General features: G+C 45.7%; 1 protein-coding gene across 1 annotated transcript; it reads left to right on the top strand.

Moving 5' to 3' along the window:
* Nucleotides 1-5205: 5205 nt before the first annotated feature.
* On the top strand, nucleotides 5206-116447 carry LOC147667196 (myozenin-2-like; the record flags this gene model as incomplete). Its single annotated transcript, XM_086948859.1, has 3 exons — nucleotides 5206-5335; nucleotides 8555-8735; nucleotides 115826-116447. Coding segments are annotated over 3 exons (543 nt in total), but the record flags the coding sequence as incomplete, so codon positions are not given.
* Nucleotides 116448-288358: the final 171911 nt, after the last annotated feature.

Consider the following 288358-nt stretch of genomic DNA (forward strand, 5'->3'; position numbering starts at 1 on the left):
GCGTCCATGATGTGGACACTGGAGACAGCTTACCTGTGAAGCATAAGGCTTACCGGGTGACTGACAGGGTCCGGGCCTGCATCAAGGAGGAGGTCTCCAAGATGCTTGCCCTGGGGGTGATTGAGTCTTCCAGCAGTCCTTGGTCCAGCCCCGTGGTCTTGGTTCCGAAGGCTGCTGCGCCGGGAGCCACACCCGAACTCCGGTTCTGTGTGGACTACAGAGGACTCAATTCAGTCACGAAGACTGACGCGCACCCCATCCCCAGAGCGGATGAGCTCATTGATCGGCTAGGGGCTGCTCGGTTCCTCAGTACGTTTGATTTGACGTCTGGGTACTGGCAGATCGCCTTGACCGATGGGGCAAAGGAGAGGTCGGCATTCTCGACACCAGATGGGCATTTCCAGTTCCGGGTTATGCCATTTGGGATGAAGAATGCCCCTGCCACCTTTCAGAGATTGGTCAACCAGGTGTTGGCTGGGCTGGACGAGTTCAGTGCCGCCTACCTGGATGACATCGCGGTGTTCAGTGGCACCTGGCCAGAACACCTGCGACACCTCTGGGAAGTGTTGATGGCTCTGCGCAGAGCAGGCCTCACAATCAAGGCAAGCAAGTGCCAGATTGGGCAGGGTTCAGTGGTGTACTTGGGACACCAAGTTGGGAGTGGCAAGGTAGCACCCTTGCAACCCAAAATTGAGACCATCCTGGCTTGGGAACCCCCCAAGACCCAGACTGCAGTGAGAGCCTTCCTGGGGCTCACTGGGTATTACAGGAGGTTTGTCAAGGGCTATGGCACGATCGTGACCCCCTTGACAGACTGACTTCGAAGAAGCAGCCCAGGAATGTGATTTGGACTGACACCTGTCAGAAGGCTTTTGACACCCTGAAGACTGCCATGTGCACGGCGCCCGTGCTCCTGGCTCCTGATTTCTCCAGGGAATTCATAGTGCAAACAGACGCTTCAGAGCATGGTGTAGGGGCCGTTCTTTCACAGATGACTGAGGAGGGCTTTGACCAACCCGTAGCCTTCATAAGTAGGAGGTTACTTCCACGGGAAAGTAGGTGGAGTGCAATAGAGCGTGAAGCATTTGCTGTGGTCTGGGCGCTGAAGAAGCTAAGACCCTACTTGTTTGGGTCTCACTTCCGAGTTCAGACGGACCACAGGCCCCTCAGATGGTTGATGCAAATGAGGGGTGAGAACCCGAAACTGTTGAGGTGGTCCATTTCTCTACAGAGTATGGACTTTACGGTGGAACACCGACCTGGCACCGATCACGCCAACGCTGACGGTCTGTCCAGATTTTTCCGCCTTAGTGATGTGGAACTCCCTGGGGAAGGGTAGTTCCCCCCACATTTCAGCTGGAGGGGACACATGTTAGACCTGGCACCTTGGCGTGAGTCTCCCTTCCACTTTTTGCTGATGTGCCTCCGATGTTTTGCTGGTTTTCCGATACTCAGGGCACTGCGCCACGGCTGACCCGTGCCGCAGTGCAAGTGCTCCCTACTGTAAATTGTACATGTGATTGATGTCCATGATTGGTTCATTGGATTTACTGTTAGTCCCTAGTAAAGTGCACTAGAGAGTGCCAGGGCTTGTAGATGCCAATACTGCTGGTGGGCCTGCAGCGCTGGTTGCGCCACCCACCGAAGCAGCCGTAAAGATGTGTCTGGGAACTGCGACCGCAGAACCCGCGTGCGGTCTCGTACTGTCACGCTAGCTGGGCAAGTGCACCCACTTGCCAGCCCCCGAACCTTCCCTTGACTACATATTAGTCACCCCTATGGTAGGCCTGCGGGCAGGGTGCGTTGTAGGTGTAAGGTAGGACAAGCCCTGATGTGTGTGGCATGTCCTAGTAGTGACTTACAACCAAAACCGTATTTCACTATTGAAGGCTACTTGCTCCAATAGGCCAGACTGAGCTGCTGGAGTTATTACACCCTATAATCCCAGCAGGCTCAAGGAGCATAGTAGCGCGTTGTGTTTAGTATGCCTGAACTCAGGATGATAAAATATTTCTTTTAGGAAAGTTTATTTTAGTATCCTGGGTTTGCAAATGCTACTTTTAGAAAGTTAGCCTTTGCTTGCCTAACCATTTCAGCCCGCCTCTGCTGGTATGTGTATCTGACTGTCTGGGACGTGTGAGTGACAGGGCTGGGAGGATGACAGGTGGTGAATGCGCAGATTACACCTTAGTGGGAGGTAGGAGTGGCTCTTGACTCTGGATCTTGCTGTGCTCTGCCACCACAATGCTGGCTCCACCCTCCTGGGGAGCGTCGGATGACTCAGCCGACACCTGGCCCAGGAAGGGCGAAGCCCCATCAACAAGGTACTCTGGCTGCCCCCGTCCGCACAATGTTGGCTCCACCTCCTGTGGGGCGTCTGATGCGCCTGCCCCTCACACTGAAAGCAGAAGCCGGAGTACACCCGCCAGGGTACTCAAGGACTGAGAGTGGTTATGCAAAGGCCCCCCTGGCCTGCGAGAACAAAAGAAATGCCATATAAAAGAAGGAGCCCTGCTCCTTGAAAATTAGATCCTGTTTGGGCTACAGAAGGAACTCTGCCCGACGAGAAGGACCGGGAAGGACAAGGAAGAGTGCTGTCTCTTGCCTGTGTCTGGTGCCTTGCTGCTGAAGGAGAGGAAAAAGGAAAGACTACGAAAAGACTTTTGCTTTACAAGACTTTGTGCCGAACTCTGCTAAAAGATCTCCAAGGGCTTGAAACTGAACTTGCCCCCTGACCAGCGCCCCAGGACCAGTGGGCGCTACACCCTGAAGAAAGCAACTGCGTGTGCTGCTCCTCGTGGCAGTACCGACGGAGGAATCTCCTCCAAGGCAACGACATCCACCTGACCACCGTGACCGGGGCCCAGAGCAACAGCGAAAGCAAAGTGAGGACCAGCCGCCGCTGGCCCGAACGCCGTGACCGCAACTGCACCGGGAGCCCGAGTGCAGAGCGAAGGAGGACCCGTCCGGTCCAAGCTCTCGAGTTGACTGCGCAACGAGCAGCCAATCCACTTGCAAAGACGGACAGTCGCCCTGTGAGAGTCCCCTAGGTCGGTACCTTGCCCGACAGCCAGCTGTGAGCGCACAGCTGCACCGGCACTTGGCTGGGTACGTCCTGCCCTTGAGGACCGTACTGCCACTTGCCGCCACCACGCAACCGCCGCCTCCAGGGTCGGAGCGGACGACGAGGAGAGGACCCTGCCACCACAGAACACCGCTGCCCCGGATGACCCGTGAACTGCTCGGCTAAGAGCCGCACCGAACAGCGACCCCGGGAAGGCAACGCGACGTGGGACAGATCCCCTGGGAGCCGCCTGCTCCACAAGAACTTTGTTGAACTGGGCCGAAGGCCCTAAAGAACTCTTATTGCTCGAAAGAACTGTGGCAACTTGAACTAAATAACCTTGGAACCGCTATTTGAAAGTCGATAACTGTATTCTTAAGCCTGCTTGAACCTTATATAAAGATATATATTTTTACAGAATACAGTCTGGTCTCATTGTGTGGTGGGTTGGTTGTGACGGTGTAATATTGCAAGTGTTTAACCCTATGTGCCCCAAAGATTAGCCTACGACTGCTTAAGCCACACTACCTTGAGGGTAAGCAGAGGTTGTCTGGAAGGTAACCCTCAGCCCTGACGAGGAAGAGAGTGTCCCTGCTTGTCGCTAGTGTTGCACTGCGCAAACTAGAGCCTCCCCCTTCCTACAGCATCCTTATGCAGCATTCATTTTTTGAGTGCCCCGGTCCCGCCCGAGAATACCTACAGCTTGCTGTTGCATTATGGGTCCACACAAGAGCCTCAAAGTCTGCAGCCATGCCAGCACCCCACACACAGCTCCATCTCTCTGGGGCCATGCAAGTTCCAGCAACATTCCCTTTGTGCTTCCACCGATTGGGATCAGTCTTTTCTCCTGGCTCCAAATGGCAGGAGCAAAACATTCTTCACCTGCTCACCAGCTCGAACTGAGGACGGACAAGGCACTGGAATCTCCACTCTGTCACAGGGGATGGGGTCCCTGTGACAGTGTTGTGTCAGGCCCTGGGGGATGGGGGTCCCTGGGTCATAAGTTGGCACAGGCAAGTGAGACTCACGCCCCTCTCCCCTGGCAATAAAGAAATGTGTGTGGACCCCTGGGCCCTGGCATTTCCTAGGGGATATTAAATCGAATTTAGGGCCCTCCATGATTTTTTTGGTCCCACAGTTAAAACTTATTTTTTTTATTTTTTACATATTGGCCAGGAGGAGTCACAGGTCCCTACCCGGCCCCCTTATGTCCTTTAAAAAATACTTTCAGGACAGGGGACCAAGTCTCTGAGTCCTCCAATCGCCACAGTAACATTTCTGTTAATGTTTTGGCCACCCAACCAGTGTGCTCACTCCAAAAAAGCCCCCTCAGCCAATCAGAAGGTGTACATTTTTGAACTGCAACCCAAATGTCAATATATCAATAATGTTTTAACTTGAATTAATCCAAAATGACCAAACTGATATACACAAAAACGCTTTCTGGGTAAAGATCTAGCTTTTTCCAAATTTGCCCTAATTCCGTTCACCTGTTTTGGCGGTAGTGCTGTCTAAATTTCCCTTTGGAATAGTACTCCCACGCCTTTTCCTTAGCTCCCAAGAGTACCTGGTTTAACAAATTGCTGGTTCATATTTCCCCATCAGTCCTATTTCAGAAGAAAAAAACGTTATCCTAAAGAAGACTTCATCTGAACCAAATTGACTGTTATATATTGTGAGATTTTAGAGCTGATTTAATTTCCAGTTAGAGTAATCTCATGACTGATAATCTACACATATCTAAATCCAGAGCCTGTGCTAGATAGGATGATGGCTGGTTATTTTAAAGGGGCCATCCACAGAAGGAAAACAAAGCTCTTACCCAGCCTTGCAGCACTCCACCATACACACATAGTGCAACCCCATAGTCAACATCGCATTCCTTCATCGCCTACAGCTCCATTGGTAGCAGGTACTATTCTAAGTCGATAGAGGCTTCTCTTATGGAGCCCTGGCCCTATCTTGATGGACTGAGAGAGTAGTAAACATAAATATTTCCTAGTAAGAGGCTTCTTATAGAAGTGCAAGCCAGGCCTATTGTACTTATGGCACTAATATTCAAGTGTAAAAATTGACTTGATTTATATCTTCTGTTTTCTCAAATGTGAATACTCCATTCATGTCTTGTTTTCTCTACATAGAATATTGGAGGCACACAGGATGGAACAATGGCAAATGCATTTCTAGAAGCTGGCCAGCAACAGGCACCCCTGACACCTCCTAACACACCTGATCATCGGAGTCCAGCTAATCCACACAACATTGCGCCTGGTAAGGCTCGTCAATACACAAGGAGCTGTTGAATGACTGCCACAGATATCAATCTGACGATGCATGGTGGTACTTGAGACATCTGATGTGTGAAGAATGTGTGATATTTTGTAGCCACATTCATCGTCAAAATATTATAATTAAAGAATATCTCTGCCTCTTTTGGCCGGGTCACAATAACATCTTTTGAGGTTTTCTCAGTTGCCCACAAACTACAACCTTGATACCAGCACTCACTGTAGTTTCTACATATTCGCTATAAAGTGTGTTTGTGTGTTAGCTACTGGTAAGCAACACAGGCAATTTTGAGGAACGCAAAAACGCAACAATGGTACCATCCTCATTGTGAACATTTAAAAGGCATAAGAATATGGAGACAACATTTCGAAACTGTCAGTACCATAGCAGGGAACAAGTAAGGCTTGAAATACAGATATCGCAATAAGAATAAGAACAACATTCACGATCCAATCAGAGTTGCAACAAATGAGCACCCCCCTCTTCCCTATTCTTGTCATAGCCCTAATGTAAATGGCTGGGCTCCACCCTTAAGTAAGGCTCTCATAGTTGCCACCTTTAAATACATGAAAAAGATTATTCCAGGTTTGCTATGGTAGCCAGAGGCAACATTGGGCCACAGAAGTAGCCATCCTAGTCCCGTGCTTGGCCCCAATGAGTACCGGGGCAATTGTGCAGGTGCGGCCCATGCCGTGATGTCCCAGGATCACTGACGGAGTTAAATCTGGGTGGAAAATGACCGGAATCCCCAGATGCAAGCTCCGTTTATGAGGATCACCTACAGGCATCTTCCGGATTGCTTTTACCCTCCCCCTTACGGAGGGAAAGCACCACCAGCTCGTTCCCTTTTTGTCGCCGATGCTGCCATACCCTTTAATTTGTATTCGTCCCACATCAGCCAACAAGAAGGTTGCGTGGCCAAGCGGAGAGAGAGTGGAGAGAGCAGCAACAGCAACCCACTGCCATACCCATTGCTTTTTGACACTGTCCCAGATTTACAAGGATCTGTAAATCTTAGGTGGCTCTGAAAATTATTGCCTTTCAAAAGGAGGCAATATTGTGGTGCATTGAGGAGAAATAATTGTTTTTCTCGTGTTTTGCACTTTCTATGTGTGCTGCTTTCGGCAGCACACATAGAAGGAACAAACCACCATTAATGCAGGTGTCCCTTCCTGCACATGAACAATCATCCCTCCAACGAGGGCACCCCCCTTTCACCATAGTGCTAGGGTGCCTGTGCTGGCGCTAAGCAGCTGTTTTAGCACTGGCACAGAGGAAAGCACAGGGGTGCACCATATTTTTCTATTCTTGTGTTTTTAAATGACCTAGCTCAGCGCAGCCGATTTGCTTGCAGCGGTACGCTGCGCCATTTCATTGTAAGTATCCCCCATTGACTCCAAAAGTCTTAAATGATACAAGATGTAAGTTTACTGTTAAATTGAAAAAGAGACTTTTTGGATTTAACATGTTAAATACATTGGCTTCAAGAGGCTTAAAGGAAACTGAAAATCAAAAATAATTTAACTGTAAAGATGAAAATGTATTACATAAATTGGTTCCAAAAGACTTCAATGCAACAGAAAACCTGATGTTTTACTTTTAAATGTTTCACTTATGAATTCGGAAATCAGTAATGTAAGATTGACCAAAAGTACAGGGTCAGAACGCTACATATAAGATGAAATGTTTTATTATAAGTTGCATATCTGGCCTAAATTTACCATTGACCATGAAAAAGATCGATTCCCACTAAGTAAATCGACAATAAGCACAATATACGTTCACGTGTAAAAGAATGATGTCCACTAAAAAAAATCAATAATAAGTTCAATAAAAGTTCATTCATGTAAAAAAGGTTACTTTCTATAAAACATTATGCATACACCTCACTCGCTATGGCTCTTTCAGACAGTGGAAGAATAATCAAAAAGTATTTTCATATGCTTCAAATTGCCAGTTTTTCGATATTATGTTTGTTGAACATATAAGAAATACTGTAGCAGAGGGCTGTCTTTAAGGTAATACAATGATATTTAAGCAATGCAGATTCTAGGTTAAGTAAGATACATGATAAAAAAATTGAAATGTAAGTCCAGCTTTGGCTCAAAATTTACATATTCGCAAAGATGATGCTGTCTTAAAGTCTTGAGGGAAAGGACTCTCATAGCACTGGTAGAATGGTGTGTGCCTGATGGGATTATTGTTATGGAGGTAATCCTTTAAACATTTCATATTTTATTGGCTACGTTTGTGGTAGCATTGAATGCTTTGAGTGAAATTATTTTTTCTTCTGTGTAAACTGCCATATATGAAGGTGCTTTGCCTTCTTGTTTCGTTGCCAATTTCTAAGCTAATTTATTGACCATTTAATTTAAGGACTGTACTTGAAGGAGATCTAGTTCTCCAAACTGCATTGAAAATGTCCATACAGTATGACTTATTTCACAAAGATCTTTGAACAAAGGTAAAATAGAAAAAACAAGGTTTCCCAAAAGAAGAATTGCTCAGAGAGTGTATTCAAACCAGTCCTATTTGAGGCTTCCAAAGCTATAAGAAGGGCTTGAGCGGCAGGTAATTGTCATTTAAAAATATATATATTTTATTGAAAGAAACACAAAATAACGATACAACAAGTTAATAGTCATGTTTAATGTACATTGAATGAATAATTACCTGTTGTTGTGGTCATCTCAAAATTTGCCAGACAGCACCACCTCGAGGCAAACTGTCACAAGGGCCAGTGTTGACAATTAAGTGGCGGTGCCAAGCACCGGAAACCACAGGCTCAAATTAAGCACTGATGTATACCAACTGGTACATGGACAAGTAGCATTCTAGCTAGTTTTAATAACTCTCCAGTTAGGATATGTGTAAATTCCCACATAGCAAGGAAATGAATGGTCCGGCAAGCCGCTGGAACTTACTGTCACGCAAAATGTGTTAATAAGTGAGTGCGGAAAACAGTAGCCTCTGCAGGGCAGTCCGGATTCAACAGACAGCAGTGCATTGATTGCACTGTTCAACCACCATGACTTAGTATCGAACTACGTCCTGTTTTCAGAAGGTAACTGATGCAAGCCAGCACGTCCAATTCCTGTCCAAAGAATGTTATGTAAAAATGCCCATAATTTCCACAATAGAAGGTCGTGGTTGGATTCTCCACCTAAGGACTCAGGTATTTACTGTTTTTTAATCTTGCAGGATATTCGGGTCCACTCAAGGAAATTCCTCCTGAGAAATTCAACACAACCTCTGTCCCAAAGTACTACCAGTCACCCTGGCAAGAGGCTATAGGCGATGATCCTGAGCTGCTGGCGGCGTTGTACCCTAAGCTGCCTACTCCTGAGCAGATGCTTTTGGCCGACTACAAAAGTTTTAACAGGTAATCTCTTTTTCTTGATAAAACATTAAGTATGTATTTTGGCTGACTACAAAAATTATAACAGGTAATCCCTTTTCCTTGATAAAACATTACGTATGTATGGCATATAGTTATTTATATGTTCAGATTTAATTGGGCAAATAAGCGATAAGGTCCATAGTGATTGGAACATTTGAAGTGCCTATAAAGGACAATCAGTTTAACTATTAAAATAATATGTATGGGAAACAGTCCAAGAAATAGGGATTAAATCACAATTTCCCTTCAAGTACTGATGTGTTTTGGGAATGTGGGCAATTTGAAATGCCTCCATGTGCTCCACTGTTTCAACACAGGAAGCAGTCAAACTACTGCAGGAAGACAATACAGGTAAACAAGCATTGGCAATGCCAATACGCCTGGCTTTCACATGGCAGCACATACAGCGCAGGCTGAAGAAATATATTTTAGTACAGTAGCACATTATAGCCAGACCTAATGGCTTTTCCAATGCTTCGTAGTGGTTGAAGTGATGATGGTGGTGGTTGTGGTGATGATATTGCTTGTGGTGATATTGTTGGCAGAAAGCTATTGGTGGAGATGGTGGTATTCATGTTGGTGGTATTGGGGGTAGCCATGATGGTGGGTTTGATGTTGCTGGTGGTGTAGTATTGGTGGTACTGATGGTGGTGTTTCATAGGTGGTGATATTATTGGTGGGGGTATTTGTATTGGGGATATTGGTGAAGGTGGTATTGCTGGTAGTATGAGTAATAATTATATTAGTGATGGCTGTGTATTGCAGGTGGTTTTAGTAACATTTTTACTCGTGGTGTTTGTATTGATGGTGGTGGTGGTATTGAATGCATCAGATAAAGAGCTGAATGCGACAAAGTATGAAGGTCAGTTGTTCTTCCAAGATGTAACATAGTCCCTCTTTCATTGAAATGCGAGCACTCCATAAGGGGAGAATCATACACCACCAACCTCTGCATATTTTAAAGAAATGGTAAGAGAAGGTCTGGCAACAGCTAAAGGTTTCTGTAGCCTGACCTAAAACCCAGCTAAGCCCTGAATGAAAGGTCATCATGAATGTTATCCTCCAAAGATTCCTTGCAAGGCCACATCCCGCATGCCCAGAAGTGGCATGAAGTGGTATGAGCAGCCGCAGTACAGCTGATAAACAAAGCATAAAACAAAATGTTTATTTGACAGGTTAATGTTCTAATTGACTTGTATTCGCTCCCTCAAGGTACGTTTTTGAGAAAATAAGCCAAGCAGACAAGTCAAGGGAGTACTTGCTTACACACTGTTCAAAATGGTTTGAAACATTCCAGTCAGTTGGTGTGTTTACTCTCCATGTACTGCACGCCTCAGCTTAGGTTTAATAAAAGCGCCTTGAGACCCTCACGGGTGAGTAGCGCGCTTACAATTCCCTGCTTGATTGATTTAATGATGGTCATGATGAGGCTGAATGTGGTATGCACATGAGGGCCTAGAATGTGGGTGGAATGGGAATGCAGAGTGTGTGTGGTTGGTGGGATGTGTTTGGAAGAGTGCAAGTTCAGAGAAGAAGGGGGGCGGTCGTCTGCTACATTTCCTTTTTGCTCTTCAGTTTACTGGTTACTTCAACGAACAGTGCTGCTGATCATACGCACAGTGGACCTTCTCTCATTGTTTCCGTGATGATGATGATGATTATATGAGAAGAGGAAGAAAAAGAAAAACAACCAACTTGATGTTAATACCCTGATTTTTACATAGAAATTAATAACAAACTTCTTCCATTTGCAAGTGCTGTAATGAGAATGCAAGCAAAGCATTTGATCAGGGGAAGGATCATATACACATGTATGTTAACATATGCCTGTGTTTAAGGGAATCCCATATTTTTTCATATGCCCCATGGTGTCTATCTGCTTAGCAGCTGGTCTAGCATTCATGAAGGACAAGGAGAGTCACTCATGAGAAGCACAGTTTTCTGTATTTTTCCACTATTAAATATATATACAAACAGGAAATAGATTATTTTCTGTCTGTATTTATCTGTAAAAATCAGTCAAAACTGAAAATTGGAAGCCTTAATCATGAGTTTCTAGGTGAGGTTTTAGGGGAGGCAATGCCCAAGGTGCTTGCTGAGGGATAACACTCTTTTGCAGTTGTCCGAAACAGTGGATAGTAATGTATTTGCAGACAGCAACAAACATTACAGGGGCGAGATAGTTAAGGGACACCAAAAAATGTCTCTTTGCTTACAGCCATAAAAAAGCCCTTCTTAGCTATCATCCTGAAGGACAAGTCTCACATCGTATGATATGGTACATGAAGACACTGAGCATCATGAAGGGTAGTAGTGAGATGGTGATAACTTAATAGGGCAAGGAGAAGTAAGTGTGGCACATGATGATCACAGAGCAAGTCTTCAGTTCGGGCCTCACTTACAATCCCATGTTATAGTGACCAATGTCGCATGTCATGAAAGAATATTCGTCTTCATCCTGGCATCCTCTTACAGGCGAAATCCCATCAAAGTCTGCTTTAGGATGGATATGTTTTAAGGTGGACTTGAGCAAGGAGGCATAGCCATCTGTGCTATACTAAACATAGATAGTGAAAATAAAGCCTGAAATTAATTTGGTACAAAAGGGGGTGGTGATGGACCGAGCATCTGAATCAATCAAACACTCACACCCAGTCAAAAGATCTGGGTTTAATCCATCACCGTTCGTTAGCCCACTGTGCCGCCCCAGTTCAGACATGGCTATATGCAAATCAATCTGATCCTGTGCCTCATGGGAACAGTCCAGCCCGAACTGCCAAGCCATGTCTTCCCTGGACCGGAAACAAGCTTCCGAGGACTGCCTAGCCATGTCTGAACTGGGGTGGCAGAGTGGGCTAAAGAACGGTGGTGGATTAAACCCAGATCGTTTGACTGGGTGTGAGTGTTTGATTGATTCAGATGCTCCGTCCATCACCACCCCCTTTTGAAATCAATTTGGGCATGAAAAGCCAAATACCACACAGAGAACCTTGAGAATGCCGGTCAGAAGCAGCAACAGAAGGTGGCAAAGAGTCACATGAGGTTCAGCAGCAGAGATTGAGGAACAGAGACGGTCAATGGTTGATGCATAGGCCTTTGTTACGGAAGTAATAGAATTGTATGAACAGGTGTGATGTGGCATTTTCATGTGTTTGGTGGGCGAAAGCACTGATCAGCCAGCCTCAGATATCCAATAAAGAGCAAACTACATACTAGGTGGCTGCATTGCTCATTTGGTGGACTTCAGGACTGCCAGCTCTACTACCTGCTTTACTCAAGGGTCCAATAAAAAAACACTGACTTTGCAGAGATTTGAAAAGGCCCAACTATTATGGGAGACAGTTCTACCAGTGATTGAGGAGTGAGTGATGTGCAGTCCGATCCCTTCTCGCTGTATAGGCCAGTGCCGATAGCTACCGAAACAATAAATCTGCCATAGTCGCTCATGGTGATTATGTATATACCAAGCTTCACTTTTCAAAGATCAAAAGGATATCAGTAAACATGAAGAACCTGAAAGAATAAAAACTTCAGTACTGGAATGTTTAACACTGTTATAAATTGACCCAATGTTGAAGACAGCAGTTTGAGATGAGGGTGCATGATGTTCCAAAATTAGCATATGAGATTTAAGGAGGAGCACAGCAATATTGGACTGGAACACTGCCTATAACCAGTGCTGTCATAGCGCTACTTCCCACCTAAGCGCTATCCTTGTGATGTCCCAGAATGTACTGTAAGCATGTGAGATGGTGGTGGGCACTGCCAACAGGAGGAGGGTGGGGAACTTTCGGATATAAGTGAGAAGGAGAGACCTGAGCTCAGACTGAAAGAATAATATTCAGTGACAACTAACTGAATATCAGAGAGGAAAGAATTATGAATGTGTATCATATAACACCACTATATGTTTTCTACAACATCTACAGCATAATATATAGTTTGAAGCAAGTATAGTTTCTCCACTCTGTCATTGTGCTGATAATGATGACTGGACAGAGACGTTCATAAACTCTCAGAAAAAAAGCATAGCAGTTCAGTAAAAAAAATAATCTAACTCTGGGCCTGGGTGTTTAATAACGTATTTATTATATATCTACGAACAGGCACCCCATCTGATAATCCATTTATCACTGGTACAACTTTATCTCCCTTTCAGGTTTGACCCAGATATTATAAGAGTCATCACAATTTCAACTTACCTGTAACAGATTCATGGTTATCCAGTTCATTCTAATAGGAATTTCATTTCAAATGTTTATTACACTCAAGTCAAGAGTTTTAATACACTACTTCTGTTAAGATAAAAGAAAGTACCAGATTTCACTAAGAAAATGCAGCCACAGAAGGGCCTCCTTAGAAAAGCTGTCTAAATATCACTTTAGCCTGATGTGTCACTTCTGCCTAAATCCACACACTCACTTACCTCTGGGGCTGGCATGCCAGAGTGAATCTCTATAATGCCTTCCTAGCCAAGAGGAGAGGTCAGGATATATGCCAACATTAACAGGCACAGTAGCTATCATAAGCTCAGGATTAGTCATAGCAGAAGTGGCCTTTTAAGGTCTGACATTTAACGATGTGACTAAAAGGCATTCTATTGGTGATATCCTGGAAAGGTCTGTTGGCAAGCTGTTCAATACCCCTGCATATAAAATAGTGAACCATTGCCATGCAAGAAATATCTGTATGTATGTATGCATTTGGTAAAAACGGAGTGCTGGACATGGTCAAAGGCAATCTTAAAGTTGTTGAGTATTAGGAGAGAAAGCTGTATTACGGACAATGGGGTTCTATGAGAGTGGGAGCGATGTGGTCATATTTCTTCCGGCCCTGGATGAAGCATGCTGCAGCGTGTAGCATACACCTAAGGGTGCCAGTGTGGAATTGTGTAGACCATAGAGTAGGGCATCACCAACATCCAAATGCGAGAGTAAAAGGGCTTGAACAGCAGTTTTGAAATCGCTTGCTGGAAGTTTGACTTTCTCTAGAAGAGAGAGCTGGTACCAGGCCATCTTTGTTTTTTTGGTAATGTGTTCCTTGAGTAGAGGTTGGTATTCACGTGAATTAAAGTGATTTGGCATTTGGCGAGAGTTGGTGTTTGAAACAATCAGAGTTCTTGTCATTGAGCCAGGTTTGCACTGTATTTTGTTTGTTGCTCTTGGCAAATTATAGAAGTTATGTTTTGTTTGGGCTGAGCTTCAGCTAGGCTCCGGACATCCGGGGGCTGGATGATGTGCAAGCAGTGTTTGAGGTTCTGGATGTCTGAAGCAGAGGAGACTTTCACATCTCCTCTCACATCTTTCAATATAAACCTTCCCTGAACATCAAGGGGCCAAAAAAGACACCCCACTAGCATGGGGACTAAAAAGAAAATATGAATCCTTTGGCCATTTGGGAATCTCCCAGCAGAGCTGAGGAGCTGAGGATTCATCCACTGGCACCACTGACACCAACCTCCCTCTTGAGAGTTACTATGACCCACCTGTCCCCCAGCTCCAGATATCTGCATCAGAACAGCCTGTTGCCCTTCCTTCCTGATCTCTGGCATAATGGTGATCCTGACAGAATGTGAATCATTCTTGACATATGGTTATTTTTGGCAGATTGTGCATTATGTATATGGCATCATACTCGCCCTAGCATAATGGTGGTAATTTCTGACTTAATGTGGTATCCATTGTATGATAGTACCAACCTCAGGGCTTAATTTGAGCTGGTTGTTTCCTCTTTTTGGCACCAGCACTTAATTGTCAACACCAGTCCTTATGACAGTCTGCCACATGGTGGCACTGTTTGTCTAAATTAGAGATTAACACAACAGTTGTTTATTAGTTTAATATACATTAAAATTGATTAATACTTGCAGTCTAAGCCAATCTTATAGCGTCGGGCCTCAAATTGTCTGAATTGTTACACTGGTAGGCTGTGATGTTTAGTAGTTGTTTCCTCCTGACGAGGGCCCTGGCACTTAATTTTTTACAAATTAAGCTCTGGCCAACCTCATGCAAATACTGGTTCTTATCGAATCTTGGCAATTCTTCATATTGTCCATCGATGATAGAATGTTGGTGACCTCTGGCATAATGGTAGTCTTGGCAGTATGGTAGTATGCCCTGGAGTGAAATGAGATTCCCAGTGATTTAAAGGGAAATAAGGAAACAAGCCTTACTTAAGGTCTGTGTCAGTTAATGCCCACAGTAAGGGTTCTAGATAAAATTGTTACAAAAGCTTATATGCATTGCTTCAAAGTACAGAATCTCTGCATGAACATAAGTCAACTTGGGTCACATGCAGAAAGATTAAATGAATAAGAAAGCAACTAGCAAAAAGATACGGTCCGTATGAAAGAGACTTGGGTCGGCTCAGATAGATTCTGAACAGTGATATGAACACAATGCGGCAGAATTAGTGAATATATACTAACTTCTTGCTACCTCAGGAGCCCTAATGGCTAGAGCGGTCGACCTCGAAGCTGGGGAACCGAGTTCAGGCTGCGGCAGGGATGCTCAACATCCTGTGATTCTGGGCAAATCGCTTAACGTCCTTGTGGCTAACAAAATTAATGTGTCTCTCTGTATTGCAACTGGTGCTAATGTAAAGGGCTCTGATACCTTCAGATTAAGTTGGCGCTAAACAATACTCCCCCAAAAAAGTTAAAGAGCTGCCAGCAGGGATTCATATGGGATGAAAAAACTGTGGGGGGGGGGACTCTCAAAGGGGTGTGGCCAATGTAATTAATGGAGTAGCTTAAGCACAGCAGCCAAGAATCACGCTTCAGATGGGACACTAACGCATTTCAGTGTACTGCTCCGCATCACCGCACTGAAATGCATTGTCACGCATTACAGACTTATAACGCCTACTGTCAAGCCGTTCGTGCTGCTTACTATGTTCGCGCTGCCCACTATGTGAAAATAAAGCTGGAGTTTCTGGCAGCGCTCTGTGTCATGGGTGCGCTACTCCCGCACGCTTGGGGCTCAGCTGGCTGCTACAATGTATCCATGTAGCAGGGGTTTCCTGCCGCGGAGCTGCTCTGACTGACATGCGTGTGATATAGACAGAGACTTCTTTAGGCGCGCAACTGGGACGTCAACTGACCTGAGTCCTGCTAGTTCTGCAGTTGTTTGTGGGAGGCTACTGTGTGATTGGAGCACATCATGGCAGCACTGCAAGCAACATCATGGTTGCAGTAAATGTTAAATGATGACCGTCACCCCACCGCAAATTGCAGAGGGAGTTACGCTGCGGAGGCCAGGACCGGACTGAGGAGGCGGCCGTCGCACCATCGCGGTACACCCATTGCAGTGGCTCGGGGACTCGCAAGTGAGTGCTGGAGCCAGCCAAGTGTGTACAGTGTGTGTTAATTTGGTAATGCGAAGATCTGACCGTCGCCACATTGGCTTTGCACTCTCCTCAGTGCTCTTTGGGCAAGATAATCCGCAACTTCATGCATATAAATTGACTGCCAATGTATTTGTTTTAAAAAGATGGGTGGCAGTGATTTCATATTGGGCTCCCGAATGTGAGTGTGAATGACAGTAGTTCTGAAGCGCCTTTGCGTTTTTTAAATGATTCTTATGCTGCATGTTTCAGACTGGCCTGTAGGGAAACCCGCAGATAGAGACACAGAACTGTTCATCGTGAAAGATCATTATTCACGTCCCCTGCCACGCGACTCCTCCCTCCGCCCACACTGGCACTGCCAACCCCGGTCCCTGTCGGGCAGTCTTGCTCTGGAAGCACTTGGTGTGCTGAGTGCTCTGCCACACGCCCCCAGTGGCTCGCTGCCTGTCATGAGAACTGCCTGTGAAAGGGTCGGTGGCAGCTGATGGATGAGCGGTGACCCTGGCTCTTCCTGATCAGACTCCATCTCTTATACTGCTGCCCACGCTAACCCCCTCTTCTGCCACTGCTCCTACCCCAGCCCTCAGTACACTGTCCAAGCCATTGACAAAGTTGCCCAGTCAACCCACTCCTTTATCCTGACCCGACATGCCCTTGCTCGATACTTTCCTCCCCTCGGAATGTATTTACAATACAGTGGACAATAATTTTGTCTTAATTTGCACAATATGCTAGATAGATAACTTGCATAAAATGGATCTTACAAAAACTATAAATATGTAAGCACATTTCTAGTCTAGTTTGTGAGCTACAGTTCATATTGCATTCTAGGAGTGTACTTCCATCCTCTTCTCTTTTGGTGCTAGCTTTCCAGTTTCATGTTTCTTCCCAGTTGTGGAGAAGTAATTGCCACAAACATACTTGTAAATGTAGTGGTGCAGGAGAAAGCACATGGCGGCCTTGGTTTCTGGTGCTTTCAAGCAGTTGTAAGATCGTATTAGAGTTTTTTTGTTCCTCAAATTGGTGTAATTTCTGAAATTCAGGTTTCCTTTTTCTTCATAGCTTAATTTTTGATTGCAAGAAAATGTCACTCATAGTCATTGAATGTCACTCATAATTACAGTGAAATTATGAAAATGTCACACATAAGCAATTTGAAACCTTGGCAGCTAAGGCTTGAGAACACTTAAGCTAAAAATCTGTGCTTAGATATAGTGTGCCGCCCTACTGGTAAATTTGCTGCTTTGTCATTGCATCCAGATAAATATTACAAGTAACATTAAACCTACAACAAGCCAGTACTATTGGCTTTATCAATCAGTGTTAGTTGCATAAGATAAATAAGCAACAGCTATGCCTTTGTTGTATATAATATTGAAAAAGCTTCAGTTCTGAAATGATGAGACTGAAAGAACTATAACGAGTCTTTTCGAAGTTAAATCACTGGTAGGAAAGGGTGGTATTGCTGCAAAGTTGTTTTTTTTAACCCTGAGGGTGTGGACAACAATGGAGAGCCAAATTGGGACCCGTCTGAGCTCCTGCTATGGTCAGCACCGGCAAGACCCGGCCCATTTAACGCCCTGGCTGCCAGTAGGACATTCCTTGCATCCTAAAGACTTCCTTATGAATCTGAGGCCTATGACGAAACCTGCAGAAGAATTGATGGAAGGCAGGCTTTACTGTTGCAGCAATGGCAGTTGGAAGGAAAGCGGTCTGACCAGCTCAATTCCATGGCTTATTTCTATGGCATGAAGATGTGAGTCGTGTTCCTTCTTGGATTTTTCCACCACGCGCACTTATAATATCCTCTGTTAAAAAGTATTTAAAGGAAATAAATGTTTGAACGATGCAGATATTTTGCACATGCCCCAGGCTACACCAGTCCTTCCCCCATAAACAAAGCGGCCTTCCAAAAATCATGTAAAGTTGGAAATAAAGGTTGCAATTGTTCTTATATAACGACTGGACTGTAGCACATGCATTCACAAAGGCGGAGTAAATGCAACTTTCATTAATTCCTGGCATGACTCACATCCACCCGCGACGCCCACCCCTCAGGAATGTGCGTGGCTAAAAATGTGTTTCTGGCAAATTCGATAATGCTGTAAACAGCACGCGCAGTCTTGCCCAGCCCTCGCACTGCACATCGTAGAATCGTGGCGCTTTCAGACAAGCATTGGCAAACCTAATAGGTCTGGTCTTGGCATGCTGGTGCAATGATTATTTTTTATTTATATTAATGTATTTTTTTATGGAAAACAGTAGTCTGGTAAAACTGCAAAATCTGTCTCAAAGGCCCGACCTTTCAAAGAAAGAATAGTGCCTATCAAATCAATGATGAAAGATGGAACAAAATATTTAATGGAAAAGACACCCCTCTTTCCCATATACTACTTGAATTAAAACGAGGTCTTCTTAGTACCAGCTCATGTGAAAGCGGCAAAACCTTGATTCAAATATTTGTACAGCAGAGATCAAGAATGGAAACCACATCCCCTGTCTTGCAAAACAAAGGAATATTTTACTTGACATCTATCCAATATTTTCACAACTTAAGCTGTAAATAAGTTTGATAAAGAAATGTTGAAACATCAGGACTACTCCAACCCTGCTGTAGTTTGGAATAGAGCTAAAGAAACATTTCCTGCAAAGAACACTACACAAGGAGGAAATAACATTCTACTCCCACCCTCCAACACCCCTGTTATCCATCCAACCACTCACTTAAAGTATCTTTGCTTTGACCCAGTGCAGCGCCCTGCCGCCTTTCATGCTGTACGAGTACCACACACATACATGCAATAATAAACTCAAAGAATGACAGTACCAACTTCTTAGCAAAGATATGCAGCCAAGCAACCCTGGTGTGTCCAGAATATTAGTTTTGGGTTATCTGATAGTAAGGGATGAGGGGTTGAGGAAAGGGGACATTTCTCACATTCTGCTGACTTCCAACTTTACTGCTGAGGATGGTGGTGTTTGCTTAGTGGCTGCACCCTTCCTTGAAGATGGCCTCCCATTGTGAAACCACTCTTTAAACTTTATTTGGGTAGAACATGTTTGTGTTGTTCTCAAAAGCTCCTTTCCAAAATTACTGTTCTCTGTGCTTGGCAGGAAGTTTACTGCATTTCACCCACAATATTCTTTGTATTAAACTTCTCAAAACAAGGTCAACTTTTATAAAGTTTGTCATCAAAATCCATGTGATTCCCGATTCATGTTATTCCAATCCAATCCAAAAATTCTTTATTTCGGTCGTTAAGACCATAAAAGATGCAGATAAAACACATACAGTTTAGTTAAATAATACAATTCATACAATTTTTACATTTAATACACTAAAAAAAAGCATTATTTTCCCACCTCGCTAAAAGAACACAGAAGGTAAAACCAGATCAAGCAGTGATCACACATTCAGAGGATTTTCTTCTTCCTTACCAACCAAACTGCCATTAGGAATTTGGCTACTGCAAACACAATATGAGCAAGAGTATTGGTTTTCATTAGTCTATGTGCTTGTAAATAATTGCTGAACCCCAAATTTCTACAGAGAGGCGCTAGCCAATATTTCCTGTCTTTAATGTAGGCAGGGCAGACAAACATGATGTGAAATTCATCCTCCTCGTAAGTGTTGCAGCTTGGACACATTTTGTCGTTGCCCATTAACCATTTAGAAGTGAATGTTCTTATGGGCAAAGTGCCTAGCCTCCATTGTACGTACAGTTTCCTCACAAGAATGGGATAAATAAAATCCATAAAAGGTTCAAAAACATAAGAATTTTTGGATTCCAAAAATCGGTCTGTGAGGGTGCCGCTATTGTGTGCATTCAGCAGGAGTGCTAATCTATAGTCTTTACAGATTTGGACCAATCTTTTGCGAGGAACCCTTCTGCAACCTTGTTCGGGATCCACCCATAACTCAGATAGGTTCATGGAGTACAGTTCTTTTTTCACAAAAGCTAGCCAAGGAATTTTATCGCCTAGATTCAGGTTCATGACATGGATAAGGTCCTGCCTATAGTGAATAAGTTCACTGGTGGACCAAAGCCTGTGCCAGAACCTCACCGGCTTTGAGTCTAGCTCCTCTGCAATGGAAGGGAAACCCATATCAAGTCTCAGAGGCAAGAGCGGTGAGCCTCGCGGTAGAACCAGGAGGCGTCTTAAAAAGCTGTTTTCCACTCTGGCTAGTTCTTGGCCCGCTTTATACCCCCATAGTTCGCTCCCATAGGTTGCGGCTGCCTTGGCTTGGGTTTGATACATTTCGAGCGCCGGGCTGATAGGCTTATAGGAAGAGGTGTTGACCACCTTCAAGATTGCACCCGACAGCTGGGATAATTTTAGACGTGATCTTGCTATCTGGGGGTCCCATGATAGATTTTCCTGTAATGTTACTCCCAGATACATGAAAGTTTTTACCCTTTTAAGGCTGGCGGTACCCAGAATGGGGTTAGGTCTGGCTTTTTTTGGTGGATTGAATATCATGAATTTGGTCTTCTCTGTATTGATCTCTAGACCATGTTGTTTACAGAAGAGACCAAATCCATCCAAAATCCTCTGAATTCCCATCGGGGACTTGGAAAGCAGGAGGGTGTCGTCGGCAAACATGATTGCCGGCACCCTCCTGCCTGCCAGACGTGGGGCATCATTGTCTTTAACATTTTCCAGGTGGGATATGACATTATTGATAAAGAGGCAAAACAGGGTCGGCGCCAATACGCAACCCTGCCTCACCCCTCTGCGGACAGGGAAACTAGGTGAGAGGCTACCGTCCCTCCCACACCTAACCTGCGCATAGTTATTATCGTGTAACCTAATTATGATGTTTAGGATCTGGACAGGTACCCCCAGCTTTAACAGGACCTCCCACAGTTTCTTACGAGGGACCAGGTCAAAGGCTGACCTCAGGTCCACGAACACCATGTCCAGCCTTCCCCCCTCTATCCTCACCGTCTTCCAGTAGAGCAGGACGAGGCGGAATATGTGGTCCATGATGGACGTGTTTTTCCTGAAGCCAGCCTGGAGGGGGCTCAGGATGTCATTAGCCTCCACCCAGTCTAGCAGGTTGTTCAAGATGAGGCGGGCGAATAGCTTTTGGGGGGCATCTATAAGGCTGATCGGCCTGTAATTGGCTGGGAGCAGAGGAGAGCCCTTCTTATATATAGGTACAATCTCTGCCCCAGCCAAGAACAGGGGATCGCCATCCCTCCCAATATGGCGTTAAAGAGGATGAGGAGGTACGGGCCCCAGATCTCGGGATGATGTCTAAAGAGATCCCCAGGTAACCTATCTAAACCAGGGGCCTTCCCCCTCGCCAATCTCTCAATAGCACTCGCCACCTCACCAAGGGTGAATTCTAAGGCCGCTTCCGAAGAAGCAGAGACCACAGGCTCCACATCACCGGATGGCAGGGTAATATCCCGATAGAGTCCCCCAAAGTGAGCCTCCCGAACAGCAGGAGCAATATTAGGCTCCACTGCAGATTTAAGTTCACCTGTTCCCGTGTTCACCAGGGCCCAGAATTTCCTGGAGTCTTTGGCATCTAGGGCATCAGATAGATCATGCCAGCGGTCCCAATCCCACTCAGCCCTTGCAATTTTCATTGCCGCTTTGTAGTCCCTTCTTAGTTCTTGCACCCTGCCCTTGTTGGATCCGATTTTAATGGTAGCAACTAAGTCGGACTTGATCTTCTTGCAGCTACTATTGTACCAGGTCGGGGTTCGGGTCTTCTTTCGGCGTGATGATACCAATGGGTAAAAGACCTCAGCGAGTCCACTCACCAGTTCCGCATGAATTTGCGCTAGTTGCTTGTTGTAATCTATGGGTCTCTGGAAATTTATAAGGTCATCCACTTTTTTAAACTGTGTGAGTGCTCGTTCATATAGTTTAACCAAACTACCTTCCGTATTTAGCAACTTCCCCCATTTTACACGACGCCTATTTGTAGTGAGGACCAAGTTCCCAGGGTCATCGCTATCAGTGAGAGTTGAAGACCCTACTTCAGGAGCAGGATGTTGCATCTCCAGTAGGAGAGCGTTATGATCACTGTCTATTCTTGGCACCACCCTGAAATCCTGGACTTTAGACCACGTACTAATGTCTAGGAAGATGTAATCTATTCTCGACTCGTGGTCCTTCCTGTTAAATGTACACAGTGACGGGGTATCCAACGGGGTACGCCCGTTGCAGGCCCTTATTCCAAAATTTAGGGTAAGGGCCATGATCTGTACTGCAAGCTGGGGACCAATTTTTAGGTGGGGGCGATGAACATGGTGGGACTCCCCAGAAATCATCCTCAGTAGTGAGAGCACCCTCCTTTAACCCTTCTAGGGGCTCAAAGTGGCAGTTGAAATCCCCACCCATCACTATCTTATAATCGCCAGACAGTTGACCCAGAAAGGACGATAAATCATCAAGCGTTGATGATTCCCTGGCCAAGGGAACTGGGCGCGAGTATACATTGATGATTGCCAGGGTTATTGCACCGGGCCATCTAAGCAGCACACACTGGAAGTCCTGCGAGAACGTAGGGATATTTTCCGCCTGACATCCAATGTGGGTAGCTACCCAGATTGCCAGTCCCCCTGAAGGCCTCCCTTTCCCAATCCACTTGGCCGGAATTTCGAAGATTTCATAGCCCATTCTGCTCAGGGATTCCCTCGCCCACGTCTCCTGGAAGAGGCAGACATCACTGCCCTGTATCAGGAGGTCCCAATCAGTTGAATGCACCTTATTTGCTATCCCCGCCACATTCCAGGAAAGGACCTTCAAACATTGGGTACCTGCCCTGGTCCCTGGCCGTTCAGGTAAGGTTGATGCAATGGCTAAGGGCAGATCAGGGGTTCCACTGGTAGCTGGCTCAGCTGGTTCGAGGGACAGAGCGCTCATCACTGCTGTTATCAAATTGGTGCCCATTGGATCCTTTGATGGAATAACTGCTAGATCACTTGGGCTCCCAAGTACTATATTTCTCCTACCATGGCATTCATATGCCCTGACATTGGTCTCACTCACAACTCTCGTCCCCCCCATACTTTCCTTCCCGTTATCAGTTTCCTTGGCGACCTGCAAGACAGCAACCTTTTGTGGTCAATCAACCTGGTCCAGGCAGGAGTATCTATTTGGGTGAATGAAATTACCGTAAGTGGGAAACTCAATGTGCCTGGGCCTGTAACGTGAGCCATCCACTGCATAGCCCACCCTGGTCCAGCCCTCATCCCTCCTCACAGCTAGGTTGGGTGCATTTGGATAGAAGAATGAAAGGGGCACCAAATCAACTGCTGTTTTAGTTGCACTGCCGAGCCAGTTACAAATGTATGGGGCGACCTGTGGACTTTTGAAGCTTACGATTATACAGTCCCCCACACATTTCTTGGGAGTGTACCCAATCCATGGGACCCTTCTTACCATAAGAACCGCTCCCTTTAGATATGGTGGGAGAGGTCTATGGATATTTAACCAACTAATCACCTTATTGCGCAGGGAATCTTGCGATTCCGTGGCGCCCCCGCTAAGTTCTGGTACTCCCACCAGAATAGCAGTGTAAGCTACTGCCTCAGGGGGCTTGTTGATTGCCCTACGCCTTGTGTTGGGACTAGTAGGGCAGCCAGCCTGCCCAGTGACTGGTCTATCCTGACCGAGTTGGTGTGCCTGAACATGCTGTTTTGACCTTCTGGGGGCAGGTACCGGTGGCCTCTGTACATGGGGCACCAGTGAAGTCGATGAGGGGGCTGATTCAGAGCTATTATTAGTCCCTGCCCTCAGCTGGGATGTTGGGAGATTGGAAGTCTGGCTGTTTGAAACTTGGGGCAGGTGACTAGGGCCAGCTGAAGCAACTGAAGGGGGGCAGGTACAGAGCTATTATTGGACATTACCCTCACATAAGCTGTTTGAATATTTGGAGCCTGGATGTTTAGGACTGGGGTAAGTGACTGGGCCCAGCACTGGACCTATGAGCCCCACTTGAGTTTGTTCTCAACCCAGGATCCACGCCATTATTATCAATGCAGAATTTTTCTATGGCCGACAGTCTGGTCTCTATAGAGTCCAGCCTGACGGTCACGGGATTTTAGAGATTTCTAACAATGTCCGTTAGCGAGCTGATGAACAAGTCTGTGGTTTTAGAAGAAGAGGCCCTGTCAAAGATGAATGGCCCAGTACACACGGGGACCGATGAGGCGAGTAGGGGGTTGGTTGGATCCGACCTGTTCCTAATTGGAGAAACCCTAGATGGAGTTGCAATGTCTGCAGTGTCACCTTGAGAGGTCGTGATTAATCAATTTTCACCCTTTTAGCACCATTGGGCTTCCTTGGTCTCTTCCTTTTAGTTGGATGATCCCCAATGCCACTTCTCTGGTTCATTAAGTGTACTACGTCAGAGCCCACCTCCTGTGGTACAGGCGCTGCATGAAGGGGATTAGGGGAAGGCTCTACAGTCCCCGACAAGCGTAGTGAGTCTCCATCCCGATTTGAAGATAGAGGCGTCCTCAGTTGTTGTAGGTCTGACTCAATGGTCTGGTCAATGCTGTCCATAAGTGACAAGTGGGTAGCATCAAGCAGTAAGGGTGTACTAGCATTGATTGAGGAACCCAGGGAATCCATGGACAAATTGTCAGTACCCTCCTCACAATGTCCTTCTAGCACAGAAAGTCCTTTTTTGGCCACAGGATTAGATTTAAGAAGAAATTTTTCCATAGTACCTGAAGCTTGATGGGCAGCCTTACTTCTGGATTCTCTGGAGGCCATTATTATAAAGGGCGCCTTCGGTTCATCAGACACAGGCACGAAAAGAGCCAGAAGGGAGGCAGGACGTCAGAGGGATGGCCCGGTCCGGTCTCTTCCGGCCTCTAACGGCCCGCCCTTTGCCCGGGCTTAGCCTGGCGACCACCCGCGCGCGTCCCGCGATGCGCGTATGTGGTACTGAAGATGTAATTGATTGGGGCTAGGAGGCGTGGCCAGCCGGGAAGAGTCCCAGGTGCGGCGTCTCAGCAGCCGCTGGGGTACCTGGGACTCGCAGTCCCGCTGCGCCGTTGATGAAAGTCCAAGTCCCTCTTCTTAGCCAAATAGCAGCCTCACTGCAGCCTCCTGGACAGTCACACAGTCCGCCGGTAATCCAAGCCTTCGAGCGGCTCCCGCGAAGCGGGGGCCGCGAGGCGCGGTTTTAGGCACGCGAGAGGGAGGCGCAGCCAGCCGGGAAGAGTCCCAAGTGCGGCATCTCTGCAGCCGCTGGGGTACCTGGGACTCGCAGTCCCGCTGCGCCGTTGATGAAAGTCCAAGTCCCTCTTCTTAGCCAAATAGCAGCCCCACTGCAGCCTCCTGGACAGTCACACAGTCCGCCGGTAATCCAAGCCTTCGAGCGGCATGCAATGTCTCCAGAGATCAGTTTACATTACTGAGAGTTTTAATGATAACACAAAAAGTGATGGCAGGCTACTTGCAATACGTCTAACCACTGGCAATAGCTCAGGGTAGCACTCCAACCCAGTGTCCTTTGGCTCACTGTGCCGCCTAAATTTGGACCCAGCCATATGCAAATCAGCCTTGAACCTGTTCCTCATGGGAACAGTCCAGCCCGAACTGCCAAGTCATGCCCTCCCTGATCCAGAACACAAGCAACCCAGGACAGGTTTATCCCTAGTTATGGCCTCATTAGCCGGGTACAGCTTGTTCCCAGTGATACAGTGAGCATGGGACCCACGCCTGGGCATACCCATGTCACTTAGGGCGGTACATGAAACATAAAAAAAGTGACGGGAGGCTGCTTGCAATATGTCTATCAACTGACAATAGCTCGAAGTAGCACTCCAACCCATTGTTCTTCTGCTCACCATGCCACCTCAGTTTGGACCGAGCCATATGCAAATCAGCCCTGACCCTGTGGTTCTGTGGTTCCGTAGATTCTGAACCCGTTCAATGAAAGTCGTTGGATATAGACGATTTTGGTGTCAGCGGACCGCAAATCACGAGTGCGGTATGTACAAGTGTTTTCGTCATAACCGATCAATGGGAACACTACGTATTTATAGATTTCGTTCGAACCTTCGGGTTCCATTTTGTGTATGGCAGCCATTTTGTGTGGCTGCCCTCACATAGGTCGATGACTACGGCCGAACGGGTCTTTGGAACACATACACCTTAGCTGACTTCTATGTGACCATAACGAACTGATTCCCTTGCCCGAAGCTGACCTCGTTGAGCCAGTTCCTTGTTAAGCAGCTGGTCAGATAGAGATCAAAGAGCAGGACATTGCTGAGTTTATGGTACATGCACACACCCTTCTATCTTGCTTGTCATCTGCTTCTGTTCCTTCCTTTATGGCTTAATTATTGATTTGGGTTGAGGTCTTTACGATGGGTTCGTCCGGCCCGTTCGAACAGGAATGTTGGATTTTGCTTGGTCATTTCTGGTGGGCTGGACAACGGAAAGTGGGATTGTCGTCATGCGATATGTTTGAAATGTCACCCTACGATTGGTCAGTTTGTATGTAATTGATGCTAGCCAGGAATGTGATTTTTAGCATAAAAGACGATGCTCCGCTCTATGAATTTGTGCAGTCTCTAGCGAACCACCTGTGTTGTGCTTCGTAGACCTCTGTTCCTGGTTGCAGCCAATAAATTTGGTCTTTCTAACTCGATCACCAACCTTCACATTAAGCTCTCTAGAACTATTTTGAACATACTTGTTTTGAGCTTCCACTCTTTTCTTCTCTACTTCTTTTATTTTAACTACAGGTAAACCAAACTCACCCATCCACTTCCTTAACAATTTAGAAGATGGAAGACGGCCCCTTAGTAAAATGAAAGGAGAAACTTCTATATCAGAATTTGGGGTGATACCTACGGCTCTCAACACATTTTTAAGTTCATTTTTGCAATTTAGGTTACTGGCTTTAGACAACTGTATGTTGTCCTAGATCTCTCTGTTGAATCTCTCTACGAGACCAATACTCCTAGGGTGATAAAGTGAGGTTTTGGTGTATTTAATACCCATGAAATTCTGAAGAAGTAAATTGGCAGCCATTGTCTGAGACTATTGCGTCTGGAACACCTTCCCATGCAAATAAAAATTCAAGAAATTCTATTACACAAAAAGTTGTGGGAACCTTTACAAATTTCAACTCCGGCCAACAACTGTGGTGATCTATTAAAACTATACCATATTCCAAAACACCACTGTCAGACAGAGATAAAGGGCCAATAATCTCAATGGCCAATTTGGACCAGGGCTTGGAAAGAACACTCACAGCTTGAACTGGTCTAGGTACTGTCATTTGAGACTTGTCACTTACAGCACAATATAAACTGTCTCTCAAAAAATGTTCTACTTGCTTGTCGAGACCGGGCCACCAAAACTGCTCTCTAATCCTTCTCTTCATGGCACACATACCAAGGTGACCTTCATGAGCTAAGTAAGCACTTTGACTCTCATGCTCATAGGAACCACAAGTAAAGAAGAGCGATACAAAAGCCCATTTACAATAGAGAGTTCATCGAAAACATGCTTGAATTTGCTGATGGTTACATCAACCTAACATTCTCTTGTCCGACCATTGTGAATCATACCCATGAGCTTCTTAATGTCTAAATCAGTATCATACGCATCTCTCCATTCACTTTCTAAAATGGCTCCATCTGAATGAGACACAGCATAACAAAAATCTCTGACTAGATTCCTTATCGTCATGAACATCCACATCATGTGTACTACCTGGTATCCTGGACAAACAATCTGCTAAAATGTTACGTATCCCTGGAACGTATTCAACATTAAAATTATGTTCTAACAGTCTTTATTGCCACTTTGCAATTCAAGGAGTGGCTTTATCTCCTCATTTGGTGGTAAAGAGTTGAACCAAAGGTTTATGATCCACTCTAACTAAATTTGGAGCCCCATAGATATTGTTTAAAATGAACAATCCCTCACCAGCAGGCTAATGCTTCGCTTCTATCACTGAGTAAGTAGCTTTGGCACCCTTCAGACCTCTAGAAGCAAAGGCTACCACCTCATCTCTGCCATCCCTATGCTGCATGAGTACTGCACCAAGACCCTTCTGACTGGCATCTGTCATGATTATTGTGTGATCATTGATGTCAAAAGGTTTGAGAGGAACAGCTTGTGCAATCTCTTTTTTGATTATATGAAATTCCTCATCACATTCAGCATTCCATTTGAATTTTTTTTTAGTATATTCCTCATATAAAATGTTTTGGCAGAACAATTAGGCACAAATCTTGCATAGAACTCGATGAGTCCCATGAAGGACCTCAACTGATCCTTATCACTAGGTGCACGAAAATCTTCTATAGCCTTAACTAGACTGGATTTAGGTTCAACACTAACCCTGGGTGTAGTTCGCGAAGTAGCACTACGTGAGCTATGCATAGCGCTACGCAAACTGCGTAGTGCACTGTTCGCGATGATTGCACAGTGCCGGATGCTTGTCCGCACTGTGCAATCATTGAAAACGGCATCTTGCACAGTGCGACCTGTCGTTTTCTGCCGCTCGAGTAGATTTTTACTCGAGCTGCAGCTTTCACAAAGCGGAATGGTATTTTCTCATCCCGAGCGGTCACGAGCATACACGACCACTCGCAATGAGAAGTCTGACCACCGCGCATTTAGAATCTCGCTGGGAGGTTTATTTTCCATGCTTGTGATCGCCAACTTGTTGTTGCTGATCGCGAATGAGGAAAAAGTCTCGCCGGGGTGTCATTTTACTCGCTCGCGGTCGCCAACTTGACGTTTAGGTCCGCGAACAAGCAAAAAATTACCGCTACGCGTGTTCGCACTGTGCTACATGCAATTCCCATAGTGCGAAATAGCGCAAACTACGCGAGCGTAGCGTAGTTGTGTGCCCAGGGTTGTTCAACACCCTTGGCAGATATTCTATATCCTAAATAATCTACAGAGGTCACATTTCATTTACATTTTTCAAGACTCAAAGTGTCACCTTTTTCTTTTAGAATAGAAAAACATGATGCAATCTCTCTTTGTGTTGAATCTAATTAGAACCATGAACCAACACATCGTCCTGGAACGCCATCACCTCTGGGGTATCTCTGAACATGGTTCTCACAATTCTTTGGAAAACTGCTTATGCAGAAGCATGCCCAAAAGGCATTTGTTTGTACTGGAATAAACCCTCTGGGGTGAGGAACGCAGTGTATTGTCTAGAATCTGGGTGTACATCGTTTTGATGGTAAGCTGATGTCATATCAAGTAAACTAAACCATTCACCATTCTTAAGGTAGTAGTCATCTCAGTGATGTTGGGCAAAAGGTGTTGATCAACCCAGATATTGCGATTCAGATCACAAAGATCAACACACATGCACAATGCACCATTGGCCTTACGGGCTAAAACAATAGGTGAAACTCAATCTGAAGACTCAATGGATTCTATGACATTGCTGGAGAATAGCTTATTTAATTATTTTTTAAGTGCATCCCGTAAAGCCAAAAGTACTCTTCTAACTTTGTGTACCACAGGTTCGGCATGGTCGATTAATCTGATTTTGGGTTTGAATCGTTTAAATATACCTAATTTGCAGTGGCGGCTCCTCCATGGGGTCGTTTGGGCGCCGCCTCCCTGCTTTCTCACCGTGCGAGAAGGCAGAAACAAATGGTAGTTATTGCCGTAATAACTACCATTTGTTTCTGCCTTCTCGCACGGAGAGAAAGCAGAAGTTCCTGGTTTAAAGTGGGCGGTGTTATTCGAGGGCAGGGGGGAGCGGCTTGCCCACTGTTGTTAATAATGTCTGTTTGAGCAGCCTCAGAGGCTGCCTAAACAGACAGTATTAACAACAGTAGGCAAGCCGCTCCCCCCTGCCCTCGAGTAACACCTCCCACTCGCCCTGTCTCTCTGTATGCTGCAGCATACAAAGATAAATGACGCGGGTAGGGCAGCCTGCCGAACCAATCACAGCGCTGGCTGCGGTGGAGGGGAGGTATCCTGCCTGCCACGCCGCCTTCCTGAAGACGTGCGTGCTGAAGGACTTGAAAACCAGGACGGCGGGAGTCGGGACGGAGTCTCCGGATGGTAAGTTTACTTTATTTTATATATATATTTGTTTCGGTGTTTCCAAACCCCTCCCGCCCTCCTCATCCCCTCAGGTCGTTGCGACCCCATTTCCAAACCCCACCCGCCCGTAATGCCGGCCGCGACTGTTGGGCTGGGATTTAAAAAAGCACTGGGAGCCTAGTGACATCTGTAAAGGCAATAACTCTTAACGCACATGTGCTTAGTCGTGCGCAGTCAAGCCGGCTACAGTGCAATTTTTTTTGTCTGAAAGCAACTCACGTTCATATGCCTTGTGCCGAAGTGCTGAGTAAAATCCAGGAGTTGACTCGGAACAAGGCGATATGGTGCCCAGGTGTGATTTGTAAATTGGTCGTATAAGAACATCACATTTGCCCTTCCCACTTGCATCTCATGAGTTTCAGGTGTGTTCGCCTTGCAGAGCTTTCATTATGCAGAAACAAAATGCTTTATAACATTTCCAAAGAGTGTTTTTAAATTGAAGGCCTGCCTTGATTGGGTTAATTGAATTATTTGTGTAACAGCACATGCATATAAATATTAGGTGATTGGATTGGGCGATCTTTTAGTTAGGCAGTTGCATTGGTGCATGTGTAATGATGATACTGTGAAAGATGATAGCACTGCAGTGTACAGTAGGTTTAAAAGTTCATGTGATAGTATCCCTAACTTGCATCTGTCAGAGATCCAGGCAGATTGTCGGATGTAGGTTGAAAGTGCTTAAATGGCACCCATTGTTGCAGGTGTTGGGCATTACGTTGTGTCCTTCCATTGTTCACTATTAAGGCACTACTTTTTTACCTTTCGTTTTTAGCTAAGCACACCAAGAGAGTGGGTGTTTTTGCTCGCCCCAGTGAAGTACGACAATTGTTTTACGCCCTGCCACTTTCAAATGTCACCAGCTGCCACTGCAAATTTGACATAATTTCAGGATACATTGACTCCCATGAATTTTCCTTCACCGTTTGCATACAAACTAAATCTTTCTCCAATATAATCTTTACTTTCCTAAAATATACATGGGAGATACAGAGGAATATGTCTATTACCACATGCTACTGGCTGTTATCTGTATCCTTCTGCCTGCTAGAGAGTATTTCCTTTGCAGTGCATGAGCTGCATTGCTTTCTAGATCAGGAGTAGCAACCAGAGAATATTTTCACCTCAAAACTAATAATCACACGTTGTAACATTCAATCATTTATCTCACACTATATTTTTAAACACAGATCAATCCTTTTCCTTCAATAGGATATTAAAGTATTTATTTATTTACATATTAGATCTTAAGAGCAAGTTGTCAGCACTTTTTCTATATGTAATTTTCGAGACCATAAAGCGATATTGCATGGATCGGATTGTCAGATTTGAGTTTGCTCAACAAATGAAAATACATTCAATAATATGTGAAGAACGTGAGTCTCCACAAAAAGGACAGAGAATGATTCAGTTTAAAACCATGCGGGTTTATTAAAAGTTAAACGTTTACAGAAGACGCAGATCAGGATAGCAGTAATCAAAAAACAAAATGTGTATTCTTGGATTAATATGCAAATCAATTAAATCAAAATACTATAATTCAGAGGATGAATAATCTGGGTAATCTGTAAGGAAAGTCAGTTCTCTCTCTGAGAGAGTACTCTATGGCAAATCAAAATCACATCCACTTTACTCCATTCAGCTTTACACTACATCAAACAATCTTTAACATTTTACACACCTAAATGCAGTTCTCATATAACTATCCAATCAGGTTGAATCAAGATAAAACAAATATGTGCTCATTAAGTTCTCACAGGTTTGTCACTAACAAGCTTCACTCTGCGTCCGTCAAACTTACAATCACTGTAACAGGATAAGGTACATGGAGGCTGCACACTGCAGGGGTCTTCTTGGATGCGCTATACATTAAAACATTCCAAGGTTATAGCAAAGAAAAGAAGACATTTATTCTCCTTAGAGAGAAGGAGAAAGAACATTGTGTTAAACTATTAGAACTGCAGCTCTTCTAGGAATAAAATGTTCACGTGCTACCAAGCAGGATGACAAACATTAGCCATTTTAAATTCAGGTCTGCATTAGCTATGGTCAGTCTGAACGTGAATAAACATGTATGCTTCTCCAAATAGAATTTGCATGCCTATACTTTACTGTAATATTAATATATTAAGGCAAAACATTTAATAATAAAAACCCTTTCAAAGTCTGACCCTTTGATAGCTGCCTTACTGGCTTTCCTTCTTGCGGGACTGCCTGACCCCAATATGGCCACCAATAACTCTCACAAGATAAACAACAAAAGACACAGTTTTGTATTTCTTTGAGGCAGTCATCTTGGGGTCAGGCTATCCCAATTTTAAGCTCAAAATCAAACCTAAAACTAATGCTTTTTCATTTAAAATTACTTTACTATAGTTTCTAGTGACCTCTCTTTCTCTTTTGTCGGGTCACACTGTGCAACTGGTGGCTCCACTGCCATGCTGCCACTGCCTTCTCTCCTTCTGCTGCCATGCTTCCGAGCGCCCATCAGCTCCCCTGTCCTGCTGCCCGGGCTGAGCAATATTTAGAACTCTATAGCCACACTTTTTACTCTTTCTTGTTATTGTTTTGACAGCTATAGGTTACTTTTTCAAATCATATATTGGCATTTGCCTTTCAAGAGTTATGCTTGTCCAGTCTACGCACAATGAACATTGAGGTAAAAATTCAAACCCGGACCGCTGTCGCTCAAATCTTTGCTCGCAGGGAGGTGGGCTTTTTCAATGAGCAGGTGCATGGTTCTCCGCTTTTGTGTCAAGCTGTGCAAAAACGACCTCTTTCCTTAACCCGTTGCATGCGTTGGACGGCCCCGGTTGTCCTACGTCACAGGGGGCATGTGAGGAGTACAGCTGGGGGACGTCCTAAACACGCCCACTCATTAATTCCCCAGCACTGCAGCGGAATTTGCACCGCGGTCAAGGGGTTAATTGTTGTACATAAATAAATGGCACAAATAAATCGGTGTCTGCTGAGTATGTTTTTTTGGCTTTTTTTTTTTATATAGCGCAAACTTTGCCCGAGGGCATAAGAGCGCTTAAACCAAGCACTACTTCACATTACACAAGGTCAGATTCTTTTTTTAGATCTCGCCTGAGACAACGCATATGCTGTCGCTTGTGAGGCGTTTTGTTTACATACTGGAGACTTAGAGCACACCCATTACTTACTATTGGTTGCCTTCATCGTCCCTTTCAATTTCTTGCTTCTCATTGTCAGCACATACAGGCTTCGTTTTCTCTTTGTGTGTTTGTTCCTTTAATGGAGCGTGGACCTAGTACTCTATTTGCTCTCATATTTAGGTACTTTTTAAAATTTCACTTTTTTTATTGTTTCTTCCCTGTTGCGTTGTCATTGTGCTCCCTTCATCATTCCTTGCCACATCCCTACAGGCCACACTAAGACATGTTTTCAGGGCAAGGATACAGGGTTGCAATTTTAAGGTGGCACATGCCCTTTGCATTTAACTTTCATCAAAGACATATCACACAGAAACAGGCATGCACCTAAAACAGGCCAAACCTATTACCTTTGCTAATGCTTGTTATCAGGATCAAATGAGTGATTAACAGCAATGATTTTGTGGTGATGCCTCAAATTTTCCTGTTCTTCCAGTCTCACCACTTTCATCTGTAGTCTCTCTGTTACACATATATGCCATTTTTCTCTCCACATCTTTCGAAAATCCTCCATTTTCACATCTCACACTTCATCTCTTCCTTTTTCAACACCCTATTTTCACTCTTTCCTGTATATACTCCCGCGCATCTCCTTCACTTCACCGTCCCCTACTCCAACAATTCACCTACAAGTTATGCATTTCCTTTCACGTGCATATGGTCAAAAATTCGACAGCTGCATACCTCCTTCACACACTTTCGTATAGAATCACAATTGCAATTCGCACACATGACCATTGCTCTGTGAGATCTGCAGAGAGGCCAAAGATTGGATGAGCATGTATTCTGAACTCCGTTATGACCCACTCACAGGCACTCTGAGAAACTCACAATGCCTTCAGCTTCAGCTTCCAAGCTCGCACTTGTGGCTTTTATACACACCCAAAACCTCAACGCATACAGACACTTAGAAATGACAGTTCATATTAAGAAATATACAAGACTAATATGCTACAAGAAAAAAAACTACAAAAACACATGTCAAATGTAAACAGGAATCATTGCTTAATTTGAGCATGCTACTCGCCGAAAAAGCACTTTGACACCTCTGCAGGGGTAGTAAGCTCTATATAAATGCAATTACAATACACCATGCAGTCCTGAAGTATATTGAATGTGCATTGGCAAAGCCAATAGGTCTCGCCTATGTGAGAGCTATTGGCTTTGTCAATGTTATTTTGCCCATATTGTACAGCAGTGCAGCTACTGTGCAGCATGGCTAAAAGTCTGAAAAAAGTGCTGGCTGTGTCATAGCGCTTTTTTTCATAGTTTTTGCCTTGCTGCACAGCAGATGCGCTGCTGTACAAATTGGCTAAAAGGCATTGACAAAGCCAACTGCTCTTGCTTAGGCAAGCCCTATTGGCGTTATCCATGCATTTTTTATGTTGAGCCAGCCGTCAGGACTCAAACCCAGTTCCCCTCTTCCAAAGTCAGCAGCTGCGGCCCACACCAAAGCCTAAATTACGGTCTGCTATTTGCTTCTGAACTGTTCCGCACAAGTTGAGGCGCTCCACTTCATTGTTTGATCATGAATCCAGGGCCGGCCTTAGGCATGTGCAAGGTGTGCACCTGCACAGGGCCGCCAAACCCCAGGGGCCGCCACAAGGAATCGGATACATACATATTCGTGGCGGCCCCTGGCAGGGATTTGGCGGCCTCCCCGGCTTCCACTATTACTAACTTCCTTAGTCACCCCCTCGCCCCCCCCTCCTCCCCTCCTCCCTTTCACTGCCTGGCCTATGGCTCCGCACCGACCTGTGTTCCTCGTTCCTGATTGGCAGTCAGCGGCGCCGGGGTGTTTCAATCAATCAATGTCACCAAGGGCGGCGGTTGCGGCTGGCAGACGCCGGAAGCCAAGGATAGAGTAAGTTGCGCACTGCAGACTTAACCTCCTCATACTGCTTCCCGCATGCGTCGTGGTGGCGTATGTCAGTCTGCATTTCTGGTGGTGGTCGGACTAAAGTGAGCTGTCCTGCTTCAGAAACAATGTAAAGTCTGAACGCACCTGGCGTCAGTTGCAGAGGGAGATCTGAATGTAGATTCTGCTGTAGTCACACAATGTGCCACTCTGACCCTGGGTGGGAGTAGTACTGTCCTTTCCGGCACGTGCCTGCCCTGGGTCTGATGGAAGGCCGAGGGACGGCCACCCGCATAATAGATCATGTCCAATGCCTATGCCTTCCAGTGTTCATAGCGGCGCAATAGTATAGGGTGGTGTGTCTTTAGTTTCAAATATTATACTGCAGCAGGTTACCGTCGAAGGCCTCAAACAGGCGTCGCTGTTTGAGAGCAGGAGACCGAAGGCCGGAGGGTTGTGACGTCGAGCGAGAGCAGGATGCACTGCTGGTTCATCTGGATGAAAAGATGGCACGCTATTTTTATTTTACTGATTGTGTTTTAGCCCTGCTCTATCTCCATAAGACACGTATAACCAGGGGGTGCTATCTTTTTTTTATAATGATAGTTGTTCGATTACAGGTTCATTTAAATACGGCACACCCTTAAAACAACGCTCTTAGAAAGTATACATTTATAAAGGCTATTAAATCTCCTAAAAATACACTTACTCTCAGTTAGCTGAAATAAAATAATAAAATAACATCACATGCCAGTAACATTATAGAAATCAATCACTCTACAATAGTCTAACACCAGTAACATAGTCCAGTTACAAAATGTATTTGTATAGTGCTTCATATCTATCGCGAGGAGCCAGGGCGAATTGCTTCTCGAGCACCACGCTAAACCGTGAGAGAGTGCTTGGTTGAAAGGATGATGTTTTTGGAGTGGCTTTTCTGGTCTCAGAAAGCCCTGGCATTCTTGTTTCTGCTGGTCCAATCTGGCTAGGGGATGTTGATGGTTTGCTCAGGTTACAGGCTGTCTCAGTATAAGTATCCAGCACCTGCTCTCGTATCATTAATAATAGGGGCATCAGGGGCTGGCCGCATGTTGTATGTGGGTGTGTGTGTGTGCCAGAGCTCATTTGTGTTCCTTTCCTTTGCATGCTTATTGTTGTATGTGTGTATGCGTGAACTGGGTGCTTGCTTGGTGTGTGCGTTCGTGTATGTTCAGTGCGTTTTTTTATTATATCTGTGTGTGTTGCGTGTTTGCTTTGAGCGCGTGCCCCTGTTTGTCCTGTGCGTGTTTGTGACTATATATCTATAGGTGTCTGTGATATGTCCATATTTTCTTGATGCGTTTGCGTTTGTGTAGGAGGGCGTGTGCGACAGAGAGAGCGTGTCTAGGTGAAAATGCAGTCCCATTGCCCAATGTGCAGGTCTGGAAAAACGTTTGTCTGACATTAAAATGTACACGGACAAGCGGCTAACATCAATGTGGGAAGTACCAATCGGCATCTTCCTGTTTAGTGTATATTTATGTTTCAATAGGACGAATAAAGCATTTCCCCAGGTGCCTAATATGCAGAAAATCTCTAAAGGACATCTTCCAAGTGAGTTCTCAAAGGCACTGCTGGACAGAGGGCTGCTGACCAATGAACTCGAAGTTAAATGTCGGGCAGACTGTGGCGACTTTTCCCTATGAAGAGATGAAAACACATTACCGGCGTGTCACCCCAGTGCCTCGGTGCTCGCCGTCTTCCATGCACTCCCACTCCATCTGACAGCCGGGTGCCCTGGAGCCCCCACTAGGACCTCTCAGAGAAGTATTATTCCAAGACCACTTTGAGTTGGCCAATGTGGTGCATAATGGTGGTAATTTCTGAAGCTTTTCCGGGAACTGGCCTCATTCTTGTTTTTTGCGTGGATCGTTTTTAAGCAGTGTGTTTTGTTCTGACTTCACATTTGTTTGGGTTTGCAGAGATAAGATGCAAGGCTAGTTCTGTATCCTTATTTTGGAAATAATTTTAGATGGTCATTCATGATTTGTATCTCACTTGGCAAGGTGTTCCAGAGCTTTTCCACCTACACTAAGAATGTTTTTATCTCAAAAGATGTTTTCTTGTTGGATGGAATGATTACACAAGATGATAGTCTTGAGAGGAGTGTTCTACTCTGTTTATCTGTGGAATTTAGCCAGCACATACAACAGATGTTTCACTTAGATGACTTTGTGGGAGATACCAATGCTTTCAAGGCACAATATCTTGCTACAAGTAGCTAGTGCATAATAGATCATGTCCAATGCCTTCCAGTGTTCATAGCGGCCGGCGCAATAGTATAGGGTGGTGTGTCTTTCAAATATTATACAGCAGCAGCTTAAAATGCGGGAGAGAAATCAATTATCGTATATGTGCAGTGTCTCTTCTAACAAAGTCGTCAAAGTTAAACTATGCCCAGAATGTTATAAAGGTACTAATTTTAAGATTGCTACATACTCCGCCCCGCCCGGACCCCTTCTTCCGGGGCCCCCTACCTACGCTCCTTGCACAGGGCCACCATGAGCCTAGAGCCGCCCCTGATGAATCCCTTTTGAACACCATCAAATGTTCTGAAAGCTGCCTAGTGAGTGAATGTCAAAGCATGAGAGAACTTGTGTTCTGTGTCTGCAGCTGCAGTCTTCGTTTAGTTCCCACAACTATTTTGTTATAATTTGGAACTGGGAACTGGGAACCATGTTCGAGTCGGCAAGGGCTTACCCTCCTGTGATGCTGGGCAAATCACGTAACCTCCCCGTGCCTGAGTAACAAAAATAATTGTGACTTTGTGTAATGTAACTGGCGCTCTTGTAAAGCACCCCAATATCTTAGAGTCGAGTTTGAGCTAGATAAAAAAAATAAAAAAATAAAAATAAGGAACTTTGGGCCAGATGTACATTGGTTTGGCTTTGCGATTACCAAATAGCAGATTTTTATGAATCGCTATTTCGGAATTGCAAACACCCATGTACTAATGTGTTTTTGACACAATTTGCAATTCCTGGTGGGTCACAAATAGCGGTTTGTGACCCATTGGGAACGGCTAAACTCACAGGGATGGTTAGTGGTAAAAGGTAAATGTTTTGCGGCTGCATTTCGATCACAAATCATTCACACATACCACTGCAGGTCAGTAGTAGGAAGGGATGCCGTAACACACCCCTTCCGAATACCGAATTAGAAATCCTATTTGTGATTCAGTAATAGGTTACCAAAAATGTTCTTTGTACTTTTGGCCCTTAGTAATATAAATTGATGTGGTGACTGTCGTCATTTGTTTTATTCTAACGAGTTGTGGCCAGCGTGCCGCCCTCATGCATTGTCGGGATGTTGGCAACTGTAGTGACATTTTGTTCCATCATTAGAGATTTAAAGCGTCTTTCCACTTTGTGCTAACACTTGCGTATGATAGTGGGGTACTTTACATATGTTACAATTGTTTTAAATTGCCAACGCAATAATGGCATGCCTGTGTTTGTGTGTGTTACCACATTAAATGTATGTACACTAGGCCGACCAACTGGCACAGCCATTGCTGGTTTTGCTTTGTTTTGAAACCAAGCCCTGTGGTTTTCTGTTTTTAGGACATGCGATAATACTCTGGAATTCTGTTCCATATCCTTGGTACTTAAAAGTCCAACACACCCTGGGCGTGTATAGACATTCTTTCCCACACAACACACCCTATCTTGTCTGACTGGTTGCATAGGGCTTCGTGTTCTGGTGACCTATAAATTATAAGGCTCAAACAGGGGTGAAGCGGTAGAGTGAGCCCTGCTATGGGTGAGATAAACAGCTGTTGGAATGGCAGGCATGCATTTGTGTTCCATTCTCATTTCCAGTAGCTTTCCTTCTGTGACTTTGTAAAGTATGTTCCTTCTATTTGGTTTAAAAATAATGATAGTAAAACCACAGTGCCAACCAGGTCTTTACCATTTAAATTTCAGTTTAAGCAGGAATGGCATAGCGGTGAGAGAGGGATGTGGCTTGTAGGAGACATCATCACAAGCTGTATGCCTCTTAAGTCTCCAGGCTGAACGGAATGAATACTGTCGTTAATTCAGTACTTAATACTGGAGTTTAGCCTCTAGGCACTCAGGTTTGGCGGATAGTTTTACTGACACAGGCAAATCAAGTTGGTTGTTCAAGTCCATTTAATAATGGTCGAGTGGGGGGAGCCTTGAAAAGAATGGGAATTTTCCTGATAGTACAGTGAGCAATATCCAATATACCCAGGTTAGCAGTTGTCTTGGCTATGTTAAATTGAACGTATGTCCGCCAGACAAAGATGACAGCTGCAGTGAGGTAAATTCAAGCTGGAAGGGCTACAGTAAAAAAAAAATGTTTATGTTAATTATTTTTTTAATAGGGCCCTTCAGTTGTACATAATGTCTTCTTAGTTATATTTAAGGCAACAAAAATATTTATAACACATTTTTATTATCACTTTTCAGCATGCAGCACAGCAGCCACACTGCTCTGCAATATAGCTTAAAGACATTGACAAGCAAATAGCTCTGGCTAAACACTTATAAGGTTCCAAAGGCGAGACCTACTGGATGTGCGGATGCGTGTTCTTTTTTTTATTTCAAAGTATTTGATGTATAACTTCTGTAAAACAAACCAGCACTCAGGTACCACTCGCCCTGCACAGACAGGGCTCAAGCTGCACTCACACTACTCTCCATGCACTCACATACTGCTCAAACACCTCTCACCTTGCACTTACACTGCTCACGCATACCCTTCTCCCCCTGGGCTCACATACCTGTCACCCTGCACTCACAGACCTCTCTCCTTGCACTCACACTCCTTTAACCTTGTACTCACTCTCACCTGGCACTCACACACCACTCACCTTCCACTCACACACCATTCACACACCTCTGACCCAGCAACCACTCACCGATCAGTCAGCACTGACACATGCTTACAAGCGAGAAGGTATTTTTATAATGGTAAAAGAATGTTACATTTCAAGCTACAGGCAAATTAGTATGTCACATTTACCACCAGCAATCAAATAGAGGCTTTCATTCTAGGAATTAAAAAGAAAAAATACACCTTTCTCTCAAGGACTGCTATTTTAAGGTTTGAAAAAATGCATGTAGGATAGTGTAGCCCAGCATCCCATATTGACCTCAAACATGCAGCTGCACTCTGAATTTGATAATGGGAATGGGAGGAGACTCGGACTGTAATACAGCAACACATTCCTCCTGACGGTGCTGCTGATAGAGACACCGTAATTATCCAATTATTTAGGAGACATTGTTTAATAGTATCTCAGTGGCCTGTGTGTGTACACATTAGAGTGCGCTCTCTTTTGAAAAAACAAAAAGGCAGACTGGCTCAGGCAGCGTGGTAAACAAAAATAAAACAATGCTCACAGCTGCTTGTTGCACAAGCATTTTTTCTGTGGGCGCACACAGTTTTTGCCAAAGCAAAAGCTTCACTCAATAAATGGTCAAGCATTTATTTGCAGGTTAAATAAAGTAACTCCTGTGGTGTTTATTTACCATATTTTAGACCTCATTATGCAATCCCTGAACCACCCAGGACCCCTTACCGCCACAGTCCGGCCCTCGGTCACACATTAGACCATACCTTGTGGCCCCTGGGTAATTGAAAATTGTCATGCTGACACGATTATGTCTAATAAGTCAAGGCTGCTTAAAAAGTTAGTATCTACTACTTAGAGTCTTACTCCTGTTTAAAATGTTTTCTGCAGAGTCAAAACATTTGTGTAGAACATAATGATCACAGGTCAACTGTCATCTGCATGCAGAGTTACTCCTGAACATAAAGATTTATAACGCATTCAATACCTCTACACACGTATGGTGCATTAGGAGCAGATGTGTTTTGTTACACTTACACCCATTAGCTTTGACCCATGCTGTACAATATTAGGTAGACAAGTAATATGGTACTCACTAGCCACTAGGTTAACTATAAATCAAACTAGCATACTAACTGGACGAGGCCATCAGTGATGCCATCAATGATGTCATTTGAGATGTCATCTGTGATGTCATGTGTGAACTCCTATTCTGTGAGGCCATAAGGAGAGCATGGCGGATGCAAGATATAGTTCATATATAAATAAATATATACACACACACACACATATATATAATATATATATATATATATATATATATATATATATATATCCAAACGAAACACCTCCACCAGTAATGAAGGAAGGAGCCTCAAGCGGGGTAAGTAGAGAAGTTCTTTATTTGCAGGCAGATACGCGTTATGCATTTCAGCGTGAGCCTTCGTCAGACGCCTCTGCCCAACTGCGAGTTCATTCACCCAGCTGTTCACTGCCGCACCCTTAATTGACGAGTGCACGCCTCCCCCAACCACATGGTCGACAAATGCAGTTGGAAAGAATGAAACTGCAACTCCCAGAATGCTTTCACCCTGGGCGGTATTGCGGGGGGAAAAAACAAAGTCAAATCTCTGTTTTACTAGGCGTATGCAAAGCTGGGCGATGTGCAGGACAGTTAATATTTGCATTATGAACCCCTCCGGTCCCCGCATTTGCTTCAACCAACAGCTCATAGGTCCGCAGGATCGTGTGCTGGTAAAAGTTCACCAACACCATCAGTGAAGTCACCGACTGTATTATCAGCGTCCCTTGCTTTCCTGCTTGCTGCGGGTGAACTGCCTCATGCCAATCTCTTGGCGAAAACGAAAAACTGCAGGCGCAGGTATATATATATATCAATATATTTATTACCTACTGGCGATCACCAGTAGGTAGTTATAGTTAGGATCTAGTTTCCATAGGAAAACGTTTTTTGACTTATATCTTTGGTGCCGTTAGACTAATCTTCACAAAAGTTTCCAAAAACAAGTGTGCCAGAAAGTCTTATTGTGCATAGAAAGTTTCAGGGTGATCCATCAAGCAGGGGCCAAGAAAAAGGGTTGAAGGGTCAAAAAAAGTGTGTTTCCCATGTTTATTCCCATAGAGGTTTGGAACACGACTACAGCCCAAACCGCTAGACAGAATTACACCAAATTTGCCAGAAAGCTTGGGCTAGAAAGAGTGCTTTTTAGGTCTCGGCCTGCGTAGGCTGCGCTTGCGCAGTCTCGCCGGCGAGATCTTATGTCTTAGAGTAGGGGGCTTCAAACCGCCCCTATTCTCCATTGGCTGGCTTCCTAAACAGAGGCCAGCCATTGGAGGAGAGGGGCGCCTGTCCGTTTAAGCCCCTTTTTTGGGGGGGATTGAGGGGCGTGTTTCTTTAGGTTCTTTCTCTCCTCTTCCCATTGGCTGGAATTTTACATTTCAGCCAATGGGAAGAGGAGAGAACGAAAAACACGCCCCTCAATCCCGGAAATGATGGTGGTTTCTCCGAGGCATTTCTGCTTCGCCTCGGAGAAACATGGTGGTGTTTTCATGCTTTATTGTAATTACATTTACCATGGAATCGGAACGTAGCCTATCCTTACATACACCCCAACCTGCCAGCAGCTCTTCTACTTTCAGTTTATCGTGGCATACACATAGCGCAAGCAAATGCTGTACCGCGCCGGTGTGTGTCCGATATGCTCAGCTCAAGGGGTGTTCTCCCCATTGCTGCCTGCATCTTGGATCTCCCAATTTTTGCTTTCGTCTGCCGTCTTGAATCTCCCCATTGCTCCCTTCATCCTATATCTTTGATCTATGAGTTGGAAAATGCAGCAAGCAAAAACAACGCGGTAATTGAGTGACTTTAACGGAAAAGTTATAAAACAAAGTAAGGTGTTTTCATCTAATGCTCCTCATCCTTCCTAAGGGTTGTTCGTAACTGGCATTCTTAGCACCCTATGTAGAGGTACTCCCTTCTCTGAGCTCCGGACGGAAGGATGGGTGTCTGAGCGACTTTGACGGGATTCAAGCATGTGGCCTGCAGATCTGAAAGAAACACGTTAGTGTTAGATTCCTTACCTTAGAATATCCCCAGGCGTCAGTCTGGATCCGGAAACTTTTGCGTAGCAGTACCCCTGCGCGTCGGTAGGCGTCGTCTGCAGGCGTCCCCTGCGGCTCCGCGTCCGTCGTCGGCGTTGTGCGCCGTGATGACGTCGCTGGAGTATATAGACGCCGCCTCCGCGCGCTGACGTCAGTTCTTCTTTTTTCCGCGCCAGTGGACGCAGATCTGAAGAGCAGTATCCCGGTCTTTGACCAAGTTTTTCGAAGTAATTATCACTTGTGCCTGATAGGATGCCTGGGTTCAAGCACTGTGATGACTGTGAGCGCACGATGTCGGTCACAGACCATCACCGCCTCTGTCTCCGGTGTCTGGGCCCCGACCACGACGTGGACTCCTGCGTCGACTGCCGGGCCCTCACCAACAAGGCTAGGCGGGAGCGGTCCCGCAAGCTACTGGAGCTCCGGGTGTCGGCTCCACGTCGGGACCGGGAGCGGTCCCGGTCCGGCCGGAGGTCGAGAGAGCGTTCGAGGGAACGATCGCGGAGCCGCGCTGAGCGTTCCGGAAGTCGACACCACTCGTCAGGCTCGTCAGGTAAGAAGCATAAGAAGTCGGGGCGTCGTCATCGTACCCCCGACTCCCCCCGACGCTCGCGCGATACGGCCGGGGGCTCGGGTGACCCCAACCCCGCGGCTCCGCGAGAGTCGCCGGCGCGGCCTGCCTCATACCCTCCGGTCCCTGGGCACGGTGCGACGCCTGAGGAGATCGAGGCGTTCCTCATGGCCATGAGGGCGCTCGGTTCTCCGACGGGGCCTACAGTGCCTTCGGGCCCAGTGCTACCGTCTGGGGGTCCTGGCGGTTCGGGTGTCCCTGCCTCGGTGCCGTCGGGTGCTCCGGCCCCGGCGCCGCCGACGGCTCCGACCCCGGCGCCGCAAGGGCCTTCGGGATCGGCGCCGGCTGGTCTTCCGGCCTCCCCGGCGCCGTTGCCATCGGGGTTACCCCCGACGCCGCCCCCGCGCGGCGCCGGTTCTCCGGTGCCGGCTCCGGCCGGCTCCGGGGTTCCGACGCCGGCTCCGGGCGGCGCCGTCCCCTTACCTTCCCCGACGCCGGACGCGGCGCCGGACGGGCGTCGCTCGACGCCGGTCCCGGCGCCGATGGGGCCCATGAACCCCGAGGAGCCGGTCTACATCGTTGACTCCGAATACGGAGAAGATGAAGAGTTCGGTGAAGGTTGGGAGGGGTCCGAGGACCCTCTGTCACGCGAGTGCCAGTATGACCCGGACTGGACAGGTGACTTGGGGGATGCCAGTGGTCTGGACGACTCTCCTAACCCTGGTTTGATCTCTCCTCCTTCCGTGGCATCGGTGGAGGGAGCTGCTTATTCTGTGGTGCTGATGAGGGCTGCCAAGGCCTTACACCTTGAGCTCCCCGTCGCGGCCGTGAGGCCTAACATCCTCACCGAGGTCTTCAAACCGCAGTCATGCCCACAGGAGCCACTGCTGCCGTTTAATGAAGCCTTATCAGACGTTCTGTTGGGCACTTGGTCCAGGCCCGCTTCAGGTCCGCCTGTTGATCGGAACGTGGCCAGGCGCCACCGTCCTTGTCCGGACGACCCCAAGTTCCTGTCTACCCACCCCACTCCTGAGAGTCTGGTGATCCAGGCCTCGACCTCCCAGTCCGCATTCCCGTCGGCCCCGCCCGACCGGGAATCCAAGAGGTATGACCAATTTGGCAAAAAGGTCTTCTCGTCCATTAGTTTGGGCCTGCGGTCTTGCAACACCGCCTGCCTCTTGGGCCGCTACACCCACTCTGTGTGGGATACGGTTGCGGAACTGCTGCCAGAATGCCCCATGGAGGTGCGGGCAAAACTCGGTCAGGCTGTGGCTGAGGGCCGAGATGCAGCGAAATATTCAATACGGTGTGGTCTTGATACGACTGACTCGCTGGGCAGAGCTATGTCAACGACAGTGGCGATTCGTCGCCACGCCTGGCTGAGATCCGCCAATTTTTCGGCAGACGTCCAAAATGCACTGATGGACATGCCGTTCGATGGCCGTCACCTCTTCGGTGACAAGGCGGACCACGCGCTGGAACGCTTCAAGGACTCCAGGGTCACGGCCAAGTCCTTAGGTCTCTCGACCCAGCGTCAGCAAACGGGTTCGTTTCGTCCCTTTCGTGGCCAAGGAAGGGGCGCCCCCACACGTGCTGCCAGCCACGCGCCGCAACAATCCTTTCAACGCGGTGGCGGCCGTGGAAACCGCCGTGGCGGCGGTCGGGGACAACGGCGGGGTCAGACCACACCTTCCCCCGCAGCATCTACCCCAAAATCCTCCTAGTCCGTGCTTTCGGCCCCATGTGACGCCAGTGGGTGGCAGGGTTCGCCATCACCACGCTCACTGGCGCACGATCACTTCGGACAGGTGGGTGCTGCAAATCGTCCGAAGGGGCTACTCCCTCCCCTTCGAGACCTCTCCTCCAGCCATGCCACCGCAGAACCACCGTGTGTCGGGGGACCACTTGACACTTCTGCAGGAGGAAGTTACGGCCCTCTTGGCCAAGGGGGCCGTCGAGCGCGTTCCTGGGCCAGAAGTAGGGCGTGGTTGTTATTCCCACTACTTTCTGGTGCCCAAGAAGGACAAGGGGGGCCTACGTCCTATCTTGGATCTAAGGGACGTCAACGGCTTCCTCCGGAAGGAGAAGTTCAAGATGTTGACGTTAGCTCAGGTCTTGGCTGCTCTAGACCCACAAGACTGGATGGTAGCGTTGGACTTGCAGGACGCCTATTTTCACATCCCCGTCCTGCCGGCCCACCGGCGTTACCTGCGGTTCACGGTAGGCCAGGAGCATTTTCAGTTTATCGTGCTTCCCTTCGGCCTTACCAGCGCCCCACGGGTGTTCACAAAGGTGATGGCGGTGGTCGCAGCCCATCTGCGCAGGTTGGGGGTTTCAGTCTTCCCCTACCTAGACGACTGGTTGTTGAAGGCGGGCTCGCCCCAGACAGTCGTCCACCACCTTCAGATGACGGCAGACCTCTTGCACGACCTGGGGTTCTCCATCAATGTGCCGAAATCACACCTGTGTCCCTCTCAAAAGCTCCTTTTCATCGGAGCGGTTCTGGACTCGGCGCAGTTTCGGGTTTATCCTCCGGAACGGCGGGTTCGGGATATTCAGGCTTTGATTCCCATCTTTCAGCCGCTATCCCGGGTTTCGGTCAGGTTGACGCTGCGGCTGCTGGGACTGATGGCTTCCTGCATCCTTCTGGTGCATCACGCTCGGTGGCGGATGCGGGCTCTGCAGTGGGACCTGAAGTTTCAGTGGGCCCAGCATCAGGGCAACTTGTCCGACCACGTCTTGATCTCGGAGGGCACTGCGAGACAACTGCAGTGGTGGCTTACGGACCGCGATTGGGTCAGGGGCAAGTCCCTCTCCCTTCCCCAACCGGAGCACGTTGTCGTGACGGACGCGTCCCTCCAGGGCTGGGGTGGCCACTTGGGAGAGGCAGAGATCAGAGGCATCTGGTCTCCGGCGGAGTCCCGGCTCCATATCAACCTGTTGGAGCTGCGGGCGATTCGTCTGGCACTGAAGGCATTCCTCCCCTTTGTCAACGGGAGTGTGGTGCAGGTGTTCACCGACAACACCACCGCCATGTGGTACTGCAACAAACAGGGCGGTGTGGGGTCGTGGACCCTTTGCCAGGAGGCTCTGCGCCTCTGGCAATGGCTGGAACGTCAGGGCGTGACTCTGACGGTTCAACACCTGGCAGGTTCTCTGAACGCCAGGGCGGACGAACTCAGCCGTCGGTGCTCGATGGATCACGAATGGCGTCTGAACTCGGACGTGGCGCAAGGCATCTTTCTGCAATGGGGAGAGCCTTGGTTAGATCTATTCGCCACCGAAGAGAACGCGCAATGTCATCAGTTCTGCGCGTTGGAGTTTCCAAGACGGCACTCGCACGGCGACGCCTTTCGGCGCGAGTGGAGTTGCGGTCTGTTATACGCCTTTCCGCCTATACCACTTCTGCCCAGAGTGCTGAAGAAGATCAGGCGCGACCGGGCCCAAGTTATCCTTGTGGCTCCGGACTAGGCTCGAAGGTACTGGTATCCCGAGCTACTCAGCATGTCGGTCGGTCCCCCGATCCGCCTGCCCCTTCAGGAGGACCTTCTGTCGCAGCAGCAGGGGACGGTCCTCCACCCGAACCTGTCCAGTCTCCACCTCCATGCTTGGAGATTGAGCGGCGGCAGTTGAGGCCATTTGACTTGCCTCCTGAAGTCTGTGATGTTATTCTGGCAGCCAGGCGTCCCTCCACTAAGTCGGTATACGCCTGTCGGTGGAACAGATTTGTGGCATGGTGCACAGCAAAGGCTGTGGATCCTCTTTCTGCCCCTCTTTCGGAGGTTCTTCTGTTTCTTCTTTCTCTTGCCCAGCAGGGCTCTGCTCTGGGCACTATCAAGGGCTACCTTTCTGCCCTTTCAGCCTTTTTGAGGCTTCCTGATCAGCCTTCTTTGTTCAAATCCCCGATTGTAACTCGTTTCTTGAAAGGCATCACTCACATGTTTCCACCTGTTCCGTTTGTGATGCCTCAGTGGGATTTGAACCTGGTTCTAACTTTTCTGATGTGTGCTCCCTTTGAGCCCCTTCATTCTTGCCCTCTCCGTCTCCTGACTTTAAAGACGGCTTTCCTGGTTGCCATCACCTCTGCCAGGAGAGTGAGTGAGCTCCAGGCTCTTTCTGTCCAACCTCCTTTCCTGTCCATTCATCCTGACAAGGTGGTTCTGAGGACTAGACCTTCTTTCCTGCCCAAGGTTGTTTCGGCCTTTCTCATCGGGCAGTCCATCACCCTCCCTTCCTTCTTCCCGCCTCCGCATCCTTCAAAGGATGAAGAGCGGCTCCATCGTCTGGACCCAAAACGTGCGCTTTCATTTTACATGGATCGCACACGCCAGTTCCGGGTGGATGACCAACTGTTTGTTGGCTACGTGGGTGCGAAGAAGGGACGGGCGGTCTGTAAACGGACCATCTCTCGATGGGTCGTTCTCTGCATCAAAGCGTGCTACTCTTTGGCTCGGAAGGAGCCCCCAGTTGGGCTGAGGGCCCATTCCACTCGGGCCACGGCGGCTACCACTGCCCTGGGCCGGGGAGTCCCCTTGCAGGACATTTGCCAAGCGGCTACGTGGGCCTCGCTGCACACCTTTGCGAGGCACTACTGCCTGGACAGTCAAGTCCGGAGGGATGGCTTCTTTGGCCGTTCTGTCCTCCAGGACTTTCTGGTGTAGTTTGTATTGGTTCGCAGACCCACCACCGGGGTTGGTATTGCTGGGGTATGTATTCTAAGGTAAGGAATCTAACACTAACGTGTTTCTTTCAGATGAACAAGTTACTTACCTTCGGTAACGATATATCTGTAAGAAACATTAGTTAGTGTTAGATTCCTTACCGATCCCACCCATCCTCCCCGTTCTGCGAACTGATACCTAGGGTTAAGGACATCCCTTTCAGGGCCCTAGTTTTACATGGCACCAGTGTTGGTTCTCTCATGGCTCTGCGTCTCCTGGCGCGGAAATGCTGTGTGCAAAGAACTGACGTCAGCGCCCGGAGGCGGCGTCTATATACTCCAGCGACGTCATCACGGCGCACGACGCCGACGACGGACGCGGAGCCGCAGGGGACGCCTGCAGACGACGCCTACCGACGCGCAGGGGTACTGCTACGCAAAAGTTTCCGGATCCAGACTGACGCCTGGGGATATTCTAAGGTAAGGAATCTAACACTAACTAATGTTTCTTACAGATATATCGTTACCGAAGGTAAGTAACTTGTTCATCACTGCATGTTTTAGAAGGAGGCGTTAAACTCCCTGAGCCTGAATTCTGCTCTTGAGCTCACAGAGTTTCCTAACACTATAACTGTGGACGGTGCATGTGAGAGCATGCCTCGTGTATTGGGTGTGCATATATTCAGGGCGAGTGCTCACAAATGGCGTCATGGAGGCTGCTGGCTTCCAGCGGTGGTTCCGGGAGCTCAGTGGTCCTTCTTTGAAGCCGCCTTCCTGGAGGTGGGTTTCCTCTCTTAAGAAATGTTCTGTTCTTCATTAGCGGAGTAGCTGGTGTGTTTGTGTGCAGAAGTCCCTTCTATAACCACGCGGGTGATGTGATTCTGTGCTTGGGGACCGACCACCTGCTCCATGTCATCACGGACATTGTTTCCAGTCCTGAAGTTTTCATCTGCAAATCACCGCCATCAGGCATGTGAGCGTAAGCAATTAAGGGAAGGCTAACCAAGACTACAATACCCAGAATGCATGCCTGCTTGTCTGAGTGGCATCCGTCTCATCCCTGCCTCTATGTGCATTTCATACCTGAGCAGGCCTGCTCTGTGTTGTGGTACCCCTGTGTGATATATATTTACATTGGAATGTGCCATACACGAGGCACGCACGCACCCCACCCCACTGTTTTTTGCACAATCGTTTTTTCTAGGCCTCTGTTTGCTCTGCATGGCGAGGCCCGCCGAAATTTTAATAACGATGGAGTAATCCGAGCAATTTCGCGTTACTCTTTTGGCTCAAAATTACTCTATTGCACCGGTTGCTGTGATTATGAGTATTTTTGTTACAAAACTCCTCTCACAGGGGTCCAGGAGAAACAAACTAGCGCGCGTGAGCAGATGTTGTTTGCTTCTGTTGCTTTTAGAAGAATGCACCCTCGGGTCTGCTTTAGACGTGAAGGTGCATTTTGTGCTCAGAGAATAGTGCTGAAGGCTGGGTTATGTATACCCCCTTGCAATCTCCTGTAATTACGCTACAGCAAATTCTGCACGTTGCGCTACCCTTCACTGTGCATGATCAGTATATGTAGTACATATGCCCCGTTATACACCCTTGTGCATTCCCTCATGTCTATGCAGTGGGTGTATTCAGTGTCAAGCAACCCCCATGTGCACCCAGGGATGCGCATGGCCAGTGTTCCTGTTCCCACTGGCCTGTGTGTGTGGCTCCATGGCAGTATAGATGTGGGCATACGTTCAGGTCACCAACCCTGTGGATGCCGCCTGACTGCAAGGTGATTGCCTCTCCACCAGCCCCCACCCCTCACATTTCATGGGGTGTTAAGTCTACGCCCCTACATGTGCCCGTTCTTTTGTTGTGTGCATGCTTGTGCACATCCTTGTGAGTGTGCATGTGCCCCGTGTTATGTGCATGCTGGTGCACACAACCTTCTTTATACAGGACGTGCCCCCCACTTCCCTGTGTGTACTCGCCACATGACTGTTCATGTATGTGCGTTTACATATATCCCGCTGTGCACCCATGCGTGTGCTCATGCCCCCTGTTGTGTGCATGCAGGTGCTCACCCTAGTTCATACCCAACGTGCCCCCCACTACCCTGTGTGTGCGTGCCCCATGACTGTTCACGTGTGTGCGTACATCCCAGTGTGTACCCTTGCGTGTGCTGTTCATGCTGGTGTGTGTAAGTGTGTGTGGCCGTGATGCTCCAGTGTTCGTGTGTGTGCGCACTTTTTACCACAAGTCTGCATCCTGGCCTGCACGTATGTGCATGTACATATGTCCCAGTGTGAACCCTTGCATGTGCTGTGCATGCTGGTGTGTGTAAGAGTGTGTGTGGCCGCGATGCTCCAGTGAGTGCGCACTTTATACCACGACTGTGCCCCCGCATGCACGCGTGTGCGTGTACATGTACCCCAGTGTGCACCAATGTGTGTGCTGTGCATGCTGGTGTGTGTAAGAATGTGTGTGGCTGCGATGATCCAGTGAGTGCGCACTTTATACCACGAGTGTACCCTCTGCATGCACGTGTGCCCCCGCCCTCTGCGCTCGCCCCGCCTACCCCATTCAAATCGCAATCTTATTTGCGATTAGCAAATTGCTAATCGCAAATAAGGAATACTCCCCATTCATTCCTATGGGCCTTTTGGCCCATAGGAATGAATGGGGAGTTTTTCCTTATTTGAGATTAGCAATTTGCTAATCGCAAATAAGGAATCTGTAGGAATCGCAATACATTTTGCTAATCCTACATGAATCCCGTTTTGCGAGTCCTTAATAGCGAATCGCTATAATTCGCTATTAGGGCCTCGCAAAACGGGAGATTGATGAATCAGGCTGAAGGTTCTGCTCATGTGTGACTCTTGTCCCAGGCGTGAGACCCAGAACACGCTGTCCTCTTGCGAAGGACTCAAGAATGGAGGGAGCATCAGTCCCTTCAGCCAAGCCTCGCACAGATCTTCAAAATAAGGGTCTTTATGTTCCAAATTCACAGTTAATGATATTACAAAGAAAATTCATTTGGTTCTCCAGGGATCCATATAATACATTTTAGTCCACATCTCCAAATGTGAAAAAAGAAATGTCTTTATTATTCAATTTCCATCTTCGCTTGGCACAGAGCGAAGATCAGCCCAGACAGCGCCTTGAATCCCAGTGAGGAGCTTCATCGGAGATCGTTGGTGGTGGCCACCAGTATTATAATCGGCGTCAATAGTCCAGGGCTCCTTCACTTGCAGATCCTCAAGAAACCATCATGTCGTCTACACAGATCCACGTGTCGCTGTTGCAACTCTGTTCCCTGGTTGTGATCATTTTTTCTTGCCTCTGTTCCCTAGTTGTGATCGTTTTTTCTTGCCTCACTTCCCTGGTTGTGATCGTTTTTTCTTGCCTCTCTTCCCTGGTTGTGATCGTTTTTTCTTGCCTCTGCCCCCTAGTTGTACTCGCTTTTCTTGCCTCTGTTCCCTGGTTGTGATCGCTTTTCTTGCCTCTGGTCCCCTGGGCGTTACTGGGCAGAGGTGGGCGTGTGGTGAGGGGCAGTGGGAGCCCAGGGCATGGACGCCAGCGCACCAGCTGACTTGGGTTCCTGTGGCTGTGTGTGTGTGTGGCTCTGTGTGTGTGGTTCTGTGTGTATGTGGTTGGCTCTGTGTGTGTGGCTCTGTGCGTGTGGCTCTGTGCGTGTGGCTCTGTGTGTGGCTCTGTGTATGTGGCTCTGTGTGTGTGGCTCTGTGTGTGTGTGTGTGGCTCTCTGTGTGTGCGTGGCTCTCTGGGTGTGTGTGTGGCTCTTTGTGTGTGTGTGTGGCTCTGTGTGTGTGTGTGTGTGTGGCTCTGTGTGTGTGTGTGTGTGTGTGTGTGTGTGTGGCTCTCTGTGTGTTTGGCTCTGTGTGTGTGTGGCTCTGTGTGTGTGGCTCTGTGTGTGGCTCTGCTCTGTGTGTGTGGCTCTGTGTGGTTAGCTGTTTTGTAGGTGGCTATGTGTGGGTGGCTTTGTCTGTGTGAGGGTGGCTCTGTGTGTGTAGGTGGCTCTGTGTGGGTGGCTCTATGTGAATGACTGTGTGGGAGGCTCTGTGTGGGTGGCTCTGTATGTGTGTGTGGGTGGCTTTGTGTGTGTGGCTCTGTTTGGGTGCAAATGCAATAGGTCTCGCATTTGCGAGCGATTAAGCTATTGGCATTATAAATGACGAAGCCATTTATTTATATGTTTTAAAAATCAAAACATAAATAAAAATAATGTCATGAGCAATGCCAATAGCTCTAACTTTGACAATGCCGAGACCATTGCATTGTAAATGCTTGTTGTTATTTGGTGTAAACCCATTCAGTAGTTTTAAAGTTATTAAAAGCAATCCAAATTTGTATAAATAGGGACGTGAAGGCTCTGCGAACCCTCCCAATCTCGTGCTGATATCCAATTGGATGCCTACTCTTCAACTGGGAAGTGTTGGCAGCCACCTTGAGGCTTCGCTTAAGCCGAATCCCAGAAAAAAAATGTTGTTTAAAAAATAAAAGGAGGCAGGGTATGAATACCCTGACCCCTAGCCTTGTCCTGGGACACCCCTGGGGCCCTGCCAGAGCAAAAAAGCACTTTTTGCTTATTTAATTATTGCTGTGAAATCACGATGGAATTGTGAATCCATAGCAAAAAACGTTTTTAAGAAACAAGCACGGTCTCCCGAGCCTGTTTTTATTAAAGACCCCAGGTTGACCAGGTCCCGGAGGCATGCACACTTTATAAAATCAAAGGAGGGGAGCGCACGGTGCCCATCTCCAAGGATATTATGCCCCGGGGACCACCACCTTCCCGGGGCTACATTGACATGTAGGGGGGCCTTGTGGACCCCTGGTCCTCAGGGATCACCACCTCCCAGGGGCATTTTTTTAAAAATGGGGACGGGGTGGAAAGACCCCCCTTCTAGGGATTTAAGAAGTCCTGTGGACCACCACCTCCCAGGGCTAAAATTAACAACATGAAGTGGGTCAGCGCAGACACCCGGACACGGGGACCACCACCTCCTCAGGCCAAAAACTAAAATGTAAACCTGGAGGATGCCAGACAGCCCCCCTCCTGGGCCATATACGGCCCCAGGTACCACCACGTCCTCAGGGCCAGCCAGTGCAGAACAAAGGAGAGGGGCTCTCCTAGAGCCACATAGGGCCCCGGGTACTGCCTCCCCCCTAGGTTGGCTTCTGCTATCTCCTGAGGTGCCCACCAGCGGGAGATAGCTGTTTGCTTTTGCTTGGTGGGAGCTGACAGCTCCTGCCAAGTAAGAGCAAACACTCCACTTCCAGCAAGTGGTAGCTGTCAAACCACTCCTGCTTGCTGGAAGCATAGTTTTCATCTCTTTCCCTGCACTGTCATGCAGGCATGGAAAGAGATTAAAGTGTTGCTTTTCCACAGAGGGATCTGTATTTCCAGCACCTCCATGTGTGCGAGAGCAATGCTGCCGGGGAGCCAGCTGGGACGGCAGAGGCCTCGAGGCTGCCCCCGCTTGGCAGTTTGGGCTGGACTGTTTCCATGAGGCACAGGGTCAGACTGATTTGCATATGGCCATGTCTGAACTGGGGTGGAAGAGTGGGCTAAAGAACGGTGATGGATTAAACCCAGATCTGTTGACTGGATGTGAGTGTTTGATTGGTTCAGATGCTCCGTCCATCACCACCCCCTTTTGTCCCGCAGTCCCCAATATGCTCATTGGGTGCCCTGGGTGGGACCAGGGCACCCAGGGAGTTGTGGCCAGGCCCCAGGGGATAGGGTCCTGGGGCCGAAATCAGCCCGGGGAGGGGGGCCACACAGCCACCTCCCCATGTTATTTAGTTATATGCAAAGGTCTTCACACCTTTTCCCCTTGTTGATGGACTGATTAACAAAAGTAGTCCACCAAGAAAAGACAAACACAATATTATGAAACAAAGGAAGAATTAGAAAAACAATGTAGAGGGCCAGTGGGGGAGTAAATACTTCTTGAAAATATTCAACAAAATTCCCATGAGTATTAGATGATTTATTTGAACCATTTGAAGATGCCTGTGGATTCACAGAATGTTCCACCGTTGATGAAGAATAAATCAGGTAATCACTTGAAGAAGCACACTTCCCTTTATGAGCTGGAGGTGACCTGATTGGTAGAAGCTAAAACATATGGGAAAACTTACTTTACTAACAGATAGGGAAATCTGCATTTTATGGCAAGACCGGGGGCTCATACTATGCTTATTCAAAGCATATCAACGACGGCTGAAACAGCATAATACTCTGCTTTCCAATAAAAGGTCTGAACTGTCCTATCATTATATCAATCTGCTGATATCAGAATGTTCTTCCATCTACAGACTGACCTAAAGACTTTAGGAGCCATTGTGAAACTTACTGGATGAGCTTGAAAGGGACTACAATGGACATAGAGCCAGATGTATAACCCGTTTTTGCATGCGCAAAAGGGTATGCGACCCGTTTGCACATGCAAAAACCTAAAGGGCCATGTACAAACCTATTTAGAGAGTTGCAATGTTTTAGCGAGTTGCAATTCCTATTTTGCGACCCTGGGGGGGAGGGGGTTTCAAGGACGTCCCTTCCTAATAGCGACTCTCAACCCCATGTATGAATGTTTTGCAACAGCAATTCGGCCGCAAAGCACTCACAATTTACCACCCTCTTCAAGTGGGTAGTAATGCAGTCGCAATTGGGAAGGGGTCCCTAAGGGACCCCTTACCTTTTGCAAATGCAGGGGAAAAATATTTTTTAGGGGCAAGCAGTGGTCCCAGGGACCACTACCTGCCCTTAAAAAATGAAACGAAAACATTTCTTTTTTTAAAATGCATCCGGTTTTCCTTTAAGGAAAACGGGCAGCATTTTAAAAAAAATTGCTTTATTTTAAAGCAGTCCCAGACATGGAGTTCTGCTGAGCCCATCCGGCCACCATACCAGGGAGGGCCAGCCATTCCAAATGAGGTTGCAAATTGCGAGTGCCTCATGAATATTGATGAGGCCTTCAATTTGCGACCCACTTGAGAATCGCAAACAGTGTCTCTGACACTGTTGTACATGTCATTTTGCGACTCGCAAAATGACATGGTTGTACATCTGGCCCATAATCCATTTAATCCAGAGGTATAATTTGGGAGAAGAAACTGCTTGAATGTTTTCCTAAATGAGATAAGTAGCTGCGAGGAAGAGGACATTTTGTTGGGAATAAAAACACTGTCACTAAATTAGTATGTGTTCTTCTCCAAACATTAAACCAAACATCTGTTGGATTATATTGTCTAGCAAAGATGTGTCATCTTTTAACATCGGAAAGACATTTGATAGAAACTAAACGGAGTAGCATAGTCGAGTTAGCAGATAACATTTTGAATGACAAAGCAGTACTATCAGACCAGGAAATAATCAAATAAAAAATGCATTAAAATTCCACAATTGACTATAATAAGGAATAGGCAAATTATAAAAACATACTCCAATTAAAGATAACAAATCTAAGAGTGTTCTGCGTCAGGTTTCCCATTGACTGGGGGTGTATTCTGTTGAAATCGCAGAACAATAAGTATTAATTACACTATAGGTTTTACCTTGGCTGGATAAAGAAGCTAGAATACTGATGAAGAAAGTTACATTTGATGAAAAGGAACAAATGAGGTAATTGTACAGCTTATGTCCAGTGCAACGTGTTCTGTAAAGTGATAATTACCACTCTACCACAAAATAAATTATAAATTAAACAACCAAATGTAAAAGGCACGTAAAGTAAATAATCCAGAGTGCAGCTCCTTATTTTTCGATGTACATTTATTGTTAGAATTAAATAAATATGTATGACATACGTATAGTTCATCAAGAGTTGACAATTATATTATATATAATGGAATACACCTTTTATATTGGTGTGTACATCTTCTTTTCATCACTGTCACAGAAAATGTGTTGTTCTCAGTTTTCTTTCAGATTACAATATAAGTTACACAATCAAACAATAAAAAATTAGGATACTTACAGTTTACATTAGTACAATCAGTACAATAGTGCGTCGTGTCAAGCCACAAAACAGTCAACACGTTTAGCAATACCTGTCACTTTTTCAAGACTGTAAAGCAAAAATAATACAAAATAACTTAGAACACTGTCTAAAAAGTTATATAAAGCTTACAGAAGATCTAAAGCCTTTATCATTTATTGTATCAAGTAATTCCTTAGATATATAATACCTATCGTGTTTGCTCATGTGTCTTGTAGTTTTGTTATTACTTGAAGAAAGTAACAAAACAGGAAGAGCGCGAAAAGTAGCATTATAATCCTGAATTAACATCCAAGTATTCTTGGGAATGTCCATATATTAGTGAAGACTCACACAACCTACAATATTAGGACTAAGATTGAAAAAGTGAAATGGTATTTGAATTATAATAGGTCGGCTAAATTTATGACAAAGAGATAATATGAGAAACACATTCATACAATGTTAATTATAATCAAGTTCCTGCAGTGGAGAAAATGCGAAAATCCAGAATTTATGATGTATCCTTTTGAAGTAAAACTGGCGCAGGAAAAGCAATTGTCACATGGAAGGGCAGCCGTGTTATTTCTTACGTCTATAAGAAAAATATTTTGGCAGGTAGGTAAAGCAAAAATAAATTATAATGACAATCCACTAAGGAGTGCAAGTCCAAATTCAAACATTATCTCAAAATGCAGTCAATTTGTGAGTATATAGAAATTAATTCATACAGACCCCCAGGAAAGAGAGAAGTAAAAATTAGTTCATTTAAGTACACGTGCCCTGGCCGCATTCAGTGCATACACAGATATTAATAGGGTGTATTAAAGCTGGTGAGAAATCCCTACTTACCTTTTTATTAAATGTACACCAGTAGATATTCACCAAACTAAGGCTTTAACTTCTGCAAATAAATAAATCTACTGCTGAATCAGACTTCCCTTTTCAATAAGGATCACAGCCCATAGTAAACAGAAAACTAATTTATTTAACACCTTTATAAAAAGCTCATTAAAACATGTAAGTCAAGGATGACATATTCCACCGTTTATTGTACCACACGTGGAAGCCCTTTGTTAAACAGTTCCTGTAAAAACAATATAACAATAAGTAAAAACCATCACAAATCTAGGTACACCACCTAGCAATACCACTGCCCATATCACTCCTCACATGAGTGAGTCGAATTCACCATCCTCTGGGCAGCGGTTTCATAGAAAAAAAACTGCACTGGCTATGACACTCCATATAAATCCTAGACGCTGTGCAGTGAATGGGGCTCACCTGAGATGTTCCACCCTCCAAAATAAGGTTTAGAATGAGGACCACCCAGTTCCATTTTGGGAATATGCCAGCATAGGGTAGACTCATTCAAAATGTAAACACCCTAAAGAAGAGCGGCATATTCGAACGGCCACCTGGGGTGGCAAATACCACCAATTGCTAAAGCAGGAAGTATTTCTGTGGTAAAGGCAAACACATATTTCACAATGTTTAACAATAACCACTCTTTACCATATGGGGCATCCCTGCATAAACAGATAGGGAGATCGAAACTAAAACAAGCATTTGCAATGCAATTGGTCTCGCCTTTAGGGCCTTAAATGTATTTAGTTATGCAGCACATTAGCCTGGGTGCTGAAACATCTACTGTTCTTTAACATGGAAGGAAAGTAAGCAACAAACTGTGAGACACGCCAGGTATGGGAACGCATGAAGAGAAATATTGCCTTTCAGCCGGTAATGGTATAGTCCAAAGCTCTGTTTTTAATATAAAATCAGGGCCTTCGGTGGTCATATCACTGAAAATACTAGATTTAAAAAAAATATTATTGTCTACAGGTGTTTGTGGAAGACAATTTCTATGGAGAATGCTTAAGTGATTCTGGTATTTTACTGACCTCTGCTGGTCGTTTTCTATCAAGAAAGTTAAATAGAGGCAGTTGCCAGAAACATTTTTAAAAAAGTCCCTCAGCAGAAAGCAATTCTGATATTTTACTGACCTCTGCTGTTCGTTTTCTATCAAGACAGTTAAATAGAGGCAGTTGAACAGAAAAAAGTCCCTAAGCGGAAGCAGACAAGTCCTAGGGCAGATCTCCAGAGCCCACAAAGTACATACACATATAAGTATATATTAATAAGTACATACTAAAGTATATACAAGAGGTCTCGAATGCTCGACCTAAAAAGCACAGCAAACAAAACGCCAAAAACAACTGCAGTGTTAGAATACAATCTACAAAAGGACTTGTTGGAAAGAGATATATGTGCTGTAGTTACCAGGGGAAGTTGAAGAAAGTGTCAGAGCCACCAGCAGTGGCACCCACCCTACAAACTGGTCTCTAAAGGCTCTAGCCCAGTGGAAAAAACAGGTAGTCTGTGCCTGTTCAGTAAACTGTAAAACTGTATCTGTTGGATCAGTTACAAATTGACTGTGGACCTATTGCAGTTACCTGGGCACCACAAAGGCTTGGCGAACCTTGTGATCTAAAAATACCATACTATATAGCCGAGCACCTGAATTTCAAGCTCTATATAGATATAGCACCTTTCATTAAATCTGTAATGAAAGGCATCTACAGACAGTGACTTTCATACTATAGCCACAATTTGCTTTGGACACAGGATCCCCTGCCTCCCATAACAAGCATTGGCACAGCCAATGGATCTCGCTTTTTGGACGCTATAAGTATTTAGTTATGCAGCAGAATATCCTTGGTGCAATAAAACCAACTGTTGCATGGCTAACCACTTTTAAGGTCCCAAATGCGAGACCTATTGGCTATGCCAATGCTTGTTTTAATTGCAGCCGGGTTTGAGACCCGGGCGAATCCAGCCTATTTTAAGTTCTGCTCTTAGTTGTCACGTGAATGTATGCCATGTGTGATACATTCAGTCAGTTCTGTTTTTTAGCCATCAGTATTGTGAATGCTGGGATTTGTAGTTTTCTTTTTACTGTTATAAGAATGGGTTTACAACCCCAGTATGCAGAGGGCCGCTAGCTAAAAAGAACACAGGATTGATAAAAAAGTGTCATGCATGGCATGGGTGCCACTTTGCAGTTATGTCTGAGAACTCATTACAGATGTTATCATTCCATTCTGATCTATAGACAGACAGAAATGACAATTAGCTGGCATTGTTCGAAGAGGGGTAAAGTGATTACAACACTTTATAGCAATGTCTCCAAACACTAGAGTAAAGAAAATCTGCGTCTTTCTCCGAAGAAGCAGCTTTAAATGGAATCTTGCGTTATGTTGGCCCATGGGTTTTCGTGGGGTACATTAATATGTTTAATAAATGCAGTGGCTTTCTTTCCCTATGGATACCAGCTGTGATACAGATTTAGACTCTTATGGCAACCAGCCATTGGGTTAGAGGCAGAAGCTACAAAATTGGAGTAGATATCGTCAGCTAAAGATGGTTCTGTATTATATTGAGTGGTCTATCTGTATATATAAAATACACGTTGTTTTATTTAAAAGCATAGACATCTTTTTAAATGTGCTTTCTACAGTGCATTTCAGGGTAATTGAGAAGTTTCACTATCGTGAAACTTTTCGAATCGGATACAGTGAAGTTGAAGAAGCTGTATATATATATATATATATATATATATATATATATATATATATATATATATATATATATATATATATATATATATATATATATATATATATATATATATATATATATATTACTTTACCAATCAAGTGTTTGCATTTCTGGATCTGGTACCACTCTCTGACGTAATTTGTCGGACCGTAAACGAAGCACGGAGATGGCATATGACATGCGGTATAAAGGCCACGAGTGAACCTTCTCCGGACATCATCAACGGCTGCAACGGAGGAAAGAGAAGCTACGTCCATGAGTGAAGATTGGCACCCTTTGGAGCTTTTCACATTCAGCATCATGGCGACAGTTAACCGGAAGTACCGGATAGGGTTTATGCATCTGACTTCAAAGGGCAAGAGGTGTTAAGATCACGGCGGCTGTTTGAAGCTGGAACAATAGCACATCATTGCAGACAATAAATCAGTTGCAGAGAGGCCCCCTCGTTCTTGGAGCCAGAGCAGAGTATGCGGAGAACAAACCATAAAACTAACGAGAGCCCTATTAAGCGAGCCCTCCAGCCCCCTGCGCTGGGAGAGCGACCACACCCCCTAAGCGTGCACAGGTTATATTGCCCCCCAGAAGCCTTCGGCCTTGGAGCCCAGCTGTGACAGTTCTGCCCATTAAGAGAGCAGCTGAGTGAACAATGGGTTTTCTGCCCCCCTTAATAACAGATTATTTTGACCATCCGTCTCATGAAGATTCCCCCTCCCCCATGACACTTTGATGAAGCTGGATTTGTTTGCTTTTTGATACTGCTTCACACAGAGCCATTCATTCTTTGCGGATATGTGTGTAGAGGAAATGAGTCTGGAAAGTGGGTGTGAGAGATGGAGTTGCCTGGAGGCGCTATATGAGAAAGACTCAGGGAAAGGCAATGATAAGGTGAAGGTCAGTGGATTACCTGAATGCATGACCTACCTACAGAGGTACCAAATTGAACAGTGATTGCACTCAGCCGTGCAGAAGCATGAACTAACAAGCATTGCCAGTGCGACCCGGCCGGGAGTTGTCGCATGCAAAAATTAATTTTAAAAAAACCGCAAGTGGGGAAGCCAGTGGTGCGTGCGTGCGCGCGCGACGTGAAAAAGTGCTGTGCACGTCGAGCGCGCCTGTGCGCGTTCTGGCAAGCTGATCGCCTCTTTGGGAGCACTTCTCAAAGCCGCTCCTAAATGTCTCTCCGAGCAGCGCAGCATGTGCGCTGACTCAGAGAGACCTAAAAAGACTAGGGAGTGGCCCTGTACCCACTGTACCCTCCCACAAACCAAACACCACCATCTTGAACAACAATTGGTGCCTATGGCAATGAATGACTTCACTGGCGGCCTTTGCGAGGCAGCACCTGCAGCATGTGCTGCACTTGGTCAACGTAGGGCTCCCCAACGTCTTGGCCCATACTGTGCTACGGAACAGGGGTCACAGGGCATTATTTTTCCTTTCTCTTCCTCTGGACACATTTAACTTCTGGTGCTCACATTGTTATGGTAAACAATGATTCTCACCTGCTGGGCTTTTTAACCAGAAAGTGCCTATAAGAAACAAGCCTTGGAAAAGCCAATAGGTCTTGCTTAGGGACCTATTGGCTTTGCGAATATTTTTAAGCAATGCTGCACACAATGAGGTATGAAGCACTATATGAATGATGCCGGACTGCGTGCCCTCTGCAATCCTGTGTGTGCTTCACTAAAACTGATAATTTTAAAAAATGGCATAACTAATTTTCTTTAAAATATTGTACACTACATCACAGTAATGTTCAATTCAAATGTATGTTGCAGTTCGCTGTGAGAAATGAAAGCATCAACGAATTTTGTTTTACACATGTCCTCCACGAAGCACTTCACCAAATTACACTACTGATGGAACTGTGCAATAATATTTGGATTTTTACAAACCTTCTGCTATAACAGTTCCCTCACTGGATAAAATGAGAAACCACAACCAGAATAGTTTGCATAGTACAGTAATAAAGTAGTGAAAGGTCTGAGGAGTTTTAAACATTCGATTCAGTTTCGTTTGAACTCCAGTCCGTGCAGCCTATTTTTAAAGTGCCTACTTTTGTTTTTCCAATCTCAAAGTCAGATTCGATATACTTTCCCATATATATTCCACCAATATCAAATATTTGGATGTTAAAAAGTTGGTTGAGGGCAAGCAACAACACAGTTAGCGAGTTGGCGGAAGCAACAATATGTACCGCGGATGGGGGCAAGCAACAATACTGAAAGCGGGATGAGGCAAGCATAACATGAAAAGCGGGAGAGGGTAAGCAATAACACAGACAGCGGGTGTGGCAAGCAGCAAAACAGTCAGTGTGTGGGGGCAAGCAATAACATTGCTAGCAGGTGGGGGCAGGCAACAACACAGACAACAGGAGAGCGCAAGCAATTGCATGGACAGGTGGAAGGGACAAGCCAACATGGTCGATGAAAGGTGGGTGGGGGAAGCAACACAGACAATGGCATGATGGAGGGCTAGAGGAATATGGAGGTGGAAAAAGTACATGAGGTAGCCAGTTGAAAAAGACGTATTCTCGTAGAGTGCTTAAAAACAAAAAGAAAAGTAGGAGCTGTATAAATTATCAATGGATGCACACAACTAATGCGTCCATGCTTCAGGGGTGGGACAAGCATGAAGTGGAAGGAAGCCACTAGCAGCTGACCAATAAGAAGCAAGCAATTGAGAATGACAGGGAAGCCAACCGATGGTAAACAATGGGCTGTGATAGAAAAAAGGTCTCAAGGAAACAGTGCTTACACAGTCTAAGAAAGACCTAAAATGCAGAAAGTCAGGGTTTACGTTTTAGTTTGCATTACGCAACTCTGCACTTTCCCAGTACTGCTTAGGATACTATCATCTACTTTTGTTTTTTTCAGCCAACAGCGTATTATGGGGCTTCTAGTATTGCTTTAAATACTTTCATTAATGGCTCAAAACCACACCATGCAAAGTGCTGTTCGCTAAAATGGCAGAAATTGCTGTAGGTGCTATACATAACACAGAGCCACTTGTTGGCTGTGTTTTAACATTTTATAATGTTGTCTCCTCCATTTCAAACACAGTTTGTTTCATGTGTAAAGTCAAAAGCAAACTCTGTTCTCATATTTTGTGTTCACTTTACCCTCACATCATCCAATGAAATAAGCATTGGCAATGTGGATCCTTTTTATCTGTGGAATGCTTTATTTCAAGCTCCAAAGCACAATAAGGGTACAACACAGACAGCAGCACAAACTTCCCTAACTCAAATAATAAGTTAAGGACAAGAGGCAATTGCAGAAGGAACATCACGTGATTCTCTCACACATACATGAGTGGTATGATCGCGGTAGATAACACTCTAAAGAGGGTTGAGAGAAGTTAAAGGCGTGTTGTACACTCTTGGTAAACTGACATAAACATTACAAAACTCAAGGTAGAAACAGTCATATGTGCTATGGAATTACCATGGATTAAGGTTTTCACACAGGATGATGAATCCTCATATACCTAGTATGGTATGCTTCATCAGTGGATTCCACAGCTAAAGCTAGGAGGCATCTTTGAGTACTAATCCTTACTAGTTGTGCAGTCTCTTAGTTATGGGTTCCATAGTTTGGGTGTGGTTTTGTCACTTATGTTGATGCTTATTTTCTTCCTTTATTAAACTGTCAGACCTATATTACAGTTGAGGGGTGAGATACAAATGTGTTTAGTGGTGTTTCCCTACCACAAGATTAAAACAAGCATTTGCAATGCAATGGTCTCGGCATCATTAAAGGTAGAGCTATTGGCATTGCTCATGACATTTTTTTTCTTTAAATCAAAAATAAATGGCATTGTCATTAACATTGCCAATACACAGCACTCTGCACTCAACAGCACACAATGCTCTGCACACTCACTCTGCACTCACTGCTCTGCACACTCACTCTGCACTCACTGCTCTGCACACTCACTCTGCACTCACTGCTCTGCACACTCACTCTGCACTCACTGCTCTGCACACTCACTCTGCACTCACTACTCTGCACACTCACTACTCACTACTCTGCACTCACTACTCACTACTCTGCACTCACTACTCACTACTCTGCACTCACTACTCTGCACTCACTACTCACTACTCTGCACTCACTACTCTGCACACTCTCTCTGCACTCACTACTCTGCACACTCACTACTCACTACTCTGCACACTCACTCTGCACACTCTCTCTGTACTCACTACTCTGCACACTCACTACTCACTACTCTGCACTCACTACTCACTACTCTGCATTACCACTCTGCACTCACTACTCTGCATTACCACTCTGCACTCACTATGCACTCACTACTCTGCACTCACTACTCTGCACACTCTCTCTGCACTCACTACTATGCACACTCACTACTCACTACTCTGCACTCACTACTCTGCACTCACTACTCACTACTCTGCACTCACTACTCACTACTCTGCACTCACTACTCACTACTCACTACTCACTACTCTGCACTCACTACTCTGCACTCACTACTCTGCACACTCTCTCTGCACTCACTACTCACTACTCTGCACTCACTACTCACTACTCTGCACTCACTACTCACTACTCTGCACTCACTACTCTGCACACTCTCTCTGCACTCACTAATCTGCACACTCACTACTCATTACTCTGCACTCACTTCTCACTACTCTGCACTCACTACTCACTACTCTGCACTCACTACTCTGCACTCACTACTCTGCACACTCTCTCTGCACTCACTACTCTGCACACTCACTACTCTGCACACTCACTCTGCACTCACTACTCTGCACACTCTCTCTGCACTCACTACTCTGCACACTCTCTCTGCACTCACTACTCTGCACACTCACTACTCACTACTCTGCACTCACTACTCACTACTCTGCATTACCACTCTGCACTCACTATGCACTCACTACTCTGCACTCACTACTCTGCACACTCTCTCTGCACTCACTACTCTGCACACTCACTACTCACTACTCTGCACTCACTACTCACTACTCTGCACTCACTACTCACTACTCTGCACTCACTACTCACTACTCACTACTCTGCACTCACTACTCTGCACTCACTACTCACTACTCTGCACTCAGCACTCACTACTCACTACTCTGCACTCACTACTCACTACTCTGCACTCAGCACTCACTACTCACTACTCACTACTCTGCACTCAGCACTCACTACTCACTACTCTGCACTCAGCACTCTGCACTCTGCACTCACTACTCTGCACTCAGCACTCTGCACTCACTACTCTGCACTCACTACTCTGCACTCACTACTCTGCACTCACTACTCTGCACTCAGCACTTACTACTCTGCACTCACTACTCTGCACTCAGCACTTACTACTCTGCACTCACAACTCACTACTCTGCACTCACTACTCACTACTCTGCACTCACTACTCTGCACTCACTACTCTGCACTCACTACTCTGCACTCACTACTCTGCACTCAGCACTTACTACTCTGCACTCACGACTCTGCACTCAGCACTTACTACTCTGCACTCACTACTCTGCACTCACTACTCTGCACTCACTACTCTGCACTCAGCACTCTGCACTCAGCACTCTGCACTCAGCACTCTGCACTCACTACTCTGCACTCACTACTCTGCACTCACTACTCTGCACTCACTACTCTGCACTCAGCACTCACTACTCTGCATTACTACTCTGCACTCACTACTCTGCACTCACTACTCTGCACTCACTACTCTGCACTCACTACTCTGCACTCACTACTCTGCACTCAGCACTCTGCACTCACTACTCTGCACTCACTACTCTGCACTCACTACTCTGCACTCAGCACTCACTACTCAGCACTCACTACTCTGCACTCACTACTCTGCACTCACTACTCTGCATTACCACTCTGCACTCACTACTCACTACTCTGCATTACCACTCTGCACTCACTCTGCACTCACTACTCTGCACTCACTACTCTGCACTGACTACTCTGCACTCACTACTCTGCACTCTGCACTCAGCACTCTGCACTCAGCACTCTGCACTCAGCACTCTGCACTCACTACTCTGCACTCACTACTCTGCACTCAGCACTTACTACTCTGCCCTCACTACTCTGCACTCACTACTCTGCACTCACTACTCTGCACTCACTACTCTGCACTCAGCACTCTGCACTCTGCACTCACTACTCTGCACTCACTACTCTGCACTCACTACTCTGCACTCACTGCTCTGCACTCACTACTCTGCACTCACTACTCTGCACTCAGCACTCACTACTCTGCATTACTACTCTGCACTCACTACTCTGCACTCACTACTCTGCACTCACTACTCTGCACTCACGACTCTGCACTCACTACTCTGCACTCTGCACTCACTACTCTGCACTCACTACTCTGCACTCACTACTCTGCACTCACTACTCTGCACTCAGCACTTACTACTCTGCACTCACTACTCTGCACTCAGCACTTACTACTCTGCACTCACTACTCTGCACTCACTACTCTGCACTCAGCACTCTGCACTCAGCACTCACTACTCTGCACTCACTACTCTGCACTCACTACTCTGCACTCACTACTCTGCACTCACTACTCTGCATTACTACTCTGCACTCACTACTCTGCACTCACTACTCTGCACTCACTACTCTGCACTCACTACTCTGCATTCAGCACTCTGCACTCACTACTCTGCACTCACTACTCTGCACTCACTACTCTGCACTCAGCACTCACTACTCAGCACTCACTACTCAGCACTCACTACTCTGCACTCACTACTCTGCATTACCACTCTGCACTCACTACTCACTACTCTGCATTACCACTCTGCACTCACTCTGCACTCACTACTCTGCACTCACTACTCTGCACTCACTACTCTGCACTCACTACTCTGCACTCTGCACTCTGCACTCAGCACTCTGCACTCAGCACTCTGCACTCACTACTCTGCACTCACTACTCTGCATTACTACTCTGCACTCACTTTACAATGATTCTTTAGTATCGCGCCTTCCGCCATATTTTATGGTTATTACTAAGTATGATTCATGCTGCTATGCTCATTCACAAGTTGCAAATACCTTCCTGCAACTGATTACTACTGCAGTGAGCCTGAGAGCTACATTTAATAGGTCTCACCGTTTTCTGCATACTTTTGTGAGAAACTGTTCTATTTCCTTGTCACTATTTCGTTCCATACTTCGTCTTTTGTTTGTAAAATTCTGGTACATTTCCTGTTTGTCTCCAATGCCGTCGTTTTGTTTAGTCTGCAAATTCTTCTTTCAAAGAGATCTTTTAAAAGTTTACATCATAAAAACGTCTCGCAAAACATAATTTCAGGCCGCCTGTCACATTACACAGTAGGAGGCACTTTAAATATAGAATTGAGTATTCCCCCGGAATGCCGCCGCGGCCGCCCCGGAAGTCAGGCACGGTCGCCTGTGACGGGGACGGGGCCACGTCCAGACCGGAAGAGGAGGCAGGCGGAGTGAAATGTGTCTCGCGCCCGGGGCTCCTGTGAGCGGTGTGGAGCCCCGGGGCCGCGCCAGCAGGAGGTTGGGCGCCGCGTGCTGAGCATAGTCCCCGACATTGGCCAGGTAAGTTCCAAAAGGCTGGGGGGGCTTGGTGCACTTGTGTGTGCGTGTATGCTCGTGTGTGTATGTATGTGTGCGACGGTGACGGCGGGGGAGGGAGGGAGGGAGGGAGGGGGGGCCTCGGTGCACTTGTGTGTGTGTGCGCGCGCGTGTGTGTATGTGTCAGGGGGGGTGTCTCTGTATGTATGTATGTGCGTGCGTGCATGGGCGCTTGTGTGTGTGTATGCGCATGCGTGTGTGGTGCTTGTGCTTCCCAGGAGACAGCGCCTGGCCACAGCGCGCGTTCCAGTTACAAATCGCCTCGAAGGATGCGCGTGGCCGACACTGTCTCCTGGGAAGCATAGTCGCTGACAAAAGATCTCGGCGGAGACGCGCTTCCGCGCGTTGAGCCGAGACCTAAACAGGAGGGCCAAACAACTGACTTGGATTCTCTTTTCCATTAATATGTCTGGGTGCTCGAATATTGCCCCTATTGGGCCAGGGTGTCTTTGCAGAGGCCTTGCTATGTATTATTGGCAAGGCTGTCAACATATTTCACATGGAGAGTCACTGTAAATTTAGCCTGTGCTATGAAAGAGTCCATGCCCACGATGCCAAGCAGCACCTGCAGCTGACTGTGTGTGAGAAGTGGGATTGTGTAGGCCTTGAGACGGCAAACCCCTCGTTGAACATCAAACCAGTGACGTAGTGATGAAGCAGTGATGGCTGGGTCGTAATTCTCCACAGCCTCACCTATGTTGCATCCTCCTAGGAAAAGCAGTTCAGTGGGGGCTGAGGAGTATAGCTATTAGGTCAGCCTGGGACTCTTGTCCTGTGCCAAGTGTCAGTGACTGGCATTTTATTTATAGCTGAGATATGAACTTTAACATAAAAATGTGTATTTTGGATTGTTTTACTTTAGAACCTTAGATAAGATCACTACACACTGAGGGGCCTTTATTACAATTAGTGACCAACATCCTTTCTGCTATGACAATTTTATCACTGAATCAAGTCAGTGGTCTTGTTTCTCCTATATAAGTCTTTATTTGTATAGATGGATCAACATTATGATCTACTAAAGTATACTCAAGAGAGATTATTGTACAGAATATATTTTGCACAGAATTATTTCAAGGTGCTCTCAAATATGATCACAGAAAAGAAGGCAGGTGGAAGGAACTGTTCGTTGACTATTGTCACACAGTTTGGTCAAGGTGGGACACTGTGATTGAAACCAGGGCCTCTTGGTCAGGGCCACGTAACTAGTTTTTGTCCTAGTTCCAACATAAGCTTCCGACTAGGGATGCTATGAAAGTGTTTTCAAACATCCTTAATTATGAAAGATTGGGTAACAGCAGTGGAATCCCTCCTGTTCTCAGAGCATGTACACCACGGGCAGAAACAGTGCAAGCTTCCATCGTTCAGAGGAAAAGTACATCTAGGGTAGCATGAACACATGCTATATCCATCATAAGACAGGTACATGTCGGGCAGAATCAGTGCAAGCTTTACTTCCTCACAGAACAGGAACAGCATGGCAGTAGGAAACCCAGCTTCCCTGTCAGGCAGAAGGCAATAACTTCAAAATGTCATATCTCACAGAACAAAACCAGCAGGGTAGAATATTACAAGCGTTCATCTCTCACAGAACATGCACACTTAAGGCATGAGTGACATGTAGGGTACAGACAGATCTCTGGAGCCGGTGCTCAATCAAAGGAATGTATTGGTGAATTAGTGAGTGAATATGCAAGTTCCAACATCATTCTCACTTTGGTGCTATTCCAAGTTAGCCTTCTGAAAGTCCAGCTGCTGTCACTTGGAGATCTGTTGTTTGTGTAGATTCTTTGGAGTTCTATGTATTGAGAAGTAGCTGTTACCAACTATAGCCTTAGAGCGGGCTCTTACAGTCATTAAAGTCCTGCTCCAGTGTTATAGACGAGGGCCTTTAACTAGGGAGCTGGCCTTTAATGGCCAGTAGAGCCCGCTACAGGCTCTAAGGCTATTAGAACATTCCGCAGGGCAGAATGTTCTAATTTGTAAAACAAAGGGCTTGTGGCACCCGAGCTCCGTAAGGCCTTTGTTCAAAGCAACAGCTGTGAACAAACATTGGAATGTTGATGCTCAGGGCTTAGATCATAACTAGAAGCGCAGAGCACTCCATTGTCTTAAATGGAGCTCCCAACAATCCAGTGTTCTAATAGGTCATAGTTATTTGAAGCAGCCTAGCCACAGCCTCCAGACATCCATACAGGTGCCAACCTCTTTGAAAAGGTTTTGAATGCGTACCCACCAGGCACTGTGCAAACTCAGCCTTTGTGCTGCACCCATTCAAAATGTTGATGTTCACCAGAAGGATTTTGGTATTAACTGAATACTAAAATCTGTTTTTGGCAAACTGTTTTTATTAAGTTTGAAGGGTGTCAGTACATAGCATGACAATGTCCATGGATGGCCTAGCCAATGGCTACAGTGTGCTAATGACAGTTTCAGATTATCAACAGATAGGCACAATAGGAACAAAGCATGTATAGCAAATTATAACATATATTATTTCTGCAAACTTGTGTGCATTGACATGTAAGGCACCCCTTCTTTGAAGAAAAAAGAAAAACAACAAAAATCCTAGTCTTTACAAACACAACTAGAAGTAAGGTAACAAATAAATATAAAAACAAGCATTGGAAATGCAACAGGGCTCGCATTAGGAAAGTTTGAGCTATTGGTCTTATAAATCAAAGTTTTTTTATTTATGTGTTATTCTTTAAAATAGCTAAATGAATAGCTTTGTCATTTGCTATGTTTTGTTATGTATGCTATGTTTTGTTGGGTTTTGTTATGCTATACTATATTATGTTTTGTTTTGCTATGTTTTGTTTTGCTATGTTTTGTTTTTCTATGTTTTGTTATGCTATGTTTTGTTATGCTATGTGTTGTGTTTTGTTATGCTATGTGTTGTTGTGTTTTGGTATGCTATGTTTTGTTATGCTATGCTGTTTTGTTTTGCTATCCTATGCTATGCTTTGTTATGCTGTGTTTTATTATGCTATTTTTTTTATGCTAAGCTAAGCTTTGTTTTGTTATGCTATGCTATGCTGGTAAGTGAGGGTGAGGGAGGGTGAGGGTGAGGGAGGGTGAGTGAGGGTGAGGGAGGGTGGGTGAGGGTGGGTGAGGGTGGGTGACGGGGGTGAGGCGGGGTGAGAGGGTGTGTGTGAGGGAGGGAGAGTGAGGGAGAAGGATTGTGAGTGAGGGTGTGTGAGGGTGAGGGGGTGTGTGAGGGTGAGGGTGTGTGTGAGGGTGAGAGGGTGTGTGAGGGTGAGGGTGGTGTGTGAGGGTGAGGGTGAGGGAGGGTGAGGGGAAGGTGTGTGAGGGGGCATTACAATTACCCAGTATGGTAAGTATGTCGCAGTAGCAGATGTTACATTAGTGTTTCTACATAAGAATCGCCATGTCTACCTCCCTTCCACATCAGCCGTCCCTGCTGATCTGCACATTTGGTAGATTTGATGCTGTAGCTGTTCTAAACTGATGCATGTAAAGCAGTCTAACACTAACTGGTGAATGATGCTGTAGAAAACAACGTAAACAAACAAAACACTAATAACCAGGAAAAAGTCGTAAATGTAACCAACTGATTTTGGCCTCAGAAGTTCACGTGTCCACAATTCCAGATTTCACTCACTGGATCAGGCAAAAAGACTGAGCAGTGAGACCACTGAAACGCCCACAAAGTAAGCTGTAACACAAAGACAAAAGACACACGGGCATTCGAAGTTCTACGACATGTTTTCAGGAGTCAGCAGCCAATTGAAAACACATTTATGCAAATATTCAAAGAAAACTTCCAATCCCGCATCTGACCTTCAGTAGTACGAACAGGAAGGAGAAGCCAGCGCCAGACAGGACTTGCAGTGTTTAGAAAGAAAAGTCTGAAAGGAACGGGGGGGGAGGGGGTTCTAGGGTAAGTGAAAGGAATTGTCACCCATCGGAAGAAACAAAGAATTTGACATCAGTATGTAAGTTAGGGCTTCATTTAAACGGGGCTGTCACAAAAGTGTCTGTCCACAGAGCAAACAGCCCTCCCGAGGAAGTCAAACTCAGCAAATAAAACGACAATTCATCTGGAGAATTTCAGACGGAAACGTTAATAAGAGAAGCACAGGATTTACAGTAGACCAGTTATTAAATGGTTGATCAAGAGATAATATACAGTACGCACGTGAGACTCCCAACCTTGAAGAATCGAAACGTAAATGAAGCACCTTATTTAAAATACTCACAGTTCAATTGAGAGAGGGAGTGGGGGACGGGCAGTCGCCGAAGGGTTCTAGCGCTTTGACACCAGGGACTTACCCGAAGAGAGCTCAGAGCGGACTGACGGAGTTTTATACTTTACGAGATTTTACATCATGTGACAGGCGAAGCTGTATAGGGTTCTACGCTGCTCTTACCTACCCTATGTGAGGGTTGACCGCACTCTGATGACCGCTCTGCGTTTTCACACTTCAGCCTAACTACAGGCTTTGTCAATGCTCGCTTCCCGCGTCTGCTGGAGTCCAGCGAAGCGGTGCTCCGGAACTGTTTTCCCTCGGCACAAATGGAATGCTTTTATTGCACCGAGCACGGCAGCTAATGCTGCTTTCCGGAAGCCTGCTGATAGCATCTTGTTAGGAGGCAATGAGCTGAACGAGCTGCAATGTTCGATTTAATAAAAAATTATTTGGAAGTGGTTAGATGGAATTTCCACAGTCCTGGCTAGTCAGTTCCGTATGTGTGATGCAACAAGCCTTGTCTAGGTCACAAAAAGAAACAAGAATTTATTGACACAAGAAAGGTTAACTTAAAAAGGAAATCCCAACACATAACTCTATCGCTGTTAGTTGCAGAAAAATAAGCTATTGTCTTCACAATTGCAGTACTGGGCACACAGCGTCTACCCACTACCAGAGACAGCGGTGACATCAGCCCTCGAGGCAAACCCTGTCTCTGCATATCTAGGAGCAGAAAGCAAACCGAAAGCAGGGCCCCGAGATTGGAAATGAAAACCTGAGTAGGAAGGGAAAACGTGAATAAAAGGATTTCACAATCTAATTTCCGAGCCTCAAACCCGACGCAGTCAGTATAGTACCAAGCGCAGTTTTAAACAAGCCAGCAACAAAACAAACAAGTAAATGTTTCAACTGAAAGTACGGCCGGCCGGCCGTGAATAATTAGGGGATGACAACTGCGCTGGGAGGAGAAATGCAGAGCGCACGCTGACAAGCTTGTGGGAGGGAGGCTGTGCTGCCTTTGATGTGGTAATGCGAGGCAGGCGGCTGGTGGCATTGTGCACGCGCTTTTTAGGGCTTGCGCTTGCGCAATGACCTAAAAAGCACATGCACTTCAAGAAATCGCCAGTGGAATCGCCAGTGGTGGTTTAACACTGGATAAGCCACATTAGAGCTTCGCCAGCGATGCGCAGAAGCGCATCAGCAGGCGAGCCCTAACAACAACATGCATGGTAGGGTACAGCAATTGCCTAAAGAAAGGCTCAGTAGAAATGGATATTCTCCCAGAGGCTGTGACAAATTTGGGGGATCCGCCATTCCCGCGAGAAGGGAATACTAAAATATTGTATGAAGTTTCCAGCGGCGGTCGGCAAGGCTCGCGGGTGAGGTGCAGGCACAAGCGGGGGCACCTGCTGCTTTAAAAAAAAAAAAAGATAAATAAATAAAACTTACCTTGCCACCCGGGTCCCGCGTCTTCTCTCCTGCTCGCCTGTGTCTAACTCCAGGTCGGAACAGGAAGCCGGCAGCCAGGGTCCCACCCATAAGCCAATCACAACGCTACAATGTAGCATTGTGGTTGGTCTGAGTGCCGTGACACAGCGCTCAGCCAGGGGCTGGGGGGGTGGGCATGTTCTTCATGCAGGCTGTAATGAAGCCTGCATGAAGAACAGGGAAGTGCGCATGACTGTTTTGGGCGGCCCAGGAGGGCCGACCAAACAGTCATAGCACACAGGAATGTGCTACCACTCCTCCCGAGCTCCACCCCGCCCCCTCATGCACTACTGCAGCAGGAGAAAAAAATAAAATGATAATAACATTCCATTATTCCATTTTATTTTTCCCTTTATTTTGCTGCTCCTGGCAGTGTTGCGGCGCTCCCCTGCCGTAGCGGTGGAGCCGCCACTGGACTTTTTATACAGTTTTTGCACCAAAACAATTCTTCATGTAACAAATATATCATGAGCCTTTTTGTATCATGGCACTCCTAGCAAATTCGCTCCCCACTATAAGGATAAAAAAGAATGCTCAATGTATACAGAAACATAACCCTACTCAGTACTTGCTTTCTGGTCCATTCGACTTGTCCAGCAACTAGAGTAGTTTTGTATTGTTCAGCTCAATGTTCAAAGCCAGGCCCATGCCTGTTGAGTTTGTTAATGTGGTACTAAAAGAGCTTTTTTTAAAACATGTAGGAAAAAGTGAACAGATTAACTCAATATATTATAGAAAATCACACTAGAGGAAAATACCAGGCCAAGTAGAGTACCTCCTGGAAAGTACTAGGGGCCGGAAATGAAACCTTTTTTTTTCATTCATTTTTTATAATAATGTTCCGCTTCTGAAGATTGCTTAATCAGCCTTTTGTAATTGTACTGGCATCACACAAGCGTGATTGTCACACAAAAACAAACGCTGCAGACATTTACAGACACACCCGTTCTTTCAATGCCGTTGCGGTTGCTTACCATCTAAAATGCTTTGGGTGTGTCGTAATCAGCTAAGCGTTTATGTAAGATGTACTTGAAGAATACTACTTGCGTCTAACAAAAAGAAAATACACAAGCCGCTCGTGCGGCTGCTTGTCAGACAGTCCGCTTCCTTCATGGCAGAAGTTAGTCATGCGGGGAACGGGATTTTGATATCAATTTATGAGTATGATAAATTTAATAAGAATCCCATTCGTCTGTTTTGGACCGCTTTTATCTGTCATTGAGGAAAGGACCACCCCCGCATTGGTTAGACAAACCCCATTAACTGACGCCACTCTGAAGAACCACTTACAACTGATGAAGTTTTAAGAGTTTATATAAAGATTAATTTGAATGCGATACAATCCACTCAGGATAAATCTCAAGTATACAAAATACAAAATCAGTTAAAATCTCAGTTGCTTTAAGCTTCGGTGTGAAGTGATTTCTTCTGCGTCATCTGCAGTAAGACAAAAACAATCATCAAGTTAATCTGTCCCTACTCTATGCTATGTGACAACCCTACTTCGCAAGTTCTTCCCTAAAAAGGTGTCAGCAGTTTGTCTCCCTAAGAAGTCAAACTCTCTTTAGCCTCTAAAGGAAATCTTAAGTTTCAGAAGCAGTACCCTATCTGCCTACCCATCTGCTCTTTAAGGGTCCTCGGCCTACTGCTCCCTTGCGCTATGATGTCTCAGCGCATCTGCTCAAGGCATCTACCCTCGCCCTTGCTCTGAGCAATTCGTCCCGCTGTTCCTAATCTCCCAATTGCTACCTCCTCCCCGGGGTGCTGTCCCTAAAATACACAATCACCGTGTGAGTGGAACGCCCCTTGACGCCCACCACGGACTTTCCCCGATGATGTCAACTTCCTGCTTCTTCCATTGGTCCACTCTTCACGTCGTCCGTTAAGTTGACCCTTCTCCTTTGGATGTCATCTTCATCATTTCATCGTCGACATTTATTGCTTCTTTCAGATCATGTAACATAGAAACTTAGACAAGGCCTTAACTCCATATCTCTTAACTTGACCCTGCTAGGTCCTGTGAATGGTCTTGACAAAACATAGTCTACATTCAGAGTGTCTTTCCTCACGTTCGAGCAATAAGCTCCGTCCGGCATTGTCACCTTAAATCTAACAAGTGCTAGACTTCTCGGCTCTCATGTCCACATCAAGCTATTTACGACCTTCACAAGACCACTAAATTACGTTTTATGTGACTATGCTCCTTCGAACTCTTGGTCAGTCAGGTTAGAAACACAAATGACCTAAACTCTCCCAGTATTCCTTCAAAAAGCCCTTTACACAGCATAACCTTTGGCATACATTTCTATTCGTATTTTAGCAAAGCCCTAGTTATACTTAAACATTCTACATCAAATATATGCAATATATTGACCACGACTACATAGAATATAACTTATGCATTTTCCTTGATTACATCTTTATGTAAGTTCTCTTATACATTTATCCACGTTTACGTCCTTCCACGTTATTTTCCTCGCCGCTTCTCCCAATGTAAAGTTACACATTTAAAGTTACACACGTACACGAATTCTACTGTGCACGCTCTACATTTCATAAACATTTATACACATTTCTATACATTTGCCCTTCATGTATACGGGGTTTCTAAACTTAATGCATTTCAGTGTGTGAATACATTTACATTTCCTATATCATGTTATCACAATCATTGGCCCTTACGCTGCAGTTGCCAACTTTTCATTACGATATGCGTTTCATTCCTACGTTTATAACATATAAGTCTAAATATGGCTACTATATACTTTTCGTTCAAATTGCGCTCTCTCAGTTCCCCCCTTTGATGACTTTTAGGAGTCATCACTAAAGGCAATTTGAATACATAGTTTATACTGAACTAGTTACATCAGTTCCTCTTTTTATCGATTCAAGTGTTCTCAGACTTTTATACTGTTGATCTTGTAAAACAGCTAGTCTCCTTTCTTGGTCTCTCATCGATCTTTGTAACTTGTTCGACCTATACCATTTATACAGTTTTACTAATCCTAATAATGTAATCATACAAATTACTACTATTAATACAGGCTTTAAAATGTACCAAACTATACTTTTGCCTATGTTAGCAAACCAACTTCCAACCTTGCCTACTCCATTTCCTACTTTTTCCCAAACATTTATTTTTGATAAATCTTCAATTTCTTGATGAATCTGTGTAATGTTCTGTATGACTTTCTCAAGTGGTTTTGAATTATCAGGAATATAAGTACAACATTCCTGAACTTTCAAAGCCTTACAAACTCCGCCTTCCTTTGCTAATATTACATCTAAAGCAAGTCTGTTCTGTAATACCATTGCTCTAATCGACTGCATCTCACCTTCTACTAACATTAAAGATCTCGCAGTGCTGGCAGACAATCTATCCACGACTGTCGCTAACCTTCTAATCTTAACATCGTTAAGAATCAAACCTAACAATGGAAACATCGCTCCAAATACATCTCCTACTACTTCTGCATCTCCTACTTCCCTTTTCGTTCTCCTCGAAGCCTTTCCTTCTATTTTCGCCAAATCCTTTGCATGATATATTTTGGGGAAGACAATTGCCAAGTAACACGAACCATACCAATTATCTGGAAGTTTTACGTAGGCATTTCTCCCACATACAAAATATACATTCGGAATAGCTTGCATCCCTTTCATAAAATCCTTTGTGTAGTACTCTAACCTAAAAGAGTGCTCACAACTAACTTCACCTACAAATTCACTCTCATAATACGTTTTGCTTCGAGTTAAACATAACTTTCCTTTCTGCGTCCTATCCAATGCGATTGGACCATTACTACCTTTCTTTTTATGTGCCTTCTCTTCTTCCGTCCAGTCTATTTTCCATTGTCCTGACATTTTTAGAATCTTCTGCCGTCTACATCGATCATCTACTTGTGCTATAAACCTTTTCTCTACTTCTGATACTTTGCAAGTCAGATTATTTCTACGTGCATATGATGTATCTAACGTGTCCCAAGGAAGAAAGAATTTGGCTAGTCTATCTTCCTTTTTGTAATAGTCCCACTTATTCATTTGCTTATAATTCGGAACTTCAGGCAGTACCGAATCATAATTCGAAAAGTAGTACTCAAATCCTTCTCTACCATAAAATATACTAAGCAGTAAACTACATGTAATCCCATAAGTCAATGGGAGATGGTGATACCTAATGCCTTCGTCTACAGAAGCCGGCAATTGCATACAAACGTAGCAATCTTTGGCCTCCATGGCATCGATATATTCATACAATAACTTTGCATATGCATTTGACCTAAAGTTTCCCTGTGACTCATCTATGTGTAATCTACGAGCTTCATCTGCAAGTAACGCTTTTTCACGTGTAACAGTGCTCTCCTCCTTCTTTCCCACAAGAGCAGGTTTCAAAGTCGTTACAATTTTTACATTCGCTACTCTTTTATCGTTTTCATGGCCTGTCATGTAAGATATCGTTACTACTATGATTATGAGAAATATCACTATTGCTATGAGTGTACCTACTATACATCTAGTTTTCCTGTTTAGGTTGCCGTTCTCCATGTTATCAAAACAGCGTCCCTCGTTCTCCAGCGAAAGTTCTCTTTCCAGTCTTTGGTTACTTGTTTGCGTTCACAGTCTTTAAAGTGCTTGTTATCAACAGGTATCTTTTTCACCACAATGTCTTTTCTCTTCTTAGCAGCAGACAACCCTAGCCCTTCTCCGTCCTCTAAATGTAATCCCTAATTTTATTCTTCTTTCCACTCGGCGCTAGGTTATCTTCTTCTTTACAACATACGTACAAAAAGTCTTTTATGCATCAACAATTATTGTCGGACCTGCAGCTTTCACAACAATAATTAACAGTTCAAAACGAATAACTTTTTCTTCTGCTTCCGTCATTTGCTGACCAACTGTTGGAAATTGTAGTCTTTTTAACACCAAATCTTGAATTTTACTCAAACGTGGGGGTCGGGGAAGTGTGAAAGTCAGTAACCCCTCAGTCTCAAGCCCAGGCGCCAACATCCATATCTCCACTGTCACGACTGGATCGAGAGTGGTTACTTTCACACTCTTCACTCTCCCAGATTTCTGTCCCCAATACATCTGCTAGATAAGTCCACTCTGGGGTGGCGTACCTTCTGCAGGGCACACGTACCCTTCTTGATCTTCGTGGACTCTCAGTTCCTGAATCTGTCGTTTCTTCCTCCTGATCCGATTCTTCAGCGATCGGGACAAGAGTTCTTTCGTTCTTTCCTTCTGAATTTGGCCTTTTTCTTCTCTCCGGCCAAACGGCTTTGTCGTTTCCCGTCTTTCTGCTCCTTGTTCCAGGACCCGTCTCTTGGTCACTCTCAGTTTGTTCAGTTTCCGATTCAGTCTCCCAGTTACTGTCTTCTCCTGAGACGGCTTCGGTCTCGCTAGTGTCCTGACCTTCGTCGTCCTGTTCCAACACAGTTTCAGCTTCTTCGATCACCTCCACAGCTTGGCTTTCCCCCTCTATGGCTTCTCCGCTTCCCGCCGGATTCTCATCCGAGAGAGGAGCTGTGTCTTCTGGAGGTGTTTGCACTCTTCGGGTGTGTGAGGCATGTATCCAGTTTGGCAGCCCTCCACACTTCACTGCAGTATTCGTTACAAGTATGACTTGAAACGGTCCTCGCCAACGCACGTCTAAGCAGTTCTTCCTGACGTGTTTCTTCACCAGGACCCAGTCTCCTGGACTCAGGTCATGGCACAAATCTTGTATTGACGGAACCTCTGCAGCCTGGACCTGGAGGGACACAGAATTTACGGCATCAGATAGTCCCTTGCAGTAGTCCAAAATCAAATCGTCTGTGATGTTCACTAACGCTGCAGTCGGAACCGATGGCAACCTCATAGCTCTCCCCATTAGCACTTCATGTGGAGAGAGGCCTGTTCTTCTATCAGGTGTGCTACGTATGCTCATGAGAACTACTGGAAGTGCGTCTGGCCAACTCAGGGATGTCGATGAACAAACTTTAGCCAGTCTGGACTTGATAGTGCTGTTAATTTGCTCTACGATCCCTGAAGCTTCCGGTCGATAGCTGCAGTGTAACTTCTGATCGATGTTTAAAGCTGAACACAGCATCTTTACCACTTCGCTATTGAAATGAGTTCCTCTGTCCGATTCCAAAGAGGATGGCACCCCAAACCTCGGTATCAACTCTCTAAGTAACAATTTTGCTACTGTAAGTGTATCGCACCTACGTGTAGGGTAAGCCTCGACCCATCTAGAAAATATGCAAACAATCACTAGCACGTATCTAAGTCTGTTGCATGGAGGCATTTCTATGAAATCAATCTGCATCCTATTGAAAGGCCCCCCAGACCTTCCTATGTGACTCAAGGTAACTGGTGTTCTCTTACCCACATTTAGTTTCTGACAGATTGTACATCGCTGACACACTGCTTCTGCCGCTACTCTAAATTTAGGGTTAAACCACGTTTGCCTGAATACTCTCACCATAGCATCTCTTCCTATGTGAGCTGATCCATGCAATTTTCTCGCCATGGGACTAATGAGTTCATTTGGTAATACTGCCCTTCCGTCGGCAGACACCCAAAAATTCATTTCACTTTTCTCGCACCCAGCTGTTTCCCAGCCCTTTTTCTCCTCATCTGGTGCCTTTTCCTGTACTGCTCTCAATTCGTCCCATGTATCTACGGTATCTAATAACATGGTCAATTCAGTCATTTCCTGGATTCCCCCCACTTTTGCATCAGTGTGAGAATATCCCTGCTCTGCGCAGTAACGCGCTACCTCATCGGCATATTTATTTCCTAATGATACAAAATCCGTATTCTTTGTATGAGCTACACATTTGACCACAGCTATGGCCATTGGTTTTTGCAAAGCCTCTAACAAAAGTTTCACGAATTCTCCATTCCTAATCGGAGAACCCGAGGAGGTCATGTAACCTCTTTGAGACCACAACTGCCCGTAATCATGAACTACGCCAAATCCATACTGACTATCGGTGTATATAGTGACTCGAAGTCTGTCGCCTGCTAGGCAAGCACGAGTCAAAGCCACAATTTCAGCTACCTGTGCGGAGTGTACTCCTTCCAGGCAAGCGGCTTCTATAACTCTGGTAATCGTGCATACTGCATAAGCTGCTCTCAGCTGACCGACATCGTTTCTTACGCATGAACCATCAACGAAGAAAATTTCGTCTGGGTCTGTCAATGGCTCATCTACGATATCAGGTCTCGGTTTGGTACATAGTTCAGTCACATCGAGGCAGTCATGTTCTGTACAGTTTTCATCTTCCACTTCATTCGGAAGTGGCATCAAGGTTGCAGGATTCAAGACAGAGCATCTTTTTAGGGTCACATTCTCGGCAGCCAATATGACCTGCTCGTAGCGTGTGAGCCTGCTATTCGTCAGATGCTGAGTCTTCGTCCTTGTCATTAACAGTTCTACAGAATGTGGTACATACACTTCTAACGGATGACCCATGACTACGCTCTCAGATCGTTCAATGCTGACACCCGTTGCAGCTACGGATTTCAGACATCCGGGCAACGCTGCGGCTACTGGATCTAATGTAGCCGAAAAGTACGCCACTGGCCTGCGCGCATCTCCATGGACCTGTGCTAATACCGCTAAAGCGCATCCCTCTCTCTCGCAGCAGTAAAGCAAAAAAGGTTTAGTGTAATCTGGCATCCCTAAAGCCGGGGCACGACATAAGTCCTCCCTCAGCTGCAAAAATGCCATCAAACAATCTTTGTCCCATGGTACCGGATCACTTACTCCTTTGTGCGTCAGTTGTAATAAAGGTTTGGCCTTCAGTGAAAAGTTTGCTATCCACTGTCGACAATAACCAACCATGCCTAAAAACATCCTGACTTCTCTTTGTGTCGTAGGCGCGTTCATTTTCATAATCGCCTCAATTCTGTCTGGAGACACCTTCCGCTTTCCCTTCTCAATCCTGTGGCCCAAGTATTGCACCTCAGTCTTACAATATTGCAACTTACTTGGAGACACCTTGTGTCCGTTCTCAGCCAAGTGATTTAACGAGGTGATGGTGTCTTCTCTGCAAGCTTCCTCAGTTTCTGACGCAACAAGGAGGTCGTCTATGTACTGGACCAGAACTGAATTCTTGGGCAGTACTAGACTCTCAAGATTTCTCTTTAAAAGCTGGTTAAAAATCGATGGGCTTTCTGTATACCCCTGAGGGATACGACACCATGTTAAAACGCGATCTTCCAGCTTAAAAGCGAAAAGATACTGGCTCCCTTCGTCTAACGGTATCGAAAAGAAAGCCTGACACAAATCTATCACTGTGAACCATTCAGCTTGGAACGGTATCTGAAACAATATCACTGATGGATTCGGTACCACTGGACAACACGAGACAACAATGTTATTAATCTTTCGAAGATCCTGTACTATTCTGTATTTTCCACTAGGTTTCTGCAAACCCATGATCGGGGAATTACACGGACTTCCCACGATCTCCTTCAGTATCCCTTGCTTAATCATGGATTCGATCACGGGCTTTATTCCTGCGATCGTCTCCGGTGTCAACTTGTATTGTGGTGTTCTTGGATACTCAGCATTGAGTCTTACCAAGATTTTTACCGGTTCTACTCCTTTGATCAATCCTATTTCTTCCCCAGTAAAATCCCACACCTCGGCTGACACTTTCTCCCTCAAGTCCTGTGGGAGCTCCTCCACTGTTAAGGTAGGATAAAGTTCCACGCATTCCTGCGACTTCATGACTTTAAAATCAGCGTCCTCATCATTGGTCTGCACTTCTACTCCTTCTGGTGTGCAATGTATCGTGCAATTCAGTTTGCACAGCAGATCTCTCCCTAATAAGCACACGGGACTAGAATCGCAGATCACGAACTGATGTTCGTCACTGTAATTCCCTATCCTCACCGACACTGGTTCGGTCAAGGGATTTGTCATTCTTTTGTTCGCAACTCCTACCACCTGTACCGTTTCTCCTGACATTGGCAGACCCGGGACTACCGCAGATCTCAACGTAGATCGAGTGGCCCCTGTATCCACCAAAAAGGTTGTAGGACATCCCGCTATTTCAGCCTCTACGTATGGTCCTCTCTGATCTACTTCCAAGGCGGCTCCTAGAGTACAGTCTTCGTCTCTACTAGCCCGCTGCCCTGTAAGAGGATCAACGTAGTAACATTCCTCTCCTCCTACAAACAATGGCATCTGTCTGTAGGTTTTTCCTCCGTTCGTGATGCGAGGTGGTTGAGGAAACGGGGCTCGAGGAGTCTGAGTCCCCCCTTTGACAAACTTGCCCTTCGGGACTGTGGCTCCCTTAACCACGTTGTGCTGAACCTCTTCCTCCTCCTGCTCTAATTCCCCTGTCTCAACGTTGTAAGGACACTCGCGTCGCCAATGTCCCACCTCGTTACACTGATGGCATCTTGTCTTTTTTTTCAACGTCTCGATATCCATTCTCGGTCTCGGTCTTTCTTCCTCATCTCTGCTCTGATTATTCGGTTTCTTTGCCTGCGTTCCTGTTCCCTGCTGTCGCTGTTTATCCTTTCCAGCAGCTTGCATTTGCACTAGCATTAACTTTTCTTTAAGCTTCTTCGCCTTCGAGTCTATCTCGTCACTACAATACCTTGCATACCTCAGAATCTCGTCTAAAGGTTTGTTCTGCCAACAGATCAGATGCTGTTGGATCATTAGGCATATTTCTGGTCTTAATCCTAAGACAAACTTTGAAACAAACTGTCCTATGTCCTTGGGATCCATCACATCTAACCCGCTGTATTGCTTGAATGCTTTCAGCAACCTCTCGTAAAACTCATGCACTGTCTCTTTCGGCTCTTGGGTAGTCCGATCTATCTTTACCCAGTCTATGTCTTGCACCGGCACTTTCTCTTTTAGCCACGTTATTACCCTCTCGTACTTTTCCATGACCCTATGAGATGGACCATTCGTCCTGGCTTCTCTCGTTGGCTCACAAGTGGGCCAATCAACACTAAGCTTGCACGCTGTCCATAAATCTCCGGGTACTACGATGTCGAACAATGTGTTCAAATCGACCCACAGTACCTTTGAGATCTTCACGAATCTTTCTACCTGCTTGTACCACTCGACAGGATTATCTCTAAGCTTTGGGAAGGAATTGGTGAATGCCGCCAAATCCCCCCTAGTCCAGGGCACATGGACGTAGCTTCCATTCGCGACCTCTCGCAAAGGGAAGGCTTCCATTCGCATCAAATCTGTGTCCTGGGAACCCTCAAGTACACTCCGTCTAACGGAGCCCTTTCTGGACCATCTTTCCTCCCACCTATCTAGATCTCTCCATATTCTGATACTTACGATCAATTCCCTTATGTGTACTTTCAGCGCGATCGTTCTGCGATCATCCAAATCCTGATCTGTGCAAGTTAGCCTGTGGTTACTCTGTAAAGCCTTAGTTCGTGACAGGTCTACCATGTACCTGTTTGCTAAATTAGATAGGTTCTCATGAACTGACCTCGCTCTTCGAGTAATATCTTTGGATAGAAACAGTATCTCAGCTGGTGTATATGAGTTTAATCTCTCTAGTTGCACTGTACCATCAATCAATTCATCCAGATCTGCCTTCAAACTCATCACATCAAGCCGTTTCGCTTTTATTTCAGCTTTCAGCATCTCAGTTCTATGTTCTTCTCTCATATCCCTCTCACCTCCACTATGCGCCCTACGCCTGAGCACAGGTGAGTTATGAGGAGCTCTGCTTCCTTCTCTTCGTTCCCACCCTTCGAGATCCCAAGCCTTTCCATCTCCACGTGGGGTATGGTGGAATAACGCTCCGTCCCCCAACCCTACATTCCGATTTCTAAGCTCGGTTTCTCCAGATGTGAGATAGGATCCACCGTTCGATTCTAACCCATTATAACTTACTTTTTGTCTGGTGTCACTTAATAGACGATAGGGTCCGTCACGGCCCTCCATGTTCCCGTGATCTCTTTCGTGATCACCGGAAGAATGGCGAGACGTTTCGCGACTTCCTATGTTTTCGTGACTCTGACCACTATCTCCGGATGTATGTCGAGATGCTTCGCGACTCTCCATATTTCCGTGACTCCAATGTCTTGCATTCTCACCTGGGGCATGGTGTGTGCACCTGAAGGTATTCCGGTACTCCTGTGTCCTATGTTCCCCTTCACTAAAGGTGACACGAGGCACTTCGCCACACCCTGCACTTCTGTCTTCGCACATTTGCCTATTGCTGCTCTCAGTAGGATAGGTATCTCTTCTGCTCTCTTGGCTTCTTCCCTCCCACTCGGCGCTGCTTTCGCCAGCTCCACAATGAGAGAGAATCCTGTTATCCTGTTCTCTCCACTCGGATCCTGTTTCTAAACTTTTATTCCGAGCTTCTTCGGCCGCGTCCCATTCTCTCAGGTATTCCCTTAATTCCTTATAGGTTTTCGGTTTAGGACCCCTCAAATCCATTGACCCTCTTCGACCTCGCTGTTCTACTCTGGGACCCGTTGCGGAATCAAATGGGGTACTCCGACTTATCGGTGCTCGTATCTGCCTGTGGGAATTCATTGTGGCATTCCTATTGTCCTCTTCTACTCTTTCATTATCCCACCGTGCCTGTTCATCCTGCTGGACCCCTTCCGGGTTATAGATTGACACAATAGGACCTATGGTGACCGGAACCTGTAAAGCGTCCGGCATCTGGTATGACCTAGCGCATTGCGTCTCTGGCACGTTCTGGACCACAAGTCTTCCCACTACTCTCTGTTCTGGACTAGTTTGGGGTATCTCTACGGTCTTAGTAGCGTCCCACTCTGATACCGGGATCGACTTATACTCTCCCCACCTAGTTCCGTCTACTTGCGGTAATATGGGACTCGCAAGTTCCCCACTGTATGGAGGTGGTCTGTCTGTCAATAGCCTCTCTAACAGTTCCTCCTCCGACTCGCTTTCCTCATCTTCCTGTTCTAGAGGTTTCTTTTCTCCCGTAGCCTCTATCATGGTGAACAATTTGTCCGCTTCTATCTTTTGCACCCTCCATTTCTTGGCTTCATCGTCCCATTTAGCATCCTGCATTGCCTTTACCGATCTTCTCACTCTTTCTTGTCGCCTTTTTACGCCCCTTTCGTGTGCTGTTCTAAACCACACACCAAGAGCTTCAAATTGTGTTGGCCTCGGTAGAGGTCTCATTGAAAGCATCGTCGCCTTCAGTTGGTTCAACACTTCTAATTTAAACGTTCCGAATCTTGGAAACGCCAGCTCTTTTTGCCCTTCTGTTAGCCTATGCCACTCAGAAATCCACAGTATTGAATGTAAGCCTACATTTACTGCCATATGATATGCTGGTGTGCCTTCTGGTGGAGCTTCTTCTCCGACATATAAATTTCTCCTTTTCTTTTTAAAGATTTTCCCTAAACCCTTAAAACACTTCATTTTGATCTTACTTATTTGCCCTTAATAACAACCACCAATCCCTGTGCGACTCTCGCTAATCAGCCTATCCCAGCACGGTTCTACGCTGACGTCACTTGTATCCTCTTCAGCAGCTTCCCTCGTTTCTTAACTCGTCTCACGATTTCGCATGCGTTTTCATTCATACATTGAAAAATGACTACTTCCGTCCAAGCGATCACTTTTCTCTGACTGTACGGCCACAGTCTAACTGTAATTGCTACCTCAACTGGCACAGCGTCTTTCCTCTTACGGTCGGACACTTGCCTCAACTGATAGGTTACTTACGCACAGTAGACGTACGACCAGCGTCCGCTACTCATTCACTCACACATACGCTCCCCCTATCATCGGTCTGTCGGGAAATCAATGGTACCTCATGACCCCCTTTCAATGGTAGACAAATTACTCTAGGTGTTCGATACACCCGAACCACTTAAGTCCTCTGGACATAAGATTTCATCCAGTTGCGCGCGCTCACAACCTTCCCTCAATCACACTACAGGCATTCAACTCCGCTTGACATTACAACACAGGAACAACATAAAACACCGCAATCTTACAACGCATGACCCTTATACTCACTCTCGACCGATTCTGCTGCTTTTCTCTCGACGCACCGTCAGCACCGTCTTCGGCTGCAATTCTTCTTCTGGTCGACGATGACTAGGGACCTTGGGGTAAACTAACCTGGCCTAGGTCGTCTTCCTCAAGAAGATAACCATCCTCTGCTACCAACTGCGGGGAACGGGATTTTGATATCAATTTATGAGTATGATAAATTTAATAAGAATCCCATTCGTCTGTTTTGGACCGCTTTTATCTGTCATTGAGGAAAGGACCACCCCCGCATTGGTTAGACAAACCCCATTAACTGACGCCACTCTGAAGAACCACTTACAACTGATGAAGTTTTAAGAGTTTATATAAAGATTAATTTGAATGCGATACAATCCACTCAGGATAAATCTCAAGTATACAAAATACAAAATCAGTTAAAATCTCAGTTGCTTTAAGCTTCGGTGTGAAGTGATTTCTTCTGCGTCATCTGCAGTAAGACAAAAACAATCATCAAGTTAATCTGTCCCTACTCTATGCTATGTGACAACCCTACTTCGCAAGTTCTTCCCTAAAAAGGTGTCAGCAGTTTGTCTCCCTAAGAAGTCAAACTCTCTTTAGCCTCTAAAGGAAATCTTAAGTTTCAGAAGCAGTACCCTATCTGCCTACCCATCTGCTCTTTAAGGGTCCTCGGCCTACTGCTCCCTTGCGCTATGATGTCTCAGCGCATCTGCTCAAGGCATCTACCCTCGCCCTTGCTCTGAGCAATTCGTCCCGCTGTTCCTAATCTCCCAATTGCTACCTCCTCCCCGGGGTGCTGTCCCTAAAATACACAATCACCGTGTGAGTGGAACGCCCCTTGACGCCCACCACGGACTTTCCCCGATGATGTCAACTTCCTGCTTCTTCCATTGGTCCACTCTTCACGTCGTCCGTTAAGTTGACCCTTCTCCTTTGGATGTCATCTTCATCATTTCATCGTCGACATTTATTGCTTCTTTCAGATCATGTAACATAGAAACTTAGACAAGGCCTTAACTCCATATCTCTTAACTTGACCCTGCTAGGTCCTGTGAATGGTCTTGACAAAACATAGTCTACATTCAGAGTGTCTTTCCTCACGTTCGAGCAATAAGCTCCGTCCGGCATTGTCACCTTAAATCTAACAAGTGCTAGACTTCTCGGCTCTCATGTCCACATCAAGCTATTTACGACCTTCACAAGACCACTAAATTACGTTTTATGTGACTATGCTCCTTCGAACTCTTGGTCAGTCAGGTTAGAAACACAAATGACCTAAACTCTCCCAGTATTCCTTCAAAAAGCCCTTTACACAGCATAACCTTTGGCATACATTTCTATTCGTATTTTAGCAAAGCCCTAGTTATACTTAAACATTCTACATCAAATATATGCAATATATTGACCACGACTACATAGAATATAACTTATGCATTTTCCTTGATTACATCTTTATGTAAGTTCTCTTATACATTTATCCACGTTTACGTCCTTCCACGTTATTTTCCTCGCCGCTTCTCCCAATGTAAAGTTACACATTTAAAGTTACACACGTACACGAATTCTACTGTGCACGCTCTACATTTCATAAACATTTATACACATTTCTATACATTTGCCCTTCATGTATACGGGGTTTCTAAACTTAATGCATTTCAGTGTGTGAATACATTTACATTTCCTATATCATGTTATCACAATCATTGGCCCTTACGCTGCAGTTGCCAACTTTTCATTACGATATGCGTTTCATTCCTACGTTTATAACATATAAGTCTAAATATGGCTACTATATACTTTTCGTTCAAATTGCGCTCTCTCAGTCATACAAACTGCACGTGCACTACCACCACCGAAAGCGGAAAGGGTTGTATTACGCGTAAGAATGCGATGTTCAGATGGTTGATAAAGAATGCGCTGTTCACACGGCACGCTTAGTTCTACAAACAACAATAAGGACGCGCTGTTCAGCTCGATACAACACTACCAGGAAATTACTAAAAGCCCCCTGGGAGTAAATGGCACGTCACGTGATGCGTCGGCTGAGAATGTTGCACCAGTTTATTGAGGCCTTGTATATTAGAGAACGGAGAATGTTTTTTCGCAACGTTATTCATTCATAGGGGCAATACTGAGATATGATGGACCCTCATTACTTTTGCTCTATTGTTTATTACGTCACCAAATACACGAATACAGTCAGTGAGCTACATTTTTGCTCTTATGTAAAATGTAGATTTAATTCATCTCGATACCTTGCAATGCTTACACACTGGCCGCACCAGCAAAGAATGTACCGTAAAAAGGAAGGAGAAGAAGAGTGTGTTTAATCTTTGCGATTTAAAGGTCACATCAAGGAACATGGGGTGTGCAGGCCGTGCCCACGCAGTCCGAGTCCAACCTCTTTTTGTTTGTTTTCTCCTCATGTACCTGCATGGTGACATTCTAATAGTGCTCTAAGTATTGGAAAGGTAGCAAACATGGCTGTAACAAACTCAAAATAAATACATAATGAAATCTAATGATGCTGAGACAGAACTGACTTATGGTTGTGAACGTAACCGGAAGTGCAGGACATAGTGAGAAAGGACGTGAACCACACATGACAATGTCAAGTCCTAGTTAGACCAAGTTGGAAATATTTATTTTGCTTGAGGGTGTTCTCCATTGTGGTGTGTTCCTTCTCAAGAAGAACTGCAGATATCAGAGGCAAGAAACAGCTCAGGAATGAGAAGTGTCTGAGAGCTCATCAAAACAAAGAAACAGGCTTAAAAGATCTGGGAAGAACAGGGCATAGGACGAACAGGGCGTATGTAAACACACAACTCGCCACCTCATCCCTCAGTTCTGACACCTCTTCATCATACCCAATTTTCATCCCCTCTATTTCTTTTTAATAGAAGCACACACACAACAGAGGCGCAACTAGAGCCGAATTTCGGGGGGGGGGGGCTAAGGAAAAATTTCGGGGGGGGGGGGGGTGGGGGGGCTGCTGAACCATTAATCAGTAGGCAGAGTGGAGCTGCAGGGCCTCCAACAAGGGGTGAAACAACAGCCAGGCCTAATTAGCATTCAAATGGTCTTTTAAAGACCTGTTAAACGATCAGGTGCGGCTGTGTGTGTGCCCGGGATCCAATGGGTGTTGCGCGCCTGACACACAATCCCTAACATTCTTCACTACAGGCCTAATCCTGCTTTCAATACCATTCATTATTGATTTTGCTTCTTTAATTTAATTTTTCAAATCATTTGTTTAGCAATAAAAGACTGCTGGTGCTAGAAAGTAAAAGCGGATACATCTATGACCTGGAGCACTGACATTTGGCATCGCGGACAGAAAGTGGAGGACTTAGCAGACAGGGCTCGGAGGGGCATTGCCCGCCTTGATGGTATCCCTGAGAAAATGAGGGGGAGACATCAAACATTTCCTTTCAGATCTGATCTGGTGCCTCACCGGCCTCTCCTTTGGCCTCCCTGTGGAGTCCAGCAAGAGAACCGGATTCCAACTTACTTGCCTGCCACGAGGGACAAAGACAGGCCGATAAAAGCCTGCCCACTTCATCACAAACAGACGTGTCAGATCCTGATGGCAGTGCGTCTGCATGGTCCCTACGATCTGGACTCTCATAAAGTTCACATAACTGTAGATTTCTCCAAGGAAACCAGCATGAAATGCAAATTCTTCTTGTTGCTGAGACCACAACTGCGGGAGCATGACATCAGATATGGTTTGCTTGAAACCACTACAATGTGGATTACCAAAGACAGCCAATCGCAAACTTTCCAGGAGCCTAGGAACCTGCAGCGCTTCCTCGAGGGTTTTGTGGAAACTGGCATGTACACTGATTTGCCCCCTCTGGAGCTCTTTTCTTCTTCCCATTGTGGTCACAGTATCAGCAATCCCAACAGAGCAGGACTCAGGAAATACTTTTTAATAAACAGTCTGACCATTAGAAAGGTATTCCAAAGGTTGTTAAACTTATCCAGGACTCGACTAGAAAAAAATCCCCATCCCCACTCAAATCCAGATCTGCGAGCGGGGAACACCCTATTGGATGATATTGAGCTGGCAGTACTTGCCTGAGAAGCTGGACCCAGATGAGTTTCATGCCCACTTTGCACATTGTGCACTCTTTAGACACCTATTGCATTATTGTTCTTTGTATATTGATCATTTGCCTGTCCTCATCCTTCCACACACCTACTCTGTCGAGTTTTGTGAGTTAGAAATGTTGGGACCCTTTTGGCTCCAGATGGACTCCGCAGAAATGTGGCGTAATTGTTAAAATGGAATGCACTGAAGGTTGGTTTAGAATGTTGAGTTCGCAGTTACACACAGACAAATAAAGATGTGTTATACTAAGCTCCATGTGTGGTGTAGACACTACAACTGGCAATGAGTTTGGGGATAAGTAACCTGAAGATTGCTCTCCCAGACAGTTTACCATGGTCCAAGCTAACTGCTCGGGTGTGCCACGTGTGTTGCAGTCGAAGTGTGGAAATAATGCTTAACGCCTTTGGAGTCGAAGCGCAACTCCAGCTACTGGAAGGAAGTTAAAAACTACAAAAGCATTACAAAGAAGCCTTCGTATCGATGAACGAGAACCTGATGGTCAGATCGTACGTAAAGTTACCATGCTGCTATGCAATATACAGTCATACGTAATCCAGTGCGTGAATGCTAAAGGCAGATACAACCAGGTTTTCAAAGACTAGCTATTGATATTCACAAAGTGCAAGATAACGTTCCAATTAGAAAGTGGTAAAGTCAAAGAGCCACCAAAGGTTAAAACAGTTATTTACCTACCAGAAGCTCAGTAACATGAGCTGGTACGACCTCAGAGCCAGGCACCGTAACCCAGACCAGACACAGAGGTTGTGTTTGACAAGTGCTTGCCAATCAACACAGTTTAAATATGTTCGTAATAGTGAAACATTGCTTTTCCAATGGAGACAAAGATTGAGGCCATCTCTACAAAAGTCATCTAGGGTGATCCAGAGGCCAGCACATCCCAAGGCATCAGAGATGGCTCACATGAACAGGTTTAACATGAACGATCGAGGGAGCTGGAGAGAACTCCACTCTTAATGTCAGCCACATCTGGAAATGGGTACAATGCTGCTGTGTTCCTGAAACCACCACCACTGTTCGATACCGCCAAAAAGCAAAATATTGGTGAAAGATGGACTGCTTTGATAGAGACATTTGATGATTTAATTGAAGCACTTGAAGAGACTGATAACAAAGAGATTATCAAGTATTTCAAAAATATTGCTGGTGATGGTGTAAAAGAAGTAAAAAAAAGAATGCTGCGAAGTGATGAAGAAGTCACATATTATCAAATTAAAGAAGTGATGAATATCAGGTTTAATCCAATGCCAAATGTTGATTCCGAAAGATACATTTTCAACCAGGAACGCCAGAAAGTTGTTGAAACCATTGATGAATTTGTGGAGAGACTCAACACACTCATCAGACATTGTCAGTTCAATTAATTTAATGATGAAGAAGTTATGCATCTGAGAGTTATTGGTAGATGCTTATCAGCTTCATTCAGATGGCAAATGCTGAGAGAAGCTCTTAGTTTAGAATGTTAATAGCTGTCAAAGCTGCCGACATGGAGGGCGGAGATGCCCCTAATGAATCAGACTGGAGTGTGAAAAGTAAAACACAGCAAAAGACTGAGGGACACAAGGAGATGTCTGCCCGTAAAAAGAAGTTGTGTTTTAGATGTGGATTTTCATTTCCACATGAAGGTAGATGTCCCACTCTTGGACAGATCTGTAAGGGTTGTGGGAAGCAGAACCATTTTGTGACAGTTTGCAAATCCAAGAGATATGCAAGTGCATCACAACATGAAAACAAAATGGGTGCCAAAATGATCAAGAAGCAACATTCGACGCTCACCCACAAGGCCAAGTGGCAACATCAGTTAAGACAATTCAACACAGAACGAAGTCGATCACCATCCAAATCATCGTCAAACAGTTTTTCTGTATCAGTATCAAGTGAGAGTGAAGAAAATGATTGTACCATGACGATGTTACCTCAGTAAATTGTGAGCATGTTGGTCTGGCTACTTGTGAAGAAAAAAAGCAGTCAAAGAAAGATCGACATGCCAAAACACCAAAGTCATTCAAACATTGTCACAAAAATGGAAAAAGGTACCCCCTAAAGATTTAAATATAGGCCTAGGAAAAGGGGGGGGGGTAAGAAAACTGTACAAAGATTCCCAGTTCACCTTTATATCTTCAAGAATGGCTCTTAGTGCCTAACGTCTGAACCACCAACTAATGTCATATACAATGAAGTTTATATAGAGTTTGTATTTTTTATTGCAATTTATGATCATTTTTATCTAAACTTATTTTCCAAACTCATTTGTTTTATCCAAGCAAATATCAATACATAGTTTACGATTTTATTTAAAAAAATATACATATATTGATTCAGGAGATTAGGATTTATTTTATTTATTTATTTAAACTTATAAGGCGCACAGCTAACCACAATAGGTTTCCCGGCGCCAAGGGAGAGACTAAAGAAAGAATGAACTACCAAGCAAACTATCAATGAAGACTACTAAAGAAGACGGCTCTGATCACTACTGAAACCCCTAGGGAAGCGAAAAAGATCCATCTCCATCTTCAGAGTCACGGGCAAGGCATTCCAAGACTTAGTGCCTAGATGAGAAAAAGAGCGGCCGCCCATCTTCACCAACCTAAATCTAGGAACAATGAAATCGCCTTTTCCCGATGATCTCAAACAACGGCTGGGTTTATAAGCCTGAATGAGATCCTGTAGGTACCTCGGGCTGAGCCCTGTTTTATCTTAAAAATGTGGCATGTTTATTATACGCGGACGATGCTGCACCGCATACACAGAGCACCACACCCCTATTGTCTGCGAGGGTGCGGGGAGGAGGGCACGTTCTTCCACACCATATGGGACTGCCCCAAGATCCAGGAATATTGGAAACAAATACACCGCACACTCTCGCAGACACTTAATCACTCTATACTACCTAACCCAAGACGGTGCTTACTGAACATCTGGGAACCCACCGACTTGTCCCGTTATGAGCAGCTTTGGGTCACGGCGGGGATAATGGTGGCAAAGCGGGACATAGCGCAACGCTGGGGGGCAGCGGATCTCCCAACTAAATCCCAGTGGTGCCTTAACATGGATCGTGTGATGTTGACCGAACGGGCTGTCTACTCTAACCGGGCCTGCCCGGTTAAATGGAATAAAATATGGCTGAAGTGGAACGAATATAGAGGGGACATTTGCGAGCCCTTGCGGGAGGAAGATCTGGATGACTCTGATGATGAGGGTGAAGAAGGGTAACTTAGGCGGGATGTAGGGGTGAGATGGCGGCCCTACTTGTGGCGGGAGGCGGCTTATGGGCACCTGCACTGTGGAACTGTGAGGGGGGAGGAGGGACCTTGGGACACGGAGGCACGCAGGTATTGACCAGGGACACCGAATCTTCATATTCCCGAGGGACGATTGTAATCTGTTCTGCACTGATACATACCAGACCGAATGGCCATTCCTACCTGTTAATGTTCTGTGTTTGTTATTTTCCAAAAAAGGAAAAAACTCCATCAAAACCTCAATTCCTGTATTGAATAATTGCTCAACATGCACTTTTACTATTCCAGTATGTCTTGTCATGACCTTACTATGTCTATAACTTCGATACTTGTTTTACTGGAAACACTCTATGCACTGATCCTTGATAGCGGCCGGCCCGCAGGGTTGTAGGCGTTCCGCTGTGTACTATGTAAAGTGCAATAAAGGTTTTGAAAAAAAAAAAATGTGGCATAAGGCTTTGAATTTAATTCTACTCGTTATTCTCAGCCAATGCAGGTCGCGAAGGGCTTGAAGACCAGATGTTCTCCGGGGAACATTACGTAGAAGCCGTGCGGCCACATTTTGGACGACCTGGAGTTTATTCACTGTTGTTGAATCAGCACCGAGGTAGAGAACATTACCGTAGTCCAGGCGAGAGACTACCAATGCCTGGACCACGGTCCGCTGTGTAGAGGTGGGGAGCACCCCAAAATTTTTTGAAGCCATCTTAAGGTGGCAAAACAGATGGAGGCCACTCTAACAGCCTGTTGCCGCATTGTAAGCTTTTCATCAATGAGGAATCCGAGATTGCGAACCTGAGCAACGGGTTGAGGGGTAGGACCGATACTCTCGGGCCAATGTTGAGAACCCCATAGATCTTTACCCTTGCCCAGGATCACAACCTCGGTCTTATCCCCATTTAGCTTGAGGAAATTACCTTGCATCCACTCCGAAACTCGGGTCAAACCCTGCTTAAGAGCCAAGATGTTATTACCTTCCGTATTGGAGAGGGAGAAAATAATCTGCGTATCATCGGTGTAAGAAAATAAAGTAAGACCGGCTTCCTCCTCAATAGTGGCCAGGGGTCTAACATAGATGTTAAATAATAATGGACTAAGGATAGACCCCTGGGGAACGCCGTATGCCGATGAACAAATTTTAGAGGATGCTTTAGCTGAGAAGACTTGAAAAGTACGGCCACTTAACAAAGAGGCTATCCAAGCCAGAGCAGAGCCCTCAACTCCCAAGGATTGAAGAGTTGCGAGGAGGATGGAAGTGCAGATGTTTCCCCGCGATCGATACCATGCTGTAAACTCTCCGTAACTCCAAGAAGTGTGGTCTCAGTGGAATGGTGTGCTCTAAAGCCAGATTGCGATGAATGCAGGAAGCCTGAACTCTGTACCAAGAGAGTCAGCTGTGAGTTGATGTGCCTTTCCAAGATCTTAGAAAAAATGGGCAACAACGAAATAGGCCTGAAGTTGGATAAGTTAGAGGCATCAGCTCCAGCCTTTTTGAGCAGAGGAATAATCATCGCATGTTTCCACTTCTGTAGAACACGAGACTCCATCAACGAGGAATTGAGGAGTTTCATCACAACGCGACGAGAGTCCAAATCAAATTGTTTAAGGATCTTGGCCGGTAAAGGGTCGCGGGGGGAGCCAGATTTAATGCTCTCTAGGCAGAGAGCAAAAGAGACATCATCAAAAAGTGCCAGTCAATAAGTTTGACTGTCAGAGGGGGCTGAATGTTATGGACAGGCACTGGCATAGATAATTCCTCGTTCAAAGGTAAAGGATTCAAGGAATCATAGATGCGTTCCACCTTAGTAATGAAAAACTCAGCGATGGAATTACATTGTGCCTCATTCAAAACAGGAGGGACAGGAGTAGAGTCTGCACCTGTCAGTTTTTTTTACCACAGAGAAAAGTGTGCAAGGACAGTTCTGGGTGTGTGTTACGGTATTGGCAATATAGGTCACTCTAGCCATTTTACATTGTTTATGATAGTCTCTAAGAGCTTCCTTATATGCCACCTTGCGAGACGGAGAGTATGAGCGTCTCCATTTCCTCTCGAGGGCCTTACATTGAGATTTCATGGTTTTTTAATTTTCCGAGAACCATGCCGCAGGGTGACGGTGGTGCAGAAGATACCTAGGTACCAGTGGAACAAGTTTGTCAACAGCAGCACTCAACCATTTGGAAACTGCAGCCTCCAGCACCAACAGAGACGAGTCAACATCCGGTAAGGTATCAAACAGGTGCGAGTTAAGATCAGGATTCAGGCTGGAACTACGTAATATATATATAAGGATAGAGTGATACAATTGATTATCCCCGGAGAGGGTAAACCATTCCATTTGACAATAAGCAGTGAATCTGATAGGAGCAGGTTATATACCCTGTATAATCATTAATCTTTGTAAGAAGACAAGGAATGGTACCCAGGATATAGGAGCTCTCCAAAATAAAGGGGGTAAAATAACTTCGCCAAAAGGTTTAAAAAGGCCCACTAGAGGGCATAATAAAAAGCGGAATGATGTAACTAATATTGAGAAAAGGAAAATATCATCCCAGGGGATAAAGCTAAAGGAAAATAATTCCTTCTAAATAGCGGTGATTAATAAGCATAAGGGTGGCGCATGCCGGGAAAAACGATGAGGACTAGCCATGGTTAAAAAATAGAATAGTTTATACACGGATAGGGACACACAATAAATATAATAAATATACAAAATATAGTTTTTAATATAGTTAGAAGCAATATACAAAAGCCACGGGTGTTTAAGGGTCACTGTTAGCACAAAACATACACATATCAATAAGGACATAAACACGCTCACTATTAGTTTAAATAAACGACTACATTTCCCATAATTCAACAGGAGTGGTTGGTTGAAAATGATGATGTCAGAAATCACATGTGTGGTAAAAGAGGATTAATTGGTGAATTGGAATGTACCACGTTAACTGTGATCAAGTAAACTGTGTTTACGAAACGCGTCGGTTGCTCCTGATACTGGATACTTTGTGGAAAAGAAACTAATCGAAGAAGTCTATACTCTGTGAGTGCGTTTTTTCTAATCTGAAAGGATTAATGTGGATGGATATATATATACATATATATATATATATATATACGTAACAAAGACACAATGTATTATACAATATAATTTACACATTTCACATCACCAAATGTTAGCATCTATTGCCCGAAGATTACAGTGAAAGTAAATAGTTGTTCGATACCATTCATTATCGACAGTGGTACATCGATAAACGTTATGTCTGAGGAGAAATACAATGAACTATCTCTATTGCCGCAGCTTATGCCATTGAAACACAAGAAAACAAAGGTGCAAGAAACCATCCATGTGTTTGAAGGCACGGGCATCAAGTGTCTGTCTACTTAGTTTTCAGCACAGCCGCTGATATGGGATGGATTTCTGACAATTAAAACATGAATACTCACCACAAAATAGTAAGTTAGTTCTCTTCGTTTTTTCATGCTTTGGGAAAACTTAAGACTAAAAGTAAAGTTGCATATTATTGAAGACGTCCGTCTTGTTGCTCAAAGACATAGACAAATTGCTTTTAATTTGCAAGAAGGGGTTGAGAAAGAACTTGGATTGTTACTTAAGCATGATATTATCGAGCGCTCTACTGGTCTAACCTATGGGTTTCTCCCATAGTATTAGTGCCCAAAAAGGAGAGTGAAGGAGATGTGCCCATATGCATTGGCATGCATCAGGCTAACAAGGCAATTGAATTGGAACGACATCCAGGTCCACATACTGATGACATGATCAATCAAATAAATGGTGCAAAGATCTTCTCTCGCCTTGATTTAAATAAAGGGTTTCGTCAGTTAGAACTTGAAGAAGATTGCATGTACATTACAACCTTTTCTACACATGTTGGTATGTTTTGATACAAAAGACCAAGTTTTGGTGTGTCATTCAGAGATGTTTTAAGACATGGGCAAGTTGGCTCTGGCCCAGAGCCTCAGCCTTTTAGGGTGCCCCCTGATAGGGCAATCTCTGGTATGCAGAGATTCTTGCCCTAATGGCCTTGAATATATCTTAAACAGATTATATTAAATACTGTTTTACTTTTTAATGTGGGTGATATGTGAGAATCTACAACAGATATTTTGCAGAGATATGCTGTGTTTATGTTTCATGCAACATCCATAAAAACGTTTCTTTTAGATCAAAACGAGACCTCACAGATCAGGAATGGGAGAGTGTCACAGAGAATATTTGCAGTAATGTTAGTGAGCTGCTGCTGTGATTAAAAACATGCACCGCTACCCCCGAATATTAGATGTAAACACATATTGAATTTGGAGAAGTGTGCCTGTGCGCTGTCAGTTACCTGGCCAAGCAGGGCATGAAAGAGCTGAAATTGGATCATGAGTTCAAAGCTGTTCTCAACAAGGACCTCCAAAATACGTTTGGCCCCTAGCCCACAAAATCCTTAAGATGTCCCTGGTGTCATCGGTGGCAGAACTGTTTCAATATGTCATTCGATGTATTTTGCAGCCTGTCATGAATGCATTCAATTACAGCAATGACATATTGGTTTTTAGAGCTACAGAAAAAGAACACGATAAAGCTCTTGCACAAGTATGTAGTTTACTGGCCGAAGCAGGTTTGACTTTTAATGCAAACAAGTGCGAGTTCCATATGACAAACTTGAAATTCTTTGGCCATATCTTTTCTGAGGGAGGTAGGACATCAGATCCAGCTAAGGTACAAGCGCTGTCAAATGCTGATCCCCCACACGACTATGTTGCGTTCATTTCTTGGCATAGCCCTTTACTGTTCTAGATACATACAAGACTTTGCCACTGTAAGTACTCAGTTGAAAGAACGTACAAAAAAAGTTTCATTTCATTGGTCACATGAATGTGACACAAGTTGTAAAAAAATTAAACAGGCCATTTGAGAATGCAACTGAAATAGCATATTTCAATCTGAAGCTTCATACAGAGGTTGCTGTGGACACAAGCCCAGTCGGGTGCGGTGCTATCCTTTCACAGCACAGTGGACACCCAAATGTTTAAAGGGATATTGTGGCATTTGCAAGTAGAAGTTTGTCCCAAATAGAACATGCTTACTCACAACCTGAAAAAGAAAGCTTAGCTGTGGTATAAGCTTGCGAACATTTTCATGTATTCCTGTACGGGAAACCTTTTACGATGGTAACTGATCATCAAGCTTTACTGACTATATTTGGAAATTAAAAGGCCAAATGCCTCCTCGCATTGAACGATGGGGAATACGGTTACAAGAGTATAATTATATAATTGTACATCGTGCAAGGAAGGATCAGAAGCCTGCTGACTACTTTTCCAGAGTGCCTGTACAAGGTCACAATACTCCATCCAAGATGGCCGAAGTCTATATAAACTTTATTGTAAAATCAAACATCCTAGCTGCCATTTCGTTAGCCCAGATTATAACTGCCATGAGCCAGGATTGTGACATGTTAAAGTTGAAGGATATAATTACACATCTGTCCTAGATCCAGCACATTCGACCCCTCACTAGTGACGGTGAATATCAAAAATGCAAAAATGTCAAGGATGAAATGTCTATAAATCAGGAAGGAGTTATATTATGAGGGTCAAGAATCCTGAATCCGGAGAGTCTAAGGCAGAAAAGAAATGAAGTGGCCCATGAAGAACATTTTGGAATCATTGCCACAAAAAGAGCTCTATGAGAACGACTCTTGCTTTCAAATTTTGATGACAGGGTTGAAAAGGAATGAAGGACTGTCATCTATGCAACTTCCTTTCTACAAAAACTACTCACCACACCTTGAACATGTCAGAACCCATGAAGCAGGCATGGGAGAGAACAGCCATTGACATTTTCAGTTCACTCACCAGTGGACATTATCTATTTGGTGTTTATGGATAAATACTCACGATTTCCATTATGTGAAGATCTTTTATCTAGTACTCAAGAACGAGTCATTGAAAGACTAGAAGGCATCTTTGTGACATGGGGTGTTCCAGCCATAGTAAAGTCTGACAATGGCCCACCTTTCAATAGGCGATAGTTCAGAGATTTCTTGGAGCATTTGAATATAAAGCATCAGAAGACCACACTTCTGGGGCCGCAGGCCAACAGCCTTGTTGAGCGTTGTATGAGTACACTAAAAAGCAGTGCAGCGTGCTACTCTTGAAGAGCGCAATCTGAAATCTGTGTTGAATTCTACCTTGAGAGTTTATCGTTCAACACCCCATTACAATACAGGTGAGAATCCTGCAACATTGATGTTCGAGAGAGAAATAAACACCAAGTTAACTCAATGGACCAATCAGAAAAAGAAAGATGAGACAACAATTCATGAGAAGGACTTGATTAACAAATAAAAGATGAAAGTGTATGCTGACAAAAGGAGACATGCGAAAAACATTGTCTTTAAGAAAGGAGATTGTGGTAAATTATATAAGCAGTCCCAAGCAGGTAGCAGGTTGTAGAAAGTAGGTTTATTTGCAGCACAGAGAAACACAGCAGATCACCATCTGGCCAGACAGTAACTGACACAGCTGGAATTCTTAGGTGGAATCATTATAGCAAGAACATGCTAAAACTCCATGAAGGAGACAGTGAAGACAGACTAAATACACAGAAGCTATTTACAACATATCTCTATCCCTTAAACCTATAAAGAAAACAATAAAATAATAAAACACCTAATGAATATAATCATTAAGATAAATAGGCGGATGGCGAGAACGAACAGTTCTCAGAACGCCACGACTAGTAGAGATAGCAACAGAGGAGGAAGAAGGAACAGAAAAGGAGACAGCATCACCAGAGCAGGAAGGAGTAGAAACATCACTCCCAGAGAGTGAAGAAAAAGAAGAAGAGGTATCACCACAACCCACTTCCCCCCTTGAACTGGATTGAGAACAAGAATTTAGGTCAGACTGAGTAGATAACATGTAACCACTACTATAAGCAGAAGAAGGTAGAGAAGTGGTAAAATCCACATCAGAATGACGCTTGTACAAAGCCACACGTCTGAAATTCCACCATTCTCCATTGTCGAGAAGAATAGAACGAGAAAGGACACGCTTTACAACAAAAGGACCTCTAAATTTCGAGAGACCCTTAGAAAACCTCCCAGGCTTTACCTTGACCAAATCCCCTACAGAAATAGGAGAAACACCAGAGGACTCAGGAGGAAGAATATTATCCCCATTCCTTAGCCAAGAAGGTGTTAATTTGGTTACAGGAGAACGACCACGCATCAACTCAAAAGGAGACCTACAACCATGTTTGTGAGGAGTTGAACGATAGGCCCACACAAGTTCCTGAACCGTATCATTCGGAAAACAACCACATTCAACAGACATTTGTATGATCCCCTTGACTAGCCTGTTGACCCTCTCGCACATACCATTACTTTGTGGGTTATAAAGGCTGGTCCGATGATGACTAATCCCACATTCTTTTAGAAAAGAAACCATTTTACCAGAAATTAATTGTGTGCCATTGTCAGTTATTAACACAGACGGAAAACCCTCATCCAAAAACACATTTTTAAGAAAGGAGATTGTAGAATCAGTAGTGATATCGTTAACAAAGCGAACAGTGAGCCACTTGGAAAAACAATAGCAAAACGTTGGTTGAAAGGTAACACATTAATAGGCCCAATAAAATCTAGACAGATAGTGTGCCAAGGAGAATCCTCAAAAGAGATATTACATTCGCTCTGAGAACCAACAACCTTCAAGCGTTTTTCACCCTCCTTACAAAAACAACAACGCACCACACAATCCACGGCATCAGCATCAATGGAAGGCCACCAAAAGTTTTACTTAACCCTACGTTGGGTGAGAGACTGGCCTAAATGCCCCTCATGGGCCAGGTCAAGTATTTTCTTCCTAAGTGAATACGGGGGAATAAATCTATCACCTCGCATTAACACATTGTTATCAAAAATAGATAACTCATCTAAGACTCTAATGTAGCGCCTAACAGAGGGCTCAACAGTACTCTCCCTTCTAGATCCCTTGACAATAAGATCCATAACCAGTTTCAAAACACCATCAGACTCCATACCCTTAGACCATTCATCAAGCGAAAATGACTCAGCACCAAGAAACAAAACATCTTGAGTAAAAGCAACTGCAGAGTCATCCTGAATCTCTTCTGAAGGATTCCTACAAGCTGTGGATTGAAAAGGCAAGCGAGACAAGCAGTCAGCTTGAATGTTTTTCCACCCTTGGACAAATTGAACATCAAATTGAAAGTCTTGTAGACGTGAAGCCAACCTTGCCAGCCTAGGTGAACCCTTGCCAGTACTGCCAGGAGCCAAAATATTGACTAGGGGCTTGTGATCGGACCGCAAAACAAATCTAGTACCCCATAAATACGTCCTGAAATAATAGACACCCCAGACAGCAGCAAGAGCCTCACGCTCAATTACGGAATAATTGCATTCCGACACCGTTAAAGGTCTTGAGGCAAAAGCAATGGTCCTTTCTTCATTCCCATGCCGTTGAACAAGTACAGCACCCAAACCAACTCCACTAGCATCTACCATAAGAATTGAAGGGCTTATGATATCAAAGGGAGTAAGGACATTGGCAGACGAGAGTTCAGCTTTAATTGATTTGAAACAAGCTTCTTGTTCATCAGTCCAGGAAAACTTAACACCTTTTTTTAATAAGCCCCTCAAAGAAGCGGTCTTACTAGAAAAATCCTTTACAAATTTCGAGTAAAATTCAATTAAGCCCATAAAGGACCGTAACTGGTCTTTATCGACAGGAGAAGGGGCAAGTTCAATCGCTTCTAGCAAATTTCTTTTGGGGTTGACACCTGCAGCCGAGAGAGAAAAACCTAAATACTCAATCTCAGAGACTAAAAATTCACATTTCTCCTTCCTCAAGGTAAGACCAGCTTCAGATATCCTATGCAAAACACTTTGAAGAATAGTATTATGTTCTTCAATCGAATCCTCAAAGATTAAAATATCATCTTGAAAGTAGATGACCTTTTCCAACTCTTTGAATACTTCAGATACCATTCTCTGAAAAACACTTGCGGCTGAAATTAACCCGAAAGGTAACCTAGTGAACTGAAAAGTACCTTCCCCAGTGATAAATGCAGTGAGATGTTTTGATTCTTCGTCAAGTCGAATCTGGTGATAGGCATGTTTGAGATCTAACTTGCTAAAGAATTTAGCACCTTTAAGGGTAGAGACCAGCTCCCCAATATTAGGTAGTGGAAAAACATCTGCAACAACACACTTGTTTAACGACCTAAGGTCCACACAAAATCTAATTTTGTTGTCAGGTTTCTGGGAAATCACAACAGGCGAAATCCATGGAGATGCCTCTACAGGCTCAATAATCCCCCCTTGCAACATTTCCTCCAGAACAGCTTTCACTTCCTTCCTTACAGCAAAAGGAACTCTTCTTGCTTTATGTTGGATGGGAACACTACCTTCTTTTAACAGAATTCTATGAGAATGACCTTGCAGTTCTCCTAACTGTTCTCTAAAGACATTGCTAAACTTTGAAAGAACACCATCCACATCAGACGCATTCACAACCATCACAGGTTCCTCCGCCCTGGGATCAATTACTATGTGAAGATCATATTGATGAATACGACCTAAAATGGCTGGTCCATTAATAGAAACATACTTTTTCCCATGTGTAGATCTGTTCTTGAAGATAATTTCTGTTTCAAAATATCCAAGAATATCAATTTTCTCACCTTGATAACCAGAGGGAAAAATATCACAATCTAATCAAACTTTTTGACCCCATAGTTGTTTTAAAAGTGACATCGGAATGATGGTCCATTTGGAACCAGTGTCAACCATAAGACTGACAGGTTTTTTGTCAATTATAAATTCAGATTTGAGAATCCTCTCTCTCCTGTCTTGACAAGAACATATAGAATCATGTAAAACAAGTAATTTGTTAACATCTCGATTCAACTCACAATAATCATTCACCACAGTCACTCTAGCATTGTTCCTATTTTTACACATTTTGGCAAAGTGACCTTGTTTGCCACATTTTAAACAGTCCTTATTATTTGCAAAGCAAAATTTCGCATCTGAAGAGTGCGAATTGCTACCACATCTAGAGCATACTTTATACTGAGGTTTCGAGTACCGCAAACTAGCATTCTTTTTTTGAAAGGCATACCCTTTTTTCCTAACTAGAGCAACTGCACAACTCTCAGTATCACTATTGTCACTAGAAACAACTGTTTTGTTAGAAATTTCAGCAACTTTGAGATCAAGACCAGTTTTTTGTAATTCTTTCATACATTTTTCGCTTTCTTCTACTATTTTCGCGAGATCAATAGCAACTTTTAAGGTTGGATTTTTTGCAGCCCATAAACGTTCCTGTATTTTGCGGTTGTTGCATTGAACAATTAGTTGATCACGAATTAGTTCATCTGTCATCTGGCCAAAACTACATTTCACAGAGAGTTCTCGCAAGCGTGCAACAAAGTCATCAATGGATTCATCCTCTCGCTGTTCATTCTTATAAAACTTAAATCTTTGCAAAACAAGATTTTCCTCTTTAGCGAATCTAGTCTCAAGTCTGGCAACAGCTTCTTTAAACTCAGCAAGAGGAGACTGAGATCCCGACGGCAGAACTTGGGGTAAATATTTAAATATTCGCTGACCTTCCTTCTTACCCAAAGTTGTCATCAATAGTGCTTTTTTTCTTTTAGGGGAAAAATCTTCACCATCCAAAGCTTCAATATAGTTGTGAAACATGGCTATCCAATCCTCCCAAGAGATGGACGGATTACCTGGTTCACTGAGGAATTGAGGTGGAAGTGCCACATTGACTTGTTGTGACATAGTTAATTATATAGAGATGTTAAATTGTATAAATAAACAAAAGGTATAATATTTTTAGAAAGAAAACCAGGTTGCAATATAATAATAACTGCCTTACTTATTGTGCTTGCGATGGTTGTCCACTGAAAAAACAAAAAGGAGCAGCAGTCTGAATAAAAAACGCGTTGTCACCAAAGTAAATGAACACAGTGAAACGAAGACTTGAAGAGAAACTGACATCCGATGTCCAGATCGTCCACTTTGGAAACGAGACGAGGAGAGCGTCAACAGAAGGCAGACATCCGACGTGAGTAGCGCTTATTCGTTGATTCTCGCGAGATATTGAATTCTCGCGAGAGATGAGAAAGGAGTAGCGTCACAGGACGAGAGCGCACATCAGAGAAGGCAGGGCGCTGGAGGCAGACAGCGCGAGAGAGGCAGTGCAGGATGTCTTGGAGGTCTCGAGCAGATCTCGAGCTGATCAAATACGTAACCAGGCAACAAGGTAACCGGTATATTGACGTTTAAGATCAGACATAAGCCTCCATAAAACGTGAAAAAACGCTCACCTCGATGTAATTTAGGCGCGAGGACGAAATCTTGAAAGGGTTTGGGACAGATGACTCACTCAATACACGCAGAGTTCGTTTGTGGTGAAAAGCCGTTATTCTTCTGTAAATCTCGATACCACTGCAGCTGTAAATATCTGGCCAGATACAGGTCCTTGTCGCCAAAATGTGGTAAATTATATAAGCAGTCCCAAGCAGGTAGCAGGTTGTAGAAAGTAGGTTTATTTGCAGCACAGAGAAACACAGCAGATCACCATCTGGCCAGACAGTAACTGACACAGCTGGAATTCTTAGGTGGAATCATTATAACAAGAACATGCTAAAACTCCATGAAGGAGACAGTAAAGACAGACTAAATACACAGAAGCTATTTACAACATAGATCCAGTGCTCATACGACAAATTCATGAAAGTGGTGTCTACTAAGGGATACTTGGTGACTGCTCAGCGCCTTGGAAAGGCTATTACCAGAGCCTATTCTCATTTTAGTCACTTGAATAATCGTTCATCAGCTCTAATTGTTGAAGGAGAGACTGGCTCTGAAACATCAGCAACTGCTGTTGCTTCTACGCCATTGACGCAGATCCTGGACATCAGTGATGACACATCCCAGTTTCCCAGAACAAGATCACTTTGAACAATTCAAACAGATTGAGTGAAGAAATTTGATTGTATATGTCTACCTATATTTATTTTGTAAACATTGTAATTTTTTACTTAACAGAGGGGGAGATGTAGTGTCTTGCTAGTTAGAAATGATGGCCCCCTTTGTTCTCCAGATGGACTCAGTAGAACTGTGACATAAGTGTTAGAGCGGAATGCACTGAAGGCTGGTTTAGAATGTTGAGTTTGCAGTTACACGCAGATGAACAAAGACGTGTAATACTAAGCTTCATGTGTGTAGCATAGTACTTTGTGGGTACCCAGGCGGTGGAGGACCTAAAACCTTCCTCATCCTCTGGACTTCCATCCCGAGATTGATTTGGCTCCTGTTTATGCTTTGGCTGCCTGGGCCCCTATTCTTTCGGCCTCCCTCCATGGTGGCTCTGTTGGCCCCGCAAGGCCCTTCCCTGCCCCCCTCCCCTTTTCTTCTATCCTTTTTTCTCCCTTCCCATCATTGTCACCACTCCGCCCCCTCCCTTTCTCTCATGATCTTTCTCCTGCCCCCGTAACAGACCTGACTGTCCAGTGTGTATGGTGTCAATATTGGAGCACCCCTCCTTCCCGCCCCACCCTTCTACACCTCGGCAGTCAGAAGGAAGCCGCCTTCCCTTTGGGGCTGTCCCGAGTATATGTTGGCTCTTACTCCAAATCCTGATTCCGGCTCCTCGGGTCCCTTGAATACAGCCCTGTGTACCTTACCACCCCACATGGAAACAACAGGGAAGACTGCTCCCTCTGCCCCTCACCCTTCTGGCCCTCTCAAATATACCCATTCATATGCACTTCCCCCATGTGGTACTTTTCATTTATATGGGGCCTCCGTTCCCCACATCTCCTTCTTTCTTCTGCCACTCCTTCCCTCTTGCTCTACCACCGATTATCGATTTGCCCGCTGGAGGCAATAGACCTCCGACAAAAGACAAGCAACTTGTGTGCAACACAGCTGTGTGCATATCCCTGCTCTGACGCTGGCCTATTTCCTGCATATTCTTACTTTCTAACCTTCCTTGCCTAAATCCCCCACTTTTCCTCCCTCCCCCTTCAGGGGCACTCTTCACTTCTCTTCTCCTCTCCTCTTGCCCTTTCTCCTTTTCTGTGAGCACCTGCGGGCCGGTCCCTACTTTGGTGCACCTGAGTTCTTACTTTTTTGCCCCTCTTGAGTAGTGCAGTCCAGCATATTTCTTGACTGCCCATTCCTCTTACCCTGCCCTATCCATAGTCGGACATGTTTGCCCGTTCACGCCTACTACTACGTAAGGGTGATAAAGCAGTGATCGCTCAATCTGTGATGTATCCCTGTGCTACCCGAGCACTCCTCTGCAGACTTCACTGTGCTGGCTGCCACTTCTCTTAAGATTGTATCTTTGAATGTTAATGGCTTGACACACTATGTGAAGAGGGAAATAATCCTCTCCTACCTGGCCTCTAAGCGGACTGATATAGCACTCTTGCAGGAGATGAGGACTTCTCGCTCATATCACCGGTATATGGGACTCAATCCCAGCTGGACTTTTTCCTAATCACCCATCAGTTCCTCACCTTTGATGGTAAACTGTGGCAAGGGATCTTTTATGGCCCATTCGCCAAACGGCTTGGCCATCGACTGGGATCTGACGAGACTGTTTCGAAAACCTTCGCGTCTTAACATCTCGTATTGTAAAATGCCTAAAGAAAAGTGACTCATCTTGAGGAAATCCGGCAATTGGTCTCCTCCAAACAAACCCTATGGGTAGCAGCTAAGGCCACTATTCATGGTCAAATTATGCACAATGTAGTGATCACCAACAAGTGCCAGAAGGAACAACAGGCCCGACTAGAGGCGGATATATGTTAAAATTTGCAAGCATACACACGCCACCTCAAGGACAACCATGACAGTTTGAAACTGCACAAGGGAACTCATATAACTTATACACATCCATGGCGGAATACATGCTCTATAGATTGCACACGTAGCACTATGAAAAAGGGAGAAAAAGCAGGCTAATTTTTAGCTCCCATAAACAGTGGGAGGTAGCCATGGTGATCTCTGCTATATGTAGTGCGCGGGGACGTCTGCTCTGAACGCCCCAGGAAATTGGCTCCGAATTTGAGGCATACTATTCAACCCTGTAAAGTTTGGAAGCTGGTGGAGACATGGAGAGAGAAGATCATTTGTTTTTATTCCCTCCAACTTCCATGTCTTAATGCTGATGGAATGGCTCTGCTAGAAGGGGAAATCACCAAAGAAGAGACTGCTCTGGCAATTTCTAGCCTCCCTACAACAGGGCCCAGGGCGAGGTTGGCTTTCCTGGGGAATTTCACAAATGGATGACGGTTGAAATACTGCCTTCCCTGTATGATGCATATAGATAGGCTGAACAGGAGGGCAGCCTCTTGGCTATATCCAACAAGGTGCTAATTGCTGTCCTCCCTAAGTCTGGAAAGGAACGCCTCCTCTGCAGGAGCTACCGCCTGATACCCTTTTTGAAAGTGGTTATCAAAATTTTTGCTGGAATACTTGCCTCCCATCTCAACCGTGTTATTCCTACTCTTGGCCATCAGAACCAAGTTGGCTCCTTAGCAGGACCCACGTCCCATAATCATCTGCGTGCTCTAGGGCACCTCTGGTAGACCAGTGACTTGCCGGAAGAGGCCCTTGCCCTTTTCCTTGACGTCAAAAACGCGTTTGACGGGATAAGTGGCCCTACCTCTTCATTATGCTCAAGAGGTTCAGACTGAGCGATAATTTTATCTCCAAGGTTAGATGGCTTTATGGGAACCCCAAGGCCCTGGACAATTGCAGAGGGTTTTGATCCAAAAACTTTCCTATCTGGGGAGACACCCATCATGGATGCCCTTTATCCCCCTACTGTGTCTGCTCGCAATGGAGCCTTTATCTGCTGTCATACATCAACACACCTCTATATCCGGCGTGCCCACTCCATCTGACCCCTCCAAGATTTTATTGTACGTGGATGACATCCTATTGATGTTTACAAATCTTAGCCTCTCTCCCTGCCCTTCTGTCCCTTATTGCAGACTTTGCTCCTATATCGAACCACAAGATCAACTGGACGAAAAGCAAAGTGTTACCCATGTTCCGCATTATGACTGCAGCGGCTGTTGCTGACTATCTCTTTCAGTGGAAAGTAAACCGACTCTGATATTTGGGCATCAACCTTGATAGAGGCATGGAGAGAATGGTGACAGAGAACAAAGACCCACTGATGGCTAGGTCCCGGCTGGACTATGCGAAATGGACGCACCTTCACCTGTCGCTACAGGGCCAGAATCAGAAGATAAAAATGGTGGGAGTGCCTATGTAATGGGTATGCTACCTGGTCCGGTCAGTCTGTCCCTCTTGTGGTCAATTGATCATGATCTCAAAACCTTTGTATTAGCCACCTCAACGCCCTGGTTGAAAGCCTCCAAGCTGATGACCCACAGGCTGTAGGAGGACCTCAGCCTCCCTTGTGTGGAGCATTATTACACTGTTATACAACTGTCACAACTGGCTGAGCTGCGAGCTACTGCAGTGGACACAACACTGTGGGAGACCATCGAACCTCTCCTCACCTCAGCCACCCCAGAGTTACAACTATTTTATAGCCACAAAACCGCTTCCTCCCTGACACAAAAATTGATCATTCATTTTACGGTGAGGTGGTTGCTTCTGGCTCACAAACTTTTGCGGGTTCACACCTGGTTGCACAATCATGCACCAATTTGTAACAATACAGCACTAAGGATAGGTGGAATACTATATACGGGGGCCCTTGGTGCAGAGCGGAATACTGACTTTTGAGCAATTAATCTCACAGGGGAGCATTCACTCTTTTGAATCGCTCCAGGATGAATGTAACTACCTGCTCACCAATGGTGGAAATATGCTCAACTACAACATTGCCTGCGGCGCAAACTGGGACCCACTCCATGGTTATGTGCGATTCCCCCACAGAGAGTTACTTGACGGGCTGAGGTCATTCCGAGGTATGATATCCGGATTGTATGATTTGTTAGTTTCCCACCTATATGTGAAACCGCATCTTGCTCGATTGTAGGAATCCTGCTAGAGGACACTGCAGGTTCAATACACCGAATCTGAATGGGCTGCCCTGATTGTAGACCTGGGCGAGAGAGTCCAGGAAGCCATAATGAAGCTGGGTCTTTTTAAAACCTTACAAGATTGGTGCTGGACCCCACAAAAACTCTGCTCTGCAGGCCCCTTCCACCGTTCTCACTGTTGGAGATGCGTTCAAGAGGGCTTTACTATAGTTCACATCCTGTGCAACTGCTCCCATATCTAGACATTTTTAAGGAAGGTGCAATCCACCATTACTGAGGCCCTGAAGTTGCCATTGCTCTTCCCAGGGCAACTGACCATCGTAAGTCATATGGATGACTCACCCCACTCATGAGATGTGTTTCCTGGCAGCGGCATTCACAGTGGCAAAGATCTGTATCCTCCAACACTGGTGATCTCCCCTACTTCCCAACCATGATGAATGGCTCATATCAATGTTTAAGACAGCCTTGTATGAGAGACTCATCTATAGAGTACAGGATAAATCTGAAATGTACCTACCGATCTGGGCACCCTTTTTGGGCACTGAATTTGGCTCCTGTAGGGCACAAGTACGGTTGCTGCCACCTGCATCTCGGGGACAATTAACGGTGCTTGTGAATTCCCTTTTCTTTCCATCCTCTGCGCCCCCCCCCCCCCCCCCCATCATGTTAGGTCACAGTTATTGGTCCCCCCCCCCCCCCCCCAGCCCTTTTTCCTTTTACCTCTAACTTTTAGCTTATTTTTTTCCATTTGTTCTTCACATTCATTATTGTTTGTTCCTTTCCAGTTTCGGTCACTCTACTCCCCTACCTTATACAGATGGGTGTTTTGATTTTCCTTATCGACTGAGGCTGGTTTAACCATGACGAGGGGTTTGATTCTGTCGAATATTTCCTGTGTATGCCTCACCAGGGGACTTCCATGTTCCTGTTGATTATCTGTATTTTCTGGAACTTTGTATTTTCTGGAACTTTAAAATAAAGATATATGTTAAAAAAAACATAAACTCATGTTATACCATCTAGGTTACCTGCAAAACCCACGATCAAGCCTTGAGGTGGCCCACGGAGGGACAATATTCTGTTAGAGATTGTGTAAAAAAAGCGGATATTTCTCTAATCCATTTACTCTGCATTTGTCTGGCTCTCTTCATGTAAAGACGAAACCTGTTTAGGCAACTGTTTAATATAGGGCTTATAAGAACATGCTGGCAAGCTATCATTCACTTGTTAGACCAGAATGACCCAATTTCAAACACACATTTCATGAAGATCCTGATGCTGGCTGAAAATAAACTAAACATATGAACTTTTGAGCATGAAATTGTGCCTGTGAATGTGAGTTATTTTGGCTGTGATATTTTAAGTTTGCTATAGTCTATAAAATGGAAGGATTTTATAATTTTAAACTAATTCATCAAGCATGTTTTGCATGTAATCATGTAAATGTTTTAAGTAATCAAACATGAATAAAGGAATTTGGAGTTAAAGGGTGCTTTCCTGACTCCTGCTAACTAGGCCTCAAATTAGGCCGAGATGCCTTCTTGTTCAAAATGGATGTCTGCTCCTGCACGCACACTGTTTATCATTTCTGCTGCACACTGTCAAGCAGAGTCATGTTTGGTATTTCAATTGACTTATTTCTTGCTGTTCTCAATTAAAACGTTCTGACATGGTCAGAATAATGGTACTTTTCCCAAGGCCCTTCCGCTGGCTTACTGTACCCTATAATTCATAAATGTTGTTCATGTAACTCGTTTTCCTGTCTTCGCTGGACGACATTAGAATATAGTGGGCAGCATCAATATTCTTGCAGTGGGATAGTGTTTAGAGGCTAAGGCAATATGACATTTTAGAAATCTTTGCTCAGATTTGCTGAGAATGTAATTCCTTTGCTCACACAATAATGATTCTGCAACTAATGATTTTCTATGTAAGAAATTTGTATACAAAATCTTGATTTTGGGGGTTAGCTAGATCCTTCCTTAAGACTTTCGGATACAATATTCTGAATTGCCCCATTCTGAGAGTCTTCATGCCTTCATGCATTTTCATATTTTGATCCCTGGTCTGCATTTTCACATTTTTGTAATACATCCTTAAAACTGCTATTCCACTCTAGAACTAAATTATTCAGTCTGTCCTTACTTAATTGACTGTACTTTTGAGTTTTCTGGCTGCCGTTATTGCTACTGACGGTGCCGCTTCCGGAGGGAGATTCGACGAGTTCAGTTCCTCATGTTGCCATAGGGAGATGTGTTGTAATTTTCCTTCCCTCTCTGTTTTGGTACGTTCCTCCTGCTTCCCCCCTACCCTTTTGGTATGTTCTGCCAGAGCTTGCGTTCGAATGTTGGCGTCCCTCTGACAGTCTTGGAGAGTGGTTGACAGAATAAAGTTCATGTTGACTTACCTTTGCTTCGAAGTTTCTTCATTACAACAGGGTGCCTTACCTAAGGGACACATTGCCTCATGAAACTGAGGTTTAACACTGTCTCTGCTTCATCAATCCGTGGGCAAGGTGTTGAGGTCATATTTTGGGGTGTATACATTTAGGGGTTTCCAGCTCACCCACTAATTATAATAAAGAAGAAGTTCCAAATTCAGATAGCAACACTAGGGGCCAGATGTAGGTAAATGGCATTTACCGATTCGTAAATACCGAATTTTACCGATTCGGTATTTATAAATCGGTAAATGCTATGTAGGTATTTTTACGGAATAATTTAACGAATCAGTAATATTCGGTAATTACCGAATAGGTATTTACCAATTCGGTAATTGCCATTGATTCCTATGGGCCTTGAGGCCCATATGAACCAATGGCAATTACCGAATCGGTAAATACCGATTCGGTAAAATTACCGAATTGACAAGGGGGACAGGGTGTCACTTTGACACCCTGTTGCAACCCTGATTCAGACTTGTGTGGCATGTGACACACATACATGCCCTTAGGGCATGTATGTGTGCCACATGGCACAGGTGTACAGGTGGCACAGGTGTACAGGTGTACATGCACGAGGAACAGGGAGTATGGCTTCCTCTACCGTGCGGAGATTATGGATAGAGGCAGGATCAAGAGCGGAGCCGGATTTGACCTGGGAAAAAAGTTGTGATAAGGTGGACAGGTCCATGGGTAGAAGGTCCTCCAGTCGAGGGGTGCTACCCCTGGCCTGAATTATCTACACAAGTGGCCTGAGGGAAAGTATTATATATGTCTAGGATTCTTTTGTTAAAGACCTCCGTGAGCTCGTTACAGCGTAACTGAGAAGAGTCTAAAGGTAGCTTGGGTGCAGGCCACTTTGTAAGCTTTTTTGCTATTTGGAAGATTTCCCTGGGAGCGTTTGTGGACAATGTAATACCCCGAAATCCAAAGTTCGGGTGTTTCCATTCCTCTCGTATGGGATTGTCTTTTCCGAGACAAGCTCTGAAAGGCCATCAAGGACTTTTTTACACTAAATGACCCTCAAAGTACTGACCCTTCCACTAACTGGGATGCCTGTAATACAGTTATTAGGGGAAAATGCATCTCATTGATGTCTATACTGTTGCAGCAGAGACTCTCAGTCGATTAGCACTCTAGGCTGAACTCCCCCACACTCTCTTTACAAAGGAATGTCATGCTCTTGCTGGAAAGCTAAACGCCATATATACAAAAAGAGTGTAGTTGATGGTATTTTGCCTTAAAAAAAGACACCTATGAACAGGGAAATATGGTTGGCTCGCATCTGGCGAGACAGCTTCGGGCCAAACATAAAAAATAATATATTAGTCAACCCCACTTAAACTCCGGGATGACTCGCTACAGAGGAGGAAAAGGCCAGGGCCTTACGAGATTTTTATAAACAACTCTACACCATTGAACCTGCAGACATGACTGCACAACTTGCCTATCTAATGGGGGTGGAACTTCCAAAACGAGATTTTGAAGGAACCTATCAGAGACAATGAATTCTAGGTGGCTATTGACCCTCCTAAACTCCATAAATCAGGAGGGCAGATGGGTTTATAGCCCAGTTTTACAAGACTTTTAGCTCAGACCGGGTTCCTCACTTAACTGCTTTATTTAATTACATAGCTGATTTCCGTCAAGTGATACACTGATCTCCGTCATTCCAAGGCCCGGGTAGAAGCCCCATTTTTGTGCATCCTACCGACCTATTTTATTATTAAATTTAGATTCCAAACTGAAAACAAAGAATTTGGCCACAGAGGTTGAGGATATCATGACGGACCAGAACCATTTAGATCAGTGCAGCTTCATTAAGAGGCATCAAACTCACAACAACTTGAGGAGGGGGTTCATCTGGTCAAGAAAGCTACTAAAAAGCACATTCCAACAGTTTTATTGGCACTAGGCCCCGAAAAAGCAACAAACCAAGTGGACTGGGTCTTCCTTTTACACACGCTGTGTCGGTTTGGTTTTAGAGAACAGTTTGTAGGTGTGATTCAAGCCAACTATGTTCATCCACAGCCTCTAGTGATGGTGAATGGGGGTGGTTCTGACCTCTTTGATCTTGAATGTGGCATGAGGCGGGTGTCTGTTATTACCGCTTCTATTTACCCTTAGTATTGAGCCACTAGCAGCCAAAGTGAATACCATAGATTCCATCCAGGGCCACTCTTTTGGAATTGGTGGAACACAAAATTTCCATGTTCGCAGACAATGTGCTCCTATCACTTATCCCCTCAATTGTCCCTGACTGCCTTACAAACTAAAAGGAGTCAGCAGCAGGTTTTCGAATCAATCTCCATATATCCTTTCTTCTAAATCTGGCGCTTTCCACTAGCGAGATAGAGGCAGTACTGGGATCCACTCCCTTTCATTGGGCTAAAAAATAACTCACCTATTTGGGGATTAGGATCACTCCAAGAGTGGCTGATCTTTACAGAACAAATTACCCTCCACTCTTACAACAGCTTAAAGGGGACCTCACACGCTGGGCCCCATTATATTGAACATGGGCCAGTCATATCAATGTGGTTAAAATGACTGGTTTGCCATGACTCCTTTACCTTTATCAGGGACTCCCCATTGAAGTTGACCAAGACTTTTTCTCTTCCCTGTATTCATTGATCACTCTAAATATTTGGCAAGCCTGCAGAGCTCAACTCCCCTATAAAGTATTGACACTTCCAAGGGAGGCTGGAGGATTAGCCCTACATGACTTTGAACTATACTGCAAAGTGGCTCAGTAGTGCCGGAAAGCCTCTCCGGAGGCAGCTGCGTGCTCTAGAAATGCCTTGAATTGAAGTTGAAGGTCTTTTCTTAATGGTCAGTGAGGGAATCAGACGAACATTGGCTCCACATGGACAGAGGAGTGGTCGATAGATCTATTTGGGATGTATTGTGGAAACCAAAATTAGACAGGCCACTCAACACTTACCTTAGCCTTCCAACCTGGATCAGCCCTAAAGTGTGAGATGAGGTGAATCGGTAAAATGAATGGGCATCGTTCCCCTCACCCTACACCCCTATACACTTTGACTCAGCCTTTACACCAGCCTTACAGCTTAGACCTTGTGATCTATGGCTGGAAGGGGCTGCCTTACTACAGCTTATTTATTCCCCGGAAGATAAATTGAGTACTGTTAAATTGGGAAATGCTTTTTATTTACATTGTTTAGAGGAATCAAAACTGATTCGTAGCACTACAAGGAATTAAGATATTATTATTTCTTATAATTGGTGTTAATTCTGTCATATTATTAATAAACCTGCCTCTGTTTTTGATAAGGATTGGCAATAATGTTTAAGATAAGAAACTTGCTTACTGAGCATTTGTGAATACCACATGGTGTGTCTATATTTGTAATATGGCTTTATCCTATGACTGCCACTGTTAAATGAAACCCACGTGCGGCAAGCTGTTAAAAAAACTTCCTAAACTTTTAGGGTATCCCACCACACTGTTTGGTCAAAATCAAAGAGTTAAGAGTTATTCAATCAAAATGTTGATATTTCTAACAACCCTTTTTTCTCTTTCTTCGTCAATTTACAGAGCTGCTATGCCATTTGGAGGCTTTGAGAAAGCGTCACGCCTGGTAACATTCAGGCTCCCTAAGATCGACCTGTCTCCGTTGAATGACCCAGCCTTAGCCCTGATGCTCAATCCTCTACGCTACAGGCGCTCCTTCAACCGGATGGCACAGGGGTGGACAGGCGAGTACACCCCTATTGTGCTGCTCGCCCACCTTGCAGACCCCACGGCCCTAGAAACAGAAGACCTGTAAGTGAGGGTGTACTCGTGCACGAAATGAAACATGGGCAGAAGAGTCAAGGCAGGTTGATTATGGTGTTATCATCAGCGACGGTTTAACTCTGGCGTTTGATGTCGTGTCTGTTTACGGGAGCAACTTTTATAGATCCAAAATAAAATCATTTACAATCTCCCATGAAGAAAATTGTGGTTCTTGCATGTTCTTAGTCCATGCTTTCCTGGATCCAAATGACCTATTAATTTGTTAGTCCTGTCATAGTGAAAAAACAAGAGTACACATCAGGGTAGAATCAATAAAGATACCACGTATGTAGTAGTCTCTTCATTTTCTTTTTCCATGCAGGATTTACGGCATGGTATACCTTGGGACGAGATTAATAATAAAAAAATCATTTTCAATGAATATTGAAGTGATGGGTCTTCATTTATGTTCTTCTTTCATTTTCCACTTTTAAGATATCCAGAGGTATGCATAACCAGTCTGTATTTTCAGTGCTTTTGAATTAGACCATCATTGTGGGACCTAACAGAGAGCTATGCTTTTCACTACTTTTGTTTGGTGGTGATATGTTTGACCCAATAACTGAGCTCTGTTTCCAGTCCTGGACATGCGTGTGCATATGTAGGTAGAGACTCTTGTTCGGAAATAACACTGAATGGTTCAAGCAGTGTGATTACACCATTCTTCACCTCTACACCTTCTTGACAACACAAGTGGTCCACATTTATTCACAACCGAGCATTTTTGCAGAGCAGGTTGGAATTGCTACTGATCCTCTTGAACATATTGCCCTCAAAAACGCAAGCCAAGCTTCTCTATTGAAAAAATAATTGTTATTCTAAATCCATCTCCTCCTAGGTACCATCAAGGACACATTTTAGTTAAGAGAATGCAGTGCAGGTTTTCTGGTTTAAATGTTATTCTTCAGGTGGGACAGCCAACGTGTGTTTGGCCCCTTACAATAGTTTGCTGAGATTAAGGCAGAAGGAAGGAAGGTGGTGTGATTAGGAAGATGATACATTTGTTTCAGAAAAACTTAAAGACTAAAGAAAACGGTCTTCCATTAGATGAGTAATTTATCATTTATTTAATTATTATTTATTTTATTGTTTTATAGAGCGCACACTTAACCCGTAGGGTATCAGAGCGCTTTACAGGGGAACATTGCAGTGTATAATAGGCAAGGAATCACAATAGGGTCTGTGGACACATATGAACAGTTTACATATAAGTAACTCCAGATAAGGCCCCAGATTTCTTGACAAGGTAGCTCGGTATATCGAATGGAGGCACTAGTCCATATTTGGTCATGGTCTGTGTATTGGTCAAGGTCTATGTGTTGGTAGGAGGCAACATTTTGGAGAGGAATTTACCCATAAGGAGGGTTTTGGCCTCCTTTTTGAAACGTGCCAGAGGAGGGATTCTTCTGATGGCGGGCGGGAGAGAGTTCCATATTCTTGGAGCGGATCCAGAGAAAACCCGGTTATACGCTTTTTTTCCCCGGAACCGTGCAGGTTGGAGTAAAAGGTCTCTGGTGGAACGGGAGTTTCTGCTTCCACCCAATATCATAAGTTTCTGTGCAAGGTAAGCAGGATAGTTTGAGTATAAAGCTTTGTGTGTGATGCAAGCCAGTTTGAGTTGTAGCCTGGTCTCGAAAGGACGCCAGTTCAAAGCTTTCAGGTGTGGAGAGATATGGGCAAATTTTTTTGAGCTTGTAAGAAGTCTGGCGGCGGCATTAAAGCAGGCTTTTAGGGGTGCCACGGAGATCTTGGGTAAGCCTGAGAGAGTGGAACAGCTATATTCCAGTCTAGAGATTACTAGCGCTTGGACTGCACTTTTTAGGTCGGTAGTGTCAAGGAAGGGTTTCAGTTTCCAGAGGTAGCTCAGGTGGAATCTGGCTAATTTGGCCATCGAGTTAATGTGGTCTCGCATGTTCAAATTGCAGTCAAGGGTTATTCCCGAAGATTTTGCTGAGTCCACGATGGTCGGTGGGCAATCTAAGGCTGTGATAGCCTTGATCCATATCTGCATCTCGGGATTGTTTTTTGGAGGGGAAATTAGTTGAAATTCTGTTTTCTTGGCGTTAAGTTTAAGTTGATTGGATGTGAGCCAATGGATGGTTGATTTCAGGGCCTCGTTCAGGGACAGAATATCCTCAAGAGAGGAGGCTTTGATGTAGAGCTGCGTGTCGTCAGCATACATATGGTAGGAGATAGTCGCTGTGCGTAGTACTTCGGCAAGTGGTTCAAGGTAAAGGTTGAAGAGGGTAGGGGACAGGGTTCCTTGAGGGACTCCGACCTTGACCGGAGAGGGAGCAGATAGGTTGCAGTTGATTAGGAATCGTTGCGATCGGTTTTGGAGGAAGGATCTAAACCATTCTAGAACAGAGCCGTCCAAACCCATCCTGAGTTTGAGCCGTTCGATTAGTTTTTCGTGGTTGACCGTGTCGAAGGCCGAGGATCGATCTAAGAGGATTAGAAGGCACGTTTTCCCTTGGTTCAGGGCTTGGAGGGCATTGTCAAAGATGTGGAGCATGGTCGTTTCAGTGCTGTGCCCAGGTCTGAATCCAGATTGGAAGTCACAGAGAAGGTGGAAGTTGTTGATGTGCTGACTTAGTTGCTGTTGTACACACTTCTCCAACACTTTGGCTAGGAGAGGGATGTTGGAGATAGGTTTGAAATTGTCAGGGATGGCTGGATCCAGCGACGTTTTTTTTAAAATGGGGAGGACTTGGCTGGCTTTCAGAGAGTCAGGAATGGAACCATGCTGGAGCGAGGAGTTAATTATTGCAGTTGAACTAGGAATAATGGATTGAACGACGGCCGCTAGGCAGTTGGAGGGGAGCGGGTCATTGAAATGGTTAATCAGGTTTAGGGACCATAAGATTTTAGATACGGAGTCTTCATCATAGAGGTTGAAGTCAGTCCAAAGTGCTTGATTTTTTGGTGAAGTCTGTGGGGGCATCGCAGGAGGATGGGGCAGGCCAGGAAGGGATAGAGAGTATGTCATTAAACAATGTTTCTGATCATTAATTATGGCCTTGAAAAAGCAGGCATGTGCGCCAGGTAAAGTATGAAATGTGTGGCAGCTTTCAAACTTGAAGAATAACATTTGAACATCAGGATTAAGCATATCAATCATAAAAGCGCTCAAAATCTAGATTATTTTTAAGGCTCCCTGTTTTCCATTTTTACAGATTTTTACAGATAAATACAGACAGAAAACATTCATTTTCCTGTCTGTATTTATTTTTAAATGTGGATAAATACGGAAATTGGGTTGCTTTTTGAGTAATTCAAAATACTGCCTGACAGGCCAATAGCTGTGTGGATTGATAGATAAGGGGGTTTAACCCCTTCGATGCTCATGACGAGCTCAGCTCGTCATGAGGCACGGTGCTCGTGTGCTCATGACGAGCTGAGCTCGTCATGACCACACCCAGTTCTATTATGGCCCAGCACAGGAGAAGAATATCTCAAGCATCGATGAGGTTAAAAAGAAAGGAATTTTTGTAAAGAGGCTTTAACAGCAGTAGATATGCACAAGGTTGATACTGAAATTTGCATATTTTCATTTAAGTGCACTGATCTATCTTCTGTGGGTGTTCACAGTACACTAAAATGTAAAAATATATTTTATACTCTGCATAAGTAGTAATAGATATTTTTTTACCAAACCTAGGGCCACATTAGGATGGCGGGCTCATTGCCCCCGCCGGGCTGGCGGTGGTCACTGCCGGCCCGGCGGGGGCGATCCGCCCACCATACTTGCAGCAAAGACCCCCTCCATATTACTATGGCTGGGGGGGTCCACGGCAGACGGAAAGACCGTCCGCCGCTTTTATGCCCGGTCGACAAGTTGGGACTTTTAAAGTCTTTGGGGGTGGATCCTAGATCCAGATCTCACGGAGTTTCCAACAGGTGCTCACTATTTAAAGAAGCAGGAGCCTGGCTTTCACCATGGAAGGAAGGGGGGAAGTGTGTAGAGAAAAGGCATCATGCGGAGGAGGTTGTTGAAGAGACTAAGGGCCAGATTTAATGTATGACTGAAGGTAATTCAACCGTCATGGTACCATCCTAACAAACTATTGTCTGTCAGATTTTTAGATAACCACCGGCCCAGTGGTCATCTCTGTGCATTGAAGGGAACTGCCATCATGATGGTTCCTTCCTTTCAATTTACAAAATGTTTGGTAGATGGCTGCTGCTGATTTTGATGGCCTTTTAAAAAAATATTACTTTTCTTTCATTTTTCAGAAACAAACTCCAAAAGTGAGAATTTTTTTCCGATAACCGAAAAAACGAATAATCCCCACAACCTGTGAGTTTTTCTCCCAAGGTGTAATCTTTCAATATTTTCTCTCCCTCACTGCCATGTTTTTATTGGCGCTCACGGACAGGAAAGAAAGACATTACACTGTCCACACTAAATAGGATGGGTGATGTAATGTAATTCCTCTGATGGGCCCTACTCCGTCAGGCCATCGCATGATGTTTTCCTTCAACAAAAGCTCCCTCCATGAAAAACGTAGATTCCCTTGTCTCTAATAAAGCAAGTAGACCAAGGGTTTGGTGGATATGGTACTCTATTGCCTCTGCAAGGGACCCTCTCCACCAAACTCTAAATCGAACGCTATGTCTCTTTCAATAGCAGGCTTACAGTTCATAACTGCAGAAGCAGTATCTTCTACTCTAAAGAATACAGGACCTCCTGGTGGAAGTCACCATCCTATAGTTGTGGATGATGATGATTAATATCCCTACCTAAAGGGAAGCAAGTCCAAGGTCAATCCCTCGATCACCTCCTGATGGTCACCTTGACCTCTTGCACCGGAACAGAGATGTTAATAAAGACACAGGCAAAGGGAAAAAAGGATAACGAGTGAAAGGAGTGAAAGAGAGAGCGGTATAGACAAACACACACGCACACACCTGCAGGCTGGTGTTCAGACAGCCTACAATGGACTTTAGAGATAGAGCATTTTAGGGCCAAGTTATGAATATCGTGCTCTCCATCTGTAGCTGAGAGAAAACGTCCACAAGATGGAATAGACATTAGACATAAGCATGACAAAGTGAAGGAGTTAGCTGGTGCAAGCAGAGGGGATTTTGTAGCTAGCCCCTGGTGTACCGCAGACAAAAATGTAATACCCACACTGCACCAGGAGAGAGAATGTCTGGAGAAGGAGACAAACTCACAAGAAGGTAATCACAGAGGGAAAGGAAACTAGGGGACCATAGGGAATCGAACTAGGGAGAAACCAATAATGGTGAATGGTCGAATAAGTCAAGTGCAAACTAGCGAAAAGTGAAGAGTCACAGCAACCGCTGTTGTCAGACAAGGGAACTCTATATCGGTGGGGTTATTGACCCAAAGGTGAGCCTGATTGTGCTGCTTTTCTAATGGTGGAGGCTGTGCATGCAAGACTCAGAAGTGTATTCTTTTGAGTGTGGTGCATATTTTCTGTCCTGTGCAGCAGATCCCCAAAGGTCACAGTCTCCTGAGTCCAAATGCATGAACAACACCTGCACAACTGGCTGGGGCTGTGCGCACAAGTCTCAGAAATGTAGTCTTTCAAGTGTGAGAGCCTATTTTTCACTGTCCCATGTACCATCTCCTCCAAGTACCCAGTCTCCTGTGTCCAAACATGCCTTGCGGCCATAAAATAAGAGAGACCTACAGCCCATAACAACAGGTATAAAAGCACTCACAATCAACGAGAGATATAGTGCCACTTCAGACAGCTGAAATAATATTGGATTTGAGTTGAAATGAAATTGAAATTGAAATTTTCTACAGTTGCGTGAGAATATGAGCAAGCAATAAGGGAGGCAACATGGATATATAGATAAATATATAGGAATGTGCCTAGAAATGTACTTAGTCTTGGCATGATAAAAGAGCATTTTGGCAAACAGAAAATGAATGGGATAAATTATACACGCCCATTGACTGCTACTACAATTCATAACAAGTTGGGAACAATATATTAAGATCCCATACTTATCAGGTACTTATACATTTCTCTGTCCTCAACTTGAAGTCATTGTAGATGTCTCTTTTAGAGGGCACAAAAAGAGATCTTACTACAGCACCAAGGTCCCCAAGAATTCTAGGTACTCATTAATGAACACTAAATTTGCTCAAGCTTGAGAATGTTTGGGGACCATATTTCTTTTTCTCCTCAACAATAGTATTCTATGGAGGCCTGCCTGACTCTTCCATGAACCTATTTACAAAAAAGGGGTACCACATTCAGAAAATTATCAATGTCAGGACAATCAAATGTGTATCCTTTCACTTGAACAAAATAACTTTTGAAAACAAAACTATGTCCAATAACCTTCTTGTCTTACCCACACTCAATCACAGCAGATAAAGGCTAATCTCATACTTTGTTACATAAATAATTCATCTGCTTTCAAGAAAGGCAAAAAATCATTAGGTATGCCAGCAACTACCATCTTGAAGTATACATGTATCACTCTTGAACTTAACACCAACAACCCCCTCCCCACAACCTATAACCTGAACTCTAACTTCTCTTCTTCCACCCAATTCCCTTTTCCTTGCCTCCATTGCTACTTCCACTCACCGAATAAGTCTCAACTCCATTGCTATTCCCACTCACTGAATACGTCTCAACTTAAACCCATCAACTACAAATCTGACATCCTCTCCAATTCAGCAATCTCACTGAATTCCTCAAAGTACACTAAACCTCTTGTATATCAAGGCCATTAATTCCAAAATTGACACTCTCTCCAGTACTTTACCCTCAATGACTGTAACACTCTCAAAATCCCTCACCATGATTAATCTGATCATAGATAAAATCTCAGCTCAGCTAATTCAAATTCAAATTCGTCTTTATTCGATCATAAATAATCATAAAAGACACATATAACAATACAAAGTAGTTAAAATTCATGGTAGGTTTTTTGTTTTAAGAAACATATTAACCATATCATGGTGAGATTCTGTTAAAATTCTAGACACATATCAACAATGAAATGATTATGAATCCTTTCCTCCTAAAACCAAATAATAATTCATTGTAAAAAAAAAAACATTATGTCTATTTACATGTTATGGCTAGACCTTCATTCTTATGAGTAGAATATATTAGAAAAGACTTAAACACAGTACACTCAACACAATCATGTTACGTAGGACCTTGCAAATTAATCCTTCTAAGGGCCCACGTCCAGCTCCAAAATTTAGCCATAGCAGTAACTATGACTTCACTAGTATCAGTTTTTAAGATACGCAAAGCCGTTTGACAAGATCTTGTTCCTATTATAGTGCAAACCGGCTTAAGCCATTTATGACGAGGGCCCTTGTATGCAGGGCATACAAACAGAACATGGGGTAAGGTCTCTTCCTCACATGGGCAGATGTGATATTTTGTTTCTTGATTGATCCCCCACTTTTTAGTAAAAGATTTTAGGGGGAGAGAGCCCAATCTAATTAGTGATAGAGTTTCCTGTCACCACGGCTCGTGATGGTATCCCAATAAGCCTCCAGCCTATATTCAATTTTGTGATCCAGAAAGAGAACTGTTAGGGTAGCACCATTAACCAGAGACAGAGACTTGTGGCTGACCATGTCCCTGGAATTGGTTTTAAAATGTATTTTTTAAGGGAAAGAATTCCCTTCAGGGTCCTCCCACAAATGGATGAGGCCCATAGTCAATAAAGTGGCCTTAATCTTTTGTAACCATGAGATTTTGTTGGATTTTTCATCTTCTGTAATATACTTAACTGCTCGTGCATAAGGAGCTAACTCCAGGGTAGTCCATAGTCTTCGCCAATAGGCAAGAGGTCTAAAACCCACAGCCTCCTCAAAAGAAACACAACCCAGATCTGCAAGTAATTGTCTAAGAGTTGTCGATTGAGGAAGGCCGGTCAATGCCCTTAGAAACTTGTTCCGAGCTTGGACTAATGGAACTAGATTTTTGAAGCCCCAAAGTTCAGCTCCATAAATAATTGAAGCTCTAACCTTCCCTTGTTAAATAGTTAGAGCCAGAGCAACTGGTTTGGTTTGGGATCGCCGGTGTTCTTTTAAGAGGGCCCCTGCTAGTTGGTTGTGCCTCAAGACCAACAGATCCATCTGTGGCTTCTTGTTCAAGCTTTTGCCCATAGTAATGCCCAGATATGTAAAGGAGTCAGTTTGTTTCAGGGACAAAATATTAATTTCTACTCTAGCTTTCACATTTTTTAGTTTACACAAGACTATGAACTTGGTCTTGTCAACATTGACTACAAGGTTGTGGTCTTTGCAAAAAAGACTAAATCGGTCGAGGGCTCTTTGCAGACCTACTTGTGTTTTAGACAAAATTAGAGTATCGTCTGCAAACATTAAAAGAGGAACCCTCAAATCTGCAAGAGTAAGAGCGTCCGTAGGATGATCGGTGTTGTATGAGATAACATTATTTATGAACAGCGAGAAGAGGGTAGGGGCGAGAACACACCCCTGCCTAACTTTCTTGTTCACAGGGAAATGTTCTGTTAGCTCACCCTGTTGACCCCAACGGACTTGGGCATAGGTAGATTCATGTAATTTTATGATGAAAAATAAGATTTCCGCGGGAATCCCTGATTCCTTAAGACTGTCCCATAGCTTGTTACGGGGGCTAGATCAAATGTAGATTTAAGATCTATAAATGCTGCATACAGGGTCCCCCCAGCTAGGATCACTGTATTCCAGTATATTAACATGAATCTAAAGACTTGGTCGATAGTGCTAACATGGTAACGAAATCCTGCTTGATAGGTGGATATAATTTCGTTCTCATCAATCCAATTATTAACCCTGTCTAGCACTAATCTGGCCACCAGCTTTTGCATTGTGTTTATAAGGCTTATGGGCCGATAATTAGACGGGTTGGCACGATCCCCCTTTTTGTAAATGGGGATAATTTCATCCCCATGCCAGGAGTCGGGAAAGGGGGCTCCTCTGGCCAAGCCATTCACAAAAATAAAAATATATTTGATCCAATTCTCCTGATCAGATTTGAATATGTCAGCCGGGATACAATCCGGGCCCGGGGCCCTGCCTGCAGTTACCCCATCAAGGGAAGGCTCAATGTCCACCAGGGTAAATGTCAGGGCTTGATCCATGGCTACACAATGGTACTGCCCTGGGCTATTTTCAGGGGATGAAAATTGGGTCTAGTAGTGTGCAACCAAAACTTCTGGGGGACATTGTTGACTGGTACCGGACCGGCATTATCACTGCCCCACTTAATTAGTTGCCAGAATAGGCACCAATTTTTTCCATTACTCGCGTCTAACAAGTCCCTCCATCTATTTTTGTCGCAGGCCTTCTTTGCCCGTTGTTGGGTTGCCTTATGGTATGACCTCAATTTCCTTACCTCCTGCATTGAATCTGCCCTTATTGCTTTAGGCAAGTCCCTGTAGGCTATCCTACATGCCCTGTCATACCACTTAGCTGACTTGTGGATAGGGTAAATATTGTTTCTTTTTTGGGGATTTTGTAAAAAAGGATCTCAACTTAGCAAACAGTGCCTCGTGAGCTGATGTAAGGGCAGGAAGAGTGTCCTCATTAAGGTCAAGTTGTGAGAGGGCAATGAGAGAATCTGCAAGTGTTGACGTAATCTGATTTAGAGTGCTCTCATCCTCAGAAATGTGAGCCCATTTTAACCTACGGGAGTCGTTGGACAGAATTACATCTGCTGTTACAATATCCGTTGTACACCTCGGGAGTGAGTGGGACTTTGCCTCTAAAGATAATATCAGGGGATCATGATGGCTCTCTGGTCTTTTCAGGACCTCCATGTCCCTCACCCTCTGCCAAAATTCTAAGATTTTAAGTTAATGAGGAAGTAATCAATCCTACTGCTTCTTAACCCGTTGGTATAAGTGGGGTTAACTTTACTATCTGATTTTGATCTTCCATTGACAGCCCGGAGCCCCCTCTCCAGTGTTAAACTTTTTAACTGTAGAACAGCTTCAGTCCATTTCTTAATTGGAGCTAACATCATAGACGGAACACCCCAGGTAGTATCCTCATCACTAGTGAGGTTACCATCTTCTAGATCAAGTGGCTCGAGCGTGCAGTTGAAGTCCCCCGCAATGATCCGGTTGCGTGACCCTTTTAATGATTTAATAAGTGTATCCGGGCTGGAGATGGTCGGTGAAGCCTTGCATCCCACCAGCCCTCTGGCATAAACATTTATCAATATAAACTCGGGGTCATCATCAGGAATTATCTTAATAACCAGGATATCCGGATTATCAATCCCCAGTTCTTCTACCTGAAAACCAGCCTGTTGTCTAACCCAGATAATTAATCCACCTGAGGGACGCCCTTTGGTGCTCGCAATTGCTGGCTTACCAAATGCCAGGTATCCTGGCCGAAAAATCGTACTCGGAGACCAGGTCTCCTGAAAGGCAATGATATCATAGGACTCCATGAAATTAGACCAATCAGAGGAGCAGGTCTTCGATAGCAACCTAGCGATGTTCCAGGATACAATCCTCAGTGTGCTTGGACTTAATCCCTCATCTTGTCCTATCTGTGCCAAGTCCTCTGTACACTGTGACCCGCTAGTTGTCACTAACTGGGGGCTTGAGTCTATCACATGGGGAGCAACGATTTGATTATGGATGTCCTCTGTCCCTAGTAGTTCTACAGGTGGCAGTCAATCACAGGCATCTAGGCCAGACAAGGGAGCAAATCTATTAGCTAGATTAAGGTCAAATGGTCGGCCTATGGCTCGATAATGAGCACTGTAAGTCCCCCCTCCTGGCGGGGAATGATGACGAGGTCTATAAAAAAACCCTAGGGGTAGAAGAGATATTTGTCCGGGACAATGCCCTTCATTCCTGCTCCCTAAAAACTCCAATAAGAGTCTAACTATGCGCTCATTTTTGAAGTTGGCAACCACACAGTCACCCCCCCCCCCCACCCCCCCATTCTTGATGGAATATCCAACCCAAGCTGAGCGTCTGGCCATTATCAATTGGTTGCAAATATCCCACCCCTGTTTCCTTCATATGTACACTGAGCCAGTACATTGTTTTTGCCATTAGCTGCTCATTGGATGCGATCTGCCCAGGTTTTAGGGTTGGAACATTCCTCAGAACCACCCCCAATGGGGCGGCGGCAGGTGGGAGATTTAAAACCTTGTGATCATTTCTAAAAGAACTAACGGCAAAGCCATGATGCGCTACTGTGAGATCGCGACCAGAAAGCTCGGGGCAGTGGTAAATTGATTATCTGAGCCACAAATAGGATCATTTGATTGGATGTTACCTGTTGGCCTTGCTGTCCTTGCACAGGATAAGCCTCCCTCCACCCTCGGAGTACTCGTGATAAGTTGGGCAAATTCACTAGATGTATTCCCTAGCTCGCCTACATTGCCTCCATGAGCCACTACATTGACATCGGAAACAGTACCAACCCCATCATTCCTACTAGTTGGTATAAACATTGAGTTAGATGTTAAAGGGATGGCTGATGGGGGATTAGGATTTACAGGGTTATGCAACACATTTGTTATCATCCCAGACGTCAGATTGTTTTACCCCAGTGAGGCCTTAATAGAAACAAGATTAGACACAGCAAACTGTTCAAAGTTAGATAGTTTTTCCTCAATTAGAGTCAATCTCTCATGAAATGGCGAGATAGATGCCGAGATTAGGGCCCCCATTTTGACCCAAAAGCCCTCGCTGACTTGAAGTGAAGAAACACCAACTGGTATCGGGTTTGGAGCACCCAATAAGAAAGTGGTTTTCTGAGGCTCGATTATCATTGGCGGTGGTACAGTCACAGACCCACAATTCTTGTTCGTTTTGGGCATCTTTCCGCTTTTTTGCCTTTGGGGGTCCCCTCCCTGCTTTCTCTTTGTGGCCGGCTCCGGTAATTGTTCCATAACTTGGGATTTGGATTTGGGGGCGGATCTTGTAGAGGCGCGTGGGGATGTGCTACCCTCGGTACCCTCTTGCACCAGCTCAACAGGCGCAAGACTAGAGGGAGACTCCAATATTGTGGAAATATTCAATGGTACCTGTGGAGACTGGCTATTACCTCCTGCCAAGCCGAGAGGATCTGCTCCTGCGACTAGACAATGTTCAGGTGAACGCGCAGACATCAGACATCCCAGCTAATTCACAATCCTTTACTCAAATCACTTGGCACTCCACAACTGCAGATCAGCTTCGAGGCATAACTTGGATAATCCAGATATAATCACATCCCACAACCTGGAACTGACCTTATTCGCTAATACCTGGCTTTCAGAAGCTTCTCAGTCTCCTCTTAATCATCTGGTCCCAGACATCTGGCAGCAATTGATCAGTGCTATACTTTACTAATTGAGCTTAAAGTGTATATAGCCTATATTATCTGAAGCTTCACTTCATCTATCTTATCCCAGAAAACAACAGAATATTTATAGAATTGTTCCTAGAAATGATTACACATATAGCAATTAAATATGACTATAACATCTTTCTTAAAGACTTTAATTTGCAACGTACAATAAGAACTACCCTTTCATAGAGCTTCTATGTTTGCACTGCGTCAATAATGATGTCTCACAACAGTGTGCAAGGCCCACCCACTGTAAAGGGAACCCTCTAGATCTGGGCAGCCAATAAGACTGAAGCAATGGGTGGAAAACTTAAGAGACATCAATAATTCATCACTCTCCAGTAAAGTTGCCTAATCAGCAAAGTAAACAATCTCACACAACACTGCCTTGAAATGATGCAAGTAATTCTTAACAAAGTAGCCCCAAAATCCCTAAAAAAACGAATAACTAAATTCTCAGCAGCATAGTACTTGACGGAGCTAAGGGCCATATGTACAAATTATAGGGATTGAGATTTCCTAATTGCAAATCGCAATTAGGAAATTGCAATTCCTGATGTATGAAACCCATTGAGTTTCCTTTTGTCATTCCTAATGGGGTCATAATCGACCTATATCTTGAATATTAATGAGGTGAGTTTCAATTTGACACCCATTAGGAATAGCTGCCATCACAGAGATGGTAGCCTGTTGGAGACAACAGACCACTATATTTGTGATTGCTTTTTAATTGAGCAATCTTTGTTTTTTTTTAAATGCAGCCCGCTTTCCTTAAAGGAAAATGGGATGCGTTAAAAAAAAATGTTTGTTTGATTTTTTAGGAGCAGGCAGTGGTCCGCTCTTAAAAAATATTTGTACCAACATTCATAAAGGGAATGCAAATGGCTACCACCTATGTTCCCTCTAACCTGCGCGCCTGGGCTGCCTGAAGAAAATCATGTGACAAACTGTTTTTTGAGACAGCAAAAGCAGACAAGATGTAAACACTTTGCAAGCATTTTTGTGCGGGAAATACATATGTTATAATAAAAGCATAAGCTTTTACTTGATGCTTGTATTTAAAATATGTTGCTACTACAAAAGCCTCAGCTGTTCCAAGAAAATAGTGTCATGTTCAACCCTTAATTAGGGAGAAAGAGAAATGCCGAGCTGGAAAAAAAATGAGGCTGGTTGAAAATTACTGTCGTAAAAAAATCTGTATCGGACATGCTGTTCTCCACTTCTAGGAAGGACATTTCCCTACCTATATATTTAAGGGAAATTAAATAGACCAACTTTGTTGAAAATGTTTCAAAATTACATTCTTCCCTGTGTGCACATTTGAAAGCTGCTTTCCCTTTCGTTTACACATTGTTCTTAATAATACAGTTTGTGTGGGACTGGCAGGCGTACAGCAGAGGTTACTACAAGCAATTTGTGAAAACAAATCACAGAAAACAAATATTGAAAATGCAGTTAGTAATACCATGATTGGTGAAGGGAAGCAGAAGTAAATCTAAGCTGTAGTTAAAAAAAGACCCCCTGAGGAAAATGAAGTCACCAGATTATGTGTACCATTGAGTTGGGTAATAAGCATTTGTAATATAGCACCAACAAACCCTTGGATAAAAGTATATTTCACAAATACATGTATGATTCCCTATCTGGTACACATTTTCTTCCAAACATTGGCATACAGTCTGATGTGCTTTGAACCTGCATTCTCTCCATTCGTTCTTCCGACTAGTTTCTTTCTTTCTCTCGCTTTATGGAGGGTACCATGCTTGATGCAGACAGCATTGCGTTATATTGTAGGGCGCCTGGGTTACTGATGATGTTGGTCTAGGAATGGGATTCTACCCTGGACTAAAGTGAGGATGCTGAAGAAGTGGTGGTTCACTCTGCACAAGTCATGATGCAAGGGGGCAGAATTCCAATTATGAGGATGGGCTAGATCCAACTTGGCAAATTCAGAGGGTTGCCGGAAAGGAGGTCCTAGAAGGAGTCCTAAATTGCTTTATACTAAAACAAATTATAGCCATGTGTGCAGTACTACTCTGAGAAGCCACATTAGTAATTCAAAGCACCTATATCTTTACAGTACAATTTAATAAAACATACATTTTTAAAAGACAATGATCACCAGTGTTGATTACGTGAGCGGGCAGTCCAGTTATTTGACACACGTTTTACCTTTGTATATGTTTCAGTGCAAAAGTTATAGGGGTGCTAACACCAAAGAGAGGATCCGAGGTTTAACACCTAGCCAGCTCTCTCCAAATTCATTCAAGCCTACATTTGAGCAGTGCTTAAATTGAAATCACATAGGCTTTATAATTTCATGTTCTCTTTCCATCTCTCATCAGATCAGGCAGTTTTTAAACTGATGGGACTACATGTGTAACCCCCAAAAGACCCTATGCTTTCGGTGCAGCACATGGTGAAGAAGTCTGCCACTAGTGAGGCACAACCCATACAATATGCTGGAGCAGCTAGGAATTCATTAGAATCTGAAAAGCACACCTTTAATCTACCCTGTTAAGAGCTTCAAAGTTGTGCACTTCTAATTAAATGTAGTGGGCCAGTTCTCAAACTGCTGAGCTAGGAAGACCCTTTTTTCTCGCACAGCAGTCTCTCTCAATAAATACTGTTTCAATCCAGTTATTTTTCTGTCAACTGCTGTCATTCCTGGTCACCAACTCTGAGCAGCATTTGTTTCATTGCACAGATGTATCCCATGGTTACAGCTATATCAGATATTGTTCCCTCTATGCAACTGCATCTTCCATGGCACGGTTTCTTTCATTGTGGTCTCATTCTCTTTGTGCAATAGTCTCTCTCAATTAAGGCTATCTTCAGTTACCCCATCACTGTAAACTACTGTAACAGTTATTCACCCTGGGCAGGCTCTTTTCTTCTCTACACAGCTCTCTCAGTCCCAATTCCTTCTTTTACCGGTGTCCTATCTTCACAGTCTCTATTTTTGTAATATTATCTTGACATAGTTTGCCAGGTTTGCTTCCAATTACCTGATTGCCTCACTGATATTGTCCTCATTGCTGCTTATAATATAAAAGATGCTCTACACTTCATTCACTTACACGGATTGTATTTTGTCTCAATTCCAAATCTCCTGCACCCATCCAAGTCTAACAAGGATGGGGAAGGGGGTATGATTGAATTCTCCTTGACAGCTCTCCTCCTTTTCCAGGTTGGCCTTTGAAGAAGCTGTTCTAAGTCTAGTCCTATCCAATGTCTCTGGCTTGATGCATGGTGAGTTGTATGCCTCTGTCAGTACAGGGATATGGGTATGTCTGAATTAGTTTAGGGTGAGAGTTGTTCCTTTGCGCAACTGAGCAGTGTGCATGTTGAGGGGAAGATGAACAGTGTACCAGTTTGAGTGTAGGGTGAGGGAGGCAACCTTGTGAATTTACAGTGGGAGCAGGATCAGTGATGGGCATAGTACATGCTGGAAGGAGTGAGAGTCTTTTTTTTTGTTGTTGAACATTTTTATTGAAGTCTTGGACACAGAAAAACATAACGTTAATTGACCCTTAATGTACACACAAACACCAAAAATCAGTAAACACACATATCACCATGACAGTAGATTTGAACAATGAAGATAAATACTGAGGGGAGTAAGATAAACAGAAAAAAAACAACCATATATACACTTAGGCTCAATTAACATCAAAATAAAACGAACCCCAGATTTTCTCAAACTTCCGAATCGACCCCACTCTTTGAGCATACACTTGTTCGCTGTTTCTAACTTTTTGCATTTTATAACGCCATTCATGTACGTTGTGGCAGTATTGCGATCGCCAATTTTGGAGAATTAATGACCTCGCCACAGCCGTAGCGATATATGTGAATTTAACTAGTTGCCCTTCTAGCATCATTTCAGGATCGAATCCATACAAGATCATTTTATAATAAACAGAGATTGAGATTTTGCACTGGTTTTGCAGAAACGTGAATATATCTTCCCAGAAAGGAACAATTTTGGAACATTTAGCAACCACATGAGACCAATTAGCAGAGTCATGCTGCAAACACCTATAACAATTCGAAGAGCACTCAGGATACATCTTGTTAATTTTGACCGGATTTAAATACAGAAGCCATTTACTGAAAAACAGCATTCTGCGCCAATTGACCCCTCTTAATGCAGAGAAATTCAACACATTAATTATCTTCCATACGGCGGGCGTTAATACCATATTTTCCTGGTCTAGCCATTTATTACTTGCTTTGCCACATAGATTCGGATCCCTGTTCATGGTTAAATGGCGTTTCCACTTCCCTGGCTTTCTTTCTTGTATTGACAGAAAAAGTTCATTGAATAGTGAATCAGGGGGTGGAAGATGTGTGGGTTCTAATTGAAGCAAAACACCATGAATCAGCTTATATGAGCCCAGCAATATAAAATTACCCTGAACCCGGGCTGTCAAATCTGACATCCTAATCCAGGTGTCATTTTTCAAAAAATCATTCAGTTTCCTGAACCCTATTTTCTGCCATTTTTCTAATAACTCCAAATTAATATCCACCCCAAAGAATGAAAAAACTGAGCTAATGGAAGAGAATATATTGAGAAATGAAAGAGAGTGACTCTTTAGGAGTGCTGTACGTCTTTTAAAAAACGAGTGCAAAACCTTGTACCTAACTGTTTTTGGGGATTTGAAAACTTGAAGTGGTGAGGGAATCTGAGCTTCTTTACAAATCAAATCAAAGAAAAAATTGATAAAAAGTTGTTGGGTATTGTCCTTAAATCTAGTCATAAATTGAGCCAAATAAGCATTATAATAGTCTTTCAGATTGGGAAGAGCAAGCCCTCCTTGTTCCTTATCCTCAAATAAAGTGTGCAAGGCAATGCATGGTGTCTTTTTAGCCCATATAAAGGAAGAAAACAAAGATTCAGCCTTAGAGAAGAATGAGCCAGGCAGAGCACAAGAGATAGTTGAAAATAGAAAATTGAATAGCGGAAGAACCGACATCTTAATTAGAGCAATACGTCCCACAATAGTTAATGGTAGGGAATTCCATCTTTCAAACATTACTCGGATTTTCTGCAGCATTGGTACAAAATTCAAACTATAAAGATCAGCAACTGAGGATGAAAACCAAACCCCCAAGTATCCTTTCGGTTTATTATTAATGCATGACTTTAAATCGGGATGTATTACGGGCTTAATACCCCCGCACACTAGAATTTAATTTTTTTTAAATTTATCCGATATCCCCCCAGAACCTCAAACTCTTCGAATATTTGTAGGGCCTGAGCTTGACATTGTATTTCTGGCCTAATTAGCAGGATTATATCGTCTGCGTAAAGTTTAATTTTAGGCATCGAGTTAATAGGGGGAAGTAACAGTGGAGCTTTCCTAATTGCAGTAGCTAATGGTTCTATGAAAAAAGCAAATATCGGAGACAGTGGGCAGCCTTGTCTAGTGCCACGTTTCACCGAAACTAGTCCCACTGATTCAGTATTGATAATGATATTGGCCCGGGCCCCTGAATAAAGATTCCGTATCAGATCTATTATTGCATCTGGAATGCGGAAGTGCTGTAAAATAACAAAAAGTGTCTCCCATACCACCAAATCAAAAGCTTTTTCAGCATCAAATAATAGAATGAATGCTGGAATCTTTCGTGCTTCAAAGAAATCAAGAGCCTCCGTTAGAAAATGAGTATTGGTCAACAATTGCCTTCCGGCAACAAAACCATTCTGATCTCCATGAATCAAATCTGTGGAAAAAGAATTAAAACGAGTGGATAATAGTTTAGTGGTAATTTTATAATCTGTGTTCAGTAACGTAATGGGTCTATAAGAGTTTGGGTCTGTCGGGGTTTACCCTTTTTAAGAAAGCTTACTACTGTTCCTTCCCGAAATGAATCTGGAACATATCCGCCCATCAACATGAAATTTAATAGTTGTATAAAAAAATCCGAAAAGGCACTGAAAAAACTTTAAAACATTCTGAGGGGAACCCTCAGGGCCAGCAGCTTTCCCAAGTGGGAGCTGTTGAACTACTTTCTCTACTTCCTCTCGCGAGAAGGAGATAACCATACTCGCTTGATCAAATGGAGAAAGAGTAGGAAGAGATTGTTTTTCCAAATACTTCAATAAATTTTGATGGTCTATCATCTCTTGAGTATCATAGATTTTCTTATAATGTGCGACCATAATATCGCCAATTTCGATTGGAGCCGAAGTGTCTCTAAGAGTCTCAGGAGAGTTCAAAGAATGTATTAAATTGACGAGGCTTGTTCTCTGGCCTGCCACGCCAAGAGTTTGCCAGTAAAATTACTCTCTTCATAGATTTTTTGAGAGCTCTTACGAAAAATCTCCTCACTCTGAGTATAGAGCTCCTGAGAGAACTCTCTTTTGGCCGCAATTAGTTGGTCATAGACCAATCTATCTGAGTTATGTTGCATACGTATAGTCAGATCCTGTATTTTCTGTTGAAGCGCTTTATTCCTGTTCTTGGCGGCCAATGAATCGACCGCATCTCTCCCAATAACCAGCCCTCGAATATATGCCTTCAGAGAGTCCCAAACATAGTTAAGGGGGGCTATTCCCACATTCCGTGCGAGAAAATCTGAAATTTCTGTTTTAATAGCCTCCACCCAAGTCTCATCAGTCAGATGTTTCTTATTAAAGACCCAGCGCTTCGGGATTCTTACCCTATCTACCGATCCTACTTCCATAATAATCATAGCGTGATCCAAGAATCCGTTATAGAGCATCATCTGTTTGGAGAAAATAATTTGACGTGAGATTAAAAAGAAATCAATTCGGGAGGAGGATTTGTACCTGCCGGACCAACAGGTATATTCCCTTTTATCTGGGTTTTGATTGCGCCAGTGGTCGGTCCCATAAATTAAAAATCGCCATATTATTCCTAATCGATCTAAGGGATTTGGGCTTATATTGAACCATCGACTTGCTGGATGAATCCAGCACTTTATTCATCATAATATTAAAATCCCCGCCTATAATAATTTCCCCCTTGACCATTAACAAGGAATGAAAAAGCTCCTCATATATCTCTGGTCTATCCTCCGTTGGAGCGTAAAAACTAACTAACGTCACGGGGTTATTTCCATTAGGAATAACACAGGTGGCCCAGCACCATCGGCCCATCCCATCATGCTCCACCTGACCCACCTGGGCTTCTAGTTTTTTACTCAAAAATAGCGCAACTCCTTTCTGTGACTCTGAACATGCAGATAATACTCTACAAGATGCCCAACTTTTAAACATAGAAAATTCCTCATTTTTCGACCTGGGTATGTGGGTTTCCTGTAACAGAATCACATCCGGCTGTTGCGTTTTAACCCATAGTTCTATTGCTCTCATTTTTTTCCTATTATTTAGACCATTTACGTTAAAGGAAATAATTTTCACCCCCATACTAGAGAATCAAAACAAAGAAAAATCACCACATAGCTGATCTCCAAATCTGAAAATAGACCATTATTAAACCCAACATTGCCAGGAATACCACACTTCAGAATTAACGACATTCTTAAACTTCCGGCTGTGTACAAGTAGATATATAGAATCATCCAAGACTTCTTTTTTTGATTTCTTACCCCCTGCCACCCTCCCCCTCCCCCCCCCTCTAGTCCCCCCATCCTTTATGGCTCTTCCCCCACGCCAGCCATTCAGTCCCACCCCCACCCATAAGGTGCCTTGAATTAGCACCCCTTGACCTTTCTCGGAGTCCAGTCCCATCTTCCTCCCCCCTCGCACAAAAAAAAAAAATTGAAGTATTCAGTGAGATAAGTAATCTCCTCTGCCAACCGGCAGACTTCCATAGTTCGAAAAAGCCACCAAAAAACCAAAATTCACGAAGAAACTTCTATACCAGAGTTCAAAGGGCAGTCTTACAGCCTATATTAATTGGTCCTTAGAGATCATGCTTAACAGCCCCTGTGCTTCGTCAATGTCAGTAAATAAATGAAATTTGCCCTTAACCAGAACTTTCAGTTTTGATTGCTGAGCAATCATAGCTTGCGCTCCCCTGTCCTTGAACAATTGTAGCATTTTTACGAATTCCTTCCTCCTTCTAGCCGCCGCAGCGGACATATCCGAGAAGATCCGGCATTTAGTAGAGGGGTTAGCCGAAAATTGCCTCTGCTTGAAGGCCTTAGACAGGATAGTTTCTTTCACTCGGATATCTGCAAAATTGACAAGAATAGTCCGGGGTAGAGAGGAGTTTGGAAATGGTTGAGCAGGGACACGATGTGCTCGTGTGATCGTCAAGTCCCCTTTAAATTCTAGAATGACCTCATGGAGGAAGAAGGAGGTAAGCCACTGTATCATATCAGAACCTTCAATTTTCTCGGGGACTCCCACGATTCTAAGGTTCGACCTCCTATTATAATTTTCCATTTCATCTAACTTTATTTCTAGAGAGTTAGAGGTCTTAGAGAGAGATGACACCTCTTTTTTAACATCATACACATGATCCTCCAGGTTCGAAATCCTTGTCTCAGCTTCCTGTAGTCATGCAGGAAAGGAAGAAATCACTTCTTCAATTTTATCCAGCCTTTGAATAATAAGGGCCAGATCAGACCTTTGCGAGTTTTTCATTTCCCTCACCTCGCCCAATATCATGTTGAGCAGGTCTTTAACTGTGATATGGAATTCTCCTGTGGTCTCAGTCTCCATTCCTAGAATCGGACTTTGCACTTCAGGGAGAGAAGATACTAATGGCTCCACGTAAGGTGACGCTCCATCTACCGAAAGATTGCTTTCTTGCGACCCCAATGCCACCAGTGAGGGGATGTCTTTAACTCCCATTGTAGAGGGGATTAGAGTTGGGCCTCCCCCTGCTGGAGAAGGGAGAGACGCAGGCATCAAATTGTCATTTTTTTTCCGGAACAGGGGAAAATTTTTAGAGATTTTCTGTGCCTGTCCTAACCCCCCATCTTTAGAGGCTCCTGGTTTGATCGGCTCGCCCCTATTCACCTTATGTACAGAGTCCTCTTGCCCTAGGGTTCTCTGGCAAGATTGATTGAGCAGAGATGGGAAGAACAGACTCCGTCGACTCTTCCTCCTCGTCCCCCGAGGTTCCATAAATATTGACTAATAAATCCTCTCTCAGCGCTTATGTCAGCATTCTTAGTGGCAGCTGCCTCATCCTTCATCTGCTGGCGTCTGATTCGCGCTTTGGCGCGTGCATTCAACTGTTTGCCCATGCCACTAATCGAACATTTCCTTCAACCGCTGCGTATTAACTTGAAGCAACAGGGGTAAAAAGAGCCTTTTACCCTGCAGGTGAGGTTCTGCCAGATGGCAGAGAGAGTCTATGCCAATTAAACAAGGCTAGGCAGCACCAAGCACCTGATAACAAGATCTTATGCCAATGCAATGTCACAGGCCCCAGAGAGCCCAATCCGTAACTCTTAAATAGTAATTGCACATTTCCCATCCAGTCGCCACTTAGTATCTTGCCTGCAGCAGCGCATTGCCACTTGTACCTTTAAAGCTGTAGCTGTAGCTGTAGCCCAGTTGATGCTTAACATCTGCCACACAAATAAAGTCTCAGCAGGCTCCAAATACCAAATCCGTCATGGAAAGCAAGCCCCCAAACTGCGGCCGCTTGCGTGTTCACCCGCAGCCTCAGTGGCAGAGATAGCGCGTTGCAACTTTGTAGTATCGGCCACAAACAGCGACTCGCCGCTCACGGGACCCCGAACACCGGATACTTTTTGCTGCTCTGTCACCTTTACTCTCCAGCTTGAGACATCGTTTTACCCAGCGATTTCCTCATGCAAGGGCCGGAAAAAAAACGGCAGTTCCGCGGACCACAGCTTCACGAAGAGACGCCAGTCCAGCGTTCTCACTGCATCGCCATTGACCACGAGGTGTGGGAGGGGTCAGGGACAGAACTCCGGCTACGCGGAGGCGTGGGACTCCAGCGTAGAACCCTGACCGGGCTCACAAGGGGAAGATGAACAGTGTACCAGTTTGAGTGTAGGGTGAGGGAGGCAACCTTGTGAATTTACAGTGGGAGCAGGATCAGTGATGGGCATAGTACATGCTGGAAGGAGTGAGAGTCACCAGAAGTGAATCGTGAAGTGATTGGATAAGTGCAAGGTAAATTGTGTGAATGTAGGGTCAGCAGTGTGCCTGTGTGAGAATGAGGAAGTGTTCATTCTGTGCAGGGCGAGCAAAGCGTATTTTGAGTGCAGGTTGAATAGTGCGTATTGTGAGTGGCGTGTTTGGGTGTGGCTTTATGACTATACAATGAGTTTGTTTGCCTACATGAGTGCAGTGTAAGTAATGTGAGGGCAGAGTGAGTGATGTGCATAGGGTGATCAAGGTGAAAGGATTGCTTGCAGAGTGTAGACTGAGTGGTTTGTCTGTGTGAATGTACTGGGACTCGTGTCTGTGTAAGAGTGAAATAAGCAGTATGTCAGAGTGTGTGTACAGTGAATAATGTGTTTGAATGCAGAATTTATGTGTGTTTATGAGTGCATCTGAATATGAGGTAAGCAAAGTGCCTGAAAGTAGGGTGAGCAATGTGTCTGTGTGAGTGCAGGAGAGATGAGTCTTCATAAGTCTAGGATGAGGAGCATGCTGTGTGAGTGCAGGTTGAGTATGTGCCTGAGTGCAGGTTTTTAGCTGTATTGTGAGTCCGGGATGAGGGGTATACTTGTGTATGTGCAGGGTGCAGATATTGCCAATCCTTGTTAAGGCAATTTAGCAGGAAAATGTGCTTTCATGGAACGCTTTAACTTTTAAATGTTTGAGGAGGTGTCCTTTCTAATCTCACTAGAAAGTAGTATATTTTTTCCTAATATCACTCAGTTGCGCACACAAACAAGAAATGTGTGCGCACAAACAGGTCACTACCGCACAGAGACAAAAATAATTAGAGGGAACACTGGCTACAACCACCTTTGAGGTGTCAGTAAAAAATAAAGGTTTTGTGACCGTAATCTGGTTGCAAAACATTCATACATACCACGGTGAATCGGTATTAGGAAGGGACGCTCTAAACAACCCTATCATGGACAATGCTGGTCCTCTCCTCTATGTCCTCAACAGACTGATATATTTTTAGAGTCACAGTGCCTAGCACATCCTATCCAGCATGTGGATAACAGTAAGCAAGGTCTTAGCTGTCATTATTGCAGCAGGTGGGCGTGTGCTTCTAAATATAAACAGTTTCATTGCACAGAGCCATCATGACACGCTGGGATTTCTATAAGATTCTCTCCCCTTACCTGATTAGGACATTATTAGAGGTGTATGACCCGGTACAGACACAAGACATAATTAGTAGTGTAGTTTGTTACCCCTCATCATTTCCTGGATGGGTTAACACATCCAGAAGGGGCCTGGCTTTTTTGATCAATAGGAGGAGACGCTCTACCGTTGTGACGTCACAGCACTCTAGACGCACCGCCCCCCCTCACTGCCGATATACATGCGTTGACCGGACTATGAGTAACGTTAGGGTCATTTTTGTGTATTTTCCCCAACAGAGTGTGACTACAGGCACCACTGGGACCTATGTCACATACAATACACTCAAGTAGGTTTACCCACTTTTCACACCTAGGGTAACTTGACCACCCCGTCACATCGAGGTGCATCTATCTACACGGACTCACACTTTTCTGCCTCGAAGCATAACGTATGTGGTTTCTTGTGTGTATGATTGCATTAAGATGATCGCTGCCACCGATTGAATGATGCAACAGAGCATACAAAGACTGGCATTTGGGGGCACCCCAATTCAGAATTGATCTGTACCCTCGTGGTTTCCAAATTTTGCAGTAAATACTCGCGACAAAAAATGAACAAATATTGGGGTAATGAGAATTACATTCGCACGTCAGGCTATGGGTTCAAATCACGCATGACAACATAGCTTGAAAATGATTGGCACAGGGTTATGGGTGCAGGTAAATTTTATGCTGTATCCTACTAATTATCCATTATGAAGTGCCTGATACTTCTAACAATTATGTTTGCTGTTTGTTATTATATGTCTCCTTTTCTCTTTCAGAAATCTCCACAGTTGGGGGAAATCGTAAGTTACGAAACCACCCTGCACTCACGCTCACCTTTGCTTGTGTGCTTACACACTAGCTCATAACACATCTAGGCCTGAGTCTCACTGGTCCTGATGAAGGCCAAAATAAATTTGAAAATGTGGCTAAAACTTTTAGAGCACTCCACTTTTTTGGGATATGTACAAGTTCATTTCTCCCCTTCCACGTCCAACTTTGATTTTAACCCTGCCTCAGGAACTTCTTAATAAATTTGGTCCACACCACTTGACTTAGTATCATGGAGGCTGTTGTAAGGTTTACACTCACTACACTCACCTTTTCACAAAACTCCTGCTCTGCTGTGATCAGGTATCGAAGCACACCTAGGAGGCACTCGGCCCCCTAGGTGGGATCCCAATGATGAAGCATCCTACCAACTAGGTTGTGGGTGAGGGTTCTTTTAAAAACTTGTAAAGGAGACCACTTCTGTGGCCTAAATTGTATGGGTCCTTTCAGACCACTGTTAGCTCTTTCATACTGCTTATTCAATAGATTTTGTGGAAACAAACAAGCTCTTGTAAACTCCTCTCTCTCTCATCCTTGTTTGATACAAGCAGAAAGTAAGTCACTTACAAAGACAAGGGACATACTTCCATGCTCCACAAGCATATGTCTGCTACCGTAGAGTTGGTTATACTTTTGGCTGATAGCTATCCTTTCTGGGATCCATTTATTTGCAACTGCAATTTTCTGCATAGAAAAAGAGAATGTCAAAGATAAGGAACTGCTTACAAACAAGTGAGAAAGACCTGTCTCAAGAAAAATAAAAATACATTTACAACCTATTACAACGTTGACTGATTATCATTAATATCAAGCCTGGAAGAATGTTTTGACATCCAATATGTCTGATTTATTTCCCATTAATGTCCCCAAATTGATCCTTCATCCATTTGGTTAATAACATGGACTCTGAGTCAGTTTTCTGTAACAATGACAACAGTTTATTTAGCACTGGAAGTGTTAAACAATTTTTTTATTTTAATACAATTATTCATGCCCTGACAACTGCAGTAGATATAATTTAGTTTAGGCATATCTGAAGACAAAATCTCAGATTAATATCTTCCCCTTCAATCCTATACCTACCCAAATCCAGGAGCCTTCACCAGCGTGAAATAGCACTTTCACGCTGCACGTTTGCTGTCACGGAGCAACAAAGTAAAAATACAAATACAAATTAAAAAATAAACTACATGTGAAGAAAAGGGCGGTTCACAAGACATCAAAACAAATATTTTCTGACTAGTGAAGCTAGTCTGACCATTCCAGTTATAGCTAGCATGGTCTGTGACCATATTGCAGATATCACATGATCCCTTCCTGTGGGAATGATATGTAGTTTGAGTAAATTACCTTATACTATGGAAGATCAGGAATGCTAAAAATCTACACTTTTACCTTAAGGAGACTGTCAGTATGAAAGCAAGTGCATTTTGGATAAATGCTCCTGGAAAATGGATATGGTGTACAACACAGGACCAAAACTCTTTATGGCCAAACAAGGACCCAGGGCACAACCTAAGAAATATAGAACATTTCTAATAGGTTTATTCCATAGGGGATTACCAGTACAACACATAATCAATTTCCTGTTGCCTGATTTATTACTATAATTGCGTTTTGTACTGGATCTCGCGAATGAGGCAGACCAGTTAGAAATTAGACCAGTTAAACCATTGTTCCATATGGAAAATAAATAGGCAAAGAAGGTCTGATGAGATGCCTTGGTATCTCCTCTTTATTCTGTTGTCCTTTATCACATCAAAGTTTTTCTAAGAGAATGTTTGAGCACATTCTAGACAGACAGCTCAGTCCATAAAGATGTTTCGATTCAGAATTCTCAGTTTCAGATATTGCCGACTGTTATGTTTGTCTTTGTTTTCCAAGGACCACTCTGAAACATTGTGTTGTGTTCCATCTTGCAGAGAACGGTCTTTACAGCTTTTAAGTCTGTTGTTTATCATCAACATCAATCTGTCCCATCACGGAAGGATTGTATCTCTTCATTGTAAGTATACCATTTACTGACTTCATCAGACAACATCTTCTCCAGCGGATCTGAAAGTACAGGTTGCTCCTTGGCAGACCTCTTTGGAGGTCCATCACATGTAGGTCAGCTCCTTTGCAAACGCAACAAATATGGCCTTCCTACAAATTTCCATGGATTTCACATAAGCACCTTCCTTGCTCTCTAAATGTAATGTATTATAATATTAATGTATTATAATATTCCAAGTCTATGGAAATCAGAAAGAAGATTAGGGGAAGGCATTTTGTGGCACAGTAACCAAAGAGAGGGCTTTTTTTAAGGGTTAAAAGGTATTACATTGTTACTCATAAGGTCTTTCATCGTGACACCTATATGTGTCTTAGCTACTTCATTGGGATTTTGAACTTGTGCTATAAATGGTTCTTACAATATAATATTTGTCATATGATGAGCTCAAAGGCTTTCTTATGTCATCAGGGCGTAGGCCTTGTGATGGTACTTCCTGTTATTCTTCAGAGGATCAAGGGAAATATGATGCTACTTCCTCTAACGCTATCATGTCTTTAACCCTTTCGATGCTGATGACGAGCTCAGCTCGTCATCACCCACGGGTGTCGTGTGCTGATGACGAGCTGAGCTCGTCATGAACAATGGTGATCAAAGCTTTCCAGCACACGGGAAAAATCCCCGCAGCAGCCATGTGGTTAAAATGATGACAGCGATTCCTTGGTCGTTCAGCAGCATCAGTGAAAATATAATCAGTGGATGCGGTGAGCCAAGCATATTAAATAAACATGAAGTTCAATCGCCAGCGATTGACATGATCAGCAGAGCTTACAGTGACATAGGTATAATAACCTACCCTGCTATAGCTTGTTAGCATAAAGCAGCAAGAGTCCGATGACAAATGTCTAAGACATTGCTTAAGGCCAAAGCCCTTCTCAGGTGTCTGCACTAGGGCACCTCGATGGCAAGACCCCCTGAAAGCCAGCTGAAATGGCATCTGGTTGCAGTCACCGCAATAAGCACTCAGGATGCCCAGTGTTTCAGAAAAGACTTTGGGCCATATGTATCAACACATTTCCCCATAGACACAGAATGGGCAAAACCCTTTGATACATCTGGCCCATAGAGTCTTTCCCTTTGGAAATGTATCCTCATTCTATCTTTGTGAGAGCCCCAGAAAGATAGGAATGAGATATTGAATTTCACTGCCTCTGTAAGTATTGTATCTGTGGCAAAATATAATAATTGATTGAGTTTCAGACACCCACATCTAAGAAGGCCCTCAGCATGGGGGCGGGGCGTGGGGAGAGAGAGATCACACTCAGACTGAGGAGACTTGACTTCACAGTGGGTACCTGATACCAAGTCCCCACGAGATCATTTCTTCCAAATGATAAGTTTCACAACTTTTTTAAAGATTGCCTTGTGGGGACCTGTGTTTCATAAAGTGTGTTTATTTTTTTGTTCGCTCTGCCCCTGTAGACAGTAGCAAATATTGCAGTCTTAAACACACCAAGGCACCTTAATACTACTTGATGAATTCATTATTTTAAATCAGAAAACGAAAACACTCCTCCATGTGGGTTAAACATTGACAGCAGGTGCAATACATGAAACAGTTAAGTATTTAAAGCCTAGATTAGAAGAGTGTTAGGTAGTTATAACATCACTGGGGCAACACAGGACTTTGGGTTTGTGCTTCTGCATATGTGTTTAGTTATTCTAACTTAGGAACAGATGGAAACCAAGTAGTTTGTGTTTAAATAGTTCATTGAACTAGAGCACAATGTAGATGTAATAAATGTGTTTCATCAGTATTCCAATTTCCTACTAATACCCAGAACCAGTTTCAATGAGAACAAGCATTTGCAATGCAATGGTCTCGGCATCATTAAAGGTAGAGCAATTGGCATTGCTCATGTCATATTTTTTTTTTCTTTAAATCATAAATAAATGGCATTGTCATTTACATTGCCAATACACACCACTCTGCACCTGCACTCACTGCTCTGCACACTCACTACTCTGCACACTCACTACTCTGCACACTCACTACTCTGCACACTCACTACTCTGCACTCTGCACTCACTACTCTGCACTCTGCACTCACTACTCTGCACTATGCACTCACTACTCTGCACTCACTACTCTGCACTCACTACTCTGCACTCACTACTCTGCACTCACTACTCTGCACTATGCACTCACTACTCTGCACTATGCACTCACTACTCTGCACTATGCACTCACTACTCTGCACTATGCACTCACTACTCTGCACTATGCACTCACTACTCTGCACTCACTACTCTGCACTATGCACTCACTACTCTGCACTCTGCACTCACTACTCTGCACTCTGCACTCACTACTCTGCACTCTGCACTCACTACTCTGCACTCTGCACTCACTACTCTGCACTCACTACTCTGCACTCACTACTCTGCACTCACTACTCTGCACTCACTACTCTGCACTCACTACTCACTACTCTGCACTCACTACTCTGCACTCACTACTCACTACTCTGCACTCACTACTCACTACTCTGCACTCACTACTCTGCACTCACTACTCTGCACTCACTACTCTGCACTCACTACTCTGCACTCACTACTCTGCACTCTGCACTCACTACTCACACTCACTACTCTGCACTCACTACTCACACTCACTACTCACACTCACTACTCTGCACTCTGCACTCACTACTCACACTCACTACTCTGCACTCTGCACTCACTACTCTGCACTCACTACTCTGCACTCACTACTCTGCACTCTGCACTCACTACTCTGCACTCACTACTCTGCACTCACTACTCTGCACTCTGCACTCACTACTCTGCACTCACTACTCTGCACTCACTACTCTGCACTCACTACTCTGCACTCTGCACTCACTACTCTGCACTCTGCACTCACTACTCTGCACTCACTACTCTGCACTCACTACTCTGCACTCACTACTCTGCACTCACTACTCTGCACTCTGCACTCACTACTCTGCACTCTGCACTCACTACTCTGCACTCTGCACTCTGCACTCACTACTCTGCACTCACTACTCTGCACTCACTACTCTGCACTCACTACTCTGCACTCTGCACTCACTACTCTGCACTCACTACTCTGCACTCACTACTCTGCACTCACTACTCACTACTCTGCACTCACTACTCTGCACTCACTACTCTGCACTCACTACTCTGCACTCACTACTCTGCACTCACTACTCACTACTCTGCACTCACTACTCACTACTCTGCACTCACTACTCACTACTCTGCACTCACTACTCTGCACTCACTACTCTGCACTCACTACTCACTACTCTGCACTCACTACTCACTACTCTGCACTCACTACTCACTACTCTGCACTCACTACTCTGCACTCACTACTCTGCACTCACTACTCTGCACTCACTACTCTGCACTCACTACTCTGCACTCACTACTCTGCACTCACTACTCTGCACTCTGCACTCACTACTCTGCACTCACTACTCTGCACTCTGCACTCACTACTCTGCACTCACTACTCTGCACTCACTACTCACACTCACTATTCACACTCACTACTCTGCACTCACTACAGCTTCCTTCCACAGCTAGAACTAGTGCATAATGTCAAAACAGAGAAAACAAGGAAACACACTGAAGCTGTCTGTACCACGCCAAGTTCACATTTCGAGCAGCATGTGTTAAATCACGCTTTAGACTACTTCTCTACTCAAAAGTAGTACATTTCCTTCAAAAAGATAAAAATATGACATGCAAACAGTAATGCCGAAACAAACTGTTCAGCATGGGTTTTGATTTACATGAAAACATTAATTTCACTTAAAATAATAATAGTTTTTAGCTAAATTAAATTTACATTTGGATTTAGGGCATATTCACATATTTTTAGTAAATTTAAATGTCAGTGGCAGATGGACACGCTTTCATTTAGCAGCCAAATATACAATAACTTACTGCCCCCGGAATTCCGCCGCGGCCGCACCGGAAGTCAGGCAAGGTCGCCTGTGACGGGGGCGGAGCCGCGTCCGGACCGGAAGAGGAGGCAGGCGGAGGAAATGCGTGGAGCGGCCCGGGGCTCCTGCGAGCGTGGAGAGCCCCCGGGGCCGACAACAGGACGTTGTACGCGTGTTGCGGGGCTCCCTTGACCAAGAGGGAGTCCCGGGATAGGAGCCGCAGCGTCAACTCTCCCTGCCGGTGCGGAGCAGTAAGTTAAAGGGGAGAGGGGGGGCCGGTGCGCGCGCGCGCGTGTGTGTGTGTGTGTGTGTGTGTGTGTGTGTGTGTGTGTGTGTATATGAGTGGGGGGGTTCTGTATGTATGTGCGTGCGTGAGCGCTTCTGTTTCTATGTATGCCTGTGTTGTGAGAGAGCCTCGCGCAGCGCTCGTGCTAATGCGCGTGCCAGTTTAGAAATGCCTGCGCGCGACCCGGAGTGTCTCCTGGGACTGCTACTCGCTAACATAAGATCTCGGCGGAGACGCGCTTACGCGCGTCTTTTAGCCGAGACCTAAAAAGTTCAAGGATAACCTTTTGAACACAAGGTGTATTTCAGTTGCTGGCCTGGGGGCCTTGCTTGTAGAAAAAGACGTAGTAAATGTTCCATCCATTTTAAATAATTACCGAAATGCCTAATTATTGCAATGTGAAACGCTTAAAAAACTAAACTTTCAATGAACGTTATTTGCTTCTTAGGCGCTGTTTACCTGCAAGAAACTGATCACGTGACACTAAATATCTTACATACTAAACCCGTCCTGGGGATACGGGCTGTTCAGACCGGAATGATTCTGTGGATTCTTTCTTAAAGAATCACAAAAACTATGCAAACTGTCTCTGCACAGAGAGAAGAGGAAGTCAGGCCTTTGGGATGGGCAGCTAAAAATGTGTAAAAGCGCGTGTTTCCATCACAAAGGGGGCAATTACTTGACAAGAAACCAGTGTGCTGGAACCGCGTCTGGTTGGTTTTTGTCACACACTGGGGGGTGGGGCCGGCTGGAACAGAAAACACCTGACTGGCCTGACACTAAAGGCGGAAGAAAGAGGTCAGTTTCAACTTTACACTTTTTAAGTGGTACTGAACATGTGAACAGTGAACCATTATGTTTTCCTTTTAGCTGTCACATACATATGTGTGTGTGTGTGTATATATATATATATATATATACATATATATATATATATATATATATATATATATATATATATATATATATATATATATATATATATATATATATGATCAAGGCCTGTTGAGGTCGAAACGCGTAATGGCGGCTTGGTGATGAGCACTAAATAGCATTTCTGCACTAATTTTGGGTCTCGCTTCGTCTGTGGTCGGAATACCTGTAAAGACATTCCTCTGCCATATATATACATATATATATATATATAAGTATATTTTCACTGAAGGAAAACGTTAAAATAATAACCAAAAAAAATCGAGATTCAGAAATAGTTTTGTTTCCTGTACTATTGTATTTATCAACAGCATAGCGTGGGCTTCTTCAGGGGCTGTGTGAACTTTAAGAAATACATTTGCATTTTCCAACAAAGGGAAAGCAATAATTTATATCTCTGATCTCTCTAATTGTTCCTTTAAAATGCTTACTTCTTTGGCATTATACTAATTGGGGCTTATTTACAAGCCCCTTGTGCCACCGGTGAGTAATTTTTTATTTGATAAAAAGTGATGCACCAGCGGCGCATGAGGCTTGTAAATGAGCCCTGTTATGTTTACCGAAATGGGAGGAGGACTAAGCTTTTTTGTAAAATTCACATTTCTTGAAACACATTTGCTGTCCTAAATAAACAAGGGCTTTATTTGCAATATTTTGGCGCACGGCTGTGCAGCAAGCCTTCCTGTTGCGCTGCTGTGAGTCAAAATAAAAGGGCCGGAATGCGCAGTATCTAGAAGATAAGGCGCATTCCTGTCACCCCCCGCGTTGGCGCACAACAGCAGCAGTAGCTTGTCTCCTTTCTGGTGAAGAATTGGCTTGGTAGTTTAGTCTGCCCTGTTCCCATGATGCACTGGGCCAGGGACAGACTGATTTGCATTTAGCCAGGTTCTGAGCTGGGATGGTGCAGTGAGATAAATAACGGTGATGGATCAAGCCCTGATCTTTGGACTGGGTAAGAGTGGTCTGCTTAATTCAGACACTCTGTTCATCACCACCCCCTTTTCTGAATCGTAGCAGCAATGCACCAGCACAGACAACTTTGCCTCATTTTGCAAGGGTGCATGCGCTGAGGGGATGATTGTCCCTTCCTGCCTAAAAAACAATCTTTAAAGGCATTTTCCTCTTTCTATGTGTGCTGCGGAATGCAGCACGAATGGAAAAAGGAAAAAACGAGGAGAAACAAAAGTATTGCTCCATGTTGAACCGCCTTACACCTCCCGTGTAGATTATGACGCATTTTCAGGTGTACAAAATGTTGTGAATCTGGAAATGCGTCAAGTTCCATGGCTGTTGCATGGGAACACCGACAGCAACACCCATGGAACGCCCTTTTCACGCAGAGTTATAGATGGAAGGTAAACATATTTACAAGGCCATGAAAAGTCACGCAGGGTGACATTACATGGCCTTGTAAATTTGGGGAAGCCCATTGCGCTGCGGATGCATCAATAAAAGTAAGAGTGGAAGGAAAGTCAAAATTGGATAAACAAAACCCTGTTTTAAACAAAGCACAAATATTCAGTCAGGTCAGTGGGCCCAATTTATAGTTCCACTTGCAAGTTCATCTTACACACAAACAGTGGCTTGATTTCACAAAATGTGAATGTACAGGTAGTATTACATGGAAGGGAGTCTACTGTATTTAAGTACAAACTTTTTTCTTGCCCCATTTTCATTATGACAATGTTCAGAAATTTAGTTCTGCAAGAGTAAGAGTACATTTGTTTCCACAGTGGGAATGGGCACGCAACGTCACAAATATTTTTATATGTTTTTAAATAACTTTCTTTGATAATAATTTCTATTATAGACAATAAAATAAGCTATCGAAAATATATTGCAAAGTATTATAACATCAGTTGGTCTAATCCAGGGGTCTCCAACCTTTTCATTAATAAGAGTCTCTTATGTTCAATGAAAAGCATCCCAAGCTACTAATATTGTTAGAGATGTAATAGTTACCTCTTCAGGCAAGACTACTTTAAGGGCTTCCAGGTGCAAAAATTACCAGCAGTGATCATTTCATTGTATCAGGCATGCTTGCTAACAGTAATGGAAAAATTGTTTGTCAGTGTGGAATGGCTCTAGATGGGTTTTACATAACAGCCATAGCTGCAAAGCCCCTAACATCAAGTTAATAATATTAGTAATAAGTCTTCCCAACACTGGTTGATGTTCCTCTCTCAACTAGGAGATTTAAATATATTTCAGAAATTCAGCCCTTTTTCTGCAAACATCAGCATATGAGTTCTGAACAGACACATTTTTCTTGAATACCTGCTTTTCAACTTAAGTAAACATGTATTAATTCAAACAAGCAAAAGCTTCTAGTTTAGTTGACTAGGTTGCAGATAGGAGAGCTGCTTATAGGTAGCTGGAGAGCTACCAGTAGCTCACAAGCTACGCGTTGGAGAAGCCTGCTCTAATCGAAACTAAACAGCTACGATTCACTCAATAGGATCAGGAGATGGAACTACTGATCTCACCAGACGAGACCAAAACACCTCTGACACAGCTGCACATGGGCAAGACTCTGTGCAGCGACGACCTTCCCCTGAAGTTCTGAAAGTCATTGCTGGGGCAGCTGACTACACCTCTTTTGGAACTTTACCATGAGGCCTGTACAAGAGGACAATTACCCACGACTACCAAAGAAGCTGTGGTGTTTATGCTGCCAAAGGCGGGTCACAACCCCATAAATGTTGGCTCCTATCCCCCCATTCACTATTCATTTTTGATTGCAAGATATTGGGGAAGATGTTTGCTAACAGAGAGGTTTGCGTGCTGCTATTTATTGTACACAGTGATTGGAGTGGGTTTGTCGCTGGCTGCAGCTCGATACCAAATGTGAGACAGTTGTTTCATGTCCGTAGAGGTATCTTGGCTGGATCCACAAGAGTGGCTGCAGCCGCCACTGACATGGAGATAAAGTGGACTCTCTTCCTGTGGTCAGTTCTAAAACCCATGAGCTTTGGGAATGATGCCATTAATGGGTGCAGCTCCTTTATTCTGCTACAGCCATTGTCAGAATGGCGAGTGTGATCTCCGATGCTTGGCTGTTACAATGCGGCACAAGGTGTATTGCCTCTCCACTTTGCTATGTGCACTGGCAATGGAGCCCCTGACATGACACATCTGCAGTAGTGGAAGGAAGCTGACTCTTCGTATTAGTGGCTACAAGCATGTCATTTCACTATATGAGGGCAACATTTTATTATTTATGCATAATTGCACTGAAGGTCTGGCTGAACTGCTAAAAGAGCTCCAAAGGTTTAGGGCACAATCTGGTATACAGATGAATGCAGTGAAGACGTATCTGTTCCCACTGACCAAGGAGGGTGCCACAGTGACGCTTTTTCCTTCAATCTCGGGGCTGTTGGGGTGAACAACCTTTACAACGAAACTTTTACAACGCACTACCATTACGACGCAACCATTACAATGCAAACCATTACAATGCATTGCGCTGGTGGGCGTTCTAGGATAGGGAATAGATTTAATTTACTATCCAACACCTTCCCTACTATCCACAGGGACTGAAGTTGGAATAGTAAATTAAACTATTCACTATCCAGCACCCCAAAGCGCTATGCGTTGTAGTGGTATGCGTTGTAAAAACTGCGTTGTAACGGCATGCGTGGTAAAAGCATGCGTTGTAATGTCATACATCCGGTTGTTGGTAGCATTCCCCACTTTAAATACCTAGAGGTCAGAGTATACAGAGACCATCAAGATGTGCTACAAGCAAATTTTGGACAGGCGATAAAGGTTGATAGGTTCTCAATTGGTCTTTGGTGCAAATTGCCCTGGTCGGTATCGGGATGAGTAGCCCTAGCCAACATTGCCAACATTGCCCAGGCCGCTCTACTTTTTCACAAACATTCTAATGCAACTTAAATGACATTTTTTTCAGGAACTCTCCATGCTGTTGACGGAGTTGGGCTGGGGAGCAAACAGAAAGAGGATAGCACTTGACCGACATTATCTTCTCTTGGACTGGAGAACTGGGAGATCCCTAACTTTGAATCTTATTATCTGGTGGTGCAATCCTAGATTGTGGCATGACGGTTCAGCCCTTGGGCATCCTTTGTGTTTTTCTATGTTTAAGAGGAGTTATTTCCCACAGACCTTCTCAAATATGTTCTTCATATGCAGTCTAAGGTAAGGGCTACTTCGATCTTGCTGCTCTCAGTAAGAAACTGTTGGCACTGGTACATATGTAGGAGGACTGATGGAACCCCTTATGCTCCAAAGGCTTTTACCAGTTGCACAAAGGGTGGATAGGTCTCTTTGGTCCAGAGCAGGGATAACCTTATTATGCACTCTATATGGTTCTGGTACTCTAATGTCTCTTTCAAGAAGTGATGCTTGTTTCCTACCTTACCTCCCGGGCAATTGTTGACCTATGTGGCACTTCCCAAGGCTATCTTAATCACATTGTGTAGTGGAGGGTCAGGGCCAAATAATGCAGTAATAATGCACATGCTGTGGATATGTGGAAATGGCCGCCATTTCATTACAATGGCATACAGAGCCAACAGGATCACCAGATGTAAAAGTCTGACCTCTTTGCAATCTAAGTGGGAAGAAGATGTGGCGGAAAAGCTTACAGACTTCAAATGAACCCAAGTCCTGCAGGAAGTACGGCAGATGTTGCTGAATACTTGTCTTAAGCTTATACAATGTATTAATGTCCACAGGGTGTATTTAAAGCCAACACACCTACAGGTCATGCATTCAGAAACATCCTGTGCATGTGCCTGTTTTAAACAGAATCGGGCAGCTTACGGTATATGGTCTGGTCACGTGGAGCCTTTAGGCACTGGTGTGACAATGTCACTAGATGCCTTACAGACTGGAAAGACAAATGCGATTTGAGCTTGCGTAAAAAGACCTTCTGGGGCTTATGCCTGGGTCTAAAGTTAATAGATCTAACAGTTTATTCATAGACCTGGCTCTAGCTCTCCTAATGGGACAAATAGCCATGAATTGGAGATCCCGGCAGCTCTGGACACTGGAAGATGGACTTGTATGAATTTCCAAAGACTGAAATGGATCCAGATTTATGCCCTGCAGGTGATATGCTCAGACCTAGACTGACATTGGATTGGGAGCCAATCTGTAGGGCTGGCATCCCCAAGAGAGAGTATAAACCACCTTGAACAATGACTCATACAGACATTTACGCCTATTGATAGTATTCGTGGACAATGCAGTTTCTTTAATTATAGTATAAAACCTGGTATACTTATGACATGAAAATGGAGAGAAACGCATGTGCCAAATGTTCTGATAATCTTCTGTGATAAATTAACATTGTTGGCTGGATGAGATCTGGGGTGGTGGGACCTGGGTAAGGGTTTTGCTTTGTGATCATTTGTTGATACATGTCCAGGGATTACAAACTGTTTTCAGCATACATGGAATAGGCATGTTACAAAGCTGCTTCCTAAAAAGCAATGGTATTCTTCGGTACATGTTATTCTGCAATGCTAAATGACTACATTACTGCATGGTTACTATAAAAATAATGAAGAACAATTGGTAAAAAAGAAATTCACCAACAAAACAAAAAGAGAAATCTCATCATAGTGTCTGAGTTTTGATAAATGGAATTCTTCGGGAGTGTAAAGATGACTTGAGAATCGTCTGCTTATATGTAAAAACAGCAGATTGAACAGGGAATGGTGACCATACACGTGTGTTAAAGTGTAGAGAGAGCGGGGAACGTCGTATATGCCTCTGCGAGGCTTTTAAGAAATTAATTAACGTTCCATTAGTGGCATGGGAACTGAATAAAAGTAACCAAGTGAGATTCCCTGGACATTTTTGTTCACCTCGAACCGGGCTCTGACTGCAGGGCACCTGGACTTTGCTCTACAAGTTTCCTCATGCTTGTCCTGAGGAGACCAAGAAGGATATCAAGGCTGAAACGTACCCGCGTCGACAGTCTTTGACAAGAGGAGTCTGATTATAATTGATTTATCTTTCTGACCAGGGAATGCACATTTCTGAATTACGGTTTCTAGAGGGGTAATTACCTCTTGTGCTTATATGACGACCTCAAAGTGTATCTCCTTTATTTAATAGGCAAAAACAGTTTTTTCTATCAAATGGGTAGAAGGAATTTATGAATTGTGTTTGTGATGTGTACTTAGTTTGTATATATGTTTAAAAAGATATCAAAATGAAAACGAGAATATCGAAATATTGATGACTAAAAAATCATTACAACGATAACTAAAAAGAATAATAGGGCAATGTATAGCTCCCTATGTTGAAGTACAATTGCTTATATCTTTTCCTCCTTGCCAGCCGTTTTCTCTTTACCTTTATATGTAAAAACAAGCCCTTGATTAATGGAACAATACTGACAGTGGTCTCATTTATAAAGTAAATATGACAGGCAAGAGGATGGAGCCGATTATTCAATGTCATGGTTTTTTAGTAAAAGGGTGAGAGGAAACAACTTGTGCTCTCTCAGATTGAAAGGATGTGATCCATTTGAGGACAGTGCATGTGATGTCAAGATTAGTGACAGTTGTAGAAGAATATTGTGGTTGATGGTTTTGAAGACTGTCAACATATCTAAAAATATTAGCACTCCAACATATCCTCTATCTATAAGGCTTCATAAAATTGTCAAGTGCAGAGGTCTGCTTGAGAAGCATCAGAAATGCCAAGATGTAGCGGCTAAGTAAACACACGTTTCTCCATCAATTTATGCGAGAACGGAAATGTAACCCCTTCCCCAGTGCTAAGCCTTTTTTTGGGCTATTTGGGATAGTGCGTGCTTAGGCCCCTGTAACGTTTTGACCACATAAGGTATCCATGCCAAATTTGCATCCTGTTCTTCCAACATCATGGGAATTCTAAAGGTACCCAGGGTTTGGGGATTGCCCTGGAGGGGTCCCAGAAATTAGCAAAAATACAGCAAAAGTTAGTTTTTTGGGGGAAAAAATGGGGAAAATGGGCTGCAAATGAAAGCGTCTGGGTTTTTCCCTGAAAATGTTATCAACAAAGGGTTTGTGGGGCTGAAATCACCATTTTCCCAGCTTTTAGGGAATTACAGACTTTTGTCAGAAACCCAACATTTTTTACACAGTTTTGGCATTTTTCTGGGACATAGCCTATTTTTGCTATTTTTTGTGCTTTCAACCTCCTTCCAGTTAATGGTAGAAATGGGTGTGAAAGTAATAATGGATCCTGGAAAGCTATACATTTCAGAAAATTAGACAAAATTCTGAATTCAGCAAAGGTCATTTGTGTAGATCCATCAAGGTTTCTTTATAGAAACTAACAGTTAAATATAGGAAAAACTGAAAATTAGTTGAAAAACACAGCCTTTTGTGTCAATGTTTTCACCTGTAACTTCTTATAATTATGACAGCTCTTTAAAAACAATATACTGTTACATCCGCTGGACCTTCCTGGTTGTGGGGATATATAGGACTAGTAGGTTCACCAAGAACCCGACGAACCCAGAGTCAAAAAATGAGCAGCAATTTGCAATGTTTTTTTATATTATGTTCCGGGTACATTGCAATTATTGAGGGAAAATGTAAAAATCGGTATGAACAACACTTATGTATTTCTGAAATGGGAACAAATTTTAAAGTTTAGAAACAGTACATATTTGCAAATTTTTGAAATTGGGAATACTCATACTAGCATGAGAATTATCGGTCATTTTTCAAAATGACTTCTTTTTTACACAGTGTCTTTCATTTGGAAGGCAGAAATGCATAAAAAATCAATAGGTAATAACAGTTGCTTTACAAATCTGAATTACCCTAAATCTCCCGATAAAAATTGTACCTCACTTGTGTGGGTAGGCATAGTGCCCACGACAGGAAATGGCTCAAAACCCAACATGAACACACCACATTTTCACAATGAAAATGTACCTTTTTTTTGCGAAGTGTCTAGCTGTAGTTTTTGAACACTAGCTCTGCCGGCACCGAGGGAAACCTATCAGACCTATACATTTTGAAAAACTAGACACCCAGGGAAATCTGGGATAGGGTGACTTGACTGCCTCCCACCAGGTTCTGTTACCCAGAATCCCTTGCAAACCTCAAACATTGTCATAAAAACACAGTTTCCCCACATTTCTGTGTTGGAAAGTTCTGGAATCTGCGTGGATCCACAAATTTCCACCCACCCCGCGTTCCCCAAAGTCTTACGAGAAAAATGGTAACTCACTTGTGTGGGTTGCCCTAGTAGCCGCAACAGGAAACGGTGCAAAACGCAATGTGGTCACACCTCAATTTCGCAAGGAAAAATGACCCTTTTTTGGCAAAGTGCCTAGCTTTAGTTTTTTAACCTTAGCCCTGCCGGCACCTAGGGAAACCTAGCAATCCTATACATTTTTGAAAACTAGACACTCAGTGGAATCCAGGATGGGGAGACTTGGCTGCCCCCCACCAGGTTCTGTTACCCAGAATCCCTTGCAAACCTAAACAATTGTCAAAGAAAACACATTTTCTCCACATTTCTGTGGTGGAAAGTTCTGGAATCTGCGTGGATCTACAATTTTCCATCCACCCCGCGTTCCCCAAAGTCTTACAAGAAAAATGGTACCTCACTTGTGTGGGCCGGCCTAGTGCCCGCGATAGGAAACGGCGCAAAACGCAACGTGGCCACACCTCAATTTTGCAGTGAAAAATTACCCTTTTTTGGCAAAGTGCCTAGCTGTAGTTTTTGAACCCTAGCTCTGCCGGCACCTAGGGAAATCTAGCCAACCTATACATTTTTGAAAACTAGACACCCAGGGAAATCCAGCATGGGGTGACTTGACTGCCTCGCACCAGGGTCTGTTACCCAGAATCCCTTGCAAAGCTAAAGAATTCTCCCAAAAACATTAATTTTCCCCACATTTCTGTGGTGGAAAGTTCTGGAATCTGCATGGATACACAACTTTCCACCCACTCCGCGTTCCCCAAAGTCTTCTGAGAAAAAATGGTACCTCACTTGTGTGGGTCGGCCGAGTGCCTGCGACAGGAAACGGCACAAAACGCAACGTGGTCACACCTCAATTTCGCAGTGAAAAATGACCCTCTTTTGGCAAAGTGCCTACCTGTAGTTTTTGAACCCTAGCTCTGCCGGCACCTAGGGAAACCTAGCAAACCTTTACATTTTTGAAAACTAGACACCCAGGGGAATCTAGGATGGGGTGACTTAGCTGCCTCCCACTAGGTTCTGTTACCCAGAATCCCTTGCAAACCTAAAACGTTGTCAAAAAACACATTCTCCCCAAATTTCTTGGTGGAGACTCTGGAATCTGCGTGAATCCACAAATTTCCACCCACCCCGCATTCCCCAAAGTCTTACAAGAAAAATGGTACCTCACTTGTGTGGGTCAGCCTAGTGCCCGCGACAGGTAATGGCGCAAAAAGCAATGTGGTCACACCTCAATTTTGCAGTGAAAAATGACCCTTTTTTGGCAAAGTGCCTAGCTCTTGTTTGCGAACCATAGCTCTGCCGGCACGTAGGGAAACCTACAAAACCCCCACCTTTCTGAAAACTAGACACCCGGGGGCTTCCAGGGAGGTATGGCTTGCGTGGATCCCCCAACGGTTCCTTACCCAGAATCCCTTGCAAACCTAAAATTTGTCAAAAAAACAAATTTTCCCCACATTTTTGTGTGGGAAAGTGTGGCATCACAGGGCTCACACAAATTTCCTACCACCCACTGTTCCCCCAGGTCTCCCGATAAAAATGGTGCCTCACTTGTGTGGGAGGCCCAAGTACCCAGGGCAGGCAAGGCCACAAAACGTTTTGAGGCAACATCAGCATTGCCTATCAAAAAATGTTTTGGGCCCTTCCCTGTCGCGGGTACTTGGGCCTCCCACACAAGTGAGGCACCATTTTTATCGGGAGACTTGGGAAACTCTGGGTGGTCGGAAATTTGTGTGAGCCCGGTGATGCCACAACTTTCCCACACAAAAATGTGTGAAAAAAGAGATTTTTATTCAGCTAACATTGAGGTTTGCAGGGGATTCTGGGTAAGGAAACGTTGTGGGATCCATGCAAGCCATACCTCCCTGGAAGCCTCCAGGTGTCTAGTTTTCGGAAATGTGTGGGTTTGGTAGGTTTCCCTAGATGGCCGCCGAGCACGGGGCCAAAACCCCCGGTGACCCCCTTGCAAAACCAAGTGGTTTTGAGATAGGCAATTTTGATGTCGCCTCACTACGTTTTGGGCCCTTGCCTGTCGCAGCTACTTGGGCCTCCCAAACAAGAGAGGCACAATTTTTATCGAGAGACCTGGGGGAACGCTGCGTAGTGGGAAATTTGTGTGGGCCCGGTCATGCCACAACTTTCCCACACAAAAAGGTGTGAAAAAAGTGATTTTTTCAACTAAAATTGAGGTTTGCAGGGGATTCTGGGTAAGGAAATGTTGGGAGATCCATGCAAGCCATACCTCCCTGGAAGCCCCTGTGTGTCTAGTTATCATTAATGTGTGGGTATGGTAGGTTTCCCTAGAAGGCCCCCGAGCACAGGGCCAAAAACCCAGGTGACCCCCCTTGCAAAACCAGGTGGTTTTGAGATAGGCAATTTTGGGTCGCTTCACTACGTTTTGAGCCCTTGCCTGTCACGGGTACTTGGGCCTCCCACACAAGTGAGGCACCATTTTTATTGGGAGACCTGGGGGAACGCTGGGTGGTGGAAAAGTTGTGTGAGCCCGGTGATACCACAACTTTCCCACACAAAAATGTGTAAAAGAAGTTATTTTTATTGCTAAAATTGAGGTTTGCAGGGGATTCTGGGTAAGGAAACATTGGGGGATCCACGCAAGACATAATTCCCTGGAAGCCCCCGGGTGTCTAGTTTCCAGAAACGAGTGGGTTAGGTGGGTTTCCCAAGATGGCCGCCTAGCCCCTGACCAAAAACTCAGGGGACCACCTTTCAAAACCAGGTTGGTTTGTGATAGGTAATTTTGATGTCACATCAATAGGTTTTGGGCCCTTCCCTGCCGCGGGTACTTGGCCCACCCATACAAGTGAGGTACCATTTCTATTGGGTTACTTGGAGAAATGTTGGGGGGTTGGAAATGTTTTGTTACTTTCCGGCATGTGAAAATTTGGACACAATAATGCAAGGAAAAGGTCACAGTCACATTTTGGTTGGTTGGTTGAAAAGCTTTTATTCGATATGCAAGATATCTTGAAAGCACATTTTGAGGTTTGCAGGACATTGTGGGTAAGATAACTTGTTGGGATCCACAAGAGAGACATCGCCATGCACTCCCATGGGTGTTTAGTTTACAACAAAAGCTACAGTTGTTAGGTTATTCTTAAATGAAATGTACAGCTTGGCAGAGAGACAAAACAGACAAAAATTACTGCACAGCCATCTATTCCTCAAGCACATACACATACTGGTTGGATTTGGCATGAGGGCGAGTGATAGTTCAATATATAAAATTGTATTAACAAGAGATTTCACAAAAATGAAATGCACTGTCAATAATTGAATGGAAACAAAACTGAACCAGTGACACGCAGCTCGTGAGCTGTAAAGCCACTTCAAGGCACCAACAGCTTTACAGGCCATTCATACACCTTTCATACATGATACACAGAAGACCATTTACACCACCAGGCACAAAACCAACACATTACAACATTCACAAATAAGGACAAGGTACACCCTTCTTGACAAAAACAGAAAAGAAAATTGTTTATGCACACCTGCCAATTCCTCAAGCACACATACATACTGGTTGGATTTGGTACGATGGTGAGTGATGGTTCAGTATATACAGTTGTATTAACCAGAGATTTCACAAAAATGAAATGCACTGTTAATTGAAAGGACGAGAAACTGAACCATTGACTCACAGCTCGTGAGCTGTAAAGCCACGACAAGGCACCAACCTCTTTACAGGCCATTCATACACCTTTCATACGCGTGACGCATACAAAACTATTCACAACACCAGCCGCGGGCCCAGCACATTACAACACTCACATCAGCAGACAGTGCCATTCAAGGGCCCATCACTTTCACACGCCCACATTCCTGATACAGCAACCACACCAGCTCACAGATTGTGTTGAGTGGGGTTTGGCTAGCAGTGTGTGTAGCCAGTCCACGCACACCGCCAGCCAAGCACCAGATCAAACACACCACCAGCCAAGCGCTAGTACAAACACACCACCAGCCAAGCACCAGTCCACGCACACCACCAGCCAAGCGCCAGTCCACTCACACCGCCAGCCAAGCGCCAGATACCTCACCGCACCGACAGCCATGCACCAGTCCACGCACACCACCAGCCAAGCACCAATCCACGCACACCACACCGCCAGCCAAGCGCAAGTCCACGCACACCACACCGCCATCCAAGCGCCACTTCACGCACACCGCCATTACATTTTGGATTTTTTTTTATATAAATAAGAAAACACAAACAAATTGCAAATAGATATAAATCTACTAACACCAGAACTGAAATTAAATACACTACACAAATGCCAACCTTGAAACTGAACAAAAAATAATAAACAATAGAGGCCAGGCACTTCACTTTACCTCTCATGGATGCTCCCAAAAATTGTTTTGCGTGTGGTATATTCTAAAACAAGCAGGCACACGCAGCCCAGGGTTAGAAGGACACTCGGGCAGTACATACGAGTCTCATTCCGCATACCTTTTCACCAACAGACTCTACATCTCCTACTGGGAAAGTCTTTTGAGGGTGTGGGAGGAATGTGATCAGGAAAGTGGCGATCTTTCAATCTACCATCATCCTCCACCACTCCAACTCTAGGAACACTTGCCTGTTCCACTAAAACAAGGCTGACTATTACAGACTTCTGAAACTTAGCAAAAGTCGTCTTTGACTCAGGACAAGAATCCTGGAACACAACAAAAGCATTAAAGGTAGCCAAGTGGAAACGATGGATAGCCAACTTCTTGTACCAAATGTAAGCCTTACGAAGAGCAGCGTAAGGTTCCAACCTCTGATCTACTCTGTCAACACCACCCATGTGCCTATCTATACTACTATTATAAAGAGAGAACTGTGTCCTTTGAGCCAGGTAAACTCGAAATGTACACCACCAATCGCAACACCCAATACAGCATTGGAAAGGGGGGGTCCTTTAGATGGACATAGGCTATAAAAAATATAAAAATAAACGTTATTTAAAAAATAAACAATAAAAAAAGTAGTCCCTAAGAAGTAGCGCCGGCCGTGTGCGCTAACAACGTGGACGTGCGTGCTGACATCATCTAGCGCGGGGAGGAGCGGTGGACAGCAGCGGTGAAGTCGAGCTGAGATTCATGAAGCGCGGGGAGGAGCGGAACGTGTGCGCCTCAGAGAAGCGATGGGAGGAGGCGGAACAAGGAGCGGTGAAGTCGGGCTGATGGGAGGAGGCGGAACGAGGAGCGGTGAAGTCGGGCTGATGTGAGGAGGCGGAACGAGGAGCGGTGAAGTCGGGCTGAGGTAGGTGAAGCGCGGGAGCGCTGGGAGGAGGCGGAACGTGTGCGGCTGAGTGAAGCGCGGGGAGGAGTGGAAATGTCGTGGCGGGCGGGGGCCGGGGCGGGAGTGCACGCAAGGCGGAACATGTGCGGCGGAGTGAAGCGCGAGGAGGAGTGGAAATGTCGTGGCGGGCGGGGGCCGGGGCGGGAGTACAAGCAAGCCTGAAATGCTGCCCCCAGCCCCCTTCTGCCCAGGCAATGCTGGGGCGGGCTGCTAGTTATAGTCTAAAACGCACACAGGTTTGCGCTCTTCAGCAACCTGACCCCAAACAGTCACAGGTGCAGTGCTTTCATCATGGATGGTAGTCAGCATGTAGGCATCTCTCCTGTCTGAAAACATCACAGCTAGAATCTCCTCGCAAAGCAACGCACTGCACTGTCCCCACACAAGCTTTTGACAAACAAGTTCTTTTGGGAAACCTTTACGGTTAGAGCGGATTTTGCCACAAGCAACAGTGTCCACTTTGGCCAATTCCCTGAACAACCGCATACCAGTGTAGAAGTTATCTACATATAAATGGTGGACTTTGTTAAAAAATCCTCTACCGAGTTCCCACACAATTTTCTCAGTCACTCCAAAAGTGGACGGACAACCAGAAGGGTTAATCCTGGATTTCTTACTGGTGTACACCCTGAAATTAGAGACATATCCAGTCCTACTGTCACACAGCATATATAGCCTAATTCTATAGCGTGCCTTCTTACTAGGAATGTATTGCCTAAAAACCAAACGGCCCTTGAATAACACCAAAGACTCATCCACTGCATTTTCTTTCCCTGGAGCATAAATCTTAGAAAATCGATCAACAAAGTGATCAATTACAGGCCGAATCGAAAAAAGACGATCACAATCATGGTGATCTTGTGGCAAAGCTAAACCATTATCGACAAAATGCATCATCCGAAGCAGAAGCAAATACCTATCACGACTCATGACTGCCGGAAATATAGCAGTTGCCATCAAGGGACTAGTAGACCAATATGAAGACATTAATGGCTTCCTTAGCAAGCCCATCAAAAAAGTTAAACCCAAGAACTTCTTCATCTCTTCCAGATTTGTGGGAGTCCACCAGGTAGCTCTAGAGTGGGGCTTAAGGCTGGCACTGTTGTCCCTCAAAAACTGTTCGGCATACAAATTAGTCTGCTCAACAAACTCTGCCAAAAACACATCGTCCATAAACAACTGAAAAAAATGTATCTGCAAAAAGTTTTCAGTATTCACTCTACACCCTGGAACACCAGTAAAGTCTGGCAATGCCGGCTGCACCATGCCTGGGGCAACCCAGAGGTCAGCACTTTCAACGGAAAGCCTTGCAGCCCCAGGCTGCAGCCCAGATGCCTCTTGCCACTCTATACCAACTGGAAGCTTTGCAGCCCCAGGCTGCAGCCCAGATGCCTCTTGCCTCACTATACCAATGGGAAGTCTTGCAGCCCCAGGCTGCTGCCCAGATGCCTCTTGCCGCACTATCGGCACATCAATGTCCTCTAACACAGGCACTTCATCCGCACTAAGAGTAGCTTCATCCGCACTAAGAGTATCTTCATCATCGGATGATGCCATGTGGAGAGAAAACTCACTGCCTGAATCTTCCCCTCCCACCTCTGCATCAGAATCAGAGTCAGTCTCTGGACCATGGTCAGAGGAAGAAAAAAAACATACCAACAACCTGCTGAGCAGTAATCCTGCTGCTAGCCATTATCCTTACTAAGAAAGGAGACTGCACAAACAAGTCAACAACCAACACCGTGCAAAATAAGTAAGTAAAAAAATGTGTGCCTTTATCACAAAGATCTATATACTCAAAAGCAATACGATTCACTTACAAGAGACAGCTACACTCACCAGCACCTACTCTGCAAAGACACAGCAAAAATCAACGATATCCCACTAGAAAGAAAAAAAAACAATTACTCAAAAGACAACAGAATACACATCAAGCACAAATGCAAAACGTTTTAAACACTCAAAAAACAGAAGCCAAACATACTGGTATTATTACACAATTTGCAAAAAACACATTCATGCAGAAAAATGAAACTCATATACATTGTACAAAAAAGTCTCTTACCAAACACATGCAACTACACAAACAGCAGAACCACCAGTAACAAAACTGCAACCTGCAACAGTCTAAAGAGCAAAAGCCTTGAACTAGAACAAAAAGGGAGAAATAAAGCATTACTAATACAATTCACAAGAAATAAAAACAATTCACATTATAACACACTATATCACAACCCAAATGGGCGCGGAAAGGCCAAATAAATGGGCTGATCTTTCCCCAGGGGGGCAGAATACACATAAACAAATATATGTCCCCTGGAAGCAACCAATTAATTTATTTTTAAATCGCTGGCTCTAGTGGGCTTTTCTGCCTCACCCCCCTCACCCCCCGGGCCAGAAACGCCAAAGATTATAGGTGATCTGTCCCAAGGGGGGGGCAGGAAAGTCTTAAAAATGATTTAGGCCCATAAGGAAGCGACCCTTGCCCAAGGGGTCGCTTCCATTTAAAATACACTCCCTGGTGTCTAGTGGGGTTTTCTGCCCCCTCGGGGGGCAGAAAGGCCAAATAAAAAAACCGATTTGCCCCCAGAGGGGGCAGAATATACTTAAAAACTATTTTGGGTCCCTGGAAGCGGCCCTTGCCCAAGGGGTCGCTTCGGCTTTTTAAAAAAACAAATTCCCTGGGTCTAGTGGGCTTTCCTGCCCACCCGGGTCCAGAATTGGCCAAAAAATCTGTCCCCCAGGGTGGGCAGAAAAGTCTGAATTTAAATTTGACCCATAGGAAGCGACCCTTGCCCAAGCGGTCGCTTCCTTTGCCCACAAAAGGATATCCCTGGTGTCTAGTGAGGGCATTCCTGGTGCACGATCGCGACACTGTGCACGATCGTGCACCAGGAATGCCCGGCATTGAGACATCACGGGAGAGGAAACACTGTTTCCTCTCCCCCGATGCCTCAAGGCATCCAGATTTGGCCCCTCCGCCCCACAGGAGACCAAAACCTAGCTCCTCCTCCGTGGACGCGCTGGAAACAAATGGTTTCCAGCGCGTCCAGCGCTTCCTGATGACGTTGGCACGTGCTGTGCGCGCTGACATCATGGGGAAGCGTGGTGGGGTCAGTGTGGCAGCGGAAACTCTTCCGCTGCCATCCACCTCTGTGGTGCCAAGATCGATGCCCCAGGTGGGGAGCGGTTCCGTCATAAGCACAGCCCAACAGATGCTCATGACGCAACTGCTCCGTCATGAGCATCAAAGGGGTTAACAAATGAGTAAATATGCAGTGATACAGCAGCATGGAGAAGGTGAAAGACCCGGTTGATCCTTGTCAAGCCTGCTTAAGAAACCCTGGTTTAGCAACAATGTCACTTGTGTCCTGGATGAATGAAGCTCCTCTAGGTGAGGAACAGAAGAGATTTTCCAGGGAATTAGCTCTTATTGAAATCCATAGAACTCCAAAATAGACCAGTCTGCTCACAGCCTGGAGGGTTATCGCAAGAAGCGGCTATAGTGTGGCTGAGTAACTAACGTTTTGTGAGCACCTTAGCCAACAATTCTCAGTGGAGGAGATACTGTCAGTGATAGCCTTCGAATGGGTTAGACCCCAGGGCCAGCTGGCCTGCCAGCAGATTTCTACAAAGAGTCCCGACAGACTGGCCCCTCACCTACTACCTCTGTTTAACTCCTATTGAAAGCAGCCTCTCCCACTTTCTCTGCTGGAAGCACTCCTCATTACGTACTTAATCCAACTAAGCCCCAGAAATATTTGACTCATATAGAGCTCTATCACTAATAAACTCTGATGTGAAAATACTAATCAGCTACTCCCAGTGCTTTCTGAACTGGCACTTCCAGGTCAGATGGAATTTGTGCCTGGCCACTTCACAACCCCTAACTCGCACACTTTATTTGCAGTGTTATACCAAGTAGGTCCAGATATTGCTGCAGCAGCAATTTTTAGATGTGATCAAGGCATTTGATTCTGTTGTATAGTTGTACCTTTGTTCTTTACTTCAACAAATGGGCTTTACCCTCACAATTTATATAGAGGATCCAGCTGCTTTACACAAACCCCACTGCTTGAATTCAACAAAACGGTCTCCTCAAAGCACCAATTAAATTTCTAAGATGCATGAGACAGGAATGCCCAAACCCCCAAATCTGTTTGCCTTGGAGCTAGAGCTATTGGCAGCTAAATTATGCCAACAACATGCAGAACATGTTCTTTGCTACACTTCACGCAGGTTGCTGGTTCCCTTATATGCAGATGATATGACACTCAATCAATCAATCAATCATGACATTTGTATAGCGCGCTACTCACCCGGAAGGGTCTCAAGGCGCTGGGAGGAGAGGGGTCCATTACTGCTCGAAAAGCCAGGTCTTGAGCTGCTTCCTGAAGGAGAGATGGTCCTGGGTACACCGGAGGTGGATGGGGAGGGAGTTCCATGTCTTGGCTGCCAGGTAGGAGAAGGATCTTCCACCGGCGGTGGCTCTGCGGATGCGTGGAACGGTGGCGAGGGCGAGGCTGGTCGACCGTAGCTGGCGGGTGGGCGTGTAGAAGGTCAGGTGGTCGTTGAGGTACTTGGGGCCCAGGTCGTGGAGAGCCTTGTGTGCGTGGGTGAGGAGTCTAAACGTGATCCTCTTGCTGACGGGGAGCCAGTGCAGGTCTCTCAGGTGGCCGGAGATGTGGCTGTGTCGGGGGATGTCCAGGATGAGTCGTGCAGAGGCGTTCTGGATGCGCTGGAGTCTTTTCTGTAGTTTGGCTGTGGTTCTGGCGTAGAGGGTGTTTCCGTAGTCCAGGCGGCTGGTGACGAGTGCCTGGGTGACTGTCTTCCTGGTTTCGGTGGGGATCCATCGGAAGATCTTTCGGAGCATGCGCAGGGTGTTAAAGCATGATGATGAGACAGCGTTGACTTGTCTGGTCATCGAGAGGGAGGAGTCCAGAATGAAGCCCAGGTTACGTGCGTGGTCCGTTGGCTTGGGAGTGGTGCACAGGGCAGAGGGCCACCAGGAGTCATCCCAGGCGGAGGGAGGTGATCCCAGGATGAGGACTTCCGTCCTGTCTGAGTTCAGTTTCAGACGGCTGATCTTCATCCACTCGGCGACGTCTTTCATCCCTTCGTGTAGGCTGGTTCTGGCGGTGGCTGGGTCGTTGGTGAGGGAGAGGATCAGCTGTGTGTTGACGGCGTAGGAGATGATGTTGAGGTTGTGTTGGCGTGCGATGGCTGTGAGGGGGCTCATGTAGACGTTGAAGAGGGTGGGGCTGAGCAATGATCTCTGTGGCACGCCACAGATGACTTCGGTGGCCTCAGATCTGAACGGGGGAGGCGGACTCTCTGGGTTCTTCCGGCGAGGAACGAGATGATCCACTCCAGTGCCTTCTCTTGGATTCCGATGTTGCTGAGGCGCTGCACTAGGGTGCGGTGGCAGACAGTGTTGAACGCTGCGGAGAGGTCCAGGAGGATGAGAGCCGCTGTTTCCCCGTTGTCGAGCAGGGATCTGATGTCGTCAGTGGCTGCGATGAGGGCGGTCTCGGTGCTGTGGTTGGCTCGGAAGCCGGACTGCGAGTGGTCGAGGGATCCGTTCGTCCCGAGGAAGGCGGCAAGCTGTCTGTAGATGGTCTTCTAAATGACTTCGGCAGGAAAAGGGAGGAGCGAGATGGGGCGGAAGTTCTTGAGGTCGGTGGGGTCCGCAGTTGGTTTCTTTAGGAGGGCGCTGAGCTGGGCGTGCTTTCAGCTTTCCGGGAAGGTGGCGGTGTTGAAGGAGGCGTTGATGATGTCCCGGAGTTGGGGTGCGATGATGGAGTCGGCCTTGTTGAAGACGTGGTGGGGGAAGGGGTCGGTTGGGGATCTGGATTGGATGGTGTTCCTCGTGGGGTGGTGTCTTCGGTGCTGACCAGGGTCCAGGTGTAGAGGGTGGTGGTGGGGGGCACTGGTTCGGTGGTTGGGTGCGTGGTTGGTGCGCCAAAGCTGTTGTGTATTTCGGCGATCTTGTGGTGGAAGAACGAGGAGAGTGAGTCTCGGAGGTCCTGCGAGGGAGTGATGTTGTTTTTTTCCGGCGCTGGGGTTGGAGAGCTCTTTGACAATGCTGAAGAGTTCCTTGCTGTTGTGGGCGTTGTTGTCCAGTCGTTCTTTGAATGCTGTCTTCTTGGTGGTGCGGATCAGCTCGTGGTGATTGTGGGTGGCGTGCTTGAGGGCAGTCATGTTGTCTGTGGTCTGATCGTTGCGCCAGGCTTTCTCTAGGGTGCGGCAGTTCTTCTTGGAGTTCTTAAGTTCGTCAGTGAACCAAGAGGCTTTCTTGCTGCTGTGTCTGCGGGGGGGGGGGTCTTCAGTGGTGCGAGGTCGTCTGCGCAGTTGGTGATCCACTGTGTGAGGTTGCTGGCTGCTTCGTTGGGGTCCGTTGTGCTGGCGGGAGGGTTCTGGCTGAGGCAGGTGGTGAGCTGGTCGGCGGTGATCTTGTTCCAGTTCCTGCGAGGAACCTGTTGCGGGTGGTGGTGGGTCGTGGTTTTTCTGAAGCTGAAGTGGACTCAGCTGTGGTTAGTCCAATGAAGTCCAGTGGAGTGGCTGAAGGAGATGTACTTGCTAGAGGAGAAGACTGGGTCAAGCGCGTGGGTGGGGGTATTCACCAGTTGCTTGAGACCGAGGTTGGCAAGGTTGTCCAGCAGGGTGGTGGTGTGCTGTCCTTGTTGTTCTCCAGATGGAAGTTGAGGTCCCCTAGGAGGATGTAGTCAGCGGAGGGGAGGGCGTGCGGGCTGATGAAGTCTATGATGTCTTCGCTGAATTGTGTGCGTGGTCCCGGGGGTCTGTAGATGAGGGTGCCTCTGAGTGTGGTCTTGGGGTCGGTGTGTATCTGGAAGTGGAGGTGTTCGGCGGCGGTGAAGGAGTCGTCGGAGCTGGTTGTGATGCGGATGGTGTTCTTGTGTATGATGGCGATGCCTCCTCCAGTCCGGTTGACGCGGTCCCTCCGGGTGATCTTGTATCCGTCCGGGATGGCGATGTCGGGCGCTGAGGAGGCGTTCATCCAGGTTTCCGTGAGGAAGGCGATGTCTGGTGATGTTGTGTCGAGCAGGTTCCAGAGTTCGACGGCGTGTCTGTGGACGGAGCGGGTGTTGAGCAGGATGCACTTGAGGTGGTTGCTGCTGGTGCTCGGCTTGGCGGGTGCGGTGCGGTGCAGGTCCGAAGGCAGGTGTATTTGCAGGTTTGGCAGGTGAAGGGTCCGTGGGTGCGCCTCGGGTGGCTTGATAGCAGGCGGGAGTTTGGCCGGCGTTGAGGGTGGCGGCGTCTTAGGTCTGTTGTGTGGTCTGGCGTCGGCGGAGGCCAGGGGTTCTGGCGCTGGGTGCAGTCCAGGCGCGGATGGGCGTAGACGGGCTTGCCTCGGCGCACAATCGGCGCGCCCGCAGCGCGTGACCGCTGCGCGTACGTGCGGTCTCCATTTAAGGCGAGGTGGGAGGGAGGAGCAGCTGGGAGGCGGGAGCGGGGATGACACAGAAAGAAAAGGGGGCGGGCCACAATGTAACAGCGGCGGGAAGCGGGGAGCGGAGGGGGGGTCACACCAGGGGCACAAGCGGCAAAATCGCTAACCTACAGAAAAAACAGAGTTACAGTGCAATACAAAAACGAAACAAAACAGAGGCACAGGAGGGCAAAAACGGAAGGAAGAATGAGCAGCAGCGAGGGGGCACCGAGGTCAAGGGTCGACCTGAGGTTCTGGGCACAGACTCGTCTACAACTGGAGGGCAGTGCGGCGTGGGGGTGTCCTGAGGACAGGTCACACTCACCTGCGCCGCGCGGTCTCCATTTAAGGCCAAGTGGGAGGGAGGAGCAGCTGGGAGGCGGGAGCGGGGATGACACAGAAAGAAAAGGGGGCGGGCCGCGATGTAACAGCGGCGGGGAGCGGAGGGGGGTCACACAAGGGGCACAAGCGGCAAAATCGCTAACCTACAGAAACAAGCATTTGCAATGCAATAGGTCTCGCATCATGAAAGTTTGAGCTATTGGTATTGTAAATGACACATTTTTTATTTATGTGTTGGTTTTGAAAATAGCGAAATTAATAGAGCTGGCAGCCTTCCTCCTCGGCCGGGCACTTGGTGCGTGGCGTTAGCAGCCAAGGCTATTCTCCAGGCGTTTCTGAGTTAAGCATTTGTACTAACACACACAGTAAACATACCAATCCCCCCACAAATGGACACCAAGCTGTAGTTATATAAAATACGGTTCATTTATGTAAAAATATATATATGCAGGTAAGACTTATCACAAGACCAATATAACGATTGGCTAAGCCACAAGGTTGTAAATAGGCAAGTGTTCTGTTGAAATAATAGCTGCTTCCTTTTACTCTTGTCAATGTTCTAGTTCCTTTTAAAAATGCTCTTTTTAAGGTTTCCAGGTACTTTAGGCCAGTCTTAGGCCTTCTGGGCGCTTCGTAGCGCTTCCGGGCACCTCAAACGGGAGAAATCACTGCACCTTACCAAGTCTCACGCATCTCGCGGTGCGGGTTGAATGGAGACCAGACACGGCGATTTCCCTCAGGGGGGGAGCGGCTCGGCGGAGCGGGGCTCTCCCTAGGTGGGGACGGGGAAACACAGTTGGTCACGGCCTCGAGGAGGGGCTGGGGGCACCAGAGTCACGGCTCCGGCGGGGGCAGAAATCCTTGCAATTACCGGCAGATGAGCAGAGAGCAGGCTGAGCCAGATGATCCTGTGGCTCAGGTCAGGGGGCAAGCTCAGTCATGCCCTTGGAGAAAGTTTCTAGCAAAAGTCTACAAAGTCTTTTCAGCAAGTCTTTTCCTCTCCTTCCTCAGCAAGGCTACCAGCAGGCCAGTCCTTCCAGCGTCTTCTTCTCCTTCTAGTTGGGCAGAGGTTCTTTGTGGGAAACAGGATTCTGATTTACAAGGAGCAGGGCTCCTACTTTTATACAGCATTTTATTTGTTCTTGCAGGCCAGGGGGGCCTCTGCATAACTTCTTTCAGTCTCTGAGCACTTTGTTGAGTGTACTCTGGTCTCTTCTTTCAGTGTGAGGGGCAGGGACATCAGACGCTCCACAGGAGGTGGAGCCAGCATTGTGTGGGCAGCGGCAGCCAGGAGTACCTTGTTGACAGTGCTTCTCCTTTCCTGGGCCAGGTGTCGGGCTGAGTCATCAGTCGCTCCCCAGGGGGAGGAGCCAGCATTGTGGTGGCAGAGCACATCCCTATTCAGAGTCCAGGGGGCACTCCCACCTCCCACCAAGGTGTAATCCTTGCATTCACCACCTGTCATCCCCCTGCCCTGTCACTCACACAACCCAGACAGTCGGATACACATCCAAGCAGAGGCGGGCTGAAATGGTTAGGCAAGCAAATGCTAACTTTCTAAAAGTAGCATTTGCAAACACAGGATATTAAAATAAACTTTACTAAAAGATGTATTTTATTATTCTGAGTTCAGGCATACTAAACTTGACTTTCTACCATGTTCCCTGAGCCTGCTGGGATTATAGGGTGTAATAATTCCAGCAGCTCATCTTGGCCTAAGATCACAGGTAGCCTTACAATAGTGAAAAACAAATGTGGCTGTAATTCACTATTAGGACATGCCACACACATCAGGGCTTGTCCTACCTTACACTTACAATGCACCCTGCCCTAGGGCCTACCATAGGGGTGACTAATATGAAGCAAAGGGAGGTTTTGAGGCTGGCAAGTGTGTGCACTTTCCCAGCCAGCATGACAGTACCAGACTGCACACAGGTTCTGCAATGGCAGACCCAAGATACATTTTAAAAGGCTGCTTCTGTGGGTGGCGCAACCAGCGCTGCAGGCCCACTAGCAGAATTGGCATTCACAAGCCCTGGCACTCCTGGTGCACTCTACTGGGGACTGACAGCAAATTCAATGAGCCAATCATGGAAATCAATCACATATACATTTTGCACAGGGAGAGCATATGCACTTTAGCACTGGACAGCAGTGGTAAAGTGCCCAGAGTCATTAAACCAACAAAAACAGGTCAGAGAGAATATTGGAGGAAGGCAAAAAGTTCAGGGATGACCCTGCCAAGAGGGCCAAGTTCAACAGGAGACAACCAGCTAAAATGCTCTATTTGACTAAGCCTGCTCCTCCTTTGCCGCCTTGACTGTTTAGGTCTTTAGACTTTGTACTGATCTTGCTCCATTTCCTGCCATACTTCCCTCCGTCCTTAAGGAGAGTTTCCTTGATTTCTGTTTCTCTGTGCATTGGACCACTCTCTAGCCCCATGTTATCCCATTTCCACCCTTGAGCCAGTAAAACTATCCTTAGGAATTCCCTCTGACTGTTTACTCCGACTTGCACTTATGACCGTTTACAACCACTGTCCACAGGGATTGAGCTCCATGTTTCTGAAAACTCTGTTCTGGATACAGATTATCAGCAGCAGGGCACTCTAGATCGGGTAGTGCACTTGGGACGTGTGGCTCTGGGTGTGTGCGAATTACCAAGAATATCCGCTCATAATTCTCTATCAGGACATTCTACTCATTATTTCCCTTGCCTCATTTCAGCTCACTGGGTTTCACTGCTGAAATCCCTACAACTGGGGAGACTCCTTGAAGCCCAGTCTGATGTACTGGTGAGTAGTAGTCCCTGAAGGAGTTAGGTAGGCGTTTCTTTGGATCCACGCCTGATGGTACATCTGTCAGCCGCCTAAACCAGCCACCAGAGCCAGACACCCAAAAGTGGGGAATATCAAGGGACTTCTAAGAAGGGCAGAACAAGTCACCTTCTGAGGACATGGACAAACCCGGAATCCATCACCCTAAGAAGGTAAAAAAAACTTGAGAAAAGATTAGAGTGGTATAATGGATGGACCACAGAAGTGAAAAAGAAAGAGTATGTCTGTGGCTCCATGAAATAAAGTAGCAGCTGCAAGCACCTGAAGGATTGTAGCCTTTGTCTGGAGGGCAGCAGAAGCTGTCCAGAGGACATCAGTTGCCACACATGGAATGAAGCAACACCAGCCAAGAGAACTTCTTCTGACTCTCAGTTGCCGAAGAAGCAGACACCCCCAAGATGCCAACAGTCACCCAGAGGACAAGAGCACCACCCCAGGGAAGATGACAGCAAGGACCCCTGGAGCTGCACCATAGCCCAGGGCTCTCCAACCTTTTCTGTAATAAGAGCTACTTATGCTAAATGAAAAGCATCCCAAGCTACTGATATTGTTAAAGATATAATAGTTACCACGTCAGACAAGTCTACTTTATGGGCTTCCAGGTGCAAAACTTACCAGCAGTGATCATTTCAGTGCATCGGGTACAGTTGCTAACAGTAATGGAAAGATGTTTTGTCAGTGTAAAATGCCTCTAGATGGGAATTACAGAACAGCCATAGCTGCAAAACCCCTAGCACCAAGTTAATAATATTAGTAATAAGTCTCCCCAACACTGGTTGATTCTCATCACTCAACTAGGAGCTTTAAATATATTTTGGAAATTCAGTAATTTTTCTGCACACAACAGCATATGAGTTCTGAACAGACACACATTTTTGTCTTCAAAACCTGCTTTTCAATTTGGGTATACATGTATTAATTCAAAGAGGCAGAAGTTTCCAATTTAGTTATCTAGGCTGCAGAGAAGAGAGCTTCTTGCAGGTAGCTGGAGAGCTACCAGTAGCTCACGAGCTACACGTTTGGAGACGCTTGCCATAGCCAGTGACAACATGACTGGGTGCAGCTACCAGATTCGTAGGACACTAAGTCACCTGATACTGCAGACCAAGAGACCGGTTGCAACTTGAGACAAGTACTTGTGATAAAGTTGTCAGGGATAGTTTGAATCATTCATAAGACTGGAGGCACTGGAATGACAAGAGAATCCAGTCACTCACACAAAGGGGTCACATGCCCAACTATACATAACCAGGTAATTAGGGGTCACAAATAAGGCAGTAGCACCACCCTACATTTGAAGTACACACTACCACACACAAAACAGAGATTCCACATATTACTGTGACATAGTGGATTTGGAATTAATTACTTCAAAACAGCACATCCTGGCTGTAAAGGTGAAACAAAATACAGGCACCAAAAAGCTTATGGATATAGTGTGCATCGCTGCTTTGTAGCTAACAACATTAGCATGACATGACATCTCCTTTGTTTGTTGATACATCTATTTCTATAGAAAATTAACCCTTTGCGTGCGTCGGACAGCCCCCGGCCGTCCGACGTCATGGTGGGCGTGTGCGGAGGACGCCCGGGGGCCGTCCTGACCACACCCAGTCAGAAATCACCCACACCGCAGCGGAATTCCAGCCGCGGTCAACGGGTTAAAGAGCTAAAATGGAGCTTATCTACTTCTCTCTTGGATTAACTCTGCTCTGCATAGACAAAAACACATTAGTGTTCATTTCACTCTGGAAGACAGCGATTACTAAGGCGGTCTACTCTTGATTTCATCTCATGCCTCCTTCATCCACCACCTACACTCTACGCATCGTTATCTCACTCTTGCAAGTTTCTTTCTACCCCTGCTTTCTGACTTTTTTGGTGCTTTTCCACATTTTTCTTCCTCCTCTGCTCAATTTCTCGCTCTTCTTCTGTATGAAAGTTGTATGATTAAAAGATAGGTCCCGGTCTTGTCCCCAAAAGCATGGCGGAGGGCCCCACCTGCAATCACCGGCTCAAATTAAGTACTTCAGATGAGAGAAGCAATGACTGATGAGAGTGTCACTTCCAAAATTGCACCAACCTGGTACCCTTCCTTATACATTTATGAGTTAAATAAATATCTAGCCTTGTACCCCAACATGTGAGTGTTGATTGCTGGCAACGAGGATATGATGCCAAAAGCAGCTTGACTTTCCCTCTTAAGGTTGAAGGAAAATAGAGGTGTTGAAGTGCTGAAGCACACCTGAGAATCCATTGCAGAGAGCCACTGCCAGAGTAGCCTAGACCATCCTGGTGCCGACATTTGAAATATACTTAGGCATGATGGTAACAGCAACCCTCCGAGATCGCAAGCAGTGAGTAGGGCTGCGGAGCAAGGGTTTGACAGACCTCTTCAGGAGCAACGAAGGCAGGGTGTAGCAGAGGTTGGACAAAGTCATTTAGAAAACACCCCTGACCTTAGAGCAGATCTACCAACTCGCACAGTGCCACCGTGTGACACTAGATATCGGCTCCCATCAAATGTCACCCGGTGAGAAGCCGATATCACACGGTAGCAAGGGAAAACTGTGGGTTTCAGCTCGTTTTCTGAGGCTTTCTACTGCCAACGTCCATTATTGGGTGTCAAAGCATTACAGGACATTGCAAAAGTCTCAGCTAGATTTAACTTTTTTTTTTTTTAGAGGAAGAGTCTTGGGGCCGGGTTGGGAGGAAAAGCGCCTCTTAGGTGCTTCTGGGCATGAGGCCTCGCTCCCTCCATACACACTGAGTTGTTTTTTTAAGTTGGCAGGTCTGCCTTAGAGTATTAATTTAAACCGTGCCGCAGTCTCAAGTTGAAAGAAACCGCACCACTTGAGACCAAGAGGTGTGAAGAGGCACTGGGGGGGAAATCCCCAAATAAATTCACATGAATACATTGTGTGAAGGGAAAAGGAAGCACGTGCCCATTTCCCAAGCCCTTTAGTTAAGGTTACATATCCCTTGCTTAATAAAGGGTGTCTGAAAAGAAGAAAATGAAACAACATTTAAAGAGCAACAGAACCTTGCAGATATACCATCATTTCTGTTGAAATAAAATTACATTTTTTGAGCACAATTGAATAAAAAAAGAATTAAAAACGTAAAGCATTTGAGCGAATACAAGGATACTTCTTGAGATAGGTTTTGTAGAGAAGCCTCCATATTCAAACCCTTAGAGGTGTAATAGGATGGCGGGCGGATAGCCACCACCCTACTGGCGGTAGCGATCCGCCCACCAAAATACCCCGCCGGACGACCTTTTACCCCCTGCCACATTAGCATGGCGGGGGCACCGCGGTAAAAGGAAAGACCGTCTGCCGCTTTTCCACCGGTAGGCAATCATCCCAATTGCCTACCGGGTGGAAAAGGCCCATAATATGGTGGCAGTGCCTTGCAGGCACTGCCATCCACATTATGAGGTGGCATTTTCAATGCCTTTCCATGGCGGAGACTTTGCATGGAAAGGCATGCAGAGTTGTATTTGGGTCCCTTTGCGGGCCCCCAGAGGGGTGGGGGGCTGCACTTGGGAGGTACCCATGATACCCCCCAACATTTGCATGCACAAGGTGGCAGGCACCGTGCAGTGCCTTTCACGTTGTGCATGCCAAAGCACAACATGCATATATTGCATTGTGGCGGGTGCTGCTTAGAGCACCGTCCGCTACAATGCAATATATGCGGGAGGCCACCGCCACCATGGCAGTGGCATCCTAATTGGCGGTGCGGGGCCGCTGCACCACTGGCGGCCATCCCAGCACCGCTAGGGTGGCGGGCTGACTGGAGTCCGCCTGCCATCCTAATAGACCCCTAAGTGAGCCCCCAATTTCGTGCAAAGACTGGAAAAAAACTGATATAAATCTATTTAGAAGCGCTCCATCCCTCAAGTAAAAATAAAGATTTATTGATGACAACATTAGGAACAGGCAGACAAGCAGAATATGATTTCCATGAAAAAAGTGTAGTTGAACAGGGAAGAGAGACGCAAGATGAGAGTGTTTGAGGAGCTGATTTCGCGTCTTGAACAGCATTATACAAAAAGTGAATCTAGTCATGTACCATAAGTTTTACACGTGAGCCACACAGGGAAAACAAAACTGTAAATCAATTTACAGCTGCTTTAAAAGAGCTTGCAGCTGTCTGTGAGTTTAGAGAAATGACAGCCCAGCTCATATGCCAATGAATCGTTCAATGTAGGGATAAGAAAATGCATTGGAAGCTATTTCTCAGCAAAACCTTCACCAAACTGCAAGAAGAACCCACGCAATGCTTGAAAGAATTAGAAGAAAGAAAGAGAAAACTAACAAGGAAGTCAGTGCCTTAAGAAAAAAGGAAATTTTCAGATGTAAAGATAGGAAGAGAACAATTAGAAACACACAGATAGATAAATACAAAGCAAGAGAAAAAAATCAGTAATCATTATAGTTGTGGGAGCCCAACACATCTATTCTCCAGCAGAACATGTATAAGTTAGTAAAGTCAAGATCAATTATATTTTTATAAAAGTTTGGTACATTGAGTTGACTTTCACCAGTGTTTAATTTAGGTCGGACACAATTGTTTTCTGACCATATGTTGCCTAGTGATTCTGTATTGTCAATTGCATTTCCCCTGTCCTAGGATCGTTTATTAGTTACAGGGGGTCCTTATTTTTCGCATTATGTTGTGATGGTGCTCCAGCTGAATCCTCGCTTTCTGGGCCATGCACCCGCATCAGAACCCAGAGATGCCACCCAAATCAGGTATAAAGAGGAGATGACCCTGTGGTGCACTAGGAATGTGTTTCAAGACCTGGAAGACAGTGGAGACTGCGCTGAGGCTGACCATGCTCCTTCGGGGCGGACTCGTGAGGAACAAAGGCACACAGATATTGGTGATGTTACCAGGGCTCCTGTGAGTGGGCCATACCCTCAAGTGAAAGTGGAAGGGGAGTTTGGAAGCCTGAGGAGGAAGGGAGGGAATGAGGGTTTGACATTCCACAAGTTGCAGCATGTACTGGGGCCAGACCGGATGATAGAAGCTGGATGGTGGACTAAAGAAGGACCAGCAGCTATAGGCCCAACTCCATTGGAGCGAAGGACTAGTATGACATTGTGTAGTGGAGTTGCCTCCCTGTCGTCATTGAACTTCCTGAACAGTGGCAGAGTGGTGCCCAGCTGCTTGCAAGAGTGTGACCTAGCCTCTCAAATGGGAACTATTGGGACTCAAATGGACTTAGAGACTGCTCTGCTGTCCAGCGAGAAATATCACTACTTAAGGTCAAGGCACCCAAACAGAGGGGCAAAGAGTATTTATTTGAATGTCTATTAAGTCCTGGAAAGCAACAGCAAAGGCCCTGCCCAACACCAGGAGAGATGGTGCTCTTTCTATCCACATTGATATGAAGGAGGAGATGGACACTATTAAAGGGGCCCTGATGGATGTGGAAAATAATGTGACTATCAAGTTGGGTGGTGGCTGTGGTTCAAAGAGTGGAAGGAGCAGAAAGCTGCTGGTGGGTCAAGTGAGGAACATGGATGAAAGCCTAGAAGAGGCACAGTCATTTGAGTCTAAGGCTTTGGGAGCTCTACTCACTCTAGATGGCAGGATTGCGTTGTTGGATAAACTGCAGAGGCGCCCATATTGTAGTGCTGGGGGGGTCACTGCAGACTTTTCTGAAGGAATCCCTCAAAACTGAACTCCAGACCATGCTTATTGACCTGTTGAGAATGCGGCAAGATGACAACAGTAACATTGCGATGAAGGCATGCAGGCTCCCCCTTAGTGGGAATCGGTCTAAATAAGGCAGTGGTCGGGATGATGGATATGAGAGTGCATCTCTTGAGGGGATTGCACAGCAGAAGGAGGTAAAGTAGGCAGCCTCGAAGCTGCTGCCATTACCAGACTGGAGCCCACAAAATTGGCCCACAAAAAAAACGATTATGGAATTCAGTTGTGAATTGATAAATAGAGGATTTTCTGATTCTCTTGCCTACCTTGGCTAAGGGTCGAGCAGCATGGGAAGAAATATGTGCTCTCTCAGGTGGACTCTGATAAGGCCTTTCTTGGCAGCTAAGATTCCAAATTGGAGTGAGCTGTTGTGGAGCACAGGACAATAGTCTGCTATGTTTACGCACAGTGTGAGAGGTGGTATACAGGCTCCAGATGGAAGCCAGCTGGTGGCGTCTTCTCTGGTGGAGAGTAGATTTACATTGTTGATTGCTTGCATTTTTATATTTTTTCCATTTATCATTTCTGTTTTCTTCTCCCTGCACTCCTTAGAGAAACTTTGAGACACTATTCGGAATGTGTCCTATTGTGCACTCCTGATATCTATATCTACATATGCATTCACTGTGAAGTTTTCTCCTACTGGATGGGACTGTCTGGAATGTTCTGAGGTCATTATTTCGTGGCTGTCATACTGAATTGTAATCCTTGTGGGCTGCTAGGATTTCATAAAACAAATTTGAACTACAAAGTATGTCCCGCGTTCAAGATGAATTGTTATTCCTGCAGCATTCTATGGTATTTTTCCACTGTTTGTATGGGGAGTGCTAAGCATATGGCAAACAGAAGTCAGGGAAAGGATGGAGAGGTGTGTGTGTGTTCAAACGAGAAGTAGGACTCTGTGAAGGCGGGTGGAGGAGAAAGAGTGATTAACATGTGTCAGTGAACTCTCACAAAGTGGTAAGCCCGCAGAAACCTGGAGGTCTGACATAATCTCAAACAGTGTGATTCATCTCAATGACTACTTATTCCACCCTCGGAATAAGCAGGTTTTCTGACGTGAAGCAAAGTTTGCACTGAAAATGTTTTTTTGTTCTAAATCTTTTTATTAATTTCCTTAAAAAATATTCTGCTACTTACAATGCCTTTTCTACAAGTTACTACCCAATGTTAAACACTAAATCGTTTTTATCTTCTTTATGTGTTTCTTAGTACTATGGGACAAGCGTGGGTATTGGAAAGGAGAAGCCAGGTACTGATTTGATATTACATCAGGCTTAGTCACGTATTCACCTAACTAGTTTGCTATTTTCATTATTAGCTTCAGTCTAAAGGATTAGCACACTCTTTGTCATCATGGCCTACATATGGGACTGGTGGTCACATTTCTTGTAGTCTCTGCCCTGTTACTCTTGTATACCCTCCCGCTCACCATAACGGCTTCTCCCATCCCCTACGCTTTCCCATTGGTAGTGGGTCTTTTCTCTCTGACGTATTGAACCAATCACTGACTGGTTAAGGTTTTGTTACATTCCCCTATGTGCCATGCTCTTTGATAGGATTGGTAGGGTGTCACTCTACCTTCCTTTTTAACTGCTGCTGGTATGGGTATGATGGTGGTTTACCCTAAGAGAGGCAAGATTCCTTTGTGCATGTAAGGCTTCTCACAACTTTCACTCAGACTAAAGATGGTCACAAATCTGGCAAGGGAGGGCACAATCCCTTGAAGCTGTCCATTCCCATCTGGTTCTGTGTTAAGTGCACAGCTTAGGCTTACGGTCCATTGGAGTCCACAACACATGCGCGCTGAACACACCATGTTACCAGCTGCATTGTGTGTACATGTGTTGAGACTCAGTGGCACTCTGCCCATGACCATACTAAGTGCCATCAGCTTGGGCCACCTACAAACTGAGCCCCCTGAGTCCCGGCCTACAATGTGGACGTCAGCATTGGAGCATTGTGAAGCACTAGCCCTACACCTTGTCGCAAACTATGGAAACTCCTGCTCTCCTCAGCGATGCTTGGCCTCCGCAGCATTGACCACCAACCCCAGCAATAAAAACATCACAAATCCCCCTTGGCACTAACTAGCCAGACCACAGGTGGGGGAGGAGAGGACAAGTAACAGCTCTCTCCAGTTATATCAGTATATTGTGTACATCATCAGCAGAAATATCCTGACAATTATTCCCACAACCTGAACACTTTAATAGGCATATTACATGTTATGTCATAAGTTTTGTCTCTGTGCAAAAGTGGTGCTGTGCGCCTTATTTCTGATGTATGATGTATGATGCATATTTGTCACTCTCTTAATAAGTGATGCAGGACCAGACTGTATTAAAAGTAGCCAACTGTAGAACTGTAACATTCTTTATAATTTATCAAAAGAATCACATTTTGGCATACATTGAACTCAGACTCTTCTGAGGAATCAAACACTGAAAATAAATCTTATGGGTGAACTAAAACTCACTGTCCGACAGCAACCGCACAGATAAGTGGCGATTTAATCTTCTGTGTTGTGTAAACGGAATATCTTTCGGTTTTGGAAGCAGAATCAGGAGCTGTGGTGTTTTGCAAAGCTTCTTGGTAACATCTATTTAATCATTTGCCTTTTTTCACAATTTTCATTTCGTACAACATTTGTCTTAGTGGTCAGTGATGCATGTTACTTTTCTAGGAAAATATGTATGTACAATTTTACACCTGTTGTGTGTTCATAGAATTGAGAAGATTGCCGTTTATATGAGTGCACAGATGAGTCCTGGTGGGACTCAGGAACTATTGTCACAGCCTTGCATTGTCTCACGAATTAAAATGCTGCTTTTGCTGCCATTTTTGAGTGTGGTATTGACAAAAAGCTATCATTCAATGTCTTCAATCAAAGAGAATGTTGACACATGAAGAAGGTTCCTTTTTCTTTTGATGTGGCAATGTGGCACTACCCAAGGCCTCTTGATTTTATATATACATATATCTATATATACCAGCTCCCAAGCACCAACACGGTGCACTCGCAGGCGGGTGCTTCTTAGATGCGGGGTGCCCCCACATGGCAATTACAGCTTCAACTTTCCTCATCTCCTCTGACTTTCATCAAGGAAGACAGCACTCCCGGGAACCGTTTCTGTTAATTTATTAAACAGCAAACTTGCACATCAAAACAGACGCGTTTCGGTAACAACCTTTTTCTATGTTTACCGAAGCGTCGAAATGTCATGACTCTATGGCAGGACGGAGGCTCCGATTATGCTTTCTCAATTTCTTTACTGAACAGCAGCCAATCAGCACAGTAAAGCAAAAACTCAGACTACATTACCCATAAACCCTGGGCAACCATAGAGTCCACGTAACTATAAATATGGTGATAGAGGTTACAACTTCCTCTTTCTTTGCTGCTTCGCAGCCAGTTAAGTGCTTTTACATTATCTTTCAATGTTCTAAACGTTTGGCTTACCACTTTATTTGCTTGCATATTTGCTTCTTGCAGGAATTATTGTTGCGCTGTGTGCGTATATTTCAGGTGCGGCTTGCCGCTTTGTTTGCTTCCCTTGGTTTCCTCTTGCCGGTATTATTATTGCGCTGTGTTGCGCGCTGTGCGGCGCGTCTTCGTTACTGGACCGGCTCCAGTGCCGGTGCTTTGGGAGCGTGTGCGACACCTCCCGACAGGGTTATATTTCTTAACCCGGTCTTCCTGTGGAGCGGGAGCGGAGCTGGAAGGATGCGCGTGTCTCGCGCACCTTCCTAGGCGGCAGCGGCTGTTTCGCGCATGTGCGGCGGTTTGTTTACACGTCTCTTCGAGCGTGTTCCACATAGACGCCGCCTGTGCCTCAGCCTGACTGAATGAAAGCTATTTTTAGCGCTCCCTACTTGCTGCCATTTGAGCTCCCTGACGCCCTCTGGTGAATTTGAAATAAGAGGGTTGTATAAATTTGCATAGGCTTTGCCTAGAGTGGGGGAAAATACTTCATTTTTTCTTTTCTTGTTTGTGCAAGTCTGCTCCCTCCACATTCAATGTATTGCTTATTCACAGGGTCTCCCTGTATTCTTCAGACTTGCGCAAGGGGTACCACTCCCCCAATTACTTGGCTTTGCCTCTCTAATTGTTTGACCTTCACTGGGCATTTCTTGGCTGACTTTGTCGCCATGGCAGACTACTGCGAAGACGAAGGTTATGACTACTATGAGGAGGAGGAATCCTCTACTTTCTTTGATGACTTTATGGGCCAAGCGCTTTGTCAGGCAATTGCGCCTCTGAAAAAACATCTGGCAGATTATGCTGCGCAACACGGCTGGGTGCCTCCTTCCTCTGGGCGTTCCAAGAAGTGGCAAAAAAATCCTCATTCCAGCCATTTTGCAAAACTTGCGCAAACCCTTTCTGCTCCTTCTACAAAGAAGCGCAAGGTGTCCTCTCGGTCAGATCCTCCTTCTGATACGGATGATGGTTCGTCCTCGTCTTCATCCTCCGGGCCTTCAAATCCTCCTCCCTCCAAAAAGTCGAGGAAAGAACATTATGTTGATGCTCCTACTGCACCGCAATTGTTGACCTTCAACCCCTCTGACATTATCCATCCTCATTCTTCTTCTTGGATGCCTTCCCCCGAGGTGGCTCTATACATCCAATCCAACATCCGTCATTCCTTTGATAAAGCTGTAAGAGCGCGTTTGAGCTCCGAATGCCCACGTCCTGACTTGGCAGACAAGCTGGCAGCCACTCCTGATGTTGATCCTACAATGATCACTTACATGAGAAAATATTCTAAGGACCCTACCAAAGGTTTGGATAGATCGTGGCGTTTGTGCCAAGACAAGCTTTTAGATCTCTTGGGCCCCCTCACAAAAATTCTGGACTTGGGATACAAAGCCAAGGAATCTGGTTCCCTCATTGACCCCGATGAGCTGGTCGGCTGGGCTCAACGGGCTGTCTGTATGCTTGGCAACACCAACTGTGCCTTGTCCACTGAACGTCGGCGTTCCATCTTAATGAAACTGGATCCAAGACTTACGGATTTGGCCTCCTCGGAGTCGGGCCCTCTAGCCCAAGGTTTGCTTTTTGGTGCTCCTTTTTTGAAGGAGCTGACGAACTTTGTTTCCACCTTTAGCGGCCTTGACAAAGCCCAGTCTAATTTGAAACGGGCATTCCGTCCGGTTTCTGGCAGGGCCGGACGAAGGGGGCGTTCGTCCGGCCGTGGTTCTGACAATGCTCCCCAGCGAGGGAACAAGTCCCAACGAGGCGGTCAACAGCAATACTCCTCAAACAAGTCTTCTTTCTACCCCTCTAAGAGAAATAGAGGGCAGCCTGGTAAAGGTGGATACTCCGGAGTACAAGGAGGACGTCAAGACTCTTCCCCAGCAGGTGAGCTTGATTCCAGCTTCTACTGTAATCTTGGGGGGCAGGATTCAATTTTTTCTAGACAATTGGCGTTTGATCTCAAACGATGCCTGGATACTGGAGACGGTTCAAGGGTACAAAATAGAATTTTACTCTCACCCTCAACAAGATCTTCGGCCTCGCCCCCTTGTTTTTTCCCGACAAGACCAGGAGTTCATCTCCGCGGAAGTTTCCTCTCTTTTGACAAAGGGAGCCATCGTTCCCACTTCTCCTCATCCCAAGGGTTTCGTCAGCAACGTTTTTCTCGTGGAGAAAAAAGGGGGAGGATCGCGTTTAGTCCTCAATTTGAAGGACTTCAACGGCGGAGAGGTTTATCGCCACTTCAAGATGGAGGGCATTCATCTTCTGCAAGACCTTCTTCTAGAAGGAGATTGGATGGTTCGTCTGGACCTAAAAGATGCTTATCTGTCGATTCCGATTTATGCTCCGCATCGCAGATACCTTCAGTTCCAATGGTTGGACAAGTCGTACAAGTACAAAGTTCTTCCTTTCGGCCTGTCCTCCGCTCCGTGGTGCTTCACGAAGCTCCTTCGTCCTGCGATGGAGTCTTTGAGGTCACGCGGGGTGCGTCTTATAGTCTATCTAGACGACATTCTCCTTTTGGCTCAATGCCCTACTCTTCTTCAATCTCACTTACACTGGTCCATAGACCTTTTGCAATCCTTGGGTTTTCTAATCAATCCCCTGAAGTTCGACTTTTCTCCATCCCAGTCGATGTCCTTCCTGGGGTTTCAAATAGACTCTGTCTCTTGTCAGCTCCTTCTTCCAGGACAGAAGATAAGGTCCATCAAGAGGGACTTGAGGTCGTTTCTTGCACAACAGACTGTTTCGCTAAGGTCAGTGGCCAGGATTGTAGGTCTCTTATCGTCTTCCATCCAAGCGATCTTTCTGGGCCCTCTGCATTATCGGGCTCTTCAGCGCCTCAAAATACGTCATTTGCAGAAGGGTCTTCGGTATTCCGATCACATCCTCCTGTCGGAGGATGCCAGAACGGAAATGATGTGGTGGTTGGACCACATGGAATCCTGGAACGGCCGAGCTCTGTTTGGGAGGACTCCCGATGTTGTGATAGAGTTCGATGCCAGCCTTTGGGGCTGGGGAGCCCGTTGCGGCTCGGTATCGACGGGGGGTCATTGGTCCCCAGAGGAATTGACCCTGCACATCAATTGCCTGGAGTTGCTGGTGGGCTCCTTCGCGATTCGGTGCCTCACCCCTCAGAAAACGAATTGTTGCATTCTTCTCCGAATGGACAATGTTTCGGCGGATCGTTATGTGAACAAACTGGGGGGTACCAGGTCCAAGCTTCTCTCGGAGATTGCGAAGGACTTCTGGCACCTTTGTCTGGAGCGCAAGATCACGATTATTGCAGAATACCTGCCGGGTTCTCGCAATCAGATCGCGGACTGGAACTCTCGTCACCTGAGAGACTTCAGCGATTGGAGGCTCCATCCTCGTGTGTTCCGCAAGCTGTCCCGCTTTTGGGGGACTTATCATCTGGATCTCTTTGCCTCCCGGCTCAACACCCAGCTTCCCCGCTTCTACAGCTGACGTCCGGATCCAGAGGCTCTGGCCACGGACGCATTTCTCCAGACCTGGCCTCGCCATCTGTGCTATGCCTTCCCGCCGTTCCTCATGATTCCCCGGGTGCTGGCCCGAGCACGTCTATTCTTGTCGGAACTGGTTCTAATAACCCCTCTTTGGAGGGCTCAAGCATGGTTTCCAGTTCTTCTGGAGATGAGCCGCTCCACGCCGCTTCTTCTTCCCCACATGTGGAACCTGCTATTGGATCCGCTTTGCGAGCCTCACCCTCTGGTGCTGTCCGGTCAACTCCTTCTGGTAGCATGGAGAATTTCGGGGGACGCTGGCAAATCCAGGGCTTATCGAGAGACGCTACCAGATATATCAATGAGGCTTGGGCACCCAACACACGCAAGCGTTATGCATCAAATTGGAAGCGCTGGTGTGATTGGTGCTCACAGCGGTCGGTGGATCCCGTCTCAGCGGATATTTCTTTAATCCTTAATTTTCTGGCATTCCTAGCATCCTCTGGGCTAGCTTACAGAACAGTTAATAACTTTTGTTCTGCAATTTCTGCAGGCCATGTGCCTTTGGATGGTAAACCAGCGGGAGAACATCCCTTGATCTCTAAATTGTTGAGGGGCATCCGGATGGAAAAACCTCCTTGTCCCAAATATGTAGCCCTTTGGGATGTCTCAGTTGTTTTGCGTTTCCTGTCAGCCTGGCCTTCTAACTCTCTTTTGACACGCAAACAACTTTCAGCCAAGCTCACTATGCTTTTGTGCTTGGTCTCTTGCAAAAGGGTTTCTGATGTGCGAGCCTTGGATCTCGCTGGTCGGTCTTTCTCTCCTGAAGGTGTTACCTTTATTATCTCAAGGAGGACTAAGTGTAATACGCCCTCAGTCTCTTACCCTTCTTTCCCCCACAATCCTCAATTGTGTGTAGTTCAATGTATTAAAGATTATGAGGTAAGCACTGCACCTTTTCGGCATGATTTACAGGGACAATTACTTATTGCTTTGCAGAAACCTTTCAAGCCGGTAACTCCGGCGACTTTGGCACGTTGGCTCATGCATGAAGCGGGCATTGACACTTCTCTGTTTGGTGCTCATTCTGCTAGAGGAGCCATGGCTTCCAAAGCTTTTTCCATGGGTGCCAGCCTTCAGGACATCATGAAGGCTGCGGATTGGTCATCTGAAACTGTGTTTAAGACTTTTTACTTTAAGCCTATTATTGATGTTGCATCTGTTGTGGTGGCGAAGCTTTAAACAAGCATAATCGGAGCCTCCGTCCTGCCATAGAATAGAAAATTTGCTAACATTCGTGCCAAGAATTTTCAATTCTATTAAGGACAGGAGGCGAGGATTATCCCACCCTTGTATTTTCATGTTAATGAAATATTTTGTACATTTCTACTGCATTATGATACTGTTTATGCATGTACTCTTTCCCGCCCTGTTGTGATTCTAATGATCCGTTGGGGATGGTCTTTACGGCTTTGTTCTTACTCCTTTCAGGCTCCGACTTTAAGTGAGATGTGTTCTGAGTTCCTCCTGTTGGTTGGACTTTTGCTGTCCCTTTGGCTCTGGGAGGTTCCATTTTCTTCTGCCTGATGATGACCTCTCCTTGGGACGTCTTGGCCTTTGGCTCTTCTTGTTGAACTTTTACTTACTGTTATTGCAAAGAAAGAGGAAGTTGTAACCTCTATCACCTTATTTATAGTTACGTGGACTCTATGGTTGCCCAGGGTTTATGGGTAATGTAGTCTGAGTTTTTGCTTTACTGTGCTGATTGGCTGCTGTTCAGTAAAGAAATTGAGAAAGCATAATCCTCGCCTCCTGTCCTTAATAGAATTGAAAATTCTTGGCACGAATGTTAGCAAATTTTCAATTTTTAAACACCTTACTTCCTGCATTAACACAAAGAAGGGACTGTCGCAGAATCGCGGCATCCCTAGCACTCAGTATGTCATAATAGCGCCATCTTTGAATGTTCAAAATGCTTAAATAAACAAACATGAACATCGCATTAGCAGTTGATTGTCAGCCTAAATGCCAACATAAGAGGAAAATATATAACCTCAAAACCAAATTGCAACTACAAATGATATAAAATAATAATCATCCATCTCGCCCATGGATGGGCACTGCTACCAATATGGCATTCCTCCTATAATCAAGGTACTGTTAAATTCATCACGCCCTGAATGGGCAAAAATCATCACCATACTGGATGAAAAGGTATCACAAATCCTCAAAAAATATATATATCCACTCCAACATAACTTGAGGCAGCCTATCTACACAATCCACAATATTTACACTTATATACAAATGAGCACATATTGATTTTCATTACATCAAAAGAGGTTGAAAATCAAGGTAAAGATAAAGATAGAAGAGATAAAGAAAGATAGGAGGATCAAATCAGAAACTCGAAAATTCGAAAAGGATCGAAATGTCGTCAAGTTTAAGTAGAAACCAAAGAGCAGGGAGAAATTAATGAATCAATATATATACACACACATCTCCTATATACATTGGCGTCATCTCAGTATATATGCAGAATCTACAACAAACTGATTGACCAGACTAATTCATCAACTACCTCACTCCCCCAGTTGTATAGCAAGCTCTTCACTGCTATTGAGGCCAGCCTTCGTAACCTCAAAATAATATCCCCCCCCTCTTGGATTGCTAGGCACATGATCAAGGCAAAAGTAGCTCAGCAAATCCCTGTTGCGATGAAGTTCCTTATCAAAATGTCGCGCAGCAGGGTAAGCTTCATCCCCCTTCACTATTGCCCGCATATTCTACAGTATCCTGATTTTTGTGGGATGAATGGGGCTGCCTACATAACATAGGCCGCATGGACACATGAGACAATACACTGTATAGGGGGTAGTACACGTCCCGAACTTCCTAATGTTTTTATGGATGCCTACTGCTGGAATATCATATGCAAGGACCCTCTTGCTTCCCATTCAGGCTTAACACTTCCCGCATGGGAAAAATTCTTGCATAGAGCCAAAAGCAGATCTAGGGGCATCAGTTAGTTGACTACGTACTAGGCCATTTTTTAACGAACATGCCTTCCTAAATGTGACAAGGAGGTAGGATGGATGATTTTCCCCTATCACATTATCTGTCTGCAAGATGTGCCAGTTTTTCTTCATAATTCTTTTCAGATCCCTAGCATTCCTTGAAATAGAAGTTATGAGACGAAATTTACCCTCACTAGTTCTGGTGTCGGTACTCTGTATGTCCCTATTCATCAACAGATCCTCCCTTTTATGAGAATTTGCTCTCCCATAGGCCTCATCTAGGACTTGCTGGCTATAGCCCCGTATTTTGAAACGTTTAATACTGTCCCTCGCAGCCACCCGAAACTCATTATCTTCCGAGCTATTCCTCTTAATCCTGAGTAGTTCCCCGTAGGGGATACTCCTCACCAAATTAGTGGGATGGCTACTAGAGGCATGCAAGACAGAATTCCCTGCAGTTGCCTTCCGATAAATCCTGGTCTTCAGCTGCCATCCCTCCACATAGATGTTCAGATCTAAGTAATTCACTGATTCAGCGCTCAGATCTCCAATGAACTCAAGGTTGACCTCATTCATATTCAGGACCCCAATGAAATCCCGAGCTGTCTCCATGACCCATTCCAAATGATGAACAAGTCATCTATGAAACTGTACCATCTGACCACCAGATTGGTCCATTCTTTGTTGGCCACGCCCCAGGCCATCTGCTCCTTCCACCAGGCAATGAACAAGTTTGCTTAGCTGGGGGTGAAGCAGGTGCCCATGGCCGTGCCTGAGGTCTGTCTATACATCTGTGTTTGAAAGAGAAAAATATTGTTAAACAGACAGAATTTGGCAAAATTCAATACCATTGCACTATGGTCAGTATACTTCAACGGACGTTAATCCAAGAAATATTTCATGGCCACCAGGCCATCTTGATGCGCTATTGAAGTGTACAGACTAGTGATGTCCAAAACCATCAATTTATAGCCTTCTTCCCATTGCAAGGAAGCAATGTGACCCGACAAATCTTTGGTGTCTCTAATGTACGATGTAAGGACTTTCACATGAGGTAAAAGAAAAAAGTCCATATAAATCGACATATGTTCAGTAAGGCTCCCTTGCGATGCCACGATGAGTCTCCCCGGTGGTGCCAGCTTGTTCTTGTGCACCTTCAGCAAATGGTAAAAGGTAGGGATGGTAAGATTCAGTTGTCTCAAAAATAGAAATTCATCCATTTCCAACAGTCCTTTGAATTTGAATTGAATGTAAAATTATTTATAAAGCGCACGTTCACCAGCGGTTTCATGGCGCTGCAACTAACAGATATCTGGGCGGGGGTGGCCGAAGCTGAGTTAAAAGGAAACAGGACTGCTAGTAGACTAATTAAAAGATCTAGTGAACAAATGAGCTTTGAGCTGTTTCCGGAATTGCGGATAGAGAGTTAAAGCTCTAAGCTCTAGAGGCAGGGAATTCCAGAAGAGTGGAGCAAGGGTCGCAAATTTCGATCCTCCCCATTTCTTCCTCCGGAACCGCGGGACTGTGAGAAGGGATTGAGTGGATGAACGCAGTTCCCTAGTGGGAACATAGGGGATGATCTCAGATGAGATAAAAGCCGGTGCCGTGCCCAGTCGAGCTTGGAAGGTGATAGAGGCAAGCTTAAACTGGACACGTTCACGGACTGGGAGCCAATGTAGAGACTTGAGGAGGGGAGTGACGTGGTGGGACTTTGGCAATTTAAACACTAGGCGCGCCGCCTGGTTCTGGATCTGCTGCAAACGCCTTAAGCTATATGCAGGTATACTTGCATATAGGGCGTTGCCGTAATCCAGGCGGGAGATGACCATTGTCAGGGTGATCAATTTCAAAGCATCAAAAGAAAAAAAACGGGACACCTTGCGTATAGTGCGCAGTGAAAGAAAGGAAGAAGAGACCACAGAACTAACCTGGGAGTGAAGGGTGAGCTGGGAATTGAGTTTGTTGTGTGTGTATATATATATATATATATATATATATATATATATATATATATATATATATATATATATATAGCACTACCCTTTCTAGAAAGCCAACGGCTGGTAACACTTTACTACATGCCACAAGCTCTCATCCAAAACACCTTATTAAATCTATACCATACGGTGAGATTCTCTGCATCCGCCGTATCTGTAGCAATGAAGATGACATGGTTTTAAAACAACAAGAAAGTTTAGTAAGGTTTGTAGAAAGAGGATACAGTCCAAGAATAGTTAAAACCGCCATGAGAAAATCACAGCTAAAATCTAGAAGTGAACTCCTAGAATATAACTGTAACAAGAGTCAAATCCAGAGTACAGATACTAATCCGATCAGGTTAATTCTGACATACTCCAAGCAAGACAAAGAATTAAGGAGTATAGTCAGACATAACTGGCATTTTGTTCAGAATGATCAGTTATAGGCGATGGGATGCCCTCAAATCCATCAATAACTTTTCGCAAAGCTAAGAGCCTGGGGAATATTTTATCTAAAAACAGCCAGGAATGCTTTAAGAAGAAAAATTGGATGCCTACAAGCAAGGGCTTTTTTAAATGCTTGTCATGTAAAGCATGTCAGTATGGGGTAAACACGAAGAAATATACTACTGTTATCCCTAGGTCAACCAGAGAGATCAAGCAACATCTTACATGCAAGACTGAGTATTGTATCTATATTCTAGAATGTGAATGCCATCTGAGATATGTTGGTAGTACCAAGCTGCCAGTACTTAAAAGAATCTTGCAGCATCTGCGAGCAATAATCAATAAGGATCAAACCTATCCGGTTGCCAGGCATTTTGAGGCATGTCACAATAGTAAACCTTAATGCTTAAAATATTATGCAATCAAATCCATCCCTGTGACAAAAAGAGGAGGGGATAGGGAGGCTTGCATGAGAAGGACAGAGACCAACTACATTCTAGAATTTGACTCTAAGTGGCCAGGAGGATTAAATACCACTGAGGACCTCCATACATATTTGTAAACAACGTATTTATGTATGAGGCTCTGTCTGTATGATCATTTAATGAGACATGAAATTACACATGTATATACCGTATATTTTGGACCATTTTGGAATTTTGTAATATTTATACTGCCAAGGTGTAATGTTGTATTTATACATATTTATTCAATTATTATTAATGAATTTTAAAATATGAAACACTAGGTTTTTATTATTTCAGTATAATTATTGTGTGTCATGATTGATTTTAGCTGTATATTTTAGGCATTAGGGTAGGTTTTATCCATATGTCTTTTATTTGGCTATTTTTAACATTTCACCGATTTCCCTTTTTATATGAGGTCCTATTTATAAATGGTTTTTATTTTGGACACACGATCAAATAAGTGAGTGTAGAATAAAAGTATATATATTTTTATGTCCGTAATCATATGATCAACTGTATAAAGTTTACATAAACCCTGTCCCTAGCTAACTGATTATCCCCATGAAATGATGAACAAACCGATATATCTATGAATGTTCATACCATATGATATTCAGGTTTTGTTTTTACCTATTGTAGCATGAGTCACTATAAATTTTGTACTGTAGCACCACGTCACTTTATTAATTGAAGGGGACCCTTCTAAAAAATTGTGGATAACAGATACCTATTATTTAATAGAAAAGAAATATATCTAAAGTGCTAAGTATTTTAGAAACTACAAGTTTTCAAGCAGAAAAAGGGAATCTCTATTAGCTACAATCACTTTTTATGTATAATTTGCCTTATAACTATGATTTGTTTCGCTATGCCAAGATGAAATGTCCGAAAACATTTTTTTTATCTTTTGTTTTCAGAAAAAATGGATAATTTCTTTCAAAAAAACTTTTTTCATGTTTGGGTGGGCACGTGTTAACATTTGGATTTAATTTTTTCATGTTGAGAAGGCATATGTTGGATCATAAATGTTATGGAATCAAATGCATTTAAGCAGTGAGAGGAAAATACAGTAATATTGATGAAATCAATAATTTTTTATACATGTTTCGTGAAAATAGAAACTGTACTTTGAAGGGAATTTTTATTGTATTTATACAAATTGCTTCTTTCAATAATCATAGCATTTTAAACGCATTTATGCGGATAGTATAACTTCTATGTCTATGACAACATGTGGCGCACTTGCACTTTAAAAATGGGCTGAGCACAATGCATTGTCATGTGATCAAGGCCGCAGGGACGGCCGAAACGCGTCGTGGCAAAGCTGTTTGGGAACAATAAATAATTGAATGCTGCAACAAGTTGGTCCATGCCTCGTATTTCCACTTGATGGGTGGAGTGCTGCTGCGGCGATGTATTGCAGATAGCTCTGGGTAGTTCTCAAGTTTAAGTGAAAAGTAGCTCCTGTATAGACTATAGTGCACCCTCAACACCAGTAATACATTTATCTTTGACCCACTACAGCATACATCTTCTCCAAGAACACGTGCGCTCACTGCCATCCTACATTCATGACACCAGTGATTTCCTCAGACAGATAGACAACTGTCAATGGGAAGAGGACTATTGGCTAATGATGTTGGATGTCACTACTCTCTATACAAATATTCAACACAAGGATGGCATGAGAGCTTTGTAACATTTCTTAGGCACTAGATCAATTCATCTCTACTAACACAAGATGTTATTGAATATGACCAGCTTTTGCCATGTTCCAAAATATGATATTCCAACAGATCAGAGGTGTCGCAATGGAGCCAGCTCTTCCCCCAGTTATGCCTGTCTGCACATACGATGGTGGGAGGAGCTGGTCCTTAAAGCAGACTACAAGGGTAGTAGATAGACATGTGGTGAAATGGATAAGGTATAGTGATGACTTATTTGTAACACAGTGAGGCACAAAAGAAAGCGCCATGAGTTTTATATCACAAATTAATGTCAACAATATTAACTTACATTTTACTGCCAATCTGATCCAAAAATCAGTCTGCTTTTTAGATGTAGAGGTATATATATTGAAAAAGAAAATTGAAACCAAACTGCATTGAAAACAAACTGCGGGGAACTCTGTATTACATGCCAGGAGTTTAAATCCCAAACACCTCATACACAGCATTCCTTTAGGTGAGATGCTTAGAATTAGAATCATATGCAGTAGTGACACAGACCTAGAATTAGCACAAAGGGAGCGCAAACTTAGATTTTTGGCAAGAGGTTACTCAGAGACTACCATCAATGTGGTCATAACCAAAACTCAAGCTCTAAGCAGATCCTCCGACTTGCTATTTAAAGCAACAGGCAATGAGATAACACCTCTACACAACAAACACAAAGTTCAGACTAATGAGAGTACACAGCTAATCCTGACTTTCAATAAACAGAAGAATAGATTATGCAACATAATCATGAAGAACTGGCCAATTGTCCTGAGTGATCCGGTAATACGGGACATACTACCATCACGTTTAGGAAAGCCAAATCTATGAGTGACATTCTAGTTAGTAGCAGCCCAGAGACCAAAACTAAATCAAATTGGCTGACTCAAAGAAAGGGCTTCATGAAATGCACTGAATGCCGTGCGTGCGAATTTGGTATCAATAAAAATATACCATGCCTTTTAGAGAGCAGCCTATCCTCATTCAAAAACCTCTAACATGCAGAACTGATCATGCTGTGTATGTGTTGGAGTGCTCTTGTGGACTACGTTATGTAGGTAGCACAAAGCTACAGGTCCACAAGAGGCTTCTCCAACACATCAGAGCCATCACGAACTCTGATCCCACGTATCCAGTGGCACGACATTTCAGAGAAGTCCACGAGAACAAGCTAGAGCATCTCAAGTACTATGTATTAGACTCAGTTCTGCACTCAAGACGTAGAGGCAATCGGGAGGCATCTCTAAACTAGAAAAACACTACATCATAGAACTCGACACCAAAAGCCCACACGGGCTAAATGCTAGTGAAGATCTCTTCACCTGTCTATAACATCACTAAGAGGTGGTAGACAACGATAAACTATCCCTCATGTCCATTTGTAAATATGTATGTGTGATAACACACACAACCCCTGCTTCTTCTCTACATTTACATTTTTAAAATGTAACCTTTATTTTTATAAATGTTACTATTTGGGTGGCACAAGGTTAGATGTTTTTGCACTAAGCACTTTATCAATACACATTATTGATGAAAACATACAGCAATTCTGGCCCACTGGGGCTACACTACGCCAGTCTAGCAATGAGCAAAAGAGGATGATTAAGTGCTAGATGGCGGTAGGTTGCAAATTGGCTGCATACACATTGACATGACAAAAAACTCATGGTCTCGATAAAAGTGTTACAGTCAGCGCCAAAGGCATTTCTAGACATTTTAATGTTTTAAATGGTTTTATACCATCCATGTATACATCTATTGACTCATTTATTTATACTTGTATTTTTATATTCATATTCTATGTATTTATTATAAGTAAGGCTCCCTGTTTTCCATTTTTACACATAAATACAGACAGAAAAACATTTATTTTCTTGTCTGTATTTATTTTTAAATGTGGATAAAAACTGATATTGGGTTGCTTTTTGAGTGATTCTAAATACTTTCTACCATGACTGACAGGCCAATAGCTGTGTGGATTGATAGGTAAGGGGGTTAAAAATGAAATGAAGTTTATAAAGAGGCTTAAACGGCAGTAAATATGCACACGGTTAATAATGAAATTTGAATAGTCTCATATGAGGGCATTGATGTATGTTCTAAGGGTCTTCATATCACTGAAACCAAGCAGGTATTCAAGGTAAGAGTGCATATTTATTGGTTAAATAAAAGTTTAAATATACTTGGTTAGGCTTAATTTTTTTCACAAAACCTAAAATAAATATGGATAAATACAGATAAAATTAGCAAAAAAGAAATATTGATAAATACAGACTGAAATGTCAAAAAATAAATACCATAAAACCAGGAGCCCTAATTATTAGCAAAAGCAATGTTTATCTATTTATCAAATTGCTCAACTGTCTTGTAATGCATCTGCCATTTGCTGAGACCATGTGAAGATGAACGTGAGTCTGTTTTCTATATTCATTTTTGCACTTGTCACTTTAAATATGAGCACTGTAACGTAGCCGCGTCATGTGATCAAGGCCTGCATAGGCTGAAATGCGTCATGGCGGAGCACTAAGAATTCAAAATTTGCAAACATTCGTGACAAGAATTTTCAATTCTATTAAGGACTAGGAGGCGAGGATTATGCTAGTCTCATTTCTTTATTTAGAAATGCCCAGCAGCCATGTAAAAACTACATTACCCAGAAACACTTGGGCCATAACCATAGAGTCTGTACTATAAATAAGCATGTAGACAATCCCACTTCCTCTTTCTTTGGTGAGAAGGAATTCCAGGAGAGCAGAAACAGTACATGAAAGTCAATGCAAAAAGCAAACCCCAGTCCAGGGCAACGAAGGAAAGTTCAATACAGTCACTGCCGAAGAGCAAAACAGGAAACAAGCTTCAGAGAAGAAGGCAGGAACATCCACGCCGCACTGCAGGCACGTCATTTGGGATCAGATCCTGAAAAGAGATACAAAGCCGTAATACACGTCCATAATATAAAGGAACATGTTAAAGAAGGGTGGGGAAAGAAAAACAAGTCAATAGTAACAATGGTACACAGAGTAAGTCGTGAACATTCGTCAGTAAATACAATGTACAAACAATGGGTGGGATAATCCTCGCCTCCTAGTCCTTAATAGAATTGAAAATTCTTGTCACGAATGTTTGCAAATTTTGAATTCTATTTCAGGACAGGAGGCTCCGATTATGCTTGTTCAAAGCTCATCCACCACAACAGAGGCAACAGTAGCATTAGGCTTAAAGTAAAAGGTCTTGAAAACAGAATCTGATGACCAATCAGCAGCTTTCATAATGTCCCACAAGGTGACTCCCAAAGAGAAGGCTTTAGAGGCCATGGCCCCACGGGCAGAATGAGCACCAAACACAGAAACATCAATGCCCGCTTCCCCCATAAACCACCGTACCCAGCGAGACAACGTGGCCGGAGTAACGGGGCGAAAGGGCTTCTGCAATGCAATCAACAAGGGACCTTTCATATCAGAGCGAAGAAGAGAAGTACTCACCTCATAATCTTTAAGGCATTGGACAACACAAAGGTTAGGACGATCAGGAAACAAAGGGTAAGTAATGACATCAGTATTGGTTTTAGTGCGCCTGGAGTGGCGAAAAGTAACACCCTCAGGTGTGAAGCTACGCCCAGCAAGATCCAAAGCGCGGACGTCTGATATCCGTTTGCAGAAAAGCAAACACAACAACATAGTAAGTTTGGCCGAAAGCTGTTTTCGAGTTAACAAAGAATTGACCGGCCAGGCTTCCAAGAAGCGTAATACAACCGAAACGTCCCACAAAGAAACATATTTGGGACGTGGAGGAGTAGCCAGACGAATACCTTTAAGAACCTTAGCCACAAGAGGATGTTCTCCCACAGGTTTCCCATCCACAGGAAGATGGCCCGCCGAAATAGCGGAACGGAAATTGTTTACTGTGCGGTACGCCAAACCAGAAGAAGAAGATAGAGAGGCTAAAAAATTGACTATCAAAGAGACATCAGCTGATGTCGGATCAACTTGCCGTTGAGCACACCAATCACTCCAACGTTTCCATGAACCTCTGTAGTGTTTGTGAGTACCTGGGGCCCAGGCGTTGCTGAGAAATCTGGTAGCGTCCGCAGAAAGGCCACCGCCCATCGTTCCCCGAAATCCGCCACGCCAGGAGAAGGAGAGAGCCTGACTGAACCAGGGGATGTGGATTCTGAAGCGGATCTAACAGGAGATTCCACTTCCGAGGAAGAAGAAATGGCAATGTGAATGCCATCTCCAGGAGAACAGGGAACCACGGCTGAGCCCTCCACAGAGGAGCGATCAGAATCAACTCCGCCCGGAAGCGCGTCGCATAAGCCAGAACCCTGGGGATCATCAGGAATGGGGGAAACGCATAACATAGGGAGGACGGCCACGGTTGAAAGAAAACATCCGTGGCCATAGCCTCCAGATCCGGTCTCCAACTGAAGAACTTGGGAAGTTGGGTGTTGAGACGGGACGCAAAGAGGTTGATCAGACAAGGGCCACAAGCCCGAACTAGCTGGCGAAACACACGAGGGTGGAGTTTCCAGTCGCTGAAGTCCTTCAGATACCTGGAGTTCCAATCCGCCACAAGATTGCGACAACCAGGAAGGTACTCCGCAATAACTGTGATCTTGTGCTGAAGGCAATAGTGCCAAAACTCCTTTGCAATCTCTGCCAACAACCTCGACCGAGTCCCTCCCAGTTTGTTGATGTAACGTACTGCTGATACATTGTCCATCCGGAGAAGTATGCAGCAGTGGGACTGAAGAGGTGACAGGCACTTGATCGCGAACGACCCCGCCAGCAATTCCAAACAATTGATGTGGAGGGAAAGTTCCTGCGGAGACCACCGTCCTCTGTCGAGATCGGGCCGCAGCGGGCCCCCCAGCCTCAATGGCTGGCATCTGAATCGATCACAATCTCCGGAGAGGATCCGAAAAGAGCCCGGCCGTTCCAGGCCTCCATATGATCCAGCCACCTCTGCATTTCTGACTTTGCCTCCTCCGAGAGAGGAATCTGATCGGAATAACGAAGACCCCGTTGAAGATGCCGAATCTTCAGACGGTGCAACGCACGGTAGTGCAGTGGAGCTGGGAAGATCGCCTGCAGGGAAGACGCTAAGAGACCGACAACTCGTGCTAACGATCTCAATGACACAGTCTGACTCGAGATAACGGAAGTCAATTCCCGTTTGATGTATCGAATCTTCTGATGAGGTAACAGAAGTTGACAAGTGAGGGAGTTGACCCTGAACCCCAAAAAATCTATCACTTGAGTAGGATGTAGCACAGACTTGGGAACATTCACCAAAAACCCGAGGGACTGAAGAAGGTCGATAGTCCACTCCAGATGAGTCATCAGTTTGACAGGACAGTCCGCCAGAAGGAGGATGTCGTCCAAATAGATGATCAAGCGAACCCCGCGACTGCGGAGAGACTCCACAACCGGACGTAACAGCTTCGTGAAGCACCAAGGTGCTGACGAAAGGCCGAAGGGCAGAACCTGATACTGGTACCAAGTCCACATCCACTGAAACTGCAGAAAGCGGCGATGTGGAGGGAAGATCGGAACAGAGAGGTAAGCATCTTTGAGGTCCAGATGAACCATCCAAACCCGTTTCCGCAGGAGATCCCTCAACAGATGGATGCCCTCCATCTTGAAGTGACGGTAAACTACCCCCGCATTGAACTCCTTCAGATTGAGAACTAACCTCGATCCCCCTCCCTTCTTCTCCACCAGGAAGACTGCGCTGGCAAAACCCTGAGGGTGGCGCACTGTCGGCACAATCGCCCCTTTCAATTCCAGAGACTTGAGTTCCTCTGTGATGAACTCTTGACTTTGCTTTGAGAAATGAAGGGGAAAAGGAGGATGGGACTGACGCAAGGGTTGATAAAACTCGATTTTGAATCCCTGAACCGTCTCCAGCACCCATGCATCGCTGGAGATTGAGCGCCAATTGTCTAGAAAAAGGCGAATCCTGCCCCCCAGAACAACACTGCTTGCAGGAAGAAGTCTCCCCTGAAGTGGCGGAATCCTGATATCCTCTGGAAGCGCCACCTGAACCTCCCTTCTTATAGTTGCCACGTCCTTTTCTGCAAGGGTAGAAATTGGAACGTTGGGCGTAGCCCGAATCCTGCTGTCCTCCTCTATGGGACTGATACCCTCTTTGGTTGGGTGGATTGTGACCACGGCCGGACGAGCGTCCCCTTTATCGTCCGGCCCTGTTGAAAACCGGACGCATGGCCCGCTTCAAAGATGCCTGGGCTTTGTCAATGCTGCTGAAAGTACTGACAAAGTGAGTGAGCTCCTTCAAAAATGGTTGGCCGAAAAGGAGGCCCGAGCCGCAGCTCCTGCCTTGGAAGCCGAAAGTTCAGCCAATTTTGGGTCCAACTTGAGGGGAATGGACCGCCGATGCTCACTAGAGAGCGCACAGTTAGCGTTTCCCAGCTGACAAATTGCTCGCTGCCCCCATTCAATTAACTCATCATGATCAACCGTGGAGGAGGCTTCCTTAGCCATGAAACCCAAATCCAAGATCTTAGTAAGAGGTCCCAGGAGATCCAAGACCTTGTCCTGACAAGCCCGCCAGGACCGATCCAGACCCTTCTTGGGGTCCTTAGCGAATTTCCGTAAGTAGGTCAGCATGGTAGGGTCAACCTCAGGCGTGTCCGCTAGGTTATCCGCCAAATCAGGCCGCGGACACTCTGAGCGGAGGCGTGCACGCAAGTCCTTATCAAAGGGTTGGCGGATATGTTGCTGAACATACTCCGCCACAGCCGGGGAGGGGAGCCACGCAGTGGAATGAGAATGCACTATGTCTGCAGGCTCGAAAGTCAAAACAGGAGGGTGACTAGGAGCATCAACAAAATGTTCCTTACATTTTCGTTTCTTTGGCGGTGGAGGAAGAACCTCAGAGGAGGACGAGGAAGAGTGCTGGTCATCACCGTCAACTTCCACCGGAACAGCTTTAGATTTGGAAGAGGATAAGGTCTGCGCCAGTCAGGATATGGGGATTGCCAGGAGAAGAAGAGTACTTCTTAGAAGGCACCCAACCTTGTTGCTGCGCATATTTTGTTAAATGGCGCTTAAGGGGCGTAATGGCGCATACAAGCGCCTTATTCATGGAATGTTGAACCCCTTTGTCCAGGGCCTCAACCAGGTCCTGCTCAAAGAACTCCGTCCCCTCTTCTTCATAGACACCTTCCTCCTCATAATCACTCATGGCACACTGGTAGTGTGTATTCAAATTGCCCACTAGGTGACTGAAAATTCCTGTATGCCAGTGGCAAAGTCTGAGGGAGTGAAAAAACCTCACAGCAAGCAAGAGAATGCAGAAAAAACTGCGAGAAATAAACAATTAAAGAGTGGAGGGAGGCTTGCTGACAACAAAAAATGCTCACTCTCGGCAAAGCCTATGCAAATTATCCAACCGGGGCTCTATCCGAAGCTCCGGTGTCAAACGGGGACAGCTGTGAGGCCGTGGGCGTGTTTGTACCAAAGACGAACTGTCAGCCGGCTCCGTTCTCTGAAGAATGTGTGGAACGAAGGAAATGTGCACCGCACATGCGCGGCAGCCGGCAAGCCCCACAGACAAGGAGCAGCTCGCGCAAGACGCGCACAAGGATGCCCCAACCCCTAGCTCCACTCCACAAAGAGCGGGGACCCAGGCAACACGCGCCCACCCCGGGAGGTGAACTCACGCTCCCTGCCGCGAGCGCCGCAAACCGGTAAACAAAGCGGCAACGAGTAATGAAAAACGCCGAAGCGAAACAAAGCGCGGACCAAGCGCAAAAGAATGCGGCAACAAGTGCGAGCAAAGCGCTAAGCAAAATAGCACAATTACAAGCAATTAAAATCGTCAATAAAAGGAAAACACTTATCTGGCTGCGGAGCAGCAAAGAAAGAGGAAGTGGGATTGTCTACATGCTTATTATAGTACAGACTCTATGGTTATGACCCAAGTGTTTCTGGGTAATGTAGTTTTTACATGGTTGCTGGGCATTTCTAAATAAAGAAATGAGACTAGCATAATCGGAGCCTCCTGTCCTGAAATAGAAATAAATAATATTGCACCAGCAAAAGTGGAGTCTGTTCCTGTTCTTTCCGGCAGTATGAAGGGCAAGCAAGCAAGCAAACAAGAGATTGACGTTATATATATATATATAGGCAAAAAAGAAGCAGAGAACTCTGGGTAGTTCTCATGTTTAGGTGGAAAGTAGCTCCTGTATAAAGCACCCTCAACACCAGCAACACATTTATCTTTGACCCACTACAGCATACATCGGGGCAATGGGTAAGTCAACTTAAGCCATTGACTAACTTAACTACGAGTAAAGCCATGCTGCACTTTCACAAGGAGCACCTCCAAACACAAATTAGTTCCATTAAGTTCTGGAGACTTATATGGCAGTGAGTTCTTTTTGAGACCAAATAGACATTTCTGCTTTTTTTTCAAAATAATTTGTATGGCTTGTTTTTTAAAATTGGTCAGTAACTGGCAGCTGCCACATCAATATTTTATTTAAAAACAAAATGGCAAAAACAGCCTTGACAATGCCAAAAAGCTGTTGGTCAATACAAGACCGATTGGCTTTCCCAATGCTTGTTTACCAATAAATATGCAATTTCTGGAACCTAAGCATATCGATATATCTAAAACAAAAAATTATGAAAACTTTGGCAAAATACAAATGTTTAAAAGTTGCATAGGTATTAGAGAACATTTTAAAACGGAAACGAGCCAGCGCAATTTCACTATACGAAGGAATAACAGTTGATTGAAAATATAACGAAACCCAAATCAGCACCACAGATGACGAAGAAGAGGAAGTGAAGCAAAGAATGTTGCATGAAGCTGAGGCCAAACCTCCTCCAACCCGCAAGTTGACAAACCAGCTGCCTGCTCACCACAATAGCATTTCCTTAAGATGATTCTATTTCGTGATTATGCAATATTGTGGGAGGATATTTATAGCACGCTCAGTACGTTGAACCTAACAATAATAGCCGTAAATAACCATGCCGTCTCAGAACGTGTGCCAGGATGTGGGAGGGTTCAGCAACAGAACGTCTACAGGTAATCGCTTCAACCACAGACTCGAATGTTTCTGGCTGTCGGTTATCTAACGAGCCAGACAATTCATTGCTCACAGGGGCATGTACCTGCAGAGAGGAAATGACGTCGGATGGGAAAGGAGAGTGAATCAGAGAGGGAAATACCGTTTGATACTCTGTCTCACTCTGTCAAGATTAGAGATACTATTTCATTATTTGTTAAGTACTGCGCCCTTATTAAGAGAAACTCATAAATACGGACTCGGAAATTACACGACTTAAACCAAAGCATTGCTTAGTAATATAAAAGGAGGAAAATTACAAACAGTACAGAGTGTATGAGATTCAGGCGACTATTAATATAATAAGATTGAGACAAGGAAAAAGATAAAAGGAGTATAGATTTACAGTTTTCAGAAGGGATTGATACTAGAGACAATAAAATAATGTATGATGCTAGATCGTGCCTTACGAAATCCACTGGAACTGCTTTTAGTAAGAACATGTTACCATGGTGGTTTGTTGGTGGAGTTTGTGACTGAGGAAGATCTCTATTAATACACGTTTGGTTGTCGCGTGTGATGCTGTATTACCACTGCAAGGTTGAGTGAGTAACTGTTGTGGAACAGGGAAAAGAACTGACTCCAGAAAGCGGGGCTTACGACTACAAGATTATGGCCAGTGTATTGAGAACAGGCCCTCCTGTTCCTCTTGAGACAAAGTCAAGCGTCAATTGATGTTTTTACTAAGCTGTGAATCCACAAACAAGAACACAAAAGTAAGCAACGCAGAGAGAGTCATATCCCATTGGCTCAAAAGTGACTTGTGTGTGTAGAGTTATAAGACCGAGACAGATGAATCATTGCGGATTTTAAGCACGAACAATGAATTGATCAATGGCTAAGTTTAATTGAGAAGACATATCCCAAACTGTATAGGATGTCTATTGAGTTTCTGTTAGCAGGTATGCATTGTTTGTTGGAAGACGCCGTGGATTCAAGAAATTAAGAGGCTTCTCATAGAGGGCCGTCGCTGCTCGAGACACCTATCACAAACGGAGAGTGATGCACAGAGGGTAGAGGGCCTTGCACTGTGTAAACCTAGAACTCAGTGATGATAATCAAGAAGGAGATCCCCGGTAAAGTGGATTTTGTAGCCTGGGTTGGTGCTAACATGGGGTCCACATTCCAGGCCCAATGGGAAGAGTATTTCAGGGACATAAATCAACATCACACTTGAACATTCTTAGCGCCTCCAGCTTAGTCAGCAGGTTACAAACAACTCATACAATGACCACAAATAGACCATAGGAGAAAAGCATAAATATTAACAGGCCTCCTTTTTTAAGTCCATAAAACTGCCATCCAAAATAATGGGCTGTATCTATAAGTCACTTCCAGAAATCATGAGGCTTCTGTCAATTGTTGCCAGCCAGTGTCATGACCAGGTCTTCCTTGCAGCTCAGGGAGGCACGTTCTCACTCTGTGCTCTAAACTCACCTACCTGAGATGGTTTCTGTACAATGCTGACTTGCTGCATGTCACTAACTAAGGGCCTCATTAGGATTGCGGTTAATCCGCATCCTCCGGGTCGGCGGAATCCACCGCCGGTCCGGAGGATGCGGATTAGCCGCTGCGGACAGAAAAAAGACCCCCCTCGCTACCAACTGCGCCTTCTTTGGGGAATCCATCGCTTCTTCCCGGAGCAGGACCTTATAACCCTGGTGCAGTCGCTGATCCTCTCCAGACTAGACTCTGCAATTCTCTTCTTACTGGCCTCCCCAAATCTCACCTGTCCCCACTTAAGTCTGTCTTCCATTCAGCAGCTCGTTTCATTTATGTGGCCAAAGAAGCGATCACATCACACCGATGTTATCCACCCTCCACTGGCTTCCCTTCGAGGCCAGAGCTATCTACAAGACCGCTTGTATCACCCACAAAGCCTTGCACTCCTCCTCTCCCCGCTACCTGGCGAATAAACTGAAACTCTCTGGAGGCTCTAGACCTTCACGCAATGCGGAGAATCTACTGCTTGAACCTCTCACTTTCAAGAAGGAAAGAACAATGGCCCAATCCTTTTCAGGCAACGCAGTGAGAATCTGGAACTCGTTTCCGCCTCAGCTCCGGACCACCGCCTCCTCCCAGGCCTTCAAAAGGGACCTCAAAGTTCTCCTCCTCCAGAGACACCGCCAAAAGTAATTCACGTCCTCTTGCTATTTGGAGGAAGACTTCCCACTACTGATATTTTCTACTTTCCATGACCATGGAAGTGCCTTCCCAGTGTTTTCCTGTGGTTGGAGTGTCTGCCTTTTTGCAGTATTCTCCATATACTTGTGTTCGGTGCCCTTTTGTAACATGCACACACCACTTTGCCCTTGTAACACACGGTTGCTACCTCTCACAAGTTTTTACCTTTGATACTTGCACAAGTGCCACCTTGCCTACGTAACGCTTGTTCTTGTGCCTAGCACTTATTGCAGTATTATACCTCAAATTATACTCTGTTTTCTCTTATAACTGCACACTTGTCACTTTTCCTCTTGTGCACTTTTGACTACCTCATGTATTTTTGGTTGCTCACAATTTTTACTACCTCAAGTATTTTGTTTCCTCACAATTGTCACTATTACCTTTACTACCTCATGTATTTTTGGGTGCTCACAATTTTTACTACCTCAAGTATTTTGTTTGCTCACAATTGTCACTATTACCTTTACTACCTCATGTATTTTTGGTTGCTCACAATTTTTACTACCTCATGTATTTTGTTTGCTCACAATTGTCACTATTACCTTATGTAAGTAACGTATGCTTTTGTAATCTGTTCTTTTGTAATGTTTCTCATTATGTTTAATTTCTGTTCCTAATGTGAAGCGCTCTGACGCCTTCGGGTAAAGTCCGCGCTATATAAAAATGCATAAATAAATAAATAAATAGGATGGCTGGGAGATCTTTTTTCCGTCCGCCACTTTTCTGCCGCGGTCACCTTCCGACCGCGGCGGAAAAGCTCTAACATGGCTGGCGGTGTCTATCAGACACCGCCAGCCATATTAGGATGGCGTCGGTCCTATACCTTTCCACAGCGGCATTTCCGCCGTGGAAAGGCATACAGACTTTTCTTTGGGGGCCCATTGTGGGCCCCCGGGGGTGAAGGGTGGGAGGGGGTGGGGGGTGCACAAGGGGGGTACCTATGATACCCCCCTGCCTTTGCGTGCACGTAGCGGCAGGCACCACCCGGTGCCTGCAGCTTCGTGCACGCAAAGGAAAACATGGTTTATTTAACATTGCGGCTTGTGCTGCTTCAAGCAGCACCCGCCACAATGTTAAATATACAGGATGTGACCGCCAGGGTGACGGTCACATCCTAATCCGAATCTGCACGGAGGGACCGCCGCTGCCCCTGCGGACGGTCCCTCCTACTCTGTCCGTCCGCCATCCTAATGAGGCCCTTATTTCCTATACAGGATCAGCTGGTCCAGTGACAGGCAACTCCTATCCATCGTCTGCACCTCGTACTTCTTGTGGACCGGATCCGACACAGATGGACAATAAAATACAAAAGATGACTACCAGTCCTTAAATAATGGCACAGGATGGAAGATGCAATACTACTCCAAATATGCCATACCTAATATTCCATGTATTCCACAAATATACTCTATAAATTAGCTGGTAAATAGAACATGAGTACTGGAAATAATGTTATGAATAACTTTATCGGCCTCATGATGTCCTCGCCAAGTGTTGTCCTGGTAATAAGGAATTGCAATCGCCCATAAAATACACTGTGAAAAAGAGCATAACATTAGAATGAGGCTCTCTATCAATAAGATCAAAATTATTCATCTTTTGTATTTTATTCCCTTTAGCTGTTCCAACGCCAAGAAAGGAACATATCATTTTCTCTCTCCTTGCAGTAGTGCCCATAGGGGTGTAGGTTGTTGTGTTAGTTCTCTATCTATGTATTGGTGAGATGTTTGACCTGGTATTTCTTTATAGTGCAATTATAGCTTGGTGGGGCCACATATTTGGTCTATGTCACACTAAGGTTCACCTAACAAGGTAAATGGGTGTTGGTGCAGGTATGATATATTTATTGATGAATGGCATTACTATTACACACAGGGTAATTTCTCCTTCCGAGTAAACAAGTAATGCCCAACAAAGGTTTATTATTTTTTTATTTAGTGGTTATGAGCCTTAATATGTTTATTTACACATATTTTACAGGTGTTTCATTCTCCAGGGCTACTATCCCCTTCCCTTTCTCCCCCTTTGACCCTGAAAGACATCTGAGTGCCCTGAGGTAGGAGCATAACCACATTTTGGTCTAGCACCGAAACACGTGTTGGCGTCAACACACTGAGGACTTAAAGGTTGTTTCAAGTTTGGAACATATATAAACAAGATGAAATGACCCTATATATTTGGGTATGAATAAAAGTTATACCTATCGTATGTTATAAACTGAAAAGGCATGATATATCAATGTACAGAGTGCATACAGGAGATATTAGATAGCAGAGTGCATCAAAGCACAACCATTTACATGTATATTTGATTGATTTTTCCCAAGAAAAGTGTATATACCTATACATGATGTTGAAATCTCTCATTCTGTTCCTCTACTGTTTTTAATGTGGTTTGATGTTGGTCACAACTGAGGTATGTCTGATGAATGCCCGGTTACTCACCGGTAATAACCATTACTCCGATTCCTGGTCTCCCCGTCCCATTCCTGATGAAGTGAGCAGCTAGTCTGCTCTACAGAACCCCTACCTAGCTGAGCTGTTGGCACTTCCCCCTAGGATGACGTCACCATCACGTGACTACAAAAGGGGGAAGTGCCGGAAGAAACATCCTGAAAATACCAAAGACAACAGAATGAAACACATACAATCACCCACAGACACCCCAAATCAGGGAGGGAGGGAAGGGCTCAGGAATGGGACGGGGAGACCAGGACTCGGAGTAATGGGTATTACCGGTGAGTAACCGGGCATTACCTCCTCGTCCTGTCTCCCCGTCCCATTCCTGATGAAGTGAGCCCATACCCAAGCACACGGTGATTGTAAGAAAAAAACAGACCAGAATAATGCCAAAAAACAGGTCCATTTTAATTCACAAAAAGAAGTACAAATCATAAATCATGTACAGCAGACAGGACAGAAGCCCCAAAGGCAGCAGAGGCCGCCATCCCCAACTCCAAACGATAATGGGCAACAAAAGTGTGGGGAGAAGCCCATGTGGCAGCATTGCAAATGTCCCTCAATGAGGCCCCTTTGAACATGGCCCAGGAGGAAGAAACACTCCGAGTCGACCGACCTTGAACAGAAGAAGGCAGGGGACAGTGGGCAGAATCGTAAGCAGAAACCACAGCGCCCCTGACCCAACGAGACAAGGTGGACAGAGAAGGGCGAAGCCCCTGACCCGACAGGCCATAGGTGACGAACAGGGAATCCACTTTACGAAAACCGTCCGTACGCTCCAAGTAGACGCTGAGAGCCCTCAGCACATCCAGCGAATGGAGGAGCACCTCCTCAGGAGAAGAAGGAACCGGAAAAAACACAGGGAGAACAATATCCTCCTGACAGTGAAAGGAAGAAACCACCTTGGGAAGAAAGAACTGACTCGGACGGAGAATGACCTTGTCAGTGCAGAAGCGTAAGAAGGGGGGAGAAGCCATCAGCGCACCAATCTCACCAACCCTCCGCCCAGAAGTAATGGCCACCAGGAAAATAACCTTCGCAGAAAGGAACTTCAGGGCCACGGAGTCCAAAGGCTCGAAAGGAGGACCCGTCAAAGCCCGCAGAACCAAGGGAAGATCCCAAGGAGGCACAGGTGAACGGGAAACAGGACGCTGAAGCAAGAAACTCCGCAGAAGGCGAGACACCAACGGGGAGACAGAGGAGACAGAGGAACCCCGAAAGGCAAGAATGGCAGCCCACTGCGCCCGCAGGGAAGAAACCGCAAGTCCCAGGACTAAACCATCCCGCAAGAAGTCAAGCACCCTCAGGGCCACACAGGAGGCAGAAGACAGACCCTTCCCCAGACACCAAGTGGAAAAACTCTTCCAGTGGCGGGCATAAGACTTCAAGGTGGAAGGACGCCTGGAAAGCTGAAGACATTGGGCAACCTCCATCGAGCAACCCAAATCCAGCAAACTCAACCTCTCAAGTGCCAAACCCCCAGCCGGAGGCGACGCAGGGAGGCAAGACTGAGAAGAGGAGCCCGCAGGGGGGAGGGAGACTGGGGAAACCTCCAATGAGGGCAAACGGCAAAAGTCAGCAGAAGGGGAAACCAAGACTGCCGAGACCACTCTGGAACCACCAGGAGAACCTCCGCCCGATCCAAACGAATCTTCCAGAGGACCCTCGGAATTAACGCAAACGGAGGGAAGGCAAACAGCAGACCCCCGACCAAGGAATCAAGAAAGCATCGGTCGCCCAAGCCAATGGAGACGGAATGATGCTGCAAAACAGAGGAAGAAGGGCGGAATCCTCCGAGGCAAAAAGATCCAGCCAAGGAAGGCGGAACCGGAGGACAATCTGCCCGAACAGAACCGGGGACAGGCAGAGGGACACCGAGGAGGGGAACACCCTGCTCAAAGTATCCGCAGGCCCATTCTCCTTCCCCGGAAGATAGACCGCCGTCAGAGACAACAGATTCGACTCGGCCCAAAGGCCGATCTCCCGGGACAGGAGAAAGAGAGAATGACACATGCCCCCCAGGTGATTCACATAGGATCGAACCACCTGATTGTCGGTCTGCACAGAGACCGCCCGACCCCGAAGGAGAGGAGCGAACCAAAGGAGAGCAAGCCAGACCGCCCTCAACTCCTTCCAGTTCGAGGACTGGAGGGACTCGAACCGGGACCACCAACCCTGACCCTTGGAAGGACCCAGAACAGCCCCCCATCCCAACGCACTCGCATCCGTGGACAACACGACCACAGACTGAGGGGGAAGGAGATCGAATCCCCCGGAAAGGGAGAGAGGAGCCAACCACCACTGGAGATCCGCCCGAATCCCCGGAGTGACAGGTATCAGAGTCTCGTAGTCCAAGGAGGCGGGATCCCAGTGAGACAGAACATGATGCAACAGGGGGTACAGATGCAGTCTGGCCCAAGGAAGGAGATGTAGAGTGGACTTCAATCAAAAAACGAGGGAGGAGGATAGTCGGTCCATTCAGTTCCCCTGATCAGATCCACAATTAATCAAAAAAAGATTTGGAATGGACACTAGTATCTATAGAACCATTGGTTCGAAATTGACAACCCTCATAGGCAGCCTGATTTTACGATGCGGTATATCTGTTTTTCCGCCCCATCAGGTGTCATGGCATATTCATAGGGTAGTCAAAAAGTGTGGTATGCCTGCCTCACCCGAGGCCACCTCTGGTCCAAATAGAAGTATCCAGAAATAATGAGGAGGGTGTAGAAAGTATAAAAGCAGTGTTTCTCCAAAAATATTTTAATGGAAAGGGAGATAGCACTGTTGATTAAAAATAGGGCGATATAGATGTAATCGAGTAACTAGATTACCATATATCTATATATATATGGATGCGTCGTCAACATGTTTCAGCTCTCTGGGCCCAGCCGGGTCTGTAGAGCTTTCGTCAGGACAATAAAACAAACAGAAAACATACATAAGGTACTCACACTATTAGTGTAGCTTCCTTTCGCTATTTATAGCGTTTCTTTTTTTGCCACCTGAAATATAGGAGCACAAACAGGTACAATCCCAAGCATTGTGGTCTTGTGATTCTGGTAATTAGGCATCGTGATTCAAAGAACCACACACACACAAACTAGAATTACTAGTGAATTTATGCGCATTACTTATAGACACATAAACGTTTTTTTGCGAGAAAAAGTAGTGTGGAGAACAAGTGTGAATGTATTACAGGAAACATGTTATACACAACTGATTGGTGCTGCGTGCAGTGATTTCATACACAGATCGAGTAAGACATGTCTATGGCCAAGAGACTTAAAACACTGTATACTGCTGCTTGAACATTTTTAGTCATATGCAGATCGTTCATAGATAGAGGCAGTATATTTGTATTATCTATAAGCAAGTGCAGTAAGGGCGTGTTAGCGCGCTGCTGTTGGGTCGGATTATGGTGCAGGAAAACATCGCGCACACTGTTTTTTGAAAAAATTACCGCGTTCATTTCTTCATGCGCAATAAACCATCGCGCGCACTGTTTTAAACACCGCGTTCATTTATTCGCAATGACTCATACCTTTTTTGGCTGTTTTTTCGTGCTTCAACAAGGGTGCAGGAGTAGCTTTGCGGGGTCTCTGCTGGAGAGATAGTGTTGGGAGTTAAGAGGTCGTAAGGACCAGACTTACCCGTCTTTCTCCGTCTCTTCGTTTTTGCACTCATTCTTACCCTCGTGGACCGCGTTATGGGCCCTGTGCTGACTCTGCCCTTGGTTGCAGGCGGGGCACAGTGGCTGGGTTTTTCTTCAGTGCGGCAATGACACAAAGATAGGACTATACACTCTACTCAATATGGCCACTCGTGTGTTTTTTTTCAACCTCAATATAGTTTTACACCAGTACTATACAATATTGTGAGTGTTATTGATACACTGGGGGGATTGATTTCCAGATAGATCCCGATATCAATACTCAATTAATTTAATTTAAATTGCATTGTCGTCCCAATTAGATGTATATATCTGGGGATGTGAAGGGTTAATATTGTTCACATTGGCATTCTAATGGAGTTAATTAAACTGACTCCATGGAATATTATCGTTCATTCCAGAGATATGGGTGCCAAGGCGGTCCACCCATCTTTGCTCTTTTTCAAAGAGAATTCGTTCTGCATTGTTATTTTTGTCTTGCAGGGTCTCAAGGACTGTCCAGATTAAGTCGTCACAAGTGTGGCCAGCTTCCACAAAGTGTGTACACAATTTTGTGTTGTTTTTCTTCAGTCGTACATTACTCCTATGTTCCCCGATTCGCAACTTCACTCTTCTACACGTCATGCCTATATATTGGCGTTTGCAAGGACATGTGATCATGTAGATAAGGTGAGAGGAATTGCAATTCGTGTGGTTTCTTTGGGTCCATTTTAGGGTGCTCGTGAGTTGCAAAGTTTTTGTTGGCCTGGTGAACTTGCACACCCCACAGGTGCCACATGGGTAATGTCCCGAGACAGGTTGCATTCTGGCATCTCTTGTAATTGTGAGTACCGGTTTTATTTTAGGTCGCGTATGGACCAGGACATCCTTAATATTCTTGGTTCTCCGATTCGCAAAGCGTGGTTTTGTCCAGTGCCTATCGAAATACAAACCTTCGAACAGGCCCTCATGAAAGGCATTGACAACTTAGGACCAAAAAAGACATTCCAAAATCTCAATAAAAAGGAACGCCTAGCCCTAAAGGACCTGAAGGAGAATAACGAAATCGTTATAAAACCAGCAGACAAGGGGGGAGGGATAGTGATCCTGTCAAAAGAAGGATATAACCAACAATGCCTATCCCTCCTCTCCAATGAAACTTTCTACAAGAAGATTGAGGAAGACCCTACAGACAGACTGACCAATACTATCGCCATCATGGTCCATGAAGCAGAGGTGAGCAACTGGATATCCAAAAAAGAAGCTGAGTTCCTAACACCTAAGAGCCCCAAAACGCCGTTCTTTTACTCTCTGCCGAAAACTCATAAGAACAGGTCGCCGCCACCAGGACGTCCCATAGTTTCGGGCATTGGTTCCCTGCTAGAGCCCCTATCAAAATTTGTAGATGAGTACTTCAAAAAGATGGTTCAACGAACCCCTACTTATCTAAAAGATACCAGAGACCTTTTGACACAAATCACAGATTTCAAATACAACCCGAATACAATGACATTAGTGGGCCTCGATGTCGAGGCACTTTATACAAGCCTGCCTCAGGAAGACACGCTACAAATGCTTGAAGACCTACTGTTCAATCAAGACTGGCCATACAGAACCCCACGCCATTTTATTATGGAATGCTGTCGTCTGGTTTTAAAAGAAAACTACTTTGAGTATGACGGACAACTCTTCCTCCAAAGCCATGGGACCTCCATGGGGAGTGCCTGTGCTCCTTCGGTGGCGGGTCTATATGTGAGCCAATTGGAAGAAAATAAGGTACTCAACACAAGCAACCCTTTCGTTTCCAGTATTTTATACTGGAAACGGTACATCGATGATGTGCTTTTAATATGGGACACAAAAGAAGATCTGCATAAATTCATCGAATGGCTAAATGCGAGAGACCAATGGCTCAATTTCACTTTTACTGAAAATAAGGAAAGTATAGCTTTCTTAGATCTAACAATCTTCCATGAGAACGGGAAACTTGAAACCAAGACTTTCACGAAGCCTACAGCAAAAAACAGCCTGCTGTCATACTACAGTTACCATCCTCGGCCATTGCGGGATAACCTCCCCTTTAGTCAGTATCTACGGCACAAGAGAAACTGTAGTAAAGACAGCGATTACAAGAAACAGGCGATGGAACTGAGTCAAAAATTGCAACAAAGGGACTACACACCAGCAGTGATTAATAAGTGCATGAAAAGGGCGAAACATCAGCCACGCGAATGCCTTTTGCAGACAAATGTGAAGGAACCGGTAAAAGATCTGGTAACATGTGTCACTACTTTCTGTCCCTCCACTTATGGGGTACAAAAGCTAATCAGAAAGAACTGGCAAATAATCAACTCTGGACAATTTGACTGGCCAAAACCACGCTTTGCGAATCGGAGAACCAAGAATATTAAGGATGTCCTGGTCCATACGCGACCTAAAATAAAACCGGTACTCACAATTACAAGAGATGCCAGAATGCAACCTGTCTCGGGACATTACCCATGTGGCACCTGTGGGGTGTGCAAGTTCACCAGGCCAACAAAAACTTTGCAACTCACGAGCACCCTAAAATGGACCCAAAGAAACCACACGAATTGCAATTCCTCTCACCTTATCTACATGATCACATGTCCTTGCAAACGCCAATATATAGGCATGACGTGTAGAAGAGTGAAGTTGCGAATCGGGGAACATAGGAGTAATGTACGACTGAAGAAAAACAACACAAAATTGTGTACACACTTTGTGGAAGCTGGCCACACTTGTGACGACTTAATCTGGACAGTCCTTGAGACCCTGCAAGACAAAAATAACAATGCAGAACGAATTCTCTTTGAAAAAGAGCAAAGATGGGTGGACCGCCTTGGCACCCATATCTCTGGAATGAACGATAATATTCCATGGAGTCAGTTTAATTAACTCCATTAGAATGCCAATGTGAACAATATTAACCCTTCACATCCCCAGATATATACATCTAATTGGGATGACAATGCAATTTAAATTAAATTAATTGAGTATTGATATCGGGATCTATCTGGAAATCAATCCCCCCAGTGTATCAATAACGCTCACAATATTGTATAGTACTGGTGTAAAACTATATTGAGGTTGAAAAAAAACTCACGAGTGGCCATATTGAGTAGAGTGTATAGTCCTATCTTTGTGTCATTGCCGCACTGAAGAAAAACCCAGCCACTGTGCCCCGCCTGCAACCAAGGGCAGAGTCAGCACAGGGCCCATAACGCGGTCCACGAGGGTAAGAATGAGTGCAAAAACGAAGAGACGGAGAAAGACGGGTAAGTCTGGTCCTTACGACCTCTTAACTCCCAACACTATCTCTCCAGTAGAGACCCCGCAAAGCTACTCCTGCACCCTTGTTGAAGCACGAAAAAACAGCCAAAAAAGGTATGAGTCATTGCGAATAAATGAACGCGGTGTTTAAAACAGTGCGCGCTATGGTTTATTGCGCATGAAGAAATGAACGCTGTAATTTTTAAAAAAACAGTGTGCGCGATGTTTTCCTGCACCATAATCCGACCCAACAGCAGCGCGCTAACACGCCCTTACTGCACTTGCTTATAGATAATACAAATATACTGCCTCTATCTATGAACGATCTGCATATGACTAAAAATGTTCAAGCAGCAGTATACAGTGTTTTAAGTCTCTTGGCCATAGACATGTCTTACTCGATCTGTGTATGAAATCACTGCACGCAGCACCAATCAGTTGTGTATAACATGTTTCCTGTAATACATTCACACTTGTTCTCCACACTACTTTTTCTCGCAAAAAAACGTTTATGTGTCTATAAGTAATGCGCATAAATTCACTAGTAATTCTAGTTTGTGTGTGTGTGGTTCTTTGAATCACGATGCCTAATTACCAGAATCACAAGACCACAATGCTTGGGATTGTACCTGTTTGTGCTCCTATATTTCAGGTGGCAAAAAAAGAAACGCTATAAATAGCGAAAGGAAGCTACACTAATAGTGTGAGTACCTTATGTATGTTTTCTGTTTGTTTTATTGTCCTGACGAAAGCTCTACAGAGTCGGCTGGGCCCAGAGAGCTGAAACATGTTGACGACGCATCCATATATATATAGATATATGGTAATCTAGTTACTCGATTACATCTATATCGCCCTATTTTTAATCAACAGTGCTATCTCCCTTTCCATTAAAATATTTTTGGAGAAACACTGCTTTTATTCTTTCTACACCCTCCTCATTATTTCTGGATACTTCTATTTGGACCAGAGGTGGCCTCGGGTGAGGCAGGCATACCACACTTTTTGACTACCCTATGAATATGCCATGACACCTGATGGGGCGGAAAAACAGATATACCGCATCGTAAAATCAGGCTGCCTATGAGGGTTGTCAATTTCGAACCAATGGTTCTATAGATACTAGTGTCCATTCCAAATCTTTTTTTGATTAATTGTGGATGTAGAGTGGACGCCATCTCCCCCTGACTCCGCAACCAGAGACGGGCAGACACCTGCGACTGGGAAAGAAGCCATGAAAGGTGGCGAAACAAAGTCAACTGGTGCTCCTGGGAGAGGAACACCATGCCCAGGTCCATCCGGAAGAAAGCCCCCAGGAACTTCAGGGACTGAGAGGGCACCAGGGAGGACTTCCGGTGGTTGATAAGGAACCCAAAGGAACCCAGCAGATGACACACCTGGGCCACATCCGACAGAGCCTGCGAAAAAGAGGGAGAGACAATCAACCAGTCATCCAGATATGAAAACACCAGCAGCCCCCTGGAATGAAGAATACCCACCAGAGGGGCCAGGAGCTTGGTGAACACCCTGGGCGCAGAGGACAGGCCGAAAGGCAGCACCCGGAACTGGTAGTGATGGGTCCCCACAGCAAAGCGCAGAAAATGCTGATCGGCAGGATGGACAGGAACATGCAGGTGTGCATCCATCAAATCCAGGGACACCAGGAAGCCACCCGGAAGGACCAGAGGCAGGATGGACTGGAGGGTCACCATCTTGAAAGGGCGATGAACGACAAAGCGGTTGACACGCTTCAGATCCAGAACAGGACGAAGATCTGAAGTGTCCTTCTTGGAAACCAGAAAGAGGATTGAGTAGCAACCCTCGCCCCTTTCCAGGGGTGGAACCTCCACAATAGCCTTCTTCTCCAACAGGAGTTGAACACCCGCCAACAAAGCCACTCTTCGCATAGGAAGACGGGGCAGGGGAGTCTGAACAAAACCCGGAGGAGGAGGAGAGGAAAACTCTATCCGGCAACCTTCCGAAACAGTCTGAACCGCCCAGGCATCCGGAACCGACAACCACTGGGCGCGGAAGCACTGGAGTCGACCACCAACGGGCAAAGGCAGACAGTCATTGTGAAGAGGAGGAAGCGGGAGTGGCAACACTGGCAGCGGCCCGGGGCTTGGCACTTCCAGGGGCCCCCCGGCCACGACCCCTGCCTCAAAAGGGCTGAGAAGCGCCACGAGCAGGAGGCCCAAAAGCGCGACGATAACCAAATCCACGCCCCCGAGTAGGAGGACGGATCGGAGCCACCAGCTTGCGATTCTCCGCGGACTGCTTGACCATACCCTCCAGCTGAGGACCGAACACCTTAGAACCTTCAAAAGGCAACTTAAGGATGACCGACTTCTGTGAAGAGTCCGCCTTCCAGGAACGCATCCAAATATGACGCCGGGCAGCAATGGAAGCACCAGAAGCGGCGGCCGCCGCCCCCAAATTGTCGAAGGAAATGTCCGACAGGTAACGCACCTGCATCTCCATCAAAGACAGAAGAGGAGAGGCATCCTCGCCGTCGTTCAGCAGAACAGACAGAGACTGGAAGTCTTTAAGGAGCGACTGAACCATATAGTTGGAATATGCAGTCGCCCGGACAGAGAAATTAGAAGCAGCATAGGAACGCTTCACCGCCCCCTCAATGCGCTTATCCACAGCGTCCGCAGGAAAGGCGTACTCAGAAACGACCAAACCCTGAGAGGAAAGGCCAGCCATCAAATTGTCCACTTTCACAGCCTGAGGGAATTCATCAGCAAAACCCTCAAGAGGGCAACGTCTGGACAGGAAACGAGGAAAAGAAGATTTGTCCACCTCCTTCCATTCGTGAGACAGCACATTACGCACAGCACCATGCAAAGGCAAAGAATCTGGAGCAGGCTGGACATACTGCGTAAAAAAGTCATCCTCAACAACAGCATCCGCAGGAGGAGAAAAACCCAAGTTGGACCTCACATGGGCAAACAGTTCAGTGAGCTCAGCACCCTGAACAAAACGACCACGGACACCCTCACCCTCACCAGGATCAACGTCATCCTCAGGAGCATCTTGTGGATCTAAAGACACACGAGGCACCTTGGGAGGAGGCCCAGCCGCGTCCCTAGCCAGGAAAGCAGCAGCCACAGCCTCATTAATAATGAGGCGCAGGGCATCCAGAGGGGCCGCAGAAGAAGAAGCATCTGAATCCATTGCAGAAGCACAAGACCAAACAACACTCCCAACAGGCAAAAACAAGGACAAAAACATCCCAAAAAGGACCCCAGATATAGGCGAGGACCCGAACACCTGTGGGAGGAGAAAGAAACCAGGCCGGTATAAAAAGCCCAACCAGCCGCCAAATTCGCCCCCTAAAAGATGCAGAACACCATACTCCACAGAAAAGCCCCTGCCCGCTAGAGCAGGGCGAAAAACGGACCGGAGAAAGCCCAGGAACGGCCGCTGGAGCAGGCCAACCTAAGCCAGGTGAGCACCATGAAGCACAAACAACAAAAACGGCTGCTAACGCGAGCCGTGTGTAAAGTGGTGCCCCCAAACAGAGCCGGCAGCTAATGCGAGCCGCGTGAAACAAATAAGCCCCAAAACGGAGCCAGCGCGGGGGAAACGGCAGCGCATCAAGCACAGGCGGCCGCTAGAGCAGGCCGCCGCAAAAACAAAAGAAAACAGCAAGGAGACTTACCAGGACACAGGAAGCCTCCAAACAGCACAGCCAGGGACACGGTCGTAGACTGCAGAAAAGAAAAAACAGGATGTTTCTTCCGGCACTTCCCCCTTTTGTAGTCACGTGATGGTGACGTCATCCTAGGGGGAAGTGCCAACAGCTCAGCTAGGTAGGGGTTCTGTAGAGCAGACTAGCTGCTCACTTCATCAGGAATGGGACGGGGAGACAGGACGAGGAGGTAATGCTTGGTGATATGAGTGAATGCAGTATGATTCTACAATTTTAGTGCAATACTGTTTGGTGGATGATGTGAAGAAGGGCATGTGTAGCCTTGTTGGTAAAACATTGACAATTTTCTCAAAAAGTGTTTTGTTCAATCATGTCCATCAAAACAGGAAAATCATATTTTGAATAAGAAGATAACACGTTTTGAAAAAATAAATAAAAAAGTAAAATGAAATTAATTATGTGTATGCACATTGAATGCTGGGCTCAACAAATATGTATTGAAAGGTTATTGAAGTCTTGACTAATACAACCTTTAAATTGATTAGGTACACGGTTTTTATTTGCATTTCTGATCTATATTCTTCTGGGCCTGCCCCTTAGTATATATTTTGTTCAGAGGCCTTCTTTTTCTCTTCTTTTATTAATACAAACTTGCACGTGGCAAAATTCTAAAGTTAATATCTTCACAGGTTTATTCAAAAATAGTATAATTACAGAAAGTAAAAGTAATTTGTTAATAAATCAAGTGAATTACCAAGCAGACCGACATAAGGTCTGTCTCCAGAAAAATTACTTCTCACTGTTCTGTAGCTAACCATACCATGAACAAAAAGTAGGCTATTCCCAAGAAAGCACCTTTTATAATGTTTGAGGAACAGAAGGCACACTCATTCATAGCTTGACATTACATAGAATAGTTGGTTTAAAAGGATTCATTCATGACAAGGAATACATCTATTGGTAGAACAATACTAGAAACCTTTACTTCCTAAAGCATCTTAGTGATTAAAACTGCACATATTTAATTAAGGAATTAAATCATACATTATGCAGCACTGGAATTCAACAGCATGTTCAACTGTCAGAAGAGCTCGGCTAAATGGCCATAAACCTGTAATAGAAACATCCTTCCTGGTTTGTGCACATACATTTTATACACAGAGACCTTGGCTGACACTATATTTCCCATTGATTTTCTGACAAAGGGAAAGATACATGCATGTGGAAAGCATGTAAACATGAAATAAACGTGCACTTTTCTGCAGCATTTCATGAATGATTGTCAATGCAGTCTGGCGCAGCCTAGTTATGCTAACTGAAGCTTGCATAAATTAATAATTATTTTGTGGCAAATTAAAATTCACTAGTTTATCAACATGAGCTCAGGCATAATGGCTGAGTTAAGTTTTTGTTAGTAACAGTAATTCATAATTGCTTGTGAGTGCAGGAAAATGAGTATTTACAGAGGAAATGGAGAGCAATAGACAGACGCGGTCAAGAAACCGAAGTGCAGACAAGCAGTTCAGGTATGCATCTGCTTGAAATGATTGACTTTTATACATGGCACTATTCTCTGACATCAAGCACAGGGTCTTGAACTCTCTCCAAAATCAATATTCTGATTTTTTACACGGTCAAGCCAAATTACTGACAAAGAAAAGCCTTGTTGAAGTATGATTGAATGGAATTTGGGGGCAGATTTACGTTAACTGGCGCATCCCTGTGGATGCGCCAGTTAATGTGCGTCACAGTGCGCCACAGCTCCGCCACCCATGGTGCGCCGCATTTACAATGCGGCGCACCATGGTGCAAGGCAGGGAAGATGCGTGATGCATCTTTCGGCGTGCGGGCGGCGCATTGCTGGGGTCATGTCGCAAGTGCGACATGACTACTGCAATGCACAGGGGCCACCCCTACATTGCTCTCTCACCTGTTCAAGCTGGTCTGACCGCAAGTATCCTCCGCTGCTCCTGCACATTGAGGATTTGCTTCGGGCTCTAACCTCCTGGATACATACTGACCTGAGCAAGCCCCCAGCAGGTCAACCGAGCAACAGATCGTTCCACAGAGGCACCGCGAGGAGCAGGCAGTGTCAGACGCTGAGGGGAGGCTCCACTTACCTGCAGTGTAACAAATTGAACTGTGGTAGCCTCATGAAGGACAAGCAGTTTCGGGAAAGGAGAAGGTCCGTACAAGTTACTATCCACATCTCCGAGCTAGAAGAAGATATGTCTGTAATGGAAGCCACGCTGTTAAGCCTAAAAATAACACTGGTAGCGCGATCACCAGCGCAAAGCTCGGATCGGCTCCCGCCCTTTCCCGACAGAAGAAGCAGGATGTGCTCAAACAGGACGCACTGAGGCTAGACCCGCAGATAGTTAAAAGCAAGTGTGGCGATAAAACAACAATTAAAAAGGACTTCACGGTAAAGCCCGCTGGCGAAACTATCCACGCAGGCACCAGCATCACTAAAAAAGTCCCGGGGCGCCTCGAGAAAGAGTCTGACGGCTGTCAGCCATTGATTACAGCCAGCTTTTGGGCCCTGAATGGAGAAGGAGCTCCGACTCCACAGATCAAACCAACAAGGGGGGATACAATTAGTACTGTGCCAACTACAGCAGACTCGTTACCTGAGGCTCCCGCGAAACTGAGCCTGCCGGTATTACCCTTGGCTCTCCCACCCTCTATCGGCCTTGATAAAAATACTACCGGCTCGCTTCACCCTCCTCTTCCACGTTACTCCTTAGGGGCTGAAGGATTGGACCCTGCACAAGAACTGTATACCTCCGACAAAGCACAACAGGAGGATGTACCTAGCACTCCGGACAACTTGGATCTATACTATTCTCTCACAGACGAGTCAGTGATGTCGGATGTGAGTATCTCCCTATCTAGCGAGGAGGAGGGAGGCAACTAGTATAATAGTTCTAACTCGGATCTACAGAAGCAGCAGCTTCTTTCTAAAAAACTGCAAAAAAAGAAAGATAGAGACCGAATCAGGAAAGAACATGACTTGTTGGATAAAGAAATCATCCCTGAGCTGAAATGTGACTATAACGGAACACCTCCATTTATGATCCGCTCCAACTCTACGGATGTCTCTGGGGGGAATCAAACAATTATAAGTGCAAGTGTGGAGTCGAAGGATCCGCCGGGCGAGAAGGGCAAGGAACCCGCTCTTGGTGATATCCTCCACTCTATCAAAAGCTTTCAAGCCGAGGCCAAATCTGACAGCCAAAGATCCCGCCTGGCGGCAAAAAAACGTCAAGGTGCAGTCAGGAAAGTGGGTAAGACCTGTGCCGAGATCGGTTGACCGAATGACGAAAGTCGAAGAAAGAACGGAGCAACTTGAGAAAGATGTTACCTCCCTCCAAACCAAATCCGAAAATTGCCAGCGACATAATAATCTCCGCTTCTTAGGAATACCCGAAGGCATTGAAAAAGACGATCCAAGGAAATTTATGATTACACTTCTTCAAAATGCTTTTCCTGAACTACAATCCTGGGATTGGGATAAAGAGGTTCAAAGAGCCCACAGATTCCCTTTGATGGTCAGGAACCATAATACAGCACCACAACCTCCTCGTGCTATGCTAGTGTTCTTTGGGGACTTTTTACTCCGACAGGCCCTTTACGATTTAGCCCTACCCACCACCAAAAGATCCCTTGATGGTGTAACCTTTTTTACTAGGCCAGACTTTGCGCATGCCACGGTGGAGCGGAGATGGCGACTGAGGCAACTCTTTGACCCCTTCCAGAAATTAGGTGCATCGGTCTTCCTTCAAAACCCTGCTAGACTAAAAATTGTCTATAAAGGGCGGATCCGCAGTTTCATCACCGAGATACAGGCCAAAAACAATCTAGAAGAGATTTTGGGACAAAAGTAATGCTCCATCAAAAGCAAATGTAAAACGTTTTCTTTCCTTCTTTTCCTTTTCTGTTTATTCTATTTCCTTTTCAATTGTGTCTAACAGGATACCAGTTCGCTACAGGGGGGCACTCACTGGGCTCACTAGGTCCTGAACGGCGGATGTCACACCCCTGGCCCGGCCAGGGTCAGGTAACCTCCATAGGTGGTGGTTGGTGGGGGGGGGGGGGTGGGGGGAAGGTCAGGTCAGGCAGGTCTCTTAGTCTTCTTAGAGAGAAGGGAGATTCTAATAACCTAGCTGCTTTTTTGGTGATGGTGGTAGTGGAATTTAATGTACTTAAAGCACAAAACAAACTAATGAAAGAATATGTAAGGACACATGGACTATTAAGATGGGGATGTTAAAAATGTTATCACTAAACATCTGTGAATTAAATACACTAAAAAGAGACAGATGGTCTTAGTAGGGTTACAAACCATGGGTGCTAACTTAGTTTGCCTGCAGGAAACCCACATTGAGGGATCACAATCGCATCTGCTAAAACCACTGGGGTATAATTTGATCGGTGCCACTACGCAGGGAGCTCGGATAAGAGGGGTGGCAATTCTAGCTAAAGGTGTAGGGAACAGCTTTACTTGGACGAAAACGGATAAACACAGTAGATGGGCGATCACAGACTATCAGGCGGGACAATCTCAGTCAATGACCATCTGTTCAATCTATGGGAGCAATAGTGACGACCCCTCTGTAATTAATCAGATCTCTAATGAACTTACCCATTGGCCATTACCATTACTTATTTGTGATGATTTTAATATAAATCTTCCTCCCGACTTGTCAATGGGAGACGATTGGCAGTATCACGGTCGGAAACCTAAGGTCTTTAGGGCTATAAAGCAGTTATGCCTCACGCATGGGCTTGTTGATGGATGGCAAATGTCCAACCCCAATGATCCAGGTTACACTTTTTATTCAAATCCGCATCATACACATGTTAGGCTGGACTATTTTTTGATGTCTAATTCATTAAGATCCATATCAGAAGTAAAAAAGCTACCCCCGTGTTCTTTCAGACCATAACCCTTTGTTATGCAGGGTAGGTTTGATCTAAATGAATCAGACACAAAGAATATGGACATTTGAGAAATCCCTGCTCCTTGAAAATGATTACTGCAATCATATGAGAGGCTGGATTGCCAACTTTTTAAAAGACAATAACAGGAGTACCTCGGTAAACTATGTGTGGGATGCCCTAAAAACAGGGATTAGGGGAGAAACAATGAAATACTCACTAAGGGCTAATAAACTAGCAAGAGAGTCTCTCAGAGATTTACTGGAGGGAGATTTTGAAGGGGGCTGAGGAAAATCTCATAAGGGCAACACGAGACTCCTTAACTACAGAAGAAATCACTAACATTCAGTACCAGCTGGCAATTGCCAAAGCTGCTATCACTAACATCTTTACTACCAAAGCGGTTAAAAAAGCTGCTATTCACAGTGAAAAAGTATATGAGGTTAGTGAATTAGTTGGTCATCAGCTGGCTATTCGTATGAGACAACAAGCATCACAGAATATCATACGTGAGATTCAAGATCCAGTAATAGGCCTGGTATCTGACCCAGGAAAGATCAGAGAGGCATTCTGGCGCTTTTAAAGCACTCTATATACAGAAGAGGGGGAAGCAGATCTAGAGAAGATTAATGAATACCTTGATAAAGAAACATTTGACAAGCTTAATGAGGAAGATCAGGGAAACTTAGAGGGGGTCCCGAACATAGATGAAATACTAAAAACAGTGAAGGATCTTCCCCGAGGGAAAGCAACCGGACTGGACACTATTCCTTTGGAATTTTATGAAGCTTTCCTGGACCAGCTTAAAGATATATTATTAGACCTATGTGTGCATATATTTAGAGGGGGGCAGCCCCCAAACTCTTGGTCTAGGGCTAAAATAGTTATCTTCCAGAAAAAGCACAAACCCCCGAATCAGATAGGTTCTTACCGCCCTATCACTTTGATAAATGTTGACTCAAAAATATAAGAGTCATGCAATAAAAAAATGTGGGGGGTGGAGGGGGTGGGAGGGGGAGGGGGGTACTGCAAAAAAAACCACTTTCCTAAAGCCAGCTATAGCTCCTCTGTAGCTATGGTCGGGTCAGAGTTCCCATTAAAAAGGCAATATTTATTTTGTTGCAACTTTGGCGCTGTATGATGAATCTGCTCTAAATTTTCCACAAAAAGAAGTTTATGCTTTGGCATGGCAAGTTTCCTATAGATCAATAATTTCAGGGGCTCAGAGGGACAAAAACAGGGTGTCAAAAGAGTGCCTCTTCCCATTAAACCCCTTGCGTGCTGCGCAGCGCTGATTCCGTGCCTGCGCTGAGAGTTCAATTAAGCGGGCGGGGCCGTGACGGAACCATTCCGTCACAAGCACAGTGCCACCGCGGCTTGTGACGGAGTGGTTCCGTCAAGAGCATGGTGGTGCCGCGCGGCCCCCCCTGCCCCTTAGCGCCGTGGCGGAATTACCGCCGCGGCCAAGGGGTTAAACTCCCATAGGACGTTTTGCAAAAAAAACTGAACGGGACTTGGCATGAAAGTTTACTGAAGGAAGTACCTTTGCTTGGTTTCCTGTAAATCCCTTCAATAATTTTATAGACATTGTGCTTAAAAATATTTAAGTATGTGCTAGAAGCGGTTAAATAATTAGAGATAGCTAGGCCATTATTCCACAGAAGTCCATGACCCCGAGTTCATGGACAGCCCACGGACCCAAATTAAAAAAACTTAGCAAGTCTAATTGGATGAGGAAGCTTTTCCTCTCATCATTTATTTCAGATTTTTTTAAACTATGTATCAGTCTCAAATGTTCCTAGACTCGTACCTTACCCAAACAGTATCTTTCAAATAAGACCACATTTCTCCAAATATGACATATTTCCGAATTAACTATAAGTCTCAAACTATCAACATCAAAAGATCCAACATATGTACAAAGTTGCCCCAACAATAAATAAATATCTATTTGTATAATTAAACAGTAATTGCCACACATTTTAGCAATGTAAGGCAATGGTTTTAAATTGCTCCCAGAATGTCAGCATGACCTATTCCACGGCCAACATGAGCTACTCGTAAATATCAGAATCACATATTCTTCAATTCTCCCAACATATGTGCATTAAACATTCTCAAGTGGTCTTAAATGTAAGCATTACATGTCCACATGGCAGTCTGAATAGTTTATCCACATCATTTCCCTTTTCACCTCATACGCACCACCATCCTCTCCTCATAAATTCTTGCCCATAACTGGAACATAATGCAACCTCTTTATTATCCCACTTCTCGGATGGAGTTTACGAGAAGGAAGTAGCTCCCTTACTTCCTTTTGCCACTACAGCAGCAAAGAGGGAGATAGTTTTGCAATTAGCCTACAGAGGGTACACCAACAACACTGTACATGCCACATAATATGTATGTCGTCGGTCTCTCTGTGCTCCACACATCAGGCAGTTTATGGCATGATCTACAAAAAATCTTCTCATTTGCTTTGACGCATTATAACGTCTATGCAAACAAAAGAAGTAATGGGTAGTTGGTTGACAATAGTGCAGCTCGGTAAAGACAGCTATCACTAAACCCTGAGAATGTTTCATTGATGCACTTTCTCTCATTGGTATTAATCTGGGTTCATACTGTTCTCCTTTTCTTCTCATGCATCTTTCTTCAATCGATTTCATATTTAGATCATTTAACTCCTATATTGGTTCTTCTTGAAAACAATTTAAAGATCTAGGAAAATATTGAAATCTACCCCAAAAACAATCTGTAAGTTTCAGCAACATGTAAAACTTTTCTATTTTACAAATAGAGTCTTTACATTGATGACACGGCCATGGTACATGCTATGTCATTGTTGTTTTGCACAGTTACAGAGAGGTGGGTCCTTGTATGTCAGACCAACTTGGGAAACAATACAATTTCTAAACTGGTTTTGAGGGTGGACCCAAGTCAGAGCCAAGTCACTAGAATATCTGGTGTGGAGATTTTAACATAAATCTTTGAGTGAACCCTCTGTAAAATGTTGTTCATTGACAGCTAATGGAAAATGTACTAAATCTATTTTTAAAATCTTAGTCATTCATCTCATTCCCCTGTGTTTAACTTTAGGATGACTAGGAAAATGTGGCATCTGTACTCCTGCACTGTCCACAGGGCCAGTGAGAGCCCGCTGCTGGAGTTCAGGCAGCTGGACCAAGAGGAGTGCCACGTTACAGCTTATGATGGTTCAAAGAAGCTGCTGTCCTGTACTGATGAGTACCCACTGACCGCTTACCTGGCATAGCACTGCCTGCCTGCTCTCCTGCCCTAGCGCCTCGTGAGTGCTACACCTGGGCTCTGACTGCTCCCTAGCGCCTGGAAGAGAGGAGCACCGTTGACTGTGCCCAGAAGGAGGTGAGGAGTGCTACCTGTTGTCCCTGAAGCCCCAGGGGGGACTGAACACATTGCAAGTGCTATATTCAGGGTGCCAGGGGAAGAGGAGCGGAGGTCTACAGCGATGTTCTGACTAATTGCTATATTGGGAGAACTGGGCCACCCCCTGCGCTGTGCTACTGAAGCGCTGTGTAGCCTCTAATCGCTGCCTGCCCAGGACTGGGAAGAATTGCTGCCTGCTAAGCGCTCTGTTGGAGAGACTGGCCCCTGTGATTCAGCACTGTGCCAGGAAGCGCGCTATCTGCAAATCACCCTGGCAGCCCGGTACCTTTTACCTCGCGCTGTGTCCTTTGAAGCGCTCATCTGCCGGATATCACTGACGCGGCCTGGGCGCCGTGAGCCCCGGAGCTCGGCCTGAGCCCTCACGCGTTTGAGCTGGTGTTGGGCGCTGCTACGGATTGCGCCTTGGGGGGAAAGTCACCGCCGCCCGGGGCAAGAAGAAGGAGAGCGAGTGCCATCCCGCGGTATTGGTGCTTGTGACTTTATTAGAAACTGAGCAGGTGCCTACCCCGCACGCCAAACTTGCCCAGAGTCACCGCCGTGGCACGGGGAACCGTCTACTTTTAAACTGAACGGGTGCCCACCCCGCATGTTGCGGCGCTGGAGGAAGCCTACCCCTCGTCGGTGCCAGAAGGAATTCCCCAATATCACTACGATGAAGCCGGGTGATAGCAGGAAGCTAGACGGCCTGCCTGGAGGTGGGCGGGGCTGCAAGACAGAAGTGGACGGGGGCTCCCCGTGACCGCAGGAGAGCCCCCAGAAGACGCAGGATCTTCATTGAAGCCCCAGGTCACAGGAGGGGGTCCGGATGAAGACTGAGGAAGCCCCGTGTGTGGAGAGAGGTGGGCAGGGACTGCGGAGGCACATTGTCGGTGCCTTCCCTGCCCGCGAAGACATCAGGTGCAGCAACCGAGGAGCCGGTTGCAGCCAGAGGCCCCGGACTGCTGGTGAGTGGGCCTGGACGGCTAGTGCTGCGAGGGCCGATTTGGGAGAACAGGAGGGAGGCCGCCTTCCACGTGTTGTGCGCCAGTGCCCCCTTCACTGTTACAACTTTGGGCATACTGAAGCGAGTCCCGGAGTGGGGCTCAGTCACATCGCGGTTGGGGGGCATGTTGGGGCATATGGTGGGTGCCTGCCCCCTGTGCCAGTAGTCTGTTAGGGGCCCCTGTTGACGCCTTGCTGGGACCAGTGCTGACTGAACTTTACTCAGTGCCCCGCCGGACAGGGAGTTTTGCGACGTTGTGGACAAAGCCTAAGTGGGGAGCCCCAGGGTGGTAGTGTTATATGCATAGGGTACTTACACTGATAATGAAGCCTTGGGGCCTGTAGGTTTAGGTACAGGGCGACTCCTGCTCAAGTGATTGTGGACCCTGATGATGGTTTTATGCCTGATGTTATAGGCCTTATGGGTTTTATGCAGGATGTGATTCATGCCAAGGAGGTATGTTAATGTACTGATGTGATTTATGCTCGCATGTTTATGCCTATGCCTAATAAGGTTCTGAGGCCAGTAATGTTGCCTAAATCTTGATGCATGTGCTAAATTGTGTGTTATGCCCCTGTTGATGACTAGCGCATAGGTGTGTGGCCACTGTGTTTTCACGCCCTAGGAGGTGCGGTGACCCTGACTAATGTCACACTAGGATAATCTCAGGTAGTTCATGCCGGACCTAAGGTGTTTAGGCCCTAGACTAAAGTGAGTTATGCAAAGGGGTTTATTCCCCTAGTGACAATGCCAGAGGGTATACCTAATGTATTGATGCCTGGTTCCACTTTATTGCCTCACGCTAATGTGACTGGGCCTATGCCTAACCTGATGTTTCGGTTTATACCTAACGTCACGCCTAGTGTGGTGCCCATGCTCTTATGCTAATGAGGTTGTGGCCCCTACTCATGGTTTTTCACCTAATGTTATAGGTCTGATGGGTTTGGATGCCTAAGGAGTTTTCATGCCTAGTGGGATGCCCTGATGTTTTCATGACAGGTGTTCCGGCATAGGGCTCTATGTTCATGCTACTCTTTTTACCCTAAGGCTGACTGCTGAGGGGGTTGTACTTAATATTAATACTGCTTTTTCCTCAAGGCCTGATGACGTCTTTATGCCGGAAGTGAGGCCTCCTGGCCTGCAAGTGTGCTTTCCTTCCAGGTCTGACGCAGATGTGTTCTAAAACGGACGGACTTTGCATTTGTTCCTTACCTTTATCCTTTGTACTCTTGCGATGGCTCTGGCAGTGGCCCGATTGGCCCTGCCATGTAAATAATCCCCCTGTAAATATTGCCTTGGAGCCAGTTGGCGCAGTATAGCGATTATTGTGATTACTATTGTATGGTTGACACAAAACAAAAGTTATTCTTTTAACCTAATCTGGTGTGGTCTCGTTTTGTGGTGCACCTTGTGTGTCCCCTGTGTGTACTGCGTGGACGCTTTGCACATGTCCTCTGGAGTTTGGCCCAACAGGTCTGCACCATGCTACCCCATTTCTAAGAGCAACTGACCCGCTTCATGCAGTTGTTGCATCTTTGACATCACAGACCAATGACTTGTCGTTGACAGCCATCTTCCAAGGCATTTGTCCGGTAACATGCCACTTCCTGTGGATTTTCATGTGTGGCTTTCCTCAGCAATTCATTTCTGATGTCACAAATGTGTATTTTGGCACTAAGGTGTTGCTTAGGGTGAATGGTAAACATCACAAACATTGAGAATTCAGTGAGATGCACTTCAAGGATATTGTCTCTGCCCTCTTTGTCCTATGTCAGGAATCACACTTATTCTATCCGCGTAACCATCTTGACTTAGCCACATTTTTAAGTAGAGGGACCAGGCATCAGTTTGCAATCTTTGTGGATGATATCGTTATTTTCAAGAGACAGCTACAGCGACCATTCATACCTTGGCCTCACAGTTTCAAAAGGAGAAAGGCAAACATTTAAATGAAGATAAACACAGATGTGGTGCCTTTTTAATTGTGTTTATCAGTTCTCATTTCTTAAGAAAAGTGTCTCTCACTTTGGAATATGCAATGATGTACCATCCAGCAAACAATTCACTCTTAATTATAAATCATTCCTGCAGGAAGTGAATGGTAGGCTATTGAAATGGGCTAATTTGCCATTCTTTCAGTGGGCGTATTAGTGGAATCAAAATGCACATATTGCTCATTTCCTATGACTCAGCACATCAGCAAAGTCATGTTCAAAAACATTTGATGGTATTCATTTCATTTTTGAGGGGGTCTCTCTCTGCCAGCTATTCAGTATTATTACTGGGCTGCAATGCAGATGTGTTTTCCAATAGCAATGAATACTTAGTTCCCCCCGTAAAATCTGTTTATTGATTACTTTTAAAGGAACATTATGGTGCTGTTAAAATTCCATTATCTGCAACACCTGCTGCTCTCCAACCATGTATGTCTGAGCACTGAAATGTATTTGTTGTGACATTGCTAACAGTTTTAGGGCAAGATGTGTCAAGCATATTTCTGGTCGCAAATGGCCCGATTCATAGAATCAGAAAATTTGCTACCAGAAAAATGCATTTTGGTATGTATCATTCCCAAATTGTCATTTGGCAACATGTTACCGAATTGCAATTTGGAAATGCGAATACATACCAATTCAGTATTAGGAAGGGGCGTGTGTGTATAGGGCGTCCCTTCCTAATTCCGAATCACTGTGATATATAAGAATGTTTAGCGACCAAAATGCTGTTGCTAAACATTCGCATTTACCATTTACTTCAAGAAGGTGTTAACTCATTTGCAAACATTTAGGGCCTGATTCTGATGCGGGTTGGAAAGCTTTCCCACCTAGGGCCTGATTCTGATGCGGTTAGGAAGGCCTCCTAATGGCATTTGCTCCTTCCAAATCAGATCAGGAACAAGCCAGGGGCCAATTATGATGCGGTTAGGAACATATGCTCCCTTTGAAGTCAATGGGAGTCCAACCAAATCGTCCGGATGCATTGTACTCCGTCGGTCGGACTGTCCCGATCCGAGTCGGTTGGAAACCATTTCCAACCCGATTCAGTCGGGAAGCATTTCCAACCCGCATCAGAATCAGCCCCCAAGTAGTAAATGTGGGACGGAAAAGAGAAGTGGTGGGAAAAAGGCGAATCAATACTACAAAATGGGTGCATGTAATGAACTGAAGTAGGAGTTTAGGGAGTGACATGTTAATACATACAACTTATCCACATAAGAGCACAGCAACTACAATTCACAAATTACACATTTAAATCTATTGCAGTAATACTGCTGACAAAGCAGACTCAAATGTACTCCAGTCCAGTCTTGGAGTAAGTAACACAGCACACATGGCCACACCACTCGTATTGCAACACAGTCTCTTACAAATCAATTGATGAAGGTAACAACACTAACACACAAGGAAACATATAACAAAATTACATTGAATAACATTTTAAATTAAAGGTTATTTAAAATATTTAGATGTTAAAATATATAACTATTTTTTTTATTTTTTAATACACAGCAAAACATTTCAATAGCATACATTGTAATTGAAACTTTTTTTGTTTAATGTCAATCTTAAATAAAATGATTGGTAACTTCCATCAAAGACTGTAAGACAGTAAGCATAAAGGACCCTGTAAAGGATGAGGGAGGGCAAGTTAACATTTAATTACATGTAATCTAATTTCATTAAAAAAATATTTTAAATAGAAATGTAAAAAACTTAAGGTTGAATATTACATTTCAGTGCAGGTGCTTTGTCCGTTGTTAATTCTGTATTCCTAGATAAATCGGAGTTAGAGAAATGTGTTCAATATTTTTATTTTAAAAATAAATCATTAAAAAAATGTTCTTAACTTAAAACAATTTTCGTAAAATTCCATGGAGATCCCCACGAATAGGCAGAAATGTACTAATGTCCAAAATCTCATTTACTTCTAGGTGAAAATGTTCAAATTGAAATGGTGACATATGCAAGGAATGCTTTGTGTTCCCTCCCAACTATATCGTTTTGGATTATAATGCCAATATTCTAGCATATTCAATCTTTCACTTTTTTCCTGTAGTAGTGACCAGACTTAATCTGGCAAGGGTTTGGGTCATCCACATTCCTCCCTCTTGCTCTATTTGCTACAATTATTGGAATAGAATGCCACTGGAATAAAACGTCATTGAACAATCATTGTCAACATGTCACTATAGTAGTCACAGAATCAATGTGTTATCGAAACCACTGTCAGCTGGTTTTATTTTTTTCTCTATGCATTAACTGTGCTCCTCTCGCTCCCATTATGCATGACTATCATTCACTTTCCTTTTTAATATTGTGATGTTGCATTGCTCTATAGTGAAATAAATAGTAACGTTTAATTTAAAAAACAGATATTCGGGATATCCAATCAGTGTCTAACCTCCCTCTATATTATAGAAAAGGCTGACAATAATTAGGAATTCATTTTCTTATGAGACTATAGGCTTAGATATTTATACAAAAACCTACTATGCCTATTCTGTTCCTGTCATTGTTGGAAGTATTCAGTATTTTGCCTCATATAATCCTCATTGAAAAGGCATCTCCATCATGTCAACTGGATCACCATGAAGTGTCAGCAAATACCAGTGTGACCCTTTTCATTTGTTTATGTAGCTCCTAATTGATTCTTCCTTGTTAGGAGGTTAATATAAACTCAAATCTCATTCCCTTCTATTTATCAAGCAAACATTTGGGAACTGTAACTGGGCAACATTAATGCAGAAAATATAAGTTAGGTTGCCTGATACTTCTACACAACTTAACCATCCACATGAAACTATTTCTTAAACACATTTTGATTGTATTTGCTTGTATCCTTCAGTTGAGGTATGATCTGTAGTCCTGAAAAGCTATATTTTGCATTCTTTCATGGTACATTGAGGTTCCAGCCCTCATAACCTGGATTATATGTTAATATCCTCCCACCACAATGGTATCAGATGTATGGCTTTTGGCAAAGAAGTGGAGAAGTCAGATATAGTTATCACCATCTCATCCACATACAGTGACACTGTGATTTGCTACTTAATGGGAACAAATGTGTGCGCTGTGCCTTTGGAAGAATGTGGGCCAACAACTCAATGGATAATTGCAGAACATCGAGTACAAAGGACATTCTAGCCTTATTCTACGCAGATTAACAAACTAACCAGTCATTTCCTAGTTTACCATCACTGTACCGCGAGAGTTGCATAAGAGCCTTTTATCATCCAAAGATATGAAAGGCCTATCAATGCTCTGATCACTTTTATCCATACACAACAATATTTAGCATCAGTGAGACCCTGATCAGAAGGGACTGACTATACGGTACAGGGTATGATATGCATGATAAGACCTAGAAGGCAAGCTGCCTACCAATCTTCCACACAACAAGGCTATGGAGAGCTTTAGAGAAAGCCAAGAACCATTCCCCAACATCCAGGAAGGAAGTTGAGGGTGACTTTATCCAACAGACACTAACGCACCCAAAGCAGGAAAATAAGGTTTTCCCAGATTTTAATACAAGCAGGGCAGAACTGGAAATAGGAAATGCCAGCGAACTAAACAAGCATTTACAATGCAATAGGTCTCGCATTATTAAAGTTTGAGCTATTGGTGTTGCATTATTTAGCAATGCCAAACACAGTTGTGAGAGTTAGAGCTATTGGCATTGTAAATGGCAATGTCTTTTATTTACTTGTTGGTTTTTAAAACCTAAATAAAAGGCATTGCAATGCCAATAGCTTCTGTTTGTGTTGGTTCTGTGAATGTTATACCAGTGGCCCCTGTTTATTATTACACTGCACTTCAAATTTCAAAGTTTTAAAAATATATTGGTAAGTTTTTTTTAAACTAATATGTTTCTGCTTTTCTCGAAATATCACTTGCCTAATGTGGCGTTTCTGTGCAACCTTGCGTTAACTTTTTCACGCTCTTAACAGTATCGTTGTCTTCCAAATGTTTGCCACACACACCACATAATTAGTGCAAACCGTGTGGGAATATTTTGATTTCTCATTTTTTGTCCTTGTTCTTCTGTTTGAGCCACTGACACATGTTGTTCCAGGAAAGATGTCTCTGAACATGCAGCAAATGTAAACACTCCCACCCTTTCTTTTAAGCAGCCCTCCCTTCCTCGGACACTAATCTATGCCATTTTTTTCTGCTTTTGGAACAAATACTTAAGCTGGCTGCGATACCGCCGCGGTGGTGTGTGGCGGTGGACATCTATCTGTTGAATTGGCCGTGTCACACGGTAGCAGTCTCTCTTGTCAGGCCCGATTGCATTTTAGGCAAACACTGAGGCGCTCATAAAGGCAGGGGTCAAGTACAGCTTGGTTCCACTCTATGCCGATTCACCTACCAGACCGGCGGGGCAAAGGGAGGTTCAATGCTCGAGGCGGCAGAGTGGGGGCGCCACGGCTGCCGGTAGCCTGTCCGACCAAGGGACAAAGGTCACCTCGTGCCTGGGCGGGAAACCCTGTGAAGCCTCCATCGTATCACATACCCGACAATTTCATTGGAGACATAGAAAAAGTGTGTGTGTGTGTTTCAAACCTCATTCTTCATTGTGTCTCTGTGTGTGTGTGTGCCTGTGTGTTTTTGTGTGATGTGTATTTGTGTGTGTGTTACAAACCTCATTATTCATTGTGTGTGTTTGTGTGTGTGGGGGCGCGTGTGTGATGTATGTGCTTCAAACCTTATTATTCATTGTGTGTGCGTGCGTGTGTGTGTGTAAACCGCAGAGTGTATGTCTGTGTGTGTGTGTAAACCTCAGTGTGTGTGTGCCTAAACCTCAGTGTGTGTGTTTTCAAACCTCACCTCATTCACATAATAAGTGTTGGGGAAAACTGGTTCTGAAGTGTGGCTCCATATCTCCCACTTCAATGAGATAACCCCCCATGAACCATGCTTTACATATTTGACAATAAATTACGCACAATACCCCCCCCCCCCGACCATTGACACAGGAGCAACTAAAAACAAAACATCCTTTATTAAAAAAATCTATAACTACTAATAGTTATGGCTTTATTCATGTTCGTACCGCTTTAGATGCCAGGTCAAGCTTCCAAAGGGCTGTTAAAGTTGAGCATTTCTTTGAATGTGCACTGATTGGAGATGTCCGAAGACGCATGCAGAACAGCATGAGCGTGATATATTTGATAATACTGTGCAAACACAATTTTCAACACTCCCCTATGGTATTTCAAAACACAACAGTGTCACAGCTATTACAATAAATATGATTTGAGGAAGGAGTCAGCGGTTAGGATATGCGTGTCTGCTTTACTCTTGCACGTCCCATATTCCGCCTTGAGGGCTTTTTCCTTGAATCAAGTCGTTTTGTGCTAGCCAATGGCTTGCTTTCATGAGGTCGAGGACGTGGAGCTATTGACTTGTGGACAGCTAATTGAGTTTGAGGTTTTACGTACATTGCAGTCTTACCTGGGGTCCACCTAAGAAGGACGCAGACCAATTACAGGGCACGACTGTCAAGCGTGTGTGTTGTGTGTGTATACCCGAGTGTGTTGTGTGTGTCTGTGGGAATGTATCTGAGTCTGCATGTGTGCCTTTATCTGAATATGTGTATGTGTGCATGTATTTAAGTGTGTGTGCGTGTATGCACGTGTGTGTTGTGTGTGTATTCGTGTATCTGAGCCTGTGTTTGTGCTTGTGCTTGTGTGTATCTGTGTACATGTATCTGAGTCTGTGTCCATTTATCTAAGTCTGTGTGTGTGTGCATGTATTTGAATGTGTGTGTGTGTGTGGTTGTGTGCATATATGTGAGCCTTTATAGGTCTCGGTGCATATATACACTTTAGGTTTGTGTGCGCGCTTGGGTGCCAACGTTTGTGTGTGTGCACGTGTGTCTGTTTTAGGTGCATATGTTAAGGCGCACTTAGGTGTGTGCTAATATGCACATTTAACTGTGGGTGAATCCGAGTATGTGCACATAACTATATGGGAACATATCTGTGCATACCTGTGCATCCGCAACTTTGTTCGTGTCTGCGCACGTGTGTCTTCTACTGTATATCTCATGTGTTTGTAAGATAGAATGCCCGTCTGTGTTTGTCCATGTGAGTGTAGTTGTTTGAGTGCGATTTGTGTGCTCACATGCACACACAACCCTCCAGATATGTAGATTTCTACATAGAACGCGGTATGGTTCTACTGACACATGGAACATGCTTCATGTCTCGCAGTCTGTGGAGAAACATGCATGTTTCCGCACTGAAGCCGGTATTAAAAGGAGAGTAAACGTAACCCCGTTTGCTGTCTTGCGTGTAGCTGGCCCGGCTGTCTTTGTTTGAGACGAACAGACTTTTAGGGTGAAACGCTCTCTCCTCCTGCGGCTGCTTTGAACAGCAAAGGAGCCAGGCTTTACCGACTCACCAGGCACAAGCGGCGGCCAGACTGCGGCATGTCCGCGCACTCTGGACACCATGTGTTAAGAAAGTAAATCCTATCTTTTATTTGGGAAAATATTGGCATACTCTCAAACTTCATCAGGGTGGCTGTCAGCAAATATACAGGCCCCCACCGTTGATTATGCTCGTAGAAAAAATAGTGCCTCACCATCTGTTATCTCGTCTTCTCGTCTGGACAGAGGCTGGGTCCTGCGTCCCACTACCTTACATCACAGGGCACTGTGAGCGGCCACTAATACAGCTATTCAGAATGTCACTGCCAAAGGCATGAAGCACTATAACAAAAACAAAGTATTGGTAATATGCAGAACTAAAATGTATCTGTTTCTGGATCAATGGTGTGCCCAGTTTAGCACTGTCCCCGACACCCCCATGAAGCCCACCTTACTGCCTGAATCACAGGAATGAATGGGTGGCACACCCTCAGAGCCCAAAGAAAGCAGCTGCCTTGTGCGTATTCTGTCGGCTGCCTTCAAACCAAGCGCTAAAGACAAGCCCGACATCCACTGGCATTTCCACCAGAGCCGTGGGCCCGAAATAGGAACAATCAGGTCTACTGCAGGGACTCGGAGTCGCAAAAGGCCAATAGCAGGCGGAAATGGAAAACCACACGCACCAGCGTGAGGAATTTCCAGGTCCATTTTTAAACCCCCCTTCAAAAGGGATCTTTGCTTCGCAAGCCCTAAAAAGTGACTAAATTACAGCAAAAAAGCATAGCTGTCAGGTAAGATTCCCCTGTTTGCATTATCTTCTTGTGCATCTGCTGTGTTTGTGACCCAAACATGGCTACAGGAACTGGAATGGTTTTCCCACGTTAGCAAGCTCCCACAAACTATAACGCTCACTGTATCATGACACCTCCTGAGGAACTATTTCCACCTATGTCAATGTTTTCAGTGGAGCCAACCCTCTCATTGAGTGGCTCCATCTTAAGGTGAGATGACTGCCTCTGTGGTCCGCATCCAACACAGTCGGGCCTTGAGAGCCCCAAATTGCCTCACAATGAATAACTTACCATCCTGTGCATTGATGCTGTGTGTTTCTGTGTCCATCCAAAATACAAAAGCTTCGTCAATACTTATTTTCAAAACATATTCCTGTGCTTTGAGAAACCTAATCAGATTATTTGACATGACCTTTTATCCCTGTGTATGAAGATGGTAATTAAAATATACTTCAAGGCAGAAATCTTCTTCATTTATCATCTGTCTATTCGCCATCCAAAATGTGCAGGTAGCTAGCTTTTAATTCTTAACCACTGTAAAGCAGTATTTCTCCATTTTGGGACCTATCTACTAACTAGTCTTCAAAATTGCTAGGGAGTGTACTTTACATTTTTACATTTTTTTATTGTATTAGTCTCATGGAGATCACAAAGCATTTTGAACATAAGCAGCCAAATTCATAACACTTGCAACAATAAAACATAAGGCAGAAAAATTACTAATAGTATATAAATTTGCCTAAACCAGATAGTACCTATCCTAAGAGGACCTGATCAGACCCAATGAAGCCTTGTCCAGTTTTTATCAAATTTCTTAAGTGCGTAAGGAGCACGAGCGCTAGCAACTGCTTGTTCACGTTCAAATATTCACCATAATAATGCCCACCACTCACTGACCTTAGGCGGAAAGCGATCAATTCAGGCCCTCGCAATGCATAGTCCGGCACTAACAATTGCAGTTGCTATTAATGAGCCAGGATATCTATACAATCCCCCTGTACACCCCAAAAGAAGATCTTTTATTCACAATCAAAGTTTGCACCCAAGCCGGTCTGTTAACAGTTGGTTCACACCTCCCAAGTACATAATGATCGACGGGTATTCCACAAACATATGAAATAAATCGGCAGCATAGTGGTTACACTTCGAGTGACTTCTCCAAGGCATGGGACCGCGCCCCTGAGAGATACGGCTAGGTGTATAATGCAACATATAAATAATTTTGAATTGCTGTAGTTTAAGATTAACAGATAGCACTGATTACTCTAATACAGTAAGAGCCTCCTGAATCTCTGTACCCGAAACTTCATTTGCTAGAAGTTGAGTACATTTTGAAGCTATCTTCAAACTGTCATCTGGGGCATATGAGAGTAACTTCATATAAGATGAACATATAGTTAATGCTCTGGTTGTCGAGTATAAGCAGATGAGGATTTCCAGTGGTTCATGATCAATATTCGATTTACAGTCACACAATATGAAATCCCTTACTTGCAAATACTTGGAAAAAAAAAATATGTGGAAGCCTGCACTCTTCCGGCAGCGAGGTAAAGGTCCGAAGCCCTTGAGTATCGTATATATACCCAAGATTATATACCACCTTTAGTTGCCATGCCTTTCCGGCCTTATCATGAACAATATCTGAGAATATAGGATTATCCCCCAAGGGGATTTATGTATGTAAAACAGGCACCAAGTACCTGAAACTAATTTCCTCCAGATTCGGACTATGGGCCATATGTATCAAGCCAAATTGACTTCGCAAACGCCGAAATTCGCAGAATTTCAGCGTTTGCGAATGCAATTTGGACAAATGGTATGTATGAAGGAAATGTGCTTTAAAAATAAGGAATTGCAAAATGTGCAATTCCTTATTTTGCAATTGCATTTAAGGAATCGCAAATTTTGCGATTCCTTAAATGCAATGTAAGAAGCCAAAAAAATTCGCAAATTGGCCTTAAGGAATCGCAAATTACCACCAACTTCTAGTTGGTGGTAAGTTGTGAATTCCTTTCAAAATGCATATTTTTTCATTTTTCAAAGTGCCATGTGACGTACATACATGCCCTTAGGGCATGTATGTGCGCCACATGTGCACCCATGCAGATTTCAAGGGTGCAACAGGGTGTCCTTTGGACACCCCTGCACCCTTGAAAATATTCTCAATTTGCGATTAGCAAATTGCAAATTGCAAATTTCCCCTTCCTGGCCCATAGAAAGGAACGGGAAAGTATTCCTTAATTGCGATTAGCAATTTGCTCATAGCAATTAAGGAATTTTAAGGAATCGCTAAAAAGAAGCGAATATCTACATAGATACCATTTTGCGATTTCTAAATAGCGATTCCTTAAAAATCGCTATTTAGAAATCGCAAAACGGAATGTTGATACATGTGGCCCTTTGTCTCTAACTACCTTGAATCTAACCCTTTTAAAGTAGTTAGGATCTATAAGTTTGTGGAGTATAAACCTGATATTGGGAATTAGCGCTAACTGATATCCTAGCATGGTTATACCTTCCTCGATCCTTGTCAAAAGCCTCTGTATTCATCCAGCAAATGCAGCCCAATAATATAACTTAAAATCTGGTAACTTAAAGCCCCCCCTGTCTATACTGAAGCTTAAGAAATTTAATAGCATGCCTTGTTCTCTCATGCCCCCATTTAAAGCTGCCAATGATCCCTTCTAAGCATTTAAACATTGATTCCCGGACCCAGAGAGGTATGGCACGAAATAGGTAGAGAAATGTAGATAATTTATTCATTTTAAGAATATTGCAACGCCCCAGAATACTGAGAGGTAGTTGATGCCACATCCGTAATTTCGCTTCTATAGTTTTCAACAGAGGCTCATAGTTAAGTGAGATAATCTCTTTCGAGCCAATCAGCCAAACGCCCAACTCTGTGGCCTGCTAAACCCCTGCCAATATCGAGATTTGAGGATGAAAGTTCAAGATAATCTGAGGTGTAGACAGATTAAGTTTATAGCCAGAAAAACAACTGAATGATTCTGCTTCCTTTGATATAATCGGCAAAGACACCAGTGGATTGGTAGCAAATATTGCAATGTCACTGTCATATGCAGTGATTTTCAACTATACTCCATTCAGCTTAAATGGCTGTATGCTTTTATTCCGTAAGAGATGCCTTATATATGGCCCGCTATATAGAGCAAACAGTAGAGGGGAAAGAGGGTACCTCTGTGTATAAAAAATTGAGAAGAGGAGATACCACCCCCCCCCCCCCATAACCTTTGCAGCAGGATTTCTCTATAGCTTCTGGATCATTGCAATATACTGGGTTCCGAGTCCGAATATTGCCATTACTTTCCAGAGTGCTTCCCAGGTGAACTGATCAAAAGGTTTTTTCAGCGTCAAACATAATCATGCCGATCTGTTCCTTCATTTTCCTCACCACGTCAAATGCTTCTATTGCAGTATTAATGTGCTGACAGTGTCCCTGCCCAAATACATGATATTGTGCGGATACCAAATTCTTCAAAATGGGCACTAAGTGCGTCGCCAGAAGTTTTTAAAGTAAACCTTAGCAACGGCATTTATCAATGATACAGGTAGGTATGAGCCTCTTTCCTCCGGTGCTTTATCTTTTTTAAGAAATACTACCAGATTTGCCAGTCCCCAAGAAACTGGGACATCATTTCCATTCATCATATACATAAATAAATTATTACATTTTGGTATTAAAATATCTTTAAACGTGTCTAGTTGTATTGCATCTTCCCCAAGCGGCTTTTCCAGCTTACAAGCTACTAATGGGAACTTCAATCTCATCAGGAGTATCTCCTTGAAGTGTAGATTCCTGCAGGGTGTCTAGCCAAGGCAGGGGGCTCCCTGAAAGATACTCAATCATAGTGGGATAATCGAAGTCAGATGATTTACCGTAAACCTATTGATAAAAAAGCCTAAATTGTTCCGCTATGGAATGAGGATCTGCAAAAGACATATCATTGTTACCCCTAATACACCTAATATTATTCCGAGCCCTTTTGTCAGAGATTTGATGTGCGTGAAGTCGGCCAACCTTGACGCTATATTCGTATTGATATATTCTGTTCTTCTGATAGCTGGCGGCTAATTTCTCAGTCAGCCCCCGATCGACCGCTAGCCATCTTTCTATCAATCTAAGATAGACCTCCTGTCCATTAGAGCTCTGAGTTAGGATTGACTGAGCATGCAATATCTCAAGTTCTAGGCATTCTGTCCGACACTGCATTGTTTGCTGATGTGTAGGTATTTCTCTTTATGTTAAACTGAACAGTTACCCCTCTGACATTCGCCTTCATACAATCCCAAATGGCAGCTAGAGGCAATCCCTTTATTAATTCGTAAGAATTCTCTTAATGACTATAAGATAGGATTGGTACTCCTTATTAGCTAACAGATGCCACAGTAATGTAAATTGATGAAAGTTTGTACCACACTCTGAAGTGCCAAGGAGTCTCAGCATGATAGGGTTGTGATCAGAGGTAATCTTGGGCCCTACCTCAATATGAGCATCCCTCAGTAACTGTTGCCGAGCAAACATCATGTTGATACAGGAATAATGCATATGAGCGGAAGAATAGTAAGTATAGCTCAGTGCCGTAGGATACAATGTTCTCCATATGTCCACGTATAGGTTCCAAGATAGATGCCTGGGTTTTTACCATTCTAACATGTGCTCGTTGTTTGTGGTATTGATGTTATAGTCCATTATACAGTTAAAATCCTCCATTACTATTAACTGACCTGTATAATCCAGTAGCTAAAGACTCTCCTCTTTAAAATTGTATTTGACCGCTAAGTTCAGATCCAACTGACTCCTATCTTCCATTGACCAACAGCTTATAATCACCATGCTTTGATCCTTGTATTCCACCCATCCCAACCTCCCACGCTCCTAGAGAAGGAATCAACCCCCCTTCGACTTTCCATGGTATGACAGCCCCGATGGGAGTGCACCCAGGAACCCCCTGCCACCAGCTCCCTCCTACAAAAAGAAAAACAAAGTATGAAAAAGGACAGAAAGCAGACTAGAAAGAGAAGAGAAGAAACAGAAGTGAACAGGAAGACATTGTCAACACCCCGAGATACTTGAAGACATTCACAAAGAAGAATTTAGATGCCCAACTTCAAACGAGCCAAAGATAAGTACAAGTTTACTAAGAGGCAGATTTCCACTGGTTTAAAGCAGGCATAGCCTCCTGCTCTGTCTGATAGAACTGAGATCGACCACCTTTAATAACTTTAAGATGTGCAGGTTCCTGTAAGAAGACCAGTGCTCTAACAGCCTTCAATGGGTTCATTAATTGACAGTGTCTCCATCGCCTATCTATAGTAATTTTACACACATCAGACCGTACAAAATAGACAAATATCCAACTGCAACAGGTGCTACAGGACAGGCTTTCAAAAACATAGGAAATTGCCTATGAATAGGAGAATGGGCCGTGGCTGCGAAGGCTTTGACTGAGCAGGTTGTTGAATGAAAAGAGGTAATCTACGGACCCATTAAATTTGTGAGTCCCAATCCCAGTCAGCCAGATCTGGAAAAGCCTGTTGGAATAGATTTACAATGAAAGCCCTGGGATCATCTCCCTCCTTTCCTTCTGGTACACCAAAGACCCTTACATTGTTAAGCCGCCGCCTATTCTTCGAATCTTCAACTTTGCTTTGGATCAACGCCAATTGTCCCTCCTATGTCCTGATTGACTTTATAGAGGCTGAACAACCTTCCTCAGTCCTGGCTACCTGCTGTTGAAGTTCCATCATTCCTGAAGAAAGTGCTGCAACTTTACTTGATACTTTTGTTAATGTTTGCTGTAGTTCCATAATGTATGCTTTGACTTGTGCGTAGTGTTCCTGAGCCTCCGTACGTTGCACCTGCAGGAATTGGAGAATAATAGAAAGTGAGGGTTCTTTCCCCTCAGATGAGTCTGCCAGTCCAGAATGTTGGTACCAGAAACTGCCCCAGTAGGCTTGACCCCCAAAGAGACATTCCCCGAAAAAACAGACTTTTCATATGGTTTTGCGATATCAGCCAGGCCAAGTCTATATTAGAGTTTGAGGACTGTTCAGCACTGAGGACAAATGTATTGGGCTGTGCTTCAGAGCCAAAACTAGACAGCCAAGAGACTACAGCCTTGACTTTGCCCTTAGCTGTAGCCCATTTCCACAGTGGGCTATCCTTAGAGCGCCCTTTGAAATTAGTTGCTACTGGATAGCTTCCTTGGGTGCTGTCATACCCCTCAATCTTTTTTCTGTTACCTCCTTGAGTTCTCTGTACCTGTGCCTTATTCTGCTTTTTTCCTGTGTCCTCCCCTACTTTATCCACAAGTTGCAGTATTGGCTCGGGCAGCACCCGTATTTGCCCTTGCTCTCGGCCCAACTCGGTGTCTAGTCCCAGATCCAGTATAGCAATAGAATCCAACTTTGTGCAGGAGTGCAAAACCACTGTCTTCATTGAGGCTTCTAAATCTCCTTCCTGGCCTCTGCTACTTATGACACCTTCTAGCAGTGCTGGAGTAGGTACTTTAGCACTTACTTGCCCTCCACCAAGAGCCTCAGTCAAAATACAGGTCACCCCATCATATTCAACAGTATCGCTTTGCCCCTTTTCCACCACAAAGTCTTGTTCAACAGGGGTAACACTGTTGCTTACATAGGTAAAATAACTTAAATGGATGACTTATCCTTGCTGAGGGAGGAGATCCACTTCTAAACGAGGACACTGCTCATTTATCTTTTCGCTTGCTTCAGAAAACTCTTTGTCACCCAAAGTACCAATCAGAGTACCAGAAGCAGCCTCAGAATCAGCTGCTCTGCCGCCCGGAGTTTCCACTGCAGTCTGGTGTCCATTGACCATTGCTGCAATGTCGAGACGCTCCTTCCTAGGTACGCAAAGGAGATCCACCGCCGTCCCAGAGTGGAGAAGCCTCAGGATTGGTATCCCAACCCGGGAGCTAGACCCGGTCGTCTTCCCTCCAGTCACAGATTGCCCCCGTGAGCTGCACAGAGAGCCGCTGTGGAAACATCATCGTTTGGTGCTGTGGATTGAAGCACTTCTGCAGTAGCCCGACCGGTGATTCCTCCACGTTGTGCTAGGGCTCTAGGAGGAGTCATTGCAGAGAGGGCAGAGAGGGGTTTTGGCCGGCCGAGCACTATACTGCAGCAGAAGAAGCAGCGTGGACCAATCATCCACGTAGCCGCTCGGAGTTGCAGCAGATGGCTCATACCACTCGGCATACACCGGCACCACATCAGGTAGGCTGCCCGCTGTTTGATAGTTATCTCTGCTCTAGTCTGTCATAAGCCGAAAGAAGCTGTGTCCTCCTAGACATTACAGGCAGGTTGGAGTTTTGGTGCAGAAGTAATCCTGGGAGAGCTCCCTGCAGCAGAGTCATCCTGCCATCTTCCTTCCATCACTCCTGCTCTAGGAGGAGTGTACTTGAACACAAAACTGTTCCTCCTTCCATAGATTGCTCGTGTGGTTAAGACAGACGTCTTCCATCTTAAATCTACTAAGAGACTTACACCTTACCTGGTCTATTTTATCAGATTAGTTTAGTTATGAAAATTGCTGCTACTTCAAAGCGGTTATACTGTTTTTTTTATATTATTGACTAGAGAGTTTCGATTTTTATAGTGGCTTTTCATGCCTGACTGATGGTTTTCTCTGTTAATATGAGTGGAAAACCAGTAGACTTATGGACTACGGGACTTTCTTGTTAATTGTCGGAGCTAGAATTAGGATGCTATTTTGAATTTAGGTAGGCTGGAATATATTTACTAGCTGGTGTTTATTATTTGGTTCAGAATATGTTCGCTGCTGCTGCTATGATTGCTGACAACTAACATGAAGGTTATATAAAAGAAAAATTACTGCACGTTTGGATAATTAGTGGTAAGTGCATGTTCTTTATATTGATCATGTTACATGTGTTGTGTGGTCTGAAATATTCTATATGATGGATTAAACTTGAAATAATATCCTATGTTTTGTTGGTCAGACTTCTAGGACCTCATTAATTTTTGGGGACACCTTCAATTTTGAAGCCCGAACGGGATATAGGTCTTTCCATGCATATTGGCCCTTCATTGGATTTTTTAGTCTTTGGTGAGCTTTTATCTTTGTGATCTCGGTACCATTGATTCTAATATATAGGACCTTGGGTTTACTTTCCTTATGAATCTTCTTTCTATTAAATCTTAAATAACAGCTCTGATGATTTTAATTCTAATTAAGTTGCGCACTGGTGTTGTGGTTTCACCTCACCCCCCCTCCTCCGTTCCCTTGAAACATTGTTCTTTGCTCTGATCTTTCATCATAATTATGCACTCAAGAGTCGACATTTGTCTTCTCTTTCGTTCGTATGGTATTTGCCTCTCTCTAATCACAGTATTTTCTCAGTGGTGATGGTTCATGCTTATGGCATTTATGCCTATTAGTAATTTGTGCTTTTGTCTGTTGTAGCCCTGATGTAGTCTAAGGTGATGTGCCTAGACGAAACACGTGTTGGCTCAACTTGTGGCTACTTGTTAAACTGATGGAGTGAAGTACATTGAACCCATATATGAAACTTGAATAAATCACCAAAAAAATGGACTAAGAAAACTACTAATTGAATTTTCATAATTTTTTCTGTGAATGTGGCTTAGGAGTTTGTTTATTGTTTTTACTTCAATGCAGTGCTCCAGGACAGGCTTAAGGCATTAAATAATGTGCACAAACTCCCTATCAGATTCAGCCAATGCTGTTTAACTTTAAGTTGATATTACATGCTCCTGCATTGTTGATTCTCACTTGCTGTGCAGATGCAACCTCAATGATTTTGAAAAACGTCACCTACGTGGATGGGGTCACAAAGCCACACTATATCGTTTGAGGCCCATTATGTAAACAACCAAGTTGAGCTTAAAGAAAACAAATCAATGGTACGTGTATATTAATGATCCAACATGGTCAACTTTTCTGTTTCTAAGCCTAGTCTTATAGGCAGCATCAAGAGATTATAGTTTTGTTGAAAAATGAGACAATTTCCAACACCATCCAATAAAACTTCTTTATTGATGTATTTTTTAGAAAGCTGTCTAACTGTATGTGAGGAAAGTGGTGTATTAAATGGTGTGGTTGTGAGACCTCACCGTTAATACTCTCACGATACCTACGTGGGTCCAGTCACGCTTGTATGTAAACCTTTAAGCTCAATTCTGGGTAACTGTGGCTTCATGCAGCAAGGTTTAAACAAAGGAACAAGTGTACAGCATTTAGAAGTATAAAAACAACAAAATAAGAAAGTCACACAACACGAAAGAAATCCCAAACCCGTTTATATAAGTAGATCTTATTTTTTTATTTTTTACTTTATTTTTGAGTTTCATAATATGCAAACACTCTTATTTTTTTATTTTTTACTTTATTTTTGAGTTTCATAATATGCAAACACAACATACAATGAATCGGGCCGTTCTTTGAGGATAAGTATCACATAATGGGAAAGTCATGAGATACAATCAGGTGATGCACGTAAATAATGATGTCTTCGAAGGCAGTGACAGGTCGTAGGCAAAGGCATTTTTCCAACTCTATGTACATAAGCATATTAGATGTGAACGTTTAGCATCATTACACCATCCCACCGCATAATATATAGGTAGTCATTATTCTCAATCCCAATAACATTCAGGCTCATAGTGTTATTCAAGCAGATCTCCGTCCTTGTTAGACAGTCACAACTCTGAGTCTGCATTCTGGGATCTACTCATCACACCCTGCTTAGGACTTCTAGCCTCCGAGGTTAACAGATATGCCTGCAGGGGGCCCCATATGTCCTTGGGCCTGGACGCAAGTAGCTGAGTCTCAGCATAGATTGCAGTTTGATCCTGACAATGTATAATGTCTTGAAGCCACTCCTTAAATTTCGGGGCTCTCCCCCTGCGGCACGCCAGCCTTCGCTTAGCCAATAACAGAGTAATGTTGAGGAATTTTCTGTATCCTTTAGGGATAAGCGCTGTGTGACCCAGTAGCATGATCAGAGGATCTCTATCAAACTTGGTATCTAACATGACCTCAAAGGCAGCATGGACCTGCGACCAGTATTGCCACACTGCAGGACATTTCCAGGCCAGGTGGAAGAGCCAGCGCCAGGGCGCCGACACCTCTCACAACGGTCAGTATCGGAGAGCTGGAATCTGTACTTTCTCTCTGGGGTGTAATAGACCCGTTGCAGGAATTTATAGTGAATAACCTTAAGTCTGCAACTAGGTGAGATGTTGTGTGTTAACTCACAGCAGTAACCCCATTGCTCATCCGTGATTTCTATCCCCAAGTCTTTACTCCAGTGCAACCGAGCAGAACTCTCTATCCCTGTCTGTTGTGTCTTTATACTGTTATACAACCGAGATACCAGGTGTGTGCCATCTGTGGACTGCAGGAGTGTAAGTAACGGAGCCAGACTTTCAGGTTCTCGAGGGAAATCTGGCAAGATAGTTTGCATACCCTGTCGCAACCGCACATAATAGAAAATCTCCAATGGTGTGAGGGTAATCGCCTTAAAGAACTGTTCCATAGAGCTAAATATACCGTCCGAAAACAGGTCCCCCCATATAGCAACCTTGACTCGTCTACACATGATTTGAAACCCAGTCTCCTGTAGGAGTGTTAAGTTAGAGTGGTATGTAAGTGGCATGCGCGGAGCATACAACAGCGGAGCCTGCAAAACGTGCGTGATCCGCTGCCAGGCATCAATCGTGCATGACACAGTTGAAGGCGGCAACTCCAATATGCTAGTAGGCCCGTGCACGATACCGCTCAGAGGGTATGGTCTAGCAATCCAATCTTCCACAGCGAGCTGAGGCATAAATGGTGTAGGCGCCATCCAGTGATAAACATAGTGCGCCCACACACTCATATAGTAAATCGCAAAATCAGGGACGTCAAATCCCCCTTTGTCATAGGGCTGCGTCAGGACCTCCCATCTTAACTGCGGCTGCCTCCCGCCACACACCAAGCGAATCAACTCTGATCGCCACGTTTTTTAAAAAAAAGCCCCCGGATAATAAGGAATATTAAGTCAAAGATAAAAGAAGTGAGGTAAAATCACCATTTTGATGAGTGAAGCTCTGCCAGCCATAGAAAGGGGTAAGGATATCCAATGGGTGACGGTCGCCGTCAGTTTCGTAATAGCTGTACCATAATTCAATCTCAGTGTTTCCTCCCGATCTCTGGATACCTGGATGCCCAAGTACGCAAATCTGACTGCCACCACTCTAATGGGAAATCTAGCGGAAACTCTGTAACCGCAGGGGTGAGTGTAAAGGAATGAGACTTTCCCCAAATAATGTGAATACCAGACAGCCAACCAAAAACCAATAGGGAATTCGGATTTCATTGTGGGTCTTTAACATATAATGTTACGTCATCGGCATAGAAGGAGAGAGAGATTTGACGTTGGAAGCACTGGAAAGCACTCTCTTGGTGGAGCTGGCACAGTCTACAAGCCAGCGGCTCTATCGCGATCGCAAAAAGAAGTGGGGATAAAGGACATCCCTGATGGGTGCCGCGCGTTATGGATATTGAAGAGGAAAGGTAGCCATTTATCAGTACTTTAGCAGTGGGCTTGTTATAGAGCAGTTTTAGCCAAGGAAGATAAGCGCTGGGAAACCCCATTTTTTGCAATACAGTGAATAGGAAGCTCCATTCTACTGAATCAAACGCCTTAGAGGCGTCAAGGAACACGGCCGCTATCGGGAGCTCCGGAGCCACCGTCTGAATAAGGGAGAAAAGTGTCCGCAAGCTGTGGGTGGAGGCCCTACCCGGAACAAAGCCCGACTGATCAAGAAGAGCTATTTATGTCATCAACAACGACAGCCGATTTGCCAACACTTTGGACAGGATTTTCACATCACAATTCATCAGGGATAAAGGGCGGTATGAGTCACAGACCTCAGGGGCTTTGCCTGGTTTCAACAATGAGGTGATCAGAACTTTGCGCATGGATGGGGGCAGTATCTCAACCTCTAAAGATTCTTCAAACACCTCGCGTAGCCCCGGTGCCATAATGTCTATGTAGCATTTGTAAAATTCCGCCGGTAGCCCATCGAGCCCTGGCGCCTTATCATTTTTACGGGACATGAACGCCTCACGAATCTCATCAAGCTCCAAGGGTGCGCTCAAAAAGGACCCATGAACATCGCTCAACCAGCAGAGAGCAATCTCCCCCAGAAAACCTTCCAAATCTATATCCCCAGAGCCACACGTCGTGTAAAGACGTGTATAATGTGTGGTGAAAACATCTAAGATACGGGCATTATCTCGGCATATCTCTCCCTCTGGACTGCCGATTTCCAATACATTGGTGTTACCGCATATGTTTCGTGTGACCCCAGAGAGAGCCTTCCCAGGCCTTTCGCCTTCACCATACTTACGAGCTACCCAATAGCGCCCACGGAATTTGGTTTCCCGTGCAGCGTCCGCCTCAAACTCGGATAATTTGACCCTGAAGTCTCTCTGCGCGTGCCCCGCATCCCCGCGTTGCATACTTCTTTCCAACTCCTTCAAATCCTTTTCCAATTTACGCAAGGACCGTTGTATATCCCTCAACACCCCGCCACTCTTAGCTATACAGCAGCCTCGTATTGTGACCTTAAAGGCCTCCCAGACAACCTCAACAGTATCCGCTGACCCTTTATTGCGTAGGAAAAAGTCCCTGATCTCCTGCTCAAGCTTGTCCCTACGAGCAGTAGGCTGAAGGCGCCAAGCCAGCCAAGGTCTATCATATTCAGGGATCTGCAGGTTGACCACCACAGGGCAATGATCAGATTATGTTCTGGCCAGATGTGTCACCCCAACCAGCCGAGGAACCAACCCTCTAGACAGTAGACAGTAATCTAACCGTGCCCAAGTGCCCGTGTAAGATGTAAAGTGGGTGCCTTCCTGCTGCGTAGGATGTATGTGCCTCCAGCTGTCCACAAGACCCCCTTCCGCCATGATATCCTGCAACACCTCCCTTGCCTTCCTATTGTAATGAGCTCCGCTATCCGCTCTAGCCAAAGCAGGGTGCAATGCCACATTAAAATCCCCTCCACAAATAACATGTGAGGACCCAATATCCACAATCTTGCCCCACAATACCATGAAAAATTCTGCCACATCCACATTCGGACCGTAGCAATTGACTATAGTGACAGTTTCATGACCCAGCCTCCCCCACAGGATGACATACCTCCCAGAGGTATCCAGTTGCTGACCTAGGAGTGTAAAGGGTACATTCTTTTTAATCAGTACTGCAGTCCCCCTGGCATATGACGAGAATGAGGAAAATGCCCTGATAGTCGCCCACCTGCTGGCAAAGGCGCTACTAGATTGCGGGTGTATATGCGTTTCCTGTAAGAGTAGAATCTGTATCTGATGCCTATCCACATATGCCAGTATTTGTCTGCATTTCCTAGCATCCTTAAGCCCTCTGACATTCCAAAACAGTATCCTAAGAGTCGAATCAGACTCATTCCCTGCTTAATCAAATAGGATCCCTGTGTAACGCTGCTGCATCATAATAGACATTTCCCTCCACGTTCCTCATGTGAACTCTCATTGTCATCTCACAACATGTACCCCCACATTTCTTACATTACTCAGCCCCCAAACCCCCCCACCCCCATCCACTGAAGCATTCCAAACATGCCAGCAAAATTCCTTCCCACCACCCTCCCTTCCAGAACTCAAACGGTATACAACTTGACAGGGGTAATCCCATTGGGGCAGTACTTTCCAGGTGGCACATGTAAACCTTGCCCTTAATTAGGAAGCCAACTATAGACGTCAGTCTCCAGTCAGAGGCAAGGGTGTCCGGCATGTACCAGTTATGTGTTACTCAGAGTCGCATATGAACTGGTGAATAGATATGCAGTACTCTGCGTCTCAGTCCGGAACAGCATCTGCAGGTACGACCCTACAGTCCATCAATATAAGAGCAGGAAAAGCTAATCACTGCCAGTTAGGCATATCCCCCTGTTTGAACACAGCATGACACGCCAGGATGTATCATATCATTCCACATCGGAGAGTGGCACCTCCTCGGCATCCTCCTGTGCCTTAGCCTGTGCATTGCGCCGTCGTATTGTTCTAAGAAATTTTTCAACAGATTGAGGTGAGGTGTGGATTGTCTGTTTCCCCTGGTGGGTCATTCGAAGTCGTGCAGGATATACCAACGCGTAATCCATCTGCTCCTGCCTGAGCTTTTGCTTAACACCGTTGAATTTCCGCCTTACCTTTTGCACCCGCATAGTGAAATCGGGGAAGACAGTGAATGTAACTCCCTCGTAGGTGAGCTGCTTCCTCTCCCTGGCCACTTTCAAGACCACATCCCTATCTCGATAGTTCAGGAGGCGGGCGATAATGGGCCGGGGGTTGGCCCCAGGAGGTGTCTCGGACCCAGGGACCTATGCGCCCTCTCCACTATAAATTGGGGAGAGAGCATCCCCTCGTCGGTGATCGCCATTAACATCCTCTCGACATAGTGCTCCATCCAGCCTGTGTTGGTACTCTCCGGCACACCCAGTATTCGCACATTATTCCGTCTACTACGGGCTTCAATGTCCTCATTCTTGGCATCTATGATGGGCATGAGTTTATCCGTTTGCGTCACAGCGGTTTTAAGTCGTTCCGCAACATCTTCCATATCGGATATTCTTTGTTCCGCTTCTTTAAGCCGGGTGTTGTGGGTATCCAGCCTACAAGCGATGGTATCAATGCGACTGGAGAGAGTGTCCACTTTGTCAACGATTGTGGCAAAACCCTGACGCATTTCTGTGAGGATAGTGTGCATGTCAGTGTCCGGTCTATGGTTACTACCCTCCGCCGTACCCACCTCTCCTCTCTCCGCCTCCGCAGGCCCTTGCTGAGTGCCCTTCTTATTATTAACAAATTATTATTAACGGATTTTGTACCGCGCACGGTTACCCAGGGGCATCCCAGCGCTTATAGAGACCTAGAGCTTCTTAGGCTCAACATGAGCCGCGGCTGACGAGTGTCCGTCTTGCCCATGATGTACTACACTGTACCACAGGGTATGCCCCAGAGTCCTGCACTACGTCGAGTTTATGAGCGCCCCACAGTCTGAAGCACCTCGGCAAATCCTATTGTTAATGCGCCGCGTGACCAAAACAGCACACCAGAGCCCCTGGACACTGCCACCAGTCAGTATGTCAGGATTATGACGCTCAAATGCTGACCAAGCTGCCAATACGTTCCTGTCAGTGATGTGGGACCCTACAGCACCCCTCGTTTGCAGGAGCTGACAGAGGAGCAGCCAGGAGGTGCAAGCAGCGTGGCGCACAAGTCTCTCACAGTCAGTGTGCAGTCGCTGCTGTTCGCCTTGCCGGTGTAGAATCGAGGAGGAAGGGCAGCAAGCAGCACCTCAAGAGGGCACAATACCCTTTTTAGGGAAAAATCAGGCAATGTCACAATCCGTGGGAGGCCACCCAGTAACTCCACATCCACACCTCACGCCAGGGAAGCTACAGGCAGCGCAGGTAACGATCAAAGTCCAGGGGGTCCAGGTCACAACATGGCCACCGCCATCTTGTGCATAGGACCGGAGGGAGCAAGCAAAGTTGCACCGTACCTGACAGGCCGCACGTTGGTAGGATAATCACCAAACCTCCACTCAAGCAGGCGAGCTGTCTGCAGAGCGCCGTCAGATATTACTGCAGCACACGGTGCATGCGAGTCCCCAGCAGCGCCTGCTCGATCCGCAGCGCAGCCCGGTGACCACATGGGAGCCGCGGGTCTAGCGTGAGCTGAGCAGCCGTCCATAGGATCCACGCCGCCAGACAGCTCACCCCGCAGGATCCCGCCGGCCGCCAGACGAGTCGCAACTTGAGCGGGAGGGGAGATGGGTCCGCACCGCTCATGTCAGTGACCGCTCAGCTATCGGCTGCAGCGGTTGAGAGCAGTTTTAAAGGCAGAGAACACAGGACTAATGAAGAATAGTACTCCGGACTGCGGGAGCCTCACAGAGTTGCGGCCATTCAGCAAGTGCACAACCTAGCGCCTCTCCAAATAGATCTTATTTTTATGAACTTTTAGACACCAAAAAGAACAAGTCCACCAGAGGGTTCTGATGGGAAACCTATTTAAGTAAAACGAAAATCAATGCTTTTAGCTCAAAATTTCAACAAGCATTGGTAACTACTGCGGTTAGCAAAATTTTGGGAACGTTGTAAAACTTTTATAAAGTTGTGTTTGGCTACTCTTGCCCACTTTGGGTGACAACGTAAGGCAGGGAGGAGGTGAAGGTGGCCAATAAGGATATGTAAGGCAGTTACCTTAAGCAGTCTCAAGTTCACTTCCAGGCTCTTTGGGCAAACCTCAACTTCAATGGAATGGTCCTAATGCAAGGGACACAGAATGCTTAAGATGCTGTAAGATGCAGAGGATGCTGAATAGTAGATGCAGACTCTCCTGGGGCTACTCCTCGGTCCACGGTCTTGGTGGGGCGACTTTGGCCATGGGGTGATACCTCTAATAGTCCTCTTGGATCCAGCAAACCTCCAGGTGCCACTGGATTACTGGTCTGCGGTCAAAGCGAAACCAGCGGTTCCATTTGGTGAAGGCTAGTGTCCGTCTTGGGTGACCAAACTGCCCTCCGATGACTCTCCCAGTTCCAGCAGACTCTGGTGCAACTTTTAAGTGTTGTATCCTTGTCTTGCAGGCTGTAAATTGGCAGTGGTGATCAAGCGATTGTGGCTACTGACTAGCCAGGACGGGAATCATCAGATTTTGTGGCCCGGAAGCAATAATAGGCAGTCAGCCAATTGACTCTTGAAGTTCATGTCTTCTATTTGGGGCTCGGGAGCAACTTTTCCTTGAGCAAGGAACCACAGGCACAGTCCTCTCTTTGCTAGCCTAAGGATCAGCAGGTGCAGGCCACCGGTTGGTGCAGCCTCTTTTGCCAAGTCCATTGAGTAGCACAGCAGTCCTTCTTCATTCCTCTCTCCAGTCCAGATGTGACCCACATGTATGCCCAGAGAGTGCCTTCAGGGGATGTGGCAGTTACTAATCAATAGCCTACTAGGTCTCTTCCCACCTGATGATGACTTCCTGCAATGTGTGGCATCTAGCTATCCCAGAGTGCATTATTCAATCAATCAATCAATCAGGAATTTGTATAGCACGCTACTCACCCAGAGGGTCTCAAGGCCCTTGGGGAGGGGGGTCCGCTACTGCTCGAATAGCCAAGTCTTGAGTTGCTTCTTGAAGGAGAGGTGATCTTGGGTCAGGCGGAGGTGGATGGGGAGGGAGTTCCAAGTCTTGGCCGGCAGGTAGGAGAAGGATCTTCCTCCCATGGTGGATCTTCGAATGCGTGGCACGGCGGCGAGGGCGTGGCTGGTCAATCGTAGCTGGCGGGTGGGCATGTAGAAGGTCAGGCGGTTGTTGAGGAATCTGGGGCCCAGGTCGTGGAGGGCCTTGTGTGCGTGGGTGAGGAGTCGGAATGTGATTCTCTTGCTGACGGGGAGCCAGTGGAGGTCTCTCAGGTGTCCGGAGATGTGGCTATATCGGGGGATGTTCAAGATGAGTCGTGCAGAGGCGTTCTGGATGCGTTGGAGTCTTTCTGGAGTTTGGCTGTGGTTTCGGTGTAGAGGGTGTTTCCGTAGTCCAGTCGGCTGGTGACGAGTGCCTGTGTGACCGTCTTCCTGGTTTCGGTGGGGAGCCATCGGAAGATCTTTCGGAGCATGCGTAGGATGTTGAAGCATGACGATGAGACAGAGTTGACTTGTCTGGACATCGAGAGGGAAGAGTCCAGGATGAAGCTCAAGTTGCGTGTGTGGTCCGTTGGTTTGGGTGCGCTGCCCAGGGCGGGGGGCCACCAGGAGTCGTCGCAGACAGAAGGTGATGATCCAAGGATGAGGACTTCCGTCTTGTCTGAGTTCAGTTTCAGGCGGCTGTTCATCATCCACTCGGCTACTTCTTTCATCCCTTCGTGTAGGTTGGTTCTGGCGGTGGCTGGGTCGTTGGTGAGGGAGTGGATCAGCTGGGTGTTGTCGGTGTAGGAGATGATGTTGAGGTTGTGTTGGCATGCGATGGCTGCGAGGGGGCTCATGTAGATGTTGAAGAGGGTGGGGCTGAGTGATGAACCTTGTGGTACGCCGCAGATGACTTCGGTGGCCTTGGATCTGTACGGGGGAGGCAGACTCTCTGGGTTTTTCCGGTGATGAACGAGATGATCCACTCCAGTGCCTTCTCTTGGATTCCGATGTTTCTGAGGTGCTGCACTAGGGTGCGGTGGCAGACCGTATCGAACGCTGCGGAGAGGTCCAGGAGGATGAGGGCCGCTGTTTCCCCGTTGCCGAGCAGGGCTCTGATGTCGTCAGTGGCTGCGATGAGGGCAGTCTCGGTGCTGTGGTTGGCGCGGAAGCTGGACTGCGAGTGGTCGAGGGATCTGTTCGTCTCGAGGAAGGCGCCAAGCTGTCTGTTGACGGACTTCTCGATGACTTTGGCAGGGAAGGGGAGGAGCGAGATGGGGTGGTAGTTCTTGAGGTCGGCGGGGTCCGCTGATGGTTTCTTCAGGAGGGCGCTGAGTTCGGCATGCTTCCAGCTCTCTGGGAAGGAGGCCGTGTTGAAGGAGCAGTTGATGATGTCCCGGAGTTGGGGTGCGATGACGGAGTCGGCCCTGTTGAAGATGTGGTGGGGGCATGGGTCGGTTGGAGATCCGGAGTGGATGGTGTTCATCGTGTGGATGGTGTCTTCGGTGCTGACCGGGGTCCAGTCGTGGAGGGTGGTCGTGGGGGGTGTCGGTTCGGTGGTTGGGTGCGGGGTCTGTGCCCCGAAGCTGTTGTGTATGTCGGCGATCTTGCTGTGGAAGAACGAGGCGAGTGAGTCGCAGAGGTCTTGCGAGGGAGTGATGTCGTTGTTTCCAGCGCTGGGGTTGGAGAGCTCTTTGACGATGCTGAAGAGTTCCTGGCTGTTGTGTGCGTTGTTGTCGAGTCGTTCCTTGAATGCTGTCTTCTTGGTGGTGCGGATCAGCTGGTGGTGTTTGCGGGTGGCGTGCTTGAGGGCGGTCAGGTTGTCTGTAGTCAGGTTTTTTCGCCAGGCTTTCTCGAGGGTACGGCAGTCCTTCTTGGAGTTTTTGAGGTCGTTGTTGAACCAAGAGGCTATCTTGCTGCCGGGCCTGCTGGGGTGGTTTTTCAGAGGTGCGAGGTTGTCAGCGCAGTTGGAGATCCACTGAGTGAAGTTGCTGGCTGCTTGGTTGGGGTCCGTTGAGCTGGCGGGAGGGTTCTGGCTCAGTGAAGTGGTGAGCTGGTCGGTGGTGATCTTGTTCCAGCTTCTGCGGGAGACCTGTTGAGGGTGGTGGTGAGTCGTAGTTTTTCTGAAGCTGAAGTGGACGCAGCTGTGGTCTGTCCAGTGGAGTCCGGTGACGTGGCTGAAGGAGATGTACTTGCTGGAGGAGAAGATTGGGTCAAGCTTGTCTCCGGCGTAGTGGGTGGGGGTGTTCACCAGTTGCTTGAGTCCGAGGTTGGCGAGGTTGTCCAGCAGGGTGGTGGTGTTGTTGTCATTGTTGTTCTCCAGGTGGAAGTTGAGGTCCCCTAGGAGGATGTAGACAGCGGAGGCGAGGGCGTGCGGGCTGATGAAGTCTGCGATGTCTTCGCTGATTTGAGTGCGAGGTCCTGGGGGTCTGTAGATGAGGGTGACTCTGAGTGTGGTCTTGGGGTCGGTGTGTATCTGGAAGTGGAGATGTTCGGCGGCTGTGAGGGTGTCGTCGGAGTTGGTCGTGATGCGGATGGTGTTCTTGTGGACGATGGCGATGCCTCCTCCTGTCTGGTTGGCGCGGTCCTTCCGGGTGATCTTGTATCCGTCCTGGATGGCGATGGCGATGTCGGGCGCTGAGGAGGCGTTCATCCATGTCTCTGTGAGGAATGCGACGTCTGGGGATGTGGTGTCGAGCAGGTTCCAGAGTTCCATGGCGTGTTTGTGGATGGAGCGGGTGTTAAGCAGGATGCACTTCAGGTGGTTGCTGTTGGAGCTCGGCCTGGCTGGTGCGGTGCGGGTCCGGGCGCAGGAGAAATTGCAGGATTGGCAGGTGAAGGGTCCGTGGGTGCGTCTCGGTGTGGCTCGGCAGCAGCCGGAGGTCCGGCCGGTGTTGAGGGAGATGAGGGTGGCGGCGTCGTAGGTCTGTCGGGCAGGCTGGCAGCTGTGGGGGCCAGGGGGTCTGGCGCTGGGCGCAGTCCAGGCACGGACGGGCGCAGACGGGCTTGCCTTTGGCGCACAATCGGCTCGCGCGCTGCGCGTACGCGTGAACTCTGCCATAAATGGAGAGTGGAGGGGTTGGAGTGAGGGAGGAGCAGCTGGGAGGTGGGAGCGGGGTGGCGAATGGGAGGGCCGAGATGTCGAGGGGGCGGGCCGAGGCAGAGCAGCGGCAGGAAGCGGGGTGGGGGCTGGGGGCTAAGGTACAACCAAGGCAGGGGGCAAAATGGCGGACAATCCGGGGCACAGAGTCAGGGGGGCAGCGGGGAAACACACACACAACACGGACACGCTACGGACGCAGACAGGGCACAGCGGAGGCAAGCACACACAACGCAGTCAGGGGCACAGCGGAGGCAGGTGGCAGAAGCTCACACATGCAGTCAGGGGCACAGCGGAGGCAAGGCAGCGAGCAGGTGGTGGCGGCAGGGGGACCGGGTGACCTCGGGAGGAGCCACGCGGCGGGTTGATCGACCAGCACTGACGAGGTCAGGCTGGTCACAGCTCCCCGTCGCCTGGCTGAGTCCTTAAGTGCCCAGTGGGAGGGAGGAGCAGCTGGGCGGTGGGAGCGGGGTGGCGAATGGGAGGGCCGAGATGTCGAGGGGGCGGGCCGTGGGGGAGCAGCGGCAGGGAGCGGGGTGGGGGCTGGGGGCTAAGGTACAACCAAGGCAGGGGGCAAAACGGCAGACAATCCAGGGCACAGAGTCAGGGGGGCAGCGGGGAAACACACACACAACACGGACACGCTACGGACGCAGACAGGGCACAGCGGAGGCAAGCACACACAAAGCAGTCAGGGGCACAGCGAAGGCAGGCGGCAGAAGCTCACACACGCAGTCAGGGGCACAGCGGAGGCAAGGCAACAAGCAGGTGGTGGCGGCAGGGGGACCGGGTGACCTCGGGAGGAGCCACGCGGCGGGTTGATCGACCAGCACTGACGAGGTCAGGCTGGTCACAGCTCCCCGTCGCCTGGCTGAGTCCTTAAGTGCCCAGTGGGAGGGAGGAGCAGCTGGGCGGTGGGAGCGGGGTGGCGAATGGGAGGGCCGAGATGTCGAGGTGGCGGGCCGTGGGGGAGCAGCGGCAGGGAGCGGGGTGGGGGCTGGGGGCTAAGGTACAACCAAGGCAGGGGGCAAAACGGCAGACAATCCAGGGCACAGAGTCAGGGGGGCAGCGGGGAAACACACACACAACACGGACACGCTACGGACGCAGACAGGGCACAGCGGAGGCAAGCACACACAAAGCAGTCAGTGGCACAGCGAAGGCAGGCGGCAGAAGCTCACACAAGCAGTCAGGGGCACAGCGGAGGCAAGGCAACAAGCAGGTGGTGGCGGCAGGGGGACCGGGTGACCTCGGGAGGAGCCACGCGGCAGGTTGAGCGACCGGCACTGACGAGATCAGGCTGCCCACTCACAATATGACTGAACCCCTCTCTAGGTTTGCAGAGCTTCATTGCCTTAAAAAGCAGCTTCCACTTTGAGGCTTCTTTTCGCTCACACCCTGTCGCGCTTCATGTCTGGGAGAGTGTGAGAAAGTGCCATCTTTCTTGCATTGGTATGCCCCCACTTTTTTCTGACTGCTGATGTGCTTTGACTGAGTGTGCCCTGGGCTCCTGCCAACCAGGTACCCAGGGCATGTGTTCCTTCCCTAAAACCGTGTTACAACTAAAACCCAATTGGCATCTCTGGCTACCTGTCAGCCCCTAGTAAATGGTACCCTAGGTACCCAGGGCATGGTGACCAGAGAAGACCCCTGAGGGCTGCAGCACTTATTGTGCCACCCTCAGGGGCCCTGTACCCTGACACCCACACACAGCCTTTGCAGGCTGAGTGTCTAAGTACAGAACCAAACAAAGGGTTGACATGGCACACATCCCTGTGTGTCATGCCTACATAACCCACTGCCCTGGCATACTTCAGTCACCCCTCTAGCTGGGTGCCCTATGCCAGAGGTGTGGGCACAGGTGCATGAGCCCTGTGCCCCTACAGTCCACAGGGCCATTCTTGGGCACTGTAAGTGCAGTGCTGCCATTAAGAGTATATGGTGCTGGGAGGTTGTCATTACGAACTCCACAGCACCATAATGGCTACACTGAAGGCTGACAAGTTTGATACCTAACTTCTCAGCACATTAAACCCACACTGATGCCAGTATGGGATTTAATGTAAATTGCACCAGAGGGCATCTTAGAGATGCCCCCTGATAACCTAAGCTACATTCCACGTCTGGGCTAAGTGGCTGCAGAGGCTGCCACACAGCAGACATGTTGCTGGACCCCTGGGTAGGAGAGCCCCCGCTCTCCTGGGCCTGCCACATTGCACATCCTGGGCGAGGTGCTAGGTCTCCTCCCCCAGGATGGGTAGGGGGAAGCTTTAAAGGCATGCCGCCTCTGTGAGCTTCTCCAGACCATTTGCTGTACCCAGCAACCAGCCCCCACCAGTCCTGACCCCCACTCAGGTGGGTGAGACGAGGTGAAGCCCGACCCCAGGCTCCGGCCATCTTGAAGATGAGGATCCCTGCCCAATCACAGCCAGGCTCCTTCCCCCTCCCACAGGAGAGGATCAGGCTAGGGGGTGTACCCACCCCAGGACAGGGACCTATTGGTCCCTGTCCTTGTCCTACCCGTAACGTCCCTAAATTCAGTATTTAGGGGCTCCCTGAACCCTCCTTCCTCAGATCGTGATAAGAAAAGAAGAAAGAAGATCAAGAAGAAGATGGCCCGCCGTGCAGCTGCTAACAACAGGACGACAACAACTGACTTGGCCCCAGTCCTACCGACCTGTCGATCCTGGAACTTGCTCCTGCCTAATCCCGGCGACTCCTGCGGACAGCAACCTTGGGACACCCAGAGGACCTGCCTGCCTTGACCCTCCTAAAGATTGGGACTCCCATCAGCAGAGGCTCTGCTGCAACAACCCCCCTGGTGCCAGCCAGGAAGCTCCGGACCAGCCCACTCTGCACCCGCCGAGCCCAGCCCGTGTCCAAATGAACCAAGACCACAAGGACGTCCCCCCAGCAACTGGGACCCGAAGTCCAGTGCCCAAAGACCCTCCCCGATGTACCAGATGACGCCTGCAGACTCAGAACCAGGGGCCACCCCAACTGCAACCAGCTGAGGGTACGCTTTTCCGACACCCAAAGACACCCCTGCACCCAGCGCCCTGTGCCTCCCTTTGGGGTATCTACCTGTGCTCCAAGATCCCAACTTACCTCTCGGAGTGCTGGTCGCCCCTGGAGAGTCTCCGTCCCCCATCCTGCAACCTTTGTTCCCTTTTGACCCTTCCCGTTGGATAACATTGAGCGCCCGACGGCTCAAAAGCAACATGCACCCAGCCGCCTGAGTGCCGCTGGCTGTGCCACCTTTGTCCTATCCTACTTCCCCCATTGCCTTTAGCAAGTGACCAGGAACCCAGCTCCCACAGCCGCGTGGCCTGCTAGCCAGCAGCCACCAACCGGAGGCCCCCTTTCCCTCATTGGGTAACATTGGGCCTAACTACCTCGCCCCTGTGCCGCTGAGGGTGAACCAATTGTACTTACCTGACACTGGGGACCCCTGAGTCTATGCCCAGAACCCTGACTTCACCAGCCAAGTACTCACTTGGAAACCGGTAACTCACTTACCTGCCATTGGATAACATTGACTGGTTTGACTCGAAAATTCTTCCAAGTGTGAAGTTTTGGAAACTAGAAATATTCATATAAAATCACCTGATTTCCGAATTCCGAATTCCGAAGTACTCACCTGTAATCAGGGGAGAATCCAGTACTGTACCTTGTAGCCCAGTACCGAATCGCTTACCGGGTTTACTAGTAATCTGTATTTTCTCCGTAGGAATCCATTGTCTGCTTTTCTAGGAAATGTCTTCTGTCTACTTTTGAAAACTTTAAATATTCTGTAAAACTCATACAAAATACTGAAACACAATTACTTACCTGTTTTAAGTTGAGACCCCAGTGCTGGCCCTAGGAGCCCAGTACTGGATTACAAAAGTAACAAGATCATACTTTACCTGCAACCTGAATTTTCTCCCATTAGATTACATTGCCAGATTTACATTGAAAAGTTTCCAAGTGTGAACTTTTAAAACAGCTTTATATTCCTGAAAATTCACTACAGTAACTAAAACGTTTTTACTAAATTGGTTTCAGCTTAGACCCCAGGACTGAATCTAGGATCTAGTCCTGGAACTACTAAAGCAATCTACAAAGTAATCAACTGTACTTATATGATGAAAACCCATTGAATTCAATGCTATAGTTTGTTTAGAATTGTGTTGCCTACTGCAACCCCTGTATCTATTGTGTTGACAATGTTTTATTGCCGCTTTGCAAAGTAATTACATGAGGGTACTCATATCGAGAAAAGTATAATTTTATGCCTGTTGGTTCTAAAAATAAAACAACTATGGGCCCGATGTAGGTAAATCTGATTTACCAATTCATAAATACCGAATTTTACCGATTCGGTATTTATGAATCTGTAAATGAGATGTAGGTAAAAATTCGGTATTTTTTACCGAATCGGTAAGATTCGGTATTTACCGATTCGGTAAATACCGAATCGGTATTTGCTATTGAATCCTATGGGCCTTGAAGCCCATAGGATTCAATAGCAAATACCGATTTGGTATTTACCGAATCGGTAAAAATACCGAATTGCTAAGGGGGACAGGGTGTCACTTTGACACCCTGTTGCACCCCTGTAACTGGCTTTTGCACCATGTGGCACACATACATGCCCTTAGGGCATGTCTGTGTGCCACATGGCACAGGTGTACATGCACAGATGTGCATGTACACAGGAATTCGTAATTTACCATGCAATTGTATTGCATGGTAAATACCGACTTCTAAAGGCCCTGTAGCACTATTAGAAGTGCTACCTACATCACAAAATACATTTTCTGTATTTTTACCGAATGGTAAATTTACTGAATCGGAAAAATGTACAGAATCGGTAAATTTACCGATTCTGTAATTTTACAGATTCGGTAAAATTACCGATTCGGTAAAATTACCGAAAATGTAAGTTTTTTAGCCCCTACATCTCCATAGCCCTTTACCGGTCGGAAACGGCCGAAAATCGGTATTTTCGGCCGTTTCCGACCGGTAAAGGGCTACCTACATCTGGCCCTATATCTTTTGATATGACACCTTGACAAACCTGCCTTGCTGTTTGGATTGCCCGTGGACTCCTTGCATCCCCACCAACGCCTCGCGGAACCCGCTGCGCGGGTCCCGCTTTGCAGAGGGGCGCTCTCCTTTGTGGGCTGTTAGCTGCTGCTGGGGTAAAACAGGGGCTGAGGGCTGCGAGCAAGAGGGCTGGGACTACATTTCCCAGGAGTCCCAGTAACCCCGCCCGTTCCACCTGGGCTGCTCTCCCTCCCCGCCCCGCCCCCAATGACCGGGTGATCAAATACTGGCCTGCCCTGCACTTCGTGGGACACCTTGACAAACCTGCATTGCTGTTTGGATTGCCCGTGGACTCCTTGCATCCCCACCAACACCTCGCGGAACCCGCTGCGCGGGTCCCGCTTCGCAGCGGGGCGCTCTCCTTTGTGGGCTGTTAGCTGCTGCTGGGGTAAAACAGGGGCTGAGGGCTGCGAGCAAGAGGGCTGGGACTACATTTCCCAGGAGTCCCAGTAACCCCGCCCGTTCCACCTGGGCTGCTCTCCCTCCCCGCCCCGCCCCCAACGACCGGGTGATCAAATACTGGCCTGCCCTGCACTTCGTGGGACACCTTGACAAACCTGCCTTGCTGTTTGGATTGCCCGTGGACTCCTTGCATCCCCACCAACGCCTCGCGGAACCCGCTGCGCGGGTCCCGCTTCGCAGAGGGGCGCTCTCCTTTGTGGGCTGTTAGCTGCTGCTGGGGTAAAACAGGGGCTGAGGGCTGCGAGCAAGAGGGCTGGGACTACATTTCCCAGGAGTCCCAGTAACCCCGCCCGTTCCACCTGGGCTGCTCTCCCTCCCCGCCCCGCCCCCAACGACCGGGTGATCAAATACTGGCCTGCCCTGCACTTCGTGGGACACCTTGACAAACCTGCCTTGCTGTTTGGATTGCCCGTGGACTCCTTGCATCCCCACCAACGCCTCGCGGAACCCGCTGCGTGGGTCCCGCTTCGCAGAGGGGCGCTCTCCTTTGTGGGCTGTTAGCTGCTGCTGGGGTAAAACAGGGGCTGAGGGCTGCGAGCAAGAGGGCTGGGACTACATTTCCCAGGAATCCCAGTAACCCCGCCCGTTCCACCTGGGCTGCTCTCCCTCCCCGCCCCGCCCCCAATGACCGGGTGATCAAATACTGGCCTGCCCTGCACTTCGTGGGACACCTTGACAAACCTGCCTTGCTGTTTGGATTGCCCGTGGACTCCTTGCATCCCCACCAACGCCTCGCGGAACCCGCTGCGCGGGTCCCGCTTCGCAGCGGGGCGCTCTCCTTTGTGGGCTGTTAGCTGCTGCTGGGGTAAAACAGGGGCTGAGGGCTGCGAGCAAGAGGGCTCGGACTACATTTCCCAGGAGTCCCAGTAACCCCGCCCGTTCCACCTGGGCTGCTCTCCCTCCCCGCCCCGCCCCCAACGACCGGGTGATCAAATACTGGCCTGCCCTGCACTTCGTGGGACACCTTGACAAACCTGCCTTGCTGTTTGGATTGCCCGTGGACTCCTTGCATCCCCACCAACGCCTCGCGGAACCCGCTGCGCGGGTCCCGCTTCGCAGAGGGGCGCTCTCCTTTGTGGGCTGTTAGCTGCTGCTGGGGTAAAACAGGGGCTGAGGGCTGCGAGCAAGAGGGCTGGGACTACATTTCCCAGGAGTCCCAGTAACCCCGCCCGTTCCACCTGGGCTGCTCTCCCTCCCCGCCCCGCCCCCAACGACCGGGTGATCAAATACTGGCCTGCCCTGCACTTCGTGGGACACCTTGACAAACCTGCCTTGCTGTTTGGATTGCCCGTGGACTCCTTGCATCCCCACCAACGCCTCGCGGAGGGGCGCTCTCCTTTGTGGGCTGTTAGCTGCTGCTGGGGTAAAACAGGGGCTAAGGGCTGCGAGCAAGAGGGCTGGGACTACATTTCCCAGGAGTCCCAGTAACCCCGCCCGTTCCACCTGGGCTGCTCTCCCTCCCCGCCCCGCCCCCAACGACCGGGTGATCAAATACTGGCCTGCCCTGCACTTCGTGGGACACCTTGACAAACCTGCCTTGCTGTTTGGATTGCCCGTGGACTCCTTGCATCCCCACCAACGCCTCGCGGAACCCGCTGCGTGGGTCCCGCTTCGCAGAGGGGCGCTCTCCTTTGTGGGCTGTTAGCTGCTGCTGGGGTAAAACAGGGGCTGAGGGCTGCGAGCAAGAGGGCTGGGACTACATTTCCCAGGAATCCCAGTAACCCCGCCCGTTCCACCTGGGCTGCTCTCCCTCCCCGCCCCGCCCCCAATGACCGGGTGATCAAATACTGGCCTGCCCTGCACTTCGTGGGACACCTTGACAAACCTGCCTTGCTGTTTGGATTGCCCGTGGACTCCTTGCATCCCCACCAACGCCTCGCGGAACCCGCTGCGCGGGTCCCGCTTCGCAGCGGGGCGCTCTCCTTTGTGGGCTGTTAGCTGCTGCTGGGGTAAAACAGGGGCTGAGGGCTGCGAGCAAGAGGGCTCGGACTACATTTCCCAGGAGTCCCAGTAACCCCGCCCGTTCCACCTGGGCTGCTCTCCCTCCCCGCCCCGCCCCCAACGACCGGGTGATCAAATACTGGCCTGCCCTGCACTTCGTGGGACACCTTGACAAACCTGCCTTGCTGTTTGGATTGCCCGTGGACTCCTTGCATCCCCACCAACGCCTCGCGGAGGGGCGCTCTCCTTTGTGGGCTGTTAGCTGCTGCTGGGGTAAAACAGGGGCTGAGGGCTGCGAGCAAGAGGGCTGGGACTACATTTCCCAGGAGTCCCAGTAACCCCGCCCGTTCCACCTGGGCTGCTCTCCCTCCCCACCCCGCCCCCAACGACCGGGTGATCAAATACTGGCCTGCCCTGCACTTCGTGGGACACCTTGACAAACCTGCCTTGCTGTTTGGATTGCCCGTGGACTCCTTGCATCCCCACCAACGCCTGGCAGGGACCCGCTGCGCGGGTCCCGCTTCGCAGAGGGGCGCTCTCCTTTATGGGCTGTTAGCTACTGCTGGGGTAAAACAGGGGCTGAGGGCTGCGAGCAAGAGGGCTGGGACTACATTTCCCAGGAGTCCCAGTAACCCCGCCCGTTCCACCTGGGCTGCTCTCCCTCCCCGCCCCGCCCCGACAACCCGTCCATCACCATAACAGCCATAAAATAACGTGTGAATACCGCTGCGCGGGAGCTCGCCGGGAGAAGCCCGGGACAAGGGCGGGCCCTCTGAGGCCCTCGTAGGCCAGAGGAGGCCGGGCTGGGCCACCTCCCTAACATCTGCTGCCCAGTGGCCCCTGACCTGCTTCGTCGGATATGACGACAGAGGAGGATACCCCTGGAAAAAAAGGTAGATTACGCAATGGGTCATTGGAGAACTATTTTCAGAAGAAGAGTGAGGGCGAAAAGGACTCTATTCTAGCAGAGCGTAGGGCAGAGCGCCGTCGCTCTGTTGAGAGCATGAAGCATAGACCCCTCACGGATAGCTCCTTGCTTGTTATGACCCGGGAAGGAGGTTCAGTAGACTTGAGTGAGGACAATGCTAGTCTAGAAGGCGTCCCACTATTGTTCCGTGATTTTGTATCCACACCTTGTCTGCCTGTGGATAATATCACAATAGTTTCTCCTACCCCTAGTCCCAGTCGCATTAGGGCCACACCTAAACCTAGGAAACAGAAACTTAAGCCTCTACCCGCGGCTCAGATTCATCGCCCACCATCTAGTAAAAAAAGGAGAAAACTTAGGGAGGCCCCAGGTAAAGCAAAAACCCTGCATACTGAGTTTGGGAAAAGGGCAAAAACCCCCATTGCAATTGAGATTACCCCAGCAGAGGTTCGGGATTCTACACCAGCAGTAGTACCATCATTGATTTGTACTTTACCTGAAGTAGCCATGCAGGTGGTGGCTTCTGACAGTAATATTAGAGATACAGCAGCTGATGCTTTACCTCCCCCCACATTGATAGGAAACTTGGAGTTTTTGTTGAGATCTCTCCTTGTACCAATCAATGAGTCTATCAAAAAGGTGGAAATCAGACTTACCATATTGGAAGCAGCTATAACTAGTATGGCCACTCTGTCAAAAACCCAGGGGAGTGGGGTGGTGCATACTACACCCCCGATAAGGCCCCCCCCCCTACCTCTGTCCAAAAGAACCCACCTGCCCCAGCTCAGTCGGCCAAGCAAACTATTCAGCCCCAGGGTAGAGCTGACCTTCCCTCCGAAAACCCACTGCCTCCTAAACATGTAAAGACACCAGTAGTTGAATCGGGTGGCGCCTCAAATAAATCTATTCCTAAGGTCCCGGCAAGCAACAACCAGGATGTACAAGGGGAAACTAGTAATAATAGAATACCACGCAAAAAGGTGCCACAAGTGGAGATTCCCCCTGAAGCAGTGCCCTTTGTGGTGGTCCTAACAGGGGTCCCTCAGCTAGCAGCAAAATAAGAAGGAGGGATATGTTGACCTTAAGAATAAAATTATTCATTGGTTAAGGACGTATAGGCCGATAGCGCCCAACATAGATGGAGATATAGTCCATGTTAGACGGATTAACTGGCTGGGGAGTAGAACTAAAAATATGGATGGGGATCTAGTGGTGGTCAATTTTAGAGACCCTCGGGCCGTTGATTATATCCTAAATTGGCCACCAGGAAACGGGGGAACTTGCATCATTCCTCGGGCCCTAACATACTTCTATCCTAGGCCAGAGGACACCCCATTTAGATATCCAAATAAACCTCATTCTTATAGACCACCCCTTACTTTGCCCTACAATAACAATTATACCCATTTTGGGCAACACTTTTCCTTGGTACCTGAACAGATCTCTGCCTGGTCTACTGTCCCTTATAGACATACGATGAACCATGGCACCAGGATGAATCATTTGAGGCCTTTTACCCCACTGGACACTTACAATCGGTTTTCCCAGCTTTCTGGGCTGGAAGATTGCGATTGAAGTTCAGCGCCTGGGGGGAGGCAAGTGAACTTCTGGGTGGGGGGCCCCAACAAGACCATGTGGTAGCATAGGTATAGGGGAAGGTAGTTCTTTTCCAGCTCAAACTGTTAGTATTAATAACATTACAGAGGTTCCTTCCTTTGACGGGCCTATGACTAGCATGGTTGGTTGCCTCGTAACACCTATTCACCCGGCACAGGAGGGGGGGAGATGTAAGACCAGGGTGGATAAGGAGGGTGCGAATGGGGGGGGTCCACCATAGTGCCTAATGGACGGCGGGTAATACATTTCCTTTCTTGGAACATTGCGGGGCTAAAAAGGAAGTTAGACATTCCAGAGTGGCATACGTTCATTGAGGGGTTCGATGTTTGCCTATTTCAGGAAACTTGGAGCCTATCACCATTACACAAATCAGGGTATACAACCAATTTTCTGTCAGCAGTAAGTAAGGGAAAGGGTAGACCAGCGGGTGGTCTCATGGTCTGGATTAAAGTAGAACTGGATTGGGTGGTCACACGCCACAATTTGGAGTGTAATGATATACTCCATCTCTCCTCCAGAGGAAAGTTAGAGGGTAGTAGGCTTGACATTTTCAATGTCTATGCTAGAGGGACACCTGGGGACTCTACCTCTCTGACTTTAACAGCCCTGGACTCCGCCTTAGCTAATTGCCCTTCAACAGCAAAAATTATTGTGGGGGGTGATTTTAATTGCACGTTTGAACCCCTCCTCAGAGATGACCCCTTGGGCATTGAAGAGGAGGATTCAAAATGGTCCATCCCAAGTTTATCCTTGCCCCCCATTAGGAGGTGGTCGGCTAGGGCTATTCAAATCAATACATTGACCAGGGTTCACAAGTTAAGAGCCCTCAATGGCAGGACTATATCCGACCAGGCAGGGGCATTGACCTTTAAAAAGGCTTACTGGGCCATCCCGAATTGACTATATCCTAATGGATATTAATTTTTGGGCAGAGCTTATTGACATGGAAGTCCTCCCAAGCCAGGATAGCGATCACAATCCTTTGTGCTGCAAGTTTTATTGGGGCACCCTTAAAGATAGGAGGATGAATGTCACCTTAAAAACATCTAAAGAGATTATCCCCTATAATAACAACCGTAGATTAAAATGGGATAAGGCTAAACTCAAGGAGGAAGATTTAGGGGTGATAAAATTATTGGTTGAGGGCTTGTCTTCTGATCTGGAAGATTGGGTGGGTGAAAATCAGACCAGCAGGGTCCCATACCCCTCCCTTGACTCAGCCTATAAAGCTACAATTGATCATGTTGGCAAATTTTTCATCTCGAAAGGGAAAAGCAATAGGGATACTGTCAATCCCCCCTCTTCTAATAAACCTTGGTATACAGTCCTGTGTAAGGGCAAAAGGAAAAATCTGACAAAAGCCCTGATTTCTGGGGATCCTTTGCTGGTTAGAGCGGCCAGGAAGGAATACCTAAATGTATTATTATTGGCCAAGCGGGAGTGGGAGGAACAGCATTGGCAGGACTTATCCAATGCTGTAAGTAGTAGGAACCCGAACCTTTTCTGGGACCTGATCAATAGAACTAGGCAGAGGAAATCGCAACCATTGGCTGCACATATAACCAGCCAGCAATGGTTTGATCATTTCTCATCCCTTTATGGAGGTAATGAGGAAACAACTAGCCCTGGGGCAGATAGTTTGAGAGATGGAGTTTTCTCTGGGGTGGAAGATCCTCCATTTACGACCATGGAAGTAGTGATGGCGATCAGGCACCTAACCCCAAAGAAAGCAGCTGGACAGGACGGGATTCCTGGAGACCTGTTGATAGCGGAGCCACAGGCTTGGGCTAAATTAATCGCTACTATAATGAATTTGATCACCAGGGGTCACCAGGTGCCAGACTCCTGGAAAGGGGCAGAGGTAGTAACCGTGTTCAAGAAGGGGGTAAGAGACGACCCTGCGAACTACAGACCTATTAGTCTGATAGACATAATTCAGAAAGTGGTCGGCAGGGTCATCATCTCAAGAGTAGGAGATTGGATGGAGGAGGCCAGTATTCTCTCTCACCTACAGGCGGGGTTCAGAAGAAAGGTAGGCACGATGGACCAGGTCTTTCGTTTTTTTGTTATCTATTGGAAGGCAGTTACCATCAAGAAAGGCAGTTTATATATGGCCTTCATAGATCTCAAGATGGCTTTTGACCTGGTCCCCCGGGCAAAATTATGGGAGATTCTAGGAGAGATGGGTTTCCCAAGTGGTCTCCTGAACCTTATCGTAAAGCTCCACAAGGGGAATTACGCAAAGGTTAGATGGGGACCCCAGGGACAATTGACAGAGAGGATCCCTGTGCGGAGAGGAGTACGTCAGGGATGTGTTATGGCTCCGACCCTCTTCTCCCTATTCGTGAATGGAGTGGTGGACCATCTGAAGGGGGAGGAGACGGATGCCCCAACCCTGGCGGGGGAAAGAATCCCCACTTTACTCTTCGCCGATGACACCATATTAATCTCCAAATCCCCAGTGGGTCTACAAAAACTCTTGAACCGGTTTAGCTCCTTCTGTACCGCCCGAGGCTTAACCATCAATACCTCAAAAACTAAATTGATGGCACTCTCCCCCTCTAAAAGATTCAAAAATAATTTCCTGCTTAATGGTGTCCCTTTGGAGCTGGTTGAGTCTTTTGACTACCTTGGTGTCCGGATAAACAGCCGAATGACCTGGAAGGATCACTTGGCCAAAATGTTACTCAGTCATCAAAGAGTATCGGGGGTGATTCTGAGGGAAGTCCGTGAATCATGTAGTAAACCTGTCTCCCCGGCCATGGCCATATACGAGGGTCAGATTCTCCCAGCTGCATTATATGGCTCTGAACTTTGGGGGTTCGAAAATGTATCAGATCTATCGACAGCGGAAAATAATTTTCTAAGGAAGGTGGTGGCTCTTCCTGCTTCCACTCCACTAATTCCCCTGAGATTAGATCTGGGCAGAAGAGCATTTAAGGACTTGGTAAGGCTACGCCCGTTGCTCTTTTGGACCCGTTTAAGAAGAACGGAAGAGCTTGCAAAATATGCTGAAGGGCTGGACGATCTTCTTTTACTGGACACGGGGAAAAAAATTGGATGGTTGAATAAATTGAAAGACTTGGTTCTTAAGTTAGGGCTAAAAGATGCTTGGGAGTCACAATCGCCGCCACCAAAGGATGTGATCAAAAAGTTATACTGGGACTGGGTTCAGAGTAATGTGTTGAGGGCCACGGATGGGGGCTCACTCACGGACCAATTTTTGTTATTTAAATGTGTGAGGAAATTGGAGCCCTTCCTCGACCTGATAACTAAACCCTTTGATCGCGCACTATACCTAAAACTGCGATATGGGACGCTTCCGGTGCATGACTTTATGGTGAGGTGGTCAAACTCTGGTGCCCCCCTGCGTTCATGCCCTGGCTGTGTAGCACCAACAGAGTCTGTGGCCCATCTATTTTTTGCCTGCCCAGCTTATAAAGGGGCGCGGAAATTTTGGCTGAAACCTGTCTGCAGGGAACTGGGGTTGAGGTGCCATAGACAGGCTCTTCGTGTACTCTCCACGGACTCATCATCTTCCTTTATGATTTGTGGGGTAGCAAAGTTCTTGGGAAGTGCATGGATGACGCGATCCCGCTTACTGAAACTGCAGTCGGGGGGCCCAACGGTCTGAAGCCATATCTGCTGGTAGCAAATTGGTGATTGTGTTGCACCTTATTCTTTTACTGTATTTTAATATTTTATTGTGTATTGGAAATGTATTTTATATGTATTCTTTTATGGTGATCAAGTTGCCGAATAAAGATATTCAAAGTAATATAAAAGCAATTGGCCTGGAGTTCAGTCCTTGAGTGTGTGAAATCCTTTGCTGGCTGAGTGTGTACAACAAATGCTTTACACTGTCCTCTGGTACTGCCTTACTGCTCGACCAAGCTACCACTTTGGAGAGTAAGGTCAGCTCTGACTTTAACCTCTGTTATACCTCTGGGGGTTGTGGACTCTATACACACTGTACCTTATTCTAGTCCAGTATATATAGAGCAACTTTCTCACAGAGAGTTACCAACTCTTCAAACAGCAGGCCTCTATTGTTTCCTCTCCTGGGAGTCATTCACACCTATCCCCAAATGGCCAGAAAGCTGTCTTGTGGCCAACATGTGTGAATGGCCACTGAAAAACCTGGGCAACAGAGTGATAACTTTCTAAAATTAGCATTTAAATAAAAGTTACAATAAATTCGACTGGGGCGTCAAGTCCCATTTAAAATTTAGCACAGCTGAGTTGTCAGCGTGTAACCCTGTAATCGCTAGCCAATGGGACTACTAGCCTTTCTACAGTAAAAACAACAATTTGGAGTTTTTACTTTTATGATTCATAAGAAAATACAAAATACATGCCATTCTTTTTAATAAACACCACCCAACCTTAGGACTTGATAGGCCTGCTGTAGAAGTGACTTATATATACTAAAAAGGGAGGTTTATGGGCTTTGCCATTAGCTAATATGGCAAAGTCGATTTAGCAGTTAAAAAATGCTCTACCTGCAGTGGGAGGCTGGGTGGCTTGTTGTCATGGCTGCACATTCAGGGTGACACAATAAGTGCTGCCGCCCTGGTGGGACACTTTAGCTTACAGGCCCTGTGTACTTCTGGTACCATATACTAAGGACTTACAAGTAGATAAAGTCATACCAACTGGGTATAAGTCAATCAAACATTCACTTTTAAGGGTCAGAGTATCGAAGTCTGGTCGGCAGGTTTGGGTGTGTATTGCTATTGCGTATCCTTACTCATATTCGCTAATAAGTAGTACGCCTGCTCGAGTAATGGAGGGTAGGTGTTACTCTGAGATCGGTACACCCTGGTGGACAAAGAGGATGCCTCGTGGTATGCACCCCTTATAACATACGTTGCCAGTGGGGTAACGAAACTTGAGCCCCCCCACCAGGGCTCGAGTCGGGATTCCACGAGGGTGGACGGCATCCGTCCCCCCTCTTATTTTACCTGGGGGACGCCATCCCCCCTGCCAAACAGCTGGACTTAACTCTTTGGCCTCTCTGGGACGAGGAGCTCGGCACCTTTCCTGACGCCACTTCCTGTCGTGACGTCACTTCCGGTGACAGCGTCCCCCCCCACTTCTTTTTTCAGGACTTGTGCCCTGCTCCCCACCCCTGCACAGTACATGAAGGGGTCCGCCGTCCGTGCACAGTGCTGGAAGGGGACCATTGGAGCTTCCACCCCCCCTCCCTTCCCTCCCACTGCAGGGGGTAATGTTACGCCACTGCAAGCCACGTCGCTATGACAACTACCGGGCCCTTTTCCAGCTCCCTGGCCGGCCGGGCGTTTTCAGTGCACTTGGCTTGGAGTAACGGCCCTGCCCCAGCCTTAAACACGAGGCCGGGCACCTGCCTGCCACCGGTGGAGCGGCCAATGGCGCCCTTTCTCTAAATGAGATGTGATTGCTCCATGAAAAGATTTTTGAGTGGAATTGCCGCGTGAATTGCTTTTAAAAACGACCATCAAGACATCCACGTGCACTTATTTGCCCTTTGAAAATCATTTGTATCACTTTATTTTCTCCTTAATTTTTTACTGGTGTGTGCTGTGGTCGAATTAATCAGTAAGCTGGCATGTTTATGTACAGTGTGGTATTTGGTTTCGCGTGATTTAAACAGAGTTGATGATTAACTCATTTGTCCGAATGTGAAGAATAACTTGGACAGGATGAGGTTGCGTCAGAGTATCGGTTCCCACACAGCTGAAGAAACAGAGTCATAAAAACGGCAAAGTTACATTCAGGCAGCCAATTGGATGCAAGAGAAGGGGCAAATCAAAGGTGTTGAATTACACATGTAAAGGAGAAAAAAAATACTGAACCCAGCCCTCAGAACTCCTTTGATTAAAAGAAGCATTTTCAGGGCTTGCATAGTGAAAACGTTTCGTTAAGGTTCAGTAAGATACAAACAAGCAGGTGCTACAGGACGGAAGCAGTGCAAGCTTCCCTCGTGCAAAAAACAAGCAAAACACAGAGAAGAGTGTGTTGTGGGGAACAGCAGAAACTGCTTCCAACATGGCTAAAGTGTTGGTTTGTGCTGATGGCCAATAGGTGAGGATGTTGAGGGGCCAAATTAGAAAAGATAACAGTTTGCACTTGGTCTATGAGAATTAGAGGGCGCATGGCACACATTTTTATTCATTTTTAACGGAGTTTTATATAGCGCGAACTTGCCCCGAAAGTATCGGGCGCTTTACACGAGCACCAGTTGCGTTACATGAGGACACGTTAATTTTTGTTAGGCACGAGTAGATTGAGGGCCAGATGTAGGTAATTCTAATTTACCTATTCTTAAATACCAAATTTTACCGATTCGGTATTTAAGAATAGGTAAATGGGATGTGGATACATTTTCGGTAAAAATTACCGAATCTGTAAGATTCGGTAATTAAGAATCGGTATTTACCGATTCGGTAATTCCCATTCATTCCTATGGGCCTGAAGGCCCAAAGGAATGACTGGGAAGCCATTGAATATTACTGATTCGGTAAATACCGAATCGATAATAGGGGGAACTCATGCAAGGGTGGCAGGGTGTCACATTGACACCTTGTTGCACCCCTGAATAGTGCATGGGTGCACAGGTGGCAAACATACATGTCTGCCACATGGCACAGTAAAAAAAGCACAAAATTGCATTTTTTTTAAGGTTTTCAAACTTTACCACCAACCTTTATTTGGAGGTAAATACCGAATCCTTAACTGTGCAATGCGCTCATTTGAGTGCTCCCTACATTTCAGATTCGGTAATTTACCGATTCGGTATTTTAAGGAATCAGTAATTTACCTATTCCTTAAATGACCGATTCGGGAAATTACTGAATCTGAAATGTAGCCACCTACATCCCAAATGTCCAATACCGGTCGGTAACAGACGAAATTCGGTAATTTCTGCCATTACCGACCGGTATTGGGCCACCCACATCTGGCCCCAGATGATTTGCCCTGAATCACAGGATGTTGTGCATCAGTGCAGAGACTTGAACCTGGTTCCCCAGCACCGAGGTCGACTGCCCTAGCCGTTAGACCAACGCCTCATTCAAGGAGGAATAATGGCCCTTGTAGAGGACATAGTCAATGAGGTGCAGAGGTGTGTGTGCCGAATGGGATAGGAGGTATAGATATATATTTTAAAAAAAAGGGAGGAGAAAGGACACTATTTACCACTCAGGATGGTGGAAGGTCCAGCAGCAGCTTAGTGTCCGTACTTAGAACTGGAGATACAAAACAAGCATTGGAAATGCAATAGGTCTCGCAGCATTAGAGTTAGTGCTTTTAGAATTGTTTATGGGTTTTTTTGTAAATCTTTAGCATTTTTGTTTCCTGTAGCCAATGCTAAAGAATTAAAAAAAAAAAGCCATAAACATTTCTAAAAGCACTAACTCAAATGCTCCGAGACCTATTGCACTGTGTGAGGGTGAGGGGTTGAGGGTGAGTGAGGGTGAGTGAGGGTGAGGGTGGGTGAGGGTGGGTGAGGGTGAGTGAGGGGTTGAGGGTGAGTGAGGGTGAGGGTGGGTGAGTGAGGGTGAGGGGTTGAGGGTGAGTGGTTGAGGGTGAGGGGTTGAGGGTGAGGGGTTGAGGGTGAGTGGTTGAGGGTGAGTGGTTGAGGGTGAGTGGTTGAGGGTGAGTGGTTGAGGGTGAGTGAGGGTGAGTGAGGGTGAGTGAGGGTGAGTGGTTGAGGGTGAGTGAGGGTGAGTGGTTGAGGGTGAGTGAGGGTGAGTGAGGGTGAGGGGTTGAGGGGTTGAGGGTGAGTGAGGGTAAGTGAGGGTGAGGTATTGAGGGTGAGTGAGGGTGAGGGATTGAGGGTGAGTGAGGGTGAGGGATTGAGGGTGAGTGAGGGTGAGTGAGGGGTTGAGGGTGAGTGAGGGGTTGAGGGTGAGTGAGGGTGAGTGAGGGTGAGGGGTTGAGGGTGAGTGAGGGTGAGGGGTTGAGGGTGAGTGAGGGTGAGGGGTTGAGGGTGAGTGAGGGTGAGGGTGAGTGAGGGTGAGGGTGAGTGAGGATGAGGGGTTGAGGGTGGGTGAGGGTGAGTGAGGTTGAGGGTGAGTGAGGTTGAGGGTGAGTGAGGGTGAGTGAGGGTGGGTGAGGGTGAGGGTGAGTGTGAGTGAGGGTGAGTGAGGGTGAGGATGAGAGGATGAGGGGTTGAGGGTGAGTGAGGGTGAGGGGTTGAGGGTGAGTGAGGGTGAGGGGTTGAGGGTGAGTGAGGGTGAGGTGTTGAGGGTGAGTGAGGGTGAGTTAGAGTGAGGGTGAGTGAGGGGGAGGGGTTGAGGGTGAGTGAGAGTGAGTGAGGGAGGGTGAGGGGTTGAGGGTGAGGGGTTGAGGGTGAGGGTGAGGGGTTGAGGGTGAGGGGTTGAGGGTGAGGGGTTGAGGGTGAGGGGTTGAGGGTGAGGGGTCGAGGGTGAGGGGTCGAGGGTGAGGGGTCGAGGGTGAGCCTGATATGAGACAACTAGGTAAAACACAGAAAGCTACTAATAAGCTGGAACAACTTAGAATAGGAGGTAACCAGATAAGATGAATTAAGGTCCAAACTACAGCAATAGAGTAGAGAAGAAAAGATAAAATATGTACCACCTAAGCTAAGAGAGACGAAATCTAAATTCATCTATGCCTTCTATCCATATATCAATATATTAGAAAACGGGCAAAAGTCAAAAGGTAAGATTTATTATATGGATAGACAGGTAAAACATAATAGAATAGAAAGAATAATGAGATAGACCGATATCTAAAACATGCCCCTAGCCTCAACTGCACAATTCAACATAGGCAGCTCGAGGGTAGAATGTAGAAATATAATATTACTGCCTGGACCTATAGAGATGTCCCCACTAAAAAAGAGAATCCCCGCAAATTAGTAAACCCTCATAGTGTAGGGGAAGTAAGAAACAAGGAAAAAAAACGACATCGAATAATGTAGGGACATATAGGGAATTTAAATAAAAAATGAAAAAGCCAGCGATGGCAATATACTGAAGCTACTCTTTTTATAAATATGTTCGGAGCCACTACTATAATATCCAGAATAAAGATAGAACCTGTATACTTCATAGTGGCTCCGAAGCTTACCCCTTCCCAAGATGGCGCGGGGGAAAAAAATGGATCGGCCAATACACACATCATGTCAGTATGCCGATACCATGCTAATATGCCGATAGGAATTACGAAATAAATAGGATTCTATCTTATAATATAAAAATAATCAATGAGCCCAATCCTTAACATATACATGACGAGAGAAATCTATAAATATGTTTGGCCAGTACTACAAAACGCATTTCGGTAGGAACTACTCCCCTCCAAGATGGCGCGTTCAAAACGCCGGGGAACACATACATAATACGAAGGCGCGGACTTGTGGCAAAGCTGATGCCAATTATCCAATTGAATCCCCTTTAAAACAATTGAATCCCCTTTAAAAACAGCGCGTCCTGCCGAAGACCTCTGAGAGAGGAAAAAGACGAGGCAGACGCGTGCAACCGGAGCTAAAAGGTAAGCTGGGAACATCAACTAGCAGTCTATGGGAGTTACGAAGGACCTACTTACCGAGAGGGTAAAGCAGGATGGGAGAGAGAGATGGGAGAGAGGGTGAGTACAAGACGGAGGGGAGGGGGAGGAGAAATGCGACACGGCGGGAGGGGGCGGAGCGGGTAAACAAACACGGACGGTATCTTCTACGCGGGCAGTGAAGGCGGGAGGCTGTCAGAGGGAGCCTGGCTGACGAGCTGGGAGAGAGGGTGAGAGAGACGGCAGGATGAGAGAGAGGGTGAGAGAGACGGGAAGATGGTAGGGGGTGAGGGAGACGGCAGGGTGGGAGGAGAAAGGGTGAGAGAGAGATACCAGGATGGGAGAGAGAGATGGGAGAGAGGGTGAGTACAAGACGGAGGGGAGGGGGAGGAGAAATGCGACACGGCGGGAGGGGGCGGAGCGGGTAAACAAACACGGACGTGCACGCGCCCGTGACTTTTAAGGTCAATGCGCATGCGCATAAGCTTAATGCGCATGCGCATTGACCTTAAAAGTCACGGGCACTGCAAGGAATCGCCACGATTCCTTGCAAGTTAGATAAAGAGTCGATGAGCCCCTATAGTCTCGCTTGCTCGATGCGCATGCGCATCGACAGGCGAGACCTAAAAAGGGGGGTTGCTGCACTGTTCCTATAGAGAGATAGGAAAGTTGGGGAAGATTTACCTGGCGTGACCAAGGGTGTTCGAATGATACCCTGGGGCATCCATTATGTTGGATGTAGTTGCCTCACACACCCAGAAGGGTGTCATGCTTCATCATAGGCGGTTGCTCCTCGTCGGGGAGGCGGTGCAACCCCCGACGGGCTCACCTCAAAGAGGGGCTCTTTGGCGGAGATCTTTTTATCCAACAGCCTTATGGTGAGGTGGGGGTGTGTGGGCAGGGTGGTGTATTCTTATGGTAGGATAATTAAAATGTAGCAAGGGGTACCGGAATTGACTTTATTCTGGGGGTCCCCTGGCTGCAGTTAAAAGGTGGGGCTAGCTTGCTAGGTGTCAACGGGTTAGGTCGAGTGACCCTAGAGGAGGCTAGAAGTGAATGTGGTCGACATGTTTCTCGCAAAGGGTTAATCACCCGCGATTCTTCAGGACCTTAAGAAAGTGAAAAATAACAACAGCATGCTAGTGTCATATGTGTTGTGTTTGTTACCTCTGTGGATTCTCCTATGCCTATACATAGAGAAAAGATAAGGAAACAAAAATTATTATATGCAGTACAAAGATGCAAGTCACAACATTGCCAGGGTTAGTGAAAATTCTGACATGCTGGTGGTAATGGGAATAATTGAGCACAACCACTGCATGCCTTGTGTATTGAGCGTGCAATGTGCAGGGTTGAGAGCACACGCAATAACTGAATCTGTGACGGGGACTGTGATTGGTGAGGGTGATGGCTAAAAACATTGTTTTAAAATTGGTTAAAAATGCAGCAGTCTAGGAGTAATAGCCTGCCCATAGTGTGTCAAGTAATGGGCAGGTCTCATATAAAGACACCAATCGATACAGTTGCTGAATGCACAAACAAACTCACACTGTGACCTGTACTATGTTATTAGAAACAAAGCATACAGTTCCCTACTCACCTACTGGTCATACACTAATGGCCACATGAGGGATCGGCGGGACAGTACATCAGGGATGAGCCCATAGAGTGTGGCTAGAGTAGGAGTAAATAAATAAATAAAGCGCGCCCCTAAGTTATTAGAAGTAGGCAAAACAATGTAATAGTCATGGAATGAGGGTCAAAATATCCACCTCCTGCTTAGCGCTATCGCACTCACCTCCAATCTCCTGTGTCCGCGTATGGTGACCTACCCATTACCGCCGAGCTCGAGTAGATGTGTGAGCTCGGCGGCAGGGGTTATTTAAACAAACACAAGCAGACCGGCGTGCCGAGACGCGTCGCCGCCCACTGTGTCAGGTCACGTGTGAGGGGCCGATTTCGTGGCGGCCATCTTAAGATGGTGTAGAATTGCGTAGACGCTAGTGTCTCGGGTTAATTGCGGCCGGTTTTGCTTGGCGGAGCCTCAATTGGAAGGATCCTGTGAGAGCAAAAACACGGCGGGGAAGGAGGGGAAGAGGGGGGAGTTCCATGTTTGTAGGGCGTTGTGCCTATCTAATATCTATGCGCCTATCGTGGGTGACGCCCGGCCAGATGCGTGTTTAAAATATGGCGGCCATGCTGTGAGGGGCACAAAGACTAGCTTGAATATGTAGAAAAGTTCAAATGACTGAATTAGGTTCCTGTATGCAGTTGGACCATAGTGCACATGTGGTAGGGGACCGATAGCAGTGAGTAGGTCAAGGTCAACAGGGGTAGTGGCACTGACGAGAGTGAGAGTGACATAGAGTTGGAAAGGCTTGCGGTGTATACCTATGTCAGATGTAAAGACACGGGAATGTGGGTGGCCACGGTACAAATGAAGGGACTCTGAAATTTATAGTGAGTGCCAGGGAATGTCTTCGTTGAGACCATGTTTATCAGAAGACAATCGATGCACCCATCTCTGTTCCTTGTTGAAGAGGGCTTTTTTCGGGCAGTTGGGACTAGATTCTAAAACTACCCACTTCATAGAATCTTCATCATGGTTGGAATCCACATAGTGTTTGCACATTTTTGTGTGGGTCTTCTTGCAGCGAAAATTGCTGCGGTGTTCAATGATGCAAGTCTTGACTGGACGAGTTGTCATCCCTATGTACTGTAAGCCACACGGGCACATGAGCATATATATACAGTGTGATGTGTTGCAATTAGTGTGTTGTCTGAGATCCCATTTGAAGGTCTCGGAGAGTTGTATGGTCTTGAGTGTCAAGGTATATCTGCAGACCCCACACATGCCACAAGGGTAATGGCCCGTCACGGGGGGTAGATGCCATAAGGTTAGTTGGGTCTCTTTCCTCATCTTCTTTGGTCTGGTGCTGATTAAGATATCTTTCAGATTTTGTGATCTCTTGAAGGCGAACCTTGGTTCTTCTAGGTCCATGTCCCCTGTGTTGAGTATGCCCCAGTGATGTTTGATCGTGTTCCTGATTTTATTGGACAATGGGGTAAATGTGGTCACACAGGTGATCAGTTGGTTCTCAGCCGGGACTCTTTCCTGCCGTTCAAGAAGGGCTTCTCGGTTGTTATTTCTGGCCCGTTTTCTAGCTTTGAGGACCTCACTCTTGGGGTAGCCCCTGTCTAGTAGGTTCCTAGAGAGGATTGCGGATTCCTTCTTATAATCAGACACAGCACTACAATTGCGCCTAATTCGTAAGAATTGGCCAAAGGGCAGGTTAGTTCGTAAAGCCCTCGGATGGTGACTCTTGTAGTGTAGTAGGCTGTTACGGTCTGTGGGTTTGCGGTACATGGTAGTGCTTATGGAACCTGCTTCTAGTCTGATAGTTAGATCAAGGAAGGCGATCTCATAGGGTGAGGAGGCCATGGTGAAATGTAGGTGAGGGTTAAGTGTGTTGACCCATTCCAGAAAACCTTCGTGTGAAGTCGGAGGGCCTCTCCACAGGATTAGGATGTCATCAATGAAGCGTTTCCACATTTTGATGTTATCCCGGAAGGGATTTGACTCATGGTGTATATGTGAACCCTCAAATTTAGCCATATAGAGACAGGCCACCGAGGGGGCAAAAGTACTGCCCATAGAGGTACCTTGGGTCTGGTGGTAGAACTTGCCTCTGTATTCGAAATAGTTTTCCGTCAAGGCTAGAGTAGCGCATTCCATGATGAAGGTCTGGGGAGTGTTAGAGTTCCAAGGCTCTAAACCCAGTCTTTCCTCAATTACCTCTAGAGTGGCCCTCTGGGGGATGTTCGTATAAAGGGCTTCAACATCTAGGGTAATCAAAAGGTCGACCTCTCCTATATCCTGGATCGTATCCAGTATTCGTAGAACATCCGTGGTGTCTTGAATGTATGAGGGAATGCTTTTCACAAGGGGTTGAAGGAAATGGTCACAAAATTGTGAGAGGGGCTCCAATACAGAGTCTATCCCTGAGACTATTGGTCTCCCTGGTACTGGCCTGGTGGCTTTGTGGATCTTGGGCAAGATATAAAAATATGGTACCCTAGGGTCCTTTTTTATAAGAAAGTCTGCCTCCTTTCTGGTGATCCATTGATCACACTCAGCGCTAGTGACTAGGCTTGTGATCTTGGTCTGTAGTCGTGTGGTTGGGTCATTAGCGATCGGAGTATAGTACCTCTGGTCGCTGAGTTGTCTGGTGCATTCCAACTCATAATCCACAGTATTCATCAGAACTGTAGCTCCCCCTTTGTCTGCCTGTTTGATAGTGATAAGGGGGTCATCCGCCAGTGATTTGAGTACAGCCAACTCATTCTTAGAGATGTTAGAGTGTGGTATTTGTCGGTTGAGTTTATTGATGTCTCTCAGTACTGCTTGTTCAAACGTCAACACTTCATTAGGGACCATTCCGTTGTGAGGTGTAAAGGTTGATGGATTGTGAAGTCCGGAATCTTCCGTGGGTTCACTGGGCTTCCCTTCAAAGAAGGTTTTCAACCTTATTTTCCTGAAAAATGCTTTAAGTTCCCTAGTCTGTTGGAATGGATCGATCCTGGGTGTGGGGACAAAGCCCAAACCTTTCTGCAGGACAGTTATTGCGTGTGCTCTCCACCCTGCACATTGCACGCTCAATACACAAGGCATGCAGTGGTTGTGCTCAATTATTCCCATTACCACCAGCATGTCAGAATTTTCACTAACCCTGGCAATGTTGTGACTTGCATCTTTGTACTGCATATAATAATTTTTGTTTCCTTATCTTTTCTCTATGTATAGGCATAGGAGAATCCACAGAGGTAACAAACACAACACATATGACACTAGCATGTTGTTGTTATTTTTCACTTTCTTAAGGTCCTGAAGAATCGCGGGTGATTAACCCTTTGCGAGAAACATGTCGACCACATTCACTTCTAGCCTCCTCTAGGGTCACTCGACCTAACCCGTTGACACCTAGCAAGCTAGCCCCACCTTTTAACTGCAGCCAGGGGACCCCCAGAATAAAGTCAATTCCGGTACCCCTTGCTACATTTTAATTATCCTACCACAAGAATACACCACCCTGCCCACACACCCCCACCTCACCATAAGGCTGTTGGATAAAAAGATCTCCGCCAAAGAGCCCCTCTTTGAGGTGAGCCCGTCGGGGGTTGCACCGCCTCCCCGACGAGGAGCAACCGCCTATGATGAAGCATGACACCCTTCTGGGTGTGTGAGGCAACTACATCCAACATAATGGATGCCCCAGGGTATCATAGGAGGTATAGAGGCAGGTGGTGTGCACAAAGAAGGACTTGCAGGGGCAGCCAGAAACAGAAGTATGGAAGAGTCAAGGGTACAGGTGACAGGGTGTACATTGCAAGGAAGTGCAATTGGGAATGAATGTACACAGAGTGGGACACAGTGGCAAGGGTGCTAATGAGGAACGTGAGGGCAAGGAGGGAAAGACAAGGGCAGGAGCAAGAGGGCTGAGGTCAAGAACATCAGAGAGGGGCAGTTGAGATGGTTGCAGGAAGCAGCATAGCCAACAGTGATAATTAAGGCAAAGCCGGTGTGTCCATTTATACCCCTCAACAGTGACCTATGTTGTGATATATGCAAGACAGGCATGCCTATCATTTAAAACTCAACTGGCGTTGGATCCCAGTATGCATTTACCAAAAAGGGTTTTCTAACAGACACAGTTTTAGGTAGTATTATACTAATAAATCATACCATGTAGCAAAAATACTTGTGTAAAGAGCTATTGTACAAACATGCAATGAAGTATAGACATTTTCGTGTCACGAGGAACTACGTTGACTCCCCCTGTCTCTTCTATCTTTCTGCCCCCCTTCCTTTGCCACTACCTGTTTCATAAAAAAAAATAGCCACTCAATGTGTGTTCCCATGCCCTCACCACTCTCCTTCTGCTGCTCAACTAATGTACCCTCTTGCCTGTTGGCTATCTTGGAGTTCTTTTTTACATGATATATTAAAATCCTGCCCAATATATAAAATCAGACTGCATGGGATGTCCATACCGTCTGTGAGAATGGAATAATATGAAGAAAAGAAAAAAGACCATTGAGATATTTAAAAAAAAAATGGGATGCCCATACTGCATGTGAGGGATATAGTTCCCAGGAGGCTGCTCTACCCTGGAGAGGGATCAAAGCAACACCACAACAAGTGCTATATAGCTCTGGGCTTCTCTCCGCTGTGCGGGATGCTTGTACCACATCAGAGGGACTGAAGGTCCCATGAGGCTACTCTGCCCAGGAGAGGGGGTGTAGCCACACCGCTGCATGTGTTTTATAGCTATTGACTTCTCCCCGCTGTGCGGGACGCATGCAGGCCACGCCTGGGCAAAGTTCAGGCCAAAGGCGGATCCGTCTTGCACCTGTCATCGGCAGGAAGAGGGAGGGCAAGAGCACGACCTGTTAGGCAACGACCCTCCAGACTTATTTTGCCTGACAGAGACTTGGCTGCAGGATTCTGATACGGCCGTTGTCAACTTGGCCTTCCCGCCTGAATACTCGGTATTTACTCACAACCGAGCCTCTAGAGGTGGAGGGATAGCCCTTGCAGTCAAGTCCTGTTACTCGTGCACTTGGCAGGGACAAAGCATCTCTGGCTGTGAAAGTGCAATGTTTAAGGTGGCTATTACGCCTAATTTTACCCTGTCGGGGCTACTGATCTGTCGGCCCCCAGGGAGTGAAGTGGCCTTTAGAGCGGCACTACCAGACGCCATTAGTGAGCTGGCTGAAGGGTGCTCCAACTTCTCCATCATTGGGGATTTAAATCTGCACTTCGACAATCTATCTAGCCCTACGGTGTCCAGTTTTACGGCAGATCTTGAGGCGCTCCAGCTGGCTCAGCTGGTGTCACAGCCTACCCATATAGGGGGCCACACCCTCGACCCATTTTTCACCAACGTTGCGGAAGCCAGTATTTCCAGCCTTTCACCGTTGGCACGGACTGATCATTATTTGATACAGATCCAGTACCCCACACCGGCTATACAACCTAAATCAGTGGTGTGTTCCATCCCCAGACGGCGCTGGAATAAATTAAAGCTGGACGAGTTTTTCCATCTCCTCTCGTCCGACCCACTAGACACAACTGGGTCGGCAGATCAGGGCTATGATGGCTTTTGCGACTGGGTAACCAGGGCTTTAGACACCCTCATCCCTATCGTACGATGTAAAATGGGGGCTAATAAATCCAGCCCATGGTACGATGACTTGTTACGGGCACTTAAGGTCACATGTAGGCGGGCAGAGCGGGTCTGGCGCAAAACCTATAACAACGAGAAGAAGGTTTTGTATTTGGCCACCGTGAAACTTTATCATCGGGCAGTGTGCAGAACCCGCGCCGCCTTTTATGCCTTACCATTTCGGACGAGTTCTAACCCCTCTAAGGCGATCTTCAAGGTGTTGAAAGACCTCACTGCCAACAAGCATTAGAAATGCAATAGGTCTCGCAGCATTAGAGTTAGTGCTTTTAGAATTGTTTATGGTTTTTTTTGTAAATCTTTAGCATGAGGTTGAGGGTGAGTGAGGGTGAGGGGTTGAGGGTGAGTGAGGGTGAGGCTGAGGGGTTGAGGGTGAGGGTGAGTGAGGGTGAGTGAGGGGTTGAGGGTGAAGGGTTGAGGGTGAGTGAGGGTGAGGGGTTGAGGGTGGGTGAGGGGTTGAGGGTGAGTGAGGGGTTGAGGGTGAGTGAGGGTGAGGGTGAGTGTGAGTGAGGGTGAGTGAGGGTGAGGGTGAGTGAGGGTGAGGGTGAGTGAGGGTGGGTGAGTGTGAGTGTGAGTGAGTGTGAGTGAGTGTGAGTGAGGGTGAGTGAGGGTGAGTGTGGGTGAGGGTGAGGGTGAGGGATTGAGGGATTGAGGGTGAGGGGTTGAGGGTGAGGGGTTGAGGGTGAGGGGTTGAGGGTGAGTGAGGGTGAGGGGTTGAGGGTGAGGGGTTGAGGGTGAGTGAGGGTGAGTGAGGGTGAGGGGTTGAGGGTGAGTGAGGGTGAAGGGTTGAGGGTGAGTGAGGATGAGGGGTTGAGGGTGGGTGAGGGTGAGTGAGGGTGAGTGTGAGTGAGGGTGAGTGAGGGTGAGGGTGAGGGTGAGTGAGGGTGAGGGTGAGTGAAGGTGGGTGAGGGTGAGGGGTTGAGGGTGATTGAGGGTGAGGCGTTGAGGGTGAGTGAGGGTGAGGGGTTGAGGGTGAGTGAAGGTGAGGGTGAGTGAGGGTGAGGGGTTGAGGGTGAGTGAAGGTGAGGGTGAGTGAGGGTGAGGGGTTGAGGGTGAGTGAGGGTGAGTGAGGGTGAGGGGTTGAGGTATACAATTGTGTTATTCTCTGAACTCCAAATAAAACGTACAACAGCCTTGCACTATACAACGCCAGCCAAATAGATGATCTCTCCCTGGTATTGGCAAGAGGCCAGACCTGGACCCTGTTGCAATGACCTGGATACTGAGTCAGTACGAATTTTACTCTGATCTTTCTCTGCTTTCTGGATTCACCGCGAGTCAATGAGTCAGAGGAAGGAAGAAGACCGATGCTTAAAGCCATTACATGACTGCATAAAATCAGAAGCCTTCCCTACTGGCTGCTACCACGGTGGGAGACCAGGGCTTATGTTGAAAGAGGTGAAAAGCATGCAACACCTCCCAAAGGCAGGCGAGTTGAGAGGTATGCTTAATCAACGCCACTCCCACTATACATAAGGCCTTTGAAATGTTTTTTTTTTTAAGTAGGGACAATCCTTTCAACCACATACTGCCAAGCGAATCATTTAGGGGTTAGCAAGCAGCTTTTTGTGAACCCCATGGTCTACATGTTTATATTAGTCATACTACTGCTCTCAGGGAGTATATTTTTGACCTGGCTCCAGCATAAAATTGTCTACACTTCAACAGAAGTCCATGAGGAAAATGCTGGCATTACTGACAGAAATTACTGCATAAACTTGTATGCCCGCTGATAAATAGATGTGTTCGTAACAATCACATTTTCTGCAAGTCCTCAAAGTAAGTTTCTTTAGTCATCGAAGATATTATGATGCAGTTTGGATAAGAAGCAAAGTGACCTATTTATTAACCAGATTTCCCGTGATGACATAATGGGACCAATGTCCTGTGATATAATGTACAGTGGTGCTAGCATTACCCTAATTAGCGGTCTTTAAAACTTGACCAATCCTATTGCTTTCGGGTCGGCAAATGTTGGCTCTCAAGTTACCATCCGTTGCATACTTGTCATGTGAAGGTTTTGAAGGGTTGCAGTGGCAAGCTGGCTACTGAACTTCGAAAAGATTAAAAGGAAGGATGCAGCCAGGCCCGGGGCTGGTCACGTGGGTGCCCGTTATCATAAAGGCAACAGTCACTGCAGGGAGATTTGCAGGCTTTCGTGACAAAGCGAATTTGCCATAAACACTGACATTGAGCTAATCCAATAATTGATGATTAGTGCGACATTGAGGGAAGACTGTCTGCTCTGCTTCCTTCCTCACAGGGCTGTAATGGCGGCCGCGGGAGTGGGAAATGGAGGCTAGGAAAGCCAGTCGCCTCTGCGGCGGGTCTCACGGTATCCCATGGTCAGGTCGCTCCTATCTTACATCAAAGGCAGGGCTGTTCATAGCACTTCCGTGATGGCGGCATCAAGCCCCTCTGCACAACAGCTTCTGACGGACCAATACCAGATATATGGAACCTTCCACACGGGCCTGACGGAGCTGTGCGGGCTGGTTGGGGGACGAAGGGTGACAGGTCATAAAAGCATGGAAACAAAAAAATTAAAAAAAACTCTGAAGCTGCGGTTCCAAAACCATCTTAACCCAGAACCATCGCGCTTACAGGTTCTAGTGTCCATCCAAGCAGGATAATTATCACAATATGGTTCCAGAAATACTGGAGTAGAAAAAAAATCCACGTTTCAGGAAAAAGCATCAAATAAATGTCTGCACCTAATGGGTCTGACCGATGCAAGCGCAACAGAAACAAGAACAAGAATAAGTGGAGGCAGTTTAGCGAGTGCTTCTTTTCAATTGTCATAATTTAAGTTCACAATCACTGAAATACATTTTTTTCTGCGAGTGAGAAGAGCAACAAGAGCACAACGACGGAAAAGATAGGAGTGAAGTGAAACGACGAGGCGAACATGTGTGAGAAAAACGAAAAGCGGCCGATGGGAGACGAGAACTATTAGGCAGAGAAAGAAAGGAATGGACAAGGAAACAAGACGGACGGACGGAAGAGAGGGGAGGGGGGAGGAGAAATGCGACACGGAGGGAGGGGGCGGAGCGGGTAAACATAGGCAGTTTAGCGAGTGCTTCTTTTCAATTGTCATAATTTAAGTTCACAATCACTGAAATACATTTTTTTCTGCGAGTGAGAAGAGCAACAAGAGCACAACGACGGAAAAGATAGGAGTGAAGTGAAACGACGAGGCGAACATGTGTGAGAAAAACGAAAAGCGGCCGATGGGAGACGAGAACTATTAGGCAGAGAAAGAAAGGAATGGACAAGGAAACAAGACGGACGGACGGAAGAGAGGGGAGGGGGGAGGAGAAATGCGACACGGAGGGAGGGGGCGGAGCGGGTAAACATAGGCAGTTTAGCGAGTGCTTCTTTTCAATTGTCATAATTTAAGTTCACAATCACTGAAATACATTTTTTTCTGCGAGTGAGAAGAGCAACAAGAGCACAACGACGGAAAAGATAGGAGTGAAGTGAAACGACGAGGCGAACATGTGTGAGAAAAACGAAAAGCGGCCGATGGGAGACGAGAACTATTAGGCAGAGAAAGAAAGGAATGGACAAGGAAACAAGACGGACGGACGGAAGAGAGGGGAGGGGGGAGGAGAAATGCGACACGGAGGGAGGGGGCGGAGCGGGTAAACATAGACGGACGTGCACGCGCTTTTAAGGTCAATGCGCATGCGCATAAGCTCAATGCGCATGCGCATTGACCTTAAAAGTCACGGGCACTGCAAGGAATCGCCACGATTCCTTGCAGTGCAGATAAAGAGTTGATAACTCGCAATACTCTCGCCTTGCTCGATGCGCATGCGCATCGACAGGCGAGACCTAAAAAGGTGACTGCGACCTACCAGAGCTCTGTTGAGCACTGTGAAATATTGGCAGACTTTTTTATGGAAAAGGTCAATGCTATTTATCGGGCTTTTCCGTCGGCTACTCCTTCGACCGACACACCTCTTAAGCCATTGACATCAGAGGAGCTGTACTCTTTTCCAATTCTAACACCTGAAAGCCTTGGCAAACTGGCGCACCAAGTGAAGTCGGGGTCCCCGGCGGATCCGCTTTGCCCGGCTGTGTTTAAAGACTTAGCTGTGCATGACATCTCACCGCTATGTTCTTTGATCAATACGTCGCTCACATCCGGCGTAGTTCCACTGAAGTGGAAACAGGCCATGGTTCGGCCTATTCTTAAGAAACCTAACTTGGATGCTAGTAAGCCCGAGAGTTATCGGCCAATTTCACTTCTACCGTGGCCTGCCAAGGTGACTGAGGCGCATGTCAACGCGGTCCTCTCGGAACATCTACTTCATGCTGATGTCCTCGATATGACGCAGAATGGGTTTCGGGCCGGCCATAGCACGGAGACGGCTCTACTGTATATGGTGGAGCATCTTCGCTCCGTGCTGGATGCGGGTCAAACGGCGGCGCTGGTGCTATTAGATCTGAGCGCCGCCTTTGACACCGTATCGCACCCGATCCTTCTGCATCGTCTAGAGGAGGTTGGTGTCACTGGCATCGCTCTCCAATGGTTCCGGTCCTTTTTAGCCAATCGGGCCTTTAGCGTGACCGTCCCGCCGTTTCAGTACAAATACCATCCGCTGGGCCTGGGGGTTCCCCAAGGCTCCTCGCTGAGTCCTACGCTGTTTAATCTATACGTAAGGCCGCTAGCTGAGGTTGTCAGACAATGGGGTATGACAATGGTGTCATACGCCGATGATACCCAGCTAGCGGTCACGAACAGCGGGGATGCCGACGTGGATGCCCCCAGATTCCAACAAGGACTGCGGGCGGTCGCCGGCTGGATGACGTCCAACTGTCTCCAGCTGAACGCTAGTAAGACCGAGGTCATGATTTTTGGCAAACAACCGGAACTTTGGGGAGAGAGATGGTGGCCAGGGGATTTGGGCCTTACACCCACCCCAGTCTCCGAGCTTAAAAACCTCGGGGTCTGGTTGGACCCTTCCCTTACGTTTGTCTGTCACACCAAACGTACGGCGGCCTGTTGTTTCGGCATCCTACGCGGGCTTCGTCCTGTGCTCAAGTTTTTTGATGCCTCCACTATGCAACTCGTGATCCAAGCCACTGTCATCTCCAGGCTGGATTACGCGAGCTCCTTATTAGTAGGCCTGAACCAGGCAGAGATTGGACGCCTGCAGCGGATCCAGAATGCCGCAGCAAGATCGGTGGTTGGACTACCTAGATCGTGTCCCACTTCCAGTACCCTGCGCTCGTTGCACTGGCTCCCGGTGGCTCAGCGGATCCGGTTTAAGGTCCTCTGTGTCGCCTATAAAATTCTGAAGGGGTCTCCAGCTACGATCCTCTCTAAACTCCTGGTCAATTACATCCCAGTCCGAGCTTTAAGATCTGCTGATTTAGAACTGGCTGTTGTCCCTCGCTTCAAGCGGAGTGGGGCCGGCGGACGCTCCTTTCAAGTCCGTGCGGCGGTGCTCTGGAATTCCCTTCCCCCAGTGATTCGAGCCCTCAGGGATCTGCTTTCCTTTCGCCGTGCGGTGAAAACCTTTTTATTCCCTTAGCTTAAAGTGTTCTGATTTATTGTTCGTTGTGTTGTGCTGCTACCTTGTCGGGCGCCAGGACGCTCCTTTGCTGGAGCATCTGTGCGCCTAATAAAAACGCATAACATAACATAACATAACATAACGTTCCTTGGTTTTTCCACATCGCATCACAAGAAAGGACAAACATTATGAAGATAAGATTGTGTTATAGCTGATTGTGTTGATTCCTTGGACGCCATGGCTAAAAAGAAAGCTTAATCTTTGAACGACGGTAAGGACACCATTGAAATCATCACACCAACAACCACTACCTATCTCACCTCAGTCATGAGTGTAATAAATTCACAGTTTGGCCTGATGGAGGAAAGAGTAAATGCAGCCCACTGTATTTCTAAGGGTGCTTCAGCTCTTACTGAGACAAAATCCCAATTTTAGTAACCTATCTTGATTTAGAGGGGAGAGGTCTTCGTAGTCCTAATGATGGGAGAAATAGTTCAAATTGCATTTTTGCACCTGCTAAAAATCTGTAAGTCATTCAAAGCCAACAAATTGATAACAATGAAGTGTTAACAGGCCATCAATCAGCAACAAGTCCTCCACCATCCAAAAGAAAGAGGATAAATGGGCAATTCTTTGGACAAATCTGATAGAGGGAAAAACATTCATCCACTCCTAGAGAATAAAAACGTTAGACCCTCTGTTGACTCAAATTTTATGGTCAATTCCGGGATACCAGATCTGGATACATCGAAAACTGATGTTCTT

The sequence above is a fragment of the Lissotriton vulgaris genome, unplaced genomic scaffold, assembly GCF_964263255.1.
Source record: "Lissotriton vulgaris unplaced genomic scaffold, aLisVul1.2 SCAFFOLD_2175, whole genome shotgun sequence".
Classification (NCBI taxonomy): domain Eukaryota; kingdom Metazoa; phylum Chordata; class Amphibia; order Caudata; family Salamandridae; genus Lissotriton; species Lissotriton vulgaris.